The sequence below is a fragment of the Thunnus albacares genome, chromosome 17, assembly GCF_914725855.1.
Source record: "Thunnus albacares chromosome 17, fThuAlb1.1, whole genome shotgun sequence".
NCBI lineage: Eukaryota > Metazoa > Chordata > Actinopteri > Scombriformes > Scombridae > Thunnus > Thunnus albacares.
In genome coordinates this window covers 12,151,359-12,398,486 of record NC_058122.1, presented here as the reverse complement: position 1 = coordinate 12,398,486, position 247,128 = coordinate 12,151,359, and the positions used below count along the sequence as shown (strand labels likewise).

The window sequence follows — 247,128 nt, the reverse complement described above, 5'->3', positions numbered from 1 at the left end:
AAAATAATAATTGTTATTTAATTTCAAGTCTGCACATTTATTTCTTACTGGTATTAACTGAGGCCTGGCTGTGAAATTTATCTAACAAAATTAAGGTTTATAAATGTAAAGAACACACCTATACATTAATTAGATATAACTGCTGTTATAAACTGATTATAATGTGATTGCAAAGATTGCACCTGGAAAGCCATGGTAACACCATAAAAAATTGGCATGGTAATTTGGTCACTACCATGATGGTACTAATCTGTATTTCTATGGGACAACAATACCATGTTATTGTGCCATACTATTATAAAATGAAATGCCATGTCTAAGCATGATCAGTCATCATCAAGAAACATGATCAGAAATCATGAATTTAAATTAGTGTTCATGACTGAACATTCTGTGATCTCTGTAAACACATGAAAAGTTTGTATAATAAATTATAAATAATTTTCAACATTAGGACTGAACAATAATTTGCTATATTTTATTAGTGGAAATGTGTAGTATTGATATCATATCATGTTTTAATAAAATCAACAGTAAAAAACTACAGAAGGTTTGTTCATCACTTTGGTCTAATAACAGTGAGGCACAGCTGAGTGCATTTATACATAAATTTGAATACATGTGCCATATTGTGATATTGGAAAAAATATTTTTGTTGATGTTGTGATTGTCTAGGTTACATTATAGCTGCTAGCTGGTGATCAGGGAACATCTGAGAGATTGCTGGTAAATTTTCTTGTTTCTTGTTCGTGCCTCCTTTTTGGATCTGGCATCTGAAATGAATGTTTTTTGCTGGTGTGGAGGAGAGAGGGGGAGAGAACTTTGATAGGTGAATGAGACAGAAGGCCAACTATGCCATCTGGGGAATTTCACCCCAGGAAATATGTATGACTGGGAAATGGGTATTACCAAATATCAATAACCTCGAGTTCATAATTAATCAAGGCACATAGACTCGTTCACTGAGGGGACAGAGACATGGTTCAAACATATTTTTTTATTCAATCAAATGAGGAAACTGGAAAATGTTGCTGGACAGACAAAGGAGTTAGTGGTAAAACACAATATAGAGTTAAGAAGTGGTAAAAGTATTCTTTTATTACAAAACTATTTTAAAATAAAATAAAAATCTTTTACCATTATAGGTCTAAGTGTACTACTGGTATACGTACTGGTATACGTACTGGTGTACGACTGGTAAATGGGGTGGCAGGCTATGCTAATGTGTTGAGGGGTGCTACCACATACTCACCACAAGTGCAGTCACAGCAACCTAAACACGGGATCCGAAGGGACCTCACCCAGGGTGACTATCCTCCCCAGTAGACTGGCACTCAGCTCCACTGAATTAAAGACATAAAAGGAACTACAAACAAGGTTAAACAAAATTAGCAGGTCCGGCTCTAGACAACAGGGGGCCCTAGACAAGATTTTCTTTGGGGGTCGTCTTTACTTTGCCTGGAGCTGACAATGACTTATTTTATGACTTATTTCATCTATGAAATAAAACCATTAACTATATACAGTGTGTAGTTTGCAGGTTTATAGCTAGGAAATCTAAATTATAAAATAAGGGCTGCATTTAAAAATAAAATACATAACAGAGCTTTTGAAAAAGGTACATCTTAAAATAAAGTGGATTGATCATTTTAGGCTCTTAGATTGTTTGCTGTGCCTTCAGTTCGGATTTGAGTGGGTATGTTTGCTCAAAAGATTTGTGCTTTGTCTTGTAGCGGCGTGTCATATTGCTGCTTTTAATAATCACTATGTTTAGAATATATGAGACATACTGGTTATGAACTGCCTGTGGGAAGAATGTATGTGCAAGAGTCTGTCCATTCTTGATTAAAAGCTTTGTTATCACTGTCTTCTTTTTTCTTTTTAAATCACGCCATGTGAATTTACTTTTCTGTGACTCGCTTATTTCTCCTACTGTTGTCTCTTGTCTTGTCTGTCCCCCGTGTGTGTATCTCACTGGACCTTTCTCAAAACCAAGTGCGCCAAGTTCTGACTTGTGTACTTGCTAGTTTGGACTTCGCAAGTTCGACTTGGGATTACAAACTTCCGAAGACGAGAGGACACAGTTCAGTCATTCTGCCTGCTGACAGCAGCAGCTCAGCTTCAACACAACTACCTGACTGTAATGTGACAAAATAATCTCAACTCAAAGCTCCACTAACACTTTTTTTCTGACAAAAAAATAACCTCATTGACAGAGAGATGCAGTAAATTATGTTATTCAGTCTGTAATGTAGCTATAATAAAAATCCAAACAGTTATATAGTTTAATGAAATTTAACATAGACCGATTCTGTTCATTTGAATACATTTATATTTATTGAAATGTGGTGACATCTGTACATATAGAGCCCCAAAGGCAGCGCTGTTGTTCTATCTCACACTGGCTCTTCCCTCTAATGGACTCTATGGGTAATACTGTTCTCCAATCACATGCACACAATCGCCCACTGAAATTTGCATATATGTAGTCAGCCAATCAGGACGAGCCTAACGATTACGTGTGTCTCGTACACTATATAAGCAGTGTCTCACTGCTGCTCACTATCCTCTTTTCTTCAGTGATGGCAAAATCAGCTACTGATCTTACTTCTCCATGGATGGAGTCGCCGCTACAAGCTTGTTCCTGCCCATCGTGCCCCGGTCTCATCACAACCGCTGCTGGGCATCAATTCTGTTTTGAGTGCCTCGGGCATGACCCTGCAGAGAGTGGCATGATGCAGCCACCACCCTGCGTGCACTGCCAGGCACTCCCTCTTTTCAACGCCAGAAACGGTGGGAACATTTTTGGCTGTGTGATGTCTCACTCTGCTGTGACTTGAGTGACTCTCCGTGCAGCCTCACTGACAACTTTGCTTACCTTCCGAAAAATCTGCTGCTGACTTCAGTTCGCCATAATTTCCCGAAGATTATGACCACAGCAGGAGCATGTTGGGCTCCCCGCGCCCCTCCCCCATCCCGCCAAAATCGGTCAGCCAGCCCCGTGAAGGATTTTAAGGCCCGGCTCATCCTGCTCAGCTCACCTTTGTTTCGCCTCCTCTCCCGGACATCTGGCACTGCGTCTATGTGTCCTGGAAGGAGCCATTGAAAATGAAGTCACCAGTAGTGGGACTGGTATCCTTCCTGAGAGTGCAGGGACACATGGAGACAGGCTGTCCCAATGTGCCCCCCCTGGAAGAGGCCCTCACAACCCTCTTGATTCCCCACTTGGCTGGCTGGGCAGCGGCCAGAAAGTCTCCGCCTCCGCTGATGCAGGACGGAAACATGTTGGTCTATTTTGCGAAAATATTCTGGCTGGGTGCGCAGCTGGCCTTGGCAGCAAACAATTAGGGATGTGCAGAGAGCCCAGTATTTGTATTAGTATCTATATTTATTGAGGCAGCAAAATTATTTATATTTGTATTTGTATTTGAATAAAAGTGTAAATAGGTGCAAAAATACAGTTTTTCTTTTTATTAGGTTTTTAATTTCAGGATATTTAAGTGTTAAAATAAGTGTTTATGAACAAACTATTTTATGAGGGAGGTCCCCACACCGGCTCTTGAGCTCCAGTCTTCCAGATCATAGATGACTGTGCTGACTACTGAGCTAAAACCAAGGGCATTGCAAATGTGCAGACAGACCTCTACTTATTTATACACCCATAACAAAGAGACAACACAGCATATAAAGTGTGGAGAAGAACTTCAAAGGCGATTATCGCTTTGCCATTTTCATTTATTGCCTATTTTTTTCAACCTAACTTTGTGGAAAGGAGAAGGGAAACAACGGGTTATGGAGAGTCCCTTGAGAGTCCCCTTCGCTTGTGTCAGCTTTATCTCTGAGGAACATCCCCAACTCTGGGAGTGATGTCCAAATAAGGAAATTTGTGTCATGTAGCAGGTGGATGTGACTCCCCTCATTGAGACCTGCTGATAAACAACAGCAGAGCAGAGGAGAGCGACTGAGATAGTGATGTTACTGACCTGCACGCTGGTATTTAACACATTTCTTTTTTCTTCCCAAAAACATATCATTTTTAAAATATTTGTATGAAATTAATATTCGTAAAAACCCATTATTTGTGCTTCGCTGAATAATGTATTTGTATTCGGGCACACCCCTACAAACAATCTGTGTGTATTGGGCGTCACGGCGGCAAATACACCACTGCACGCCCCCTCCTCAGCAGAACAAGCTGTTTTTTTTTGTCCATCGGTCAGATTAACAACCTCATTATGGATGTTGCGATTGCCGCGGGGCGATTGATGTTGCTTGCCACAGTAGGCTCATGTCACGTGTGGCTGGGACACACCCCTCTACTGAGGAAGGACAGAGAGGATATCCTAGGAGCTCCCATAGCTCCGGACAGTCTCTTCAGATCCATCTCCTCTGAGTCAGTGCTTAAAGACGCTGGAAGAAGAGAAGGCGTAGCTGAACTGTCATCTGCTGCTCGCACTTTCTTCAAACTAGAGAGGAGACGAGGCGCATTGCCATAACACCATGGCAAGAAGGAGAGCATGCAGGCAGGGCAAAGCACTGTTAGCCCCCGCTGCTTCAGCCACCTCCCACACCACCTCGACAGAGACACTGCAGCACTGGGCCTCCCACGACCATGGAGCAGCCGTAGCTGCAGTGAGGAGTGCAGACAGACCCCTGCTGAAGTTGTGTTATGCTTGGGGATGCTGGGATGATAACAGCTCAGCCTGCTTCATCCAGCCGGTCACAGAGTCTGCATAATAATGCTGTAAACACTTACTCTGCTGGTGCCCCTGCATCTCTTCTCTCTGTCAGAGAAGCAGACGGTGGGAGGCTTTATTCAGCTGCAGATGGTGCTAACTGATAAAATCCCAGCGCTGAGCGCATTAATGAGCGCTATGTTAGGCGTGATGTGGTGAGAAAAACGCACATCCCGCCCGACATAGCGACACTCAAAAGCAGATGTGTGTCTCGCTGCACTCGCTGGTATCATTATTTCTCGGACCAGCCAGCGCAGCGCGTTTCCCCAGGAAACGGTGATGCAGCAAGTGGTGTTATATACTCACACCGGAATAACACCTCACATCCACACACTGACACACTGACTTCTTAGAGAATAATGCCTCAGGCCCGCTCACAGATCGAAAAGAGGAGACACGGAGTCTGCTCCGCTCCCCTCCGGTTATTTCTGTGGGAAATACAGAGGGTGACGGAGGCATCAACACAAAATCTGACGCTGTGTTGAGGCAGCTAACGGTGTTCATGGACCACTCCGTCAGCTCAGCCCTTTAAATGTTGGCCCCCCCATGGGCCAAACATCCATTTATGGAAGGTTTGGCAGCGGAAAGGGCCGAATCGGAATATCACAGCTTCCTGTTTACTGCCCCCCAGCTGACCGCCCATCTTTTGTCGCAGTTTTATGAGGAATGCTGTCACAGCTGCATGTTGGCGGATTGGATGGACAAAACACTGAGACTGGGTTATTTTCTCCAGTTCTGCCGTGTTCCTGCTCCATTCTCGGGCATCAAGGAGATAAATCTATCCTTCCAAGAGGAGATGGATTTTCTCTCCAAAGAGATCCAGGACCTGTTATTGAAACAGGCTGTCTCGATCATTCCCACTCATGACAGTACTTCCTAGTGCCCAAGAAGATTGGAGGTTTCAGACCCAACCCACCAATGCATCGCCAGAAAGACGTTCCACATGCTGACCATCAGGAGATTGCTGGAACTGGTTCAACCAGGGAACTGATTCACCACCATCAACCTGAAAGATGCTTATTTTCACGTCGAGGTGGTGCCGAAACACAGGAAGTTCTTGCGTTTCACCTTCAAGAGGATAGCCTATGAGTACAATAGGCTACCGTTCGGCTACTCCCTGGCTCCCCGCATGTTCAGCAAATGTGTGGACCTGGCACTGCAACCGCTATGTGACTGAGGCATCGGGTCTTGTTCTACTTAGATGGCCATTGTTATTGGATCCCAAGAGGCACAAGCACCACTTGGTGAACGTTCCTCCATTAGTGCAGGAGGACCTGCATTATTGGGGTTTTCCACAGCATCTGTTGGCAGGAACACTGCTGGGTTGAGTGGCCTCCTACATAGTGCTGTTCTCACATGGTCAATGGATGTAATCAGACAGGAGGCCGCAAACCAATTTGTTGGGGGAATCCCTGCATCACAAAAGTTAACGGTTGTAATAAAGACATTCCAAAATATTTTGCTATAATTAGTGGTTTCTTCTCATATAGAAATTTTTGATTTCAGCTTAAATCTGAGTTTATAACATATACTTAAGAGCATGATGTGACTGTGACATCACAACTAGTTTGGAGCCAATCGTGGTCCAGTATGCATCTTGCACAGATGTGATGTGGAAACTTGAATAGACTTTTAAGTGAAGTAGGAAACATCTTGTGTCCCACAAACTTTTGAAATGAACAATATTTGCATATTTACTTAGGATTTGTCAGAGAAGGAAAGGAAGGATAAGTTATTTTAATGAGTTGATTGAACCATTTAATTAAAATCTAACAATGTCTTCTGCCATTAGCAAAGGAACTCCACTATAAAACTTTTAGACACAAATTATTAATCAAAGCAGAGAATTCTTGTACGTCTGGAGGGTAACTTTGAATGTAATGGTATATCAAAATAATGAGAATGCTATTATAACATGAATACATAATATTTAATGCTGCAACCTGGTGCTCACTTTTTCAGATGGAAATTTCCCATGTTTTGAATGGAGCATTTAATACAGAAGTTTTGAAATCATTTTTTCCTTCTGATATTTTTTGTTCACATATTTCTACAAAGAATGTAGCCTGAATAGATGCTGCTAACCCGACCTTCCAGCCTCCGGCTCCAGTTACAGAATGAATTTTTAATGATGTATTGTGAGGATAGATTAAGTTTAATGTAATGAATGTTTTACAGTTGTATGAAGTGTGTTACAATCAATCACTTCCTGTTTGATTATCAACATACTCTTCATTTAAATTTAATATTATGGTACTAGTTCAGACTGTGCTGTGGTACAGTATAAACAAATGCTTTCTGTCAGAAGTGTTCAATTATCATCATATTGAAAGCATAAAACTCCAGTAAGACAAGATAGTTTCTCTGGACTGCTTTGTTGTAATGTATCTTGTATCATCAGTTGTGGAGGAGACTTTGGCTTTCAGTCAGTTTCAGTTTGTTAACTGGATGCGGAAGCACCTGTTGTGGTGAAGATTGTTTCCTGTGTGTTACATAAATTTTAACCAGTAAGGATGTTGAGAACCACAAGTCCAAAATGTACAAACATTTTCCTCTCTATTTTGATAGTATCTCTACTGTAAGTTTTACAATGTTTGAGTAAAACACTGTGTTTCTTAGTTTGGAAGTACATTTAAAGTTATGGGTAGCAAATAGTTGTGAATGTGACAATTAAATACTTATTGGATCCTGAATTTATGACCATAAACTCACATTCATAACATATTATACATAATTCATTGACACTAAATTAACTGTAAGTTTTTGTGTTTGCTTTGGGTATGTGAAATATATCCAGTATCTTACAAAGCAAGAGAGGTGAGGTGGCACTATTTTTTTCAGAGTTTTTTCAGAAATCTGCAATTCCTCATAAATGCAATTTACAATAGAATTTCCAGTATTCTATTCATTAGAACATTTCAGCAGTGTCCAATGATTTTGGGAAATTGATTTTGAGAATAACTTCTCTTATTCTTGAGGCACAGGGACTTTCTGCTTCAGTTCAGTTCAGGGCAGGTTTTTGTATTATCATATATCACTGTGGCTGCCACCCCACACAGTGGTACATACTCATGCAAAAACCTTTGCCTGATAATGTGTGGTCAGTTTTTGTACTGTCTGTATTCAGCAGGATCATGTGCAGTAACTTTTCACAGTAAAACTATGAAATCATGAAACACCTTCTACTTTTGCCCAGTTTTATTTCTAATTTTACACTTTGAAACCATTGCTGTGTTTTCAGATTTGTTTAACTTTGTCGATTTTTAACATACTTCTACGTGTTAAGAAAACTTACTTTTACGCTCATGATGTCTTTTGTGTAAGATCACATTATTATTCTTAAAGAAGAGTTTTGTTGGACATGTATGGGCAGCAGTGAGCAGTCTCAGTTGATTTCTGTTTCAGCACTGTATACAGCATTCCCTTTTCAGTGGAAGGAGGTTTTTGTCATAGGATATATCACTGTGGCCGCTACTGTATGGCACAATGATATAGCCCTGTACAAAAACTCCACTCTACACACTGGCTATTACACCACACAACACAAATACTCTTGCTTTCATCTTAGTTTAACAACTAATGTTAAGTTCAAATCATGTGAAAGGAATCAACAGTGAAAACATTCCCTGACGGTTGTTTTTGTTATTATAACTTGTGTTTTCATTTGGCCATGTTGTACATATTCCTGAAAATGGCTTTACATAAGTATAGTTGTCGATATGCATTGTGCAGCAAAACATGGACAAATGACATCGATCTAATTTGAATGAGACACAAAACTATTGTAGCACAAAACAAGATCAATAGGCTCTGACATGATGATACATATTTCATACTTTTTCAGGGATATCATCCAAAGATTTGGTGAGCTAACAGGGTTGTCATCTTTGGTTTAACTTTGTTCTTAGTATTGAAGTACACTTCAAGTTAGCAACAGTGGTTATTGTCATAATTAAATCCTTACTTTGTGTCCATTAATTCACATTTAAAACATAGTGTCAATAACCTGACATCAAATTTACTGTAAATAGACAAAAAAAAATCAATTTTATGTTGGATTTTTTAGTATGTGAAATAAATTATATTTGCTGAAGAAAAATTAGCTTGTTATGATTTTCATGTTTATTCAGGGTAAAACCCGAAAAAAAAATATAATTCATCATAAATTCAATTTATCCTTCCACTACTACATTGAATATTATCTGTCTTTATCTTCTATCTCTATCTTTCTTTTTGTATTACCGCATATGACTGTGCCTGTCCCCCCATATACACAATGGCTCACATTCATACAAAAACCTTTGCCTGATGTAATGCATCATCAGTTTTTTGTACTGTGTGTATTCAGCTGGGCCAATGAAACACCATACTACTTTTGCTCCTCTTTGTTTTAAATTATACCACTTGAAACCTAGACATTGCTGTGTTTTTGAAAATCACATCAGTTACACTTTGGTCATTTTTAGTCATGCAATATGGCTCTGGGGGTGGCAATATGGGTTGTTCGGTCTGTTGTTTCGGTCTGGTCCCAAGATGTTAAAAGACAAAGAAATCACAAAGAAGCACAAGACAGTCAACATAAAAACTAAAACAAATCAATCCTGAGATCCAAAAACACATCACCACAATTTAACAAATAAAAATAACTCCCACATTAAAAAAAAAAAAAGTAAAGCTGTCAAATCACTGTACCAAGCAGAACATGCATAATCAAAATGACTCTGTATCAATGATGACTGTATCAATGATCGATTATGACACTCCCATCAGCCTCGTGCACATTACTTTGTGTTTAGTGCTTATTAACATATTTGAGCATTCTAACACACTAAACTGAGATGGTGAACAAGGTGAACATTATACATAATGAACATCAGTATGTCGATATTGCCATTGTGAATATGTTAGCATGCCAACATTACCATTTAACTCAAAGCACCACAGTTTCACACAGCTGCTAGCTGTACACTCTTGTCTTATCAATATTCAGTTGATCCTCTGTGTGTTCAAGAAATTGTATCACTTTTAAGTTCATGATGATATTTCTGTTTTTCCTAAAAAAGAGTTTTGTTGGACACGTACGTTTCTGTATCAGCGCCATAAATAGCATTTCCTTTTCAGGAAGTTTTTGTCATAGAATGTATCACTGTGGTTGCCATACTGCACAGTGTTACAACCTTTTACAAAAACTCCACCCTGTACACTGGCTATCACACCATTGAATTGCCTTAAAATACAGTGTTTCTCATTTTAATTTAACAAGTAATGTTAAGATCAATTCATGTGAGAGAAATCAGTAGTGCAAAAGTTCCCTGATGATTGTAAAATGACTATTTCTTCTTCTTCTTCTTCTTCTTCTTCTTCTTCTTCTTCTTATTTTGTTTTCATTTGGCCATGTTGTACTTATTCCTGAAAACAGGTCTACAATTCAGAGAATAAAAACACATAAAAACATAATTATTGGTATATAGTGTGCAGTAAAATCATGGGCAAATGACATCCACCTAATCTTGGAATTTGTTTGTTAAAAAAACTACTGTAGCATAAAAGAAGATTAATAATCTCTGACATGATGATACATATTTGAGAAATCATCTAAAGGTTTGGTGAGTTAACACAAGTGTTTGTCATCTCTAGTTTAACACTGCATGTGTCTTAGTATAGAAGTACAATTGAAGTTATCGGTAGTAATAGTGGTTATTGTGATAATTAAATCTTTAATTTACGACCATTAACTCACATTTAAAACACACTGTCAATAAATTGACATCATATTAACTGAAAATGGACAAAAAATAAAATTCATGTTTGTTCTTCACTATGTGAAATAAATTATATTTGCTGATACAGAGCAAAAGAAAAATAATTAACTTGTTATGATTTTCATGTTCTTTCAGGGTAAAACTGAATTTAAAATGTATCCTTCCACTATTGAATTGAATGTTATCTTTCTTCAGTGTCTAATGATTTTGTGAAATGGTCTGATTTTGTGAATATCTGCTCTTTTTCTCCATGTGCAGTGACTCAGTGCTTCAGTTCAGTCCAGGACAGGTTTTTGTATTACCACATATCACTGTGGGTACCCCCCGTATACACACAGTGGCACACACTCATACAAAAACCTTTGCCTGGTGTAGTGCATCGTCAGTTTTTTAATACTGTATGTATTCAGCAGGCCTAATCGTGAAATACCTCTACTTTTGCTCCATTTTATTTTTGATTATAACATTTGAAACCTGACTATTGCTGTATTTTTGGAAATCGCATTTGCACTTTTTTAGCCTTGCAGCATGGTTCTAGAGAAGGCAATGTCTGCCTGTTGATCAGTCCATCTACTACTTTGGTCCTGAATGAAATATGTGTCACAGCCCGGCTCAAAGGCTGCGACAAAATATGGGAAACCAGACGAGTTTTGTAACTTAAGATAAGTGTTTATTTACAAAATGATAAATAAGAACGGAAAAAACATGGAAGTCAGTAATCAGTAATGTAGGCATGTGTGGATGTGTGCGTGTTGGCAACCACAAACAAAAACAGCCGTGCCGCGCAGCGCTCAGAATGGATGAGGCGTGATGAAGGAGGCGAGAGAAACTCTGTAGGCGGCCAAGCTTTACAGTCACGACCACACCGGGCTCAGGTGTGGCTCATGATGGTGATGACGATCCTCCATCCTGCCCCGGATCCTGCAAGACAAAAAGGAAACCAGCAAACGGAACGCAGGAGCACTTAGTGGAGCGGAGGGGTCATTACATATGTTAACAACTACTGGATGGATAGTTGGGAAATTTTATACAGATATTTATGGTCACCAGTTGATAAATGTTACTGACTTTATTAATACCCTGACGTTTCCTGTGGTGCCATCAGCGACTTAAAACAAAAAGACCAATACTTTGGTTTGTAATCAAATACCTGCAAAACTAATGACATTCTCATCAGCCTCATTTACTTTTTGTTTAGTGCTAATTAGCAAATGTTAGCATTCTAACACACCAAACTGAGATGGTGAACATGGTAAATGTTATACATGCTTAAACCTGCAGTGAGAGTAAATAGTAAATAGTAGGTTCCTGGATGCAACTCCAGTTTTATGAGCACATGCGTGAGTCAGTCCCCATCGCTACTGTTGGGGCTGTATAATGTGGATGAATTGTTTTGAGTGTCACAACCCCCATGAAGTGATTCGTTTCATTATCAGAATTTGATCAATTGGGTCCGATAACATTGCCGCACAATTAAATTATTTTATCCCTCAAGTTAGCAGAGGGCTAAACCGGAAGTTAGCTGGCTTGGCTGGCGGAAGTCTCTGGTGCACATGCTTTATGGGCGGCCTTCAGATCTGGTAAATCAATCATTGCTGGTTGACGTAAAATGCATCACTACTGGTGAGCCAGCACGGGAATGTTGCCACAGACACCAGATTACAACCTACAGTCTACTGTGAAATATAGAGATTTACCTGGCAGTGATAAACTTAATCAGCATTGTATGAACTTGTTCGGCAAGGGCTTGAATGTAACTGACGTTCATTTATATGTAAAAGTCCAGCACTCCAGCTTTAACATCAACATGTTAGTATTGCCATTGTGAGTATGTTAGCATGCCAACATTACCGATTAGCTAGAAACACCACAGCTTCACACAGCTGCTAGCTGTAGAGTCTTGTCTTATGAATATTTAATTGATGCTCTATGTGTTAAAGAAACTATCACTTTTAAGTTCATGATGTCCTGACACAATGTGTTATTGTCAGTCTTTAAACATCTCTGCTTTTCCTGAAAAAAGAGTTTTGTTGGACACATATGTTTCTGCATCAGCTCCATACACAGAGCATTTCTTTTCAGAAGGTTTTTGTCATAGCAGGTATCACTGTGGCCGTCATATTGCACAGTGTTACAACCCTCTACAAATACTCCACCCTGTACACTGGCTATCACACCACTGAATGCTTTTACCTTAAGCTACAATGTTTGTCATTCCAGTTTAACAAGTAATGTCAAGATCAATTCATGTGAATTGAGCAGTGCAAAAGTTCCCTGATGATTGTAAAATGTTTGGCCATGTTGTACATATTCCTGAAAACAAGTATACAATTCAGAGAATAAAAATATATAAACATAGTTATTGGTGTATATTGTGCAGTAAAATCATGGGCAAATGACATCCACCTAATTTTGGAAATTGTTTGATAAACAAAAAGAATATTAACAATCTCTGAAATGATGATACATATTTCATACTCTATATATTTTTCAGAGAAATCATCCAAAGGTTTGGTGAGTTAACACAAAGTTTTGTCTTTAGTTCAACACTGCATGTGTCTTAGTATAGAAGTACACTTAAAGTTATTGGTAGTAATAGTGGTTATTGTGATAATTAAATCGTTAATTTATGACCATTAACTCACATTAAAAACATACTGTCAATAACTTGACATCACATTAATTGTAAATAGACAAAAATCAAATTTTGTATTGGTTTTTCACCATGTGAAATAAATTATATTTGTTGATACAGAGCAAGAGAAAAATAATTAGCTTGTTTGATTTTCATGTTTTTTCAGGGTAAAACTGAATTCAAAATGTATCCTTCCACTATTGAATTGAATATTATCTTTCTTCAGTGTCTAATGATTTTGTGAATATCTGCTCTTTTTCTTGAGGCGCAGTGACTCTGTGCTTCAGTTCAGTTCAGGACAGGTTTTTGTATTACCACATATCACTGTGGGTACCCCACCCCACTGTATACACACAGTTACACACACTCATACAAAAACCTTTGCCTGATGAAGTGCATCGTCAATTTTTTATGCTGTATGTATTCAGCAGGCCCAATCGTGAAACACCATTCTAATTTTGCTCCATTTTATTTTTAATTATACCCCTTGAAACCTCCTTATTGTTGTATTTTTGGAAATCACATTTGCACTCTTTCAGCCATGCAGCATGGCTCTAGGGGTGGCAATGACGGTCTGTTGCTTCGTCAGTCTATCTACTACTTTGGTCCTGACTGAATGGTCGGGAAATTTTATACAAATATTTATGGTCCCCAGTTGATAAATGCTACTGATTTTGTTAATACCCTGATGGTTCTTGTGTGCCATCAGAGAGTTTTTTAAAAAAAAGACCAATACTTTTTGATCAAATACCTACAAAACTAATGACATGCCCATCAGCCTGATGTACTTTATGTTTAGTGCTAATTAGCAAATGTTAGCATTCCACCACACTAAACTGAGATGGTGAACATGGTAAATGTTATACATGCTTAAACCTGCAGTGCAGAACTTTTGTCTCCCCCTTCTGGCAATGAGAGTAAATAGTAGGTTCCTGGATGCAACTCCAGTTTTATGAGTACATGCGTGAACTAGTCCCCATCGCTACTTTTGTGGCTGTAAAACGTGGATAAATTGTTTTGCGTGTCACAACCCCCATGAAATGACTTGTTTCACGATCAGAATTTGATCCATTTGGTCTGATAACATTCGGAAAGTCTAGAAGAGCCACACGAATAAATTATTTTATCCCTCAAGTTAGCGGAGGGCTAAACCGGAACTTAGCTGGCTTGGCTAAAGGAAGTCTCTGGTGCACAGACTCTATGGGCGGCCTTCAGCTCTGGCAAATCAATCATTGCTGGTTGATGTGGGAATGTCGCCACTAACACCAGATTAAAAACTATGGTCTACTGCGAAATAAAGAGAGATTTACCTGGTGATGACAAGCTTAATCAGCATTGTATGAACTCATTTGGCAAGGGCTTGAATGTAACAGACGTTTATGTATATATAAAAGTCCTGCACTCCAGTTTTAACATCAGCATGTTGATAATACCATTGTGAGTATGTTAGCATGCCAACATTACCATTTAGCTCAAAAAACCACAGCTTCACACAGCTGCTAGCTATAGAGTCTTGACTTATGAATATTTAATTGATCCTCTGTGTGTTAAATAAACTGTATCATTTAAGTTCATGATGTCCTGACACAATGTGTTATTGTCAATCTTTAAACATCTCTGCTTTTCCTGAAAAAAGAGTTTTGTTGGACACATATGTTTCTGTATCAGCACCATACACAGCATTTCTTTTCAGGAGGTTTTTGTCATAGCGGGTATCAAAGTGGCTGTCATATTGCACAGTGTTACAACCCTTTACAAATATTCCACCCTGTACACTGGCTATCACACCACCAAATGCTTTTACCTTAAACTACAATGTTTTTAATTCTAGTTTAACACGCAATGTTAAGATCAATTCATGTGAAAGAAATCAGTAGTACAAAAGTTCCCTGATGATTATAAAATGACTGTTTGTTATCATTATTATTGTTATTATTTAATTTTTATTTGGCCATGTTGTACACATTACTGAAAACAGGTCTACAATTTAGAGAATAAATTCTCAGTATATTTTTCAGAGAAATCATCCAAAGGTTTGGTGAGTTAACACAAAGTTTTGTCTTTAGTTCAACACTGCATGTGTCTTAGTATAGAAGTACACTTAAAGTTATCGGTAGTAATAGTGGTTATTGTGATAATTAAATCTTTAATTTATGACCATTAACTCACATTTAAAACACACTGTCAATAACTTGACATCAAATTAACTGTAAATGGACAAAAAATAAAATTCATGTTTGTTTTTCAGTATGTGAAATAAATTATATTTGCTAGTACAGAGCAAGAGAAAAATAATTAGCTTGTTATGATTTTCAAGTTTTTTCAGGGTAAAACTGAATTTAAGATTTATCCTTCCACTATTGAATTGAATATTGTCTTTCTTCAGTGTCTAATGATTTTGTAAATATCTGCTCTTTTTCTTGAAGCGCGGTGACTCAGTGCTTCAGTTCAGTCCAGGACAGGTTTTTGTATTACCACATATCACTGTGGCTACTCCAGTCCCCCAGTAGACACATTGGCACACACTCATACAAAAACCTTTGTCTGATGTAATGCATCCTCAATTTTTTTATATTGTGCTTATTCAGCAGGTCGAATCGTGAAACACCATTCTACTTTCGCTCCATTTTACTTTGATTGTACCCTTTGAAACCTGATTATTGCTATATTTTTGGAATCACATTTGTAGTTTTTCAGCCATGCAGTATGACTCTAGGGGTGGCAATGACAGTCTGCTGCTCTGTCAGTCCATCTAATACTTTGGTCCTGACTGAGATATGTTAACAAATACTGGATGGATGGTTGGGAAATTTTATACAGATATTTATTGTCACCACTTGATAAATGCTACTGACTTTGTTAATACCTTGATGTTTCCTGTGGTGCCACCTGCAAGTTTTAAAAAAAAGGACCAATACTTTGGTTTGTGATCAAATACCTGCAAATCTAATGACATTTCCATCAGCCTCGTGTACTTTTTATGTTTAGTGCTAATTAGCAAATGTTAAAATTCTAACAAACTAAACTGAGATGGTGAACATGGTAAATGTTATGCTTAAACCTGCAGTGTGGAACCCACTGCAGGAACCCCCTTCTGGCAATGAGAGTAAATAGTGGGTTCCTGAATGTAAACCCAGTTTTATGAGTACATGCGTGAGTCGGTCCCCAACACCACTGTTGGGGCTGTATAACATGGATAAATTGTTTTGAGCGTCGCAACCCCCATTTAATGATTCATTTCACTATCAGAATGTAATCAATCTGATCCAATAACATTTGGAAAGTCTAGAAGAGCTGCACGATTAAATTATTTTATCCCTCAAGTTAGCAGAGGGCTAAGTTTGAAGTTAGCCAGCTTGGCTGGCGGAAGTCTCTGGTGCACATGCTTTATGGGCGGCCTTCAGCTCTGGCAAATCAATCATTGCTGGTTGATGCGGGAATGTTGCCACAGACACCAGATTAAAACCAGTATAATTTTTCAGAGAAGTCATCCAAAGGTTTGGTGAGTTAACAAAAAGTGTTTGTCATCTCTAGTTTAACACTGCATGTGTCTTAGTATAGAAGTACAATTAAAGTTATCGGTAGTAATAGTGGTTATTGTGATAATTAAATCTTTAAATCTAATTTATGACCATTGACTCACATTTAAAACATACTGTCAATAAATTGACATCAAATTAATTGTAAATAGACAAAAATTAAATTATGTGTTGGTTTTTCACTATGTGAAATGAATTATATTTTCTGATACAGAGCAAAAGAAAAATAATTAGCTTGTTATGATTTTCATGTTTTTTCAGGGTAAAATTGAATTTAAAATGTATCCTTCCACTATTGAATTGAATATTATCTTTCTTCAGTGTCTAATGATTTTGTGAAATGGTCTGATGTTGTGAATATCTGCTTTTTCTTGAGGCGCAGTGACTCTGTGCTTCAGTTCAGTTCAGGACAGGTTTTTGTATTACCACATATCACTGTGGGTACCACCCACCCACTGTATACACACAGTGACACACACTCATACAAAAACCTTTGCCTGATGTAGTGCATCGTCAGTTTTTTTAATACTGTATGTATTCAGCAGGCCTATCGTGAAACACCATTCTACCAAACTCCATTTTATTTTTGATTATAACATTTTCAACCCAATTATTATTGTATTTTTGGAATCACATTTGTAGTTTTTCAGCCATGCAGCATGGTTCTAGGGGTGGCAATGACAGTCTGTTGCTCTGTCAGTCCATCTAATACTTTGGTCCTGACTGAAATATGTGAACTACTGGATGGATAGTTGGGAAATTTTATACAGATATTTATGGTCACCAGTTGACAAATGTTACTGACTTTATTAATACCCTGACGTTTCCTGTGGTGCCATCAGCAACTTAAAACAAAAAGACTAATACTTTGGTTTGTAATCAAATACCTGCAAAACTAATGACATTTCCATAAGCCTGGTGTACTTTTTATGTTTAGTGCTAATTAGCAAATGTTAGAATTCTACCACACTAAACTGAGAAGGTGAACATGGTAAATGTTATACATGCAGTGTGGAACTTTTGTCTCCCCCTTCCGGCAATGAGAGTAAATAGTAGGTTCCTGGATGCAACTCCAGTTTTATGAGTACATGCGTGAGTCGGTCCCCATCGCTACTGTTGGGGTTGTAAAACATGGATAAATTGTTTTGAGTGTCACAACCCCCATGAAATGATTTGTTTCACTACCAGAATTTGATCCATTCGGTCCGATGACATTCGGAAAGTCTAGAAGAGCCACGTGATTAAATTATTTTATCCCTCAAGTTAGCAGAGGGCTAAACTGGAAGTTAGCTGGCTTGGCCGGCGGAAGTCTCTGTTGCACATGCTCTATGGGCGGCCTTCAGCTCTGGCAAATCAATGATTGCTGGTTGACGTAAAATGCATCACTACTGGTGAGCCAGCGCGGGAATGTTGCCACAGACACCAGATTAAAAACTACAGTCTACTGCGAAATATAGAGAGATTTACCTGGCAGTGATAAGCTTAATCAGCATTGTATGAACTTGTTCGGCAAGGGCTTGAATGTGACTGACGTTCATTTATATGTAAAAGTTCAGCACTCCAGTTTGAACATCAACATGTTAGTGTTGCCATTGTGAGTTTGTTAGCATGCCAACATTACCGATTAGCTAGAAACACCACAGCTTCACACAGCTGCTAGCTGTAGAGTCTTGTCTTGTGAATATGTAATTGATCCTCTGTGTGTTAAACTGTATCATTTAAGTTCACGATGTCACACCACTGAATGCTTTTACTTTAAACTACAATGTTTGTCATTCCAGTTTAACAAGTAATGTTAAGATCAATTCATGTGAAAGAAATCAGCAGTGCAAAAGTTCTCTGATGATTGAAAAATGACTGTTTATTATTATTATTATTATTATTATTATTATTATTATTATTATTATTATTATTATTATTATTTAATTTGTATTTGGCCATGTTGTGCATATTCCTGAAAACAAGTCTACAATTCAGAGAATAAAAACACATATAAACATAGTTATTGGTGTATATTGTGCAGTAAAATCATGGGCAAATGACATCCACCTAATTTTGGAAATTGTTTGATAAACAAAACTACTGTAGCGTAAAAGAAGATTAATAATCTCTGACATGATGATACATATTTCATACTCAGTATGTTTTTTCAGAGAAGTCATCCAAAGGTTTGGTGAGTTAACACAAAGTGTTTGTCATCTTTAGTTTAACACTGCATGTGTCTTAGTATAGAAGTACACTTAAAGTTATCAGTAGTAATAGTGATTATTATGATAATTAAATCTTTAATTTATAACCATAACACACATTTAAAAGACACTGTCAATAACTTGACATTAAATTAACTGTAAAACTGTAAAATTAAAATTTGTGTTTGTTTTTCAGTCTGTGAAATAAATGATATTTGCTGATACAAAGAAAGATAATTAGCTTGTCATGATTTTTATGTTTTTTCAGGGTAAAACTGAAAAAATATATAATTCATCATGAATTTAAGATTTATCCTTCCACTATTGAATATTGTCTTTCTTCAGTGTCTAATGATTTTGTGAATATCTGCTCTTTCTCTTGACGCACGGTGACTCAGTGCTTCATTTCAGTTCAGGACAGGTTTTTGTATTACCACATATCACTGTGGCCGTAGTTGTATACACACAGTGGCACATACTCATACAAAAACCTTTGCCTGATGTAGTGCATCGTCAGATTTTTATGCTGTATGTATTCAGCGGGCCCAATTGTGGAACACCATTCTACTTTTGCTCCATTTTATTTTTGATTATACCCTTTTAAACCCAATTATTATTGTATTTTTGGAATCACATTTGTAGTTTTTCAGCCATGCAGCATGGTTCTAGGGGTGGCAATGACGGTTTGTTGCTCTGTCAGTCCATCTACTACTTTGGTCCTGACTGAAATATGTGAACTATTTGATGGATGGTCGTGAAATTTTATACAGATATTTATGGTCCCCAGTTGATAAATGTTACTGACTTTATTAATACCCTGACGTTTCCTGTGGTGCCATCAGCAACTTAAAACAAAAAGACTAATACTTTGGTTTGTAATCAAATACCTGCAAAACTAATGACATTTCCATAAGCCTGGTGTACTTTTTATGTTTAGTGCTAATTAGCAAATGTTAGAATTCTACCACACTAAACTGAGATGGTGAACATGGTAAATGTTATACATGCAGTGTGGAACTTTTGTCTCCCCCTTCCGGCAATGAGAGTAAATAGTAGGTTCCTGGATGCAACTCCAGTTTTATGAGTACATGCGTGAGTCGGTCCCCATCGCTACTGTTGGGGTTGTAAAACATGGATAAATTGTTTTGAGTGTCACAACCCCCATGAAATGATTTGTTTCACTACCAGAATTTGATCCATTCGGTCCGATGACATTCGGAAAGTCTAGAAGAGCCACGTGATTAAATTATTTTATCCCTCAAGTTAGCAGAGGGCTAAACTGGAAGTTAGCTGGCTTGGCCGGCGGAAGTCTCTGTTGCACATGCTCTATGGGCGGCCTTCAGCTCTGGCAAATCAATGATTGCTGGTTGACGTAAAATGCATCACTACTGGTGAGCCAGCGCGGGAATGTTGCCACAGACACCAGATTAAAAACTACAGTCTACTGCGAAATATAGAGAGATTTACCTGGCAGTGATAAGCTTAATCAGCATTGTATGAACTTGTTCGGCAAGGGCTTGAATGTGACTGACGTTCATTTATATGTAAAAGTTCAGCACTCCAGTTTGAACATCAACATGTTAGTGTTGCCATTGTGAGTTTGTTAGCATGCCAACATTACCGATTAGCTAGAAACACCACAGCTTCACACAGCTGCTAGCTGTAGAGTCTTGTCTTGTGAATATTTAATTGATCCTCTGTGTGTTAAACTGTATCATTTAAGTTCACGATGTCACACCACTGAATGCTTTTACTTTAAACTACAATGTTTGTCATTCCAGTTTAACAAGTAATGTTAAGATCAATTCATGTGAAAGAAATCAGCAGTGCAAAAGTTCTCTGATGATTGTAAAATGACTGTTTATTATTATTATTATTATTATTATTATTATTATTATTATTATTATTATTTAATTTGTATTTGGCCATGTTGTGCATATTCCTGAAAACAAGTCTACAATTCAGAGAATAAAAACACATATAAACATAGTTATTGGTGTATATTGTGCAGTAAAATCATGGGCAAATGACATCCACCTAATTTTGGAAATTGTTTAATAAACAAAACTACTGTAGCATAAAAGAAGATTAATAATCTCTGACATGATGATACATATTTCATACTCAGTATATTTTTTCAGAGAAGTCATCCAAAGGTTTGGTGAGTTAACACAAAGTGTTTGTCATCTTTAGTTTAACACTGCATGTGTCTTAGTATAGAAGTACACTTAAAGTTATCAGTAGTAATAGTGATTATTGTGATAATTAAATCTTTAATTTATGACCATAACTCACATTTAAAAGACACTGTCAATAACTTGTCATCAAATTAACTGTAAAACTGTAAAATTAAAATTTGTGTTTGTTTTTCAGTCTGTGAAATAAATGATATTTGCTGATACAAAGAAAGAGAAAAATAATTAGCTTGTCATGATTTTTATGTTTTTTCAGGGTAAAACTGAAAAAATATATAATTCATCATGAATTAAATTTATCCTTCCACTATTGAATATTGTCTTTCTTCAGTGTCTAATGATTTTGTGAATATCTGCTCTTTCTCTTGACGCACAGTGACTCAGTGCTTCATTTCAGTTCAGGACAGGTTTTTGTATTACCACATATCACTGTGGCCACTCCCGTAGCTGTATACACACAGTGGCACATACTCTGACGGTTTGTTGCTCTGTCAGTCCATCTACTACTTTGGTCCTGACTGAAATATGTGAACTATTGGATGGATGGTCGTGAAATTTTATACAGATATTTATGGTCCCCAGTTGATAAATGCTACTGACTTTGTCAATACCCTGACGTTTCCTGTGATGCCACCTGCAAGCTTTTAAAAAAAGACCAATACTTTGGTTTGTGATCAAATACCTGCAAAACTAATGACATTCCCATCAGCCCCATGTACTGTGTGTTTAGTGCTAATTAGCAAATGTTAGCATTCTAACACATTAAACTCAGATGGTGAACATGGTAAATGTTATACATGCTTAACATCAGCATGTTAGTTTTTCCATTGTATGTTAGCATACCAACATTACCATTTAGCTCAAAGCACAGCATCACACAGCTGCTAGCTGTAGACTCTTGTCTCATGAATATTTAATTGATCCTCTGTGTGTTAAAGAAACTCTCACTTTTAAGCTTGTGATGTCCGGATACAGTCCTTGTGTAACGACACATTATTGTCAATCTTTAAACATATCTGCTTTTACTAGAAAAAGAGTTTTGTTGCACACGGCAGCAGTGAGCAGTTTCAGTTGTTTTCTGAATCAACACCATTTCCTTTTCGGTAGAAGGTTTTTGACATGCAGTATATCACTGTGGTTGTTATAGTGCACTGTGGTACAACCATGTACAAAAACTACAGTATTTGTGTACTTTTCTGCAGAGTCAGCAAACACATAATATTGTATTTGTAGGGGTTTGTTATGTGCTGGATTTTACATGATTTCATAGATGATGAGTTATAGTTCACAATTCATAATTTGACACAATTTAAATTAATTGAATAAATTGATAGTTTGATTGATTGATAGTTTATATATGTTTAGTATGTTAAGTAGGTAATAATTACTGTTTTCTCTTTTAATGTTACATTAAACTATGCATCTTATATTTTATTGGATAATATTGTGTTTTCAGTTATGAAGCTGTTGTATCAGTATTTTGTAAATATAACTTAAAGTTGTCCTCGTGCAAGTCACTTGCAAAATATACATGATGTGACCACAGGATGTGAAAGTGCAAAGAATATTTAAGGGGTTTTCATTAACAAACACAGTTTGAAGAGATTAATAAAAATATATAGTAAATAACTAAAAACATTTACAAACTTACATGTGGGGGACAGAATATTGGAAACACTTCTCAGTTTAATGAAATACAACACCATCAACTCCACTGACTGTTGCTTCATAAATCACAGCGGAGTTAAATCGGCAGTGTCACATTGACTCAATATGGTAGATGGAGCGTCTGGGTTAAGAACAGAACACAATCAGCAACGGTTCTTATGGCACATTCAACCTTAGTGTGATATTCTCATTGCTCGTTCAACTTTCAGGTTAACGGGAGAGATAGAGATGAGTCTCACAACACGGTTTTGTTAAGGTGTGTAATAAAGTGCAATGTACGCTTGCAAGAGAGCACACCTTTTCCTGACTTGGTCTAGAAAGCAATGGAACTTTATAATGAATAGATTTAGATACAAATTTGAAGAGAGAAAGTCTCTGCATGTGTTTTAAGTTTATGATGAAGCAGCTTGTAATGAAAGACAGAACAGCAATAGTGAGCACAGTATTTAAAAGTTTTATAATGACAAACAAAAAGCAAACAGCGTGTGGTGGCTGTTTAAACTTGAATGTAGTGTTCACTGAACTGCGATATGGCAAGTGCACTCTTTTGAATGACATGTACAATTATGCCCTTAACCCTTGAAAAGGGAGACATGGGCCCAATCAACGCCATCTGCTTCCACATATTCTGGTGTTGATGTTTGGGTGTGCGCTTTTTAATGTCATTACTAGTATTGTTTTATGAGTAGATGTTTCTCAGTTGTAGTTGAATTACAGCCTCCGTAAACATTTTGGAATTTATAATGAGTATTTGTACTTCAGCAACCTCAGACAAATCCCTGCACTGAAATGAAGCCTTTTAAAGATCAACTCCACACTTAATCTGGCATGGAAGAAAAGTGATGTTGCACTGATCTCTATGGGCTGAAAGGTGTAAGTCTGTTGCACTTGTGACAACACCAAACTGTGATACAGCATTGTATTATGATATGTGTGCATATAGGTGCTGTGCTTTGCAGAGTAGATGCAGTGCAGGTAGAAGCCACTAGATGTCAGCACAAGCAAGACTTTCAGGTTGTTAAATGTTACTTTAAGCTCATCTTTACTGGCAGAATGCATCTAAAGACAGCCAAATGCTGTAGCTCCTCATTATTAGATTCTGCCTTATATCAGACATTAGGTTCACACAGGTTCTAGGTGCTTAATCTAGATCTACATAAATGTGGTCCTACTGTATAAGCCCCTTTTAAAATAATTAATCAAAACAATTTTATTAACATAATAGGGCAATGTGTCATATTACCTCTAAATGTCTTGTTTAAATTTCTGACATTTCCACTGCTCATAGCCACATTTGAATTCAGAACTACTGGTCATAAGGTCTTATTTGATAACTAGTTTACAGAATATTCTTGTCCGCCTGGGGTGTCCACATGAACAGTTCACCACTGACTTTCACTAGATGTCTAAGATACTGCTCGTGATGGGATTGTTGAGTGGAGAGATTGCAAGCAAAGAAGAAACTTTTCAGTACTTGTGTTTTATGTTTATAATAATGAAAGATATAACAGAAAAGATGTAACTATTGAGTTGCAAACTGTACAAAAATGACATCTTGTAAAAACATTTAACGTACGGATACATTTAAAATCAAGATGATATTCTGTACAGTCAGATGTAATTCTGTTACTGTGGAAAGTATTTTATTTCTTATCTCAGGTGTGTTACTCTGTCAGAAAAATAAAATAATATCTCGTCATCATCTCACACGCTAGTGTTTTGTGTTCTCCATCACATGTTCTTTTCATTTACTGTGTGCTTCATCAAAAGGGTTCACTTAAGCTTCACAATGCCTTTACCACTAGATGGCAGTCTCTACACACTAATCTGACTTCTGTGACACTATTCTGTTTTTTTTTTTTTTTTTTTTTTTTTTTTTTATTTAAAAGCTTAATATTACACTCAAGGAGAAAATATTATACTTTTCTGTGGTGAGTTTAAAGGCATAAAGCATACAGATGACAGATTATTCTGAATTAATCAATTGCAGCATCTGTTGAATTTTACAAAGTGACAAATAAACAAATTATAAAGAAATGAATAGATTACGTTTATTGAATTTAGAAACAACAACTCATCTACTGTATCTATCAGCAATCTAGTTCCAAGCTGTGAAAGCTCATTTCATTAAATAACCTAAATTAAAACTGTTCAATTACTGCTCTTAACAGAAGTATTAGCTCTTTGCAACACTTACACCTTTCTTCTTGTCTTTGGCTAGTAATAAGTGTTAGTTATGTCATAAATGAAAAATTGATTTCCCTACAGTATATAAGACAGTTACAGTTCTTGATTTTAAAACTTCAAACAAAGTTAAGACTGAAGAAGAAGAGTACAAAAGAGTTCATGTTGGAATGAATTTTTACACTGTTATAAAATCAACTCTTCAAAAACAAAAACACACCACACAAGTTACCATACCATAAACATTTTTTTTCATTTTGTTTGCATATAATTGCAAAGCTGTATCTTTACTGCTAAAGTGTGTTTTGAGTAATCCTGCACCATGCTGCAACAAAAACAACATTATACATAAACATACTGTTAGTTGGAACGGAGCAGATGGACCCAAATGCAGGAGACTGAAGGCTGAGTGAGGCGGAAGAGCAACTTCTTTATTTAAGGCTCATGCAGGCAAAAACAAAGCTGGCACGTCAAAGCGAAATTGAACAACGCAGAGCAGAATAAACTGAATAATACAGAACAAAGAATCCAACAAAACTTAACCGAAAACAAGGATTTAAACATAAACTGAACTAATGAGGGAATGGGGAACAGGTGACAACATTGAGAACAAGCAAGGAGCTGGTAGGCTGAGGGAAACACTGGGAGCAAGGAAGGGCTGAGAGACAAAGAACAGACACGCTCACAGAACACACAGAGACAAACTGGGAGACAGAAGAAAAACACCAGGAAGACACAGAGAACAGACTAACTAGTAAAGGCAACTAAAATAATCATAATGCCAGAATCTTTTAAAGACACAACTCAAACAAGACTTCTCCCATTCTGTCCAGTCTAAACAAACTGGGAGAAAAGTCTAAAGAGCCTCTGGTGGACTGGTGGAAGGACATAGAGCCAGACTGTGACAGAACCATGACACATACTTGCATTGTATCTGTTGTCTATGTTTATCCTGCATGTCCTATTTCTCAAGTTATACTTGAACTGTTATATTGTTTGATGAGCTTATAGAATTGATTGAAAAGAACTGATTCTGTATCTGACAATATACTCAAAACACCCAAACACTCAACAGATTTGTGAAAAATGCTTACAATGAGACTTTTATGAATTTGTCTCTGTCTGTGAGGATGTGTGTGTGCTGTATGTAAAAGCCACTTCATGTCTGGATACATGCTGATATGCAAATATATTGTAAACACAACTTCAAGTTCTCCTTGTGCAAATCACTTACAAAATATCTGTGATTTGACCTCACAATGTGAATGTGTAAAGAATATTAAAGGGATTTCCATTAACAAACAAACAGTTTAAAGACTGAAAATGAAAATGTTACATACACATATGCATAGGATAGAATATTGGAAACACTTTTCAGTTTAATGAAATACAACACCATCACTAACCATAGGATTAAATCAGCAGTGAGTGATTTGACACAAATCTGATATTCTCATTGCTCATTCAACTTTAGCTTTAAGGTTAACAGGAGAAATACAGATGAGTTTCCCAGCATGGTTTTGTTATGGTGTGTATTTAAATGTCATGTACCCAGTTACCATAGTAACCACAGTGACAGAAGCACTCACACAAACCTTATCATGCTTACAAGAGAGCACACCTTTTCCTGACTTGATGGAAAACAATGGAACTTTCTAATGAAAAGGTTTAGATACAAATTTGAAGAGAGAAAGTTTCTGTATGTGTTTTAAGTTTATGACAAAAAAAAGTAGCTCATAGAATACTGTGTATTAAATATCTCTATAAATTATAATTTATGCTGCTTTGCCATTGTGACTGAGAATATATTCAAAACACCCGAACATCCAACACATTTCTGAAAAATGCTTACAATGAGGCTTTTATGAATTTGCCTGTGTCTATGAGAGTGGGTGTCTGCTGTATGTAGGAGCCACTTCACGCTCGGATACATGCTGATATGCAAATATGTTCAGTGAAAATGTGTCTTTTGCTTTGAGGAAATTTATTTGTAGTACTGACAGTTTCCACAAAGTTTCACAGCAGCAGGTGTGGTCCCAGAGGTGCAGAGAGAGAGGGGAAGTGACTCTCTAACCATAATATAATTAGAAACACCAGGAAACAGAAAAACCCTCTTAGTTTAACTGATAACAAAAGTTTACGGTCTGTTGACTTGAACAGATGTTATTTTAGATGTTCTTAGAAACACTCATACACATACTCATTACATTTTTATGTGGCTGTCAAAATTATATCAATTGCAAGTTTGATATTTAGTATCATATTTATTGAATTAATGATAAAAGAAAATACAGTCAACAAAATGAACAAAAATGGAATCACAAATATAAAAAGCAAACATTTATAGTCAAAACTACAAAACACAAAACAATGTGTAGAAAATATCTATTTTTCCTTCAATACAATTTGTTATTTACATACCAATGAAAAATGAATATCACACTTCCATGATCTATAGTCCTTATGTCACAACAGTAACCTATGCAGGAAAAAATCTTCAGATCATTTGTAGCAGTCTTATTTTTATTTATTTATTTTTTGTTTCTTTGTTTTTTTTACAGGTTAGAGATATATCCATTTTCAGTGACATAGTTAATCATTATGTTTTAAGACCATTTATTTTGGAAATAAACAGTAGATCATTGATTATGCACACATTTTAAAAAGTAGATTTACAAGACAAGACAAGAAACAAATGAAGACCTGTAGCTGTTTATGCTGCACATCCATCTCATCCTTCATTGACTCTTCATCTGAAAAAACAAACATTAAACAGTTAAAAAAATAAAAACACTCAATCTGAAGATTCATCCTGTTAAAAGATTGACAAGCTAATGATCTGTGTGTCATCAGCAGACAGCTCTGACCAGCAGATCTACTGCAGCTAGTGTTTTATAACTATTACATTAACAGTTCATTTCAATAATGTTTTTTAAGAACCTGCATAAAAAGTATTATCTTCATATATTAAGTCATAGTAACTCCCTTTGATTGGTTACTTAAAGATGGTTGGTATCTATGATGTTGCTAATCTAATAAAATGTCACTCACAGCTCAGCATGTTTCTGAGGTTGGAGATGTTCTGCACTCTGCTACTGATAAATGTTGATCAGTCACACCTGTGCTGATTAGCCGTACTGAAAATTATGCATTTCACATCACTTTACTGTGTAAAAACCAACACAATAAGCCTATAATATCACATTTTTAACTCAAACATAAAATATGTTATAGCCAGATAGAGCAATTTACCAGTCAGCTTCAGCAACTGATTTGGTGCCAATTAACTCTTCGGATATTGAAGGAAGCTAATGAGCCAAACTCTTTGAATGTCAGTTTAGTCCATTAAGACTTGACAAGGTTACTTCAATGTCTTCATAATGGATCAGATATCTTCTGAGACTTTAGACTGTTAAACTTTTAAACCACTCTTTACAACTGACAGACTGATTATTCAATGATGTGATATTTCCTGTTTGTTTTGCTGTGTCTTATTTATTTTATCAAGCTAAATGGATTCATTTCTTCCAGTCTTCCTTTCAGGATCTTTGTAGCAGAAAAACTTGCTACTTACTGTTAAAATGACTAGTGTTTATTTTATAACCTGATTATATTCTTTATTATATGCTATACAGTTATTAGACTTGAGTAAAACTGAAAAGCCTGCATGTTTACCTTGACCAGACTGAATATCATGTTATAGAAGAGAGTGAATATGAAGAGGAATATGAAGGAGGAGGTTGTGGACCACAGGCTGCTGAACTCGTCCTCTTCAGTGGAATCATCTGTGCAACTCACAGCAATATTCATTTCTGAAGAAGGATGCATAAATTGTTAGATGTGAATGTGTGTGTGTCTTAACAAAGGTTTTCTCTCTTAAATAATGCTAATAAATTGGAATCAAATATTATGTATTATTTTCTCACTTGTTAGTGTGGATGTTTGAGCATTAGAACAGTACAGTATTTAACTGTGAGGCTTCACTGAAAACTACTCATACAAAGTGACCCTTTACTGTTGCTTTTCCTTTTGTTTTGAAATACTGAAGTCATTCATGAACATGTGACAGAAGTGTTTCCATGCAACATTTATTTGAAACAGTCAGCACACTTCTCAAGCTGTTAGACAATATGACAAAGACAAACTGAAACACAACATGATGACAAATGAAACTAAACTGACATGTTTACAGTCAAAATACATACAGAGACAGAGAGACACATTAGCACAAAATACCACATTTAAAGCTGAATCTACTACTCTTCACATTCAATTGAATTACCCATGGCTTTCGACACTCCTCGTGATTTCATGGACTCATTGCTGCCAGCAGGCCAGACATTGCAGTTGAAGACAGAGTGCTGCTGGTTCCACTTTTCCTTTTTGATGGTGTAAATACTTGTAACTGAGTAGCCATGTTGGGTCTTCTGAGGGGGGAAGGTGATGCCATCAACGTAGTTCCCAGTATTTTGTCCAGCATCATCTGACCAGGCTATGTAATAATCCTGCTGCACAGAACTGGAGACCAGACACGCCAGAGTGACATCTGAGTTGTCTCTGATGTCCTCCTCTGGGGGAATGTGGACTGTCACTTTTGGCTTGCTCCCATCTGAAAGAGACATTTAGTTAAACAGGGAGGATTTTATTTAAGTTTTATGTTTGCTATACTACATTATGATGTGTGTGTGTGAGTTGATTCACAAATTACTGTTCTACCAATCAGTCTCCATCATTTAGTGACATACCTCCTTTGTGGACAGTCAGATCTTGAGTAACTGGTGTCATGTCTTTTCTATTTGCAGAACAGCGCACTTTCTCGACTTGCTGCCACTCAGTGAGAGAACGAGTCAGCGTGCTGGTTTTGCTGTTCTGACCATCTGCTGTCTCTGTAATGTTCCTGGCCACATTTTCTCCATTAATATGCCAAGTAATTTCAGTCTCAGATACAGTGGTGTGGTCTTGTCCTTCAACGATACACTCCAACTCTGCCTGCTTGTTGTTGAAAAACTCTTTGGGACTTGGAGGGTTCAGCGTCACTGTGATAGGAGCTACATGAGGAAGAGCAACAGAGAAAAGGGTCAGTACCATTTTCTAACATCTGAAGAATCAGAAAAACAGTAGAAAGACATTTATGTCATGTTCAATCATATACTTTCAGCTTACTACTAAAATATTATTTAGTGATAAGCACAACGGCACAATACCTTTTGAGGCCTTCTTCTTATATGTTTTTCCTTCGTGAGCCACCTCACAGGTGTAAACAGCTTTACTCTCCCAGTCTTTGTTGCTGACCTTCAGGACACTGACAGCTGAATATACATTTCCAATTTTTTTGGGGGCCCAATCAGTGGAGCCGGATTCATGGTTTCCATTTTTTTTCCATTTGACTGATAGATTTTCCGAGAGATACTCCTCAACTGTACACACCAGGACCTGAGTGTCTCCATTTGGCTCCGATAGCAAAGTCACCGTCGGAGGAAATGGGACTGAGCAGGTGGAGGAAAGAGCAGAGACATAATACATTTGATTTTATATTTCATATTTGACATAATTGTCTGCTGATTTCCATTTCTATGTGTATGTAATAAAAATTCAGAAGCATGTGGACATAGAGAGAAATTTCATGTATATCAAAATAAAAATCACCTACTTTTCACTTGCAGCTTCTTGCTGTCTCCAGGATGAGTGAAGGAACAATCATAAGACAACGACTTTATGTCAGATCTCGATACTTGGACCACACTGACTCCTGTATATTTGTTGTTTTGACTAAAAATATATTGTGTAGAATCCACTCTGGTCCCGCTGGCATCATTCCACTGGAAAGTGATATTCTTTGGGAAAAAGTCACGTGCAAGGTAGCCAAAAGTAACTTTATTGCCAGTATCAGAGTCACATTGAACCAAAGGGTACAGACTTGGTGATGAAGTTGTTTCTGTGAAAGAAGAGTTTTGAAATGTTTAAGTTTACAAGTTCAGATATATGAATACATAAATGAATAAATTTAAAAATAAACACCTGCTCTTCTAAAAGCTGACTACAGATAATAATGTTAATGTTAAAATGCTAAATTTTCCAACCTCACATCTCCTCAATTATCTGGTTTGCACACAATAAGAAGACTGGAGTTAAAAGAAGTTAAAAAGATAAAGTGTGTTTTTTCTTACTTGACCATATAAAACCTCCCAAAACTGCATTGTTTCGTGAAATTAGGACAATTGTAATGTGCTATATTATCATCTTATTATGCTTTTCAAACCTAAAATCGCAAAAACTTGACAGCCTGTGGGCAAGAACTATACATCGAGTTATAATATAAAATTACAGATACATTATTTGTTTATTTAACAGTCACCCCTGTACTGTTTAATAAAAAATCTATATTCACAGTATTTTCTTGTTGATGTGTTTGTCCAATGTTCAGTTGTTGAAGCGAAACACTTACTGTGTTACATTTACAGTATTTAACTAACGGTGAAATAAATAAATATGCAACATGGCCACCACATGGTGTTTATATGTTCAGATATATTTACATTTCAGACTGTTGATAAGTTTTAATTAAGAGTTATTTACCTTATATGTAATTAATAAAATAATAATAAGAAGTTTAATATGAAATAATATTGTGCATGTAAATGTTCATTGCAATCAAGCAGCAATAAATAAGTAATAATGACATAGAAAAACATTTTCAAATGCTTTCTAAGAAACAGCTGCATTAAAAACATCTTGTCTGCTCTGTTTTCTACTTTGTCCAACATCAGTATAAACCTAAATATGACTACAAGTTAAACTTAAAAATCATGTTTAAAAAAGAAAAAAAAAACTTGTGACAAAAATATTATGTTAAAAGTGGCTTACCGGAAGATACTGTGACTTCAGTCCCATGACCCCAGTAGTCAAAATAATCACAGTGCTGCATCTCCATTCACTGCCTGAACAAAAACCTGAAGCACCAGATAAACACTTCAAAACCTTGATAAATGTATAAAACACATACGTCTTGTCTTTTTTTTTTTACTCAACTACTGTATGATACACTGGTCATCATCCTGTGAGCTTCTGTTTTATGTTGATTTTTCATCAGTTTTTAAGTCAAGATTTAATGGAAGGTAATATTTATACCCGTGCACTGTGACTTTCAGCTGCCAATCAATTAACTTTTAGCCACTAATTTGCTCATTAAAAATGATAAACACAGTAGTTACCCCATATTCCAATGAGAAATATTTTGTCCTGTCCTTCTTCTTCAACACAAGAATGGATGAGTGTTAGATTGTTGCTCTGAGGTTTTTGTATGGATGTATATCACAGTGCCACCCCAGTCCATCACAGTGATAAACCCTCTTACAAAAACCAAACACTGTTTGCTGCATTAAAGAGGAAGGGGACTTACTATATACTGTCAGCTGTGTGTAAGAAAAAAAAACAGAACTATAACAATCAATAAAACTATATTTTAGGTTATAAGTTTGTGATTTTATATTTTGTATTGTGCTTTAAAAAATACATCATTTTTTAAATTTGCCATTTTTATCCACCAATAACATATCATATCAGGACTTGTATATTTTTAAAATCTGTATAGAAATTAGAAATCAATTCTGGGTAATAAAAACAAAACAAAACAAAAAAAACCCTTTAATATTACTGACCCAGCACCAAACCACCAAATGGAATATTTAAGAAAAAATAAATTTTAAACTTTCAGCTTGTCAAGAGACTTGAAGAACCCTAAACACATTCAAATTAAAATAAACAAAAGCAGCCTGGTCGCCAGAATAAAATGTTGGCATTGTATGTTTCAGCAAACCACAGAAACATTGAATACTTATGTTTCAACATGTGTAATACGTAGCATATTAACATTTCAACAAAACGTATCAACATTTTTAAGGTGACGTAGTTCACATGAGATCTATATGAGCTGACTTTCCTATTGGGAGGAGGGATCGATGGATGGAAAAGCCGGATGCTTTTAATGGGACATTGGAACATTTATTTTAATTTTTATTCTATTTTAACCCAAACCATGATCTTTCCCTAACCCTAACCAAGTGGTCTTTGTGCCTAAACCTAATTAGACCTTAACCACAGCGTTGTCACCATAAAGCATCATTATTCAACTGATAGAAATGTTAATATGATACATTTTGTAGAAATGTTGATATGATATGTATTGTTTAAATGTTAATATGCTATGTATTACATGCGTTGAAATGTAGATATTCAGCGTTTCTGTGGTTTGCAGAAACGTTCAATGGCAACGTTTTTTTTCTGGTGACTGGGTGGACAAAAGATTATATAATTAACTTTATGTCATCTTGAGATTAATGGATAAAAACTGGAACATCAAAAAAAATAAATTTTTGTGATTGTTGTTCTTACAGATAAAATGCTGCTCAGCCTCATAACAAGAGACAATCAGCCTGATGGTGTGTAGACTTCACTTTTTGCTGCAGTTTAGAAAGTTGTGACAGAAACATGGGGGGAAATTTGAATTTGGCATATTTTATACTTTTGTATAAAGTGGTTTCAGCACTTTCTATGAGTGAGTGTCACAGTCACATGTGCAGTGGTTTGTGTGCAGCTCTTCCTGTTTCACTGTGGCTTTTGAGCACAATAATAAACAGCAGAGTCTTCTGTCTTCAGGCTGTTCATCTGCAGATACACCTGGTCCACATTGTTGTCTCTGGAAATGGTGAAGCGATTCTGGACTGACGTGGAATAAGATTTAGTGCTTCCACTTGGAGCAGAAATGTAGGCAACCCACTCCAGTGCTTTTCCTTCAGCTTGTCTTATCCAGCTGATATAAGCGTCATCATCTGATATTCCTGCATATGTACAGGTCAGTTTGTGGGATTCTCCATGCCGCTTTACCACAGGTCCGGATTCAGTCAGAGTCTGACTGCAAACACCTGGAGAAGAAAGCAGTTTGATCAAAACAGAGCCAAACAAAATCTATTGAAATAGAAAAAGATGTGTGCAGAGATGTCATATTCACCTGAAATCACTGATAGCATCAGAAAAATTAAACATGTAGCTACAGTCATTGTGAAAATTTGTTGTATGTCTGGTTGGAGGTTTGATTTGTCTTCAGTTTGCAGTGACATAAAAGAGATGGAAGAGGTCAAGATTTGCATTGACTCCTCCTCACACTGCTGAAAAATAAAAAGTATTCTGCCTAATATTTCCTTATTATATGTGTTTTAAATGAGATTTCAGGTGCTGTCAAACAACCCATGAACATTTGGTGTCTGATTCCAAACATACAGCTTGTAACAAACAAAATTTGATAATACAAGCAACATATTAATTTAATTAATTAATGGTACAAAGAAAAACTGAATGGAGGATTGTGATACATTTTTGGTCATTATATGGTGAGAAAAGAGGAACAAATTTGGTATCAGGATCACATCCATCTTTCAAACTGCATCTCTTGTTCATGGTCACTGGGTGAAGCTTTTCTCAGTGGACACTGAACAAGACAAGTCAAAACATAATCACTCCATCAGCAATTGAACAAGTTAGAATATCCATTTCACCAATATTGCATATGTGTTGACTGTGTGAGGAAACCACCACAGACACACAGTGGATTTGAACCCAGGACCTTCTTGCTATGAGGTGAGAGTGCTAAACATTGAACCACTGTGCCATCCCATCTATCAGGATGAAAATATTAACTGTAAGTTTACTCAGTTAAGACAAATGAAATCACCTCTTTTCATTACAACCATTACTTCAATGCAAGACCATTAGTGTGATCATTAACACAGTCAGTCCTTGTCTGCCCTCTAGAGTTAGAAATGAGGGACTGTAACCCTTTTCTATTTCAACATATACAGTAACTCACTTGTGAATCCCAAGAATAAAGAAATATTGTTTTATTTGAATCTGTGTTAACTATGTCTAGCAGTTTCTGCCTTTCAACTTGTATATGCTGGGATACACTCTGTACTCACATGAACCGGGAGAAGAGGGTGCAGAAAAAGGATGGATTTATGACTGTTGATGATGCAATGATGGTTTGTTGTTATGACCCGGCTCTTATGCCACAACAAATGTCAGACATGTCATGATAACGTTTAAACAAAAGATATTTTATTAAATCCAAATTAAACCAAATTGAACCAAATTCAAAAACTAAAGATACAGCATGGGGTGTGGATATCAGTAGTGTCAGTGGTGTATGGTGTGCATGAATGTAAGATGTATGTGTATGTGTTGTAAGGTGGAAGACAAAGGCATAAGAATAGCTTAAAACAATATATTAAATCAAGCAAACAGGTGCATGAAGGGGAAGGGGAGAGAGAGCTGCAGCAGCCACAGGGCAGAGTGGCAGAGAGACACCTGCACTGCAGCCAGGCTTAAATAACCTGGAACACAAGGGCCCCCAGGTGTTAACAGTCCAACTATAGTCCATCATGTTAAACTGTGTGTCCACTGCTCTGAGTCATCCTTTCTGCAGTCAGATAAGTAGAGGTGGAAGACATCTAAGGTTTTGCATTGACTCCTCCTCACAGGAAGAGAGAACTGGATTAGATCTGACTCTTATTTTGGCCCACCGTGTGCTGAAACTACAATATATAGTGTAGATTTAGAATATTAAAAAAATAATTGCAGTAGATTCATGCAATACGTGTTTTTTTTTTCCAGTCTGTCTCTGTGGAAGGTGAATTTTATGTAGCATTTTGCCTTTTGTTTTGTTCTAAAAATGATATCAACAACATTGTGCTTAGGAAAAATTCCCAATAGTACAAGCTGCAAAAACACAGCACGCAACAGAAAAAATGAACCAGGCACATTGCAGTGTTGGGCCTCAAATCACGAGATCACACAGAGAAGGCCTACATGTACCCGCTGAGGCCTGACCATGAGGTGCTTGTTCTTTGCTCCCTCTGAGACAAAGGAACAGCACCAAAAATGCTGCTTACAGACAATTGGAGTCCATTGCAAACTCCATTTCCAGTGATGCCTTGCAATTTTCTCACCTCAGCAGGGAACAGTCAACATACAGTCTCTCATTGGTGGAGACGCACCTGCACAGCGGAGCATCCTGATGACACAGCCATGACATCACCGCCTTTTTAAATCAGAGCGTGCCCTGAAAATGTTACATGTCACTGAACTAGGGGGAACTTCTGTCCCTCTGTGAGTCAGCCTGACTAAAGGGGGTACTCCACGCACGTGTCTTCTCTGCTGTTTTCTCCGCCACGCCGCCGAGAGCCAGCTCACCGTGAGATTCGCCGACAGTGCGAGGACAGCCACCATCAGCATCCGAGCCGCGGAACCGAGCCAGACTGAAAGACGGACTTCACACACACACCCTGCTCGCTTTCTGAAGCGACCAAGTAAGAGGCATAAGTCTGGGCAGAGGCAGTGTTGTGTGTTCTTTTCAGCATCAGTTGCTGTTGTTTAGCATTTAGCTTTTTAGCTTTATTGCTATTGTTCTTGTTGTGTGAGTTGACGGACCTCCGAGTCCATTTTTCCTGCTTTACACTTAAGAGTATTTTAAGTTTGCTGCCTGTTTAGTTGTGTTCACCACGCTAGACTGTTTTGTGTTTGTGCCGCTCAGGACTACCACTGTGTTTGTGCCATCGTGAGTGTGTAAGTAAGTTGTTTTGTCGATCAGAAACCAGACAACGTGCGTCACAGACTGCCGTCCGTACCCATGCTGTCAGTGGACAAAGGAACCGCTTCTTTCCCCCTCACGATCGCTTTCTCTCCTCTTTCCCTCTCTTGCGACTAACACGCACACACACATACTCACACCGACACCCTTTTACACATCTGATGGTCAGATAACGTCGGATAAAGCGCTGCTCTATTTGCCATTATCCGCCATCAGACACGTGTCTTACACAGAATTTGGTGAGTGCAAGACGCCGACCACCAGGCAACGCCATCTTGCTATTGTGTAACCCAGACACTGCCGTATTTCCGCCATTTGGTTCTCGTGTGACGTGACTTCCTCCCATAGTCACGTCCGCGTTGCAGACTGACAACGTCATCACGTCAGGCCAAGTCGCCATCATGACACACACACACACACACACCCACTCACACACACACATGCATTCCCCTGCATGTGCTCAAACCTGTACATAGCTGTTTGTGTTTTGCTTGGTAGAATTAGATTTTAGAATAGTTGTTTATTGAGTGAAGCATTTGTTAACTTTGTTAATTTTGCTAAGTTTAATAAACACTGTTATATCTTTAAAGATATCTTTTGTCATTATTGTATTTAACATATTGTAGAAAGTGGCTGATTGAATGAGCCAGAGCTCAAATTCAACCCTTCTTTGTTCACTTTTGAATGTTGATATCTCTCAGATATCAACATTCAAGGTGAACTCTATTATGAGACTACCTTGTTTTGGTTATTGGTCCCTGTTTCCAGGTGGTGCCCCGAATTTGTTAATTCATATTAATAATTCTATTAATTGTTATAATTAGTTAATTATCATTGATAATTGATAATTATTGCATATAATCAACTGTGCTCCTCACAGATCCAACAGTTGGTGTCCGAATTATTGATTGATATTAATAATCTTTTGATTTCATAATTCATAATTATCTATGATAATTATGAATTATTATTGATAACCAAACACACTCCTGCCTGTCCCAACAGCAGAAAAAAGTTGCAAAGCCAACTCTGAATGACTGGATGTCAGAGAGTTTTTTTATATTTATTAAGTGTTGTTTCACAGTGGCTTGCCAAGGCCTCGATTCTAGATTAAATATTAAAATATTCATCACCAACCAACCTATATTTAAGTAGTTTATTAATGATGACAATATTATCACTCATGCAATCAACTCCAGTCCTTGTATTTAATGAAACACATCAAGTGCTTCAAATAATGCACCTCTATGGAAGCGCCTTGCATTCACCACTGAAAAATCAATCAGAGGCCTTATATCATAATTATGACTTCCGTATCTCATAAGTGTGACTCACTATCGCATAATTATGAGAAAAGATCTAAGTAAGTAAAGTTTATTTATATATCAACTTTCACAGACACCAGTCACAAAGTGCTTCACAGTCAAAATAAATAAAGATAAACAACAGATAAAACACACAGAGGGAAACAGGCATGAAACACAAGTTAAAATATGAAATACCACATGCTTTCTAAATGCCTGTCTGAACAGATGGTATTTAACTGCTTTTTAAAAGAGTCCACAGCCTCCAAAGCTCAGGTGCTGCTGACTGGTATGTACAATCTCCCCGAGTCTTAAAACGTGTCCGAGTGACACTTACAAGACCCTGGTTAGAGGACCTAGAAATTTGCCTGTGTCTGTGAGGACGTGTGTCTGCTGTATGTGTGAGCCACTTCACAGCTAGATACATGCAACAATTAAGGTAAAGCACACCCCTAACTGTTATATTGTGATTATACAACATTTACCAACAAAGATATAAACAAAATGTATTCATATCGTTAGGCAAACTCCTATGTAATGAAATCTAGTTTACTACTTCAGCAAGTAGGCCGACCCTTAGTAACGACCTAGCAACAGAGAAGATTTCTAGTCCCTGATGAGTCAGCCAGTCAACATCAGCTAATGCTTTCTAGAGATCATGGGATTTCCTAAACTGAATAAATACCTCACATTTAAACACAAAACTGCCTTGCTAGCTCAATCTTGTTGTAACTAAGGTATCCGCTGAAAAAAATAATTTTTCCAGATTTAGCTACTACGTCTGCAAACTTCACATATATTTTTAAGCTAGTTGTGCCGTGTCACTGACACACCAGCACAGCTGATGGAGGATGCCAGAGTGGAAGCTAAGATATACTCTCAACTGAAGGGAAAATGGCTAAGTTTTGCTGTGTATGGGGGTGTAAGTAACGATAAAGAGTGGAGAAGGGTTCGGCTTTTCAGTGTGTGTGAGTGTGTGCGTGTATAACTCCCCAAAGTCTCCACTCCTGTTAAATCCACTCGGCAAAGGGTCTGTTTTGTTTTCCCCACAAACCCTAATCAGTTCAGTTCAATCCTGTATCACAAACATAAAAGAAAAATAACTCAAAACTCTGCTCCAGGTTTTCTCTGCAGATCCCCCCACAAAACAAAACAAATGAAAGACACTAGCAAACCAACACAGTACATAAAATAAAGCCAGCAGAAACGTCAGATAGGTCGGACCACTGTGTTTAACTATATATCTTCAAACATTACAGTTACAGCTGAAAATGACAACAGAAAAAAACAAGTTTGCCAAGTTCACATATCTCTGCAATTCAAATCAATCACCACTTCTCTGCCCAGAAGAGACTGTTGTTGTTAGCACAATGTCACGGTCTATAGTTCTAATGAATGGCGGAGTAATATTTTTAGTGATGAGGCTTTTTTCATTTGAGCACGGCAAGGTGTGCCGTCATGCTGATTTGAGCACGTTCTAAATGTCTAGTTGACCAATCAGATTGCTTGGTTGGAACTATGTGTTGTATAATATATTGTAAACACAACTTTAAGTTCTCCTTTTGCAAATCACTTGCAAAATATACATGATTTGATGTCAGAACGTGAATGTGTTAAGAATATTTAAAAAGTTTTCATCAACAAACCTGAACAGTTTGAAGAGATGAGCAAACATATTTAGTAAATAACTAAAAACAATTACATACATGTGTGGGACACAATATTGTCAAACACTTCTCAGTATAATGAAATACAACAATATCACTAACTGCCTCATAAATCACCACAAAGTTTAATCAGCAGTGTCACAGCACACGTGTCTCACAACATGGTTTTGTTATGGTGTGTATTTAAGTGCCATGTACCCAGTTACTATAGTAACCACAGTGACAGAAGCACTCACACAAACCTTATCACACTTGCAAGAGGGCACACCTGTCCCTGACTTGATGGAAAACAATGGAACTCTCTAATGAAAAGGTTTAGATATAAATTTAAAGAGAGAAAGTCTCTGTATGTGTTTTAAGTTTATGATGAATCAGCTTGTACTGAAAGAGAGATGAGCAATAATCAGCACAATTTTTAAACAATTTATGACACCAAACAAACAGCAAACAGTACAATGAGGCTTTTATGAATTTGCCTGTGTCACAAAATGAAAACATCTATTTTTCCTTCAATACAATTAGTTATTTACATATCAATGAAAAATTAATATCACACTTCCATGAGCTATAGTCCTTATGTCACAACAGTAACCAATGCAGGAAAAAATCTTCATATAATTTGTAACAGTCTTACTCTTATTTATTTATTTATTTATTGTTTCTTTGTTTTTTACAGGTTAGAGAGAAATCCATTTTCAGTGATTTAGTTAATCATTATGTTTGGAGACCGTTTATTTTGGAAATATACAGTAGATCATTGATTATGCACACATTTTTAAAAGTAGATTTATAAAAAGACAAGAAACAAATGAGGACCTGTAGCTGTGTTTTGACTCTTCATCTGAAAAAACAAACAAACAAACAGTTAAAACGGTATCTATGATGTTGCTAATCTAATAGAATGTCAATCACAGCCCAGCGTGTTTCTGAGGTTGGAGACGTTGAAAGTGATGCATTTCACATCACTTTACTGTATAATTTTGTCCATAAAAACCAACACAATAAGCAAGTAATATCACATTTTTAACTCAAACATAAAATATGTTATAACCAGATAGAGCAATTTACCAGTCAGCTTCAGAGATTGATTTGGTGCCAATTAACTCTTCACATATTGAAGGAAGCTAATGAGCCAAACTCCTTGAATGTTAGTTTAGTCCATTAAGATTTGACAAGGTTACTTCAGTGTCTTCATAATGGATCAGATATCTTCTGAGACTTTAGACTGTTAAACTTTTAAACCACTCTTTACAACTGACAGACTAATTATTCAATGATGTGATATTTCCTGTTTGTTTTGCTGTGTCTTATTTATTTTATCAAGCTAAATGGATTCATTTTTCCAGTCTTCCTTTCAAGATCTTTGTAGCAGAAAAACTTGCTACTTACTGTTAACATGACTAGTGTTTATTTTATAACCTGATTATATTCTTTAATATGTGCTATACAGTTATTAGACTTGAGTAAAGTGAAAAGCCTGTATGTTTACCTTGACCAGACTGAATATCATGTTATAGAAGAGAGTGAATATGAAGAGGAATATGAAGGAGGAGGTTGTGGACCACAGGCTGCTGAACTCGTCCTCTTCAGTGGAATCATCTGTGCAACTCACAGCAATATTGACTTTTGACTCTTATGTAAATAAACATGACTCATCAGGAAGTGAAGTGTGTGTGTGTGTGTGTCAGTGAGAGGACAGAAGAGCTCACATCAGTTCAGCTTCAACATCAACCATGTTCTCTGCAGCTCTGATGCTGCTGCTGGCAGCTGGATCCTGTGAGGAGCTTTCAGTGGATTCACACTAATAAACACATTAGAAACACTGAATAGTCAGATGAATGATGGAGATAATGTTGATTTCTCTTTCCACAGGTGTGTACAGTATTGATCTCATCCAGCCAGACTCAATGGTTGTGCAGCCTGGACAGTCTTTGACCATCACCTCTCAGGTCTCTGGTTATTCTCTGACTGATAACAGCTATGCACCAGGTTGGATCAGACAGCGTTAAAGAAAACCAATGGACTGGATTATACATCGGTGGGGAGGAGGTGACTTTTATCAAAATAATGCTCTGAAGAATAACTTCCTTCATTACACACACACTTCTAATAGTTCAGTGACATTAAAGGGACTGAATCTGCAGCCTGAAGACACAGCTGTGTGTTACTGTGTCTGCAGCCCCACAGTGATACAAACCACCAACAGACCTACACAAATACCCAGAGATTCATGTGACTGAAACACACACAAACATGTTTTAAATATGAACATTAATAAAGATAGTGCTCTCTGCTTAGTTGATAACAATTTGTATTTGTGGAATTCACAGAACCTCTATATCTATGAAGGCAGGAACAAATATACATAAGGTGTGAAGATTTCCTTTGTTATTTGGCCAAACTGAAATATAGCTGTAAATTGCTACATCATGAATTAAAGATTGTCCCTAAACGTTTTGTTCACCTTCTCCAACAGGTCAGAAACTAGCTGACAGGACTTTGATATTTTACATTTTCCTCTGTTGTTGTAGATACTCTCCTGAACATGTCTTTGTGTTAAATATTTCCTTTTTAAACCTGTAGAGGGAGGTCTATGCAAACTCTTCCTTCCTTATAGACAGATAATCAGTAACTGTCATAGTTTGCAGCAGAACAACTGGGGAAACTTTATACATCTGATCAGAGAGAACTGAACCACAGAGTTTATTACAGAATGAAAATTACAATTGTCTGGAGTTTATTGTTTGTAGTTATTATTCATGATAAGAAAAACAATTTTTTTAACTTTTTTAAATGTCCAACCCGTGATTTACAAGTTTGATGGATGATGATCTTCATTTCTTTGTTTACAGGAGTTCAGAGTAAGATCAAACTGGACCAGTCTCCCTCTGAGGTGAAAGACCTGGAGAGACAGTGAAGATGTAATGTGTCATATCTGGATTTGACATGACAGACTACTTTTTTTCACTGGATAAGACAGAAACCAGGTAAAGCTCTGGAGTGGATTGGGAGGATGAATGCTGCTTCTAACTCTGCTAGCTATGCCAGCTCCTTTCAAAGCTGTTTCATCATGATTGAAAATGTGTCCAGCAGCAATCAGTACCTTGAGATCAATAGCCTGACAGCAGAAGATTCTGCTGTTTACTTCTGTGCTCGGGAAAACACAGTGACCGAAGACAGTGAAGCAGCTGCACAAAAACCTCCACAGACAACAAGTAGCTACATATGATGACAGTGACATCTTGGTTTTCTAATCAGTTGCATGTTACAAAATCACTTTGAAAATATCCACATTAGATTTCTTTATATTTTAAACTTGTTGGTAGTTTTTATTCTCTTTCTGATCTTACATCATTCAAATAAATAGACTGAGTTCTTTCAACTGTCAAATCATAAGTTAAATAGCAAATGTCACATTAACAAGTACAAACTTTACATTTCATGAAATGAGTTCAAAAAGGGAACCAAGTTGAAAAACATTTGATCAGAGAGTGAACTTCATGGATCAGAGGTGACCTCAGTCCAAAATATATTCAGAGCACTGGTGGATGGTTTCACTTAGTCAGATGATAATAAAGCAGTTTTTAAATGGCAGTATGTTGATGATTAAAACAATAGAATATTTATATTATTTTATGCTCTCATCTGCTGCCCATTATGCTCAGAGGGAGTATAACCTTGATGACGATTTTTAAAAAAAAAAAGATTTAAATAAGGGGTCTCATGTTTGAATTAAGATTAACATTTTTAATTTTATTTAAAGAAATGTTGTCGCGGCAATACTTATAGACATTATACACATATTAAACTAAAACATGTCAGACAAAAGTTAAATTGACTGAAGCCTGCACATTAATTCCCCAGTTTAACCAAATAACTGAGATCCAAATTCAGTCTCCAGTTCAGTTGTTTCCTCCCCGTGAGGAGGAGTCAATGCAAAACTTTAATGTCTTCCACCTCTACTTATCTGACTGCAGAGAGGATGACAGAGAACAGTGGACACACAGTTTAACATGATGGACTATAGGACAGGACTGCTGCTTTTAACTATCTGCTGGGCAGGTAAGGATTTTGACTTTTATTCTTTTGTTGATAATTTAAGTTATAAAAAATATTTAATGTCATTATAATCATATTTTTGTCTTGACAGGTGTTGATGGTCAGACTCTGACAGAATCTGAACCAGCAGTTAAACAACCTGGAGAATCCCACAAACTGACCTGTACAACATCTAGATTCACATTTAGTGACTACAGCATGATCTGGGTCAGACAGGCTCCTGGAAAAGGACTGGAGTGGGTTGCTTATATCAGATATGACAGTAGCAAAATCTCCTACTCTCAGTCAGTTCAAGGCCGGTTCACCATCTCCAGAGACGACAGCAGGCAGCAGGTGTATCTGCAGATGAACAGTCTGAAGACTGAAGATTCTGCTGTTTATTATTGTGCTCGATGGCCACAGTGACTGGAGTTGGTTGAGCAGCTGTACAAAATCCTACAATACTCATCCTGATAGGCCTCAACTACCTCATATAATGATGTAACTTCAATTAAGTTGAAAGTAGTAGTATAGTTGTCATCGTTTTAAAATCTTTTAAGGCTGCACAAGCAAAACATGACAAAGTGCAGATTGAAACTTGATAAGCTGAAATATAAAAGCTAGACAAAACAGTACTTAAAAAAGAAAAAAAAAAAGACCACAAACATGTGAACATTCACTCACACTAATCCACGTAAAGAAAAGGACAGATATCTGTTTTACCAAACTATCATCACAATATCAACAGCCATCATCTATAAATCCATCATTTTTCTGCACCCTCTTCTCCCTGTTCATGTCACATCAGTGCTGAGTGCAGAGTGTATCCCAGAATGCACAAGTTGAAAGGCAGAAACTGCTAGGTATGTTTGGCAGAGATTCAAATACAACAATATTTCTTTATTCTTGGGATTCACAAGTGAGTTACTGTATATGTTGAGATAGAAAAGAGTTACAGTCCCTCATTTCTAACTCTAGAGGGCAGACAAGGACTGACTGTGTTAATGATCACACTAATGGTCTTGCATTGAAGTAATGGTAGTAAGGAAAAGAGGTGATTTCATTTGTCTTAACTGAGTAAACTTACAGTTAATATTTTCATCCTGATAGATGGGATGGCACAGTGATTCAATGTTTAGCACTCTCACCTCACAGCAAGAAGATCCTGGGTTCAAATCCACTGTAAAAATCTGGGTTTTCTGAGTGTCTGTGGTGGTTTCCTCACACAGTCAACACATATGCAAATTTGGTGAAATGGATATTCTAACTTGTTCAATTGCTGATGGAGTGATTATGTTTTGACCTGTCTTGTTTAGTGTCCACTGAGAAAAGCTTCACCTTGTAACCGTGAACAAGAGATGCAGTTTGAAAGATGGATGTAATCCTGTTATCAAATTTGTTCCTCTTTTCTCACCATATAATGACCAAAAATGTATCACAATCCTCTGTTCAGTTTTTCTTTGTGCCATTAATTATTGAAATTAATGTATTGCTTGTACTAGGGGTACACAGAGAGCCCAGTATTTGTATTTGCATCTGTATTTGTGTAGGCAGCAAAATTATTTGTATTTTTCTATTTGTATTCGAAAAAAAGTGGAAAGGGGCTTAAAAATCCTGTTTTTGTTATTATTATGCTTTTAATTTTAGAAATTTAATGTGTTACAGTAAGCGTTCATGTATAAACTACCTTACGAAGGAGGTCCCCACACTGGGTCTCAAACTGGAGTTTCCTAGATCATAGAGGACTGCGCCGACTACTGAGCTAAAACTTTACTCATCGCCTCATTGCAGACAGACCTCTTCCTATTTATACACCCATAACAAAGAGACAGCATACCATGTAATATGTAGGGAAGAACTTCAAAGACGATTCTTGCTTTGCACTTTTCATTTATTGCCTATTTTTTACAACCTAACTTTGTGGAAAGGAGAAGGGGAACAACAGGTTATGGAGAGTCACTTGAGAGCACTTCATGTGTGTCAGTAGCTAAACTTTATCTCTGGGGAACACCCCCAACTCCGGGAGTGATGTCCAAATTAGGAAATGTGCATCATGCAGCAGGTTGAGAGATCCCTTTGTTGAGATCTGCTGATAGAGCGGAGACTGAGATAATCGACCTGCAAGTGGGTATTTCACGTTTTTTTTTTCTTCCCCAAAACAAATAATTTTTTAAATATTTGTATCAAACAAATATTCATCAAAAAACTCACTATTTGTGCTTTGACAAATAATGTATTTGTATTCGGGCACACCCTTAGCTTGTACTATCTGATTTTATTTGTTTGATAAAAGCTGTATGTTTGGAATCAGACACCAAATATTGGTGGTTGTCTGACAACACCTGAAATCTCATTTAAAACACATATAATAAGGAAATATTAGGCAGAATACTTTTTATTTTTCAGCAGTGTGAGGAGGAGTCAATGCAAATCTTGACCTCTTCCATCTCTTTTATGTCACTGCAAACTGAAGACAAATCAAACCCCCAACCAGACATACAACAAATTTTCACAATGACTGTAGCTACATGTTTAACTTTTCTGATGCTATCAGTGATTTCTGGTGAATATGACATCTCTGCAAAAATCTTTTTCTATTTCAATAGATTTTGTTTGGCTCTGTTTTGATCAAACTGCTTTCTTCACCAGGTGTTTGCAGTCAGACTCTGACTGAGTCTGGACCTGTGGTAAAGCTGCATGGAGAATCCCACAAACTGACCTGTACATATGCAGGAATATCAGATGATGACGCTTATATCAGCTGGATCAGACAAGCTGAAGGAAAAGCACTGGAGTGGGTTGCCTACATTTCTGCTCCAAGTGGAAGCATTAAAGCTTATTCCACCTCAGTCCAGAATCGCTTCACCATTTCCAGAGACAACAATGTGGACCAGGTGTATCTGCAGATGAACAGCCTGAAGACCGAAGACTCTACTGTTTGTCATTGTGCTCGAGAGCCACACTGAATCAGGAAGCCACAGAGCTGCACACAAACCACTGCACATGTCACTGTGACACTCACTCATAGAAAGCGTTTGTTTGATTTGATTGATTGATTGGGACAGTGTGCAGTTTTTAAACTTTAAAGATACATTAAAGAGTTAGCTCAAAGCTAATTTGCATCCGCAGTCCCCCATAATCAAAATACAACAGAACAACAACAAACAGTACAGAGCAAAAAACACACAAAACACACCATACAAAATACAAAATACAAAGCTACACACAGCACATCACATACACCCACAATGTCAATTAGAAATTAATAATGTAAACTTGTCAAATTAAAAGCAAGACTACCTGCGCTAATTAGAAGACCATAGATAAAGTTTAGACTCAGTGGTCACACAGCTGATTGGTCTTTAGTAGATTTTTTAATTTGGCCTTGAATGTATTGATGGAACTGCAGCTCTTCATATCATCAGGTACGGCATTCCACTGAGTTGAATTCAGATTTTTTTCCCCCATGATTTTGTCACAATTTGATCTAAACTGCAGCAAAAATGTAGTCTACACACAGTCAGACTGATTGTCTCTTGATATGAGGCTGAGCAGCACTTTATCTGTAAGAACAATCACAAAAATGTATTTGATCACAAATTCTGTCCTGACCCCTCAAATCTACTGATGGCTTTCTGAAAGGATAAAATCACCCTGATTCTGATCAAATGTATTTTTTTGATATTCCAGTTTTCATCCATTAATCTCATAATGACCTTAAATTAATTATATAATCTGTTGTTTATTTTCATTTGAATGTGTTCAGGTTCTTCAAGTTTTCGACAAGCTGAAAGTTTTAAGTCTTGTAATATTTCTAAAATATCATAATAAATACTTACAAATATAAATTGGAAATACAGTATTTTAAATTTAAAATACATTTTTTAAACTAATGTAGCTTGACAGATTATGATGCTACAATTGAGTAAAGATGGTAACTGCAATTTAGTGGTTTGGCATTGTATCAGTATAATTTAATTAAATTAAAATCAGTAAAAAGCTTATTTAAATGACCTATAATTTTTTAGTTTCCTTACAGATAAAAAAAAAAAAAAGACTGGATATGTTGTTTAAGTTATTGATGGATGATGGTAGTAAATTAAAAAGGGTAGTGCAAAATTTAAATCCACCAATTTATAACCTTAAATATAGTTTTGTTGATTAGTTTGTTGATTGATTTTGTTTCATTGTATTATTTCCACCAGCTGGCAATATATAGTGAGTCTCCTTCCTCTTCAGAGCAGCAAAAAGTGTTTGGTTTTTGTGTGAGGGTTTATCATTGTGATGGCTGGGGTGGCACTGTGATATACATCCATACACAAACCTCAGAGCAACAATCTAACACTCATCCATTCTTGTGTTGAAGAAGAAGGACAGGACAAAATATTTCTCATTGGAATATGGGGTAACTACTGTGTTTATCATTTTTAATGAACATATTATAAATTAAAAGTTAATTATTCAGGAGTTGAAAGTTGTTGTTAGTGCACGGATGGAAATGTTGTCTTCACTTAAAAAAAAGATTAAGATGAATGAAACACTGATGCTCACAGGATGACACCAAGGTATCATACTTACCATGAAAGACTGGATTTATGTGTTTTATACATTAATTAAGGTTTGAAATGTTTATCTGGTGCTTCAAGTTTTTCTTCAGGCAGTGAATGGAGATGCAGCACCGTGATTATTTCGACTACTGGGGTCATGGGACTGAAGTAACAGTTTATTCAGGTAAGCCACTTTAAACATAATATTTGCAGTCATCAGTTTTTTGGGTTTTTTTTAAACGTGATCGTTAAGTTTAACTTGTGGTCTTATTTAGGTTTATACTGATGTTGGACAAAGTAGAAAATAGAGCAGACAAGCTGTTTTTAATGCAGCTGTTTCTTAGAAACCATTTGAAAAAGTTATTCATTTTTTGTGCTTAATGCAGAAGGTGGTTTTTCTCTTACTGTGTATTGAACTATTCACCACACAGTAACAGCATTTTTATCATAAGGTTCTGTGTGAACATATGTGAACATAGCAATACATATTTTCTGTACTTGTTTTACAGGAAGATAAATACAGGGTCAGTATGTTTCAATTAAACAACTTAACGAAGAGAAAATATAGTATATAGTTTCTTTTGAAATACCACAGGGACAACTGACTTTTTCAAAGATCATATGATTGATAGATATACTTTATTCATCCCCAAAGGAGAAACTACAATATATCACCACATAATAAGGAAGACAGTTATTACTATTAATATGATTTACATATCCAAGCGAAATACTTCTCCTTTTAGAAATATTTTCTCTCGTGGAAAATGCATCTTTAAGGCCCAACAAAATATCACATTGTTCTCAAAAGATGAATGGGAATAGAGGGTTTATATGATTTTCTTGAACTACTTAAACTGAAGACATCATAAATATAGAGATAGTTGGACTTTTTTAGCCCAGTGATGATGAGTATTGTAGGATTTTGTACAGCTGCTCAACCAACTCTAGTCACTGTGGCCATAGAGCACAATAATAAACAGCAGAATTGTCAAAGTGAGACATAATTGTAGTCCTACTTGATCTTATATTTTGCATGTCTTATTTTTATTATATGTATCTGGTTTTAGTGAGTTGCCATGCATGCTTTTTTAGATGGTTTTATATTTTCTAATATTGTGTTTTAACTTGGACTGAGTGCATTGAACTCTAATTGATCAAGTGATGGACTAAGTGAGAACACCAGCGAGTTATTGCGAGACACACCCCCCTTCACTCAGGATTGGCGGACTGGACTGAGTTCCTTCATTTTTTTGGCCGAGTGTGTGAGGTGAAGGAGGTGGAGAAGGAAGGAAAGGCAGGAGAGACCTGTGGAGAGGGGTCGCTTCACAGAAAATCGGTTGCAGTTGGTCGCGGGAACCTGAGGACGGAGACTACTCGTTGAAGCATCGTGGATACAGCGGAGGAAAGGTGCAGCTGGGACGAGGAAGCAGACAGACCACAGCAGGACGAGCCAGGCGTCGATGACGGAGACTTGGTTTAACGCGCACTATTACGATAAGTAAAGGAATGTGTAACAGGCTACTCTGAGGGCGTGTGTGCTAGTGGTAGTCATAGGTCACTTGATTGAGGATATTTATTTTCCTCCTCCTACAGCGGCTCCGTATACAAGGTCCTGGAAGAAGCGGCGTGGCTGGGGCAGAGGAGCCGACAGCTGCAGGACTTCCTTTCTCCCTCGTGTCACAGAGAACTTGAGTATCCCCCTTCCCCTATCTATTCATTGGCTCACACCATTGGAACAGACATTTTAAGGATTTTTTTTTATTCCATTTTAAAGATTCTTGGTTATCACAAGTTTCTTTTCAAAATAACTCATTCTTCATCCTGTTTTAACAATTTGTAAATAAAATTCCTGCATTGTCACTGTGCGTGCGTTGTATTTTTTTAAGAGTGGAAATTCAAGCTGGTATTTTTAAAAGAACCACACACTTGTGTGACAGAATCTTCAGACTGTTCATCTGCAGATACAGCTGCTCTCTACTGTTGTCTCTGGAGATGGTGAACTGGCCTTGAACTGACTGAGAGTAGGAGATCTCAGCACTGTCATATCTAATAGTTGCAATCCACTCCAGTCCTTTTCCAGGAGCCTGTCTGATCCAGGCCATCCAAGAGCTATCAAAGTCAAGCTCAGAGGCTGTACAGGTCAGTTTGTGGGATTCTCCAGGCTTTTTAACTGCTGGTTCAGATTCTGTCGAAGTCTGACCATCAACACCTGTCAAGCCAAAAAAGAAAATAATCAGTTACTTTAAGCTGGTAACTTTTTAAAGGCAGCTTCAACTCAGGATCTGTGCAAATCTTTACCTGCCCAGCAGACAGTTAAAAGCAGCAGTCCTGTCCTATAGTCCATGTTAAACTGTGTCCACTGTTCTCTGTCATCCTCTCTGCAGTCAGATAAGTAGAGGTGGAGGACATCAAGGTTTTGCATCGACTCCTCCTCACAGCAAAGAGAGAACTGCATTGAACTTTTTAAAATGTGCAATACTGAAAAGCTTCAACATGATAATGAAGTTTGAATACAAAAAAGTAACTCCTGAAAAAATGTTTTTCATAGTGTTATACTTTGTTTTATTTCTTTTATCTCTTATCTCTCTCACAAACTTTTTATAAGTCATATTCAGAACTTCAGGCAAAAGAAAACCCCAGTAGGCATAAAAGTGAAGAAAACTGATGAAAACATGTAACCCCTCAGGACATGGATATCATTTATCTCTATCTTCTTTAGTCAATAATAAAATATCCAATCAAAAATATAAACTTTGTGTAAAACAAAAGTTGCAGTGGAAAGTAAACAATTTGTCATTTTCTTTGCACTTTGATCAATGAAGTTGGAATATAGCCAAGTTTTCAATTGACTCGTTCTCACATGGAGGATAGAATTTGACCTTTTGTTTGTTGTGCAAAACAATAATGCAATAATTTCAACACAAGCTAAACTAAAGTTTGAGTTGCAACTATCTCGTGTTGTTGGATATCAGAGTATCACTCAACAAATACATATTTTTAACACACTCACAACTGAATTATCATGACACAAAATCCTAACTTTGCTAAAACATGAGATGAATCTCACCTCAGATAATTAAAATGATTTTCATACACATGAACAAAAACCAATGGCTGCCTACAAGAAAGGACATCTAAAATCTGAACCATTTTTAAAAATGATGAACATTAATCTACAATATGCAGAGGACTAAGACATCAAACAACCTGTTTAATTTATAATCAATAATAGTGCAGAGGAGCAAGAAAGAAGTAACACTGTTGTTAGTTGTTTATAACTTTATTTTATTTTAATACCACAGCTTATTTAACTTACTTACAGTTTGCTAATATTTTGATCTACTGAGGTCACCTGTAATGTTTGCATCTATACTGGAGACAGATCGTACCAAAGACTGTGAAAGTGTTTTGTAAAGCTCTTGTATTCTCACGAGTAAAAGGAGAAAACGTTACATTTCTTGTCCTGTTCAGTCCTTCCTCTCATTGTTAGTCCAGATTGACAAAAGTAATTTTTGTGGAGCCACAAACTAAAACTAAAAGTCACATGAAGAAAGATTATTTATGTTTCATTTCTTGTTGTTAGATATGTGAAGATCTTCACCTGCCCAGCAGATAGTTAAAAGCAGCAGTCCTGTCCTATAGTCCATCATGTTAAACTGTGTGTCCACTGTTCTCTGTCATCCTCTCTGCAGTCAGATAAGTAGAGGTGGAAGACATCAAGGTTTTGCATTGACTCCTCCTCACAGCAAGCAGAGAACTGAACTGAGCTTTTTAAAATGTGCAATAATAATTTTAATATAAAGTTCATACTCATTATCATTAAGTTTTAATAGAAAAAATACCTCCTGAACAAATGTTGCTTTGTTTTGTTTTTCTCACAAAGTGCTCATAACATTCAGGATGTCAGGGGGAAAGAAAACCCCGGTAAGAATATAAGTGAAGAAAACTGATGAGAATACATGAAAAATATGTAACTCCTCAGTACATGGATGTTATTAATACCCATCTTCTTTAGTCAATAAAAATATAATGTCCAATGTCAAAACATAAACTCTGTTTCTTGTGTCATAAGTAGAGGTGGAAGACATCAAGGTTTTGCATTGACACCTCCTCACAGGGAGGAAACAACTAGACTGGACTTGGCCAGCATTTTGATCTACTGTTAAAATTACAGTATAAACTGTATTTGTGCTTCCAGCCAAATGTGTTATGATTCATGCATGATGTCTTTTGAAATCAGACTTTTGATCTGAAAATAAAAGTAATAATTAGAAGTACAAACACAACAGAAAAATCAACCAGTCACATACATAACAGAAAAAATGTTGCAGGGTTTCCTAAAACACACTGCAAACTGTTCACAACTGTATTATCATCCAAACAACAAATATTTTCATACTGTACTTACACAAGCAGATAATTTAATTAATGAAATAATAGGCACTAATGTAAAGTATGTGAGGTGTAAAAACAGCAATATGGGCCTTTAAATATTCTGATATTCATCCATCTGTCTAGCAAGGAGCAAAAGGCCAAACATACTGAGAGCATTATATGGTCATCAGTATCACCATATACATGGTTAATTCACTGAAAGACTGTTACAATAATGCTGCTGTGATTAGATTTTAAACTCTTGATTAAAACTCTTGAGGTTACTGTAGAGAAACTAACTTTTGTCAGATGCAGGCCTTTAGAAAGACCACATGTTACTGTAGTTGAATTTGTTTTATGGTTCATTTTGCATTTTTGAAAATGCAGAATCTACTGTGAGCCATTAATGGTGGGAGATAGATTAAAGTACTGAGTAACTAATTACTGAACTTCTAAATGTATTTTTTATTTCATAATCTCACAGTCCTAAATATGATGTTGTTTACATTTAGCAGGTGATTTTTGTACTGTACATGTGTTGCTTGTTTGTGTCTCCAGAAGACAGAAACACAGCTGCATCTGTCCTCTACTGTAAGTGTCTGTTGGATGTGTGGCTGCCTGAGAGGTTTTTGTTCAGGTCTGCTGATGGTTTGTGTTATTGTGGGTCTCTGGCACAGTAATACACAGCAGTGTCTTCAGGCTGTAGATTCTGTCCATTTAGAGTCACTGTGTTGCTGGAAGAGTCTAAGTTGACACTGAACTTGTTCTTTAGTGAATCTTTGACAGTTGTGTCACTGAGGCTGGCTGTGTCAACTGTTCACACTTCACACCTGTTAAAAGAAGAAAATGTTTTGTCACAAATGATCAAGTTACACTGCAAAAGAAGAACTTCTGACTATGACAAATCCAGAGAGACTCACAGGAACCAGCTGCCAACAGCAGCAGCAGAGCTACAGAGAACATGGTTTATGGTGAAGCTGAAGAGATGTGAGCTTCTGATCCTCTTTCACCACCACTGACAGTCTCATGAGAAATCTTTATAACTGCGTAACAAGGAAGATCACTGAGTTTGCATAGAGTCAAATATAGAGCATAAGAATGTGTGACAAACTGGAGCTAAATAGAGGAAGTTGTTATTAAAATTATTTTCTTCACACTGTCTTGAAATAATAATTTCAGTGTCCTTTTTAATTATCATTTCACAGAGGTAGAATCAAGGCCTTGATTCCGATATTTAAATATTCATCACCAACTCACTTATATCTAAACAGTTTATTAATGGTAGCAATTTTTATCACTCATTTAATCAACTCAAGTCCCTGTATTTAATGAAACATGTCAAGTGTTTCAAATAATGTGTCTCTACAAAAAACAATGTCATTGATACCCAAATGTATTTCTGAGAAATTGAAACATTTTATATATTCAAATATAATTTTATACGATTTAATTTGATTGTGTTGCTATTTATGCCCTTGAAATGTATATTTAATGTCAGATTTTTTGTAATTGAAAATAAAACCATATTCACTGAAGTCAGCATTGTAATAAATGGTGGTGGTAAATAGAGGAAGTGATATTTATATGACTCTCTTATTACTGTCTCATACAAATTTGTCTGAAATTTGACTGAAATTTGTCACCTTATATAGACGTCATCCGTCACATGGCGTCTATTTCAGACGTTGTGGGAGTTCACCAGAAGTTTATCGGACTACCCTGCACGTTGAAAAATGATCCTAAAGGGGTACCCACTGCGTTAAAAAGTGAGGCCACAGAGTCCTGACCAAGCTTCATTATATGACGAGTTGGGAGTGAGAGCGGGCTGCCCCAGTATAGATGCAATCATTACAGGTGACCTTAGTAAGTCAAAATATTGGCAAACTGTAAATAAGTTAAATAGGTGGTGGTATTGAAATAAAATAATGTCATTGACAACTGACAATAGCATTACTATTTTCTTGCTCTGCGGTATTATTAATCATTATACATTTAAACAGGTTGTTTTAAGTCTTAGTCCTCTGTGTATTGTAGACTAATGTTCACCATGTTTTAAAATGGACCATCAGATTTTAGATGTCCTTTCTCTTAGGCAGCCATTGGTTTTTGTTCATGTTTATGAAAAACATTTTAGTTATCTGAGGTGAGATTAAGATTGGTAAAAACAAAACATAATGCCATCTCATGTTTTATGTTATTTTGTGTCATGATGATTCAGTTGCAAGTGTGTTAAAAATATGTTTGTTTGGGGAAACTCTGATATCCAACAACATGAGTTGGTTGTAACTCAAACTTGCAACTTACAATTCAACACTTGAAGAGAATTCTGATTAAGTACAATTTTCAAATTTAGATCGGACTTCATTTAACTGGTGTTGCAATTCTTACATCATTGTTTTGTCTGTGAGGACGAGTCAGTTCAAAACTTGGTTGTCTTCCACCTTTACTGATCCAACTGCAGAGAGAGAGACAAACTGGTTACTGTAGTTTTCACTGATATTTGTTTGACACAAGAAACAGAGTTTATATTTCACATTGGACATTTTATTTTTATTGACTAAAGAAGATGGGTATTAATGACATCTATGTACTGAGGAGTTACATGTTTTTCATGTATTCTCATCAGTTTTCTTCACTAATACTCCAACTGGGGTTTTCTTTCCCCCTGACATCCTGAATGTTATGAGCACTTTGTGAGAAAAACAAAACAAAGCAAAATTTGTTCAGGAGGTACTTTTTCTATTAAAACTTAACTATAAGTATATATATAAACTTTATATTAAAATTGGTATCACAAATTTTCAAAAGTTCAATCCAGTTCTCTCTCCCTGTGAGAAGGAGTTAATGCAAAACTTTGATGTCTTCCACCTCTAATTATCTGACTGCAGAGAGGATGACAGAGAACAGTGGACACAGTTTAACATGGACTATAGGACAGGACTGCTGCTTTTAACTGTCTGCTGGGCAGGTGAAGATCTTCACTGATCTTTATTTGACATATTTACATTTGTATTACCAACATGATGCATGTTAGGCTCTTTTTTCTGTCTTGACAGGTGTTGAAATCAGTTTAAACATGATTTATTTTGTTATCAAGTTTCTCATTACTCCCTGTGAGTGTAATTGGCAGTAGATAAGAAGATAATATAAATATTCTATTGTTTTAGTCACCAACATACTGCTACTTGAAAACTGATTCATCTCTGATCAAATGTTGTGTCTGTGGATGTTTTTGTGCAGCTGCTTCACTGTCTTCAGCCACTGTGTTTTATCGAGCACAGAAGTAAACAGCAGAATCTTCTGCTGTCAGACTCTTGATCTCAAGGTACTGATCGCTGCTGGACGCAGTTTCAGTTATGATAAAACGGCTTTGAAAGGAGCTGGCATAGCTAGCAGAGTTTGAACCTGTGTTCATCCACCCAATCCACTCCAGAGCTTTGCCTGGTCTCTGTCTTATCCAGTGAATATTGTAGCTTGTCAGGCTATAACCAGATATGATACATGACATCTTCACTGTCTCTGCAGGTCTTTTCACCTCAGAGGGAGACTGGTCCAGTTTGATCTCACTCTGAACTCCTGTAAGCAAACAAATGAAGATCATCATTCATCAAACTTGTCAATTACAGGTCAGACTTTTACAAATTAAGTCTTCTGTGTGTTGAGGGATAAATGATTCTCTTACCATGAATACAAAGTATTGAGAATAAACTCCAGAAAATCATATTTTCCATTCTGTAAAAGGAAAAAAACAAAAAAGAAAAAAAAAACTGCAGTTTGGAGCTTTTTTTTTTATCAGCGTTTGCAAGGTTTAAAATCTGCCTCAGTTGTTGTGTTACATATGACATGAGAGTTCCTGATGGTGTTTTTATAAGGGAGGAAAAGTTTGCATAGACCTCCCTCTACAGGTTTAAAAAGGGAAGGTTTTGGCATCACAGTTCTGTTTCACATCACTCCCCTCATATGGACAGCATATGAAAGCATACAATAAAAATATAAACTATTTATTCTGACTACTCTACTGAGTTAAACATAAATAGAGTATTTCTACAGAGGATATTAAAAAAAAGGTTGAACCAACTATTCAAGCAGAAAACCTTCTGTCTTGGCTCTGACCCCTGTTTATACTTTGCCTCGTCTCGCACATTGTCGTTTTTTAATCCTTTGTACCTCTGCACATTAGCATATTTCAATTCTATTTATCTTTGAATTTTTATGCTTTATATTTTTGCTCTTATTCTAATTGGCATCCTCTATTCAACACCATCAGTTCTAGCATAGCCTCAGAAGTATGCCACCCTGCATTTCACTGCATACATTGTATGAGCATGTGATGAATAAAACCTTTGAATCTTCTTAACATCCTAACATCCTATTAACATCCTTTCCAAGCATCATAAAACACTGATAAAAAAAAAGTTTAAATTAGTCATATCTATGTAGTGAAGAAAAGTCAAGTTTCTCAAAGGCTCTTCTGTACTGAAATAGTCTTTATGTCAAACACATTTAAACACCCAACAACTTCTATGTCAGAGAGTAACTGGCCACATATACTCTACTGAATACTTTATTCATGTGCCTAGTTGAGTCTTGCTGGTTTCTGGGTATTTGTGCAGGTCTGTTGGTGGTTTGTATCACTGTGGGGCGACATACACAGTAATACACAGCTGTGTCCTCAGACTGCAGATTCTGTCCTTTAATAGACAGTGTTCTAGCAGAAGTGTCTCTGCTGTAGCTGAACTTTTTCTTCAGAGCATTATTTTGACGAAGAGTACCTCCCCCCCACATATGGAAAATCCAGTTCATTGGTTTTCCTTCAGGCTGTCTGATCCAACCTGTTGCATAGCTGCTATCAGTCAGAGAATAACCAGAGACCTGACAGGTGATGGTCAAAGACTGTCTAGGCTGCGCAACCATTGAGTCTGGCTGGATGAGATCAATACTGTACAAACCTGTGGAAAGAGAAATCAACATTATCTCCATCATTCATCTGACTATTCAGTGTTTCTAATGTGTTTATTAGTGTGAATCCACTGAAAGTTCCTCACAGGATCCAGCTGCAGGCAGCAACATCAAAGCTGCAGAGAACATGGTCGATGTTGAAGCTGAAGTGATGTGAGCTCTTCTGTCCTCTCACTGACACACACACACACTTCACTTTCTTATGAGTCACATGTATTTGCATATTGTTGAATAATTGATTACATTTTATTTTATTTAGACTGAAGAGGAAGGAAATTATTGAATAAAACACTTTATTGTTGAATTGTATTGTTGTTGTTATATTTTTATATGGCCTTCAATTTCACCATTCATGATTTGATTTTTAAAAATCATCTAAGACTCATGAAGATAATTCAGGTTAATGTAGTGCATCTGAATATTTTTTTAAAGCCAAGATTTTAATATTCTTGAATTTTGTTGCCATTTATTTCATAATTTTGTAAATCTCTGTGAGGAGATTGTAAAGACAAGAAAGAGAAAGAAATATTAAAAAAAAAAACCTTCTGAAGTAAAAATTACAGTTTACAGTAGATGTATATAGTTTTTTGACAAATATTTTACTGTGTGGCTGTATGTATTAGTTTAATTATTGCAGTGACGAGACAGAAAATGACTGAAATTTCATGATCAAAGGCTTGAGTTTGTTCTGGTTGGATGGAGGTTTGTAGGTTTGAATAAAAATGTTTTAATGTTTTCAGTTTTTGCAAATGTCTGAAGCCAAAGAAATGTGGCCCAGAGAAACTTGGAGCCTCTAAACAGATGCTCAGGAACTGAAACCTGTGTGATGATATACACAAATCTATTTGTTTTTCTTTAAAAGAAAATAGTTTGAAACTTCAGTCATGCTACACTAAACAGCCTCTTCAATATCCAGTGAGTACTCTAGCTTTAATTTCATATTAATCCTACAAACTGAGAAAAGGTGAGATAATCAGACTGTTAACAAGTAAGTCTCAGATTAGAGAATTACACAAAACATTTAACTGCAGAATTATTGTTTGCAGTTCAGTGATCATCTTATCTGAGAAATGATTTTCATTTAAGGTCTCAGGGTGTAAAACACACTCAAGTCTTTCTCATCCAAATGCTGAGTCCAAAAATCTGTCATTGATTAATCTCTTGGGAGTCAGAAAGCTTAATCTGAGTTTTGTTGTAATAAGGAAGACAGTTCTTCCTTATTACTGTGATTTACATATTAAAGCAACATACATGCATATACTGTAAATATTGAAATGTGATATACACAGTCACATTTAGAACAAATATAAGAGGCAAAGGGCAGTAAAGGCAGTTGTGACTAAGCAAAGATAGCAATGAGCAATATTAACTGATAAAAAATACAATTGAAGGAATGAGATTGATGGAATAACAGATACCACCATCACTGTGATCCTGGCCTCCTGCTTCATTCTGAAAATGCAATAATTAAATACATTTGTTGTTGTTGTTGTTTTTTATGTTGCTTTTGTCAAATCACTTCATTCAACACTGTTTTTATAATATTTTGGACTGAGGAAATCTGTTGTTGAATTTGAGGGTTTAGGCATAAATGGTGTTGTATGACATATAAAATGTAAGGGACTTTGAGGAAATTTGTGATTTGTATTTGTTTTGGCTATACAAATAAAACAAAGTAAAATAAATCAAGTTTTAGGTTTTTCTGGTCAGTGTGTGTTTGCTTTTCTCGGTTGTTGGTCAGCTACTTGTAGAAAGTGAGTATTAGTATTAGTGTTATTTTGAGATATTGACATGTTTAAAGACATTTAAAGATCTGCTCCCATCAGAAGACTAAATGTTTCAGGATAAAGTGTCTCAACACAATGACAAATTATTTTATACTGATGAAATGTGTTTCATTGTTAATTATTAGCCATCATTCAATAGGAAATATGTTTTAAAGCCCTGACATGCTTCAGTGCTTCTTATACAGTGTTTAGTGTTTTTCAGTTTTTGTACAGCTTTGTAGGCTCCTGTGTCACTGTGGCTCTCGTGTACAGTAATAAACAGCAGAATCTTCTGGTTTCAGACTCTTCACCTCTAAGTACAAAACATTTTTGGAAGTATCTTTAGTGATAGAAAATTGGCCTCGGAGACTTTGGGCAAATATTGTGCAAGTTCCGCTATCAATGCCTCCGATCCATTCCAGTCCTTTCCCTGATTTCTGACGAATCCAGTGCAGCCAAGCTAGAGGAAGTCCTTCCACTTTATAGGACAGAGTGACTGACTATCCAGGTCTGTTGACCACTGGCTCTGAGGAGGTGAGGGATTGACCCTGAGCAGCTGAAACAGACACAGAGTTTAGATGACAGGAAGCCAGCAGTCATTCAAAGCTCCCTTTCTCTTCTTCTGCTGGATACTGACTTCATTCACTTGAAATGAGAGTCAAGAGGAAGAAGCTTTGTGCAACTGTCATGATGGATATACACCCACCGGCCACTTCATTAGGTACACCTGTGCAATATAATGCAATCCAATACAACAGCTCTGCCATAAATTCTACATTTATGAAACTTATACATTTTCATATACATTTGTTGACATTGTCAGAAAGGTGATAATTCTATTTTATGTTTATTATTGAGGTCATAGTGGGTGGTGGTGTATTGGAGTGCATTATATTGAAAAGTGTTCCTAATATTTTGCCCTTCTCATATATGTTAATGGAGTGGACAAAATATTAGGAACAAACTGCAATATTAGTCTAAAACATTTAAAAAATGATCAGTCACCATATTAAGGCAAATTATTGCTGAGAGCAGAATAATATGAGAAAAGAAGATATAGTTTTTCCTTCAAGAGCCAAAGAATTATCATGAGTTCATTCAGCATCCATCATAATGTCTCACAAGCACAAAGTAAAACAGATGAAGCTGTACTCACTGCTAACCCAAAAGTTACAAGTTTTATTTGTGATGTGTTGAAGCAAGGTCACAAATATATAAACCTCAAGTTCACTTCATCATTCAGTTCAGATCAGTGAGAAAAGTGGACCTGAGTGTCTCATGATTGTGATGGATGAGAAAGTTGATAGTGACTGCCCTCTGGTGGTATGTTTAGGAACTGCAAAATTATTTTTCACACAGATAGATATCTAGAGTTCAATACCTGGACAATCCTTTAAACAACAAGATTGTTCTGCCATTGGCTGTTTTGAGTTCATTAAAAACAACAGCAAAAGATGAAATAAAAATATAGTTCTTAGAAAGGGTCAATCAGCCCAGTAAGGATAACTATTGAAGGATTTTTTTACAGCTGCTCAACCAACTCCAGTCACTGTGAGTCTCGAGCACAATAATAAACAGCAGAATCTTCAGTCTTCAGACTGTTCATCTGCAGATACAGCTGCTCTCTGCTGTTGTCTCTGGAGATGAACTGACTGAGAGTAGTAGATGTAGCTACTGCTAGCACTGATAGATGCAACCCACTCCAGTCCTTTTCCAGGAGCCTGTCTGATCCAGGCCACGTAGTAGCTGCTGAATAACAATCCAGAGGCTGTACAGATCAATCAGTGGGATTCTCCAGGCTTTTTAACTGCTGGTTCAGATTCTGTCATTGACTGTCGTCAGAGTCTGACCATCAATGCCTGTTAAGATAAAAAAGGAAAATAATCAGTTGCTGTAAGCTGGTAACCTTTTAAAGACAACTGAAAATATGTGTCAGTCTTCACCTGCCCAGCAGAGAGTTAAAAGCAGCAGTCCTGTCCTATAGTCCATCATGTTAAACTGTGTGTCCACTGTTCTCTGTCATCCTCTCTGCAGTCAGATAAGTAGAGGTGGAAAACATCAAGGTTTTGCATTGACTCCTCCTCACAGCAAGGAGATAACTGCATTGAAGTTTTTAAAATGGAACTGGGTTGTATTTGGCTCTCATTTCTGCCTAATGTGTGTTGAAACTACAACAAGTAATGTAGATTTATAATGAAAGTTGTGATTGGAGTCAAATTAATTTGATGCATGCATTATAAATTTTGTTTTTGCTTGATGGGCAGCAGATGACAGCATAAAATAATATAAATATTCTATTGTTCTAATCATCAACATACTGATTTTTGAAAATAGCTTTATTGTCATCTGACTAGGTAAAACCATCCACTAGTACTCTGAATATATTTTGGATCCATGAAGTTCATTCTGTTTCCCTTTTTGAACTCATTTCATGAAATGTAAAGTTTACATTTGTTAATGTGACATTTGTTATTTAAATTATGATTTGACAGTTGAAAGAACTCAGTCTATTTATTTGAATTATGTAAGATCAGAAAGAGCATAAAAACTACCAACAAGTTTAAAATATAAAGAAATCTGTTGTGGATATTTTCAAAATGCTTTTTGTAACATGCAGCTCATCAGAAAACCAAGATGTCACTGTCATCATATGTAGCTACTTGTTGTCTGTGGAGGTTTTTGTGCAGCTGCTTCACTGTCTTCAGTCACTGGGTTTCATCGAGCACAGAAGTAAACAGCAGAATCTTCTGCTGTCAGGCTATTGATCTCAAGGTACTGATTGCTGCTGGACACATTTTCAATCATGATGAAACAGCTTTGAAAATAGCTGGCATAGCTTGCAGAGTTTCTGCCTGTGTTCATCCTCCCAATCCACTCCAGAGCTTTGCCTGGTCTCTGTCTTATCCAGTGAATAAAGTAGTCTGTCATGTCAAATCCAGATATGACACATGACATCTTCACTGTCTCTCCAGGTCTTTTCACCTCAGAAGGAGACTGGTCCAGTTTGATCTCACTCTGAACTCCTGTAAACAAAGAAATGAAGATCATCATCCATCAAACTTGAAAATCACATGTTGGACATTTAAAAAAGAAGTAAAAGAATTGTTTTTCTTACCATGAATAATAACTACAAACATTAAACTCAAGGCAAGTGTAATTTTTATTCTGTAATAAACACTGTGGTTCAGTGCTTTTCATTGAGTGTTTCTAATTTGTATAAAACTGTTGTTTTGCTACAAACTACTATATGACATTTGCTGTTGGTGTGTTTATAGGGAAGAAAGAGTTTGCATAGACCTCCCTCTACAGGTTTAAAAAGGAAATATGCAACACAGATACATTTTCTTAAGTAGAGTATCTACAACAACAGGTTTTAAAATGACAAGTATACTACTACTTTCAACTTAATTGAAGTTACGTCATTATATGAGGTAGTTGAGGCCTATCAGGATGAGTATTGTAGGATTTTGTACAGCTGCTCAACCAACTCCAGTTACTGTGGCTCTCGAGCACAATGATAAACAGCAGAATCTTCAATCTTCAGACTGTTCATCTGCAGATACAGCTCCTGTCTGCTGTCGTCTCTGGAGATGGTGAACCGGCCTTCAACTGACTGAGAGTAGGAGATTTTGCCACTGTCATATCTGATATAAGCAACCTTCTCCAGTCCTTTTCCAGGAGCCTGTCTGACCCAGCTCATGCTGTAGTCACTAAATGTGAATCCAGATGTTGTACAGGTCAGTTTGTGGGATTCTCCAGGTTGTTTAACTGCTGGTTCAGATTCTGTCAGAGTCTGACCATCAACACCTGTCAAGACAAAAAGAAAACTGTTATATAAGTTTTTAACTTTTTGAAGATGGTCTTCAACTCAAGATCAAAATCTTCACCTGCCCAGCAGAGAGTTAAAAGCAGCAGTCCTGTCCTATAGTCCATCATGTTAAACTGTGTGTCCACTGTTCTCTGTCATCCTCTCTGCAGTCAGATAAGTAGAGGTGGAAGACATTAAAGTTTTGCATTGACTCCTCCTCACGGGGGGGAAACAACTGGACTGGAGACTGAATTTGGATCTCAGTTATTTGGTTAAACTGGGGAATTAATGTGCAGGCTTCAGTCAATTTAACTTTTGTCTGACATGTTTTAGTTTAATATGTGTATAATGTCTATAAGTATTGCCGCTACAACATTTCTTTAAATAAAATTAAAAATGTTAATCTTAATTCAAACATGAGACCCCTTATTTAAATGATTTAAAAAAAAAAATCATCATCAAGGTTATACTCCCTCTGAGCATAATGGGCAGCAGATGAGAGCATAAAATAATATAAATATTCTATTGTTTTAATCAGCAACATACTGCCATTTGAAATCTGCTTTATTATCATCTGACTAAGTAAAACCATCGACCAGTGCTCTGAATATATTTTGGACTGAGGTCACCTCTGATCCATGAAGTTCACTCTCAATTTTTTTTCAACTTGTTTCCCTTTTAAAAGTCATTTCATGAAATGTAAAGTTTGTACTTGTGAATGTGACATTTGCTATTTAAATTATGATTTGACAGTTGAAAGAACTCAGTCTATTTATTTGAATGATGTAAGATCAGAAAGAGCATAAAAACTACCAACAAGTTTAAAATATAAAGAAAGAAAGATGTCACTGTCATCATATGTACCTACTTGTTGTCTGTGGATGTTTTTGTGCAGCTGCCTCACTGTCTTCAGTCACTGGGTTTCATCGAGCACAGAAGTAAACAGCAGAATCTTCTGCTGTCAGGCTATTGATCTCAAGGTACTGATTGCTGCTGGACACATTTTCAATCATGATGAAACAGCTTTGAAAATAGCTGGCATAGCTTGCAGAGTTTCTGCCTGTGTTCATCCTCCCAATCCACTCCAGAGCTTTGCCTGGTCTCTGTCTTATCCAGTGAATAAAGTAGTCTGTCATGTCAAATCCAGATATGACACATGACATCTTCACTGTCTCTCCAGGTCTTTTCACCTCAGAAGGAGACTGGTCCAGTTTGATCTCACTCTGAACTCCTGTAAACAAAGAAATGAAGATCATCATCCATCAAACTTGAAAATCACATGTTGGACATTTAAAAAAGAAGTAAAAGAATTGTTTTTCTTACCATGAATAATAACTACAAACATTAAACTCAAGGCAAGTGTAATTTTTATTCTGTAATAAACACTGTGGTTCAGTGCTTTTCATTGAGTGTTTCTAATTTGTATAAAACTGTTGTTTTGCTACAAACTACTATATGACATTTGCTGTTGGTGTGTTTATAGGGAAGAAAGAGTTTGCATAGACCTCCCTCTACAGGTTTAAAAAGGAAATATGCAACACAGATACATTTTCTTAAGTAGAGTATCTACAACAACAGGTTTTAAAATGACAAGTATACTACTACTTTCAACTTAATTGAAGTTACGTCATTATATGAGGTAGTTGAGGCCTATCAGGATGAGTATTGTAGGATTTTGTACAGCTGCTCAACCAACTCCAGTTACTGTGGCTCTCGAGCACAATGATAAACAGCAGAATCTTCAATCTTCAGACTGTTCATCTGCAGATACAGCTCCTGTCTGCTGTCGTCTCTGGAGATGGTGAACCGGCCTTCAACTGACTGAGAGTAGGAGATTTTGCCACTGTCATATCTGATATAAGCAACCTTCTCCAGTCCTTTTCCAGGAGCCTGTCTGACCCAGCTCATGCTGTAGTCACTAAATGTGAATCCAGATGTTGTACAGGTCAGTTTGTGGGATTCTCCAGGTTGTTTAACTGCTGGTTCAGATTCTGTCAGAGTCTGACCATCAACACCTGTCAAGACAAAAAGAAAACTGTTATATAAGTTTTTAACTTTTTGAAGATGGTCTTCAACTCAAGATCAAAATCTTCACCTGCCCAGCAGAGAGTTAAAAGCAGCAGTCCTGTCCTATAGTCCATCATGTTAAACTGTGTGTCCACTGTTCTCTGTCATCCTCTCTGCAGTCAGATAAGTAGAGGTGGAAGACATTAAAGTTTTGCATTGACTCCTCCTCACGGGGGGGAAACAACTGGACTGGAGACTGAATTTGGATCTCAGTTATTTGGTTAAACTGGGGAATTAATGTGCAGGCTTCAGTCAATTTAACTTTTGTCTGACATGTTTTAGTTTAATATGTGTATAATGTCTATAAGTATTGCCGCTACAACATTTCTTTAAATAAAATTAAAAATGTTAATCTTAATTCAAACATGAGACCCCTTATTTAAATGATTTAAAAAAAAAAATCATCATCAAGGTTATACTCCCTCTGAGCATAATGGGCAGCAGATGAGAGCATAAAATAATATAAATATTCTATTGTTTTAATCAGCAACATACTGCCATTTGAAATCTGCTTTATTATCATCTGACTAAGTAAAACCATCGACCAGTGCTCTGAATATATTTTGGACTGAGGTCACCTCTGATCCATGAAGTTCACTCTCAATTTTTTTTCAACTTGTTTCCCTTTTAAAAGTCATTTCATGAAATGTAAAGTTTGTACTTGTGAATGTGACATTTGCTATTTAAATTATGATTTGACAGTTGAAAGAACTCAGTCTATTTATTTGAATGATGTAAGATCAGAAAGAGCATAAAAACTACCAACAAGTTTAAAATATAAAGAAAGAAAGATGTCACTGTCATCATATGTACCTACTTGTTGTCTGTGGATGTTTTTGTGCAGCTGCCTCACTGTCTTCAGTCACTGGGTTTCATCGAGCACAGAAGTAAACAGCAGAATCTTCTGCTGTCAGGCTCTTGATCTCAAGGTACTGATTGCTGCTGGACACATTTTCAGTCATGATGAAACAGCTTTGAAAGGAGCTGGCATAGATAGCAGAGTTTCTGCCTGCGTTCATCCTCTCAATTCACTCCAGAGCTTTGCCTGGTCTCTGTCTTATTCACTGAATATAGTAGTCTGTCATGTCAAATCCAGATATGATACATGACATCGTCACTGTCTCTCCAGGTCTTTTCACCTCAGAGGGAGACTGGTCCAGTTTGATCTCACTCTGAACTCCTGTAAACAAAGAAATGAAGATCATCATCCATCAAACTTGAAAATCACATGTTGGACATTTAAAAAAGAAGTAAAAGAATTGTTTTTCTTACCATGAATAATAACTACAAACATTAAACTCCAGGCAAGTGTAATTTTGTATTCTGTAATAAACACAATGGTTCAGTGATTTTTATTGAGTGTTTCTAATTTGTATAAAACTGTTGTTTTGCTACAAACTACTATATGACATTTGCTGTTGGTGTTTTTATAGGGAAGAAAGAGTTTGCATAGACCTCCCTCTACAGGTTTAAAAAGGAAATATGTAACACAGATACATTTTCATAAGTAGAGTATCTACAACAACAGAAGAAAATATAAAATATCCAAATCCTGTCAGCTAATTTGTGACCTGGTGGAAAAGGAGTTCAACAATCTTTAATTGATGGTGTAGCAAGTTACAGCTGTGTTTCCTTTTGGCCAAATAAGAAAAAGGAAATGTGCACCCTATATGTGTATTTGTTCCTGCCTTTAAAGAGATAGAGCTATCATTCATTTTGTCAGATAATATTTTAGTTTCCCCACAATACAGAAACAAAAACATATATATAGAAAAATGTGTCATATCCTTTATGTATTGATGTCAAATGCAGTTGAAGTCAAATGATATCTACATTTCATACTCAACTCTTCTTCTGTCTATGAGGAAAAATGCCTCTACTGTTCTGTGAATTCCATAAATACAATTATTTATCAACTAAGCAGAGAGCACTATCTTTATTAATGTTCAAATTTAGAACATGCTGTGTGTGTTTCAGTCACATGAATCTCTGGGTATTTAGCTGTGTGAGCTGTGTCCTCAGGCCGCAGATTCTGTCCTTTAATAGTCACTGTTCTAGCAGAAGTGTCTCTGCTGTAGCTGAACTTGTTCTTCAGAGCATTATTTTGACGAGGAGTACCTCCTCCCCACTGATGGAAAATCCAGTCCATTGGTTTTCCTTCACGCTGTCTGATCCAACCTGTTGCATAGCTGCTATCAGTCAGAGAATAACCAGAGACCTGACAGGTGATGGTCAAAGACTGTCCAGGCTGCACAACCATTGAGTCTGGCTGGATGAGATCAATACTGTACACACCTGTGGAAAGAGAAATCAACATTATCTCCATCATCTGACTATTCAGTGTTTCTAATGTGTTTATTAGTGTGAATCCACTGAAAGCTCCTCACAGTATCCAGCTGCCAGCAGCAGCATCAGAGCTGCAGAGAACATGGTTGATGTTGAAGCTGAAGTGATGTGAGCTCTTCTGTCCTCTCACTGACACACACACACACACACACTTCACTTCCTTATAAATCACATGTATTTGTATATTGTTCAATAATTTATTGCATTTTATTTAAATAGATTCTGTTGAAGGTGAAAAGATCAGCATTTCTCCTCAAATCCAGACTGAAGTAGAAAATAAATAATTGAATCAAATAAAGTTATTGTTGAATTACATTGTTATAAAGAACATTTATATAGACCTGAGTTCATTCATCATTTTGATTTTTAAAAATCATAAAAAGTTTAAGGTTAATGTGAATTTTTACTTCAGGTAGTAGGCAGGTAGGCAGTACATCAGAGTTTTTTACAGCCAAGATTTTACTATTTTAGTTGTATTTTTTGTTGTATTTTATTTCATATTTTCTAAATCTCTGTGAGAAAGGAAAAATGAAGACAAGAAAGAGAAAGAAAAATTAAAAATATATATATTTTAAAGTAAAGAAAAATTAAATGTCAACAATCCACAAATATTTTACTGTGTGTCTGTATTTACAGTATATATCTATCTAATTACTGCAGTGAAGTAACAGGGGAAATATTCAAATAGCATGAAGACTCGAGTTTGTTCTGGTTAGATGGAGGTTTGGAGCTTTGAATACAAAAGTTTGAATGTTTTCAGTTTTTGCAGATGTTTGAAGTCACATGTAGCCCAAACAAACTTGGAGACTCTGAACAGATGTTCAGGAACTGAAACCTGTGTGATGATCTGCATAAAACTATTTGTTTCCCTTAAAAGATAATTAAAAAAGATAATTATATTAGTTTAAAACAATCTTTAGTGGGATGTCTGTGAGATAATTTGACAATGTTGACAGTTTAATGTTGTTGCTGAAGTAGTTTGAAACTTCATTGATACCATACAAAACATCCTGTTTTATATTCAGTGAGTATTGAAGCTTTGATTTCATATTAATTCTGCAAACTGAGAAAAGGTGAAATAATCAGACTGTTAATAATTAACTCTCAGGTTAAACATTTAGACAAAACATTTAACTGCAAAACTAATGTTTTAATTCAGTGATTATCTTATCTTTTAAGCTAAGGGTGTAAAACACACTTAAAATAAAAAAATAAAAAAATAATAAAATAAAATAAAATAAAACTCTGTCTCTCACCCTGGTTCCAAACCAGAGACCCCCCACAACACTGCAGCTTTCCATTTCTTTTCTTCTCTGTTTTTTCTTCTTTCTTTTTTATCCTCTCTTTCTTCTTCTCTTTCCTTCCCTCTGCTCTCTTCCCTCTATATCCTTACACACCAACATTAACACACACAGACACACACACATCACGTGCATTTTGTACTGAGCCAAAAGTGTATTTATTTATTTTTATTTATTAATTTATTTTCATGTTATTGTTTTCTTGGGGTTACTGTCTGGTCCTTTTTGCTCCTCCTGTATATACTGTCCTGTGTCATAAGGGTTTCATGTTAATCACTTGTCCTGCACTCAATTTGTGTTATTCACACTCTGCACTAAATAAATGGGAAAAAAAACAAACAAAAAACTTTTCTGTCTTGTTCAAATACTGAGTCCAAAAACTGTAACTGATCGTAATCTCTTGAGTGTCAGACATCTTAATTTAAGCTCTTTGGTAAGGCCCAAAGAAATATCACATTGTTCTCCAAAGATGAATAGGAGTAGAGGAATTACAAAATTTTCTTGAACTACTTAAACTGAAGACATTAATCACATGAGATAGTTATTGTGATCTATCATCCTAGTAAGGAGAACTATTGTAGGATTTTGTACAGCTGCTCAACCAACTCAGTCACTGTGAGTGTCGAGCACAATAATAAACAGCAGAATCTTCAGTCTTCAGACTGTTCATCTGCAGATACACCTGCTCTCTGCTGTTGTCTCTGGAGATGGTGAACCGGCCTTGAACTGACTGAGAGTAGTATTGGGTGCTACCACTTGGTTGACTGACGAGTGCAACCCACTCCAGTCCTTTTCCAGGAGCCTGTCTGATCCAGTGCATAGCGTAGTCACTGAATGTGAATCCAGAGGCTGTACAGATCAGTTTGTGGGATTCTCCAGGCTTTTTAATCACTGGTTCAGATTCTGTCAGAGTCTGACCATCAACACCTGTCAAGACAAAAAAGGAAACAGTTATTAGCAGTAAGCTTTAAACTTTCTTATGATGTCTTCACCTTACTGCTGGAGTCATCTCTGGAGATGGTGAATCTACCCTGGACTGACTGGGAGTAATAGATAGAGGAACTAGCTGTGTGTATAAAAGTGATCATCTCTGGTCCTTTACCAGGTCAAAGTCAAACCCAGATGTTGTGCAGGTGAGTTTGTGGGATTCTTCAGGTTTTTTAACTGCTGGTTCAGACTCTGTTATGGTCTGACCTTCAACAGCAGTTAAAACAAACAGAACAACTACCAAAAGTGCCCGCTTTCTATAAGCCATGTTAACAGTGTGCTTAGTATTTCAAATCCCTTCATGTATAATGTTAACTGGACCCCTAAGAATTTGTTTACAGGAGCTCCTCCTACATCACTGCTTTGAAAGTCAAGTTTAAAGTTGAGAACACCACACAAAATAAAACAGCATTTATATAGTTTGACAACTATGAAATACTCATTTAAAACATTTAAAAAGATTTGTTTTGCTAAACTGCTGCAGCTGATTTATACAAACTTTTTATGGGTTTTAGTGTTTGTAGTTAGGTAGAAAATGTCTGCTGGCTTATCATTCAAATGATTTACATGAATGTGATCTTTGCTATCACATTGAAGACAAGTAAACAAAACAGTGGAAAATGTGGACAGTTAAGTGTGTTTACAACTGAAAAACACTTTTGACATCCATTTATCCTCTTAGTTCACAGCCTTTGCAGTTCTCTGTGTATATTATACTGTGGTTTTAATCCCACTCCAAACTAAGAAATGTTCATCAACTGCCTTCAGACTCTTAAATCTCAGTTTAGATAGTTAGAAAAGTAATTTAACTACACAAATGCTGTTTACTGTTTAGCAGTGGTCTTCTCTGAGAAATGGTTTTACTGAGGCTCTTATATGGAATAAGCAATAAATGCTTATTTAGTATTATTATTTGTACATTTAAATCGCTGTTAGGAAATACACTTTTAATCCCCATTCAAAACCCCATTAATGGTTCTCAAAATGTGTTTGGTTAGTTGACATGTTTTAGTTTAATGTGTGTAAAATGTGTCCATAAGTATTTCTAAGTATTATTATTAAATTCATGTTTAGACATGAGACACATTAACATGCATGGCTTATTGAAATCAGTTTAAACATGATTTATTTTGTCTATTTTGTTTCTCATTACTCCCTGTGAGCATAATTGGCAGCAGATAAGAAGATAATATAAATATTCTATTGTTTTAGTCACCAACATACTGCTACTTGAAAACTGCTTCATCTCTGATCAAATGTTGTGTCTGTGGAGGTTTTTGTGCAGCTGCTTCACTGTCTTCAGTCACTGTGACTCTTCGAGCACAGAAGTAAACAGCAGAATCTTCTGCTGTCAGACTCGTCACCTCCAGGTACTGATTGCTGCTGGACGCAGTTTCAGTTATGATGAAACGGCTTTGAAAGGAGCTGGCATAGATAGCAGAGTTTGAACCTGTGTCCATCCTCCCAATCCACTCCAGAGCTTTACCTGGTCTCTGTCTTATCCAGTGAATATAGTAGTCTGTCAGGTTATAACCAGATATGACACATGACATCTTCACTGTCTCTCCAGGTCTTTTCACCTCAGAGGGAGACTGGTCCAGTTTGATCTCACTCTGAACTCCTGTAAGCAAAGAAATGAAGATCATCATCCATGAAACTTGAAAATCACAGGTTAGACATTTACAAAAGAAGCAAAAGAATTGGTTTTCTTACCATGAATAGTAACTACAAACAATAAAATCCAGACAATTGTGTTTTTCATTCTGTAATAAACACTGTGGTTCAGTGCTTTCTGGGATTCTCCATGCAGCTTTACCACAGGTCCGGAGTCAGTCAGAGTCTAACTGCAAACACCTAGAGAAGAAAGCAGTTTGATCAAAACAGAGCCAAACAAAATCTATTGAAATAGAAAAAGATGTGTGCAGAGATGTCGTATTCAGCAGAAATGACTGATAGCATCAGAAAAGTTAAACATGTAGCTACAGTCATCGTGAAAATTTGTTGTATGTCAGGTTGGTGGTTTGATTTGTCTTCAGTTTGCAGTGACATAAAATAGATGGAAGGATCAAGATTTGCATTGACTCCTCCTCACACTGCTGAAATTTTTTAAAGTATTTTCATGGGAAATCTTCAGATGGGCCAATAAATCTTCAGGTCACCCACAACTTAGCATTAAACTCAAAATTTATAAGAGAAAGACTCAAAGAAATACACTGGAAGCTGAGTTCAATGTGAATAAGTTTACTGTGCATAAAAAGCAATATAAAGCAAATCGAGGCCTTCATCCTGGGATAAAGAACCTAATGCAAAATCATACAACATTATATTATATACCTCTCATAACCCCTCCTAATGTGGAGGTTATTTTCTCAACTCCACCTCGTTTGACCTTGACACTTTGGTAATAATCCAGGCATGATTCATCTCAGGAACAATGGTGTCTCAAACTTCTCTAACATATATCCATTGCACCTGGCTTAGAAATAATACTTTCTCAGCATCTTACACATTCCTCACAATAAAAATGGGCCTAACAGCCTTCAATCATCACACACAGAGAACCAAAATGTGACATTACTGATCATCCCCCTTCCCAACTTCCCTAGGAACCGTCTCTTATTGATGTAAATGTTATCTTTGCACAGTTACTAGCGCGACCGTTTGTTGGGGACATCTGTCTCCACCACAGTATCTTGCCTAATATTTGCTTATTATATGTGTTTTTAAATGAGATTTGAGGTGTTGTCAGACAACACATGAACATTTGGTGTCTGATTCCAAGCATACAGCTTGTAACAAACAAACAAAATTAGATAGTAGGGATGTGCAGAGGGCCCAGTATTTGTATCTATATTTGTTGAGGCAACAAAATTATTTATGTTTGTATTTGTAATTGAATAAAAGTGGAAAAAGTTGTAAAAATACAGTTTTTGTTTTAAATACACTTTTAATTTTAGGATATTAAAGTGTTAAAATAAGTGGTTATGAAGAAACTGTCTCACGAAGGAGGTCCCCACAGTGAGTCTCAAACTCCAGTCTCCCAGATAATAGACGACTGCACTGAGCTGAAACAAAGTGCATTGCACATGTGCAGACAGACCTCTAACTATTTATACACCCATAACACAGAGACCGCACATTGTGTAACATAATTCATGGCATTTACTGCCTATTTTTTACAACCTAACTTTGTGGAAAGGAGAAGGGGTACAACAGGTTATGGAGAGTCACTTGAGAGGACTTTTCTTGTGTCAGCAGTTCAGCTGTGTTTATCTCTGGGGAACACCCCCAACTCCGGGAGTGATGTCCAAATTAGGTCATGTAGCAGGTGGATGTGACTCTCCTCTTTGAGACCTGCTGATAGACTTAAGAGTGGAGCAGAGGACAGAGACTGAGATAGGAATGAAACCGACCTGCGTGCTATATGACATGTTTTTTTTCTCCCCAAAAGCAAATAATTTTTAAAATATTTGTATAAAGTAAATGTTCATAAAAAAACACTATTTGTGCTTTGCCAAATAACATAATTGTATTCAGGCACACCCCTATTAGATAGCACAAGCAACATATTCATTTCAATAATTCATGGCAAAAAGAAAAACTGAACAGAGGATTGTGATACATTTTTGGTCATTATATGGTGAGAAGTGAGGAACAAATTTGGTGTCAGGATTACATCCATCTTTCAAACTGCATCTCTTGTTCACGGTTACAAGGTGAAGCTTTTCTCAGTGGACACTAAACAAGACAGGTCAAAACATAAAGGTCAAACTCCATCAGCAATTGAACAAGTTCAAATATCCATTTCACCAAAGTTGCATATGTGTTGACTGTGTGAGGAAACCACCACAGACACTCAGAGAAAACCCAGATCCTCACAGTGGATTTGAAGCCAGGACCTTCTTGCTGTGAGGTGAGAGTGCTAAACATTGAACCACTGTGCCATCCCATCTATCAGGGTGAAAATATTAACACTAACTGTGCTCAAGACAAATGAAACAATCTCTTTTCATCACTATCATTTCAATCCAAGATCATTACTGTGATCATTAACACAGTCAGTCCTTGTCTGCCCTCTAGAGTTTAAAATGAGGGACTGTAACTCTTTTCTATTTCAACATATACAGTAACTCACATATGAATCCCAAGAATAAAGAAATATTGTTGTATTTGAATCTCTGCCAAACATACCTAGCAGTTTCTGCCTTTCAACTTGTGTATGCTGGGATACACTCTGCACTCACAGCACTGACGTGACATGAACAGGGAGAAGAAGGAGCAGATTTAGATATAGATGACTGATGATACTGTGATGATAGTTTGGTAACATAGATATCTGAGTGATAACCTTTTATTTACGTGAATAAGTGTGAATGATTGTCCACATGTTTGTGGTCTTTGTTTCTTCTTTGTTAAGTACTGTTTTGTCTGGCTTTTATATTTCAGCTTATTAAGTTTCAATCTGCACTTCGTCATGTTTTACTTGTGCAGCCTTAAAAGGTTTTAAAACGACGACAACTATACTACTACTTTCAACTTAAATGAAGTTACATCATTATATGAGGTAGTTGAGGCCTATCAGGATGAGTATTGTAGGATTTTGTACAGCTGCTCAACCAACTCCAGTCACTGTGGCCATCGAGCACAATAATAAACAGCAGAATCTTCAGTCTTCAGACTGTTCATCTGCAGATACACCTGCTGTCTGCTGTCGTCTCTGGAGATGGTGAACCGGCCTTGAACTGACTGAGAGTAGGAGATTTTGCCACTGTCATATCTGATATAAGCAATCCACTCCAGTCCTTTTCCAGGAGCCTGTCTGATCCAGTTCATGCTGTAGTCACTAAATGTGAATCCAGATGTTGTACAGGTCAGTTTGTGGGATTCTCCAGGTTGTTTAACTGCTGGTTCAGATTCTGTCAGAGTCTGACCATCAACACCTGTCAAGACAAAAAGAAAACTGTTATATAAGTTTTTAACTTTTTGAAGATGGTCTTCAACTCAAGATCAAAATCTTCACCTGCCCAGCAGATGGTTAAAAGCAGCAGTCCTGTCCTATAGTCCATCATGTTAAACTGTGTGTCCACTGTTCTCTGTCATCCTCTCTGCAGTCAGATAAGTAGAGGTGGAAGACATCAAGGTTTTGCATTGACTCCTCCTCACAGGGAGGAAACAACTAGACTGGACTTGGCCAGCATTTTGATTGGCTGTTAAAATTACAGTATAAACTGTATTTGTGCTTCCAGCCAAATGCGTTATGATTCATGCATGATGTCTTTTGACATCAGACTTTTGATCTGAAAATAAAAGTAATAATAATTAGAAGCACATATATAACAGAAAAAATGTTGCAAGATTTTGTTGCCAACTCTGAATTAACAGATGCAGGGTTTCCTAAAACACACAGCAAGCTGCTCACAACTGTATTATCATCCAAACAACAAATATTTTCATACTGTACTTACACGAGCAGATAATTTAATTAATGAAATAATAGGCACTAATGTTAAGTATATGCAGGAGTAAAAACAGCAATATGGGCATTTAAATATTCTGATATTCATCCATCTGTCTGGCAAGGAGCAAAAGGCCAAACATACTGAGAGCATTATATGGTCATCAGTATCACCATATAAATGTTTAATTCACTGAAAGAGTGTTACAGTAATGCTGCTGTGATTAGATTTTAAACTCTTGATTAAAACTCTTGAGGTTACTGTAGAGAAACTAACTTTTTGTCAGATGCAGGCCTTTAGAAAGACCACATGTTACTGTAGTTGAATTTGTTTTATGGTTCATTTTGCATTTTTGAAAATGCAGAATCTACTGTGAGCCATTAATGGTGGGAGATAGATAAAAGTACTGAGTAACTAATTACTGAACTTCTAAATGTATTTTTTATTTCATAATCTCACAGTCCTAAATATGATGTTTACATTTAGCAGGTGATTTTTGTACTGTACATGTGTTGCTTGTTTGTGTCTCTAGAAGACAGAAACACAGCTGCATCTGTCCTCTACTGTAAGTGTCTGTTGGATGTGTGGCTGCCTGAGAGGTTTTTGTTCAGGTCTGCTGATGGTTTGTGTTATTGTGGGTCTCTGGCACAGTAATACACAGCAGTGTCTTCAGGCTGTAGATTCTGTCCATTTAGAGTCACTCTGTTGCTGGAAGAGTCTAAGTTGACACTGAACTTGTTCTTTAGTGAATCTTTGACAGTTGTGTCAGAACTCATCCACTCCAGTTCTTTCCCTGCAGGCTGATCCAGTGTGTGTAATAGCTGCTAAGAGAATAAGAGACCTGACAGGTGATGGTCAGACGTTGACCTGGCTGCACAGTCACTGAGGCTGGCTGTGTCAACTGTTCACACTTCACACCTGTTAAAAGAAGAAAATGTTTTTTTTACAAATGATCAAGTTACACTGCAAAAGAAGAACTGCTGACTATGACAAATCCAGAGAGACTCACAGGATCCAGCTGCCAACAGCAGCAGCAGAGCTACAGAGAACATGGTTTATGGTGAAGCTGAAGAGATGTGAGCTTCTGATCCTCTTTCACCTCCACTGACAGTCTCATGAGAAATCTTTATAACTGCGTAACAAGGAAGATCACTGAGTTTGCATAGAATCAAATATAGAGCATAAGAATATGTGACAAACTGGAGCTAAATAGAGGAAGTTGTTATTAATATTATTTTCTTCACACTGTCTTGAAATAATAATTTCAGTGTCCTTTTGAATTATTATTTCACAGACGTAGAATCAAGGCCTTGATTCCGATATTTAAATATTCATCACCAACTCACTTATATCTAAACAGTTTATTAATGATAGCAGTTTTATCACTCATTTAATCAACTCAAGTCCCTGTATTTAATGAAACATGTCAAGTGTTTCAAATAATGCATTTCTACTTTTGTACAAAAAAATATTTTATTGATACCCAAATGTATTTTTGAGAAATTGAAACATTTTGTAAATTCAAATATAATTTTATACAATTTAATTTTACTATAATTTTTAAGGAGGATCATATTGCTACTTATGTCCTTAAAATGTATATTTAATGTCATATTTTGTGTAATTGAAAATAAAACCATATTCACTGAAGTCAGCATTGTAATAAATGGTGGTGGTAAATAGAGGAGGTGATATTTATATGACTCTCTTATTACTGTCGGTAATACAGTAATAAACTGCTGTGTCTTCAGTCTTCAGACTGTTCATCTGCAGATAGACCTTACTGCTGGAGTCATCTCTGGAGATGGTGAATCTACCCTGGACTGACTGGGAGTAATAGATAGAAGAACTAGATGTGTGTATAAAAGTGATCCTCTCTGGTCCTTTACCAGGAGCCTGTCTGACCCACACTGAGTTTCCAAAGTCAAACCCAGATGTTGTGCAGGTGAGTCTGTGGGATTCTTCAGGTTGTTTAACTGCTGGTTCAGACTCTGTTATGGTCTGACCTTCAACAGCAGTTAAAACAAACAGAACAACTACCAAGAGTGCCCGCTTTCTATAAGCCATGTTAACAGTGTGCTTAGTATTTCAAATCCCTTCATGTATAATGTTAACTGGACCCCTGAGAATTTGTTTACAGGAGCTCCTCCTACATCACTGCTTTGAAAGTCAAGTTTAAAGTTGAGAACACAACACAAAATAAAACAGCATTTATATAGTTTGACAACTATGAAATTCTCATTTAAAACATTTAAGAAAGATTTGTTTTGCTAAAGTTTCATATATTTATGAAGAGTTTTATATAATTTTATTTTGTTACTGCAAACACCAGAGATGTGAAAGCAAAATAATCTAAATAGTATCGATACTTGAGTTTGCTGCAGCTGATTTATACAAACTTTTTATGGGTTTTAGTGTTTGCATATTGCAGATGTTTGTTCTAATGGAAATTAAATAAGGAACTGAAACCTTGTATAACCACATGCAAAAAGATATATATATATATTTGCTGTAGTTAGGTAGAAAATGTCTGCTGGCTTATCGGTCAAATAATTTACGTGAATGTGATCTTTGCTATCACATTGAAGACAAGTAAACAAAACAGTGGAAAATGTGGACAGTTAAGTGTGTTTACAACTGAAAAACACTTTTGACAACCATTTATCTTCTTAGTTCACAGCCTTTGCAGTTCTCTGTGTATATTGTACTGAAGTTTTAACCCCACTCCAAAGAAATGTTCATCAACTGCCTTCAGACTCTTAAATCTCAGTTTAGATGGTTAGAAATGGTTTTACTGAGGCTCTTATATGGAATTTATTTAGTATTATTATTTGTACATTCATATCACTGTTAGGAAATACACTTTTAATCCCCATTCAAAACCCCATTAATGGTTCTCAAAATGTGTTTGGTTAGTTGACATGTTTTAGTTTAATGTGTGTAAAATGTGTCCATAAGTATTACTATTAAATTCATGTTCAGACATGAGACACATTAACATGCATGGCTTATTGAAATCAATTTAAACATGATTTATTTTGTTATCAAGTTTCTCATTACTCCCTGTGAGCATAATTGGCAGCAGATAAGAAGATAATATAAATATTCTATTGTTTTAGTCACCAACATACTGCTACTTGAAAACTGCTTCATCTCTGGTCAAATGTTGTGTCTGTGGAGGTTTTTGTGCAGCTGCTTCACTGTCTTCAGTCGCTGTGACTCTTCGAGCACAGAAGTAAACAGCAGAATCTTCTGCTGTCAGACTCTTCACCTCCAGGTACTGAAACGGCTTTGAAAGGAGCTGGCATAGCTAGCAGAGTTTGAACCTGTGTCCATCCTCCCAATCCACTCCAGAGTTTTACCTGGTCTCTGTCTTATCCAGTGAATATAGTATCTTGTCAGGCTGTAACCAGATATGATACATGACATCTTCACTGTCTCTACAGGTCTTTTCACCTCAGAGGGAGACTGGTCCAGTTTGATCTCACTCTGAACTCCTGTGAGCAAAAAAATTGAAGATCATCATTCATCAAACTTGAAAATCACAGGTTTGACATTTACAAAAGAAGCAAAAGAATTGGTTTTCTTACAATGAATAGTAACTACAAACAATAAAATCCAGACAATTGTGTTTTTCATTCTGTAATAAACACTGTGGTTCAGTGCTTTCTGGTCAGAGTGTTTTAACAATGTATAAAACTCCTCTAGTTGTTCTGCTCCAAATTATATGACAGTTGCTATTGCTGTATTTTTATAAGAGTTTGCATAGACCTCCCTCTACAGGTTTAAAAAGGAAATATTCAACACAGATACATTTTCATGAGTAGAGTATCTACAACAACAGAGGAAAATGTAAAATATCAAATTCATGCTAGCTAATATCTGACCTGGTGGAGAAGGTGAACAAAACTTTTTTTTTCAACATTGACAATTTTTAATTCATGATGTAGCAAATTCATATATTCCAGTTTAGCCAAATAAAAAAGGAAATCTGCACCCTATTTGTTTCTGTCTTCAAAGATATAGAGGCTCTGTGAATTCCATAAATACAAATTGTTATCAAGTTTAGCACTATCTTTATTAATGTTCATATTTAAAACATGTTTGTGTGTGTTTCAGTCACATGAATCTCTGGGTATTTGTGCAGGTCTGTTGGTGGTTTGTATCACTGTGGGGCTGCGGACACAGTAATAAACAGCAGTGTCCTCAGGCTGCAGATTCAGTCCCTTTAATGTCACTGAACTATTAGAGGTGTGTGTGTAATAAAGAAACTTGTTCTTCAGAGCATTATTTTGCCAAAGGTCGCCTCCTCCACTCCGATGTATAATCCAGTCCATTGGTTTTCCTTCACGCTGTCTGATCCAACCTGGTGCATAGCTGTTATCAGTCAGAGAATAACCAGAGACCTGACAGGTGATGGTCAAAGACTGTCCAGGCTGCACAACCATTGAGTCTGGCTGGGTGAGATCAATACTGTACACAGCTGTGGAAAGAGAAATCAACATTATCTCCATCATTCATCTGACTATTCAGTGTTTCTAATGTGTTTATTAGTGTGAATCCACTGAAAGCTCCTCACAGGATCCAGCTGCCAGCAGCAGCATCAGAGCTGCAGAGAACATGGTTGATGTTGAAGCTGAAGTGATGTGAGCTCTTCTGTCCTCTCACTGACACACACACACACTTCACTTCCTTATGAATCACATGTATTTGCATATTGTTCAATAATTGATTACATTTTATTTAAATAGGTTCTGTTGAAGGTGAAAAGATCAGAATTTCTCCTCAAATCCAGACTGAAGTAGAAAGAAATAATTGAATCAAATAAAGTTATTGTTGAATTACATCGTTATAAAGAACATTTATATAGACCTGAGTTCATTCATCATTTTAATTTTTAAAAATCATATAAAGGTTATAAAGATACCTCAGGTTAATGTAGTACATTAGAATTTTCTCTGACAGAGATTTTTACAGCCAACATTTTACTATTATTGTTGTAATGTAATGTATACAATAATGCTACAATAAAATACATCAAAACAAATGTATTGTTTTTTTGTATTTTATTTCATATTTTCTAAATCTCTGTGAGAAAGGAAGTGAAGACAAGAAAGAAAAAGAAAGATACAACTATTTTCAAGTAAAAAAAAAATCAAAAATCAGTTTTTGACAAATATTTTACTGTGTGTCTGTATGTACAGTATATATCTATTTAATTACTGCAGTGAAGTAACAGGGGAAATACTCAAATAGCATGAAGACTTGAGTTTGTTCTGGTTAGATGGAGGTTTGGAGCTTTGAATACAAATTTGAATACAAAAGTTTGAATGTTTTCAGTTTTTGCAGATGTTTGAAGTCACAGACATGTAGCCCAGACAAACTTGGAGCCTCTGAACAGATGTTCAGGAACTGAAACCTGTGTGATGATCTGCATAAAACTATTTGTTTCCCTTAAAAGATAATTATATTAGTTTAAAACAATCTTTAGTGGGGTGTCTGTGAGATAAGCTGACAATGTTGACAGTTTAATGTTGTTGCTGAATTAGTTGAAACTTCATTGATGCAGTACTAAACAGCTTCTTTTATATCCAGTGAGTATTTGAGCTTTGATTTCATATTAATCCTACAAACTGAGGAAACATGAGATAATCAGACTTTTAACAATTAAGTCTCAGGTTAAACATTTAGAAAAAACATTTAACTGCACAGAATGGTTTTCATTAAGTGTGTAAAACACACTCAAGTCTTTCTTGTCCAAAAGCCTGTAATGGATCATAAACTTTGAGAGGCAGAAATCTTAATTTAAGCTCTTTCTTAATAAGGAAGACAGTTCTGTTTATTAATATGATTTATACATCATAGTGATATACTTCTCTTTTTAGAAATATTTTTTCTCTTAGAAAATGCATCATTTAGGCCAAACAAAATATCACATGATTCTCAAAAAGATGAGCAAGAGTAGAGGATTTATATAATTTTCTTGATTTACTTAAACTAAGGACATTAATCACATCAATTAGGTCAGGTTTTTCAACCCAGAGATGATGAGTACTGTAGGATTTTGTACAGCTGTTCAACCAACTCAGTCACTCTGAGTGTCGAGCACAATAATAAACAGCAGAATCTTCAGTCTTCAGACTGTTCATCTGCAGTCTGTTGTTGTCTCTGGAGATGGTGAACCGGCCTTGAACTGGCTAGGAGTAGTATGTGCTGCCACCACTACCACTGATATAAGCAACCCACTCTAGTCCTTTTCCAGGAGCCTGTCTGATCCAGTGCATGCTGTAGTCACTGAATGTGAATCCAGATGTTGTACAGGTCAGTTTGTGGGATTCTCCAGGCTTTTTAACTGCTGGTTCAGATTCTGTCAGTGTCTGACCATCAACACCTGTCAAGACAAAAAGAAAATTGTTATTTAAATTTTTAACTTTTTGAAGACAACTTCAACTTAAGATCAGTGAATATTTTCACCTGCCCAGCAGATAGTTAAAAGCAGCAGTCCTGTCCTATAGTCCATCATGTTAAACTGTGTCCGCTGTTCTCTGTCATCCTCTCTGCAGTCAGATAAGTAGAGGTGGAAGACATCAAAGTTTTGCGTTGACTCCTCCTAACAGGGAGGAAACAACTGGATCTCACTTTTTGAAACTAGAATAAATGCTTACTGACCAGGAAGCAAGACCCATCCATGTTGGTGCTGTTTTAAAATTTTGTCATTCTTCAGATTGAGTAACTTATTTATCAACATTAACACAACAATTATCGATACAATTTATATCATTTGATCCTATTTGCATTACAAATGACCATGGGTGTGCACATGGTGCACAGTGGTGCACAGCATAACTGGATAGGACATTATAATAGATTTTGGCTATTTCATGGCAGAAAGTGGGTAACTCATTTCCTTCCCTGCCATTGCTTACTATGGACTTTACTGATGTTAAACCTAATCAGTACTTGGCTGCCCCCTAGAGTTTTAAAACAGGGATGGTAACTATTATTTTTCTATGATATCCAAGAGAAGTTACTCACTTGTGAGAAGGGAGATGTTAGTGATTAAAGCTCTGTGCAAGTCACCTGTTTCCCTGCAGCTTCCATCCAATGTACTGAAGCACCAACATAACAATGAACACAAAAGAAGCAGAAGAATCCTTGTTGTCATTGATGTTTAAGGGACTAGTATTTCCTTTCTATGTGTGGGTCATTATAGCTCTGAACATCATGCACTTTATCTTTGTTTATTTTCTTATCTTAATTACATCTCTGCTATAGATTTCAGTAAACAACAAGACCAGTCAGCAGGACAGAAGTACACTACACACACTGAAGATTTGCATCAGAGTATCATGGGGAGGGAGTGGCTCTTTTACTGGCAGTCTATTATAGTTTAATTTGTGTTCATTTTTTTTCATTAATTACCCATCAATGTGGGATACAATAGCACATCCAAAAACTAGAAAAAAAGATAAAGTGACTTTCTTAACTTCAATATTTGTGAGCTACAAAGCTTTTTTTTAAAAAAAAAATTCAACAAATCAGCTGATTTTTTCAAATACATCCACCATTTACATCCATGTCTGACCAGTTTCATATTTGTCACTTGCATGAAAAATAAAATAAAATAACAACACTTTATTACAGATGAAAGTACGTTATTGTAATAATTGAATATTGCACTCATTGCGCACGACCGGAGTCCTCCACAAGCAACCCAATCGCCAGAGCAAAACATTGGCATTGAACGTTTCTGCAAACCACAGAAACGTTGAATATCTACGTTTCAACACGTGTGATATGTAGCATATTAACATTTCTACAAAATGTAGCATATTAACTGCGAAGCAAAGCAAAGCTGCGATACAGTTTTTATGCATCACTGCAGCTTCTCGTCAAATACTGACCCGTCTCATCGCCCTGGTGGTGCTCGTTGCTCTGGGACTCGCTGCAGGTCCAGGTCTCTGACAGACTGGTGACTGAGGAGGTTTTTGAAGTGGACAATGAAAGAGATGCGATATCACTCGATTTCAAGCAGGGAGATGGGACATCTGTTCCTTTTTCACCTGCCTAGAAGATCATTAAAAGCAGCAATCCTGTCATCCACCCCATCATCAACAAAAAGACAAACACCTAAAATAGTTTCTGCTTGTATTGAAGCTACTAGCGAAGTTTAAGGAGCAGGACCACACCTCAACCGCACCCCAGCAGCATCAGAGCTGCAGAGAACATGGTTGATGTTGAAGCTGAACTGATGTGAGCTCTTCTGTCCTCTCACTGACACACACACACATTGATTACATTTTATTTAAATGGATTCTGTTGAAGGTGAAAAGATCAGCATTTCTTCTCAAATCCAGACTGAAGTAGAAAGAAATAATTGAATCAAATAAAGTTATTGTTGAATTACATTGTTATAAAGAACATTTATATAGACCTGAGTTCTTTCATCATTTTAATTTTTAAAAATCATATAAAGTTTAAGGTTAATGCGAATTTTTTCTGATAGAGTTTTTTTACAGCCAAAATTTTACTATTTTAGTTGTAATTTTTGTTGTATTTTATTTCATATTTTCTAAATCTATGTGAGAAAGGAAAAATGAAGACAAGAAAGAGAAAGAAAGATTAAAAAATATATATTTTAAAGTAACGAAAAAATAAGTGTCAACAATCGACAAATATTTTACTGTGTGTCTGTATGTACAGTATATATCTATCTAATTACTGCAGTGAAGTAACAAGGGAAATACTCAAATAGCATGAAGACTTGAGTTTGTTCTGGTTAGATGGAGGTTTGGAGCTTTGAATACAAAAGTTTGAATGTTTTCAGTTTTTGCAGATGTTTGAAGTCACAGACATGTAGCTCAGACAAACTTGGAGACTCTGAACAGATGTTCAGGAACTGAAACCTGTGTGATGATCTGCATAAAACTATTTGTTTTCCTTAAAAGTTAATTAAAAAAGATAATTATATTAGTTTAAAACAATCTTTAGTGGGGTGTCTGTGAGATAATTTGACAGTTTTAACAGTTTAATGTTGTTGCTGAAGTAGTTTGAAACTTCATTGATGCCATACTAAACATCCTGTTTTATATTCAGTGAATATTGAAGCTTTGATTTCTTATTAATTCTGCAAACTGAGAAAAGGTGAAATAATCAGACTGTTAACAATTAACTCTCAGGTTAAACATTTAGACAAAATATTTAACTGCACAACTAATGTTTTAATTCAGTGATCATCTTATCTTTTAAGCTAAAGGTTTAAAACACACTAAAAATATAAAAATTAAAAAAATTAAATAATCAAAAAAATTAAAAAAAAAAAACTCTGTCTCTCACCCTGGTTCCAAACCAGAGATCCCCCACAATGCTGCAGCTTTCCATTTCTTTTCTTCTCTGTTTTTTCTTCTTTCTTTTTTATCCTCTCTTTCTTCTTCTCTTTCCTTCCCTCTGCTCTCTTCCCTTTATATCCTTACACACCAACACTAACACACACAGACACACACACAGACACACACACACACCACGTGTATTTTGTACTAAGCCAAAAGTGTATTTATTTATTTTTATTTATTAATTTATTTTCATGTTATTGTTTTCTTGGGGTTACTGTTTGGTCCTTTTTGCTCCTCCTGTATGTACTGTCCTGTGTCATAAGGGTTTCATGTTAATCACTTGTCCTGCACTCAATTTGTGTTATTCACACTCTGCACTAAATAAAGGGAAAAAAAACAAAAAAAAAACCAAAAAAACTTTTCTGTCTTGTTCAAACACTGAGTCCAAAAACTGTAACTGATCGTAATCTCTTGAGTGTCAGACATCTTAATTTAAGCTCTTTGGTAATAAGGAAGACAGTTCTGTCTGTTAATATGATTTACATATCCAAGCGATATATTTCTCTTATTATAAATATTTTTTTCTCTTGTAAAATGTATCTTTAAGGCCCCAAAAAATATCACATTGTTCTCCAAAGATGAATAGGAGTAGAGGAATTACAAAATTTTCTTGAACTACTTAAACTGAAGACATTAATCATATGAGATAGTTGTTGTGATCTATCATCCTAGTAAGGAGAACTATTGTAGGATTTTGTACAGCTGCTCAACCAACTCCAGTCACTGTGAGTCTCGAGCACAATAATAAACAGCAGAATCTTCAGTCTTCAGACTGTTCATCTGCAGATACACCTGCTGTCTGCTGTTGTCTCTGGAGATGGTGAACCGGCCTTGGACTGACTGAGAGTAGTATTGGGTGCTACCACTTGGTTGACTGATGTATGCAACCCACTCCAGTCCTTTTCCAGGAGCCTGTCTGACCCAGTTCATCTGGTAGTCGCTAAATGTGAATCCAGAGGCTGTACAGATCAATCTGTGGGATTCTCCAGGCTTTTTAATCACTGGATCAGATTCTGTCAGAGTCTGACCATCAACACCTGTCAAGACAAAAAATAAATTAATTACATGCATTAAGCTTATAACTTGATTTGATGAAGTTAAAATGAAAACTTAAAAGTCTTCACCTGCCCAGCAGATAGTTAAAAGTAGCAGTCCCGCCCTACAGTCCATCATGTTAAACTGTGTGTCCACTGTTCTCTGTCATCCTCTCTGCAGTCAGATAAGTAGAGGTGGAAGACATCAAGGTTTTGCATTGACTCCTCCTCACAGGGAGGAAACAACTAAAGTGTTCTTGATTCCCAGTTTGGTGAAACTACATTAAATATTTACAGACCAGGAGGTTTCAATCTAAATCTATACATTTAAAAATACTGTGGCATGTTTTAAATTGAGTAACTTGGTTATCAACATTACCACAACAGTAGTTTAGGCACAACTGCAATAGCTTCCCGCATATAAACGTTACTGGCTAAAATGTCAAAACCAGGTATTCATAAATTCTTGCAGGACAATTCCCAGTAAGCAATGTAAGATTACTGGACAAACTCAGAGGGATTGTCAAGAGACTCTTCTTAAATAATCTGGATCAGTCGTATAGCAGCTGGTGAATAATCAGAAATGTTTAATCAGATCTACTGACTTATTTAAAGTGATCTGCCCCCTTAAGAGGACTAAATGTTACATGTTTTATTGTTTGCTATCGTTCAATGGGAATTTTATTTTAAAGCCCTGACATGCTTCAGTACTTCTTATACAGTGTTTAGTGTTTTCAGTCAGTTTTTGTACATCTTTGTAGTCTCCTGTGTCACTGTGGCTCTCGTGTACAGTAATAAAGAGCAAAGTCTTCTGGTTTCAGACTCTTCACCTCCAAGTACAAAACATTTTAGGAAGTATCCTTAGTGATGGAAAATTGGCCTTGGAGACTTTGAGCAAATATTGTGCCAGTTCGGCCATCAATGCATCCGATCCATTCCAGTCCTTTCCCTGATCTCTGATGAATCCAGTGCAGCCAAGCTAGAGCAAGTCCTTCCACTTTACAGGACAGAGTGATTGACTCTCCAGGTCTGTTGACCACTGGCTCTGAGGAGGTGAGGGACTGACCCTGAGCAGCTGAAACAGATACAGAGCTTAAATGACAGGAAGCCAGCAGTCACCTAAAGCTCCCTTTCTCTTCTTCTGCTGGATACTGACTTCATTCACCTGAAATAAGGGAGAAGCTTTGTATAACTGTCATGATGGGAACTCAGCTGAGTCTGCAACTGCAAAGGCTGATGTGAAGGATATATTGTGCAGGCATGATTTTGGAGACACAGTGTTAAAAGGTAAGAATCATCAAGAGTAAAGTTCAGTGAGCAGAAGAGTAGTGTTGTACTGAGAGAGAAAGTGTGTTAAAAACAGACTAAGACACCAACAATATAGATGTTGTTCCATCTTTCTTTTTACTTTTCTTAGTCATTTTTTCATAATTGTTAATTTGTGAGAAAGTGGGAGTAAAAATGTGTGATGTGTTTATTAGTATAACATGAATTTGGATGTTTAGATGACACACATACAGTACAAACTGCACTGTCAGACCAAACATATAAAAATGATCAGTCACCTTAGTGAGGTGGATTATTGCTGAGAGAGAAATAATGCTTGAGAAGAAGATTAGTTTTTCCTCCAAGAGCCAAGAAATTTTCTTTTCTTTATTGCAGTATGACGAGTTCATCCAGCTTTCATCACTATGTCTCACAAGCACAAAGTTAAACAGATGAAGCTGCAGTCACTGCTGACCCAACAGTTAAAATGTTTTATTTGTGATGTGTTGAAGCAAGCTCACGAATGTGAAAACCTTTAACTCAGTTCATCATTTAGTTTAGATCAGCAAGAAAAGTGGACCTGAGTGTCTCAGTTTACTGACAGAGAAAGTTGATAGTGACTGCCCCTACTGTTTTTTTTACAAGAACTGCAACATTATTTTTCACTCTCATATTGTGACCTACATTAGATTTCAACTATGATACAGATATTAATGTACCTGAACAATGATTTTAGCAACATAATTGTTCTGTTCTCTGCTGTTTTGTGTTATGAGTTCATTAAAAACAAAATCAACAACAAAAGATTAAATAAAAATATAGTTCTTTCTCAGAGTCTATCAGCCCAGAGATGATGAGTATTGTGGGATTTTGTACAGCTGCTCAACCAACTCAGTCACTGTGAGTGTCGAGCACAATAATAAACAGCAGAATCTTCAGTCTTCAGACTGTTCATCTGCAGATACAGCTGCTCTCTGCTGTTGTCTCTGGAGATGGTGAACCGGCCTTGAACTGACTGAGAGTAGTATTTGCTGCCACCACCGTTACTGATAGTTGCAATCCACTCCAGTCCTTTTCCAGGAGCCTGTCTGATCCAGGCCATACCATAGCTGCTGAATGACAATCCAGATGTTGTACAGGTCAGTTTGTGGGATTCTCCAGGCTTTTTAACTGTTGGTTCAGATTCTGTCAGAGTCTGACCATCAACACCTGTCAAGACAAAAAGAAAACTGTTATATGTTTTTAACTTTTTGAAGATGACTTCAGCTTAAGATCAGTGAAAATCTTCACCTGCCCAGCAGATAGTGAAAAGCAACAGTCCTGTCCTATAGTCCATCATGTTAAACTGTGTGTTCACTGTTCTCTGTCATCCTCTCTGCAGTCAGATAAGTAGAGGTGGAAGACATCAAGGTTTTGCATTGACTCCTCCTCACAGGGAGGAAACAACTAGACTGGACTTGGCCAGCATTTTGGTTGGCTGTTAAAATTACAGTATAAACTGTATTTGTGCTTCCAGCCAAATGCGTTATGATTCATGCATGATGTCTTTTGAAATCAGACTTTTGATCTGAAAATAAAAGTAATAATAATTAGAAGCACATACATAACAGATGAAATGTTGCAAGATTTTGTTGCCAACTCTGAATTAACAGATGCAGGGTTTCCTAAAACACACTGCAAACTGTTCACAACTGTATTATCATCCAAACAAAAAAATGCTCATATTTTACTTACACGAGCAGATAATTGAATTAATGAAATAATAGGCACTAATGTAAAGTATGTGAGGGGTAAAAACAACAATATAGGCCTTTAAATATTCTGATATTCATCCATCTGTCTGGCAAGGAGCAAAAGGCCAAACATACTGAGAGCATTATATGGTCATCAGTATCACCATATAAATGGTTAATTCACTGAAAGAGTGTTACAGTAATGCTGCTGTGATTAGATTTTAAACTCTTGATTAAAACTCTTGACGTTACTGTAGAGAAACTTTTGTCAGATGCAGGCCTTTTGAAAGACCACATGTTACTGTAGTTGAATTTGTTTTATAGTTCATTTTGCATTTTTGAAAATGCAGAATCTACTGTGAGCCATTAATGGTGGAGAGAAAGATTAAAGTACTAAGTAACTAATTACTGAACTTCTAAATGTTTTTTTTATTTCATAATCTCACAGTCCTGTGTTGTGTGTATGTGTTGCTTGTTTGTGTCTCCAGAGGACAGAAACACAGCTGACACTGAACTTGTTCTTTAGTGAATCTTTGACATCTGTGTCATAACTCATCCACTGAGGCTGGCTGTGTCAACTGTTCACACTTCACACCTGTTAAAAGAAGAAATTTGTTACAATTCATCAAGTTACACTGCAAAAGAAGAACTGCTGACTATGAAAAATCCAGAGAGACTCACAGGATCCAGCTGCCAACAGCAGCAGCAGAGCTACAGAGAACATGGTTTATGGTGAAGCTGAAGAGATGTGAGCTTCTGATCCTCTTTCACCTCCACTGACAGTCTCATGAGAAATCTTTATAACTGCGTAACAAGGAAGATCACTGAGTTTGCATGGAATCAAATATAGAGCATAAGAATGTGTGACAAACTGGAGCTAAATAGAGGAAGCTGTTATTATTATCATTATTATTAGTATTACAGAGTGAATTAACTTGTTAGGATTTATTTTGTAAAAATTGCTGCTGCATGTGTAATATATGTCTTGAGCCTTTTTCAATTTCTTTTTTTAATTATTGTTTCACAGCAGCTTTTCAAGGCCTGGATTCCAGATCAAATATTTAAATATTCATCACTAACCTATTTATGAAACGGTTTATTAAGGTTGGCAGTTTTATCACTTATTCAATCCTGTATTTAATGAAAAATGTAAAGAGTTTCACAAAAATGCCATTTTTTCTCCTTTTTACAAATAAATTGTTTTTTACAATCAAATGTATTTTTGAGATGCATTTGGTATTGAAACATGTTTTTAAAAAAGTGCTGGTGCAGGATTTGGACAGCTATAGTTCTAACTATAGCTATAACATATACAATAACTATAACTATAGCTGTTATGGAATTTTCCATCTTTAGGGGTTACAAATTGGGTTACACTGGGTCAAGCCTGGGCCTTGAGGTCACACTGTAATTCTTGAGCAGAAAGGAGACATTCTCTCCTCTCGTTGAGACTCGAAGTAACCCTCTGTAATGTTCTGGGGATGCAGAGGCCTGTCTGATAAAGGGTAAATCAGCATTGCCATGGTTACCAAGGTCAGAGGGGGCTTTCCTAGACAACACAGATAGGTGAATGCATAGATTCTATTGACACAATCAGACATTCAAACCAGAATGTGCTGACAGTGACCTGAAGTTCCAGGCAACGTGACCTGAAGTAACACAGGTAAAATGCAGTTCCTTGTTTAGAAACTAGTGAACCAATTAGACTAATTTTTCATATTGTAGGCTGATCTGCTGAGGTTAAAGACTAAGACTCAGACTTTCAGAGGGCAGAACGGAAAGAGACAGCATCACAGTTACAGAAGACTTCACTGTTTGCTATTTCAGTTCTCCTTGATCAAGTGCTTCAGTAAACATTTTCAGCATTAAGACGTCAAAGGCTCATGTCCGCTTTCTCCACTGAGGTGCTGACCATCGCTCAAAATATCCACATCAATAGCTATGGTATATGTTATATTATATTATTATATTTTGGGATTCCTGCTCTGGATAATGAAAACAAATCAGCATTGTAATAAATGTGAAATAGCCAAAACTGAGTGTTTCTAGTGATGGTGGTAAATAGAGGAAGTAGTTTTCGTATAACTCTCCTATTACTGCCTCTCACTGTGTCTCTGGCGCAGTAATACACTTCTGTGTCCTCAGTCTTCAGACTGTTCATCTGTAGATAGACCTTACTGCTGGAGTCATCTCTGGAGATGGTGAATCTACCCTGGACTGACTGCGAGTAATAGATAGGAGTACTAGCTGTGTGTACCAAAGCAATCCACTCCAGTCCTTTACCAGGAGCCTGTCTGATCCAGTTCCACACTGAGCTTCCAAAGTTAAACCCAGATGTTATGCAGGTGAGTCTGTGGGATTCTCCAGGTTTTTTAACTGCTGGTTCAGACTCTGTTATGGTCTGACCTTCAACAGCAGTTGAAACAAACAGAGCAAATACCAAGAGGTCAGCTTTCTATAAGCCATGTTAACAATGTGCTTAGTATGTTTTCAAATCCATTAAATCTCTTTAAATATAATGTGAACTGGACCCTAGTGAGAATTTGTTTACAGTAACTCCTCCTACATCACTGCTTTTAAAGTCAAATTCAAGGATGAGAACACACACACACACACACACACACACACATATATATATATATATATATATATATACTGAAGATCTTGAATATGACTTTAAAAGCAGTGATGTAGGAGGAGTTATATATACATATATAGGAGTTACATATATATTCAAAGCCTTTCTAGTACTCCGTGCATATTAAACCCACTCTAAACTCTGGCAGATGAAGAAAAGATCATCATCGGGCTTCAGACCTGTAAATCACATGTTAGATGTTTATAAAATCAATTTAACTATATAAATTCAGTTTACTGTCTGACAACTGTCTTCTCTGAGTCTTAATGATGATCTGTTATGGAATAATTAAACATTTTTGCTGACGGGAAATACATTGTTTAACCAATTCAACCATTAGTGGTTCCCCAAATGTGTTATGTGTAGATATTGTGTATTATTTTCTTGGACAACTTGAAGTGAGGACATTATTCATTTGAGATAATTGAGGTAAAGATGAGTTTTGTAGGATTTTGTACAGCTGATCAACCAACTCCAGTCACTGCGAGTGTCGAGCACAATAATAAACAGCAGAATCGTCAGTCTTCATACTGTTCATCTGCAGATACAGCTGCTGTCTGCTGTTGTCTCTGGAGATGGTGAACCGGCCTTGAACTGACTGAGAGTAGTATGTGGTAGTACCACCACCACTACTGATATAAGCAACCCACTCCAGTCCTTTTCCAAGAGCCTGTCTGACCCAGTTCATCGCATAGCTACTGAATGTGAATCCAGAGGTTGTACAGGTCTATCTGTGGGATTCTCCAGGCTTTTTAAATACGGCTTCAGATTCTGTCAGAGTCTGAGCACCAACATCTGTCAAACTCAGAAAATAAGCCATAACATGCATGAAGTTTACAATTTGAATCAAAATTACCAATGAAAATCTAAAAACTTTCACCTGCCCAGCAGATTTAAAAGCAGCAGTCCTGTCCTATAGTCCATCATGTTAAACTGTGTGTCCACTGTTCTCTGTCATCCTCTCTGCAGTCAGATAAGTAGAGGTGGAAGACATCTGAGTTTTGCATTGACAAATCCTTGCAGGGAGGAAACAACTGGATTGGACTTGGATCTCAGTAATTTGGTGAGACTGGGGAATTAATGTTCAGGTTTCAATCCTGGAAGTCCTTAGATATGATGTTTGTCTGACTGTTTTAGTTTAATATGTGTAAAATATGTATCAGTATTAACACCACAACCACTCTACTTTTGAATGATGTAAAAATGTTGATCTTAGTTCAGACATGAGACACTTTAACATGCATGGTTTATTCAAATGAGTTAAAAATAATGTATTACTCCCTGTGAGCATAATGTGCAGCAGACGAGAACATACAATTATATTAATATTCTATTATTTTAATCACCAACATAATGTAGCTTAGATAAAGTTCAGTCAGGAAGAATATCTTTTGAATGTGCAGATATGTAGTATTATTTCTCAAACTATCTGCCGTTCCCATCCCTTACACATGCACACTTATAATTTCCTTGCTGTTATTCCCCTGGGTCCCCTGTCAATTAAGACATCAACTCATCAGCTGGGCACATATAACTAAAAGCTTGGTGACACACCTTCATGGTCAGCCTATCATATTGCATCTGTCTTTTTAAATATGTTATCTCCCTCTCTGCCATAGTGCTTTCATGGAGCCCCACCACCTCCCCATCACTGCTCAGTGTTTGCAGATTGATCAGTGCATCACTTTGTCCACATCATCAGCTTTATCCACCACCACCACCAGTGTCTGGACTCCATTGGGGGGATCCACTTTGCTGCTGCTCAGGACTGATGTCCCTTGATTCAAAATCTCCCCATAGAGTCTGAAAAGTTTGCATAGACCTCCCTCTACAGGTTTAAAATGGAACGTTTTAGTATCACAGCTCTGTTTCATGAGCATAAAACCATAATACATATAATTTATTCTTACTAGTCCACTGAGTTAAACATAAATAGATTATTTCTACAGGAGAAGGGGAGGATATAAAAAAAAGTTTGAACAGAGTATTCAAGCAGAAAAGTTTCTGTCCTTGTTCAGACCCCTGTATATCCTTGGCCTCTTCTCGCACATTGTGCTTGTTAATCTTTTGCACTTCGCTGCACATTTGCATGTTCTAATTCTGTCTATCTTTGAATTTTTATGCTTTATATTTTTTTCTTATTCTAATGAGCATCCTTTATTACACACTAGCAGTTCTAGCACAGCCTCAGGAGTATGCCACCCTATGTTTCACTGCACATATTGTATGAGCATGTGATAAATAAAACCTTTGAATATTGAATCTTTCAAGATATTATTCTGACTGTATGAAAAACTTTCATTATTATTTGTGTAGAGGAATGAAATGTTTATCTTCTGGAGTAATAGTCTTAAATCTTGATGAGGTAGTTGACAGTTTTATTTTTTATTTCTTGGCAAAATTACAAAGAATATTTTTTGCACACTGTTTATGGTTCTTTGAATGGATGAGCATACTATTTATTTTACTTCACCTTTGCATAAAACAGGAAATTGTTTTTTTTAGTAAGCTCTAGTATCATGAAATACTGATAAAAATGTTTAATGAAATCTTTGTAGTGAAGAAGAGTCAGGATGAAGTAGGTTTTAAGTCAAACACATTTAAACACCAAACAACTTCTCTGTCAGAGACTAAGCTCTTCTGTCCTCTCACTGACACACAGACACACACTTCACTTCCGTATGAGTCACATTTATTTGCATATTGTTGAATAAACAATTGTATATTTCTTGTTACTTCTGTTTATTACTTTGAGGTGAAACATTCGGTCTTTCCTCATAAGTTTCCAGACTGAATATATACTTAAACATGATATATTGTTAATTTAGTGAACTTATAATGGTGCTATGATTTTGTTTAAAATGACATTTAAAATAGTAATGTATTCATATAGAAAAACACATTGTAGTCTAATATTGCATGGGTCAAGGATAAGATATTACAATAGTTAAATTTGTGTAATAATAAATTAAATATCATCCAACAACAAAAAAGCAAAACAAAAAAAACATTAGATTTCACAATCTGTCTTTGGTCCATGTAATGAATTGTAAATTAAAAATAGACTGAAATTGTTAAAAGGTTATGTCTACTTTTGGTGTCTACTTCTTTAAAAAAAAAATACTGTATATATTTCTTTACTTGTATACGTAAATCAATCATTTTCCAAAAAAATGTGAAGTGACAACAAAATCATGTAACAGTATGAGTTTTCTGCAGCTGTGTGGAGGTTTGGAGTTTTACATAAAACACTTTTATTGGTTTCAGTGTTGCAGATGTTTGAAGCCACAGACATTCAGTGAAACTTGGAGTCTCTAGAGAGCTGCTCACATACTCAAATTCATGAAGAAAGAAAATTAAAATCCTTGTTTGGAAATATCGTTAAAAAGTATCCTCTCTCACAAAACTTTCCTTTAAAAAGCAAATAAAATATCTATGGTTCCAAAATAGATGTTTTGGTGGGAAAGAACAACATTTCTTGAACTAACTGAACTGAAGGACATTAATCATGTGAGATAAAGGGGGTCTGATGAGTACTGTAGAATTTTGTACAGCTGCTCAACCAACTCAAACACTGTGCATCTCGAGCACAATAATAAACAGCAGAATCTTCAGTCTTCAGACTGTTCATCTGCAGATACAGCTGCTCTCTGCTGTTATCTCTGGAGATGGTGAACCGGCCTTGAACTGACTGAGAGTAGTATTTGGTACTACCACCACCATCAGCAGCAATCCACTCCAGTCCTTTCCCAGGAGCCTGTCTGATCCAGTGCATCCAATAGCTACTCAATGTGAAGTCAGAGGCTGTATATGTCAATCTGTGGGATTCTACAGGCTTTTTAACTGCTGGTGCAGATTCTGTCAGAGTCTGACCATCAACACCTGTCAAGATAGCAAAGAAAACAATCACAAGCAGATCATTTAGATAAAATGAAAACATCAAATGAAGATCAGTGAAAATCTTCACCTGCCCAGCAGATAGATAAAAGCAGCAGTCCTGTCCTATAGTCCAGCATGTTAAACTGTGTCCACTGTTCTCTGTCATCCTCTCTGCAGTCAGATAAGTAGAGGTGGAAGACATTTAAGATTTGCATTGACTCCTCCTCGCCGTGAGCACGTGAATAGATTGGTTTTGGCATTTAGTTTTTCAGTTTAGTAAGCGGAAAGTGGATATTCATTTTACATCAATCTAAGCTGTTATGTTTAAGGGTTGTCTGACATATTTTATTTCAATTTGTCTACAATGCTTGATATTAAGGTACCACCCATATTTCTCAGGAAAGCAGAAATTGTGCATGTCACTCCCTGTCAGTATATCAGCAAATGTTTGTGCTGCAAAAGCAGTTAATTTTTTATGTTATAATCATGCTTTATATTATTCAGGTTTGTGGTGTTTTTGACTGTTGAAAGTACTTTGTTTTTTTCTTTGACAGATGACGCATTATGAACACACGCAGTTTTTGTGCAGCTGCTTCACTGTCTTCAGTCACTGTGCTCTATCGAGCACAGAAGTAAACAGCAGAATCTTCTGCTGTCAGGCTCTTGATCTCAAGGTACTGAGTGCTGCTGGGCACATCTTGAGTAAAACTGAAACGGCTTTGAAAGGAGCTGGCATAGCTCGGGGTGTTTGTTTCTGTGTTTATCCACCCAATCCACTCCAGAGCTTTGCCTGGCTTCTGTCGCATCCAGTTAATGCTGTAGCTTGTCATGGTATAACCAGATGTGATACATGATATCTTCACTGTCTCTCCAGGTCTTTTCACCTCAGAGAGAGACTGGTCCAGTTTGATCTCACTCCAAACTCCTGTAAGCAAACACATGAAGATTATTATCCGTCAAACTTTGGATAAATATTAGTCATTTAGAAAAATACTCTGTACTTTGTAATCGTGGAATTGATTTTCTCACCATGAACACTAACAACAAATAATAAACTCCAAGCAATCATGTTTTCCATTTTATATTGAACTGTGCAAATAAGTAATACCAGGTCAAAGATTTATACAACTGTGTCAGTTGTTCTGCTACAGATGAACAGTTGCTGATGATGTGTTTATAAATAAGGAAGAATTTGCATAGACCTCCCTCCTCAGGTTTAAATAAGAAACATGCAAGATAGATGTATTTTACCTGTCATTTGCGTGGTAAGTAGAGTATTTTAGAGGAAAAAAGTAAAATAGTAAATCCCTGGAAACATGATGCTGTATTGTAAACATGCTACATATTTTAAGATGTATGAGTATGTATAAATGTAATGTACTCAATAAAGTATTTCTGAGTCTGATTTCTGATTCTGATGTAAATCATGTGTATATATGGGTATATAGGTACATATACATGAAACAGAAAAATATTCTTCTTACATCTTTTAAAAACATTAATCTTCAGGAATATACTTTATTACATTAAACAACATCATTTGCTCACAATCTCCTCCTCTCCTCAGATTGTCATCTCAGTATTCTCTTCCTCCTTGACCTCACTGTTGGTTTTTACACCATCAACTACATCATTCTTCTCTCTGAATCCTTCCTCAACATAACCTGTTCTGCCCTCTCATGGCGAAAGTCAAACCTCACAGACAGACAACAGTTCATCAGCATCAATAACTACATCTCCATCTCTGTGCCTCTGTCCCAAGGCATCCCCCAGGGCTCAGTGCTTAGCCCTCTTCTATTCAGCCTCTACATACTCCCTCTTATCATCCGCTGTCATGGTCACCACTTCCACTGCTACACCGATAATGTCCAGCTGTTGAATATCCACTAAATCCATCATTACTGCAATGCACTACACCTTCACCAACTGCCTCACCTAAATTACAACATGGATGTAAGAGAACTTTCTCAAACCACTCACCACACATCCACAACTTTGGAATAATCTTTGACATTAACCTCTGTTTCAACATGCAAATTTCATCACTAAAATTGCCTTTTTCCATCGGAAAAATATAGCTCACATCAACTCATCCCTCTCCTTCTCTGCTGCTGAAACTCTGATCTATCCCTTCATCACATCCAGACTGGACAACTGCAAAAGCATTCTTTATTTGACAAAGTCCTTCATGAACTCCAGTTCATCCAGAACTCACTCACTCAGACTCCCATTACCACATCACTCTTGTCCATCGGATACAATTCAAATTCCTACTCTTCATTCACAAAGCCCTCTACAACCAAGATCCTTCATTCCTCACCAACTTTATCCGACACCACACTCATTCCTGCAGCATCCATACCTCTGACGCAAACCTCCTCTCTCCACCATCCAGGACCAAGCTGCTCCAATCTCAGTGCCACTTTGCACTTTGTAGTGTTTTTGTTTTCTAGGTTCTTTACTTTGTAATGTAAAGTCTCTTTGAGTATCTTGAAAAGTGGTCTATTCATAAAATGTATGTTGTTGTTGTTGTCAATGAATAAATATATATGTCTTTATTCCCTCTTTACTTTTAATTTCATACAAAATGTCATATAATAATGCATATTACAAATTAAGTCATTATAAAGTCATAATAGAACATCAGACTTGCATATAAAATGAGTTACACCCTGCGTATTGGGAGTTTGAGGCCACACGTACTGAGAGAAAGACAAAGGAAGAACATCTGCTCAGTGGACTAATTTATATCAGCATTTAACTATATGCTCTTGTCCATGCATTATTTTCAGGACATCAGTTCTTCTTCATATTGGATTGTAGAATCAACATTTTATTTTAAGGATTTTTTAAAATGTATTCAAACACAGTGTTAGTAGAGATTAGATGTTAATATGTTTAAAATCAATGTTCTAGTGGTTATGAACGAAAACAAAAAACAAAACAAAACAAAACAAAACATTAAAATCAACAACTCAGGACAATTATTATTATTGCTATTTAGACCACTGAATGTTCCAAGTCTTTGAGGTGAATAGAGGAAGTAGTTTTTGTATGAGTCTCCTATTACTGTCTCTCACTGTGTCTCTGGCGCAGTAATACACTGCTGTGTCCTCAGTCTTCAGGCTGTTCATCTGTAGATAGAGCTTACTGCTGGAGTCATCTCTGGAGATGGTGAATCTACCCTGGACTGACTGGGAGTAATAGACAGGAGAACTGCCTGTGCTTATATAAGCATTCCACTTCAGTCCTTTTCCAGGAGCCTGTCTGACCCAGTTCATATACAGGCTACTGAATGTGAATCCAGAGGCTGTACAGGTCAGTTTGTGGGATTCTCCAGGCTTTTTAACCGCTGGTTCAGATTCTGTCAGAGTCTGACCATCAACACCTGTCAAGACAGAAAAAAGAGCCTAACATCAAGTTGGTAATACAAATGTAAATATGTCAAATAAAGATCAGAGAAAATACTCACCTGCCCAGCAGATAGTTCTACCACACATTACTGCTGAGAGATCAACCATATGACATCATTTTTTGCTCAAACATCCCAGAATGTGTCTCTTACTGGAGGATTAGTTTTTCTTGACACTTAAGATCAACAATAAAAGTGAATCTTTGTATTGTACCTAGATGTCCTATTACGTTTATTTACACATGGACAACAATTTTAGCAATTAGATTATTGTCTGTGGCTTTTTATGAGGATGTGATCACTGTGACGTTTTAAATTCTACTTTATTGCTGTTTTTTAATGTTTATTGCTAAACAATCGTTTTTCCTCCGGATCAGCTTTTATGAATGTAATGCAGGGATTGGTTCATTGATTCATTAAAAAACAAAACAAAAAATAAAACCATAAACATGTACTTCATTATCAGGATCCATCAGCTTAGTAGAAATGAATAGATTTTGTACAACTACTCAACCAACTCCAGTCGCTGATACTCAAATCAATTGATATAGTTGTGGTCTATCAGCCCAGTAAGGATGAATGCTGCAGGATTTTGTACAGTTGCCCAACTCCAGTCACTGTGGATCTCAAGCAAAGTAATAAACAGTAGAATCTTCAGTCTTCAGACTGTTCATCTGCAGATACAGCTGCTGTCTAATGTCGTCTCTGGAGATGGTGAACCAACCTTGAACTGACTGAGAGTAGTATTTGCTACTACCACCACCACTACTGATAGTTGCAATCCACTCCAGTCCTTTTCCAGCCTGTCTGATCCAGCACATCCAGATGCTGCTGAGTGAGAATCCAGAGGTTGTACAGGTCAATCTGTGGGCTCCAGGCACCTGTTAAGACAAAAAAGAATAGCCTAACATGCTTTGAGTTGATAGATCAAGATCAGTGAAAATCTTCACCTGCCCAGTAGATAGTTAAAAGTAGCAGTCCTGTCCTATAGTCCATCATGTTAAACTGTGTGTCCACTGTTCTCTGTCATCCTCTCTGCAGTCAGACCAGTAGAGGAGGAAGACATTAAACTTTGATTCCAGTTATTGTTTGGTAAAGCTCAACAACGTTGACTATACAGGAGTCTGTGGAGTTGATACCTTTTCCTCCATCATGTGTCAGTATAATTTGTGAAATGGATTTTACAAAATCAGCATTCAAATGCTGGTCCATCAATATTACTGTAAGCAGAGTCTGCAATTGAATAGCTTCTTCTGGTTGTGATCAATAAAGTTACCCAGGTGTTTAATGGTGATATGATAAAATCATTTTTTATCATATTTAAAATGTAACAGAGCAAAGTTAATGTTCATGTATGTGGAGTTTTCTCCAGGAGACCTTTCTACAAAATTTAACTGTAAAACCATTTGCAATAAATGATGGATTTCTGATATGCTTACTGAATTTAGGAGAACATGTGGCCCCTCGGACTGTACATGCACTGCCAAGTTCTTCATGAAACGGGATGTTTTGACATTTTGTGTTCTTTAGTGCAAAGAAATGCTGTAAAAAGTGGTTTAAATAACTCTTAAGTTATTTATTGATTACAATCTGGAAACAAATGTAGTTATAAGACATACCGAGTCAAAAAGGTAAAGAGGAAAGATTTTGAAATCAATCAGTGATATACAGCATATTTTTCAGCTTTAGACTATATAAAAATGGGGAAATGGGGATTTTCTTTTTGAAGAAATCCAGCACCAGTAGGTTTGTGTTTGTGTAAATTTAGACCAGTCAAATTACATATTATTTCTATAATATTTCTATATTATTTCTATAATATTAATATCAGTGTGTGCGCCTTTTGGATTGTTTGTCAGTTATTGTTGTTTGTCTTTGTAAGAGTCTGAGCCATAAACTCATGACCACATTTTGCTGCTCTTCCCTTCTCATAACTGCTGAGAGAGCGAGAGAGGTTTCTATTTTCCATCAAAGCAACAACATTAATCATATGAGACAGGTGGAGTCTATCAGCCCAGTAAGGAGGAGTACTGTAAGATTTTGTACAGCTGCTAATTCAGCTTCACTCACTGTGAGTGTCGAGCACAATAATAAACAGCAGAATCATCAGTCTTCAGACTGTTCATCTGCAGATACAGCTGCTCTCTGCTGTTGTCTCTGGAGATGGTGAACCGGCCTTGAACTGACTGAGAGTAGTAGATGTAAGCACTGTCATATCTGATATAAGCAACCCACTCCAGTCCTTTTCCAGGAGCCTGTCTGACCCAGTTCATGCTGTAGCTACTGAATGTGAATGCAGATGTTGTACAGGTCAGTTTGTGGGATTCTCCAGGCTTTTTAACTGCTGGTTCAGATTCTGTCAGAGTCTGACCATCAACACCTGAAGGAAAAAGAAAGCAAAAAAGAAAAGACAAAAAACAAAACTATTATTTACTATAAGGAAAAAGGAAACAGTTATTTGCTGTAAGTTTTAAACTTTCTTATGATGTCTTCAACTCAAGATCAGTGAAGATCTTCACCTGCCCAGCAGATAGTTAAAAGCAACAGTCCTGTCCTATAGTCCATCATGTTAAACTGTGTGTCCACTGTTCTCTGTCATCCTCTCTGCAGTCAGATAAGTAGAGGTGGAAGACATCAAGGTTTTGCATTGACTCCTCCTCACAGGGAGGAAACAACTAGACTGGACTTGGCCAGCATTTTGGTTGGCTGTTAAAATTACAGTATAAACTGTATTTGTGCTTCCAGCCAAATGTGTTATGATTCATGCATGATGTCTTTTGAAATCAGACTTTTGATCTGAAAATAAAAGTAATAATAATTAGAAGCAAAAACACAACAGAAAAATCAACCAGTCACATACATAACAGACAAAAATGTTGCAAGATTTTGTTGCCAACTCTGAATTAACAGATGCAGGGTTTTCTAAAACACACAGCAAACTGCTCATAACTGTATTATCATCCAAACAAAAATTATTTTCATACTGTACTTACACAAGCAGATAATTTAATTAATGAAATAATAGGCACTAATGTTAAGTATATGCAGGGGTAAAAACAGCAATATGGGCCTTTAAATATTCTGATATTCATCCGTCTGTCTGGCAAGGAGCAAAAGGCCAAACATACTGAGAGCATTATATGGTCATCAGTATCACCATATAAATGGTTAATTCACTGAAAGAGTGTTACAATAATGCTGCTGTGATTAGATTTTAAACTCTTGATTAAAACTCTTGAGGTTACTGTAGAGAAACTAACTTTTGTCAGATGCAGGCCTTTTGAAAGACCACATGTTACTGTAGTTGAATTTGTTTTATGGTTCATTTTGCATTTTTGAAAATGCAGAATCTACTGTGAGCCATTAATGGTGGGAGATAGATTAAAGTACTGAGTAACTAATTACTGAACTTCTAAATGTATTTTTAATTTCATAATCTCACAGTCCTAAATATGATGTTTACATTTAGCAGGTGATTTTTGTACTGTACATGTGTTGCTTGTTTATGTCTCCAGAAGACAGAAACACAACTGCATCTGTCCTCTACTGTAAGTGTCTGTTGGATGTGTGGCAGCCTGAGAGGTTTTTGTTCAGGTCTGCTGATGGTTTGTGTTATTGTGGTTGTCTGGCACAGTAATACACAGCAGTGTCTTCAGGCTGTAGATTCTGTCCATTTAGAGTCACTGTGTTGCTGGAAGAGTCTATGTTGACACTGAACTTGTTCTTTAGTGAATCCTTGACAGTTGTGTCATAACTCATCCACTCCAGTCCTTTCCCTGCAGGCTGTCTGATCCAAGCTGTGTAATAGTCGCTAAGAGAATAAGAGACCTGACAGGTGATGGTCAGACGTTGACCTGGCTGCACAGTCACTGAGGCTGGCTGTGTCAACTGTTCACACTTCACACATATAAAAAGAAGAAAATGTTTTGTTACAAATGATCAAGTTACACTGCAAAAGAAGAACTGCTGACTATGATAAATCCAGAGAGACTCACAGGATCCAGCTGCCAACAGCAGCAGCAGAGCTCTCATGAGAAATCTTTATAACTGCGTAACAAGGAAGATCACTGAGTTTGCATAGAATCAAATATAGAGCATAAGAATGTGTGACAAACTGGAGCTAAATAGAGGAAGTTGTTATTAATATTATTTTATTTACACTGTCTTGAAATAATAATTTCAGTGTCCTTTTTAATTATTATTTCACAGAGGTAGAATCAGGGCCTTGATTCCGATATTTAAATATTTATCACCAACTCACTAAACAGTTTATTAATGATAGCAGTTTTATCACTCATTTAATCAACTCAAGTCCCTGTATTTAATGAAACATGTCAAGTGTTTCAAATAATGCATTTCTACTTTTGTACAAAAAATATTTTATTGATACTCAAATATATTTTTGAGAAATTGAAACATTTTGTAAATTCAAATATAATTTTATACAATTTTATCTTTATATAATTTTTAAGGAGGATTATGTTGCTATTTATGTCCTTAAAATGTATATTTAATGTCATATTTTTTATAATTGAAAATAAAACCATATTCAAGTTTTGAATAGTCAACATTGTAATAAATGGTGGTAGTAAATAGAGGAGGTGATATTTATATGACTCTCTTATTACTGTCGGTAATACAGTAATAAACTGCTGTGTATTCAGTCTTCAGACTGTTCATCTGCAGATAGAGCTCACTGCTGGAGTCATCTCTGGAGATGGTGAATCTACCCTGGACTGACTGGGAGTAATAGATAGAGGAACTAGCTGTGTGTATAAAAGTGATCATCTCCAGTCCTTTACCAGGAGCCTGTCTGACCCACACTGAGTTTCCAAAGTCAAACCCAGATGTTGTGCAGGTGAGTCTGTGGGATTTTTCAGGTTGTTTAACGGCTGGTTCAGACTCTGTTATGGTCTGACCTTCAACAGCAGTTAAAATAAACAGGACAACTACCCAGAGTGTCATCTTTCTGTAAGCCACGTTAACAGTGTGCTTAGTATTTCAAATCCCTTCATGTATAATGTTAACTGGACCCCTGAGAATTGGTTTACAGGAGCTCCTCCTACATCACTGCTTTGAAAGTCAAGTTTAAAGTTGAGAACACAACACAAAATAAAACAGCATTTATATAGTTTGACAACTATGAAATACTCATTTAAAACATTTAAGAAAGATTGGTTTTGCTAAAGTTACATATATTTATGAAGAGATTTATTTAATTTTATTTTGTTACTGCAAACACCAGAGATGTGAAAGCAAAATAATCTAAACAGTATCGATGCTTGAGTTTGCTGCAGCTGATTTATACAAACTTTTCATTGGTTTTAGTGTTTGCATATTGCAGATGTTTGTTCTAAAGGAAATTAAATAAGGAACTGAAACCTTGTATAACCACATGCAAAAAGATATATATATATATATATATATATATATATATATATATATATATATATGTATATATATATATATATATATTTGCTGTAGTTAGGTAGAAAATGTCTGCTGGCTTATCGGTCAAATAATTTACATGAATGTGATCTTTGCTATCACATTGGAGACAAGTAAACAAAACAGTGGAAAATGTGGACCGTTAAGTGTGTTTACAACTGAAAAACACTTTTGACATCCATTTATCCTCTTAGTTCACAGCCTTTGCAGTTCTCTGTGTATATTGTACTGTAGTTTTAATCCCACTCCAAACTAAGAAATGTTCATCAACTGCCTTCAGACTCTGACATCTCAGTTTAGATAGTTAGAAAAGTAATTTAACTACACAAATGCTGTTTACTGTTTAGCAGTGGTCTTCTCTGAGAAATAGTTTTACTGAGGCTCTTATATGGAATAAGCAATAAATGCTTATTTAGTATTATTACTTGTACATTCAAATCACTGTTAGGAAATACACCTTTAATCCCCATTCAAAACCCCATTAATGGTTCTCCAAATGTGTTTGGTTAGTTGACATGTTTTAGTTTAATGTGTGTAAAATGTGTCCATAAGTAATTCTATGTATTATTATTAAATTCATGTTCAGACATGAGACACATTAACATGCATGGCTTATTGAAATCAGTTTAAACATGATTTATTTTGTTATCAAGTTTCTCATTACTCCCCGTGAGTGTAATTGGCAGCAGATAAGAAGATAATATAAATATCTATTGTTTTAGTCACCAACATATTGCTTCTTGAAAACTGCTTCATCTCTGATCAAATGTTGTGTCTGTGGAGGTTTTTGTGCAGCTGCTTCACTGTCTTCAGTCACTGTGACTCTTCGAGCACAGAAGTAAACAGCAGAATCTTCTGCTGTCAGACTCTTCACCTCCAGGTACTGATTGCTGCTGGACGCAGTTTCAGTTATGATGAAACGACTTTGAAAGGAGCTGGCATAGCTAGCAGAGTTTGAACCTGTGTTCATCCTCCCAATCCACTCCAGAGCTTTACCTGGTCTCTGTCTTATCCAGTGAATAAAGTAGCTTGTCAGGCTATAACCAGATATGACACATGACATCTTCACTGTCTCTCCAGGTCTTTTCACCTCAGAGGGAGACTGGTCCAGTTTGATCTCACTCTGAACTCCTGTAAGCAAAGAAATGAAGATCATCATCCATGAAACTTGAAAATCACAGGTTAGACATTTACAAAAGAAGCAAAACAATTAGTTTTCTTACCATGAATAGTAACTACAAACAATAAAATCCAGACAATTGTGTTTTTCATTCTGTAATAAACACTGTGGTTCAGTGCTTTCTGATCAGAGTGTTTTAACAATGTATAAAATTCCTCCAGTTGTTCTGCTCCAAATTATATGACAGTTGCTATTGCTGTATTTTTATAAGGAAGAGTTTGCATAGACCTCCCTCTACAGGTTTAAAAAGGAAATATTCAACACAGATACATTTTCATAAGTAGAGTATCTACAACAACAGAGGAAAATGTAAAATATCAAATCCCTGCTAGCTAATATCTGACCTGGTGGAGAAGGTGAACAAAACCCTTTTTTCAAGATTGACAATCTTTAATTCATGATGTAGCAAATTATTTTATTTCAGTTTAGCCATGGCTAAACTGAAATATTTATTATTATTATTATTATTATTATTATTATTATTATTATTCCTTTTTTATTTGCAAATAAAAAAGGAAATCTGCACCCTATTTGTTTCTGCCTTCAAAGATATAGAGGTTCTGTGAATTCCACAAATACAAATTGTTATCAACTAAGCAGAGAGCACTATCTTTATTAATGTTCATATTTAAAACATGTTTGTGTGTGTTTCAGTCACATGAATCTCTGGGTATTTGTGCAGGTCTGTTGGTGGTTTGTATCATTTCGGGGTGACGGACACAGTAATACACAGCTGTATCCTCAGAGTGCAGATTCAGTCCCTTTAATGTCACTGAACTATTAGAGGTGCGTGTGTGATAAAGGAACTTGTTCTTCAGAGCATTATTTTGATAAAAGCTGCCTCCTCCCCACCGATGTATAATCCAGTCCATTGGTTTTCCTTCAGGCTGTCTGATCCAACCTGTTGCATAGCTGTTATCAGTCAGAGAATAACCAGGGACCTGACAGGTGATGGTCAAAGACTGTCCAGGCTGTACAACCATTGAGTCTGGCTGGATGAGATCAATACTGTACACACCTGTGGAAAGAGAAATCAACATTATCTCCATCATTCATCTGACTATTCAGTGTTTCTAATGTGTTTATTAGTGTGAATCCACTGAAAGCTCCTCACAGGATCCAGCTGCCAGCAGCAGCATCAGAGCTGCAGAGAACAAGGTTGATGTTGAAGCTGAACTGATGTGAGCTCTTCTGTCCTCTCACTGACACACACACACACACTGATTACATTTTATTTAAATGGATTCTGTTGAAGGTGAAAAGATCAGCATTTCTTCTCAAATCCAGACTGAAGTAGAAAGAAATTATTGAATCAAATAAAGTTATTGTTGAATTACACTGTTATAAAGAACATTTATATAGACCTGAGTTCTTTCATCATTTTGATTTTTAAAAATCATATAAAGTTTAAGGTTAATGTGAATTTTTTCTGATAGAGTTTTTTTACAGCCAAGATTTTACTATTTTACTTGTAATTTTTGTTGTATTTTATTTCATATTTTCTAAATCTATGTGAGAAAGGAAAAACGAAGACAAGAAAGAGAAAGAAAGATTAAAAAATATATATTTTAAAGTAAAGAAAAAATAAATGTCAACAATCGACAAATATTTTACTGTGTGTCTGTATGTACAGTATATATCTATTTAATTACTGCAGTGAAGTAACAGGGAAAATACTCAAATAGCATGAAGACTTGAGTTTGTTCTGGTTAGATGGAGGTTTGGAGCTTTGAATACAAATTTGAATACAAAAGTTTGAATGTTTTCAGTTTTTGCAGATGTTTGAAGTCACATGTAGCTCAGACAAACTTGGAGACTCTGAACAGATGTTCAGGAACTGAAACCTGTGTGATGATCTGCTTAAAGCTATTTATTTTCCTTAAAAGATAATTATAAAAGATAATTATATTAGTTTAAAACAATCTTTAGTGGGGTGTCTGTGAGATAATTTGACAGTGTTAACAGTTTAATGTTGTTGCTGAAGTAGTTTGAAACTTCATTGATACCATACAAAACATCCTGTTTTATATTCAGTGAGTATTGAAGCTTTGATTTCATTTTAAATCTGCAAACTGAGAAAAGGTGAAATAATCAGACTGTTACCAATCAACTCTCAGGTTAAACATTTAGACAAAATATTTAACTGCACAACTAATGTTTTAATTCAGTGATCATCTTATCTTTTAAGCTAAAGGTGTAAAACACACAAAAAATATAAAAATAATAAAATAAATAAATAAATAAATAAATAAAACAAAATAAAATAAAATAAAACTCTATCTCTCACCCTGGTTCCAAACCAGAGATCCTCCACAATGCTGCAGCTTTCCATTTCTTTTCTTCTCTGTTTTTTCTTCTTTCTTTTTTATCCTCTCTTTCTTCTTCTCTTTCCTTCCCTCTGCTCTCTTCCCTCTATATCCTTACACACCAACACTAACACACTCACACACACACACACACACACACACACACACCACGTGCATTTTGTACTAAGCCAAAAGTGTATTTATTTATTTTTATTTATTAATTTATTTTGATGTTATTGTTTTCTTGGGGTTACTGTCTGGTCCTTTTTGCTCCTCCTGTATGTACTGCCCTGTGTCATAAGAGTTTCATGTTAATCACTTGTCCTGCACTCAATTTGTGTTATTCACACTCTGCACTAAATAAAGGGGAAAAAAAACAAAAAACTTTTCTGTCTTGTTCAAATACTGAGTCCAGAAACTATAACTGATCGTAATCTCTTGAGTGTCAGACATCTTAATTTAAGCTCTTTGGTAATAAGGAAGACAGTTCTGTCTATTAATATGATTTACATATCCAAGTGATATACTTCTCTTATTAGAAATACTGTTTTCTCTTGTAAAATGTATCTTTAAGGCCCAAAGAAATATCACATTGTTCTCCAAAGATGAATAGGAGTAGAGGAATTACAAAATTTTCTTGAACTACTTAAACTGAAGACATTAATCATATGAGATAATTATTGTGATCTATCATCATAGTAAGGAGAACTATTGTAGGATTTTGTAAAGCTGCTCAACCAACTCAGTCACTGTGAGTCTCGAGCACAATAATAAACAGCAGAATCTTCAGTCTTCAGACTGTTCATCTGCAGATACACCTGCTCTCTGCTGTTGTCTCTGGAGATGGTGAACCGGCCTTGAACTGACTGAGAGTAGTCTGTGCTACTATCACTATAGATAGTTGCAATCCACTCCAGTCCTTTTCCAGGAGCCTGTCTGATCCAGGCCATGTAGTAGCTGCTAAATGTGAATCCAGATGTTGTACAGGTGAGTTTGTGGGATTCTTCAGGCTTTTTAACTGCTGGTTCAGATTCTGTCAGAGTCTGACCATCAACACCTGTCAAGACAAAAAAGAAAATAATCAATTTTTTGAAGCTGGTCACTTTTAGAGATAAATTCAATTTAAGATCTATGACAATCTTCACCTGCCCAGCAGATAGTTAAAAGCAGCAGTCCTGTCCTATAGTCCATCATGTTAAACTGTGTGTCCACTGTTCTCTGTCATCCTCTCTGCAGTCAGATAAATAGAGGTAGAAGATGTCTGAGTTTTGCATTGACTCCTCCTCACAGAGGGATTGTAGTCAAAGCAGATGAGAGCATAAAATAATATAAATATTCTATTGTTTTAATCATCAACATACTGCCATTTGAAATCTGCTTTATTGTCATCTGACTAAGTAAAACCATCCACCAGTGCTCTGAATATATTTTGGACTGAGGTCACCTCTGATCCATGAAGTTCACTCTCTGATCAAATGTTTTTCAACTTGTTTCCCCTTTTTCATGAAATGTGAAGTTTGTACTTGTTAATGTGACATTTCGACGGCCGAAGAGCAAAACCTCCTATCTGAAAAATGCAGTTTTTTGAGAAAAGTAAAAAGAACTAGTTTTCTTGCAGAATGCTATTTATTAAGGATACCCAGTACATAATACGCTGTTTTTGGACTATTTTATTATATTATGTGTTAACAATACCGACTAGATATTAATGCCTCGCAAAGTGCAGATAGGAGCTTTTGCACTTGGTGCAAGTTGGAAGAGGTTCTACAAAATGATGCTCTAAATTAAGTTAATAATTAAAATTAAATTAAAAACAAAATTAAGTTGTAAAAAGATGTGGTATACTACATAGTAGTATACCAGGGTCAGAATTCCCTAAGTGGGAAATTCCTTAAATTCAGTGTATTTGCTTCCTTGTCCACTGGGAATGAATGTTCAGTGATTGTGTAACCCACTCGTGCTGTAGCCTCTCTACACAGCCAGGGACTCTGCGTTGTGTTTTTGTTTTGTTGTGTGACTTTTCTGTCACCATGAAGGGTGGGATTATCTTGCAGACAGACTGAATATGAGCAGCCTTCCTTGTTCTCATCATCCAAAGTGAAATACACCAATCAGAAAATTCTGCAGATAGGAGGTTTTGTGCTTTGGCCATCGATTTGTTATTCAAATTATGATTTGACAATTGAAAGAACTCAGTCTATTTATTTGAATGATGTAAGATCAGAAAGAGAATAAAAACTACCAACAAGTTTAAAATATAAAGAAATCTATTGTGGATATTTTCAAAGTGATTTTGTAACATGCAGCTCATCAGAAAACCAAGATGTCACTGTCATCATATGTAGCTACTTGTTGTCTGTGCAGGTTTTGGTGCAGCTGCTTCACTGTCTTCAGTCACTGGGTTTCATCGAGCACAGAAGTAAACAGCAGAATCTTCTGCTGTCAGACTCTTGACCTCGAGGTACTGATCGCTGCTGGACACATTTTCAGTCATGATGAAACGACTTTGAAAGGAGCTGGCATGGATAGCAGAGTTTGAACCTGCATCCATCCTCCCAATCCACTCCAGAGCTTTGCCTGGTCTCTGTCTTATCCAGTGAATAAAGTAGTCTGTCATGTCAAATCCAGATATGACACATGACATCTTCACTGTCTCTCCAGGTCTTTTCACCTCAGGTTGAGACTGGTCCAGTTTGATTTCACTCTGAACTCCTATAAGCAAAGAAATGAATCTTCCATCAAACTTGAAAATCACATGTTGAACATTTAAATAAGAAGTAAAAGAATTGGTTTTCTTATCATGAATAGTAACTACAAACAATAAACTCCAGGCAAGTGTAATTTTCATTCTGTAATAAACACTGTGGTTCAGTTCTCTCTGATCAGATGTATAAAATTCCCTCAGTTGTTCTGCTGCAAACTATGACAGTTACTGATTATCTGTTTATAAGGAAGGAAGAGTTTGCATAGACCTCCCTCTACAGGTTTAAAAAGGAAACATGAAACACAGATACATTTTCATAAGGAAAGTCCTGTCAGCTAATTTCTGAGGTGAACAAAACTTTTAGGTTCAACATTGACAATCTTTAATTCATAGTGTAGCAAGTTACAGCTATATTTCAGTTTGGCCAAATAACAAAGGAAATCTTCACACTTTATGTGTATACGTTCCTGCTTTCATAGGTATAGAGGTTCTGTGAATTCCATAAATACAAATTGTCATCAACTAAGCAGAGAGCACTATCTTTATTAATGTTCCTATTTAAAACATGTTTGTATGTGTTTCAGTCACATGAATATCTGGGTATTTGTGCAGTTCTGTCAGTGGTTTGGTATTTAAGCTAAGGGTGTAAAACACACTCAAATGTTTATTATCCAAATACTGAGTCCAAAAACTTGCAATTGATCGTAATCTCTTGGGTGTTTAATAATATGATTTACATATCAAAGCGATATACTTCTATTTTTAAAAATATTTTTTCTCTTGGAAAATGTATCTTTAAGACCCAACAAAACTACTACTTAAAATGAAGACATTAATCATATGAGATAGTTGGAGTTTTTCAGAGTACTGTAGGATTTTGTACAGCTGCTCAACCAACTCCAGTCACTGTGAGTGTCGAGCACAATAATAAACAGCAGAATCTTCAGTCTTCAGACTGTTCATCTGCAGATACAGCTGCTGTCTGCTGTCGTCTCTGGAGATGGTGAACCGGCCTTGAACTGACTGAGAGTAGTAGATGTAGCTACCACCACCACTGCTGATATAAGCAACCCACTCCAGTCCTTTTCCAGGAGCCTGTCTGACCCAGTTCATGCCGTAGCTACTGAATGTGAATCCAGACGTTGTACAGGTCAGTTTGTGGGATTCTCCAGGTTTTTTAACTGCTGGTTCAGATTCTGTCAGAGTCTGACCATCAACACCTGCCAAAACAGAAAAAGGAAAATAATCAGTTTCTTTAAGCTGGTAACTTTTTAACAACAACTTCAACTCAAGATCAGTGAAAATCTTCACCTGCCCAGCAGATAGTTAAAAGCAGCAGTCCTGTCCTATAGTCCATCATGTTAAACTGTGTGTCCACTGTTCTCTGTCATCCTCTCTGCAGTCAGATAAGTAGAGGTGGAAGACATCAAGGTTTTGCATTGACTCCTCCTCACAGGGAAGAGAGAACTGGTTTGGATTTGGCTCTCATTGTAATTTCAACACACAGAAAGCCATGCTGTGTGTTGAAACTACAATATATATTGTAGATTTAAAATATAAAATTTGTGATTCTAGCCTAGTTAATTAGATTTGTGCAATATTATTAATTATGTTTTGTTTTTCGGTCTGTCTCTTTGGAAGTTGAGTTTTGTGTAGAATGTGGCCTTCTGTTTTGTTGTAAAAAATGATAACAACAACATTGTGCGTAAGAAAAGATCCCAATAATATACACTGCAAAAACACAGCACACAACAGAAAAAATAACCAGGCACACCGCAGTAAAATATTTGCAGCCTTTTGCAGCAAACTCTGAATTAATGGATGTCAGAGTTTTTTTTATGTTTATTTATCATTATTCCACAGCATCTTGTCAAGGCCTTGATTCCAGATAAAATATCTAAATACTCTTCACCAATCAAAATAGTTTTTTAATGATAGCAACTCTATCACTCATTCAATCAATTCCAGTCTCTGTATTTAATGAAACATGTCAAGTGTTTCAAATAATGCATTTCTCTTTTGGCATTTAATTGTTTTATTTGTACCCAAATATATTTTTTAAATTAACTTTTTTTCTAACTGCTGGAATGTATGCATATAAAAATGTATATATATGTATATTTATTACATTAGAGGGGATTCTTGCTCTGGGGGGGAAAAAACAAAGCAAAAAAACCCCAAACAAAACTAAAAAAAACCAAATTCAAACAATTTCATTAAAATCACTGTTTTAATAAAAGTGATACAGACAAACGTTGTGTCTGTATTAATGGTGGTAAATAGGGGAAATCGTTTTTGTATGACTGTCCTATTACTGCCTGTCACTGTGTCTCTGGCGCAGTAATACATTCTGTATCTTCAGTCTTCAGACTGTTCATCTGTAGATAGACCTTACTGCTGGAGTCATCTCTGGAGATGGTGAATCTACCCTGGACTGACTGGGAGTAAAGGATAGGAGTACTAGATGTGTGTACCAAAGTGATCCTCTCCAGTCCTTTTCCAGGAGTCTGTCTGATCCACACTGAGCTTCCAAAGTCAAACCCAGATGTTGTGCAGGTGAGTCTGTGGGATTCTTCAGGTTTTTTAACTGCTGGTTCAGACTCTGTTATGGTCTGACCTTCAACAGCAGTTGAAACAAACAGAGCAAATACCAAGAGGGTCAGCTTTCTATAAGCCATGTTAACAGTGTGTTTAGTATGTTTTCAAATCCATGAAATCTCTTTAAATATAATGTGAACTGGACCCCAGTGAGAATTTTTGTATAGTTACTCCTCCTACATCACTGCAGCACCGTTAACCCAGATATCAAAATTCCTGTGGCCTAGATCCGGCCCACATACCACATGTAATGATGGCACTTGAGCTCCTGTTTCCTTGGGCCACAAGCAAGCCGTATGTCAATCAAGAACAAACCAGATAAACCAGAACTGGCCCACATCTAGAGTACACATACCTGAGAGTACCACATCTTTTTCTAAAAAAGGCCCACATTTGATTTGGGATATTTGGGCCATATTTGCTATTTTACATGTGGGCCATTTCAGGCTCACATCCATTTTGTCCGGGCCAGAAGAAGGCCAGCAGTGACGCATCATTGCCTGAAATGGCCCACTTATGTATGCTATCTGGGAAGTCAAATTTAACAGATAGAAAACAACACAAAATAAAACAGCATTGAAACAGTTTAACCATTAGGAAATAGTCATTTAAGACGTCTATTCCTCCAAGACAACAAATTACTGCTGAATAAAGTTAGTTATAGTAAAGTTATCAGATTTGTTCTGCTAAACTTTAATTGAATCAAATGAGTTACACAACAACTTTGATTCTGTTGATTTTGTAATTATTGTTAACATTTAAAACAATCTAATTAAGACATTCTAAGATGATGAAAAAGATATTACATTTATTTGTAATCAAAATAATTTAAATGGTATGAATGCTGAAGTTTGCTGCAGCTGCTTGATGACCTGGATTTATACCGACTTTTTATGGGTTTTAGTGTTTGTATATTGCAGATGTTTGAATCTACAGACATACAGAGAAACCTGGAGCTGTGTATCTGACTCTGATTCCAATCCACTCCAGTCTTTTCCCTGCAGGCTGTCTGATCCAAGCTGTGTAATAGCTATTAACGGAGCATGGGAGCATGTAGAGGTCTGAGAATAGACCCATGGGAAACTCCACTTGTTATTTTTGATTGCTCAAAATGTGTAATTACTGAATGACACAACTTATTAAATACTTTTACAGACTTTAAAAGAATGTGATTATTTAAAACTCTATCTAAAATTATCATTTTTTGTTCTTTGCAGGTTTTAAAAATCAGAGAAAGACAAACACATGTAGACATCAGCAGTCTCAATAAAATGAAAACACTGTCAGTTATTGACCGTGACATTGTTGAAAAATCCCTAACAAGCAGGAAGTGTTTCTCTGTGTTTGTGTGTTTGTTTGGTGTCATTGTCATTCTGCTCTCACTGCCATCATATTTCAGGTCTCCTGCTGCCCCCTGTAGGTGTTTTAGGTTTTTGTAAAGCCTCTCTGCTTAATTTAACTAGTGTGTGTCTCTGGCACAGTAATACACAGCAGAGTCATCTGGCTTTAAGTTAGACAGTCTCAGATGAACCATGCTGTTGCTATCATCTCTGCTGATTTCTACACGTCCTCTCACACTGCTAGCATAAGTATTTCTACTGGCATCAGAGTAGCCGCTCCCCATCCATTCCAGACTTTTTCCTGCAGGTTGTCTCATCCAGGACATAACACAACAGCTAAATGTGAAGCCAGATCCCCTGCAGGAGAGACTGAGAGTCTCACCAGGCTTTTTCACTACTGAACTGGAAGGAATGGACTCCATACTCTGACCTGTACAACCTGATGAGATAAAAGGAGAGATGAACCACAGAAGAAAATGAGACAAACAGTCATCTGGGAAGTTTTCTGGTATCACTGACTGACCATCAGTTGATGTTGTCTGATAAAAGATAAAACAACAAGAAGCAGGAGAACTCACAGGACAGAGAGAGAGCAACCAGCAGAAGAGTGAGTGTGTTCATCATCCTGAGGCTGGAGATGTGACCTCTGATGCTCCACAAGAACAACAAGACCAGTCAGCAGGACAGAAGTACACTGCACAGACTGAAGATTTGCATCAGAGTATCATGGGGAGGGAGTGTCTCATTTACTGGCAGTCTGTTAGAGTTTAAGTTAAGTTTGCTTTTTTTTCAATATAACTTGTGCTTCCTCTTACAATATAATATCCAGAGACTTGAGCACTTATTTATTTATACTTCTTGAAGTTTTGTTATAGACCCAAAAATAGAAAGAAAGACTGTTTGTATGGTACATGTTAAATTGAACTCAAGTATCAGTGATATATATAGAAAATTTGTGGCTGGGTTACTTGGTTGCTGGGTATTTGTGCAGGTCTGTTGGTGGTTTGTATCACTGTTGAGTTTATATGTACGCAGTAATAAACAGCTGTGTCCTCAGGCTGCAGATCAGATTCTGTCCTGTTAATGTCACTGAACTAGTAGAAGTGTGTGTGTGATAGACGAATTTGTTCTTCAGAGCATTATTTTGGTAAAAGTCACCTCCTCCCCACCGATGCAAAATCCAGTCCATTGGTTTTCCTTCACGCTGTCTGATCCAACCTGTTGCATAGTTGTTATCAGTCAGAGAATAACCAGAGACCTGACAGGTGATGGTCAAAGACTGTCCAGGCTGCACAACCATTGAGTCTGGCTGGATGAGATCAATACTGTACACACCTGTGGAAAGAGAAATCAACATTATCTCCATCATTCATCTGACTATTCAGTATTTCTAATGTGTTTATTAGTGTGAATCCACTGAAAGCTCCTCACAGGATCCAGCTGCCAGCAGCAGCATCAGAGCTGCAGAGAACATGGTTGATGTTGAAGCTGAACTGATGTGAGCTCTTCTGTCCTCTCACTGACACACACACACACACACAGACACACACTCTGATTACATTTTATTTAAATGGATTCTGTTGAAGATGAAAAGATCAGCATTTCTTCTCAAATCCAGACTGAAGTAGAAATAAATAATTGAATCAAATAAAGTTATTGTTGAATTACATTGTTATAAAGAACATTTATATAGACCTGAGTTCATTCATCATTTTAATTTTTAAAAATCATATAAAGGTTGATGTTGAATAAATAATGATCTATTTCTTGTTACTTCTATTCATCACTTTGAGGTGAAGAGTTCAGTCTTTCTTATCAAGTTTCCAGACTGAATATATAGAGTGTAAGATGATATATTGTTGATTTAGTGAACTTAAAATGGTGTTATGATTGTATTTAAAATGAATTACCACTTATTCATGTATTATTGTAGATAAACTTATTTAAGTCTAATACTGAGTGTTGCATGGATAAGATTTTGTGTAATAATGGATAAAAACACATTATCATCCACAAAAAACATTAATAAATAGTTATCAAAATCTGTCTTTGATGAGTCTACTGTGAATGAATTGAAAGTTATAAATAGTCTCACATGGAAAAGGATATATATCTGTAATTTTAATTAAACATTTATTACTGTATATGTAAATTCATCATTTGCCAAGTATTCTGCAGCTGTGTGGAGGTTTGGAGTTTCACATAAAATACTTTTTTGTTGTATCAGTGTTGCAAATGTTTGAAGCCACAGACATTCAGAGCCTCAGATACTGAGAGCTGCTAATATACTGAAATTTAAGTTAAAAAAAATGTTGCTTTAGGTAAGAAGACAATTAAAATCCTTCTGAAGAACTGTCATTAGAATTCTCTCTTTAAAAACCCAATAGGTAATGAGTGATTAACCATATGAGATAGTTGGAGTTTTTCAGCCCAATGTTGATGAGTACTGTAGGATTTTGTACAGCTGTTCAACCAACTCCAGTCACTGTGAGTCTCCAGCACAATAATAAACAGCAGAATCTTCAGTCTTCAGACTGTTCATCTGCAGATACAGCTGCTCTCTGCTGTTGTCTCTGGAGATGGTGAACCGGCCTTGAACTGACTGAGAGTAGTATGTGCTACTACCACCACCACTGCTGATAGTTGCAACCCACTCCAGTCCTTTTCCAGGAGCCTGTCTGATCCAGTACATACAGTAGTTGCTGAATGTGAATCCAGATGTTGTACAGGTCAGTTTGTGGGATTCTCCAGGCTTTTTAAGTGCTGGTTCAGATTCTGTCAGAGTCTGACCATCAACACCTGTCAAGATGAAAAAAGAAAATAATCAGTTGCTTTTAGCTGGTAACTTTTTAACAACAACTTCAACTCAAGATATGTGAAGATCTTCACCTGCCCAGCAGATAGTAAAAAGCAGCAATCCTGTCCTATAGTCCATCATGTTAAACTGTGTGTCCACTGTTCTCTGTCATCCTCTCTGCAGTCAGATAAGTAGAGGTGGAAGACATCCAAGCTTTGCATTGACTCCTCCTCACAGCAAGCAGAGAACTGCATTGAAGTTTTTAAAATATGCAATACTCTTTTACGTTGCATAAAACAAAAGTCGCAGTAGAAACTAAACAATTTGTCATTTTCTTTGCAGTTGGATCAGTGAAGTTGGAAGTCAACCAAGTTTTGAATTGACTCATCCTCACATGGAGGATAGAATTTGGTCTTTTCTTTGCTGTGCAAAACACAATGTAATAATTTCAACACAAGCTAAATTAATTTTGAATTAGGCAATCAATATTTGAAACTTCTACTTAATCAGAATTGTCTTCAAAAGTTGAATTTTGTGTTCAAAGTTTGAGTTGCAACCATCTCGTGTTGTTGGATATCAGAGTATCACTCAACAAATACATATTTTTAACACACTCACAACTGAATTATCATGACACAAAATCTTAACTTTGCTAAAACATGAGATGAATCTCACCTCAGATAATTAAAATGATTTCCATACACATGAACAAAAACCAATGGCTGCCTACGAGAAAGGACATCTAAAATCTGATGAACCATTTTTAAAAATGGTGAACATTAATCTACAATATGCAGAGGATTAATACATCAAACAACCTTTTTTAATTTATAATCATTAATAATAGTGCAGAGGAGCAAGAAAATAGAAACACTACTGTCAGTTTTATATAACTTTATTTTATTTTAATACCACAGCCTATTTAACTTATTTACAGTTTACTAATATTTTGATCTACTGAGGTCACCTGTAATGTTTGCATTTATACTGGAGACAGATCGTATCAAAGACTGTGAAAGTGTTCTGTAAAGCTCTTGTATTCTCACGAGTAAAAGGAGAAAATGTTACATTTCTTGTCCTGTTCAGTCCTTCCTCTCATTGTTAGTCCAGACTGACAAGAGTAATTTATGTGGAGCCACAAACTAAAACTAAAAGTGACATAAAGAAAGATGATTTATGTTTCATTTCTTGTTAGATGAATTGTTTTTAAAGTGTTGTTGTCAGCTGAAATAATGCTGCAACAAATTCACCACTTGAAATATAAATATTGTGAGTCAAGAAGAGAGAACACTTTCTGGTAAATGCATCCACTGAATTATTTTATATTATTATAATTATACATCATAAGTCATGTTATTTTTGTTTTACTTTTTTCACAGTTAAATGTGTTCAAAGACTGTTTCTTGCTATTATAACAGTGCACTGGTGTTGAAATCATTAGTGGTCTGAGGGCTCCTCCTCTGGTGGCTTCATGTTACAAGTGTTCAGGCACTGAAAGGTTTTTGTTCAGGTCTGCTGATGGTTTGTGTTACTGTGCGTCTCTGGCACAGTAACAGACCTGACAGGTGATGGTCAAAGACTGTCCAGGCTGCACAACCATTGAGTCTGGCTGGATGAGATCAATACTGTACACACCTGTGGAAAGAGAAATCAACATTATCTGCGTCATTCATCTGACTATTCATTGTTTCTAATGTGTTTATTATGTGAATCCACTGAAAGCTCCTCACAGGATCCAGCTGCCAGCAGCAGCATCAGAGCTGCAGAGAACATGGTTGATGTTGAAGCTGAACTGATGTGAGCTCTTCTGTCCTCTCACTGACACACACACACACTTCCTTATGAATCACATGTATTTGCATATTGTTGAATAGTTGATTACATAGGTTTATTTAAATGGATTCTGTTGAAGGTGAAAAGATCAGCATTTCTTCTCAAATCCAGACTGAAGTAGAAATAAATAATTGAATCAAATAAAGTTATTGTTGAATTACATTGTTATAAAGAACATTTATATAGACCTGAGTTCATTCATCATTTTAATTTTTAAAAATCATATAAAGTTTAAGGTTAATGTGAATTTTTTCTGATAGAGTTTTTTTACAGCCAAAATTTTACTATTTTAGTTGTAATTTTTGTTGTATTTTATTTCATATTTTCTAAATCTATGTGAGAAAGGAAAAATGAAGACAAGAAAGAGAAAGAAAGATTAAAAAATATATATTTTAAAGTAACGAAAAAATAAGTGTCAACAATCGACAAATATTTTACTGTGTGTCTGTATGTACAGTATATATCTATCTAATTACTGCAGTGAAGTAACAAGGGAAATACTCAAATAGCATGAAGACTTGAGTTTGTTCTGGTTCGATGGAGGTTTGGAGCTTTGAATACAAAAGTTTGAATGTTTTCAGTTTTTGCAGATGTTTGAAGTCACATTTTTATTTATTAATTTATTTTCATGTTATTGTTTTCTTGGGGTTACTGTTTGGTCCTTTTTGCTCCTCCTGTATGTACTGTCCTGTGTCATAAGGGTTTCATGTTAATCACTTGTCCTGCACTCAATTTGTGTTATTCACACTCTGCACTAAATAAAGTATTCATAAATTCTTGCAGGACAATTCCCAGTAAGCAATGTAAGATTACTGGACAAACTCAGAAGGATTGTCAAGAGACTCTTCTTAAATAATCTGGATCAGTCGTATAACAGCTGGTAAATAATCAGAAATGTTTAATCAGATCTACTGACTTATTTAAAGTGATCTGCCCCCTTAAGAGGACTAAATGTTACATGTTTTATTGTTTGCTATCGTTCAATGGGAATTTTATTTTAAAGCCCTGACATGCTTCAGTACTTCTTATACAGTGTTTAGTGTTTTCAGTCAGTTTTTGTACAGCTTTGTAGTCTCCTGTGTCACTGTGGCTCTCGTGTGCAGTAATAAAGAGCAAAGTCTTCTGGTTTCAGACTCTTCACCTCCAAGTACAAAACATTTTAGGAAGTATCCTTAGTGATGGAAAATTGGCCTTGGAGACTTTGAGCAAATATTGTGCCAGTTCGGCCATCAATGCATCCGATCCATTCCAGTCCTTTCCCTAATCTCTGATGAATCCAGTGTAGCCAAGCTAGAGGAAGTCCTTCCACTTTACAGGACAGAGTGATTGACTCTCCAGGTCTGTTGACCACTGGCTCTGAGGAGGTGAGGGACTGACCCTGAGCAGCTGAAACAGATACAGAGCTTAAATGACAGGAAGCCAGCAGTCACCTAAAGCTCCCTTTCTCTTCTTCTGCTGGATACTGACTTCATTCACCTGAAATAAGGGAGAAGCTTTGTATAACTGTCATGATGGGAACTCAGCTGAGTCTGCAACTGCAAAGGCTGATGTGAAGGATATATTGTGCAGGCATGATTTTGGAGACACAGTGTTAAAAGGTAAGAGACATCAAGAGTAAAGTTCAGTGAGCAGAAGAGTAGTGTTGTACTGAGAGAGAGAAAGTGCATTAAAAACAGACTAAGACACCAACAATATAGATGTTGTTCAATCGTTAATTTGTGAGAAAGTGGGAGTAAAAATGTCTGATGTGTTTATTAGTATAACATGAATTTGGATGTTTAGATGACACACATACAGTACAAACTGCACTGTCAGACCAAACATATAAAAATGATCAGTCACCTTAGTGAGGTGGATTATTGCTGAGAGAGAAATAATGCTTGAGAAGAAGATTAGTTTTTCCTCCAAGAGCCAAGAAATTTTCTTTTCTTTATTGCAGTATGACGAGTTCATCCAGCTTTCATCACTATGTCTCACAAGCACAAAGTTAAACAGATGACGCTGCAGTCACTGCTGACACAACAGTTAAAATGTTTTATTTGTGATGTGTTGAAGAAAGCTCACGAATGTGAAAACCTTTAACTCAGTTCATCATTTAGTTTAGATCAGCAAGAATAGTGGACCTAGGTGTCTCAGTTTACTGACAGAGAAAGTTGATAGTGACTGCCCCTACTGTTTTTTTTACAAGAACTGCAACATTATTTTTCACTCTCATATTGTGACCTACATTAGATTTCAACTATGATACAGATATTAATGTACCTGAACAATGATTTTAGCAACATAATTGTTCTGTCCTCTGCTGTTTTGTGTGATGAGTTCATTAAAAAACAAAAACAACAACAAAAGATTAAATAAAAATATAGTTCTTTCTCAGAGTCTATCAGCCCAGAGATGATGAGTATTGTAGGATTTTGTACAGCTGCTCAACCAACTCCAGTCACTGTGAGTCACTAGCACAATAATAAACAGCAGAATCTTCAGTCTTCAGACTGTTCATCTGCAGATACAGCTGCTGTCTGTTGTTGTCTCTGGAGATGGTGAACCGGCCTTGAACTGACTGAGAGTAGTATGTGTCACTACCACTACCGATAAGTGCAACCCACTCCAGTCCTTTTCCAGGAGCCTGTCTGATCCAGGCCATACCATAGCTGCTGAATGACAATCCAGATATTGTACAGGTCAGTTTGTGGGATTCTCCAGGTTTTTTAACTGCTGGTTCAGATTCTGTCAGAGTCTGACCATCAACACCTGTCAAGACAAAAAGAAAACTGTTATATGTTTTTAACTTTTTGAAGATGACTTCAGCTTAAGATCAGTGAAAATCTTCACCTGCCCAGCAGATAGTTAAAAGCAGCAGTCCTGTCCTATAGTCCATCATGTTAAACTGTGTGTCCACTGTTCTCTGTCATCCTCTCTGCAGTCAGATAAGTAGAGGTGGAAGACATCAAGGTTTTGCATTGACTCCTCCTGACAGGAAGGACAGATTTGGGTTGTATTTGGTCCTCATTTCTGCCTACTGTGTGTTGAAACTACAACAAATAATGTAGATTTAATAAATAAATAAAGTTGTGATTATATGAACATTAATTTGATTCATGCATTATAAATTTTGTTTTGGCATAATGGGCAGCAGATGAGAGCATAAAATAATATAAATATTCTATTGTTTTAATCATCAACATACTGCCATTTGAAATCTGCTTTATTATCATCTGACTAAGTAAAACCATCCACCAGTGCTCTGAATATATTTTGGACTGAGGTCACCTCTGATCCATCAAGTTCACTCTCAATTTTTTTTTCAACTTGTTTCCCTTTTAAAAGTCATTTCATGAAATGTAAAGCTTGTACTTGTTAATGTGACATTTGTTATTTAAATTATGATTTGACAGTTGAAAGAACTCAGTCTATTTATTTGAATGATGTAAGATCAGAAAGACAATAAAAACTACCAACAAGTTTAAAATATGAAGAAATTTAATGTGGATATTTTCAAAGTGCTTTTGTAACATGCAGCTCCTCAGAAAACCAAGATGTCACTGTCATCATATGTAGCTACTTGTTGTCTGTGGAGGTTTTTGTGCAGTTTTATCGAGCACAGAAGTAAACAGCAGAATCTTCTGTTGTCAGACTCTTGATCTCAAGGTACTGATTGCTGCTGGACACATTTTCAATCATGATGAAACAGCTTTGAAAGGAGCTGGCATAGCTAGCAGAGTTAGAACCTGCATTCATCCTCTCAATCCACTCCAGACCTTTGCCTCTGTCTTATCCAGTGAATATAGTAGTCTGTCATGTCAAATCCAGATATGACACATGACATCTTCACTGTCTCTCCAGGTCTTTTCACCTCAGAGGGAGACTGGTCCAGTTTGAGCTCACTCTGAACTCCTGTAAACGAAGAAATGAAGATCATCATCCATCAAACTTGTAAATCGCATGTTGGACATTTAAAAAAGAAGTAAAAGAATTGTTTTTCTTATCATGGATAATAACTACAAACATTAAACTCCAGACAAGTGTAATTTTTATTCTGTAATAAACACTGTGGTTCAGTGCTTTTTATTGAGTGTTTCTAATTTGTATAAAACTGTTGTTTTGCTACAAACTACTATATGACATTTGCTGTTGGTGTTTTTATAGGGAAGAAAGAGTTTGCATAGACCTCCCTCTACAGGTTTAAAAAGGAAATATGCAACACAGATACATTTTCTTAAGTAGAGTATCTACAACAACAGAGGAAAATATAAAGTATCCAAATCCTGTCAGCTAATTTGTGACCTGGTGGAAAAGGAGAACAAACTGTTATGTTCAACAATCTTTAATTAATGGTGTAGCAAGTTACAGCTGTGTTTCCTTTTGGCCAAATAAGAAAAAGGAAATGTGCACCCTTTATGCGTATTTGTTCCTGCCTTTAAAGAGATAGAGCTATCATTCATTTTGTCAGATAATATTTTAGTTTCCACACAATACAGAAACAACAATATATATAGAAATATGTGTCATATCCTTTATGTATTGATGTCAAATGCAGTTGGAGTCAAATGATATCTACATTTAATACTCAACTCTTCTTCTGTCTATGAGGAAAAATGCCTCTACTGTTCTGTGAATTCCATAAATACAATTATTTATCAACTAAGCAGAGAGCACTATCTTTATTAATGTTCAAATTTAAAACATGTTTGTGTGTGTTTCAGTCACATGAATCTCTGGGTATTTAGCTGTGTGAGCTGTGTCCTCAGGCTGCAGATTCTGTCCTTTAATAGTCAATGTTCTAGCAGAAGTGTCTCTGCTGTAGCTGAACTTGTTCTTCAGAGCATTATTTTGATAAAAGTCACCTCCTCCCCACCGATGTATAATCCAGTCCATTGGTTTTCCTTCACACTGTCTGATCCAACCTGTTGCATAGCTGCTATGAGTCAGAGAATAACCAGAGACCTGACAGGTGATGGTCAAAGACTGTCCAGGCTGCACAACCATTGAGTCTGGCTGGATGAGATCAATACTGTACACACCTGTGAAAAGAGAAATCAACATTATCTCCATCATTCATCTGACTATTCAGTGTTTCTAATGTGTTTATTAGTGTGAACACTGCTCCTCACAGGATCCAGCTGCCAGCAGCAGCATCAGAGCTGCAGAGAACATGGTTGATGTTGAAGCTGAACTGATGTGAGCTCTTCTGTCCTCTCGCTGACACACACACACACACACACACACACACACACACTGATTACATTTTATTTAAATAGGTTCTGTTGAAGGTGAAAAGATCAGCATTTCTTCTCAAATCCAGAGTGAAGTACAAATAAATAATTGAATCAAATAAAGTTATTGTTGAATTACATTGTTATAAAGAACATTTATATAGAGTTCATTCATCATTTTAATTTTTAAAAATCATATAAAGATTTTGACAATACTTCAAATTAATGTGAATTTTTTCTGATAGAATTTTTTTACAGCCAAGATTTTACTATTTTAGTTGTAATTTTAGTTGTATTTTATTTCATATTTTCTAAATCTATGTGAGAAAGGAAAATGAAGACAAGAAAGAGAAAGAAAGATTAAAAAATATATATTTTAAAGTAAGGAAAAATTAAATGTCAACAATCGACAAATATTTTACAGCATATATCTATTTAATTACTGCAGTGAAGTAACAGGGGAAATACTCAAATAGCATGAAGACTTGAGTTTGTTCTGGTTAGATGGAGGTTTGGAGCTTTGAATACAAATTTGAATACAAAAGTTTGAATGTTTTCAGTTTTTGCAGATGTTTGAAGTCACATGTAGCCCAGACAAACTTGGAGACTCTGAACAGATGTTCAGGAACTGAAACCTGTGTGATGATCTGCATAAAACTATTTGTTTCCCTTAAAAGATAATTATATTAGTTTAAAACAATCTTTAATGGGGTGTTTGTGAGATAAACTGACAGTGTTAACAGTTTAATGTTGTTGCTGAAGTAGTTTGAAACTTCATTGATACCATACTAAACATCCTGTTTTATATTCAGTGAGTATTGAAGCTTTGATTTCATATTAATTCTGCAAACTGAGAAAAGGTGAAATAATCAGACTGTTAACAATTAACTCTCAGGTTAAACATTTAGACAAAACATTTAACTGCACAACTAATGTTTTAATTCAGTGATCATCTTATCTTTTAAGCTAAGGGTGTAAAACACACTTAAAATATAAAAATATAAAAATAAAAAAATAAAATAAAATAAAATAAAACTCTATCTCTCACCCTGGTTCCAAACCAGAGACCCCCCACAACACTGCAGCTTTCCATTTCTTTTCTTCTCTGTTTTTTCTTCTTTCTTTTTTATCCTCTCTTTCTTCTTCCCTTTCCTTCCCTCTGCTGTCTTCCTTCTATATCCTTACACACCAACACTAACACACACACACACACACACACACACACACACACACACCACGTGCATTTTGTACTAAGCCAAAAGTGTATTTATTTATTTTTATTTATTCATTTATTTTCATGTTATTGTTTTCTTGGGGTTACTGTTTGGCCCTTTTTGCTCCTCCTGTATGTACTGTCCTGTGTCATAAGAGTTTCATGTTAATCACTTGTCCTGCACTCAATTTGTGTTCACACTCTGCACTAAATAAAGGGGAAAAAAACATACAAAAAACTTTTCTGTCTTGTTCAAATACTGAGTCCAGAAACTGTAACTGATCGTAATCTCTTGAGTGTCAGACATCTTAATTTAAGCTCTTTGGTAATAAGGAAGACAGTTCTGTCTATTAATATGATTTACATATCCAAGCGATATACTTCTCTTATTAGAAATATTTTTTTCTCTTGTAAAATGTATCTTTAAGGCCCAAAAAATATCACATTGTTCTCCAAAGATGAATAGGAGTAGAGGACTTACAAAATTTTCTTGAACTACTTAAACTGAAGACATTAATCATATGAGATAGTTGTTGTGATCTATCATCCTAGTAAGGAGAACTATTGTAGGATTTTGTACAGCTGCTCAACCAACTCCAGTCACTGTGAGTCTCGAGCACAATAATAAACAGCAGAATCTTCAGTCTTCAGACTGTTCATCTGCAGATACAGCTGCTGTCTGCTGTTGTCTCTGGAGATGGTGAACCGGCCTTGAACTGATTGAGAGTAGTATTTGCCACTACCACCACCATCAGCAGCAATCCACTCCAGTCCTTTTCCAGGAGCCTGTCTGACCCAATGCATCCAGTAGCTGCTGAATGTGAATCCAGATGTTGTGCAGGTCAGTTTGTGGGATTCTCCAGGCTTTTTAACTGCTGGTCCAGATTCTGTCAGAGTCTGACCTTCAACACCTGCCAAGACAGAAAAAAGAGCATAACATGCATCAAGTTGTTAATACAAATGTAAATATGTCAAATAAAGATATGTGAAGATCTTCACCTGCCCAGCAGATAGTTAAAAGCAGCAGTCCTGTCCTATAGTCCATCATGTTAAACTGTGTGTCCACTGTTTTCTGTCATCCTCTCTGCAGTCAGATAAGTAGAGGTGGAAGACCTCTAAAGTTTTGCATTGACTCCTCCTCACAGGGAGGAAACAACTGGATTGCAATTTACTCTCAGTTATTGAAACATGGGAATTACTGATCTTATTTGTGTAACATCAATATTTCCCTTAATAAAGCATATTATAATGTGTGAGATGTGCAATCCAACACATATACTATTCCAAGCTCATCAGTGGATTCACAGAGGCTGTTTAACTATTAAACTCCAAGCAAACTTCTACCAATTCACATTTGTTGCATTTCATATTAACAGAAAAGAAAATGTTAACAGATCATTATTAAGGAATATCCTACTACAATTACTGTCAGTAGCAGAAACATCAGAGGACTGCAACATACATATTAAAATGTGATTATATACAGGAACATTTCAGTATATATACAGTACATGAAAGACAAAGGGCAGTGAAGGCAGCTGTGACTGAGCAAAGATGGCAATGAGTGATATTAACTGATATAAATGATAATTAAAGGAATGAAAATGGAGGGAGTATCAAATACCACTGCAGTCACTGTGATCATGACCAATAATGAAATCAATCTGTTGTGAGTTGTTTTTTTATGTTGCTTTTGTTGTACTACTTCATGCAACACTGTTTTTGTTTTGGTTTGAGGAAATTCCTTATTGAAACTGAGGGTTTAGGGATGAATGGTGTTGTATGCTGTACAGACTGAAAAGGACTTTGAGGAAATTATATAATTTGTCATTTTGTTTGGCTATATAAATAAAATATATATATATTTTTTTTTCTGCTGTGTGTTTGTTTTTCTCGGTTGTTGGTCAGCTACAAGTAGAAAAATGAGTATTAGTATTAGTGTTATTTTGAGATATTGACATGTTTAAAGACATTTAAAGATCTGCTCCCATCAGATGACTAAATGTTTCAGGATAAAGTGTCTCAACACAATGACAAATTATTTTGTATTGATGAAATGTGTTTCATTGTTAATTATTGGCCATCATTCAAAAGGAAATTTGTTTCAAAGCCCTGATATGCTTCAGTGCTTCTTATACAGTGTTTAGTGTTTTTCAGTTTTTGTACAGCTTTGTAGGCTCCTGTGTCACTGTGGCTCTCGTGCGCAGTAATAAACAGCAGAATCTTCTGGTTTCAGACTCTTCACCTCCAAGTACACAACATTTCTGGAAGTATCTTTAGTGATGGAAAATTGGCCTTGGAGACTTTGGGCAAATATTGTGCCAGTTCCGCTATCAATGCGTCCGACTGACCCTGAGCAGCTGAAATAGACAGAGAGTTTAGATGACAGGAAGCCAGCAGTCATTCAAAGCTCTCTTTCTCTTCTTCTGCCGGATACTGACTTCACTCACCTGAAATGAGAGCCAAGAGGAAGAAGCTTTGTACAACTGTCATGATGAGAACTTGGCTGAGTCTGCAACTGCAAAGGCTGATGTGAAGGATATATTGTGCAGGCAGAATGGGTGGAGATTGTGTGACAGTGACTGAATTTGCATTTTTATCAGTCTGAGGTTTTGGAGACACAGTGCTAAAAGGTAAGAGACACAAAGACTAAAATTCAGTGAGGAGAAGAGCAGTGTTAGACGCAACAGAAGAATCAGTCAGGCACAAACAATTCTAGGCCAGTTCATCATTCATTTCAGATCAGTGAGAAAAGTGGACCAGTGACAGATGAGAGAGAAACTTGATAGTGACTGCCCTCCTGTGGTATTGTTAAGAAGTGCAATGTTATTTTTCACTCTCATGATTTTAGATTCCCAAAACTTCAAGCTACAAGCAAATGGACGGTACGCAACAGAAGAATCAATCAGGCACAAACATTTCAGTAACGATTTGCAACATTTTACAGCCAACTCTGAATGAATGGATGTCAGAGAGTTTTCCAAAACAAACTAGAAATTGTTTGCTCAAAGCTGCATTATTATAACACAAAAAGCCTTTACACAAAAATAATCAACATGACATTCTGATAAATATTAAATAATAGTAATAATATAAAATAAATAGTCCTCGTTGAAGTATACAAGGTGATTTTTAAACTGTACTTACATGAGTTATCAACTGAAAATACAACATTGAAGTCTGGATGAAATTTCACAACTGTGGCAAGAGAAATCAACATTATCTCAACATTATTTCTAATTTGTTTATTAGTGTGAATCCACTGAAAGCTCCTCACAGGATCCAGCTGCCATCAGCAACATCAGAGCTGCAGAGAACATGGTTGATGTTGAAGCTGAACTGATGTGAGCTCTTCTGTCCTCTCACTGACACACACTTCCTTATGAGTGACATTTATGTGCATATTGTTGAATAAACTTTTATCTATTTCTTGTTACTTCTATTTATCACTTTGAGGTGAAAGGTTCAGTCTGTCTTCTTTCTCGAGTTTTCAGACTGAATATGTACTTAAACATGATATATGGTTAATTTACTGAACTTGTGAATGGTGCAATGATTTTGTTTGACATGACATTTAAAACAATTTACCCTCTATCAATGTATTAATGTAGACAAAATAAGTTTATTCTAATACTGAGTGTTTCAAGGATAAGATACAATAATTTAATCTGTGTAATAATGGATGAAAAAATTTACAAAATGTTTTGAAAATATGTCTTTGGTGACTCTACTATGAATGAACTGTGAATTAAAAATAGTCTGACAAGATATTTATATCTACTTTTAATTTAAAATTACTGTATTTGTTTCTTTACTTGTATACTTAAATTCATCATTTGCCAACAGAAAGTGAAGTGACAACAAAATCATGTTACATTATGAGTTTTCTACAGCTGTGTGGAGGTTTGGAGTTTCACATAAAATACTTTTATTGGTTTTAGTGTTGCAGATGTTTGAAGCTACAGACATTCAGTGAAACTTGGAGTCTCTAGAGAGACACTGAAATTCAAATTAAAAATAGTTAGTTGCTTTAGGTAAGAAGATAATTAAAACTTTTAAACTTAAACTAAACTACTTTTAAAACCCAATTAAACTATCACTGGTTCCAAAAAGATCTTTTGGTGTGAAGGAAATTTCTTTCATCATTGTCGTCTTCTTGAACTACTTGAACTGAGGACATTAATCATGTGAGGTAATGGGGGACTAATGGATCCTCCTGTATGTGAACATTGCTGGGAAAACTGTTATAGCCAGTTAATCCTTATGTTCCCTCTCAAGTTTGGATTTTCTTTTCTTTTCCTTTTTTTTTTTTTTTTTTTAATTGTTTACTTTTTAGTTTTCCTTAGTTACCCAAAATATTCACTTAAGTGCCAACATGACAGTGAACACAGAAAAGCAGAAGACGCATTGTTGAAAGATATATTTAAAGGACTAGTTCTCTTTGTTTGATCTACTTTATTATTTATTTATGTTTTATTGGCTTTGGATATTTTGAAAACTCATCATGTTATTAATCCTTGTTTATTTACTTGTCTAAATTATCAGAATGTTCCACATAAATACCTAATATCTCATTTTCATGATTCAGCACCTTATTAAAGTGTGAACTGTGAAATGAAATGCATTTTGTACATGAAAAAGCATGAACGTATACTTCATCAAAAAATTAATCATGCAAAGTAGTTTATCAGCCCAGAGATGATGAGTATGATTTTGTACAGCTGCTCAACCAACTCCAGTCACTGTGAGTCTCGAGCACAATAATAAACAGCAGAATCTTCAGTCTTCAGACTGTTCATCTGCAGATACACCTGCTGTCTGCTGTCGTCTCTGGAGATGGTGAACCGGCCTTGAACTGAATGAGAATAGTATTTGCTACTACCACTGCCACTGATATAAGCAATCCACTCCAGTCCTTTTCCAGGAGCCTGTCTGACCCAGTTCATGTTGTAGCTACTGAATGTGAATCCAGATGTTGTACAGGTCAGTTTGTGGGATTCTCCAGGCTTTTTAACTGCTGGTTCAGATTCTGTCAGAGTCTGACCATCAACACCTGTCAAGACAAAAAAGGAAACAGTTATTTTCTGTAAGTTTTAAACTTTCTTATGATGTCTTCAACTCAAGATCAGTGAAGATCTTCACCTGACTGTACTGTCAGACCAAACATATAAAAATGATCAGTCACCTTAGTGAGGTGGATTATTGCTGAGAGAGAAATGATGCTTGAGAAGAAGATTAGTTTTTCCTCCAAGAGCCAAGAAATTTTCTTTTCTTTATTGCAGTTCATCCAGCTTTCATCACTATGTCTCACAAGCACAAAGTTAAACAGATGAAGCTGCAGTCACTACTGACACAACAGTTAAAATGTTTTATTTGTGATGTGTTGAAGCAAGCTCACAAATGTGAAAACCTTTAACTCAGTTCATCATTTAGTTTAGATCAGCAAGAAAAGTGGACCTGAGTGTTGATAGTCGATAGTGACTGCCCTCGAGTGTTCGTCTTTTACAAGAACTGCAACATTATTTTTCACTCTCATATTGTGACATACATTAGATTTCAACTATGATACAGATATTAATGTACCTGAAAAATGATTTTACCAACATAATTGTTCTGTCCTCTGCTGTTTTGTGTTATGAGTTCATTAAAAACAAAATCAACAACAAAAGATTAAATAAAAATATAGTTCTTTCTCAGAGTCTATCAGCCCAGAGATGATGAGTATTGTGGGATTTTGTACAGCTGCTCATCATAGTGATATACTTCTCTTTTTAGAAATTTTTTCTATCTTAGAAAATGGATCATTGAGGCCAAAATATAGAACAAAATATCACATGATTCTCAAAAAGATGAGCGAGAGAAGAGGATTTATATAATTTTCTTGAACTACTTCAACTAAGGACATTAATCACATTAAATAGTTCAGGTTTTTCAACCCAGTAAATATGAATACTGCAGGATTTTGTACAGCTGTTCAACCAACTCAGTCACTGTGAGTGTCGAGCACAATAATAAACAGCAGAATCTTCAGTCTTCAGACTGTTCATCTGCAGATACAGCTGCTCTCTGCTGTTGTCTCTGGAGATGGTGAACCGGCCTTGAACTGACTGAGAGTAGTATGTGCTACTACCACTGCTACTGATATAAGCAACCCACTCCAGTCCTTTTCCAGGAGCCTGTCTGATCCAGTGCATGCTGTAGTCACTAAATGTGAATCCAGATGTTGTACAGGTCAGTCTGTGGGATTCTCCAGGCTTTTTAACTGCTGGTTCAGATTCTGTCAGAGTCTGACCATCAACACCTGTCAAGACAAAACGAAAACTGTTATATGTTTTTAACTTTTTGAAGATTACTTCAGCTAAAGATCAGTGAAAATCTTCACCTGCCCAGCAGATAGTTAAAAGCAACAGTCCTGTCCTATAGTCCATCATGTTAAACTGTGTGTCCACTGTTCTCTGTCATCCTCTCTGCAGTCAGATAAGTAGAGGTGGAAGACATCAAAGTTTTGCATTGACTCCTCCTCACAGGGAGGAAACAACTAGACTGGACTTGGCCAGCATTTTGGTCGGCTGTTAAAATTACAGTATAAACTGTATTTGTGCTTCCAGCCAAATGCGTTATGATTCATGCATGATGTCTTTTGAAATCAGACTTTTGATCTGAAAATAAAAGTAATAATAATTAGAAGCACATAGACAACAGAAAAATCAACCAGTCACATACATAACAGATGAAATGTTGCAAGATTTTGTTGCCAACTCTGAATTAACAGATGCAGGGTTTCCTAAAACACACTGCAAACTGTTCACAACTGTATTATCATCCAAACAAAAATATTTTCATACTGTACTTACACAAGCAGATAATTGAATTAATGAAATAATAGGCACTAATGTAAAGTATGTGAGGGGTAAAAACAACAATATAGGCCTTTAAATATTCTGATATTCATTCATCTGTCTGGCAAGGAGCAAAAGGCCATCTACCAATTTTTTGAATATATTTTGGGCTGAAGACATTTCACCGGTCTAATTATCATCTGATCCGTGAAGCTCTCTGATCAAATGTTTTTCAACTTGTTTCCCCGTTAAACTAATTTCATATGATGTATAGTTCTTACTTGTGAATGTGACATTGGTAATTTAAATTATACTTTTACAGTTGAAAGAATTATCACTGTGAGTGATGTAAGATCTTTTGCTTCATCCAGCTGATAAGAAAACAACATCATCTTATTGATGACAACGTCATCTTGTTGTCTGTGGGGGTTTTTCTGCAGCTGCTTCACTGTCTTCAGTCATTGTGCTTTGTCGCGCACAGAGGTCATGTAAGCAAAGAAAATCATAATCCATCAAACTACATTATTCTCCTACCATAAATACAAAGTATTGAGAATAAACTCCAGAAAATAATATTTTCCATTCTGTAAAAAAAATGTAGTTCAGTGTTTTCTTATCTGAAAGTTTGTAAGGTTTAAAATCTGTCCCAATAATTCTGTCACATATAAAATGAGAATTCCTGATGGTGTTTTTATAAGGGATGAAAAGTTTGCATAGACCTCCCTCTACAGGTTTAAAATGGAACATTTTAGTATCACAGCGCTGTTTCATGAGCATAAAACCATAATACATGCAATTTATTCTTACTAGTCCACTGAGTTAAACATAAATAGTTTATTTCTACAGGAGAAGGGGAGGATATAAAAAAAGGTTGAACAGAGTATTCAAGCAGAAAAGTTTCTGTCCTTGTTCAGACCCCTGTATATCCTTGGCCTCTTCTCGCACATTGTGCTTGTTAATCTTTTGCACTTCGCTGCACATTTGCATGTTCTAATTCTGTCTATCTTTGAATTTTTATGCTTTATATTTTTTTCTTATTCTAATGAGCATCCTTTATTACACACTAGCAGTTCTAGCACAGCCTCAGGAGTATGCCACCCTATGTTTCACTGCACATATTGTATGAGCATGTGATAAATAAAACCTTTGAATATTGAATCTTTCAAGATATTATTCTGACCGTATGAAAAACTTTTCTAAAATATAATAATTTCTTTATTATTTGAGTAGAGGAATGAAATGTTTATCTTCTGGAGTAATAGTCTTAAATCTTGATGAGGTAGTTGACAGTTTTATTTTTTATTTCTTGGCAAAATTACAAAGAATATTTTTTGCACACTGTTTATGGTTCTTTGAATGGATGAGCATACTATTTATTTTACTTCACCTTTGCATAAAACAGGAAATTGTTTTTTAGTAAGCTCTAGTATCATGAAATACTGATAAATATGTTTAATGAAATCTTTGTAGTGAAGAAGAGTCAAGATGAAGTAGGTTTAAAGTCAAACACATTTAAACACCAAACAACTTCTCTGTCAGAGACTAAGCTCTTCTGTCCTCTCACTGACACACAGACACACACTTCACTTCCGTATGAGTCACATTTATTTGCATATTGTTGAATAAACAATTGTATATTTCTTGTTACTTCTGTTTATTACTTTGAGGTGAAACATTCGGTCTTTCCTCATAAGTTTCCAGACTGAATATATACTTAAACATGATATATTGTTAATTTAGTGAACTTATAATGGTGCTATGATTTTGTTTAAAATGACATTTAAAATAGTTTGCCATTTATTAATGTATTAATGTAGAAAAACAAATTGTAGTCTAATATTGCATGGGTCAAGGATAAGATATTACAATAGTTAAATTTGTGTAATAATAAATTAAATATCATCCAATAACAAACAAACAAACAAAAAAGCAAAACAGAAGAAACATTAGATTTCACCATCTGTCTTTGGTCCACGTTATGAATTGTAAATTAAAAATAGACTGAAATTGTTAAAAGGTTATACTTTTGGTGTCTACTTTTTATAAATAATCTCACATGGAAAAGGATATATATCTGTAATTTTAATTAAACATTTATTACTGTATATGTAAATTCATCATTTGCCAAGTATTCTGCAGCTGTGTGGAGGTTTGGAGTTTTACATAAGATACTTTAATTGGTTTCAGTGTTGCAGATGTTTGAAGCCACAGACATTCAGTGAAACTTGGAGTCTCTAGAGAGCTGCTCGCATACTCAAATTCATGAAGAAAGAAAATTAAAATCCTTGTTTAGAAATATCGTTAAAAAGTATCCTCTCTCACAAAACTTTCCTTTAAAAAGCAAATAAAATATCTATGGTTCCAAAATAGATGTTTTGGTGGGAAAGAACGACATTTCTTGAACTAACTGAACTGAAGGACATTAATCATGTGAGATAAAGGGGGTCTGATGAGTGCTGTAGAATTTTGTACAGCTGTTCAACCAACTCAGTCACTGTGAGTCTCGAGCACAATAATAAACAGGTCTTTAACTGACTGAGAGTAGTAGATGTAGCTACTGGTATCACTGATAGTAGCAACCCACTCCAGTCATTTTCCAGCAGCCTGTTTGATCCAAGCATTCCAGTAATGAGCATTAAACCCTGAATATGTGCAGGTCAGTCTGTGAGATTCTCCAGGCCTTTTAACCACTGATTCAGACTCAGTCAGTGTTTGACCCTCAGCACCTACAAAAATGTAAACAGATCATTGGCTATTACAATCACATTGTCTTTATGTGTGTGTGTGTGCTAAGGTGCACTGTCATACTGGTGTACATGTCATTATATATCTGATCTCCTGTTGCCCCCTGCAGGTGTTTGTAAAAACAAAAAGTTGGATGTTTTTTTAAAGGGCCCCAGCTTACTTAAGCCAGTGTGTGTTTTCTTTTGCACAGTAATACACGTCAGAGTCTTCTGGCTTTAAGTTAGACAATCTCAGATGAATCATGCTGTTGCTATCATCTCTGCTTATTTCTACACGTCCACTCAAACTGCTGGCATAAGTGTTTTTACTGGCATCGGAAAAAACAATTCCTATCATTTCCAGTGCTTTTCCTGCAGGTTGTCTGATCCAGAGCATAACACAGCAGCTAAATGTGAAGCCAGATCCCCTGCAGGAGAGACTGAGAGTCTTTTCACTACTGAACTGGAAGGAATGGACTCCATACTCTGACCTGTACAACCTGATGAGATGAAAGGAGAGATGAACCACAGAAGAAAGTGAGACAAACAGTCATCTGGGAAGTTTTCTGGTATCACTGACTGACCATCAGTTGATGTTGTCTGATAAAAGATAAAACAAAAAGAAGCAGGAGAACTCACAGGACAGAGAGAGAGCAACCAGCAGAAGAGTGAGTGTGTTCATCATCCTGAGGCTGGAGATGTGACCTCTGATGCTCCACAAGAACAACAAGACCAGTCAGCAGGACAGAAGTACACTGCACACACTGAAGATTTGCATCAGAGTATCATGGGGAGGGAGTGGCTCATTCACTGGCAGTCTGTTATAGTTTAATTTGATTGTATAATTCTGTTCATTTTTTTCACTGATTGCCCATCAACGTGGGATACAATATCACATTCAACAACTAGAAAAAAAGATAAAGTGAATTTCTGAGCTTCAATATTTGTGAGCTACAAAGCTTTATTTAAGTTCAACAAATCAGCTGAATTGAAGCATCACTTTTCTTTTCTTATTTCAAATATATCCACCATTTTCATCCATGTCTGACAAATCTATCTCTCTATGTTTGTCACTTGCATGAAAAAACAAAACAAAACACTTTATTACAGATGAAAGTACATTATTGTAATACTTGAATATTGCACTCATTGCTCACAACCGGAGTCCTCCACCAGGAAGAAAAAACAGAAAGCTTGGAGGCCTGCAACGTGAGAGCAGTGGGATGCTGATGGATAGGGAGTGACGGGAATATCAACAGACAGCAGAATGATAAGCAATGTGCGATCATTGGATTATTGCCTGTACTGTGGGGGAAACTGAACAATGCATCATCTTATCAGCAACGCCGGAGTGAGAGACTTTTAATGAAAGTGAACTCTACTCCCAGAAGTGAAAAGCTGCCATACATTTTTTATTCATCACTGCGGCTTCACGTCAGATACTGACCCGTCTCATCGTCCTGGTGCTGCTTGTCGCTCTGGGACTGGGTTCAGAGCTGCAGGTCCAGGTCTCTCGATTTCAAGCAGGGAGATGAGACATCTGTTTCTTTTTCACCTGCCCAGAAGATCATTAAAAGCAGCAATCCTGTCATCCACCCCATCATCAACAAAAAGACAAACACCTGAAATAGTTTCTATAGTTAATATCATTACTCAAAATCTCAACTTTGACAAAAAATAAGAGATATGATACGCTGTTTACCATCTGAAAGAATGTCTACAATGCAATTTTCATACTGTACATGCACATAACCTGAAATCAATGACTGTTTGGAAATCTAAAAATTGAATATATATATTTTTAAATAGTCATTTCTTAATAATAGAGTAACATAAAGTTACATAATTGGATAAAATTAGAAATATCTAAGAGATGAAATGAGATGTATTAAAAACATACAATAAATGACAGTTTGGGGAAGATGTGAAACTCGCTGGTTGAGATCAGGCAGCTGAGGGGTGAGTAGAGCAAAGGCTCAGTCACTCTTATGACAAGGTGAGATTTTGGAACCACTAGTAGGAACCAACATGAAGATCTGAAGCAATGATCAGGTTTGAACTGTAGAAAAAACAAACAACTGCCAGCAGCAGTATCAGAACTACAGAGAACTTGGTTGATATTGAAGCTGAACTTCTTTCCTTATTCTGGTAATTTTAATTGTATTGTAATAAAGCAGACTGAAGGTGAAGGCTTCAAGTTTTTTTTTTTACACAGTTTCCAGATTGAGGTGATTTTTTAAATTTTGTATTTGTATTATTATTAGAGATATTTTAAATTAAGAATTCACTAGATTGCTGTTCTAAAATTCAATAGCCTTGTTGTACTGTAGTCTTAATATTATATTAAACACATTGGAGGTTAAAGCCAGTCTAAAATAAAAGAAAATATATTTAAATATAGTTTTACTTTCTTTCTATAGTAGTATGTAATGTAAATAGTATGAAAACCTATTTTTGCATAAAAGACTTTTAATGGTTTCAGTGCTGCAGTTGTTTGGAGTCACAGATGTGGAGCCTCTGGAGATAAACAGCTGCTCAATAACTGAAACCTGTGTGATGATGCACAAAAACTAAATTCTGTTGCTTAGAGGAAAAAATATATATGTTAGTTCACGCATTGATATGATATTTTCTTTAATAATAATCATCACATTTTGCCTTTATCTTTGGTGGTTGGAGTTTGTATGACCAAATTAAAAAAAGTGACAAAAATTGTCAAATTGTAGCTACCTTTTCTTCATATTCTTCATCAGTTAGTCAATATTTGTTGAACTGAAGTTTATTCTGTGTATGTGGTGAGTTTTTGTACAGCGTTCCGCCCTCCTGTGTCACTGTGAGTGTCGAGCACAATAATAAACAGCAGAATCTTCAGTTTTCAGACTGTTCATCTGCAGATACAGCTGCTCTCTGCTGTTGTCTCTGGAGATGGTGAACCGGCCTTGAACTGACTGAGAGTAGTATTTGCTAGTAACATCAATAGTTGCAACCCACTCCAGTCCTTTTCCAGGAGCCTGTCTGATCCAGGCCATGTAGTGGCTGCTGAATGACAATCCAGAGGTTGTACAGGTCAGTTTGTGGGATTCTCCAGGCTTTTTAACTGCTGGTTCAGATTCTGTCAGAGTCTGACCATCAACACCTGTCAAGACAAAAAAGAAAGGAAAATAACCAGTCGCTGTAAGCTGGTAACCGTTTAAAGACAACTTCAACTGACAATATGTGACAATCTTCACCTGCCCAGCAGATAGTTAAAAGCAGCAGTCCTGTCCTATAGTCCATCATGTTAAACTGTGTGTCCACTGTTCTCTGTCATCCTCTCTGCCATCATACAGTATAAGTAGAGGTAGAAGATGTCTAAGTTTTGCATTGACTCCTCCTTACAAACAAGAAACCACTGAAGTGTATTTGAATCTCACCTCTTGTTTGGTGAAAGTACAATGAAGTGTCCACCTAAGTCTGTACATATAAAATATTTCTCATGTGTATTTAATAACTTGGTTATCAACATGATAGCAGCAAAGCACAATTTATGTCATCTGACTAATTATATTTAAATAATAAGCAGTAATCAGTGTAGCAGTTGTGAACAGCACAAGTCGATGAGGCATTGTGATATATTTTTGGTCATTTCTTGGCAGAAAAGTTGGTAACAACATTTTTAGGAACAGAGTATTAATAATTAGGTATTAGGTAAAAATAAATCACTTCTTTCCTTCCATAATATTGCCTCTAGTTTATGCACATAACTGGGAAAATTGTTACAGCCAGTCAGTCCTTGTCTACCCTCTCAAGTTTGGAAACTGGGATGGTAACTATTTTGTACTTCCAGGTTACCCAAAGTATACACATGAGATTCACTTAAGAACCAACAGGACAGTGAACACAGAAAAGTGGAAGATGAACTGTTGTAATTGATGTTTTCCTGTAAAGGACTATTTCCTTTATTTGATCTACTTCATTCTTTAATTATGTTTAATTGTCTTTGGATATTTTGAATTTACCCTTATTTATCCTCTTTTATTTACTTGTCTAAATTAAACCTCATACCAACATATCAGAATGTTCAACATAAATACCTAATATCTCATTTCCATGATTCTGCACCTTATTAAAGTGTGAACTGTGAAATTAAATGTATTTTGTATGTGAAAAAGCGTGGATGTATACTTAATGAAGATTAATCATGCAAAGGTGATCTGCCAGCCCAGTCAGAATGAGTATTGTAGGATTTTGTACAGCTGCTCAACCAACTCAGTCACTGTGAGTATCGAGCACAATAATAAACAGCAGAATCTTCAGTCTTCAGACTGTTCATCTGCAGATACAGCTGCTCTCTGCTGTTGTCTCTGGAGATGGTGAACCGGCCTTGAACTGACTGAGAGTAGTAGATGTAAGCACTGTCATATCTGATATAAGCAACCCACTCCAGTCCTTTTCCAGGAGCCTGTCTGACCCAGTTCATGCTGTAACTACTGAATGTGAATCCAGAGGTTGTACAGGTCAGTTTGTGGGATTCTCCAGGCTTTTTAACTGCTGGTTCAGATTCTGTCAGAGTCTGACCATCAACACCTGAAGGAAAAAGAAAGCAAAAAAGAAAAGACAAAAAACAAAACTATTATTTACTATAAGTTTTTAACTTTCTGAAGATGTCTTCAATTCAAGATCAGTGAAAATCTTCACCTGCCCAGCAGATAGTTAAAAGCAGCAGTCCTGTCCTATAGTCCATCATGTTAAACTGTGTGTCCACTGTTCTCTGTCATCCTCTCTGCAGTCAGATAAGTAGAGGTGGAAGACATCAAGGTTTTGCATTGACTCCTCCTCACAGGGAGGAAACAACTGGGTTGTATTTGGTTCCCATTCCTGTTTACTGTGTGTTGAAACTACAACAAATAATGTAAATTTACAATCTGAGAGTTGTGATTGTAGTGAAATTAATTTCATCCACCAGTGCTCTGAATATGTTTTGGACTGAAGTCACCTCTGATCCATGAAGTTCACTCTCTGATCAAATGTTCCTCAACTTGTTTCCCTTTTTGAACTCATTTCATGAAATGTAAAGTTTGTACTTGTTAATGTGACATTTGCTATTTAAATTATGATTTGACAGTTGAAAGAACTCAGTCTATTTATTTGAATGATGTAAGATCAGAAAGACAATAAAAACTACCAACAAGTTTAAAATATAAAGAAATCTGTTGTGGATATTTTCAAAGTGCTTTTGTAACATGCAGCTCTTCAGAAAACCAAGATGTCACTGTCATCATATGTAGCTACTTGTTGTCTGTGGAGGTTTTTGTGCAGCTGCTTCACTGTCTTCAGTCACTGGGTTTTATCGAGCACAGAAGTAAACAGCAGAATCTTCTGCTGTCAGACTCTTGATCTCGAGGTACTGATTGCTGCTGGACACATCTTGAGTAAAATTGAAATGGCTTTGAAAGGAGCTGGCATAGCTCAGAGTGTTTGTTTCTGTGTTTATCCTCCCAATCCACTCCAGAGCTTTGCCTGGTCTCTGTCTTATCCACTGAATAAAGTAGTCTGTCATGTCAAATCCAGATATGACACATGACATCTTCACTGTCTCTCCAGGTCTTTTCACCGCAGAGGGAGACTGGTCCAGTTTGATCTCACTCTGAACTCCTGTAAGCAAAGAAATGAAGATCATCATCCATCAAACTTGAAAATCACATGTTGAACATTTAAAAAAGAAGTAAAAGAATTGGTTTTCTTACCATGAATAGTAACTACAAACAATAAACTCCAGGCAATTATAATTTTTCATTCTGTAATAAACACTGTGGTTCAGTTCTCTCTGTTCAGATGTATAAAGTTTCCCCAGTTGTTCTGCTGCAAACTATGACAGTTACTGATTATCTGTTTATAAGGAAGGAAGAGTTTGCATAGACCTCCCTCTACAGGTTTAAAAAGGAAATATTCAACACAGATACATTTTCAAAAGGAATATATCTACAACAACAGAGGAAAATGTAAAATATCAAAGTCCTGTCAGCTAGTTTCTGACCTGTTGGAGAAGGTGAACAAAACTTTTAAGTTCAACATTGACAAACTTTAATTCATGGTGTAGCAAGTTACAGCTATATTTCAGTTTGGCCAAATGAAAAAGGAAATCTTCACACTTTATGTGTATTTGTTCCTGCCTTCATAGATATAGAGGTTCTGTGAATTCCATAAATACAAATTGTTATCAACTAAGAAGAGAGCACTATCTTTATTAATGTTCATATTTAAAACATATTTGTGTGTGTTTCAGTCACATGAGTCTCTGGGTATTTGTGCAGGTCTGTTGGTGATTTGTATCACTGTGGGGTGACGTACACAGTAATAAACAGCTGTGTCCTCAGGCTGCAGATTCAGTCCCTTTAATGTCACTGAACTATTAGAGGTGTGTGTGTGATAAAGGAACTTGTTCTTCAGAGCATTATTTTGATAAAAGCTGCCTCCTCCCCACCGATGTATAATCCAGTCCATTGGTTTTCCTTCAGGCTGTCTGATCCAACCTGTTGCATAGCTGTTATCAGTCAGAGAATAACCAGAGACCTGACAGGTGATGGTCAAAGACTGTCCAGGCTGCACAACCGTTGAATCTGGCTGGATGAGATCAATACTGTACACACCTGTGGAAAGAGAAATCAACATTATCTCCATCATTCATCTGACTATTCAGTGTTTCTAATGTGTTTATTAGTGTGAATCCACTGAAAGCTCCTCACAGGATCCAGCTGCCAGCAGCAGCATCAGAGCTGCAGAGAACATGGTTGATGTTGAAGCTGAACTGATGTAAGCTCTTCTGTCCTCTCACTGACACACAAACACACACACACACACACTGATTACATTTTATTTAAATAGGTTCTGTTGAAAATGAAAAGATCAGCATTTCTTCTCAAATCCAGACTGAAGTAGAAAGAAATAATTGAATCAAATAAAGTTATTGTTGAATTAGATTGTTATAAAGAACATTTATATAGACCTGAGTTCATTCATCATTTTAATTTCTAAAAATCACATAAAGATTTTGACAATACTTCAAATTAATGTGAATTTTTTCTGATAGAATTTTTTTACAGCCAAGATTTTACTATTTTAGTTGTAATTTTTGTTGTATTTTATTTCATATTTTCTAAATCTCTGTGAGAAATGAAAATTAAGACAAGAAAGAGAAAGAAAGATTAAAAAATATATATTTTAAAGTAAAGAAAAATTAAATGTCAGCAATCCACAAATATTTTACTGTGTGTCTGTATGTACAGTATATATCTATTTAATTACCGCAGTGAAGTGACAGGGGAAATACTCAAATAGCATGAAGACTTGAGTTTGTTCTGGTTAGATGGAGCTTTGGAGCATTGAATACAAAAGTTTGAATGTTTTCAGTTTTTGAAGATGTTTGAAGTCACAGACATGTAGCTCAGACAAACTTGGAGACTCTGAACAGATGTTCAGGAACTGAAACCTGTGTGATGATCTGCATAAAACTATTTGTTTCCCTTAAAAGATAATTATAAAAGATAATTATATTAGTTTAAAACAATCTTTAGTGGGGTGTCTGTGAGATAAGCTGACGATGTTGACAGTTTAATGTTGTTGCTGAAGTAGTTTGAAACTTCATTGATACCATACAAAACATCCTGTTTTATATTCATTGAGTATTGAAGCTTTGATTTCATAATAATTTTGCAAACTGAGAAAAGCTGAAATAATCAGACTGTTAATAATTAACTCTCAGGTTAAACATTTAGACAAAACATTTAACTGCACAACTAATGTTTTAATTCAGTGATCATCTTATCTTTTAAGCTAAGGGTGTAAAACACATTCAAAATATAAAAATAAAAAAATAAAAAAATAAATAAAATAAAATAAAACTCTGTCTCTCACCCTGGTTCCAAACCAGAGATCCCCCACAACACTGCAGCTTTCCATTTCTTTTCTTCTCTGTTTTTTCTTCTTTCTTTCTCTTTCTTCTTCTCTTTCGTTCTCTCTGCTCTCTTCCCTCTATATCCTTATGCACTAACACTAACACACACACACACACACACACACACACACACACTGCACTCAATTTGTGTTATTCACACTCTGCACTAAATAAAGGGGAAAAAAAACAAACAAAAAACTTTTCTGTCTTGTTCAAATACTGAGTCCAGAAACTGTAACTGATTGTAATCTTGTGTCAGACATCTTAATTTAAGCTCTTTGGTAATAATGAAGACAGTTCTGTCTATTAATATGATTTACATATCCAAGTGATATACTTCTCTTATTAGAAATATTGTTTTCTCTTGTAAAATGTATCTTTAAGGCCCAAAAAATATCACATTGTTCTCCAAAGATGGATAGGAGTAGAGGAATTACAAAATTTTCTTGAACTACTTAAACTGAAGACATTAATCATATGAGATAGTTGTTGTGATCTATCATCCTAGTAAGGAGAACTATTGAGAACTATTGTAGGATTTTGTACAGCTGCTCAACCAACTCAGTCACTGTGAGTCTCGAGCACAATAATAAACAGCAGAATCTTCAGTCTTCAGACTGTTCATCTGCAGATACACCTGCTGTCTGCTGTTGTCTCTGGAGATGGTGAACCGGCCTTGAACTGACTGAGAGTAGTATTGAGTGCTACCACTTGGTTTACTGATGAATGCAACCCACTCCAGTCCTTTTCCAGGAGCCTGTCTGACCCAGTTCATCCTGAAATCACTGAATGTGAATCCAGAAGCTGTACAGGTCAATCTGTGGGATTCTCCAGGCTTTTTAATCACTGGATCAGATTCTGTCAGAGTCTGACCATCAACACCTGTCAAGACAAAAATAAATTAATTACATGTATTAAGCTTATAACTTGATTTGGTGAAGTTAAAATGAAAACTTAAAAGTCTTTACCTGCCCAGCAGATAGTTAAAAGCAGCAGTCCTGTCCTATAGTCCATCATGTTAAACTGTGTGTCCACTGTTCTCTGTCATCCTCTCTGCAGTCAGATAAGTAGAGGTGGAGGACATCTAAAGTTTTGCATTGACTCCTCCTCACAGGGAGGAAACAACTGGATTGCAATTTACTCTCAGTTATTGAAATGCAGGAATTACCGATCTTATTTGTGTAACATTAATTGATAAAGCATATTATAATGTGTAAGTGTGCAATCCAACACATATACTATTCCAAGCTCATCAGTGGATTCACAGAGGCTGTTTAACTATTGAACTCCAAGCAAACTTCTACCAATTCACATTTGTTGCATTTCATATTAACAGAAAAGAAAATGTTAACAGATAATTATTGAGGAATATCCTACTACAATTACTGTCAGTAGCAGAAACATCAGAGGACTGCAACATACATATTAAAATGTGATTATATACAGGAACATTTCAGTGTACATACGGTACATGAAAGGCAAAGAGCAGTGAAGGCAGCTGTGACTGAGCAAAGATGGCAATGAGTGATATTAACTGATATAAATGATAATTGAAGGAATGAACATGGAAGGAGTATCAGATACCACTGAAGTCACTGTGATCATGACCAATAATGAAATCAATCTGTTGTGAGTTGTTTTTTTATGTTGCTTTTGTCGCACTACTTCATGCAACACTGTTTTTGTAATATTTTGGTTTGAGGAAATTCCTTATTGAAACTGAGGGTTTAGGGATGAATGGTGTTGTATGCTGTACAGACTGAAAAGGACTTTGAGGAAATTATATAATTTGTCATTTTGTTTGGCTATATAAATAAAATAAAATAGTTTTTTTTCTGCTGTGTGTTTGTTTTTCTCGGTTGTTGGTCAGCTACAAGTAGAAAAATGAGTATTAGTATTAGTGTTATTTTGAGATATTGACATGTTTAATGACATTTAAAGATCTGCTCCCATCAGATGACTAAATGTTTCAGGATAAAGTGTCTCAACACAATGACAAATTATTTTGTATCGATGAAATGTGTTTCATTGTTAATTATTGGTCATCATTCAAAAGGAAATTTGTTTCAAAGCCCTGACATGCTTCAGTGCTTCTCATACAGTGTTTAGTGTTTTTCAGTTTTTGTACAGCTTTGTAGGCTCCTGTGTCACTGTGGCTCTCGTGCGCAGTAATAAACAGCAGAATCTTCTGGTTTCAGACTCTTCACCTCCAAGTACACAACATTTCTGGAAGTATCTTTAGTGATGGAAAATTGGCCTTGGAGACCTTGGGCAAATATTGTGCCAGTTCCGCTATCAATGCGTCCGATCCATTCCAGTCCTTTCCCTGATTTCTGACGAATCCAGTGCAGCCAAGCTAGAGGAAGTCCTTCCACTTTACAGGACAGAGTGACTGACTCTGCAGGTCTGTTGACCACTGGCTCTGAGGAGGTGAGGGACTGACCCTGAGCAGCTGAAACAGACACAGAGTTTAGATGACAGGAAGCCAGCAGTCATTCAAAGCTCCCTTTCTCTTCTTCTGCTGGATACTGACTTCACTCACCTGAAATGAGAGCCAAGAGGAAGAAGCTTTGTACAACTGTCATGATGGGACCTTGGCTGAGTCTGCAACTGCAAAGGCTGATGTGAAGGATATATTGTGCAGGCAGAATGGGTGGAGATTGTGTGACAGTGACTGAATTTGCATTTTTACCAGTCTGAGGTTTCGGAGACACAATGCTAAAAGGTAAGAGACACAAAGACTAAAATTCAATGAGGAGATGAGCAGTGTTGGACGCAACAGAAGAATCAGTCAGGCACAAACAATTCTAGATCAGTTCATCATTCATTTCAGATCAGTGAGAAAAGTGGACCTGAGTCTCATTACAGTGACAGATGAGAGAGAAACTTGATAGTGACTGCCCTCCTGTGGTATTTTTAAGAAGTGCAAATGTTATTTTTCACTCTCATGATTTTAGATTCCCAAAACTTCAAGCTACAAGCAAATGGACGGTACGCAACAGAAGAATCAATCAGGCACAAACATTTCAGTAACGATTTGCAACATTTTACAGCCAACTCTGAATGAATGGATGTCAGAGAGTTTTCCAAAACAAACTAGAAATTGTTTGCTCAAAGCTGCATTATTATAACACAAAAAACCTTTGCACAAAAATAATCAACATGACATTCTGATAAATATTAAATAATAGTAATAATATAAAATAAATAGTCCTTGTTGAAGCATACAAGGTGATTTTTAAACTGTACTTACATGAGTTATCAACTGAAAATACAACACTGAAGTCTGGATGAAATTTCACAACTGTGGCAAGAGAAATCAACATTATCTCAACATTATTTCTACTGTGTTTATTAGTGTGAATCCACTGAAAGCTCCTCACAGGATCCAGCTGCCAGCAGCAGCATCAGAGCTGCAGAGAACATGGTTGATGTTGAAGCTGAACTGATGTGAGCTCTTCTGTCCTCTCACTGACACATACTTCCTTATGAGTAACATTTCTGTGCATATTGTTGAATAAACTATTATCTATTTCTTGTTACTTTTATTTATCACTTTTAGGTGAAGAGTTCAGTCTTTCTTCTTTCTCGAGTTTTCAGACTGAATATGTACTTAAACATGATATATGGTTAATTTAGTGAACTTGTGAATGGTGCAATGATTTTGTTTGACATGACATTTAAAATAATTTACCCTCTATCAATGTATTAATGTAGACAAATTAAGTTTATTCTAATACTGAGTGTTTCAAGGATAAGATACAATAATTTAATTTGTGTAATAATGGATGAAAACATTAACAAAATGTTTTGAAAATATGTCTTTGGTGACTCTACTGTGAATGAACTGTGAATTAAAAATAGTCTGACAAGATATTTTTATCTACTTTTAATTTAAAATTACTGTATTTGTTTCTTTACTTGTATACTTAAATTCATCATTTGCCAACAGAAAGTGAAGTGATAACAAAATCATGTAACATTATGAGTTTTCTTCAGCTGTGTGGAGGTTTGGAGTGTCACATAAAATACTTTTATTGGTTTCAGTGTTGCAGATGTTTGAAGCCACAGACATTCAGTGAAACTTGGAGTCTCTAGAGAGCTGCTCAGATACTGAAATTCATATTAAAACATAGTTAATTGCTTTAGGTAAGAAGATAATTAAAACTTTTGAACTTAAACTAAACTACTTTTAAAACCCAATTAAACTATCACTGGTTCCAAAAAGATCTTTTGGTGTGAAGGAAATTTCTTTCATCATTGTCGTCTTCTTGAACTACTTGAACTGAGGACATTAATCATGTGAGGTAATGGGGGACTAATGGATCCTCCTGTATGTGAACATTGCTGGGAAAACTGTTATAGCCAGTTAATCCTTATGTTCCCTCTCAAGTTTGGACTTTATTTTCTTTTCTTTTTTTTTTTTTTTTAATTGTTTACTTTTTACTTTTCCTTAGTTACCCAAAATATTCACTTAAGTGCCAACATGACAGTGAACACAGAAAAGCAGAAGATGCATTGTTGAAAGATATATTTAAAGGACTAGTTTTCTTTGTTTGATCTACTTTATTATTTATTATGTTTTATTGGCTTTGGATATTTTGAAAATTCGTCATGTTATTAATCCTTGTTTATTTACTTGTCTAAATTAAACCTCCAATATATCAGAATGTTCCACACAAATACCTAATATCTCATTTTCATGATTCAGCACCTTTAACACAGTTCACACCTGTGTTAAAGTGTGAACTGTGAAATGAAATGTATTTTGTACATGAAAAAGCATGAACGTATACTTCATAAAAATTAATCATGCAAAGTAGTTTATCAGCCCAGAGATGATGAGTATGATTTTGTACAGCTGCTCAACTAACTCCAGTCACTGTGAGTCTCGAGCACAATAATAATAATAGCAGAATCTTCAGTCTTCAGACTGTTCATCTGCAGATACAGCTGCTCTCTGCTGTTGTCTCTGGAGATGGTGAACCGGCCTTGAACTGACTGAGAGAAGGATTTGCTACTACCACCACCATAACTGATATAAGCAATCCACTCCAGTCCTTTTCCAGGAGCCTGTCTGACCCAGTTCATGTTGTAGCTACTGAATGTGAATCCAGATGTTGTACAGGTCAGTTTGTGGGATTCTCCAGGCTTTTTAACTGCTGGTTCAGATTCTGTCAGAGTCTGACCATCAACACCTGTCAAGATAAAAAAGGAAACAGTTATTTGTTGTAACTTTTTTGTGTTACTTTTTGAAGACATCTTCAACTCAAGATCAGTGAAAATCTTCACCTGTCCAGCAGATGGTTAAAAGCGGCAGTCCTGTCCTATAGTCCATCATGTTAAACTGTGTGTCCACTGTTCTCTGTTATCCTCTGCAGTCAGATAAGTAGAGGTGGAAGACATCAAGGTTTTGCCTTGACTCCTCCTCACAGGGAGGAAACAACTTAAGTGTTCTTGATTCCGAATTTGGTGAAACTACATTACATATTTACAGACCAGGAGGTATCAGTCTAAATCTATACATTTCAAAATACTGTGGCATGTTTTAAATTGAGTAACTTGGTTATCAACATTACCGCAACAGTAGTTTAGGCACAACTGCAATAGCTTCCCGTATATAAACGTTACTGGCTAAATTGTCAAAACCAGGTATTCATAAATTCTTGCAAGAGAATTCCCAGTAAGCATTGTAAGATTACTTGACAAACTCAAAAGAAGTGTCAAGAGACTCTACTTAAATAACCTGGATCAGTCGTATAGCAGCTGGTGAATAATCAGAAATGTTTAACCAGATCTACTGATATATTTAAAGTGATCTGCCTCCTTAAGAGGACTAAATGTTTCATGTTTTATTGTCGGCCATCGTTCAATGGGAATTTTATTTTAAAGCCCTGACATGCTTCAGTACTTCTTTCATTTTTTGTACAGCTTTGTAGTCTCCTGTGTCACTGTGGCTCTCGTGTGCAGTAATAAAGAGCAAAGTCTCCTGGTTTCAGACTCTTCACCTCTAAGTACAAAACATTTCTGGAAGTATCCTTAGTGATAGAAAACTGGCCTCAGAGACTTTGGGCAAATATTGTGCCAGTTCCGCTATCAATGTGTCCGATCCATTCCAGTCCTTTCCCTGATTTCTGACGAATCCAGTGCAGCCAAGCTAGAGGAAGTCCTTCCACTTTACAGGACAGAGTGACTGACTCTCCAGGTCTGTTGACCACTGGCTCTGAGGAGGTGAGGGACTGACCCTGAGCAGCTGAAACAGACACAGAGTTTAGATGACAGGAAGCCAGCAGTCATTCAAAGCTCAAGACTTCACTCACCTGAAATGAGAGCCAAGAGGAAGAAGCTTTGTACAACTGTCATTTTTTTGTTATCAATGGTTTTTTGTTCCAAAGAAAAAACATAACAGATTTTGTTACAATAACAACACAAAATAACAAAGTATAATAACATAATATATCCCACTATAACGAGAAGGGGGCAACAGTTTCGAAACATTCCAGTTAAGTCCTCTAGTAATAATGATCTGTCAAATCACAATTGACAACCGGGCACACAATTCCTAGGGATTTTTCAAGCAATTAAGATAAACTAAAGTTGTGTTCATTTTCTCAAATGAGCAGATTGAATACAAACCTTCATAATTCATGATAATAAACTGTTAGAAGATACCGATACCCTTCAACTTAACAGTTAGGAAATTGCTTGAACATTTACTGAAGTAATACTTATTCAATTAGTTTAGGGATTTGCGTCCAGAGATAATAGTTTTAATCACTGCCCATCAATACTACCAAATTTCTCTAGAATATTTATAGATAGGGAGCGTTTCAGAACAATTGAAGAACCACGGGTCTTACAAACAAAAGAGGCTGAGGAAGCCACATAATAAAATCTATCTGCAAACCGATGTACGTCGGCCGCTATCAGATGAGACTCTTGTATGAAAGCTATATCAATATGCTTCCTATGGAGAAGGTCTAAATAAGCAGAGCGTTTTTATATTCCAGCTGGCTAACTGTAAAGTAGTCATGGGGATACTAACTTAAGTTGAACAGAAGTAAAGAACAATGTAAGACATCCCCATTCTAAACAAATAAGTAACATACACAAAAGTCCAGTCACCTGAGTATCGTTGTAATAATGAGACAGATAAGAACTATAACCCTCCCAGCCCTGGGCGCCACATTGCCCAAAAAAGTCCCTTAGCGGGGAGTACCCAAAAAGAAAATCAAAAATAAAATAAACAGACCTTATCCCCATGGCAAAAAAAACAGAAAAAAAGAGAAAAAATTTGGTAGACACCTGACACTGAGAAAGGGGGCTACTATTCCCGGCGCAACAGCCCATTCCATTAAAAGCCAGACGTGGTTGTCAAATAGGCCGTGATGGATAACCCCCTAATAGATATTAGTGCTGTTGTTTTGCATAGGCAAATTGCTTTACATGAACAGCATATGAAAAAAGGAGGGAAAAAAAGAAAAGAAAATGTGATGGAGTAAGCTACAATATTAATAGCATCTCAGAAAATAACAAATTGCCTATATAAACATAAAACATCTTCCCATAAAAAGGGACTTGTAAATAATGAAATGAAAATAGCAAATACCAGACAATGGGTTTCTTCACAGGGATAGTTCTGTGGACTGGCTCTCATGCGATCCTCCAACATAAGCAGTCAAAATTGACCATAGATGTCACACGATCAAGTACTGAATGTTTTTTCCAAGGGCCATATAAGCGCCCACCATTGAAGAATCCTGAGCTTTTAGAAAGTCTTCTGCATCTGTGTGAGAATCAAAGATGCGATGTAGGGAGCCGCGGATCAGTTTGAACCTAGCTGGATAGAGGAGAAAGGTTTGAAAACCTTAGCGTTGCCAGTAGCAGGAGCGAAACATCTGCGCCGGTCATTGGTGTGGCGGCTGTGGTCCGCAGTGAAGCGAATATCTTTACCACCAAGAATGAGCTGAGTATGTCTTGCTGCTGTGAGGATCCTGTCTCGGTCTGTGAAACACAGGAGCTTGCATATGATAGTGCGAGGGCCGTCCAAGTTGACCTTGCTGGATTGGGGGATACGATGTGATCTCATAATCTCAACAGTTTGCTCACCCAGACTGGGGAACCATTTAGGAAGATTAGAAGAAATGAACTGAATAGCATTAGCACCTTCGGCTCCCTCAGGTATCCCCAGAATACGTAGATTATCTCGCCGGCTCCGATCTTCTAGGTCTGCTAGCTTGGCCTCAAAGCTCTGCCAGTTAGCACTGTTAAGCTTTGTATCTTCTTCAGTTACTGTCATTCTTTTGGAATCGTTGCACTCCGCACGGAATTTCTGTATATCCTTAGTACAGGTGGTCAGGTCGGCCTTGATATCATCGAGCTTTTCGTTCAGGCTGGAGAGCTGGGATTCGAAGCGTTGTTTCTCCATAGCTGCTGCAATCATTTCTGCTAACTCACTGCTAGTGTGATAAGTTAAAAGAATGATGCACTAAAAGGGCCATACAAGCTTAAAAAGGACAGTACACTTAAAATGCTGTGATAAGGTTAAAAAGATCATAGTCATGAGAAACAATTTATAAGATGTGTTTAAAATGGGTTAAAAAAAAGTAGGAATTCATTATGTCAAAAGAGGTTAAAATTTTAAAAGGTCTTTAATTAATTCATTGTTGTTGTTGTTTATTGTCAGAGGTTCAGCTATAATGGTATTATCAGTGATCCGCAAAGTAGTCTTAATCTACTAGCGTGAGATCGATTGCTTTTGTCTCTACCCACGTATCCAGGGGAACTCGCGGTGTTTTCTTCATTTGAGTAAACGCTCTCACTGAAGAAATCACTTGCATCACTCTTGTGATTATTTCTCCCCGTTTCAGGTATGTTGTCGGCATTTGACACTATTAAGGTGGTTGTAATAAATTTTCTAATATGTTTGAGTGTCAAGTGAATGTATGTGTAACATTTCAAGTGAGTTAAAGTAAAGTTTGCCGAGTATGGTAAAGTGTCTGGCGAGCTAGCTCCCGCTTGTTAGCAGAGTTCAACCCGTAACTACGCCAATTGCTTCCGCCATTTTGTGAATCCAATTGTCTACATATGTAAATGTATTTTACACAGTTTTTCTATATTGTCTATTTAGTAACTTTTATAAGGTTATGAGAGGTTACTGAGTTACAGCAGTATATTATTTACCAGTAACAGTAGAGAGAATAGGAATTATGTCTCAAAGAAATACTGAATATTTGTGTAACTTGAATAGGGTATGTATGCTACTGTAACCAGCCTGTTAAGCAGGGTAGCCTATGTTTATTTGTAGATTGTGTATATGTTCAATTATTCATTCGAGTAAACGCTCTCACTGAAGAAATCACTCGTATCACTCTTGTGATTATTTCTCCCCGTTTCAGGGGCGTAACATTTTGGAGGCAACGCTGGGATTGCTCCTTGGATGTCCGGTGTCCACAACCTGGCGGCCGAATCCTGTGGTAGCTAAATCCCCCACAATACAACCCAGGCAGGTGGTAGTGAGGAACGTGTTGCTGTTTGAGGAGAGCTGGAAGCTGGTGGTTAAGTACACGTCACCTGAGGCCAGTCAGAGATCATCAGGGACATTAAAGACCATCCAGTTCAGAGTCAACTCCTGCACAGTAAAAGTTGCTCCTGCCCTGTCGACATGATGACAGCCTTGGAAGAGCTACAGGAAGAGGTTGTAGGAGAACTACATACCCTGACTAGAGAAAATTTGCTCGGAGTCTGTGATTTTCTTAACATCTCAGGAGAGCGGAGAGAAAATGTTGAAGGAAAGTCCCGCATATCACTAGTGACTCATGTAATGAAGTATCTTGAAAGAGAAGAAGTGGCAGAGTTAGAAGATGACGGCATGTCAGAATTGTTGCTGCTGAAAGACAAAATTGCAGGTTTGGCCATGGGCACGGATAACGGAGCAGTACAAACTGAGGAGAATGTGGAAAGGGCAGGGACTCAGAGAGAAATAGAGGAGCAGAGAACTGTAAAGCAATGTAAAGGAGTGGAAACTGAGCAGTCCATCCCTGTTAATGCTGCTGGGTATGAGTCTCAGTGCCAGTCCCAACCTACTGTCAGCCCACCAGTCAGTATGCAGCCCCCGGTCAGTGCTCAGCTGCAGCAGCCGAGCCCATGCTGGCGCAAAGATTTCAAAATCTCAGGTCAAATAGGCGAAGCAGGCCAGAAAGATAAATTGACATTTTCTAGCCTCGCTCATCAGATTGAGAATGGACTGAACAGAGGTTATCCTGAAATAGAAATAGTAGATGCTGTAATTAGAGCTATATCTCCCGGCTCACAGTTACGCAGCTATTTGGAAGGAAAGCCCCACCTGACTCTCCCCACACTCCGACACATCCTGCGCTCCCACTTCCAAGAAAAGAGCGCCACAGAGCTCTACAAGCAGCTAGCTTCTGAAGCACAGAACAGCAAAGACACTCCTCAGACTTTCCTCATGCGAGTTTTAGATTTGAGGCAGAAAGTACTGTTTGCTTCCCAAGAGTCAGAATCAGGGCTTAAGTATGATCCAGCGTTAGTCCAGCGCATGTGTTTACACACACTACTTACTGGTCTCCAGAATGAAAGTATCAGGATAGACATGCAGCCTCTCCTATTAGATACTGAGACCTCAGATGAGCTTCTGCTAGAGAGGTTAAATGTTGCCTGTGCTAATGAGGCTGAAAGGAGAAACAAAAGGAAGCTTAGCAACCAACAGTCAGCCACAAGTGTAAGTGTAGTGCAGTCAGAAGATAGGTCACCTGCTAAGTGCTCTGTGAAGGAAACCAAAACAGGGATTTCCCCAGAACTGTTAACAGAGATACAAGAGCTTAAGACAGGTGTAGCTTCTCTGAAAGGTCTCAGTGCAGAGATAGCCCAGATCAAAGAAACTTTACATCAGACTAGGTTCCAGCCACAGTCCTATGCCCCACCTGCAGTCAGGCCAGATAGGGACCCTCAGCCATCTGTTGCACCGCAGCAGTATTACAGCAGCTACAACCAGCCTCAAACATCTGCTCCAATGCGGCCACAGTATGGACCGAATCAGTACACCAATCACTCTGTCTGTGCTCCACGGAGATGTTTTGTCTGCCAGCAGACAGGAGCGAATGAACGCTGCATGCACTGCTACCGATGTGGAAGTGGAGAACATTTTCAGGCTGGATGCAAAATCAGAGGAATCAGACCATCCAGGGAGGCTCCTTTAAACAGGGAATGGTTACCACCACGGGACGGGTGCTAACCGTGACTAGCAAAGAGTCCCAGAAATGTGCAAATTGTGGCAGTGCAGACTCACCTGACAAATTGAAACGATGTTCATCCTGCAAAGAGACACTGTACTGTTCCAAAACATGTCAAAACCAAAACTGGGCTGAGCATAAAGGAAAATGCACTCACCTGCCAAGCGCCGGTGGAAAGGCTTCCTGCAAAGGGAAAATTGCTGATACTCCGCCCCTCCTACCTCGAGTTGGCCACCCCCGCAAAGTCACTTCGCTAGTTGGCAGGCAGTGTCTTGTTGAATGTTACCTAAATGGCCACCACCTGCAAGCTCTATGGGACACAGGTTCTCAGGTGTCGGTAATTGATGAAAGATGGAAAGAGGAATACTTCCCAACCACAAGGCTGAGAGATGTTTCAGAGATCCTTGACTCACATGATGACTTGACATTGACTGCCGCAAACGGAACTGAAATGCCGTACTTGGGATGGATTGAAACAGTTTTCCGGCTAGCCTCTGAAACTGACCAAGCAGAAGAACTGATCATTCCAGTGCTTATAATGAAAGGCTGGCACCTGTCTCATCCCGTCATAGGTTTCAATGTTATTGAGCACATCCTGACAAAGACTGAAAAGACTAAACGGTATCACACAGTGAGGAAAGCTTTCCCAAGCCTCAAAAGAAACAAAGTGAGAGCTTTCATACAGGCTGTTAGCGCAGAGCAAGAAGATGAGTATGCAGTAAAAACGAAGAAAGAGGAGGTTGCAGTTTCAAAACACAGCAGCATCCAAATCATCTGTCGTGTAGCTACACAGCCCTTCAAAGAGAACATGACCATGCTGTTTCAGCCAGACCTGAACCCACAATGGCCAGATGGTCTTGAGTTTTATGACACACTAGTCAGAGTCAGGAAAGGTGTATTCCCAGTCATCACAATTGATGTTTCTAACCCAACTGACCATGACATTGTTTTACCAGGGCGCACATTAATTGGCACAGTACAAACCATTATGACAGTCCTGCCCGCCCAGGTATTTGAGAAAGTTGCAACACCAGCCACAGTGAGTCACACCAGCATGAAGCCCACAAGTAGTGCCAGTGAACAGTGGGATCCACCAGTGGATCTTAGTCACCTTAGTGAGGATCAGAGACAGGTAGTGAAACAGATGCTCAGAGAAGAGTGTCATTCCTTCTCAAAGTCAGACAGTGATATCGGCTGTATTGAAAAGTTGCATATGACCATTTCCCTCAAAGACACTGAACCTGTCAAACGCACATATATATCAGTGCCTAGCCCCCTGTACCAGGAAATGAAGGGTTACCTCCACGACCTAATAGCACAAGGCTGGGTCAGGAAGTCAAACTCCTCATACTCCTCACCCGTTGTGTGTGTGCGAAAAAAAGATGGCACCCTTCGGCTGTGCATAGATTACAGAGACCTGAACAGGAAGACCCATCCTGATCGTCAGCCTATCCCTCGGGTCCAAGACATCATGAACAGTTTAGGTGGAAAATCCTGGTTTTCTCTCTTAGATCAGGGGAAAGCTTACCACCAGGGGTTTATGTCGGAAGAAAGCAGACCACTGACAGCTTTTGTTACCCCATGGGGACTTTATGAGTGGATTCGCATCCCCTTCGGCCTCATGAATGCCCCAGCGGCCTTCCAACGTTGTATGGAGGAGTGTTTGGAAGGGCTTCGGGATAACATCTGCATTCCTTATCTGGACGACACACTGGTTTTCAGTAAAACCTTTGACAACCATGTGAATGATGTACAAAAAGTGCTGCAACGCCTCAGAGAGCACGGCATCAAACTCAAGCCAAGTAAGTGTGATCTATTCAAGCCTGAGGTCCGCTATCTGGGCAGAATAGTATCTACAGAGGGCAGTAAAGTTGATCCAGCCGACTTTGAAGCTGTTAGAGCACTAAAAGATATCAGACCTCAGACTGTGGGCCAACTCAGGAAAATGCTTGGTTTACTCACCTACTACAGGCAGTACATCAAAGACTTTTCACGAAAAGCCAGCTGTCTATATGAGCTCCTAAAAGCAGACACAGATGAAGTCTCTGTCAACAGCAGAGAAATAAAAACAAGACTAAAGAAAGTGAGTCATGTTGTGCCCTCAAATAAACTGATCAAGTGGACAGATCAGCACCAATAGGTGCTTGAACATTTGATTGACTGCCTACTCCATCCACCAGTGTTGGGTTTCCCTGATTTCACTCAGCCATTCATTGTACACACTGATGCATCACACCAAGGTTTGGGAGCAGTACTGTATCAACACCAAGATGGCAAACTTAGAGTCATTGCTTATGGCTCTCGTTCGTTAACGGCAGCTGAAAAGAACTATCACCTCCATGCAGGCAAGCTAGAATTCCTGGCTTTAAAATGGGCAATCACTGACAAGTTCCGCGACTATCTGTACTATGCTCCAACTTTCACTGTGTATAGTGATAACAACCCGCTCACCTACATCCTGTCGACTGCAAAGCTGAACGCAACCACTTCCAGGTGGGTTGCAGAGTTGGCTGATTTCCACTTTACAATCAAGTACAGACCAGGGAAGGAGAACAGTGATGCTGATGCTTTGTCGAGAATGCCGCTGGATGTAGAGTCACTAATGAGAGAATATTGTGAGGAACTGCTACCTAACACCATCACTGCTGCCATCCAAGCTGTTGAGGTACAGAAAGAGTCCATGTCAGTTTCAGCTGGAAGTGAGCCAGCCACTGCATCTATCAGCCCCATACCAAAAGAACAGTTACGAGAAGCACAAGAGTCTGATCCAGTTATCTGTCCTGTGCTAGAGTGCAAACTGTCAGATTCCAAGCCACCAGTTAAGGAGCTGAGAGAGCTCAGTCCAAAGACGAAATGCTTGTTCAGGGAGTGGGACAAATTGACAATAGATGATGATGGCGTTCTGTACAGAACTACCACTGCCCGTGAGCAACTGGTCTTGCCAGAAAGATACAAAGGAAAGGTGTTGGAAGAGTTGCACAATAACATGGGTCACCAAGGCGCTGATCGCACAGTATCCCTAGTACGTGACCGTTTCTTCTGGCCATACATGCAATCAGACATCGAGCACTATGTGACTAAAGCCTGCTCTTGTCTAAAACAGAAAAAACCCTGCCATGACACAAGAGCTCCCTTGACAAATATTGTGACAACACAGCCATTTGAGTTGATATGCATTGACTTCCTCCATCTTGACCGATGCAAAGGCGGATATGAGTACATCCTTGTCCTTGTTGATCATTTCACGCGTTTTGCTCAAGCATACGCCACCACATCAAAGTCAGGGAAAACTGCTGCCAACCTAATCTTCAATGACTTCGCCCTGAAGTTTGGCTTCCCCTCTCGCATCCACCACGACCAAGGGGGAGAATTCGAGAATCAGTTGTTCAGTCAGTTACAGAAACTCAGCGGAGTGGCTGGGTCCAGGACAACGCCCTATCATCCGATGGGGAACGGTCAAGTGGAACGTATGAACAGGACATTGTTACAGATGCTCAAGACACTGACTGATGCACAGAAATCAAACTGGAAGGAGTCCTTGAACAAACTGGTGAATGCTTATAACTGTACACGTTGTGAAGTGACAGGCTACTCGCCATACTATCTTCTGTACGGGAGATCACCCAGGCTTCCAGTTGATATGCTCTTTGGACTGCACACAGAATCAGGCTCCAGTGACCAGCGAGACTATGTGGAGAAATGGAAACAAGGTATGGAGGAAGCCTACGCCATTGCGAACAGAAATGCTCAAAAGGCTGCTGAAAGGAGTAAAAGGTACTATGACACAAAAGTAAGGAGTTCAGCACTACAACCCGGTGAGCGCGTCCTGATCAAAAACTTGACACCCAGGGGAGGACCAGGCAAACTCCGGAACTATTGGGAGGACACAGTTCACACAGTAGTGAGACGAATGGGGTCTAACCTGCCAATTTATGAAGTGAGACCAGAAAGGGGTAAGGGATGCTCCATAGTTCTGCACAGAAACTTGCTAATGCCCTGTGATGACTTACCTTTCGAGACATCACCAGAGTTTACAAAAAATGGAAAAGGGACACAGAAAAAGAAATACCAGTCTGCATCTCAAACTCAGGAATCTGATGAGGACAGAGGGGATGAGTATGAACTCCATCATGAGCCACTCCGAGCCCCCACAGTGCCTGCAGAAAGAAAGGAAACCTTGGGTGAATCGAGGATGGCGCTTGAACATAGGCGCCCACCAGTGGAAGAGAGAATTGAAATGCCAGCTCCTGTTGCACCACAAGCACAGTCTCCTGGGGAAGATCAGCTGGAGGAGTCTAGCACACCTGCTGAAAACCTGCCTGGTGAGGAAATAGACTTACCTGTTGGAAATTTGCCTGATGAACACTCACCACATGCTTCTCCCTCGTCAAGTGCTGCTGAACCTGAGGAGCCATCCTACCAGCTGCCACAAAGAGAGAGACACCCACCGAGACGTATGACCTACGATCAGCTTGGCATCCCCTCTTGCTACAGTATCCAGCCAGCAACTCAGATGTTACCTGTCTACCATGCATCAGGACTGGTCCCATGGCTACCACCCCTTCAGCCATACTACTTCCAGCCCCCCTTCATGTATGGACTCCAGCAAACCATGAGTCTACAGACTTGACTAAGTTTGACGAACACCATGGACAATACATAGACTGTTCACACAGACCGTTGCCATGGACTATTCATGGACTGTTTCAAAACTATTGTCATGGACAATTTGCAGACCGTGTATCATTGCCATGCAAAACTAATGGACTGTTGAAAAACTGCTGATAGACAGTTTATGCATTGGCCAGTCACCGAATATGGACTGTAGCCCTGTGATTATGGACTGTTGAGTCATCAGACTGTGACCTTTGTTTGTATACCAACTCACAGGAGCCCTTCATTGCCAAGCTCATGAGAGATTGAAAAAAAAGGAGAGAAAATTGTTTAATTAATTGGTTTAATGTCGGGACGACATTTATTTTGTAGGGGAGTATGTGATAAGTTAAAAGAATGATGCACTAAAAGGGCCATACAAGCTTAAAAAGGACAGTACACTTAAAATGCTGTGATAAGGTTAAAAAGATCATAGTCATGAGAAACAATTTATAAGATGTGTTTAAAATGGGTTAAAAAAAGTAGGAATTCATTATGTCAAAAGAGGTTAAAATTTTAAAAGGTCTTTAATTAATTCATTGTTGTTGTTGTTTATTGTCAGAGGTTCAGCTATAATGGTATTATCAGTGATCCGCAAAGTAGTCTTAATCTACTAGCGTGAGATCGATTGCTTTTGTCTCCACCCACGTATCCAGGGGAACTCGCGGTGTTTTCTTCATTCGATTAAACGCTCTCACTGAAGAAATCACTCGTATCACTCTTGTGATTATTTCTCCCCGTTTCAGGTATGTTGTCGGCATTTGACACTATTAAGGTGGTTGTAATAAATTTTCTAATATGTTTGAGTGTCAAGTGAATGTATGTGTAACATTTCAAGTGAGTTAAAGTAAAGTTTGCCGAGTATGGTAAAGTGTCTGGCGAGCTAGCTCCCGCTTGTTAGCAGAGTTCAACCCGTAACTACGCCAATTGCTTCCGCCATTTTGTGAATCCAATTGTCTACATATGTAAATGTATTTTACACAGTTTTTCTATATTGTCTATTTAGTAACTTTTATAAGGTTATGAGAGGTTACTGAGTTACAGCAGTATATTATTTACCAGTAACAGTAGAGAGAATAGGAATTATGTCTCAAAGAAATACTGAATATTTGTGTAACTTGAATAGGGTATGTATGCTACTGTAACCAGCCTGTTAAGCAGGGTAGCCTATGTTTATTTGTAGATTGTGTATATGTTCAATTATTCATTCGAGTAAACGCTCTCACTGAAGAAATCACTCGTATCACTCTTGTGATTATTTCTCCCCGTTTCAGGGGCGTAACACTAGCGTCCTCAGGTCCACCACAGGGAAGCTCGTCGTTGCTGTTTAGGTTGATATTTGTTGGTTTAGTAGATCTGGTATGCAGCATTTTTAGACATCAGGATGCTGAAGTACTTATGAAGGACCAAATTTTTGCCGTACAAATAGTTGGTAGGTAGTTTTTGCAAAGAAAGATGGGGAGAGGGCAGGAGCAAAAGTATCAAGCGGCCATCTTCCCTGCAGGTCACGTGACTTTCACGTGTTTTGTTGCACAACTGTCGTGATGGGAATTCAGCTGAGACATCAAGAGTAAAGTTCAGTGAGGAGGAGAGTAGTGTTGGACTGAGAGAGATAAAGTGAGTTAAGAACAGACTAAGACACCAACAATACAGATGTTGTTCAATGTTTCTTTTTCCTTTTCTTAGTCATTTTTTTCATCTTTGTTCATTTGTGATGAAGAGGGAGTAAAAATGTGTGATGTCTTTTTTAGTGTAAATGGTTTATGTGTGATGTATTGAAGCAAGCTCACGAATGTGACCTTTAATTCAGTTCATCATTCAGTTTAGATCAGCAAGAAAAGTGGACCTGAGTGTCTCAGTTTACTGACAGAGATAGTTGATAGTGACTGCCCTCTAGTGTTTGTTTGTTTTTTTTTTTTTTACAAGAACTGCAACATTATTTTTCACTCTTATATTGTAACCTACATTAGATTTCAAATATGATACAGATATTAATGTTCCTGAACAATGATTTTACCAACATAATTGTTCTGTCCTTGGCTGTTTCGTGTAATGAGTTCATTAAAAATCAACAATAAAAGATTAAATATATAATATAGTTCTTTCTCAGAGTCTATCAGCCCAGAGATGATGAGTATTGTAGGATTTTGTACAGCTGCTCAACCAACTCAGTCACTGTGAGTCTCGAGCACAATAATAAACAGCAGAATCTTCAGTCTTCAGACTGTTCATCTGCAGATACAGCTGCTCTCTGCTGTTGTCTCTGGAGATGGTGAACCGGCCACGAACTGACTGAGAGTAGTATTTGCTGCTACCACTATAGCTGATAGTTGCAATCCACTCCAGTCCTTTTCCAGGAGCCTGTCTGATCCAGGCCATACCATAGCTGCTGAATGACAATCCAGATGTTGTGCAGGTCAGTTTGTGGGATTCTCCAGGTTTTTTAACTGCTGGTTCAGATTCTGTCAGAGTCTGACCATCAACACCTGTCAAGACGAAAAAGGAAACAGTTATTTGCTGTAAGTTTTAAACTTTCTTATGATGTCTTCAACTCAAAATCAGTGAAAATCTTCACCTGCCCAACAGATAGTTAAAAGCAGTAGTCCTGTCCTGTAGTCCATCATGTTAAACTGTGTGTCCACTGTTCTCTGTCATCCTCTCTGCAGTCAGATAAGTAGAGGTAAAAGACATCAAGGTTTTGCATTGACTCCTCCTCACAGGGAGGAAACAACTAGACTGGACTTGGCCAGCATTTTGGTTGGCTGTTAAAATTACAGTATAAACTGTATTTGTGCTTCCAGCCAAATGTGTTATGATTCATGCATGATGTCTTTTGAAATCAGACTTTTGATCTGAAAATAAAAGTAATAATAATTAGAAGCACAAACACAACAGAAAAATCAACCAGGCACATACATAACAGAAAAAATGTTGATTTTGTTGCCAACTCTGAATTAACAGATGCAGGGTTTTCTAAAACACACAGCAAACTGCTCACAACTGTATTATCATCCAAACAAAAATTATTTTCATACTGTACCTACACAAGCAGATAATTTAATTAATGAAATACTAGGCACTAATGTTAAGTATATGCAGGGGTAAAAACAGCAATATGGGCCTTTAAATATTCTGATATTCATCCGTCTGTCTGGCAAGGAGCAAAAGGCCAAACATACTGAGAGCATTATATGGTCATTAGTATCACCATATAAATGGTTAATTCACTGAAAGGGTGTTACAGTAATGCTGCTGTGATTAGATTTTAAACTCTTGATTAAAACTCTTGAGGTTACTGTAGAGAAACTAACTTTTTGTCAGATGCAGGCCTTTTGAAAGACCACATTTTACTGTAGTTGAATTTGTTTTATGGTTCATTTTGCATTTTTGAAAATGCAGAATCTACTGTGAGCCAGATAGATTAAAGTACTGAGTAACTAATTACTGAACTTCTAAATGTATTTTTTATTTCATAATCTCACAGTCCTAAATATGATGTTTACATTTAGCAGGTGATTTTTGTACTGTACATGTGTTGCTTGTTTGTGTCTCCAGAAGACAGAAACACAGCTGCATCTGTCCTCTACTGTAAGTAGAATATAATTTTATACAATTTAGTTTTACTATAATTTTTAAGGAGGATTATGTTGCTATTTATGTCCTTAAAATGTATATTTAATGTCATATTTAGTGTAATTGAAAATAAAACCAAATTCACTGAAGTCAGCATTGTAAGAAATGGTGGTGGTAAATTTAGGAGGTGATATTTATATGACTCTCTTATTACTGTCGGTAATACAGTAATAAACTGCTGTGTCTTCAGTCTTCAGACTGTTCATCTGCAGATAGAGCTTACTGCTGGAGTCATCTCTGGAGATGGTGATCTACCCTGGACTGACTGGGAGTAATAGATAGAGGAACTAGCTGTGTGTATAAAAGTGATCATCTCCAGTCCTTTACCAGGAGCCTGTCTGACCCACACTGAGTTTCCAAAGTCAAACCCAGATGTTGTGCAGGTGAGTCTGTGGGATTCTTCAGATTGTTTAACTGCTGGTTCAGACTCTGTTATGGTCTGACCTTCAACAGCAGTTAAAACAAACAGAACAACTACCAAGAGTGCCTGCTTTCTGTAAGCCATGTTAACAGTGGGCTTAGTATTTCAAATCCCTTCATGTATAATGTTAACTGGACCCCTGAGAATTTGTTTACAGGAGCTCCTCCTACATCACTGCTTTGAAAGTCAAGTTTAAAGTTGAGAACACAACACAAAATAAAACAGCATTTATATAGTTTGACAACTATGAAATACTCATTTAAAACATTTAAGAAAGATTGGTTTTGCTAGAGTTACATATATTTATGAAGATATTTATTTAATTTTATTTTGTTACTGCACACACCAGAGATGTGAAAGCAAAATAATCTAAATAGTATCGATGCTTGAGTTTGCTGCAGCTGATTTATACAAACTTTTTATGGGTTTTAGTGTTTGCATATTGGAGATGTTTGAATCTACAGACATACAGAGAAACCTGGGGCCTCTAAAGGAAATTAAATACTAAGGAACTGAAACCTTGTATGACCACATGCAAAAAGAAGTATATATATATATATTTGCTGTAGTTAGGTAGAAAATGTCTGCTGGCTTATCGGTCAAATAATTTACATGAATGTGATCTTTGCTATCACATTGAAGACAAATAAACAAAACAGTGGAAAATGTAGACAGTTAAGTGTGTTTACAACTGAAAAACACTTTTGACATCCATTTATCCTCTTAGTTCACAGCCTTTGCTGTTCTCTGTGTATATTGTACTGTAGTTTTAATCCCACTCCAAACTAAGAAATGTTCATCAACTGCCTTCAGACTCTGACATCTCAGTTTAGATAGTTAGAAAAGTAATTTAACTACACAAATGCTGTTTACTGTTTAGCAGTGGTCTTCTCTGAGAAATAGTTTTACTGAGGCTCTTATGGAATAAGCAATAAATGCTTATTTAGTATTATTATTTGTACATTCATATCACTGTTAGGAAATACACGTTTAATCCCCATACAAAACCCCATTAATGGTTCTCAAAATGTGTTTGGTTAGTTGACATGCTTTAGTTTAATGTGTGTAAAATGTGTCCATAAGTATTACTATTAAATTCATGTTCAGACATGAGACACATTAACATGCATGGTTTAATCAAATCAATTTAAACATGATTTATTTTGTTATGAAGTTTCTCATTACTCCTTGTGAGCGTAATTGGCAGCAGATAAGAAGATAATATAAATATTCTATTGTTTTAGTCACCAATATACTGCTACTTGAAAACTGCTTCATCTCTGGTCAAATGTTGTGTCTGTGGAGGTTTTTGTGCAGCTGCTTCACTGTCTTCAGTCACTGTAACTCTTCGAGCACAGAAGTAAACATCAGAATCTTCTGCTGTCAGACTCTTCACCTCCAGGTACTGAAACGGCTTTGAAAGGAGCTGACATAGATAGCAGAGTTTGAACCTGTGTCCATCCTCCCAATCCACTCCAGAGTTTTACCTGGTGTATTTCTTATCTAGTTAATATTGTAGCTTGTCAGGCTATAACCAGATATGATACATGACATCTTCACTGTCTCTGCAGGTCTTTTCACCTCAGAGGGAGACTGGTCCAGTTTGATCTCACTCTGAACTCATGTAAGCAAAGAAATGAAGATAATCATCCATCAAACTTGAAAATCACACGTTGAACATTTAAAAAAGAAGTAAAACAATTAGTTTTCTTACCATGAATAGTAACTACAAACAATAAACTCCAGGCAAGTGTAATTTTTCATTCTGTAATAAACACTGTGGTTCAGTGCTTTCTGATCAGAGTGTTTTAACAATGTATAAAACTCTTCCAGTTGTTCTGCTCCAAATTATATGACAGTTGCTATTACTGTATTTTTATAAGGAAGAGTTTGCATAGACTTCCCTCTACAGGTTTAAAAAGGAAATATTCAACACAGATACATTTTCATAAGTAGAGTATCTACAACAACAGAGGAAAATGTAAAATATCAAATCCCTGCTAGCTAATATCTGACCTGGTGGAGAAGGTGAACAAAACTTTTATGTTCAACATTGACAATCTTTTATTCATAATGTAGCAAATTACTATATTTCAGTTTAGCCAAATAAAAAAGGAAATCTGCACCCTATTTGTTTCTGCCTTCATAGATATAGAGGTTCTGTGAATTCCATAAATACAAATTGTTATCAACTAAGCAGAGAGCACTATCTTTATTAATGTTCATATTTAAAACATATTTGTGTGTGTTTCAGTCACATGAATCTCTGGGTATTTGTGCAGGTCTGTTGGTGATTTGTATCACTGTGGGGCTGCGGACAGAGTAATACACAGCTGTGTCCTCAGACTGCAGATTCAGTCCCTTTAATGTCACTGAACTATTAGAGGTGTGTGTGTGATAGAGGAACTTGTTCTTCAGAGCATTATTTTGCCAAAGGTCGTCTCCTCCACTCCGATGTATAATCCAATCCATTGGTTTTCCTTCACGCTGTCTGAGCCAACCTGGTGCATAGTTGCTATCAGTAAGAGAATAACCAGAGACCTGACAGGTGATGGTCAAAGACTGTCCAGGCTGCACAACCATTGAGTCTGGCTGGATGAGATCAATACTGTACACACCTGTGGAAAGAGAAATCAACATTATCTCCATCATTCATCTGACTATTCAATGTTTCGTATGTGTTTATTAGTGTGAATCCACTGAAAGCTCCTCACAGGATCCAGCTGCCAGCAGCAGCATCAGAGCTGCAGAGAACAAGGTTGATGTTGAAGCTGAAGTGATGTGAGCTCTTCTGTCCTCTCACTGACACACACACACTTCACTTCACTTCCTTATGAATCACATGTATTTGCATATTGTTGAATAGTTGATTACATTTTATTTAAATAGGTTGTATTAAAGGTGAAAAGATCAGCATTTCTTCTAAAATTGAGACTGAAGTAGAAAATAAATGATTGAATTAAAAAACTGAATTGTTTAATTGCATTGTCATAAAGAATATTAATATTGACTCTGATATGTCCATTCATGATTTAATTTTAAAAACTCAACAAAAGCTTATGAGGATACTTCATGTTAATGTAGTGGATATTTTTAAAGCTACTAACGATGATTATTTTTTGTTGTAATTTATTCATTTTTATATTTAATCACTGTGAGACAGGAAGGAGAAAAATATTCTGTAATAATGATTAATTTTATACCAGTTTTTGAGGAATATTCTACAGTATCTTTTTATATCTATTTAATTATTGCAGTGAAGTTACAGTGGAAATAATCAAATTGTTTGTTTTAGTTGGTGATTTGAAGTTTTAAATGTTTTCAGGTTCAGATGTTTGAGGCCACAGACATGTAGCCCAGAGAAACTTGGAGCCTCTAAACAGATGCTCAGGAATTTAAATCTGTGTGACGATATGCATATAAGTATTTGGTTTTCTTAAAAATAAAATGTAAAACTGTTGGGTGGGGTGCGGGGTGTTTGCAAAGTAAGTTGACAATTTTGACAGTTTAACGTTGTTGCTGAAGTAGTTTGAAACTTCAAAAGAAGTTGAAGTTTGTTGAAGCTCCACAACCTTTGTTGTACTCAGTGAGTATTATATAGATTTCACCTTAAAACCTGAGAAAACATGAGATGATCAAACTATTAACAAGTCAGTCTCAGGTTAAACATTTAGACATTATTGTTTGTAGTTCAGTGATCATCTTATCTTTAGAATGGTTTTCATTAAGGGTGTAAAACACATCAAATCTTTTTGCATGGATCGTAAACTTTGGTTGGCAGAAATCTTCATTTAAGCTATTTCATAATAATGAAGACAGTTCTGTTTATTAATATGATTTATACATCATAGTGATATACTCCTCTTTTTAGAAATATTTTCTATCTTAGAAAATGGATCATTGAGGCCAAACAAAATATCACGTGATTCTCAAAAAGATGAGCGAGAGAAGAGGATTTATATAATTTTCTTGAACTACTTCAACTAAGGACATTAATCACATTAAATAGTTCAGGTTTTTCAACCCAGTGAAGATGAGTACTGCAGGATTTTGACCAGCTGCTTAACCAGCTTCACTCACTGTGGCTCTCGAGCACAATAATAAACAGCAGAATCGTCAGTCTTCAGACTGTTCATCTGCAGATACAGCTGCTGTCTGCTGTTGTCTCTGGAGATGGTGAACCGGCCTTGAACTGACTGAGAGTAGTATGTGTCACTACCACTACCGATAAGTGCAACCCACTCCAGTCCTTTTCCAGGAGCCTGTCTGATCCAGTGCATGCTGTAGTCACTAAATGTGAATCCAGATGTTGTACAGGTCAGTTTGTGGGATTCTCCAGGCTTTTTAACTGCTGGTTCAGATTCTGTCAGAGTCTGACCATCAACACCTGTCAAGACAAAAAAGGAAACAGTTATTTGTTGTAACTTTTTTGTGTTACTTTTTGTGTTAAATCTTCAACTCAAGATCAGTGAAGTTCTTCACCTGCCCAGCAGAGAGTTAAAAGCAGCATTCCTGTCCTATAGTCCATCATGTTAAACTGTGTGTCCACTGTTCTCTGTCATCCTCTCTGCAGTCAGATAAGTAGAGGTGGAAGACAACAAGGTTTTGCATTGACTCCTCCTCACAGGGAGGAAACAACTGGATCTCACTTATTGAAACTAGAATAAGTTGTTTACTGACCAGGAAGCAAGACCCATCCATGTTTGTATAGGTTTAACATTCTGTCATGTTTCAAGTTGATTAACTTGTTTACCAACATTAACAAAACAATTATCAATGTACAATTAACATAATTTGATCATATTTGCATTATAAACAACCAACAGTGTGTAGCAGTGGTACACAACATAACTGGATACGATATTGTAATAGATTTTGGCTATTTCATGGCAGAAAGTGGGTAACTCCTTTCCTTCTCTACCATTGCTTTCTATGGACCTTACTGATGTTAAACCAAATCAGTACTTGGCTGCCCCCTAGAGTTTTAAAACAGGGATAGTAACTATCACTCTTATATGACACCCAAGAGAAGTTACTCACTTGTGAGAAGGGAGATGTTAGTGATTAAAGCTCTGTGCAAGTCACCTGTTTCCCTGCAGCTTCCATCCAATGTACTGAAGCACCAACATAACAGTGAACACAAAAGCAGCAGGAGGATCCTTGTTGTCATTGTTTAAGGGACTAGTATTTCCTTTCTATGTGTGGGTCATTATAGCTCTGAACTTGCTTTATTAACTTTGAATATTTTGAGGAAAAAAAACTAAACATCATGCACTTTATCTTTGTTTATGTTCTTGTCTTAATTACACCTCTGCTATAGATTTCAGTATTCCACACAAATATCTTCATCATTCGTTTCTATGGTCTTCTTTTCATGAATCTGCATCTAATTAAGGTGTGAACTCTGAAACACATTCTGCACATGAATCATGTGACATAGTTGTGGTCTATTAATACAGATGAGTATTGTATGATTTTGTACAGCTGCTCAACCAACTCCAGTCACTGTGGCTCTCGAGCACAATAATAAACAGCAGAATCTTCAGTCTTCAGACTGTTCATCTGCAGATACAGCTGCTGTCTGCTGTTGTCTCTGGAGATGGTGAACCGGCCTTGAACTGACTGAGAGTAGTATTTGCTACCACCACCACTGTTGATATAAGCAATCCACTCCAGTCCTTTTCCAGGAGCCTGTCTGACCCAGTTCATCTCATAGCTACTGAATGTGAATCCAGATGTTGTACAGGTCAATCTGTGGGATTCTCCAGGCTTTTTAACTGCTGGTTCAGATTCTGTCAGAGTCTGACCATCAACACCTGCCAAGACAAAAAAGGAAACAGTTATTTGCTGTAAGTTTTAAACTTTCTTATGATGTCTTCAACTCAAGATCAGTGAAGATCTTCACCTGCCCAGCAGATAGTTAAAAGCAGCAGTCCTGTCCTATAATCCATCATGTTAAACTGTGTGTCCACTGTTCTCTGTCATCCTCTCTGCAGTCAGATAAGTAGAGGTGGAAGACATCAAGGTTTTGCATTGACTCCTCCTCACAGGGAGGAAACAACTAGACTGGACTTGGCCAGCATTTTGGTTGGCTGTTAAAATTACAATATAAACTGTATTTGTGCTTCCAGCCAAATGCGTTATGATTCATGCATGATGTCCTTTGAAATCAGACTTTTGATCTGAAAATAAAAGTAATAATAATGATTAGAAGCACATAGATAACAGAAAAAATGTTGCAAGATTTTGTTGCCAACTCTGAATTATCAGATGCAGGGTTTCCTAAAACACACAGCAAACTGTTCACAACTGTATTATCATCCAAACAAAAATTATTTTCATACTGGTTTTACTGAGGCTCTTATAAATAATCAATATTACAAAAAAATATTCTGTAATATTGATTATTTTTATATCAGTTTTTAAGAAATATTCTACAGTATCTCTGTATATCTATTTAATTATTGCAGTGAAGTTACAGTGGAAATAATCAAATTGTTTGTTCTGGTTGGTGGTTTGAAGTTTTAAATGTTTTCAGTTTTTGCAGATGTTTGAAGCCACAGACATGTAGCCCAGAGAAACTTGGAGCCTCTAAACAGATGCTCAGGAATTTAAACCTGTGTGACGATATGCATAAAAGTATTTGGTTTTCTTAAAAATAAAATGTAAAACTGTCGGGTGGGGTGCGGAGTGTTTGCAAAGTAAGTTGACAATTTTGACAGTTTAACGTTGTTGCTGAAGTAGTTTGAAACTTCAAAAGAAGTTGAAGTTTGTTGAAGCTCCACAACCTTTGTTGTACTCAGTGAGTATTGTATAGATTTCATCTTAAAACCTGAGAAAACATGAGATGATCAAACTATTAACAAGTCAGTCTCAGGTTAAACATTTAGACATTATTGTTTGTAGTTCAGTGATCATCTTATCTTTAGAATGGTTTTCATTAAGGGTGTAAAACACATCAAATGAATGAATCCAGTGCAGCCATGCTAGAGGAAGTCCTTCCACTTTACAGGACAGAGTGATTGACTCTGCAGGTCTGTTGACCACTGGCTCTGAGGAGGTGAGGGACTGACCCTGAGCAGCTGAAATGACACAGAGTTTAATTGACAGGAAGCCAGCAGTCATCCAAAGCTCCCTTTCTCTTCTTCTGCTGGATACTGACTTCATTCACCTGAAATAAGGGAGAAGCTTTGTACAACTGTCATGATGAGAACTCAGCTGAGTCTGCAACTGCAAAGGCTGATGTGAAGGATATATTGTGCAGGCATGATTTTGGAGACACAGTGTTAAAAGGTAAGAGACATCAAGAGTAAAGTTCAGTGAGGAGAAGAGTATTGTTGTACTGAGAGAGAGAAAGTGCGTTAAAAACAGACTAAGACACCAACAATATAGATGTTGTTCAATCGTTCTTTTTCCTTTTCTTAGTCATTTTTTCATAATTGTTAATTTGTGAGAAAGTGGGAGTAAAAATGTGTGATGTGTTTATTAGTATAACATGAATTTGGATGTTTAGATGACACACATACAGTACAAACTGTACTGTCAGACCAAACATATAAAAATGATCAGTCACCTTAGTGAGGTGGATTATTGCTGAGAGAGAAATGATGCTTGAGAAGAAGATTAGTTTTTCCTCCAAGAGCCAAGAAATTTTCTTTTCTTTATTGCAGTATGACAAGTTCATCCAGCTTTCATCACTATGTCTCACAAGCACAAAGTTAAACAGATGAAGCTGCAGTCACTACTGACACAACAGTTAAAATGTTTTATTTGTGATGTGTTGAAGCAAGCTCACGAATGTGAAAACCTTTAACTCAGTTCATCATTTAGTTTAGATCAGCAAGAAAAGTGGACCTGAGTGTCTCAGTTTACTGACAGAGAAAGTTGATAGTGACTGCCCCATACTGTTTTACAAGAACTGCAGCATTATTTTTCACTCTCATATTGTGACCTACATTAGATTTCAACTATGATACAGATATTAATGTACCTGAACAATGATTTTACCAACATAATTGTTCTGTCCTCTGCTGTTTTGTGTTATGAGTTCATTAAAAAACAAAAACAACAACAAAAGATTAAATAAAAATATAGTTCTTTCTCAGAGTCTATCAGCCCAAAGATGATGAGTATTGTAGGATTTTGTACAGCTGCTCAACCAACTCAGTCACTGTGAGTGTCGAGCACAATAATAAACAGCAGAATCTTCAGTCTTCAGACTGTTCATCTGCAGATACAGCTGCTCTCTGCTGTTGTCTCTGGAGATGGTGAACCGGCCTTGAACTGACTGAGAGTAGGATTTGGTACTACCATCACTGTTGATATAAGCAACCCACTCCAGTCCTTTTCCAGGAGCCTGTCTGATCCAGTGCATCCAGTAGCTGCTGAATGTGAATCCAGATGTTGTACAGGTCAGTTTGTGGGATTCTCCAGGCTTTTTAACTGCTGGTTCAGATTCTGTCAGAGTCTGACCATCAACACCTGTCAAGACAGAAAAAGGAAAATAATCAGTTCTTTAAGCTGGTAACTTTTTAACAACAACTTCAACTCAAGATCAGTGAAGATCTTCACCTGCCCAGCAGACAGTTAAAAGCAGCAGTCCTGTCCTATAGTCCATCATGTTAAAGTGTGTGTCCACTGTTCTCTGTCATCCTCTCTGCAGTCAGATAAGTAGAGGTGGAAGACATCAAGGTTTTGCATTGACTCCTCCTCACAACAAGCAGAGAACTGAATTGATCTTTTGAAATTTTGCAATACTGTTACATTTTAACAGAAACAAAAGTATCAAAGTAACTCTTGAATACATGTTCATGTTATTCTTTGTTTTGTTTTTTCTCTCAAAATGTCATATATTCAGGATGTCAGGGGAAAAGAAAACCCCAATAAGAAAAAAGTGAAGAAAACTGACAAGAATACATGAAAAATATGTAACTCCTCAGTACATGGATGTTATTAATACCCATCTTCTTTAGTCAATAAAAATAAAATGTCCAACGTGAAACATAAACTCTGTTTCTTGTGTCAAACAAATATCAGTGAAAACTACAGTAACCAGTTTGTCTCTCTCTCTGCAGTCGGATCAGTAAAGGTGGAAGACAACCAAGTTTTGAACTGACTCGTCCTCACAGACAAAACAATGATGGAAGAATTGCAACACCAGTTAAATGAATTTTGATTTAGTTAATCTAAATTTGAAAATTGTACTTAATCAGAATTCTCTTGTGTTGAATTTTGTGTTGCAAGTCTGAGTTACAACCAACTTGTGTTGTTGGATATCAGAGTTTCCCCCAACAAACACATATTTTTAACACACTGACAACTGAATTATCATGACACAAAATAACTTCACTAAAGCATGAGATGACACTATGTTTTGTATTTATTAATCTTAATCTCACCCACCGGGAGATAATTTGGGGAAATGCATGTGTTAATGTTACCTCTTGCATGTCTTTTTCATAACAATAAAAGTTGAGACAAAAATAACATATTATAATTGATGTTTTTGTCATAGGAATGCACACTGTGATATAATACTAATTAAAACATCAAAGTATCTACAGCACCATGAAATCAATTCTTGTTAAAAATAAATGAACAACATATCTTATACTTTCATACTATAGGTTTTTACATTACATACATTATGGTTTCTTTCTGTTTATTCTTTCCTTTTCATGACAGTGAACTGGTGTTGAAATCATTAGTGGTCTGAGGGCTCCTCCTCTGGTGGCTTCATGTTACAAGTGTTCAGGCACTGAGGGGTTTTTGTTCAGGTCTGCTGATGGTTTGTGTTATTGTGGGTGTCTGGCACAGTAATACACAGCAGTGTCTTCAGGCTGCACAGTCTGTCCGTTTAGAGGCACTGTTTTGCTGGAAGAGTCTGAGATGATACTGAACTTGTTCTTTAGTGAATCTTTGTAGTCAGAGCCTCCAGTATATCTACTTCCAATCCACTCCAGTTCTTTCCCTGCAGGCTGTCTGATCCAATGTGTGTAATAGCCACTAACAGAATAAGAGACCTGACAGGTGATGGTCAGACGTTGACCTGGCTGCACAGTCACTGAGGCTGGCTGTGTCAACTGTTCACACTTCACACCTGTTGAAAGAAGAAAATTTTGTGTGACAAATTATCAAGTTTCACTGCAAAAGAAGAACTGCTGACTATGACAAATCCAGAGAGACTCACAGGATCCAGCTGCCAACAGCAGCAGCAGAGCTACAGAGAACATGGTTTATGGTTAAACTGATGTGCTGTGATCTCCACTGACAGTCTGATGTGAAGTTTTTATAGCTGAGAAACAAGGAGGATCACTGAGTTTGCATAGAATCAAACACATGAAGCATTAATGTTGGTCTAACTGGAGACTAATAGAAGAGTCTGATGACTGTTATTACTGTATATCTGCAAACTGAAAACACACCTGGAAATCACATCTGCTTTACATATAATATTTTTATTTCATTTCTCACTTACATGTAACACTTTGAAAATGCCACTAACTTCGATGAAACGGTTAACTATTTAAAATAATGCATCTCTGCTTTTACTGTAATTTTTTATGTATTGTTGTGACCACATAATATGAATTATTATATATCTGCAAAGTGACCTCTGCTTTACATATGATATTCTAATTTCATTACATATATTTAATTATTTAATTATTTGTTGACTTTACTTACTTATTTCATTCAAACAGAAATACAGCAACAGCAGCAGGATCATGTAAATATCATGAAAAGTTGAGTTTGCATAAAAGACGTTGAATGGTTTCAGTGTTTTCAAATGTTTGAAGAAACAGACACACAGAGAAACTTAGACATCATAGATTACTGCTGTCTTCTCTCAGCAATGGTTTCAATGAAGCTACAGTATGTGATGGAAGAGTCAGATTTTTAAATTATATATATATTATATTTTTCCATCCATCATGTTAAACTGTGTGTTCACCGTTCTCTGTCATCCTCTCTGCAGTCAGATAAGTAGAGGTGGAAGACATCAAGGTTTTGCATTGACTCCTCCTCACAGGGAGAAGTAAACTGGAGTGGATTTGGCTCTCAGTTATTATTTGGTGAAACTGGAGAATGAATGCTCACTGAACAGGAGTCACTCCTCTACAGAGCTCCTTGCTACTTGTTTTTGACTCTCTATCAGTGTGTTGTTGTATTATTTGTCAGAAGACTGCCACAGGAACACAATGATTTTCCAAAATGCCAATAACCTAACTAACCCTATTTGTAATTTAAATAAATAAATAAATAGCACAGGAAGTGATCATATGCTTCAAACACCAAAGCCAAAGAACCAAGAGTGACTGATCACCTTAGATATACTTGATTCAATTTAAACTCAAAGTTCAAATGGTCTAGTTTCTACTTTAAATTATTCAATTTAAATTAATACAATAATATTTCAAAAGAAACAAACAGGTAAATGTTCATTGTGGGATGTTTACTATTATCCTGCTTTAAATAGTTTTAACACATCTCTTATCAATGAGAGTGAAAAAATTCAGAGATGATAATAATAATGTTATCAGTGGTGGTAAATAGAGGAAGTAGTTTTTGTATGACTCTCCTATTACTGTCTCTCACTGTGTAATGCCGGGCGCAGTAATACACTGCTGTGTCCTCAGTCTTCAGACTGTTCATCTGTAGATAGAGCTTACTGCTGGAGTCATCTCTGGAGATGATGAATCTACCCTGGACTGACTGGGAGTAATAGATAGAGGAACTGCCCGTGTGTATAAAAGCAATCCACTCCAGTCCTTTTCCAGGAGCCTGTCTGATCCAGTTCATAGGGTAGCTGCTGAATGTGAATCCCGATGTTGTACAGGTCAATCTGTGAGATTCTCCAGGTTTTTGAACCACTGGTTCAGATTCTGTCAGAGTCTGACCATCAACACCTGTTAAACCAAAACAAAAAGAAAATGGTAACTTGCTGTATGTTGGCAAGTTTTTAAAGACAGTTTAAACACAAGATTTGTGATTTTTCATCACCTGCCCTGAAGATCATTAAAAGCAGAAGTCCTGTCATACACCCCATCATGTTAAACTGTGTGTCCACTGTTCTCTGTCATCCTCTAAGCAGTCAGATAAGTAGAGGTGGAAGACATCAAGGTTTTGCATTGACTCCTCCTCACAGGAAGAAGTGGATTGAATTTGGCCATCATAGACCTGATGTTTGTTGAACTGAGACAATTATAATGTATAATTGGAGTTGTGACTTGAGCCAAATGAATTTGAATTTAAATAAGTTTGTGGTCTGAATTTTTTTTTGCTTGAAATTGAATTTTGTTCTTTTAATCATAAAAATATCATGCATAAGAATCAATCACAAGAAAATCCCAAAACAAAAACTGAAAAATCAACCATATGCAGAACATTAAAACACACCAAACTCTGAATTGTTGGATCTCAAAAATCAACCATCTGAAATAGTTTCTGCTCATATAATCATAACGCAAAGTCTCAACTTTAACAAAAAATAACTTTAAGGAGATATGATATACCGTTTCCCATCTGAAAGAAAGTCTTCATCATGATTTTTATACTTTACATGCACATAACCTGAAATCAGTGACTGGTTGGAAATCTAAAAATTGATAATGTGTTTTACTAAATGGTAATATCTTAATAATACAGTAACATAAGATTAAATAATTACATTTAATAAAATAAAACATCTAAAAGATAAAATGAGATGATATTAAAAACCAATACAACAAATGACAGTCAGTCAGGAGAAGATGTGAAACTCGTTGGTTGAGATCAGGCAGCTGACGGGTGAGTAGAGCAAAGGCTCAGTCACTCTTATGACAAGGTGAGATTTTGGAACCACTAGTAGGAACCAACATGAAGATCTCAAGCAGTGATCAGGTTTGTACTGGAGGAAAAACAAGCAGTAAAAAGCTCCTCACAGGATCCAGCTGCCAGCAGCAGAATCAGAACTACAGAGAACTCGGTTGATGTTGAAGCTGAACTGATGTGAGCTCTTCAGGTAATTTGATGGTATTCAAGTAGACTCAAGGTGAAGGCTTCAAGTTCTTTGTTTTTGGTTTTTTTTACACAACTTGCAGGTTGAGGTGATGTAAGTGGATTGTATTGTAAAAAAGCACATTTTTACATAATGTCACCATGAAGTTGGCTGAAGAGTAATAATTAAGAGAACCTACAAAAGATGTTGTGACCCAGATATAAAACAAATGTATTTCTTTATAACGATGAAGTCATGGATGAGGACAATGATGCAAATTTGTCACTTGAATTCCTTTACTTCTCACTCTTGTAGGTGTTGACATTATCAGTCAGACGGGAGATAATTTGAGGAAATCCATGTGGTAATGTTACCTCTCGCATGTCTGTTTCATATATATAAAAGTTCAGAGTCAAATAATTAAAGCATATAATTAGTGATTTTTTTCACCATGGGAATACAAACTGTGATATATTAGTAATGAAGACATTATTATCTATAAATCATTAAGTATCTAAAGCCCCATGAAATTAATTGTTGATAATATAAATGAAGAACGTGTTTTGCTTTCCTCATTTTCAGTACTATACATGTTTAAAGACTGTTTCTCTCTTTACTGTAACAGTGAACTGGTGTTGAAATCATTAGTGGTCTGAGGGCTCCTCCTCTGGTGGCTTCATGTTACAAGTGTTCAGGCACTGAGGGGTTTTTGTTCAGGTCTGCTGATGGTTTGTGTTATTGTGGGTCTCTGGCACAGTAATACACAGCAGTGTCTTCAGGCTGCACATTCTGTCCGTTTAGAGTCACTGTGTTGCTGGAAGAGTCTAAGTCGATACTGAATTTGTTCTTTAGTGAATCTTTGTAGACAGAGCCTCCAGTATATCTACTTCCAATCCACTCCAGTCCTTTCCCTGCAGGCTGTCTGATCCAAGCTGTCCAATAACTGCTAAGAGAATAAGAGACCTGACAGGTGATGGTCAGACGTTGACCTGGCTGCACAGTCACTGAGGCTGGCTGTGTCAACTGTTCACACTTCACACCTGTTAAAAGAAGAAAATATTTTGTGACAAAATATCAAAATAAAGAAGAACTGCTGACTATGACAAATCCAGAGAGACTCACAGGATCCAGCAGCCAGCAGCAGCAGCAGAGCTACAGAGAACATGGTTTATGGTTAAACTGATGTGCTGTGATCTCCACTGACAGTCTGATATGAAGTTTTTATAGCTGAGAAACAAGGAGGATCACTGAGTTTGCATAGAATCAAACAAATGAAGCATTAATGTTGGTCTAACTGGAGACTAATAGAAAAATCTAGTGATTGTTATTACTGCAAAGTGAAAACACACCTGGAAATCATCTCTGCTTTACATATGATATTCTAATTTCATTACATTTTTTAATTATTTGTTGACTTTACTTACTTATTTCTTTCAAACAGAAATACAACAACAGCAGCGGGATCATGTTAATATGAAAAGTTAAGTTTGCATAAAAGACGTTGAATAGTTTCAGTGTTTTCAGATGTTTGAAGAAACAGACACACAGAGAAACTTGGACTTTATAGATTACTGCTGTCTTCTCTCAGCAATGGTTTCAATGAAGCTACAGCATGTGATGGAAGAGTCAGATTTTTAAATTATATATATATTATATTTTTTTCTAATGAAATGTAACTAACTTAAAGCTCAGTCATACATCAGTGGTACTCAGATGACTGTGTGTTGCGTAATTGTGAATTAGTTGACCTGAGGACATTAATAATGTGAGACTGAGAGTTACAAATGACTTTTGTACATTTCAACGCCATGTACATGTCAAACAGTTGTATCAGGCTTTAGCTCAGTACAGGGTTCAAGAAAAGCAGATCTGAGTGTTTCCTTATTGCAAAAGCAGAGAGAAACTTGACACTGACCTCTAGTGATTCTGTAAAGGAAACTACAACTTTTTTCCCCCTCATATTATGATTCCACATAATGTATAGACATTATGTTGTCTTAATTTACAGAAATATTTTTTTTAAACATCTCTATTATTATTTGTAGTAGTTTTTATTTTCTTTATTTCACACCGAGACAAATGTATCATGAAGTTTGATGTTTCTCATGTTTAGTAAAGAATATTGTTGAGGAACACACAACTTTAAGTAATGCAGAGACAAATGTTGCTGTAATTTATAATTAAACATACTGTATTACTAAATGCTACCAGCCCAGAAGATGAGTACTGTAACATTTTGTACAGCTGCTCAACCAACTCCAGCCACTGTGAGTGTCGAGCACAATAATAAACAGCAGAATCTTCAGTCTTCAGACTGTTCATCTGCAGATACAGCTGCTCTCTGCTGTCGTCTCTGGAGATGGTGAACCGGCCTTGAACTGACTGAGAGTAGTATGTGTCACTACCACCATAATTGCTGATAGCTGCAATCCACTCCAGTCCTTTTCCAGGAGCCTGTCTGATCCAGGCCATCCGGTAGCTGCTGAATGTGAATCCAGATGTTGTACAGGTCAGTTTGTGGGATTCTCCAGGCTTTTTAACTGCTGGTTCAGATTCTGTCAGAGTCTGACCATCAACACCTGTCAAGATGAAAAAGGAAAATAATCAGTTGATTTAAGCTGGTAACTTTTTAACAACAACTTCAACTCAAGATCTGTGAAAATCTTCACCTGCCCAGCAGATAGTTAAAAGCAGCAGTCCTGTCCTATAGTCCATCATGTTAAACTGCTGCTGAATGTGAATCCAGAAGTTGTACAGGTCAGTTTGTGGGATTCTCCAGGCTTTTGATTTGTCAAATATCTTAATGCAACACAGATTGTTTTCTAACTGTAAAATGTCCAATTTTAGGATTGTTTGTAAATGTAATTATGTATAGCAAATATTCTTTTTGTTAGCTCATTGTTCTACAATCTCAAAATTGTGTGAAATTGTACAAATGACTTAATTACACATTTTTGTATCACATGCATGATCTTTATGCATGTATTTATTAAAACATACAATTACAGTTTCACTATATACAAAACATTTAACTATCATCATTGTCAACTATCAAAAGTCTTTTTACATCTCCTCTAAACATTTCTTCCAAGAAACAAAATATAAAACATCTTTTTCCTATGAAGAAAGAAATATGTCTCTACTTTAATTTTCTATATTCATGTAAGTTCCTATTGTTTCATTAGACAATATAACTCCTAAATATTCAGATAATAACAACAGAATTTCTGTGTCTGACAATAAAACAAATGTTCATCACAGTCAGTTTTATAAGAAAGATGATACTGAAGGAATGAATATTATCAGTGGTGGTTAATAGAGGAAGTAGTTTTTGTATGACTCTCCTATTACTGTCTCTCACTGTGTCTCTCCGGGCACAGTAATACACTGCTGTGTCCTCAGTCTTCAGACTGTTCATCTGTAGATAGAGCTTACTGCTGGAGTCATCTCTGGAGATGGTGAATCTACCCTGGACTGACTGGGAGTAATAGATAGGATAACTGCTTGTGCTTATATAAGCAATCCACTCCAGTGCTTTTCCAGGAGCTTGTCTGACCCAGGCCATAGCATAGCTGCTCAATGTGAATCCAGAGGTTGTACAGGTCAATCTGTGGGATTCTCCAGGTTTTTTAACGACTGGTTCAGATTCTGTCAGAGTCTGACCATCAACTCCTGTCAAGACAAAAAAAGAAAACAGTCCTTTTCTACATATGTCAGCAACAATTTGAAGACAGATTCAACCCAAGATCTGTAAATATTTTCACCTGTCCAGAAGACAGTTAGAAGCAGCAGTCCTGTCCTAAAGTCCATCATGTTAAACTGTGTGTCCACTGTTCTCTGTCATCCTACCATCCATCTGCAGTCACATAAATAGAGGAAGATATTTTGCATTGACTCCTCCTCAAATGGAGGAACTGGATTGGATTTGGATCTCAGTTCATGTTTGGTGGAGAATGTATGTTCACTGTGCAGGAATGAATCCTCCAAATTCTTATACCTCTAAACCCCTAAGTTAATTTTGAACACTGCAGTACTGTAAATGCTTGTCAACTCAGTCATAAGGATTGTGATTCAATTTTCTTTAAAAAAAAAAAATGGTAAAATGATTCAAAGTTTTCAGTGCTTCTAAGGTACATGATTGTTTAATTATACTGGAACAGAATAAAAGTTAAAAAATAAACACTTTACACTTTAATAAATATATTTCTCTGCAAGTGTCATCTTTATAAAAGACACCATATCAGGTAACAAAAACAAAAAAACAAACACCATAGTGAAAAAAATGTGAATGAGTATAGAGGAACATGTAATATATGCAGATCAATTTTGACATGAATCAATGTGAAAATAGTCTGATGTCAGATAAAACCAATCCAATCACTTGTGGTCTTTCTTGACGTTACTTCTAGTGCACATGATTTATCATGATCAGTATGAGGATCAAACCCAGTCAGTTCTAGACCGCCCTCTAGAGGTTTGAAAGAAGTCAATGTGACCTGTGACACCTCATTTTCTACATGCCTGTTATCAAAAATCTTCTTTTTTTTTATTGGTTAATTATTCTGCTCATTTTGTGTGATTCTTGTTGTCATTTATTTTTTGTTGTATGTTCCTAAATTATGTTCGCTCAGTTTTTTTTTTCCTTTTTTTGTTGTTTTTTTTTCTCCTTAAGTTGAGGGGAGGTCAGTTGTAAAAGCTTGTTGCTTCTTGACCTCTCATGACACATCTCTTAACTTTCATTATCTGGATTTTATGCAGTATGTTTGTGCAAAAAAAAAAAGAAAAGAAAAACACCAGTGTCTCAGCATGTAAGAAGACATGAATTTGCGTGACCTTAGAATTATAAGATTCTACTTAACATTTTTGGCAAAACTGAATTATACACATAAAACTACTCTTACATTATTGACCCTAAAATTTGAGAAAAGAGGAGGTTCTATCAATCAGAAATCAATCTTAAACTTGGTGCTAAGAGGTTTGATCTGCAAAGCGCCAACCAGCACTTATAATGTATGGGGATATATGGGAACGTATGGGAATGTATGGGAATATATGGGAATGGGGTGGCTGTGGCTCAGGAGGATGAGCATGTCATCCATCAATCAGAAGGTTCCTCGACTCTTGTCTGCATTTCGAAGTGTCCTTGTGCAAGATGCTGAACCCCAAATTGCTCCCGATGGTTGCACCAGCATCCTGCCTGGTAGCTTGTCACCATCAGTGTGTGAGTGTGTGTGTGAAAGGGTGAGTGAGCAGCAGAACATATAGAGCATATAAAGCAGCCATTTACCATTTACAATGTAGACAGGAGGACCAATCAGGTTCTGCCTCTTTACCATGTGACCTCACTGTTCTGTGACTGTGGTTAAAGGAGCTGAAAATATTATGAATTGTTGTTAAATCTTAAGTTTTGAGACCTCCAAACTGATTCTTTTATCAGAATAATTATGTATGACACTGATACAAACACCAACTGAGTTGAAAGTCAGTTTTTTATCTTGTTTGAACTCAGTAAGAAGCAGATTTTTACCTTCATCTACCATGCTAGTCAGCAAGCTTTCTAAGTTTAATTACTTTATTATCATGTTATTATTAGTGGCTTAAGTTGCTATGACTACTTAAAAAATGACAGCAATGAATGCCAAAATGTTAATATGTAAAAATATGAGATACGTTCAGGCTGCTACAGTAGCTGTTGATGCTAACGCTATCTGCATGCTGCTAACTGGGTTTGTGTCTGTTTAATGTTATTACTTGAGTCCTGCAGCAGACACAGTGATGATACCCAACGATTTGCACTGTGGACCAACATAGCTATTATACATTTTGATGTGAGACTGGGTTGCCTCATGCCTAAACCTAAGCAACCTAACCAACGAATGAAACAAGTCCTAGCCAATCAGAGGCAGAGTAGGGAAAGTTATTCCGTCACCATCCAGAGGAAAAAAAAATTGCCTCCAGCATGAGAAAGTTCTATCTGCAGTCTTGCACTAACGTTAGCTTATAACACTTCCGTCTCCTTGTGGACTTGTGTCTCTCATTGGCTATTGTGGTCCTGCTTGAAAAGTAGTGACGTAATCATCCAGATTTTAACTCCTAAATATCAAACATGTTTGAAATTATCGGGGCGGCCCTGATGAGTCTGCAAACAGTTCTGGAGGTTTAAGATTGGATCTGTAAACTCCTCACATTAGCAGATAATCTGGGCAGAACATGAGTACTGACCGAGGTCCCAGACCAGATTTTTCCTCTGATTGTCTGGAGGGGTGAATCAGGGATAAACCAGCCCAGAACTCCTGTAGTCTGAGCCTGCAATAAGACATCTCCATCTACATGACTAGAAAGACAAGCTGAGTAAATTTTGAGAAGTTAAAGTATTATTATTAGATATGTTTTAAAGTGAGGATTGGTGTTTCTAAAATTGAACAGCTTCAGTTATACTGTAGTCTTCACATTATAATAAATACATTGGGGGTTAAAGACATTCTTCAATAACAGAAAATATATGTACAAATATTTTTTCTTACTCACTGTAAGTATGCATGTATTGTATTTGCTGCAAAAAGAAATACAGTGACAGCAGTCAGGATCATGTAAATAGTGTGAAAACCTAATCTTGCATAAAAGATTTAACGGTTTCAGTGTTTGCAGGTGTTTAAAGCCACAGACATGGAGCCTCGAGATAAACAGCTGCTCAGGAACTGAAACCTGTGTGACGATATGCAAAAAACTAAATCCTGTAACTTAGAAGAAAACTATTTTAGTTCATGCATTGATGAAATACTTTCTGTAGCAATAATCATCACATTTTGCCTTTATCTGTGGTGGTTACAGATGTGTTATGAATAAAAAACTAAATCAACTATAAAACAGTTGGTTGACAAGGTAAACACTGTAAAAAATAAACAAAATAAATAAATAAATAAATAAAGACACAATTTATGTGAATCTGATCCTGCCTGTAGATGGATGTAGCTTCCTTTTCCTCATATTCTGATTTAGAAAACTTTATTGCCTGTTTTATTCTGTGAATGTGGAGATAGGTCAGACAGATTAGTAGAGGTGGAAGACATATAAATGTTTGCATTAACTCCTCTTCACAGGAAGGAGAGAATCAGACTATTACAATGTATAGTCAGAGTTGTGACTCTTACCAAATTAATTAATTGGTCTAATTTTTGATTTGTTCTCGGGAAATAGATTTTTATTGTAAGTTTTTTTTTTTTTTTTTTTTAAAGTAATAACATTTCAAAAGAAAAATCCCAAAACAGTGCACACTACAAGCAAAAACTGTACTGGAAACAACTACTGGAAAGTTAACCATATACAAAAAAAGGTTTCAGCCAACTCTGAATTGCTGGATGCCAGAGTCTTCCCAGAACAAATGAGCAAAATAATTTCTGTTCTTATCATGACACAAAATCTTAGCTTTGACAAAAAAAAATACTTAATAGGATATATGATATGCTGCTTTCCTATCTTAAACAAGGTCTACAAGGTGATTTTCATACTGCACATGAACTGAAACCAATGGTTGATTGAACATCTAAACATTGACGGATGTATTGAAGATGAAGTATGAAGACGACGGGTTCTAGTGTGTTTTTTTCTCCAGCTCACAAAAACAGTAAGTGGAAGTTGGTTGATCATTAAAACGTAATTTTCTGTAGTTTTACATAGACGTGATACATGATACATGTCACGGGGAAGCCACACACACACACACACACACATGGATCAGCAGCCCTCTCCTCTCAATCTTATTGTTGGTCAGAGATTTTTATCCCAAAGTTTGTTTACTTAGTGTTTAGGTGTTTGCTAACATTGACTTGCATTGACAATGCACACATTTAAAATGTTGTGGTAAAAAAGAAGACACATTGTAGTTGTATTACAAGTACTCAGTTTATTGAGTTTAAATTGTGCTTCACCTGTTTGCTCTGTTGTGCTTTCTCTTCCTCTGTCAGACCAGGAACTGGCAAACTGAAGCCAGTGCAGTTCATCTGATTAAGTAGAGGGGTTCTCAGGGGAAGAGACTAAGTGTGGTAGAGTGGGAGGGGTGTTTTGCCTCTTTTGGGGTATTTGACTGTTAAAGTACTCTTTTTAAGGAAAAACACATTTTAGACTAAACTTCAATGAATTTATATTTGACAGTATATTGTTATTTAACACTGCTGTCCTCATTAGTGTTTTGGGAGGGAGAAGTCTGGGGTGACTCAAGGCTTTTCTGGTCATACAGAGACAGACACAGCTTCAGTCTGCAGCTCCTGCCTTGGGCCTAATCTCAGGGGGTATAATCAAAGTGCAGTTTAGAGTTGATTTCTTTATTTGTGTGTGTGTATTCTCCTATTTTTGAGAAAAGGGTTATTTTTTTTACTTTTGGTTAATCAGTTTTTGTTTTTTTTTCCATTTTGGCCAGATATTCATGTCCACTGTAAATATCTGCACAGGACTCCACTGATGGCAAATAAAATTCACTTGGACTGCTGAACTCTGCCTGTACCTCCTCATTTTTTGTGCCTGGCTGCTCGGCCAACCCTCACAATACATGACACCATGAAGGCTGAAGAGAAGTGATTCAGTGAACTTACTAACACTGTAGTTATTCGGATTATAATATATTGTTAATCTTTTTAAATGATGAAGTTATGGAAAAGACATGACTTTTGGGGGTTTCACTGCTTCCTTTTAAAAGCAAGGTGCATGTTGAAATGTTGCTGTTATTCATTCCTCAATATTCTACATAGAGACATTATGAGTCAGAGAAGTAAGAGACTATTTAGCAAAAGCATTGACTTGTGCATTTTTAGCTGACACCAATCTCTAGTAGTGTAATCCATTTGTTCCATAATGTCATATATCAGTGATTATAATGTTCTAGTATCTATATTATTGCATCATGCAATCAGTGTTTTTTATTACTCTTTTTTTCCACATTCACTCAGTCTATGAGATTCTCCAGACCTTTTAACCACTGATTCAGACTCAGTCAGTGTTTGACCCTCAGCACCTACAGAAAGTTAATCTGCTCATTAGCTACTGTCATGCAGCCATAATTTCTTTATACCACATTTGTCAGAAAAACAACGGTTATCCAGACTGCACAACCATTTACTCTGGCTGGATGAGATCAATACTGTACACACCTGTGGAAAGAAAAATCAACATTATCTCCATCATTCATCTGACTATTCAGTGTTTCTAATGTGTTTATTAGTGTGAATCCACTGAAAGCTCCTCACAGGATCCAGCTGCCAGCAGCAGCATAAGAGCTGCAGAGAACATGGTTGATGTTGAAGCTGAACTGATGTGAGCTCTTCTGTCCTCTCGCTGACACACACACACACACACACACTTCACTTCCTTATGAGTCACATTTATTTGCATATCATTGAATAAATAATTATCTATTTCTTGTTACTTCTATTTTTCACTTTGAGGTGAAGAGTTCAGTCTTTCTTGTCAAGTTTCCAGACTGAATATATAGTGTGTACTATGATATATTGTTAATTTAGAGAACTTAAAATGGTGCTACGATTTTATTTAAAATGAATTACCATTTATTCATGTATTATTGTAGATAAACTGATTTTAGTCTAATACTGAGTGTTGCATGTATTTTACAATAGTTGAATTTGTGTAATAATGGATAAAAACACATTATCATCCACAAAAAACATTAATAAATAGTTATCAAAATCTGGCTTTGGTGAGTCTACTGTGAATGAATTGAAAGTTATAAATAGTCTCACATGGAAAAGGATATGTATCTGTAATTTTAATTAAACATTTATTACTGTATATGTAAATTCATCATTTGCCAAGTATTCAGGAGCTGTGTGGAGGTTTGGAGTTTTACATAAAATACTTTTTTGTTGTATCAGTGTTGCAAATGTTTGAAGCCACAGACATTCAGAGCCTCTAGAGAGCTGCTCAGATACTGAAATTCATGTAAAAAAATGTTGCTTTATGTAAGAAGAGAATTAAAATCTTTCTGAAGAACTGTCGTTAGGATTCTTTCTTTAAAAACCCAATAGGTAATGAGTGATTAACCATATGAGATAGTTGGAGTTTTTCAGCTCAATGTTGATGAGTATTGTAGGATTTTGTACAGCTGCTCAACCAACTCAGTCACTGTGAGTCTCGAGCACAATAATAAACAGCAGAATCTTCAGTCTTCAGACTGTTCATCTGGAGATACAGCTGCTCTCTGCTGTCGTCTCTGGAGATGGTGAACCGGCCTTGAACTGACTGAGAGTAGTAGATGTAGCTACTACCATCATAACTGATAGTTGCAATCCACTCCAGTCCTTTTCCAGGAGCCTGTCTGATCCAGGCCATCCAGTAGCTACTGAATGACAATCCAGATGTTGTACAGGTCAGTTTGTGGGATTCTCCAGGCTTTTTAACTGCTGGTTCAGATTCTGTCAGAGTCTGACCATCAACACCTGTCAAGACAGAAAAAAGAAAATAATCAGTTTCTTTAAGCTAGTAACTTTTTAACAAAAACTTCAACTCAAGATATGTGAAGATCTTCACCTGCCCAGCAGATAGTTAAAAGCAGCAGTCCTGTCCTATAGTCCATCATGTTAAACTGTGTGTCCACTGTTGTCTGTCATCCTCTCTGCAGTCAGATAAGTAGAGGTGGAAGACATCCAAGCTTTGCATTAACTCCTCCTCACAGCAAGCAGAGAATTGCATTGGAGTTTTTTAAATATGCAATACTCTTACGTTGCATAAAACAAAAGTCGCAGTAGAAACTAAACAATTTGTCATTTTCTTTGCAGTTGGATCAGTGAAGTTGGAAATCAACCAAGTTTTGAATTGACTCGTCCTCACAGGGAGGATAGAATTTGGCCTTTTGTTTGTTGTGCAAAACAAAATGTAATAATTTCAACACAAGCTAAAATAATTTTGAATTAGGCAATCTACATTTGAAACTTCTACTTAATCAGAATTGTCTTCAAAACTTGAATTTTGTGTTTGAAGTTTGAGTTGCAACCATCTCGTGTTGTTGGATATCAGAGTATCACTCAACAAATACATATTTTAAACACACTCGCAACTGAACTATCATGACACAAAATCTTACCTTTGCTAAAACATGAGATGAATCTCACCTCAGATAATTAAAATGATTTTCATGAACATGAACAAAAACCAATGGCTGGCTACAAGAAAGGACATCTAAAATCTGATGAACCATTTTTAAAAATGGTGAACATTAATCTACAATATGCAGAGGACTAAGACATCAAACAACCTGTTTAATTTATAATCATTAATAATAGTGCAGAGGAGCAAGAAAGAAGTAACACTGTTGTTAGTTGTTTATAACTTTATTTTATTTTAATACCACAGCATATTTAACTTATTTACAGTTTGCTTATATTTTGATCTACTGAGGTCACCTATAATGTTTGCATCTATACTGGAGACAGATCGTACCAAAGACTGTGAAAGTGTTTTGTAAAACTCTTGTATTCTCACGAGTAAAAGGAGAAAATGTTACATTTCTTGTCCTGTTCAGTCCTTCCTCTCATTGTTAGTCCAGACTGACAAAAGTAATTTATGTGGAGCCACAAACTAAAACTAAAAGTCACATAAAGAAACTCTTATGTTTCATTTCTTGTTAAATGAAGAGCTTTTAAAGTGTAGTTGTCAACTGAAATAATGCTGCAACAAATTCACCACTTGAAATATAAATACTGCAAGTCAGGAAGAGAGAACACTTTTTGGTAAATGCCTCCACTGAATTATTTTATATTATTATAATTATATATTATAATAAATCATGTTTGTTTGTTTTTTTTTCTTTTTATGGTTAAATATGATCAAATATTGTTTCCTGTTATTGTAACAGTGAACTGGTGTTGAAGCCGCAAACTAAAACTAAAAGTGTTCTTGTTAAATGAAGAGCTTTTAAAGTGTAGTTGTCCACTGAGATAATGCTGCAACAAATTCACCACTTGAAATATTTTGAGTCAGGATGAGAGAACACTTTTGATAAATGCCTCCACTGTATTATTTTATATTATTATAATTATACATCATAAGTCATATTATTTTTGTTTTACTTTTTTCACAGTTAAATGTGTTCAAAGACTGTTTTCTTGCTATTGTAACAGTGAACTGGTGTTGAAATCATTAGTGGTCTGAGGGGAGCTTCTCTTCTTCTGCTGCAACTGACAGCACGATATCAAGTGTTTATAGCAGACTGTGAGGACGTTCACTTTGCATAAAGAAGGATACTGACAGGCTATAAAAGAATGATGGACTATTATGTTACAAGTAATCAAAATCCTGATTTGTGTCATGACCACTTATACTATTATAAGCAAGGGAATTTATTTGGATATGAATACATATGAGAGTGGAATTGATCTTCACATTTAACTCTCAACAAGATAGAAAATAAGTATATTTCCCAAAATGTCTAATTATTCCTTTAAGGTGACTGTAGGCTGGTTTTGTATCTTGGTGTTATCTTTGTTTAACTGAAACATATTTTGGCACATCCAAATATTAATTTGTTCAATGCACTTATTTAGTGACTATACTCACCACAGTCACTTGATGACATCCTTTGTCATCCACATAACTATCTTAGAATATGTTGTTGCTTTCCATAAACTGGGCTAGTGGGAGCTTTCGGAGAATGGACCCCTGTTGAACTCCACTTATTAATTTGATCACTCAGATGTGTAATTGCTGAATTACACAACTTATTACATACTTTTACAGCCTGGAAGAAAATGTTATTATTTCAAACAATATCTAAAAATTCAATTTTGTTTTCTTCATACGTCTAATAAAACAGAGAAAGAAAAACACATTTAGACATTATCAGTCATCAAACAACAAAGACTCAGGAAGTGTTGCTCTTTGTTCGTGTGTATTGTATGTTTGGTGTCATTGTCATTCTGCTCTCACTGCCATCATATTTCGGGTCTCCTGCTGCCCCCTGTAGGTGTTTTAGGTTTTTGTAAAGCCTCTCTGCTTAATTTAACTAGTGTGTGTCTCTGGCACAGTAATACACAGCAGAGTCCTCTGGCTTTAAGTTGGATAGTCTCAGAGGAACCATGCTGTTGCTATCATCTCTGCTGATTTCTACACGTCCTCTCACACTGCTAGCATAAGTATTTTTACTGGCATCAGAGTAGCCGCTCCCCATCCATTCCAGACTTTTTACTGCAGGTTGTCTGATCCAGAGCATAACACAGCAGCTAAATGTGAAGCCAGATCCCCTGCAGGAGAGACTGAGAGTCTCACCAGGCTTTTTCACTACTGAATTGGAAGGAATGGACTCCATACTCTGACCTGTACAACCTGATGAGATGAAAGGAGAGATGAACCAAAGAAGAAAATGAGACAAACAGTCATCTGGGAAGTTTTCTGGTATCACTGACTGACCATCAGTTGATGTTGTCTGATAAAAGATAAAACAACAAGAAGCAGGAGAACTCACAGGACAGAGAGAGAGCAACCAGCAGAAGAGTGAATGTGTTCATCATCCTGAGGCTGGAGATGTGACCTCTGATGCTCCACAAGAACAACAAGACCAGTCAGCAGGACAGAAGTACACTGCACACACTGAAGATTTGCATCAGAGTATCATGGGGAGGGAGTGGCTCATTTGCTGGCAGTCTGTTAGAGTTTAAGTTAAGTTAACTTTTTTTCCAATATAACTTGTGCTTCCTCTTACAATATCACTTCCAGAGACTTAGAAAGAAAGACTGTTTGTATGGTACATGTTAAATTGAACTCAAGTATCAGTGATATATATAGAAAATTTGTGGTTGGGTTACTTGGTTGCTGGGTATTTGTCTGTTATCTGTTGGTGGTTTGTATCACTGTGGAGTTTATACACACGCAGTAATAAACAACTGTGTCCTCAGGCTGCAGATCACATTCTGTCCTGTTAATGTCACTGGACTAGTAGAAGTGTGTGTGTGATAGAGGAACTTGTTCTTCAGAGCATTATTTTGATAAAAGTAATCTCCTCCCCACCGATGCAAAATCCAGTCCATTGGTTTTCCTTCAGGCTGTCTGATCCAACCTGTTGCATAGCTGTTATCAGTCAGAGAATAATCAGAGACCTGACAGGTGATGGTAAAAGACTGTCCAGACTGCACAACCATTGAGTCTGGCTGGATGAGATCAATACTGTACACATCTGTGGAAAGAGAAATCAAAATTACCTCCATCAATCATCTGACTAATCAATGTTTCTAATGTGTTTATTAGTGTGAATCCACTGAAAGCTCCTCACAGGATCCAGCTGCCAGCAGCAGCATCAGAGCTGCAGAGAACATGGTTGATGTTGAATAAATATTTATCTATTTCTTGTTACTTCTATTCATCACTTTGAGGTGAAGAGTTCAGTCTTTCTTATCAAGACTGAATATATAGAGTGTACGATGATATATTGTTAATTTAGAGAACTTAAAATGGTGCTATGATTTTATTTAAAATGAATTACCATTTATTAATGTATTATTGTAGATAAACTGATTTTAGTCTAATACTGAGTGTTGCATGGATAAGATTTTGTGTAATAATGGATAAAAACACATTACCATTCACAAAAAAATTAATAAATAGTTATCAAAATCTGGCTTTGGTGAGTCTACTGTGAATAAATTGAAAGTTATAAATAGTCTCACATAGAAAAGGATATGTATCTGTAATTTTAATTAAACATTTATTACTGTATATGTAAATTCATCATTTGCCAAGTATTCTGCAGCTGTGTGGAGGTTTTGGAGTTTCACATAAAATACTTTTTTGTTGTATCAGTACTGAAATTTAAGTTAAAAAAAATGTTGCTTTAGGTAAGAAGAGAATTAAAATCTTTCTGAAGAACTGTCGTTAGGATTCTTTCTTTAAAAACCCAATAGGTAATGAGTGATTAACCATCTGAGATAGTTGGAGTTTTTTCAGCCCAATGTTGATGAGTACTGTAGGATTTTGTACAGCTGCTCAACCAACTCAGTCACTGTGAGTCTCGAGCACAATAATAAACAGCAGAATCTTCAGTCTTCAGACTGTTCATCTGCAGATACAGCTGCTCTCTGCTGTTGTCTCTGGAGATGGTGAACCGGCCTTGAACTGACTGAGAGTAGAATTTGCTACTACCACCACCATTGATAGCTGCAATCCACTCCAGTCCTTTTCCAGGAGCCTGTCTGACCCAGGCCATAGCATAGCTACTGAATGTGAATCCAGATGTTGTACAGGTCAGTTTGTGGGATTCTCCAGGTTTTTTAACCGCTGGTTCAGATTCTGTCAGAGTCTGACCATCAACACCTGTCAAGATGAAAAAGGAAAATAATCAGTTGCTTTAAGCTAGTAACTTTTTAACAACAACTTCAACTCAAGATCTGTGAATATTTTCACCTGCCCAGCAGACAGTTAAAAGCAGCAGTCCTGTCCTATAGTCCATCATGTTAAACTGTGTGTCCTATGTTCTCTGTCATCCTCTCTGCAGTCAGATAAGTAGAGGTGTAAGACATCAAGGTTTTGCATTGACTCCTCCTCACAGCAAGCAGAGAACTGAATTGAAATTTTTAAAATATGCAATACTCTTTTACTTTGCATAAAACAAAAGTCGCAGTAGAAACTAAACAATATGTAATTTTCTTTGCAGTTGGATCAGTGAAGTTGGAAGTCAACCAAGTTTTGAATTGACTCGTCCTCACATGGAGGATAGAATTTGGCCTTTTGTTTGTTGTGCAAAACAAAATGTAATAATTTCAACACAAGCTAAATTAATTTTGAATTAGACAATCTACATTTGAAACTTCTACTGAATCAGAATTGTCTTCACAAGTTGAATTTTGTGTTTGAAGTTTGAGTTGCAACCATCTCGTGTTGTTGGATATTAGAGTATCACTCAACAAATACATATTTTTAACACACTCACAACTGAATTATCAAGACACAAAATCCTAACTTTGCTAAAACATGAGATGAATCTCACCTCAGATAACTAAAATGATTTTCATGAACATGAACAAAAACCAATGGCTGGCTACAAGAAAGGACATCTAAAATCTGATGAACCATTTTTAAAAATGGTGAACATTAATCTACAATATGCAGAGGACAAAGACATCAAACAACCTGTTTTAATTTATAATCATTAATAATAGTGCAGAGGAGCAAGAAAGAAGTAACACTGTTGTTAGTTGTTTATAACTTTATCTTATTTTAATACCACAGCTTATTTAACTTATTTACAGTTTGCTAATATTTTGATCTACTGAGGTCACCTGTAATGTTTGCATCTATACTGGAGACAGATCGTACCAAAGACTGTGAAAGTGTTTAGTAAAGCTCTTGTATTCTCACGAGTAAAAGGAGAAAATGTTACATTTCTTGTCCTGTTCAGTCCTTCTTCTCATTGTTAGTCCAGACTGACAAAAGTAATTTATGTGGAGCCACAAACTAAAACTAAAATTGACATAAAGAAACTTTTATGTTTCATTTCATGTTAGATGAAGAGCTTTTAAAGTGTAGTTGTCCACTGAAATAATGCTGCAACAAATTCACCACTTGAAATATAAATACCACAAGTCAGGAGGAGAGGACACTTTTTGATAAATGCCTCCACTGTATTATTTAATATTATTATAATTATGTATCATGTTATATATGTTTTGCTTTTGTCATGGTTAAATGTGTTCAAAGACTCTTTCCCTTTACTGTGAACTGGTGTTGAAATCATTAGTGGTCTGAGGGCTCCTCCTCTGGTGGCTTCATGTTACAAGTGTTCAGGCACTGAGGGGTTTTTGTTCAGGTCTGCTGATGGTTTGTGTTATTGTGGGTCTCTGGCACAGTAATACACAGCAGTGTCTTCAGGCTGCACATTCTGTCCGTTTAGAGTCACTCTGTAGCTGGAAGAGTCTAAGTCGATACTGAACTTGTTCTTTAGTGAATCTTTGTAGTATCAACCTCCAGTATATCTACTTCCAATCCACTCCAGTTCTCTCCCTGCAGGTTGTCTGATCCAATGTGTGTAATAGCCACTAACAGAATAAGAGACCTGACAGGTGATGGTCAGACGTTGACCTGGCTGCACAGTCACTGAGGCTGGCTGTGTCAACTGTTCACACTTCACACCTGTGGAGGAAAACATGTTGAGTATTGAATCAGTGTAATTACAGTGAACAGTCAGCGTGCTGTGATCATACTGTCAGTGTCTCTGCGTCAGTGAGACTCACAGGATCCAGCAGCAGCAGCAGCAGCAGAGCTACAGAGAACATGGTTGGTATTGAAGGTGATCTGATGGGAGCTTCTCTTCTTCTGCTGCAACTGACAGCATGATATCAAGTGTTTATAGCAGACTGTGAGGACGTTCACTTTGCATAAAGAAGGATACTGACTGGCTATAAAAGAATGATGGACTATTATGTCACAAGTAATCAAAATCCTGATTTGTGTCATGACCACTTATACTATTATAAGCAAGGGAATTTATTTGGATATGAATATGTATGAGAGTGGAATTGATCTTCACATTTAACTCTCAACAAGATAGAAAATAAGTATATTTCCCAAAATATCTAATTATTCCTTTAAGGTGACTGTAGGCTGGTTTTGTATCTTGGTGTTATTTTTGTTTAACTGAAACAAATTTTTGCACATCCAAAATATGTTGCTCTTTGTTTGTGTGTATTGTATGTTTGGTGTCATTGACATTCTGCTCTCACTGCCATCATATTTCGGGTCTCCTGCTGCCCCCTGTAGGTGTTTTAGGTTTTTGTAAAGCCTCTCTGCTTAATTTAACCAGTGTGTGTCTCTGGCACAGTAATACACAGCAGAGGCCTCTAGCTTTAAGTTGGATAATCTCAGATGGACCATGCTGTTGCTATCATCTCTGCTGATTTCTACACGTCCTCTCACACTCGTAGCATATGTGTTACTACTAGCAGTGGACCAGCCGACCCCTATCCATTCTAGTGCTTTTCCTGCAGGTTGTCTGATCCAGTGCATAGTACAGCAGGTAAATGTGAAGCCAGATCCCCTGCAGGAGAGACTGAGAGTCTCACCAGGCTTTTTCACTACTGAACTGGAAGGAATGGTCTCCATACTCTGACCTGTACAACCTGATGAGATGAAAGGAGAGATGAACTACAGAAGAAAGTGAGACAAACAGTCATCTGGGAAGACCATCAGTTGATGTTGTCTGATAAAAGATAAAACAACAAGAAGCAGGAGAACTCACAGGACAGAGCGAGAGCAACCAGCAGAAGAGTGAGTGTGTTCATCATCCTGAGGCTGGAGATGTGACCTCTGATGCTCCATACAAACAACAAGACCAGTCAGCAGGACAGAAGTACACTGCACACACTGAAGATTCGCATCAGAGTATCATAGGGAGGGAGTGGCTCACTTACTGGAAGTCTTATATAGTTTAAGTTTTTTATTATTTTTTTAATATGACTGTCCTTCCATGTGGAATATAATATGACATCCAGCAACAGGAGTACTTATGTATTTTTATTTTTTGTTTTGTTGTGGTATAGACCCAAAAATAGAAAGAAAGACTGTTTGTATGGTACATGTTAAATTGAACTCAAGTATCAGTGATATATATAGAAAATTTGTGGTTGGGTTACTTGGTTGCTGGGTATTTGTGCAGGTCTGTTGGTGGTTTTGTATCACTGTGGAGTTTACACGTACGCAGTAATAAACAGCTGTGTCCTCAGGCTGCAGATCACATTCTGTCCTGTTAATGTCACTGAACTAGTAGAAGTGTGTGTGTAATAGAGGAACTTGTTCTTCAGAGCATTATTTTGGCAAAAATCACCTCCTCCTCACCGATGGAAAATCCAATCCATTGGTTTTCCTTCAGGCTGTCTGATCCAACCTGTTGCATAGCTGTTATCAGTCAGAGAATAACCAGAGACCAGTCAGGAGGACATACACTGCACATGTGACACCTACAAATGTATGGACACAATGGTTAGGTTTGGATCATTATTTTATGTATATTTTGCTGTGAAAAAGGCCAATTTTAAATATGTTTTATTTGAGTTTAAACTTTGTTTTGTGAAGTGTGCTTTTCTGTTCTGCCACAAGAGGGAGGAGTCAACAGAGCGAGCGCTAGTTGTACGCTGCGTAAGGCCTCCGTTCCTCAAACAGAGAACAGCCTGCTGAACGAACACAACTAACGTCTCCTGTCTCTGCTTCCCTGTATTAAACAGGTTAGTAATGTGTGTAAACCTGTCACAACTTATCCCTAAGGACTTTTTAAGCCTCTCTGAGGCTTGGACCAAGTTTAAGGTGAAAATTGTGTGTTAGAAACTGGAAGTCAAATAGAGCTTCACTGGCTCTATGTAAATGGTGACAAAATGGCGGTCTTACTATCAGTGTATTTATTTGTTTCTTCTGTATCTCCCGTACATCTTCCTTAAACAGCTGCTTAGTTAAGGGTTTAGTGTAAAATTTAATGAAGTGAATGCTATAGGTTTGCATGCAGTGAGCATCGTGGTTAATGTATAGTTATTTAAATGTTATCAGTTGCTCATTCTGGCCGATACACGCTGTTATTGTTGTAAAATGGTTAAATGTAATATGTTAGTATTTTTGAATGACCAAGGTTGTTTATATAGTGTATATATTATTGTTTGTATTATGCAGAAGTGTTCATGTATGCAGTGGAGTGAAGAAGGCTAAACAAAACAAGCTTAAAACAGTGAAGTTTCTGCTAAAGTATATTTTGCAAGCTGGTTACAGCAGCAGTAAAAGATTGTAAGTTTTAGTACACAGATTTTACAGCAATATTTGGTAACTTAATTATCACTGGTAAATGTAACAACAGATTGGTGTGTAGAAGTTATACATTGCTATTATAGCCTTAACCGGTGACAGTTCATCATTGCTGGGTTGTTAATGGATGAAGTGTTAAATTTGTTATGCGGAGATTATTGTGAACCAGAGACTTATGAGTCAAGTCTAAGGGAGAGAAAAAGAGATGAAATTTGCTAAATAAAAACAGAGAACAGTCTGCTGAACGAACACAACTAACATCTCCTGTCTTTGTTTCCCTGTATTAAACAGGACACGTCATCTGACTACAGGTAACTCATGCCTGAGGCCTGTAACACACACACTGAAGATTTTCATCAGAGTATCATGGGGAGGGAGTGGCTCATTTACTGGAAGTCTGTTATAGTTTAAGTTAAGTTTGCTTTTTTTTCAATATAACTTGTGCTTCCTCTTACAATATAATATCCAGAGACATGAGCACTTATTTATTTATACTTCTTGAAGTTTTGTTATAGACCCAAAAATAGAAAGAAAGACTGTTTGTATGGTACATGTTAAATTGAACTCAAGTATCAGTGATATATATAGAAAATTTGTGGTTGGGTTACTTGGTTGCTGGGAATTTGTGCAAGTCTGTTGGTGGTTTTGTATCACTGTGGAGTTTATACGCACGCAATAATAAACAGCTGTGTCCTCAGGCTGCAGATCACATTCTGTCCTGTTAATGTCACTGAACTAGTAGAAGTGTGTGTGTGATAGAGGAACTTGTTCTTCAGAGCATTATTTTGGCAAAAATCACCTCCTCCTCACCGATGTATAATCCAGTCAATTGGTTTTCCTTCAGGCTGTCTGATCCAACCTGAAGCTGAGCTGATGTGAGCTCTTCTGTCCTCTCACTGACACACACACACACACACACACACACACACTTCACTTCCTTATGAGTCACATATATTTGCATATCGTTGAATAATTGATTACATTTTATTTAAATAGGTTTCACTGATGATGAAAAGATCAGCATTTCTCCTCAAATCAAGATTGAAGTAGAAAAGAAATTATTGAATCAAATAACTGAATTGTTATTGGCATTGTCATGAAGAATATGAATATTGACTCTGATATGTCCATTCATGGTGTAATTTTAAAAACTTACCAAAAGCTTATAAGGATACTTAACTCAGGTCAATGTAGTGCAAACTTTTAAAGCTACTTGTAATTGATGAGTTTTGTTGTAATTTATTTATTTTTTTTTTTTTACAGTATCTCTGTATATCTATTTAATTATTGCAGTGAAGTTACAGTGGAAATACTCAAGTTGTTTGTTTTGGTTGGATGGTGATTTGGAGTTTTAATTGTTTTCAGTTTTTGCAGATGTGTGAAGCCACAGACATGTAGCCCAGAGAAACTTGGAGCCTCTAAACATATGCTCAGGAATTTAAACCTGTGTGACAATATGCATAAAAGTATTTGGTTTTCGTAAAAATAAAATTATATTAGTGTAAAACTATCTTTAGTGGGGTGTTTGCAAAGTAAGTTGACAATTTTGACAGTTTAACGTTGTTGCTGAAGTAGTTTGAAACTTCATTCATGGTAAACTCCACAACCTTTGTTGTACTCAGTGAGTATTGTATAGTATTGTATACATAAAGAAACTTTTATGTTTCATTTCTTGTTAGATGAAGAGCTTTTAAAGTGTAGTTGTCAGTTGAAATAATAACTTTTATCTATTTCTTGTTACTTCTATTTATCACTTTGAGGTGAAAGGTTAGTCTTTCTTTTTTCTCGAGTTTTCAGACTGAATATGTACTTAAACATGATACATGGTTAATTTAGTGAACTTGTGAATGGTGCAATGATTTTGTTTGACATGACATTTAAAATAATTTACCTTCTATCAATGTATTAATGTAGACAAAATAAGTTTATTCTAATACTGAGTGTTTCAAGGATAAGATACAATAATTTAATCTGTGTAATAATCGATGAAAACATTTACAAAATGTTTTGAAAATATGTCTTTGGTGACTCTACTGTGAACTGTGAATTAAAAATAGTCTGACAAGATATTTATATCTACTTTTAATTTAAAATTACTGTATTTGTTTCTTTACTTGTATACTTAAATTCATCATTTGCCAACAGAAAGTGAAGCGACAACAAAATCATGTAACATTATGAGTTTTCTCCAGCTGTGTGGAGGTTTGGAGTTTCACATAAAATACTTTTATTGGTTTCAATGTTGCAGATGTTTGAAGCTACAGACATTCAGTGAAACTTGGAGTCTCTAGAGAGACACTGAAATTCAAACACTAAGACACTAAAAATAGTTAGTTGCTTTAGGTAAGAAGATAATTAAAACTTTTAAACTTAAACTAAACTACTTTTAAAACCCAATTAAACTATCACTGGTTCCAAAAAGATCTTTTGGTGTGAAGGAAATTTCTTTCATCATTGTCGTCTTCTTGAACTACTTGAACTGAGGACATTAATCATGTGAGGTAATGGGAGACTAATGGATCCTCCTGTATGTGAACATTGCTGGGAAAACTGTTATATCCAGTTAATCCTTATGTTCCCTCTTAAGTTTGGATTTTCTTTTCTTTTCCTTTTTTTTTTTTAATTGTTTACTTTTTACTTTTCCTTAGTTACCCAAAATATTCACTTAAGTGCCAACATGACAGTGAACACAGAAAAGCAGAAGACGCATTGTTGAAAGATATATTTAAAGGACTAGTTTTCTTTGTTTGATCTACTTTATTATTTATTTATGTTTTATTGGCTTTGGATATTTTGAAAACTCATCATGTTATTAATCCTTGTTTATTTACTTGTCTAAATTATCAGAATGTTCCACACAAATACCTAATATCTCATTTTCATGATTCAGCACCTTATTAAAGTGTGAACTGTGAAATGAAATGCATTTTGTACATGAAAAAGCATGAACGTGTACTTCATCAAAAAATTAATCATGCAAAGTAGTTTATCAGCCCAGAGATGATGAGTATGATTTTGCACAGCTGCTCAACCAACTCCAGTCACTGTGAGTCTCGAGCACAATAATAAACAGCAGAATCTTCAGTCTTCAGACTGTTCATCTGCAGATACAGCTGCTGTCTGCTGTTGTCTCTGGAGATGGTGAACCGGCCTTGAACTGACTGAGAATAGTATTTGCTACTACCACTGCCACTGATATAAGCAATCCACTCCAGTCCTTTTCCAGGAGCCTGTCTGACCCAGTTCATGCTGTAGCCACTGAATGTGAATCCAGATGTTGTACAGGTCAGTTTGTGGGATTCTCCAGGCTTTTTAACTGCTGGTTCAGATTCTGTCAGAGTCTGACCATCAACACCTGTCAAGACAGAAAAAAGAAAATAATCAGTTGCTTTAAGCTGGTAACTTTTTAACAAAAAGTTCAACTCTAGATCAGTGAAAATTTTCACCTGCCCAGCAGATAGTTAAAAGCAGCAGTCCTGTCCTATAGTCCATCATGTTAAACTGTGTGTCCACTGTTCTCTGTCATCCTCTCTGCAGTCAGATAAGTAGAGGTGTAAGACATCAAGGTTTTGCATTGACTCCTCCTCACAGGGAGGAAACAACTAGACTGGACTTGGCCAGCATTTTGGTTGGCTGTTAAAATTACAATATAAACTGTATTTGTGCTTCCAGCCAAATGCGTTATGATTCATGCATGATGTCTTTTGAAATCAGACTTTTGATCTGAAAATAAAAGTAATAATAATTAGAAGCACATAGATAACAGAAAAAATGTTGCAAGATTTTGTTGCCAACTCTGAATTATCAGATGCAGGGTTTCCTAAAACACACAGCAAACTGTTCACAACTGTATTATCATCCAAACAAAAATTATTTTCATACTGGTTTTACGGAGGCTCTTATAAATAATCAATATTACAAAAAAATATTCTGTAATATTGATTATTTTCATATCAGTTTTTAAGAAATATTCTACAGTATCTCTGTATATCTATTTAATTATTGCAGTGAAGTTACAGTGGAAATAATCAAATTGTTTGTTCTAGTTGGTGGTTTGAAGTTTTAAATGTTTTCAGTTTTTGCAGATGTTTGAAGCCACAGACATGTAGCCCAGAGATACTTGGAGCCTCTAAACATATGCTCAGGAATTTAAATCTGTGTGACGATATGCATAAAAGTATTTGGTTTTCTTAAAAATAAAATGTAAAACTGTCGGGTGGGGTGCGGAGTGTTTGCAAAATAAGTTGACAATTTTGACAGTTTAACGTTGTTGCTGAAGTAGTTTGAAACTTCACAAGAAGTTGAAGTTTGTTGAAGGTCCACAACCTTTGTTGTACTCAGTGAGGAATTTAACTTTGATTTCATCTTAAAATCTGCAAACTAAGAAAATATGAGATGATCAGACTATTAACAAGTCAGTCTCAGGTTAAACATTTAGACATTATTGTTTGTAGTTCAGTGATCATCTTATCTTTAGAATGGTTTTCATTAAGGGTGTAAAACACATCAAATCTTTTTGGTCCAAAAACCTGCATGGATCGTAAACTTTGGGAGGCAGAAATCTTCATTTAAGCTATTTCATAATAATGAAGACAGTTCTGTTTATTAATATGATTTATACATCATAGTGATATACTTCTCTTTTTAGAAATATTTTCTATCTTAGAAAATGGATCATTGAGGCTGAACAAAATATCACGTGATTCTCAAAAAGATGAGCGAGAGAAGAGGATTTATATAATTTTCTTGAACTACTTCAACTAAGGACATTAATCACATTAAATAGTTCAGGTTTTTCAACCCAGTGAAGATGAGTATTGTAGGATTTTGTACAGCTGCTCAATCAACTCAGTCACTGTGAGTCTCGAGCACAATAATAAACAGCAGAATATTCAGTCTTCAGACTGTTCATCTGCAGATACAGCTGCTGTCTGCTGTTGTCTCTGGAGATGGTGAACCGGCCTTGAACTGACTGAGAGTAGTATGTGTCACTACCACCACTACTGATAGCTGCAATTCACTCCAGTCCTTTTCCAGGAGCCTGTCTGATCCAGGCCATAGTATAGCTGCTGAATGACAATCCAGAGGTTGTACAGGTCAGTTTGTGGGATTCTCCAGGTTTTTTAACTGCTGGTTCAGATTCCGTCAGAGTCTGACCTTCAACACCTGTCAAGACAGCAAAGAAAACAACCACAAGCAGATCATTTATAACGTCAATGAAAACATCAAATCAAGATGAGTGACAATCTTCACCTGTCCAGCAGTTAAAAACAGCAGTCCTGTCCTATAGTCCATCATGTTAAACTGTGTGTCCACTGTTCTCTGTCATCCTCTCTGCAGTCAGATAAGTAGAGGTGGAAGACATCAAAGTTTTGCATTGACTCCTCCTCAAAGTGAGTACATAAATAGATATCTGTTGGCATTTAGTTTTTCAGTTTAGTTATTGGAAGCCAGATGTTCATTTTGTATCTATCTAAGCTGTTATGTTTAAGGCTTGTCTGACATATTTTAATTAAATTTGTCTGCAATGCTTGGTAAATTTCTATCAGGAAAGCAGAAATTGTGCATGTCACCCCCTGTCGGTATATTCTATATTCAGCACATTTATCCAACACCACACTCGTTCCTGCAGCCCCCACAAACCTCCTCTCTCTACCATCCAGGACCAAGCTGCTCCAATCTTAGTGCCACTTTGCTCCTTTATTGTGTTTTTGTTGTATAGGTACTTTAAATTGTCATATAAAGTGTCTTTGAGTATCTTGAAAAGTGGTCTATTCATAAAATGTATGTTTTTTTTAAATAAATGAATACATATGTCTTTATTCCTTCTTTACTTTTTGTTTCATACAAAGTGTCATATAATCATGTATATTACAAATTAATTCATTATACAGTCAAATTAGAACATCAGACTTCCATATAAAATGAGTTACACCCTGTGTATTTGGAGTTTGAGGCCACACGTACTGAGAGAAAGACAAAGGAAGAAAATCTGCTAAGTGGACTAATTTATATCAGCATTTAATTATATGTTCTTGTTCATGCATTAATACTTTCAGGACATCACTTCTTCTTCATATTGGATTATGGAATCAACATTTAATACATTTTATGGATTTTTTTGCAATACATTCAAACACAGTGTTAGTAGAGAACAGACATTAATATGTTTTAAATCAATGTTCTTTTGATAGACACTGGTTAGAAGAAATTTGGTTATGAATGAAAACAAAAAAAACCAAAACATTAAAATCAGCAATTCAGGACAATTGTTATTATTGCTATTAAGACCAATGAATGTTCCAAGTCATTGAGGTAAATAGAGGAAGTAGTTTTTGTATGAGTCTCCTATTACTGTCTCTCACTGTGTCTCTGGCACAGTAATACACTGCTGTGTCCTCAGTCTTCAGGCTGTTCATCTGTAGATAGAGTTTACTGCTGGAGTCATCTCTGGAGATGATGAATCTACCCTGGACTGACTGGGAGTAATGGATAGGAGTACTAGCTGTGCTTATATAAGCAATCCACTCCAGTCCTCTTCCAGGAGCCTGTCTGACCCAGACCATCCTATAGCTACTGAATGTGAATCCAGAGGTTGTACAGGTCAATCTGTGGGATTCTCCAGGCTTTTTAACCACTGGTTCTGATTCTGTCAGAGTCTGACCATCAACACCTGTCAAGACAAAAAGCAAAGTCAAGTGAAATTGGCTGGTAAAACAAATAAAAACTATGTGATATAGATAGAAGATCAGTGAAAATACTCACCTGCCCAGCAGATAGTTAAAAGCAGCAGTCCTGCTCTATAGACCATCATGTTAAACTGTGTGTCCACTGTTCTCTGTCATCCTCTCTGCCATCATACAGTATAAGTAGTGGTAGAAACAAGTTTTGCATTGACTCCTCCTCACACAGGGAGGACATCTCACTTATTGTTGGTGAATGTACAGGAGGATTTGATTTGTGTAAAATGTCAATAACACAATCGATTTTAACAAGTAACAGATATACTATTCCAGCCCTTTGAGTGCCTTCTCTAAATGCAGTGCTGACACATTTGTAAAACAAAGAGAACAAACTTCATAGTAGAAGCCATTCATCCACTGAATTCTACCACACATTACTGCTGAGAGATCAATCATATGACATAATTTTTTGCTCAAACATCCCAGAATGTGTCTCTTACTGGAGGATTAGTTTTTCTTGACACTTAACATCAACAATGAAAATGGATCTTTTGTACTGTAGATGTTTATTCATACATGGACAACAATTTTAACAATTAGATTATTGTCTGTGGCTTTTTATGAGGACATGATCACTGTGACATTTTAAATTCTACTTTATTGCTGTTTTTTAAAGTTTATTTATTGTTTTTCCTCTGGATCAGCTTTTATGAATGTAATGCAGGGATTGGTTCATTGATTCATTAAAAAACAAAACAAAAAATAAAACCATAAACATGTACTTCATTATCAGGATCCATCAGCTTAGTAGAAATGAATAGATTTTGTACAACTACTCAACCAACTCCAGTCGCTGATACTCAAATCAATTGATATAGTTGTGGTCTATCAGCCCAGTAAGGATGAATGCTGCAGGATTTTGTACAGTTGCCCAACTCCAGTCACTGTGGATCTCAAGCAAAGTAATAAACAGCATAATCTTCAGTCTTCAGACTGTTCATCTGCAGATACAGCTGCTGTCTAATGTCGTCTCTGGAAATGGTGAACTGACCTTGAATTGAATAGTATTTGCTACTACCACCACTACTACTGATAGTTGCAACCCTCTCCGGTATCTTTCCAGCCTGTCTGATCCAGCACATCCAGATGCTGCTGAGTGAGAATCCAGAGGTTGTACAGGTCAATCTGTGGGCTCCAGGCACCTGTTAAGACAAAAAAGAATAGCCTAACATGCTTTGAGTTGATACAAATGAAAATATGTCAGATCAAGATCAATGAAAATCTTCACCTGCCCAGTAGATAGTTAAAAGTAGCAGTCCTGTCCTATAGTCCATCATGTTAAACTGTGTGTCCACTGTTCTCTGTCATCCTCTCTGCAGTCAGGCAAGTAGAGGTAGAAGACATTAAACTTTGATTCCAGTTATTGTTTGGTAAAGCTCAACAACTTTGACTATACAGGAGTCTGTGGAGTTGATACCTTTTCCTCCATCATGTGTCAGTATAATTTGTGAAATGGATTTTACAAAATCAGCATTCAAATGCTGGCCCATCAATATTAGTGTAAGTAGAGTCTGCAATTGAATAGCTTCTTCTGGTTGTGATCAATAAAGTTACCCAGGTGTTTAATGGTGATATGATAAAATCATTTTCATCATATTTAAAATGTAACAGAGCAAAGTTAATGTTCATGTATGTGGAGGTTTCTCCAGGAGACCTTTCTACAAAATTTAACTGTAAAACCATTTGCATTAAATGATGGATTTCTGACATGCTTACTGAATTTAGGAGAACATGTGGCCCCTTGGACGGTACATGCACTACCATGTTCTTCATGAAACAGGATGTTTTGACATTTTGTGTTCTTTTTAGTGCAAATAAATGCTGTAAAAAGTGGTTTGAAATTCTATCTTCAGTTATTTATTGATTACAATCAGTTACAAGACATACTGAGTCAAAAAGGTAAAGAGGAAAGATTTTAAAATCAATCAGTGATATACAGCGTGTTTTTCAGCTTTAGACTATTTTAAAAATGGGAAAATGGGGATTTTTTTTTTAAAGAAATCCAGCACCAGTAGGTGTGTTTGTGTGAATTTAGACCAGTCAAATTACATATTATTTCTATAATATTTCTATATTATTTCTATAATATTAATATCAGTGTGTGCGCCTTTTGGATTGTTTGTCAGTTATTGTTGTTTGTCTTTGTAAGAGTCTGAACTCTAAACTGATGACCACATTTTGCTGCTCTTCCCTTCTCATAACTGCTGAGAGAGCGAGAGAGGTTTCTATTTTCCATCAAAGCAACAACATTAATCATATGAGACAGGTGGAGTCTATCAGCCCAGTAAGGAGGAGTACTGTAAGATTTTGTACAGCTGCTAATTCAGCTTCACTCACTGTGAGTGTCGAGCACAATAATAAACAGCAGAATCATCAGTCTTCAGACTGTTCATCTGCAGATACACCTGCTTTCTGTTATTGTCTCTGGAGATGGTGCACAGATCTTTAACTGACTGAGAGTAGTAGATGTAGCTACTGGTATCACTGATAGTAGCAACCCACTCCAGTCATTTTCCAGCAGCCTGTTTGATCCAAGCATTCCAGTAATGAGCATTAAGCCCTGAATATGTGCAGGTCAGTCTGTGAGATTCTCCAGGCCTTTTAACCACTGATTCAGACTCAGTCAGTGTTTGACCCTCAGCACCTACAGAAATGTAAACAGATCATTGGTTATTACAATCACATTGTCTTTATGTGTGTGTGTGTGTGTGCTAAGGTGCACTGTCATACTGGTGTTCATGTCATTATATATCTGATCTCCTGTTGCCCCCTGCAGGTGTTTGTAAAAACAAAAAGTTGGATGTTTTTGTAAAGGGCCCCAGCTTACTTAAACCAGTGTGTGTTTTCTTTTGCACAGTAATACACATCAGAGTCTTCTGGCTTTAAGTTAGACAGTCTCAGATGAACCATGCTGTTGCTATCATCTCTGCTGATTTCTACACGTCCACTCAAACTGCTAGCATAAGTGTTTTTACTGGCAGCGGAAAAAACAATTCCTATCATTTCCAATGCTTTTCCTGCAGGTTGTCTGATCCAGAGCATAACACAGCAGCTAAATGTGAAGCCAGATCCCCTGCAGGAGAGACTGAGAGTCTCTCCAGGCTTTTTCACCACTGAACTGGAAGGAATGGACTCCATACTCTGACCTGTACAACCTGATGAGATGAAAGGAGAGATGAACCACAGAAGAAAGTGAGACAAACAGTCATCTGGGAAGTTTTCTGGTATCACTGACTGACCATCAATTGATGTTGTCTGATAAAAGATAAAACAACAAGAGGCAGGAGAACTCACAGGACAGAGAGAGAGTAACCAGCAGAAGAGTGAGTGTGTTCATCATCCTGAGGCTGGAGATGTGACCTCTGATGCTCCACAAGAACAACAAGACCAGTCAGCAGGACAGAAGTACACTGCACACACTGAAGATTTGCATCAGAGTATCATGGGGAGGGAGTGGCTCATTCATTGGCACTCTGTTATAGTTTAATTTGATTGTATAATTCTGTTCATTTTTTTCACTGATTGCCCATCAATGTGGGATACAATATCACATCCAACAACTAGAAAAAAAGATAAAGTGAATTTCTTAGCTTCAATATTTGTGAGTTACAAAACGTTCAACAAATCAGCTGAATTCATTCATTTTCATCCATGTCTGACAAATCTATCTCTCTATGTTTGTCACTTGCATGAAAAAACAAAACAAAACACTTTATTACAGATGAAAGTACATTATTGTAATGCTTGAATATTGCACTCATTGTTCACAACCAGAGTCCTCCACCAGGAAGACAAAACAAAAAGCTTGGAGGCCTGCAACGTGAGAGCAGTGGGATGCTGATGGATAGGGAGTGACGGGAATATCAACAGACAGCAGGATGATAAGCAACGTGCGATCATTGGACTATTGCCTGTACTGTGGGGGAAACTGAACAATGCATCATCTTATCAGCAACGCCGGAGTGAGAGACCTTTAATGAAAGTGAAGTCTACTCCCAGAAGTGAAAAGCTGCCATACATTTTTTATTCATCACTGCGGCTTCACGTCAGATACTGACCTGTCTCATCGTCCTGGTGCTGCTTGTCGCTCTGGGACTGTGTTCAGAGCTGCAGGTCCAGGTCTCTCGATTTCAAGCAGGGAGATGAGACATCTTTTTCTTTTTCACCTGCCCAGAAGATCATTAAAAGCAGCAATCCTGTCATCCACCCCATCATCAACAAAAAGACAAACACCTGAAATAGTTTCTATAGTTAATATCATTACTCAAAATCTCAACTTTGACAAAAAATAAGAGATATGATACGCTGTTTACCATCTGAAAGAATGTCTACAATGCAATTTTCATACTGTACATGCATATAACCTGAAATCAATGACTGATTGGAAATCTAAAAATTGAATATATATATTTTTAAATAGTCATTTCTTAATAATAGAGTAACATAAAGTTACATAATTGGATAAAATTAGAAATATCTAAGAGATGAAATGAGAAGTATTAAAAAACATACAATAAATGACAGTTTGGGGAAGATGTGAAACTCGCTGGTTGAGATCAGGCAGCTGAGGGGTGAGTAGAGCAAAGGCTCAGTCATTCTTATGACAAGGTGAGATTTTGGAACCACTAGTAGGAACCAACATGAAGATCTGAAGCAATGATCAGGTTTGTATTGTAGGAAAAACAAACAGCTGCCAGCAGCAGTATCAGAACTACAGAGAACTTGATATTGAAGCTGATCTTCTTTCCTAATTCTGGTAATTTTAATTGCATTGTAATAAAGCAGACTGAAGGTGAAGGCTTCAAGTTTTTTTTACACAGTTTGCAAATTGAGGTGATTTTTTAAATTTTGTATTTGTATTATTATTAGAGATATTTTAAATTAAGAATTCACTAGATTGCTGTTCTAAAATTCAATAGCCTTGTTGTACTGTAGTCTTAATATTATATTAAACACATTGGAGGTTAAAGCCATTCTAAAATAAAAGAAAATATATTTAAATATAGTTTTACTTTCTTTCTATAGTAGTATGTGATGTAAATAGTATGAAAACCTATTTTTTGCATAAAAGACTTTTAATGGTTTCAGTGCTGCAGATGTTTGGAGTCACAGATGTGGAGCCTCTGGAGATAAACAGCTGCTCAATAACTGAAACCTGTGTGATGATGCACAAAAACTAAATCCTGTTGCTTAGAGGAAAAACTATATATGTTAGTTCATGCATTGATGTGATATTTTCTTTAATAATAATCGTCACATTTTGCCTTTATCTTTGGTGGTTGGAGTTTGTATGACCAAATGAAAAAAAAGTGACAAAAATTGCCAAATTGTAGCTACCTTTTCTTCATATTCTTCATCAGTTAGTCAATATTTGTTGAAATGAAGTTTATTCTGTGTATGTGGTGAGTTTTTGTACAGCGTTCCTCCCTCCTGTGACTACTGACTATTCAGTGTTTCTAATGTGTTTATTAGTGTGAATCCACTGAAAGCTTCTCACAGGATCCAGCTGCCAGCAGCAGCATCAGAGCTACAGAGAACATGGTTGATGTTGAAGCTGAACTGATGTGAGCTCTTCTGTCCTCTCACTGACACACACACACACTTCACTTCCTTATGAATCACATGTATTTGCATATTGTTGAATAGTTGATTACATAGGTTTATTTAAATGGGTTCTGTTGAAGGTGAAAAGATCAGCATTTCTTCTCAAATCCAGACTGAAGTAGAAATAAATCATTGAATCAAATAAAGTTATTGTTGAATTACATTGTTATAAAGAACATTTATATAGACCTGAGTTCTTTCATCATTTTAATTTTTAAAAATCATATAAAGATTTAGACAATACTTCAAATTAATGTGAATTTTTTCTGATAGAGTTTTTTTACAGCCAAGATTTTAGAAGAAGAAAAAATAAGTGTCAACAATCGACAAATATTTTACTGTGTGTCTGTATTTACAGTATATATCTATTTAATTACTGCAGTGAAGTAACAGGGGAAATAGCATGAAGACTCAAGTTTGTTCTGATTAGATGGAGGTTTGGAGCTTTGAATACAAAAGTTTGAATGTTTTCAGTTTTTGCAGATGTTTGAAGTCACAGACATGTAGCCCAAACAAACTTGGAGACTCTGAACCGATGTTCAGGAACTGAAACCTGTGTGATGATCTGCATAAAAGTATTTGTTTCCCTTAAAAGATAATTAAAAAAGATAATTATATTAGTTTAAAACAATCTTTAGTGGGGTGTCTGTGAGATAATTTGACAGTGTTGACAGTTTAATGTTGCTGAAGTAGTTTAAAACTTCATTGATGCCATACTAATGAAGTTTATAGACAGGGTATTTAAACACACCATATCCGCTCCTCTTCCCTTTGTCTCAGCTTGCAAGTCCCTCCCACCCGACCCCTCCGCTAACTTTCCTCTCTTCTCTGCTCGAACACAGGAACAAGGGGCCTCGTACAGATGCCGGATCATCGAGACAGCACCCCCACCCTGAGTCTCAACCCCCTGTTCCCACTTACCTCCCCGACGTCGACGCCTCTCCTCCTTTCATCTATCACTCTCCTATCCACTCCCTCCTTCCCCTCTTTCCCGCTTGCTCTTCTTTCTCCCCATCCCTCGACCCTCATCCCCTCGACCCCTACCCCCTCATCCCGCATCCCACGACCTCGACCCTCACCCCCGCATCCTCACACCCCCGACCCTCTCCCTTCCCCCATCCATCCTTCCCTCTCCAACCATCCCTCTAACTATCCTTCCTCCTTTTCACCCTGCCTTCCATCACACTCCCAACAAACCATTAAATCCATATTCTAGAAGGAGTGGTCTTGGTTAGTGAAAACATCCTGTTTTACATTCAGTGAATATTGAAGCTTTGATTTCATTTTAATTCTGCAAACTGAGAAAAGGTGAAATAATCAGACCGTTAACAATCAACTCTCAGGTTAAACATTTAGACAAAATACTTTAATTCAGTTATCATCTTATCTTTTAAGCTAAGGGTGTAAAACACACTTAAAATATAAAAATAAAAAAAATAAAAAAATAAAATAAAATTAAAAAAAAACTCTGTCTCTCACCCTGGTTCCAAACCAGAGGTCCCCCATAACACTGCGGCTTTCCATTTCTTTTCTTCTCTGTTTTTTCTTCTTTCTTTTTTATCCTCTCTTTCTTCTTCTCTTTCCTTCCCTCTGCTCTCTTCCCTCTATATCCTTATGCACCAACACTAACACACACACACACACACACACACACACACACACACACACACACACACACACACACACACACACCACATGTATTTTGTACTAAGCCAAAAGTGTATTTATTTATTTTTATTTATTAATTAATTTTCATGTTATTGTCTGTTACAGTCCAAAAACTGTAACTGATCGTAATCTCTTGAGTGTCAGACATCTTAATTTAAGCTCTTTGGTAATAAGGAAGACAGTTCTCTCTATTAATATGATTTACATATCCAAGCGATATACTTCTCTTATTAGAAATATTTTTTTCTCTTGTAAAATGTATCTTTAAGGCCCCAAAAAATATCACAATAGGAGTAGAATAGGAGTAGAGGACTTACAAAATTTTCTTGAACTACTTAAACTGAAGACATTAATCATATGAGATGGTTGTTGTGATCTCTCCTAGTAAGGAGAACTATTGTAGGATTTTGTACAGCTGCTCAACCAACTCAGTCACTGTGAGTCTCGAGCACAATAATAAACAGCAGAATCTTCAGTCTTCAGACTGTTCATCTGCAGATACACCTGCTGTCTGCTGTTGTCTCTGGAGATGGTGAACCGGCCTTGGACTGACTGAGAGTAGTATTGGGTGCTACCACTTGGAGTGATGTATGCAACCCACTCCAGTCCTTTTCCAGGAGCCTGTCTAACCCAGTTCATCTCGTAGTCGCTAAATGTGAATCCAGAGGCTGTGCAGATCAGTTTGTGAGATTCTCCAGGCTTTTTAATCACTGGATCGGATTCTGTCAGAGTCTGACCATCAACACCTGTCAAGACAAAAAATAAATTAATTACATGCATTAAGCTTATAACTTGATTTGATGAAGTTAAAATGAAAACTTAAAAGTCTTCACCTGCCCAGCAGATAGTGAAAAGCAGCAGTCCTGTCCTATAGTCCATCATGTTAAACTGTGTGTCCACTGTTCTCTGTCATCCTCTCTGCAGTCAGATAAGTAGAGGTGGAAGACATCAAAGTTTTGCATTGACTCCTCCTCACAGGGAGGAAACAACTAAAGTGTTCTTGATTCCCAGTTTGGTGAAACTACATTAAATATTTACAGACCAGGAGATTTCAATCTAAATCTATACATTTAAAAATACTGTGGCATGTTTTAAATTGAGTAACTTGGTTATCAACATTACCACAACAGTAGTTTAGGCACAACTGCAATAGCTTCCTGTATATAAACGTTACTGGCTAAATTGTCAAAACCAGGTATTCATAAATTCTTGCAGGACAATTCCCAGTAAGCATTGTAAGATTACTTGACAAACTCAGAAGGAGTGTCAAGAGACTCTACTTAAATAACCTGGATCAGTCGTATAACAGCTGGTGAATAATCAGAAATGTTTGATCAGATCTACTGACTCATTTAAAGTGATCTGCCCCCTTAAGAGGACTAAATGTTTCATGTTTTATTGTTTGCTATCGTTCAATGGGAATTTTATTTTAAAGCCCTGACATGCTTCAGTGCTTCTTATACAGTGCTTAGTGTTTTCAGTCAGTTTTTGTACAGCTTTGTAGTCTCCTGTGTCACTGTGGCTCTTGTGTGCAGTAATAAAGAGCAAAGTCTTCTGGTTTCAGACTCTTCACCTCCAAGTACAAAACATTTTAGGAAGTATCCTCAGTGATGGAAAATTGGCCTTGGAGACTTTGAGCAAATATTGTGCCAGTTCTGCTATCAATGCATCCGATCCATTCCAGTCCTTTCCCTGATCTCTGATGAATCCAGTGCAGCCAAGCTAGAGGAAGTCCTTCCACTTTACAGAGTGATTGACTCTCCAGGTCTGTTGACCACTGGCTCTGAGGAGGTGAGGGACTGACCCTGAGCAGCTGAAACAGACACAGAGTTTAGATGACAGGAAGCCAGCAGTCATCCAAAGCTCCCTTTCTCTTCTTCTGCTGGATACTGACTTTACTCACCTGAAATAAGGGAGAAGCTTTGTATAACTGTCATGATGGGAACTCAGAGTCTGCAACTGCAAAGGCTGATGTGAAGGATATATTGTGCAGGCATGATTTTGGAGACACAGTGTTAAAAGGTAAGAGACATCAAGCGTAAAGTTCAGTGAGCAGAAGAGTAAAAACAGACTAAGACACCAACAATATAGATGTTGTTCAATTGTTCTTTTTTCTTTTCTTAGTCATTTTTTCATAATTGTTAATTTGTGAGAAAGTGGAAGTAAAAATGTGTGATGTGTTTATTAGTATAACATGAATTTGGATGTTTAGATGACACATATACAGTACAAACTGTACTGTCAGACCAAACATATAAAAATGATCAGTCACCTTAGTGAGGTGGATTATTGCTGAGAGAGAAATGATACTTGAGAAGAAGATTAGTTTTTCCTCCAAGAGCCAAGAAATTTTCTTTTATTTATTGCGGTTCATCCAGCTTTCATCACTATGTCTCACAAGCACAAAGTTAAACAGATGAAGCTGCAGTCACTGCTGACCCAACAGTTAAAATGTTTTATTTGTGATGTGTTGAAGCCAGCTCACGAATGTGAAAACCTTTAACTCAGTTCATCATTTAGTTTAGATCAGCAAGAAAAGTGGACCTGAGTGTTGATAGTCGATAGTGACTGCCCTCGAGTGTTCTTCTTTTGCAAGAACTGCAACATTATTTTTCACTCTCATATTGTGACCTACATTAGATTTCAACTATGATACAGATATTAATGTACCTGAACAATGATTTTAGCAACATAATTGTTCTGTCCTCTGCTCTTTTGTGTTATGAGTTCATTAAAAAACAAAATCAACAACAAAAGATTAAATAAAAATATAGTTCTTTCTCAGAGTCTATCAGCCCAAAGATGATGAGTATTGTGGGATTTTGTATAGCTGCTCAACCAACTCAGTCACTGTGAGTGTCGAGCACAATAATAAACAGCAGAATCTTCAGTCTTCAGACTGTTCATCTGCAGATACAGCTGCTCTCTGCTGTTGTCTCTGGAGATGGTGAACTGGCCTTGAACTGACTGAGAGTAGTATGTGCTACCACTACTACCGATATAAGCAACCCACTCCAGTCCTTTTCCAGGAGCCTGTCTGATCCAGTGCATGCTGTAGTCACTAAATCTGAATCCAGAGGTTGTACAGGTCAGTTTGTGGGATTCTCCAGGCTTTTTAACTGCTGGTTCAGATTCTGTCAGAGTCTGACCATCAACACCTGTCAAGACAAAACGAAAACTGTTATATGTTTTTAACTTTTTGAAGATGACTTCAGCTTAAGATCAGTGAAAATCTTCACCTGCCCAGCAGATAGTTAAAAGCAACAGTCCTGTCCTATAGTCCATCATGTTAAACTGTGTGTCCACTGTTCTCTGTCATCCTCTCTGCAGTCAGATAAGTAGAGGTGGAAGACATCAAGGTTTTGCATTGACTCCTCCTCACAGGGAGGAAACAACTAGACTGGACTTGGCCAGCATTTTGGTTGGCTGTTTAAATTACAGTATAAACTGTATTTGTGCTTCCAGCCAAATGCGTTATGATTCATGCATGATGTCTTTTGAAATCAGACTTTTGATCTGAAAATAAAAGTAATAATAATTAGAAGCACAAACACAACAGAAAAATCAACCAGTCACATACATAACAGATGAAATGTTGCAAGATTTTGTTGCCAACTCTGAATTAACAGATGCAGGGTTTCCTAAAACACACTGCAAACTGTTCACAACTGTATTATCATCCAAACAAAAATATTTTCATACTGTACTTACACAAGCAGATAATTGAATTAATGAAATGATAGGCACTAATGTAAAGTATGTGAGGGGTAAAAACAACAATATAGGCCTTTAAATATTCTGATATTCATTCATCTGTCTGGCAAGGAGCAAAAGGCCATCTACCAATTTTTTGAATATATTTTGGGCTGAAGACATTTCACCGGTCTAATTATCATCTGATCCGTGAAGCTCTCTGATCAAATGTTTTTCAACTTGTTTCCCCTTTAAACTAATTTCATATGATGTATAGTTCTTACTTGTGAATGTGACATTGGTAATTTAAATTATACTTTTACAGTTGAAAGAATTATCACTGTGAGTGATGTAAGATCTTTTGCTTCATCCAGCTGATAAGAAAACAACATCATCTTATTGATGACAACGTCATCTTGTTGTCTGTGGAGGTTTTTGCAGTTTGCATAGACCTCCCTCTACAGGTTTAAAATGGAACGTTTTAGTATCACAGCTCTGTTTCATGAGCATAAAACCATAATACATGCAATTTATTCTTACTAGTCCACTGAGTTAAACATAAATAGTTTATTTCTACAGGAGAAGGGGAGGATATAAAAAAAGGTTGAACAGAGTATTCAAGCAGAAAAGTTTCTGTCCTTGTTCAGACCCCTGTATATCCTTGGCCTCTTCTCGCACATTGTGCTTGTTAATCTTTTGCACTTCGCTGCACATTTGCATGTTCTAATTCTGTCTATCTTTGAATTTTTATGCTTTATATTTTTTTCTTATTCTAATGAGCATCCTTTATTACACACTAGCAGTTCTAGCACAGCCTCAGGAGTATGCCACCCTATGTTTCACTGCACATATTGTATGAGCATGTGATAAATAAAACCTTTGAATATTGAATCTTTCAAGATATTATTCTGACCGTATGAAAAACTTGTCTAAAATTTAATAATTTCATTATTATTTGAGTAGAGGAATGAAATGTTTATCTTCTGGAGTAATAGTCTTAAATCTTGATGAGGTAGTTGACAGTTTTATTTTTTATTTCTTGGCAAAATTACAAAGAATATTTTTTGCACACTGTTTATGGTTCTTTGAATGGATGAGCATACTATTTATTTTACTTCACCTTTGCATAAAACAGGAAATTGTTTTTTAGTAAGCTCTAGTATCATGAAATACTGATAAAAATGTTTAATGAAATCTTTGTAGTGAAGAAGAGTCAAGATGAAGTAGGTTTAAAGTCAAACACATTTAAACACCAAACAACTTCTCTGTCAGAGACTAAGCTCTTCTGTCCTCTCACTGACACACAGACACACACTTCACTTCCGTATGAGTCACATTTATTTGCATATTGTTGAATAAACAATTGTATATTTCTTGTTACTTCTGTTTATTACTTTGAGGTGAAACATTCAGTCTTTCCTCATAAGTTTCCAGACTGAATATATACTTAAACATGATATATTGTTAATTTAGTGAACTTATAATGGTGCTATGATTTTGTTTAAAATGACATTTAAAATAGTTTGCCATCTATTAATGTATTAATGTAGAAAAACAAATTGTAGTCTAATATTGCATGGGTCAAGGATAAGATATTACAATAGTTAAATTTGTGTAATAATAAATTAAATATCATCCAACAACAAACAAACAAACAAAAAAGCAAAACAAAAGAAACATTAGATTTCACAGTCTTTGGTCAACGTTATGAATTGTAAATTAAAAATAGACTGAAATTGTTAAAAGGTTATATCTACTTTTGGTGTCTACTTTTTTAAAAAAAAATACTGTATATATTTCTTTACTTGTATACGTAAATCAATCATTTTCCAAAAAAATGTGAAGTGACAACAAAATCATGTAACAGTACGAGTTTTCTGCAGCTGTGCGGAGGTTTGGAGTTTTACATAAGATACTTTAATTGGTTTCAGTGTTGCAGATGTTTGAAGCCACAGACATTCAGTGAAACTTGGAGTCTCTAGAGAGCTGCTCACATACTCAAATTCATGTAAAAAAAAAACTAAAAACAAAAGGTGCTTTATAAGTAAGGAGAAAATTAAAATCCTTGTTTGGAAATATTGTTAAAAAGTATCCTCTCTCACAAAACTTTCCTTTAAAAAGCAAATAAAATATCTATGGTTCCAAAATAGATGTTTTGGTGGGAAAGAACGACATTTCTTGAACTAACTGAATTGAAGGACATTAATCATGTGAGATAAAGGGGGTCTGATGAGTACTGTAGAATTTTGTACAGCTGCTCAACCAACTCAAACACTGTGCATCTCGAGCACAATAATAAACAGGTCTTTAACTGACTGAGAGTAGTAGATGTAGCTACTGGTATCACTGATAGTAGCAACCCACTCCAGTCATTTTCCAGCAGCCTGTTTGACCCAATATTCCAGTAATGAGCATTTAACCCTGAATATGTGCAGGTCAGTCTGTGAGATTCTCCAGGCCTTTTAACCACTGATTCAGACTCAGTCAGTGTTTGACCCTCAGCACCTACAGAAATGTAAACAGATCATTGGTTATTACAATCACATTGTCTTTATGTGTGTGTGTGTGTGTGTGTGCTAAGGTGCACTGTCATACTGGTGTTCATGTCATTATATATCTGATCTCCTATTGCCCCCTGCAGGTGTTTGTAAAAACAAAAAGTTGGATGTTTTTGTAAAGGGCCCCAGCTTACTTAAACCAGTGTGTGTTTTCTTTTGCACAGTAATACACAGCAGAGTCTTCTGGCTTTAAGTTAGACAGTCTCAGATGAACCATGCTGTTGCTATCATCTGCTGATTTCTACACGTCCACTCAAACTGCTAGCATAAGTGTTTTTACTGGCAGCGGAAAAAACAATTCCTATCATTTCCAGTTCTTTTCCTGCAGGTTGTCTGATCCGGAGCATAACACAGCAGCTAAATGTGAAGCCAGATCCCCTGCAGGAGAGACTGAGAGTCTCACCAGGCTTTTTCACTACTGAATTGGAAGGAATGGACTCCATACTCTGACCTGTACAACCTGATGAGATGAAAGGAGAGATGAACCACAGAAGAAAGTGAGACAAACAGTCATCTGGGAAGTTTTCTGGTATCACTGACTGACCATCAATTGATGTTGTCTGATAAAAGATAAAACAACAAGAGGCAGGATAACTCACAGGACAGAGAGAGAGCAACCAGCAGAAGAATGAGTGTGTTCATCATCCTGAGGCTGGAGATGTCACCTCTGATGCTCCACAAGAACAACAAGACCAGTCAGCAGGACAGAAGTACACTGCACACACTGAAGATTTGCATCAGAGTATCATGGGGAAGGAGTGGCTCATTCACTGGCAGTCTGTTATAGTTTAATTTGATTGTATAATTCTGTTCATTTTTTTCACTGATTGCCCATCAATGTGGGATACAATATCACATACAACAACTAGAAAAAAAGATAAAGTGAATTTCTGAGCTTCAATATTTGTGAGCTACAAAGCTTTATTTAAGTTCAACAAATCAGCTGAATTGAAGCATCACTCTTCTTTTCTTATTTCAAATATATCCACCATTTTCATCCATGTCTGACAAATCTATCTCTCTATGTTTGTCACTTGCATGAAAAAACAAAACAAAACACTTTATTACAGATGAAAGTACATTATTGTAATGCTTGAATATTGCACTCATTGTTCACAACCGGAGTCCTCCACCAGGAAGACAAAACAAAAAGCTTGGAGGCCTGCAACGTGAGAGCAGTGGGATGCTGATGGATAGGGAGTGACGGGAATATCAACAGACAGCAGGATGATAAGCAACGTGCGATCATTGGACTGTTGCCTGTACTGTGGGGGAACTGAACAGTGCATCAGATGCGTCAGATACTGACCCGTCTCATCGCCCTAGTGCTGCTCGTCGCTCTGGGACTGGGTTCAGAGCTGCAGGTCCAGGTCTCTCGATTTCAAGCAGGGAGATGAGACATCTGTTTCTTTTTCACCTGCCCAGAAGATCATTAAAAGCAGCAATTCTGTCATCCACCCCATCATCAACAAAAAGACAAACACCTGAAATAGTTTCTGCTTGTAATATCATTACTCAAAATCTCAACTTTGACAAAAAATAACATCAGGAGATATGATACGCTGTTTACCATCTGAAAGAATGTCTACAATGCAATTTTCATACTGTACATGCACATAACCTGAAATCAATGACTGATTGGAAATCTAAAAATTGAATATATATATTTTTAAATGGTAATTTCTTAATAATAGAGTAACATAAAGTTACATAATTGGATAAAATTAGAAATATCTAAGAGATTAAATGAGATGTATTAAAAACATACAATAAATGACAGTTTGGAGAAGATGTGAAACTCGCTGGTTGAGATCAGGCAGCTGAGGGGTGAGTAGAGCAAAGGCTCAGTCACTCTTATGACAAGGTGAGATTTTGGAACCACTAGTAGGAACCAACATGAAGATCTGAAGCAATGATCAGGTTTGTATTGTAGGAAAAACAAACAACTGCCAGCAGCAGTATCAGAACTACAGAGAACTTGGTATTGAAGCTGAACTTCTTTCCTAATTCTGGTAATTTTAATTGTATTGTAATAAAGCAGACTGAAGGTGAAGGCTTCAAGTTTTTTTTACACAGTTTGCAGATTGAGGTGATTTTTTAAATTTTGTATTTGTATTATTATTAGAGATATTTTAAATTAAGAATTCACTAGATTGCTGTTCTAAAATTCAATAGCCTTGTTGTACTATAGTCTTAATATTATATTAAACACATTGGAGGTTAAAGCCATTCTAAAATAAAAGAAAATATATTTAAATATAGTTTTACTTTCTTTCTATAGTAGTATGTGATGTAAATAGTATGAAAAGCTATTTTTGCATAAAAGACTTTTAATGGTTTCAGTGCTGCAGATGTTTGGAGTCACAGATGTGGAGCCTCTGGAGATAAACAGCTGCTCAATAACTGAAACCTGTGCGATGATGCACAAAAACTAAATCCTGTTGCTTAGAGGAAAAAATATATATGTTAGTTCACGCATTGATGTGATATTTTCTTTAATAATAATCATCACATTTTGCCTTTATCTTTGGTGGTTGGAGTTTGTATGACCAAATGAAAGTGACAAAAATTGTCGAATTGTAGCTACCTTTTCTTCATATTCTTCATCAGTTAGTCAATATTTGTTGAACTGAAGTTTATTCTGTGTATGTGGTGAGTTTTTGTACGGCGTTCCTCTCTCCTGTGTCACTGTGAGTCTCGAGCACAATAATAAACAGCAGAATCTTCAGTTTTCAGACTGTTCATCTGCAGATACAGCTGCTCTCTGCTGTTGTCTCTAGAGACGATGAACCGGCCTTGAACTGACTGAGAGTAGTCTGTGCTGCCACCACTATAGATAGTTGCAACCCACTCCAGTCCTTTTCCAGGAGCCTGTCTGATCCAGGCCATAGCATAGCTGCTGAATGACAATCCAGAGGTTGTACAGGTCAGTTTGTGGGATTCTCCAGGTTTTTTAACTGCTGGTTCGGATTCTGTTAGAGTCTGACCATCAACACCTGTCAAGACAAAAAAGAAAATAATCAATTTTTTGAAGCTGGTCACTTTTAGAAATAAATTCAATTTAAGATCTATGACAATCTTCACCTGCCCAGCAGATAGTTAAAAGCAGCAGTCCTGTCCTATAGTCCATCATGTTAAACTGTGTGTCCACTGTTCTCTGTCATCCTCTCTGCAGTCAGATAAGTAGAGGTGGAAGATGTCTGAGTTTTGCATTGACTCCTCCTCACAGAGGGATTGTAGTCAAATCAGCTTGATTCATGCATTATAAATTATGTTTTTGCATAATGGGCAGCAGATGAGAGCATAAAATAATATAAATATCTATTGTTTTAATCAGCAACATACTGCCATTTGAAATCTGCTTTATTATCATCTGACTAAGTAAAACCATCCACCAGTGCTCTGAATATATTTTGGACTGAGGTCACCTCTGATCCATGAAGTTCACTCTCTGATCAAATGTTTTTCAACTTGTTTCCCCTTTTTCATGAAATGTGAAGTTTGTACTTGTTAATGTGACATTTTGACGGCCGAAGAGCAAAACCTCCTATCTCAAAAATGCAGTTTTTTGAGAAAAGTAAAAAGAACTAGTTTTCTTGCAGAATGCTATTTATTAAGGATACCCAGTACATAATACGTTGTTTTTGGACTATATTATTATATCATGTGTTAACAATACCGACTAGATATTAATGCCTCGCACTTGGTGCAAGTTGGAAGAGGTTCTACAAAACGATGCTCTAAATTAAGTTAGTAATTAAAATTAAATTAAAAATATAATTAAGTTGTAAAAAGATGTAATAAATGTAATAGTTACTACATTGTAGTATACCAGGGTCAGAATTCCCTAAGTGGGAAATTCCTTAAATTCAGTATATTTGCTTCCTTGTCCACTGGGAATGAATGTTCAGTGATTGTGTAACCCACTCGTGCTGTAGCCTCTCTACACAGCCAGGGACTCTGCGTTGTGTTGAATATGAGCAGCCTTCCTTGTTCTCATCATCCAAAGTGAAATACACCAATCAGAAGATTCTGCAGATAGGAGGTTTTGTGCTTTGGCCATCGATTTGTTATTTAAATTATAATTTGACAGTTGAAAGAACTCAGTCTATTTATTTGAATGATGTAAGATCAGAAAGAGAATAAAAACTACCAACAAGTTTAAAATATAAAGAAATCTATTGTCGATATTTCCAAATTGATTTTGTAACATGCAGCTCATCAGAAAACCAAGATGTCACTGTCATCATATGTAGCTACTTGTTGTTTGTGGAGGTTTTTGTGCAGCTGCTTCACTGTCTTCAGTCACTGGGTTTTATCGAGCACAGAAGTAAACAGCAGAATCTTCTGCTGTCAGGCTCTTGATCTCAAGGTACTGATTGCTGCTGGACACATTTTCAGTCATGATGAAACAGCTTTGAAAGGAGCTGGCATAGATAGCAGAGTTTCTGCCTGTGTTCATCCTCTCAATCCACTCCAGAGCTTTGCCTGGTCTCTGTCTTATCCAGTGAATAAAGTAGTCTGTCATGTCAAATCCAGATATGACACATGACATCTTCACTGTCTCTCCAGGTCTTTTCACCTCAGAGGGAGACTGGTCCAGTTTGATCTCACTCTGAACTCCTGTAAACAAAGAAATGAAGATCATCATCCATCAAACTTGAAAATCACATGTTGAACATTTAAAAAAGAAGTAAAAGAATTGGTTTTCTTATCATGAATAGTAACTACAAACAATAAACCCCAGGCAATTGTAATTTTCATTCTGTAATAAACACTGTGGTTCAGTTCTCTCTGTTCAGATGTATAAAATTTCCCCAGTTGTTCTGCTGCAAACTATGATAGTTACTGATTATCTGTTTATAAGGAAGGAAGAGTTTGCATAGACCTCCCTCTACAGGTTTAAAAAGGAAATATGAAACACAGATACATTTTCATAAGGAAAGTCCTGTCAGCTAATTTCTGAGCTGAACAAAACTTTTAGGTTCAACATTGACAATCTTTAATTCATAGTGTAGCAAGTTACAGCTATATTTCAGTTTGGCCAAATAACAAAGGAAATCTTCACACTTTATGTGTATATGTTCCTGCTTTCATAGATATAGAGGTTCTGTGAATTCCATAAATACAAATTGTTATCAACTAAGCAGAGAGTACTATCTTTATTAATGTTCCTATTTAAAACATGTTTGTATGTGTTTCAGTCACATGAATAACTGGGTATTTGTGCAGTTCTGTCGGTGGTTTGGTATTTAAGTTAAGGGTGTAAAACACACTCAAATGTTTCTTATGCAAATACTGAGTTCAAAAACTTGCAATGGATTGTAATCTCTTAGGTGTTTAATAATATGATTTAAATATCAAAGCGATATACTTCTATTTTTAAAAATATTTTTTCTCTTGGAAAATGTATCTTTAAGGCCCAACAAAACTACTACTTAAAATGAAGACATTAATCAAATGAGATAGTTGGAGTTTTTCAGAGTACTGTAGGATTTTGTACAGCTGCCCAACCAACTCCAGTCACTGTGAGTGTCGAGCACAATAATAAACAGCAGAATCTTCAGTCTTCAGACTGTTCATCTGCAGATACAGCTGCTCTCTGCTGTCGTCTCTGGAGATGGTGAACCGGCCTTGAACTGACTGAGAGTAGGATTTGCTACTACCACCACCACTGCTGATATAAGCAATCCACTCCAGTCCTTTTCCAGGAGCCTGTCTGACCCAGTTCATGCCGTAGCTACTGAATGTGAATCCAGATGTTGTACAGGTCAGTTTGTGGGATTCTCCAGGTTTTTTAACGGCTGGTTCAGATTCTGTCAGAGTCTGACCATCAACACCTGTCAAGACAAAAAGAAAGCTGTTATATAAGTTTTTAACTTTTTGAAGATGACTTCAACTTAAGATCAGTAAATATTTTCACCTGCCCAGCAGATAGTTAAAAGCAGCAATCCTGTCCTATAGTCCATCATGTTAAACTGTGTGTCCACTGTTCTCTGTCATCCTCTCTGCAGTCAGATAAGTAGAGGTGTAAGACATCAAGGTTTTGCATTGACTCCTCCTCACAGGGAGGAAACAACTAGACTGGACTTGGCCAGCATTTTGGTTGGCTGTTAAAATTACAATATAAACTGTTTTTGTGCTTCCAGCCAAATGATTCATGCAGAGAACTGGTTTGGATTTGGCTCTCATTGTAATTTCAGCACACAGAAAGCCATGCTGTGTGTTGAAACTACAATATATATTGTAGATTTAAAATATAAAAAATAAAAAAAATGTAAATTTAAAATATAAAATAGCCTAGTTAATTAGATTTGTGCAATATTATTAATTATGTTTTGTTTTTCAGTCTGTCTCCTTGGAAGTTGAGTTTTGTGTAGAATGTGGCCTTCTGTTTTGTTGTAAAAAATGATAACAACAACACTGTGCGTAAGAAAAGATCCCAATAATAAACACTGCAAAAACACAGCACACAACAGAAAAAATAACCAGGCACACTGCAGTAAAATATTTGCAGCCTTTTGCAGCGAGCTCTGAATTAATGGATGTCAGATTTTTTTTTATGTTTATTTATCATTATTCCACAGCATCTTGTCAAGGCCTTGATTCCAGATTAAATATCTAAATACTCTTCACCAATCAAAATAGTTTTTTAATGATAGCAACTTTATCACTCATTCAATCAATTCCAGTCTCTGTATTAAATGAAACATGTCAAGTGTTTCAAATAATGCATTTCTCTTTTGGCATTTAATTGTTTTATTTGTACCCAAATATATTTTTTAAATTAATTTTTTTTTTTTTTTTTTTTTTTTTTTAACTGCTGGAATGTATGCATATAAAAATGTATATATATATATGTATATTTATTACATTAGAGGGGATTCTTGCTCGGGGGGGGGGGGGGGGGGGGGGGGGGGGGGGGGGGGGGGGGGAACAAAACAAAACAAAAAAAACAAATTCAAACAAATTCATTAAAATCACTGTTGTAATAAAAGTGATACAGACAAACATTGTGTCTGTATTAATAGCGATAAATAGGGGAAGTCGTTTTTGTATGACTCTGAATCTACCCTGGACTGACTGGGAGTAAAGGATAGGAGTACTGGATGTGTGTACCAAAGTGATCCTCTCCAGTCCTTTTCCAGGAGTCTGTCTGATCCACACTGAGCTTCCAAAGTCAAACCCAGATGTTGTGCATGTGAGTCTGTGGGATTCTTCAGGTTTTTTAACTGCTGGTTCAGACTCTGTTATGGTCTGACCTTCAACAGCAGTTGAAACAAACAGAGCAAATACCAAGAGGGTCAGCTTTCTATAAGCCATGTTAACAGTGTGTTTAGTATGTTTTCAAATCCATGAAATCTCTTTAAATATAATGTGAACTGGACCCCAGTGAGAATTTGTTTATAGTTACTCCTCCTACATCACTGCCGTACCGTTAACCCAGATATCAAAATTGCTGTGGCCTAGATCCGGCCCACATACCACATGGAATGATGGCACTTGAGTTCCTGTTTCCCTGGGCCACAAGCAAGCCCTATGTCAATCAAGAACAAACTAGATAAACCAGAACTGGCCCACATCTAGAGTACACATACCTGAGAGCACCACATCTTTTTCCAAAAAAGGCCCACATTTGATTTGGGATATTTGGGCCATATTTGCTATTTTACATGTGGGCCATTTCAGGCTCACATCCATTTTGTCCGGGCCAGAAGAAGGCCAGCAGTGACGCATCATTGCCCGAAATGGCCCACTTATGTATGCTATCTGGGAAGTCAAATTTAACAGATAGAAAACAACACAAAATAAAACAGCATTGAAACAGTTTAACCATTAGGAAATAGTCATTTAAGACGTCTATTCCTCCAAGACAACAAATTACTGCTGAATAAAGTTAGTTATAGTAAAGTTATCAGATTCGTTCTGCTAAAATTTAATTGAATCAAATGAGTTACACAACAGCTTTGATTCTGTTGATTTTGTAATTATTGTTAACATTTAAAACAATCTAATTTAGACATTCTAAGATGATGAAAAAGATATTACATTTATTTGTAATCAAAATAATTTAAATGGTATGAATGCTGAAGTTTGCTGCAGCTGCTTGATGACCTGGATTTATACCGACTTTTTATGGGTTTTAGTGTTTGTATATTGCAGATGTTTGAATCTACAGACATACAGAGAAACCTGGAGCCTCTAAAGGAAATTAAATACTTAGAAACAGAAACCTTGTGTGACCACATGCAAAAAAGAAAACAAACAAACAAACAAACAAACAAAACAATTGCTGTAGTTAGGAAGAAAATGTCTGCTGGCTTATCCGTCATATGAAAGCGATCTTTTCTATGACATTTAAGAAGAGAAAACAAAACAGTCAAAAATGTGGACAGTTCAGCGAGTGTACAGCTTTAGTCTTTCCAGTACTCCACGCTTACTGTACTGTAGTTTTAACCCCACTCCAAACTCCTGCAAGAAAGGTTTCTCATCTGCCTTCGGACTTGTACATCTCATGTTAGATAATTAGAAAACCCATTTAACCACAAAAATGTTGTTTGCTGTTTAGAAACTGTCTTCTCTGAGAAATGGTTTCAATGAAGATCTGTTATGGAACAAGCAATGTATGCTTATCTTGTTTCAAAAAGTTAAATCGTGGTGTAACGAAGCAGAAGTTTAATGTTTTGAAATAAGATTTTATCAGCTGATAACTGCAGGAACAGACAGCTGGAGAGTTAAAGAGCCACAGGACAAAATGCGAAGAGGATTTCTGTTATTTTTGTGGCTGCCAGCAGCTCTTCCTCCCTCACGCAGACACAGAGACATTTCCTCCAGCAGGTCAGTGCTGCTGTTAGCAGCTGTTAGCACCTAAAGCTAAAACTGTCTTCATTAAAATTTAAAAATGACTTCTGGTTAATTTAAATAGTGTTGCACTGTTTGTCTTCCTTTTATCATTATTTTTGTTATTATTGTTATTATTATTATTATTTTTCTCCGGCCAGCAGCCCGTTTTAGTGAAAACTCTGAGTTCGTTTACCCTGAGATGAGGGAAACTCTGGGTTTTCAGTTCCAGAATGAGAGCTAACTTAAACTTGGGGTCAGTTGCCATGGCAACTGAAAACCTGCTCGCTGGCAGGTTTTCTTCAACAAACCCTGAGTTTCTCTCTGTCTCCTCCCTCTTACAGAGTAAAGCTGAACAAATATATTTAAAATGTAATGTAGCTTCAGCCTGATACACAGTCAGATTCCACTTTTTCATCATTAAGAAAATGTAAGTCTGCTAAATGATGAATCAATGAACAACACTGAATAAAACGTTATTGTGTTAACTTGATCTGGGTGGAGCAATACACAGGAGAGGAAAAAGGACAAACAGCACAAGGAGCACATAGAGCCGCAACAGTTGTCATTATAATCATTCTAATGTTATTCCATTAAATATTTTGGAAATTATTATGTCATAATACAGCTAATACTGGTGATTCAACCAAGAATTTTTGCATATTTTTCTTTGTTTAAGTGATTTACTTTCAGTCTCAATTCTTCTGTTATCATGTTTTTTTCTACCTTCAAATAAACTAAATTATTTTAACCCTTCAATGTTTTTATCAGGGCTGCAAGTATATCACTTTATCATACACAAGGTATTATTGTAATAATAAGTAACTATTAATTCATGTCCTGAAAATGAATGTAGGATTTCTGTTATTTTTTTGCACTTTATGCAAACTGAATTATCTGAATTACATTATATTTTCTCACAGACTTAGTAAGTTATGAGTTTGGCATTAATCATAAATCATAAATCCCTACTATTAGAACATAGAATATATATTATTTCCACATATTTAACATACAGTAGATTAGAGTAGACGTTTTTTCCCTCAGTGAAATGGTGTTGAAATCATTAGTGGTCTGAGGACTCCTCCTCTGGTGGCTTCATGTTACAAGTGTTCAGGCACTGAGGGGTTTTTGTTCAGGTCAGCTGATGGTTTGTGTTATTGTGGGTCTCTGGCACAGTAATACACAGCAGTGTCTTCAGGCTGCACATTCTGTCCGTTTAGAGTCACTCTGTTGCTGGAAGAGTCTAAGTCAATACTGAACTTGTTCTTTTGTAAATCTTTGTAGTATGATGTGTATCTGACTCTGATTCCAATCCACTCAGTCTTTTCCCTGCAGGTTGTCTGATCCAAGCTGTGTAATAGCTGTTAACGGAGCATGGGAGCATGTAGAGGTCTGAGAATAGACCCATGGGAAACTCCACTTGTTATTTTTGATTGCTCAAAATGTGTAATTACTGAATGACACAACTTATTAAATACTTTGACAGACTGTAAAAGAATGTGATTATTATTTAAAACTCTATCTAAAATTATCATCTTTTTGTTCTTTGCAGGTTTTAAAAATTAGAGAAAGACATCATGATGTAAACATCAGCAGTCTCAATAAAATGAAAACACTGTCTGTTATTGACCGTGACATTGTTGAAAAATCCCTAACAAGCAGGAAGTGTTTCTCTGTGTTTGTGTGTTTGTTTGGTGTCATTGTCATTCTGTTCTCACTGGCATCATATTTTGGGTCTCCTGCTGCCCCCTGCAGGTGTTTTAGGTTTTTGTAAAGCCTCTCTGCTTAATTTAACCAGTGTGTGTCTCTGGCACAGTAATACACAGCAGAGTCCTCTGGCTTTAAGTTAGACAGTCTCAGATGGACCATGCTGTTGCTATCATCTCTGCTGATTTCTACACGTCCTCTCAAACTGCTAGCATAAGTATTTTTACTGGCATCAGAGTAGCCGCTCCCCATCCATTCCAGACTTTTTCCTGCAGGTTGTCTCATCCAGGACATAACACAGCAGGTAAATGTGAAGCCAGATCCCCTGCAGGAGAGACTGAGAGTCTCTCCAGGCTTTTTCACTACTGAATTGGAAGGAATGGACTCCATACTCTGACCTGTACAACCTGATGAGATAAAAGGAGAGATGAACCACAGAAGAAAATGAGACAAACAGTCATCTGGGAAGTTTTCTGGTATCACTGACTGGCCATCAATTGATGTTGTCTGATAAAAGATAAAACAACAAGAAGCAGGAGAACTCACAGGACAGAGAGAGAGCAACCAGCAGAAGAGTGAGTGTGTTCATCATCCTGAGGCTGGAGATGTGACTTCTGATGCTCCACAAGAACAACGAGACCAGTCAGCAGGACAGAAGTACACTGCACACACTGAAGATTTGCATCAGAGTATCATGGGGAGGGAGTGGCTCATTTGCTGGCAGTCTGTTATAGTTTAAGTTAAGTTTGCTTTTTTTTCAATATAACTTGTGCTTCCTCTTACAATATAATATCCAGAGACTTGAGCACTTATTTATATATACTTTTTGAAGTTTTGTTATAGACCCAAAAATAGAAAGAAAGACTGTTTGTATGGTACATGTTAAATTGAACTCAAGTATCAGTGATAAATATAGAAAATTTGTGGTTGGGTTACTTGGTTGCTGGGTATTTGTGCAGGTCTGTTGGTGGTTTGTATCACTGTGGAGTTTATACGTACGCAGTAATAAACAGCTGTGTCCTCAGGCTGCAGATCAGATTCTGTCCTGTTAATGTCACTGAACTAGTAGAAGTGTGTGTGTGATAGAGGAATTTGTTCTTCAGAGCATTATTTTGGTAAAAGTCACCTCCTCTCCACCGATGCAAAATCCAGTCCATTGGTTTTCCTTCAGGCTGTCTGATCCAACCTGTTGCACAGCTGTTATCAGTCAGAGAATAACCAGAGACCTGACAGGTGATGGTCAAAGACTGTCCAGGCTGCACAACCATTGAGTCTGGCTGGATGAGATCAATACTGTACACACCTGTGGAAAGAGAAATCAACATTATCTCCATCATTCATCTGACTATTCAGTGTTTCTAATGTGTTTATTAGTGTGAATCCACTGAAAGCTCCTCACAGGATCCAGCTGCCAGCAGCAGCATCAGAGCTACAGAGAACATGGTTGATGTTGAATAAATAATTATCTTTTTCTTGTTACTTCTATTCACTTCACTTTGAGGTGAAGAGTTCAGTCTTTCTTATCAAGTCTCCAGACTGAATATATAGTGTGTACTATTATATATTGTTGATTTAGTGAACTTAAAATGGTGCTATGATTTTATTTAAAATGAATTACCATTTATTCATGTATTATTGTAGATAAACTGATTTAAGTCTAATACTGAGTGTTGCATGGATAAGATTTTGTGTAATAATGGATAAAAACACATTATCATCCACAAAAAACATTAATAAATAGTTATCAAAATCTGTCTTTGGTGAGTCTACTGTGAATGAATTGAAAGTTATAAATAGTCTCACATGGAAAAGGATATGTATCTGTAATTTTAATTAAACATTTGTTACTGTATATGTAAATTCATCATTTGCCAAGTATTCTGCAGCTGTGTGGAGGTTTGGAGTTTCACATAAAATACTTTTTTGTTGTATCAGTGTTGCAAATGTTTGAAGCCACAGACATTCAGAGCCTCAGATACTGAAATTCATGTAAAAAAAAATGTTGCTTTAGGTAAGAAGAGAATTAAAATCTTTCTGAAGAACTGTTGTTAGGATTCTCTCTTTAAAAACCCAATAGGTAATGAGTGATTAACCATATGAGATAGTTGGAGTTTTTCAGCCCAATGTTGATGAGTATTGTAGGATTTTGTACAGCTGCTCAACCAACTCAGTCACTGTGAGTCTCGAGCACAATAATAAACAGCAGAATCTTCAGTTTTCAGACTGTTCATCTGGAGATACAGCTGCTCTCTGCTGTTGTCTCTGGAGATGGTGAACCGGCCTTGAACTGACTGAGAGTAGAAGATGTAGCTACTACCATCATTACTGATAGTTGCAATCCACTCCAGTCCTTTTCCAGGAGCCTGTCTGATCCAGGCCATACCATAGAGAGAAGAGCCTGACCATCAACACCTGTCAAGACAGAAAAAGGAAAATAATCAGTTTCTTTAAGCTGGTAACTTTTTAACAACAACTTCAACTCAAGATATGTGAAGATCTTCACCTGCCCAGCAGATAGTTAAAAGCAGCAGTCCTGTCCTATAGTCCATCATGTTAAACCGTGTGTCCACTGTTCTCTGTCATCCTCTCTGCAGTCAGATAAGCAGAGGTGGAAGACATCAAGGTTTTGCATTAACTCCTCCTCACAGCAAGCAGAGAACTGCATTGAAGTTTTTTAAATATGCAATACTCTTTTACGTTGCATAAAACAAAAGTCGCAGTAGAAACTAAATAATTTGACATTTTCTTTGCAGTTGGATCAGTGAAGTTGGAAGTCAACCAAGTTTTGAATTGACTCGTCCTCACAGGGAGGATAGAATTTGGCCTTTTCTTTGCTGTGCAAAACAAAATGTAATAATTTCAACACAAGCTAAATTAATTTTGAATTAGGCAATCTACATTTGAAACTTCTACTGAATCAGAATTGTCTTCAAAAGTTGAATTTTGTGTTCGAAGTTTGAGTTGCAACCATCTCGTGTTGTTGGATATCAGAGTATCACTCAACAAATACATATTTTTAACACACTCGCAACTGAATTATCATGACACAAAATCCTAACTTTGCTAAAACATGAGATGAATCTCACCTCAGAAAATTAAAATGATTTTCATAAACATGAACAAAAACCAATGGCTGCCTACAAGAAAGGACATCTAAAATCTGATGAACCATTTTTAAAAATGGTGAACATTAATCTACAATATGCAGAGGACTAAGACATCAAACAACCTGTTTAATTTATAATCATTAATAATAGTGCAGAGCAAGAAAATAGAAACACTACTGTCAATTTTATATAACTTTATTTTATTTTAATACCACAGCCTATTTAACTTATTTACAGTTTGCTAATATTTTGATCTACTGAGGTCACCTGTAATGTTTGCATCTATACTGGAGACAGATCGTACCAAAGACTGTGAAAGTGTTCTGTAAAGCTCTTGTATTCTCACGAGTAAAAGGAGAAAATGTTACATTTCTTGTCCTGTTCAGTCCTTCCTCTCATTGTTAGTCCAGACTGACAAAAGTAATTTATGTGGAGCCACAAACTAAGACTAAAAATGACATAAAGACAGATCATTTATGTTTCATTTCTTGTTAGATGAAGAGTTTTTAAAGTGTAGTTGTCCACTGAAATAATGCTGCAAAAAATTCACCACTTGAAATATAAATATTGTGAGTCAGGAAGAGAGAACACTTTTTGGTAAATGCCTCCTCTGTAGAATTTTATATTATTATAATTATACATCATAAGTCATGTTATTTTTGTTTTACTTTTTTCACAGTTAAATGTGTTCAAAGACTGTTTCTTGCTATTGTAACAGTGAACTGGTGTTGAAATCATTAGTGGTCTGAGGGGAGCTTCTCTTCTTCTGCTGCAACTGACAGCACGATATCAAGTGTTTATAGCAGACTGTGAGGACGTTTTTGCATAAAGAAGGATACTGACTGGCTATAAAAGAATGATGGACTATTATGTCGCAAGTAATCAAAATCCTGATTTGTGTCCTGACCACTTATACTATTATAAGCAAGGGAATTTATTTGGATATGAATACGTATGAGAGTTGAATTGATCTTCACATTTAACTCTCAACAAGATCGAAAATAAGTATATTTCCCAAAATGTCTAATTATTCCTTTAAGGTGACTGTAGGCTGGTTTTGTATCTTAGTGTTATTTTTGTTTAACTGAAACATATTTTGGCACATCCAAATATTAATTTGTTCAATGCACTTATTTAGTGACTATACTCACCACAGTCACTTGATGACATCCTTTGTCATCCACATAACTAGCTTAGAATATGTTGTTGCTTTCCATAAACTGGGCTAGTGGGAGCTTTCGGAGAATGGACCCCTGTTGAACTCCACTTATTAATTTGATCACTCAGATGTGTAATTGCTGAATTACACAACTTATTACATACTTTTACAGCCTGGAAGAAAATGTTATTATTTCAAACAATATCTAAAAATTCAATTTTGTTTTCTTCATACGTCTAATAAAACAGAGAAAGAAAAACACATTTAGACATTATCAGTCATCAAACAACAAAGACTCAGGAAGTGTTGCTCTTTGTTCGTGTGTATTGTATGTTTGGTGTCATTGTCATTCTGCTCTCACTGCCATCATATTTCGGGTCTCCTGCTGCCCCCTGTAGGTGTTTTAGGTTTTTGTAAAGCCTCTCTGCTTAATTTAACTAGTGTGTGTCTCTGGCACAGTAATACACAGCAGAGTCCTCTGGCTTTAAGTTAGACAGTCTCAGATGGACCATGCTGTTGCTATCATCTCTGCTGATTTCTACACATCCTCTCACACTCGTAACATAAGTGTTACTACTAGCAGTGGACCAGCTGACCCCTATCCGTTCTAGTGCTTTTCCTGCAGGTTGTCTGATCCAGTGCATTGTACAGCAGGTAAATGTGAAGCCAGATCCCCTGCAGGAGAGACTGAGAGTCTCACCAGGCTTTTTCACTACTGAACTGGAAGGAATGGACTCCATACTCTGACCTGTACAACCTGATGAGATGAAAGGAGAGATGAACTACAGAAGAAAGTGAGACAAACAGTCATCTGGGAAGTTTTCTGGTATCAGTGACTGACCATCAGTTGATGTTGTCTGATAAAAAATAAAACAACAAGAAGCAGGAGAACTCACAGGACAGAGAGAGAGCAACCAGCAGAAGAGTGAGTGTGTTCATCATCCTGAGGCTGGAGATGTGACCTCTGATGCAAACAACATACAACATACAAACAACAAGACCAGTCAACAGGACAGAAGTACACTGCACACACTGAAGATTTGCATCAGAGTATCATGGGGTTGGAGTGTCTCATTTACTGGAAGTCTGTTATAGTTTAAGTTATTTATTTTTTAATATGACTTGTCCTTCCATGTGGAATATAATATGACATCCAGCAACAGGAGTACTTATGTATTTTTATTTTTTGTTTTGTTGTGGTATAGACCCAAAAATAGAAAGAAAGACTGTTTGTATGGTATATGTTAAATTGAACTCAAGTATCAGTGATATATATAGAAAATTTGTGGTTGGGTTACTTGGTTGCTGGGTATTTGTGCAGGTCTGTTGGTGGCTTTGTATCATTGTGGAGTTTATACGTACGCAATAATAAACAGCTGTGTCCTCAGGCTGCAGATCAGATTCTGTCCTGTTAATGTCACTGAACTAGTAGAAGTGTGTGTGTGATAAAGGAACTTGTTCTTCAGAGCATTATTTTGGTAAAAGTCACCTCCTCCTCCTCATCGATGGAAAATCCAGTCCATTGGTTTTCCTTCAGGCTGTCTGATCCAACCTGTTGCATAGTTGTTATCAGTCAGAGAATAACCAGAGACCTGACAGGTGATGGTCAAAGACTGTCCAGGCTGCACAACCATTGAGTCTGGCTGGATGAGATCAATACTGTACACACCTGTGGAAAGAGAAATCAACATTATCTCCATCATTCATCTGACTATTCAGTGTTTCTAATGTGTTTATTAGTGTGAATCCACTGAAAGCTCCTCACAGGATCCAGCTGCCAGCAGCAGCATCAGAGCTGCAGAGAACATGGTTGATGTTGAAGCTGAACTGATGTGAGCTCTTCTGTCCTCTCACTGACACACAGACACACACACTTCACTTCCTTATGAATCACATGTATTTGCATATCGTTGAATAGTTGATTACATTTTATTTAAATAGGTTGTATTAAAGGTGAAAAGATCAGCATTTCTTCTCAAATTGAGACTGAAGTAGAAAATAAATGATTGAATCAAATAACTAATTTACTTTGTCAACTAAGGACAATAATCACACATTAATCACATTAAATACTTTTTCAGCCCAGTGATGATGAGTACTGTAGGATTTTGTACAGCTGCTCAACCAACTCAGTCACTGTGAGTGTCGAGCACAATAATAAACAGCAGAATCTTCAGTCTTCAGACTGTTCATCTGCAGATACAGCTGCTCTCTGCTGTCGTCTCTGGAGATGGTGAACCGGCCTTGAACTGACTGAGAGTAGTATTTGCTGCCACTACTATAGATAGTTGCAATCCACTCCAGTCCTTTTCCAGGAGCCTGTCTGATCCAGGCCATAGCATAGCTGCTGAATGTGAATCCAGAGGTTGTACAGGTCAGTTTGTGGGATTCGCCAGGCTTTTTAACTGCTGGTTCAGATTCTGTCAGAGTCTGACCATCAACACCTGTCAAGACAAAAAGAAAATTGTTACTGAAGTTTTTAATTTTTTGAAGACGACTTCAATTTAAGATCTGTAAATATTTTCACCTGCCCAGCAGATGGTTAAAAGCAGCAGTCCTGTCCTATAGTCCATCATGTTAAACTGTGTGTCCACTGTTCTCTGTCATCCTCTCTGCAGTCAGATAAGTAGAGGTGGAAGGCATCAAGGTTTTGCATTGACTCCTCCTCACAGGGAGAGAGAACCGCATTGAACTTTTGAAAATGTGCAATAATAATTTCATACTTATTATCATTAAGTTTTAATAGAAAAAGTACCTCCTGAACAAATGTTGCTTTTTTTGTTTTTTGAAGTGAAGAAAACTGATGTGAATATGTGAAAAATATGTAAAAAGAAACAGGTAAATATGTAAAATAAAAAACATTAATCTACAATACACAGCGGACTAAGACACAATTTGTTTTAATTTATAATAATTTATACCAAGCAAATAATAATATTATTGTCAGTTATTAATGACATTATTTTATTTTAATACCACAGCCTATTTAACTTATTTACAGTTTGCTAATATTTTGATCTACTGAGGTCACCTGTAATGTTTGCATCTATACTGGAGACAGATCGTACCAAAGACTGTGAAAGTGTTCTGTAAAGCTCTTGTATTCTCACGAGTAAAAGGAGAAAATGTTACATTTCTTGTCCTGTTCAGTCCTTCCTCTCATTGTTAGTCCAGACTGACAAAAGTAATCTATGTGGAGCCACAAACTAAAACTAAAAGTGACATAAAGAAACTTTTATGTTTCATTTCTTGTTAAATGAAGAGCTTTTAAAGTGTAGTTGTCAGCTGAAATAATGCTGCAACAAATTCACCACTTGAAATATAAATACTGCAAGTCAAGAAGAGAGAACACTTTTTGGTAAATGCCTCCACTGAATTATTTTATATTATTATAATTATATATTATAATAACTCATGTTATATTTTTTTTACTTTTTATGGTTAAATATGATCAAATACTGTTTCCTGTTATTGTAACAGTGAACTGGTGTTGAAATCATTAGTGGTCTGAGGGCTCCTCCTCTGGTGGCTTCATGTTACAAGTGTTCAGGCACTGAGGGGTTTTTGTTCAGGTCTGCTGATGGTTTGTGTTATTGTGGGTCTCTGGCACAGTAATACACAGCAGTGTCTTCAGGCTGCACATTCTGTCCGTTTAGAGTCACTGTGTTGCTGGAAGAGTCTAAGTAGAGGTTGAAGACATTAATGTTTTGCATTGACTCCTCCTCACAGGGAGGATAGAACTAGATTAGATTTGGCTCTCATTTTGACCTACTGTGTGTTGAAACCATAACAAATAATTTAGATGTGATTGTAGTCAAATGCATTTAATTCTTGCAATATTAATTAGGTTTTTGTTCTGAATCTGAATTGTCTCTTCAGATGTTGAATATTATACAGTCTTTTCTTCTATTCTAAAAATAATAACAGCAACATTCTGCTTATTTGATATTATGTAACTCTGAACCGATGGATGTCAGAGAAATTTTCCAAAAGAAACTAGAAATTGTTTCTGCTCACAACTCCATTATCAAAACAAATAAAAACATAATTGACATTCTGATAAATACTGCATTCCTGATTGAAATCTACAAGTAAAGAGTGTGTAAGTGTTACCTGTACTTGTGGAAAGAGAATCAACATTATCTCCATCATTCATCTGACTATTCAGTGTTTCTAATGTGTTTATTAGTGAGAATCCACTGAAAGCTCCTCATTAATTATATTGTATTAAAAATAAGATCCACAGAGGAGGAAAAGATCAGCCTTTCTTCTCAAATCCTGACTGAAGTAGAAAGAAATGATTGAATGAAATAACTTTATATTTGAATTGCACTGTTACAAAGAACATTTATAAGGTCTTCAATCTAACCATTCATGATTTAATTTAAAAAAATCACCCAAAGCTTATGAAGATACTTCAGGTAATGTAGTGCATCTTTTCTCTGATAGAGTTTTTGAAAGCCAAAGTTTTACTGTTGTTGAATTTATGTTGTGATTTATTTCATATTTTTCACTGTGAGAAAGGAATGTAAAAACAAGAAAGAGAAATAAAGAGACAAAGAGACACAACAAAATATCACTGAAGTTTGAAGGAATGATATAATATTTTTGTACTACTTGAACTGAAGACATTAATTATATGAGATAGTTGTGGTCTATCAGCCCAGTAATGATAACTATTGTAGGATTTTGTACAGCTTCTCAACCAACTCCAGTCACTGTGGCTCTCGAGCACAATAATAAACAGCAGAATCTTCAGTCTTCAGACTGTTCATCTGCAGGTACAGCTGCTTTCTGTTATTGTCTCTGGAGATGGTGAACCGGCCTTGAACTGACTGAGAGTAGTATTTGCTACTATCACTATAGATAGCTGCAATCCACTCCAGTCCTTTTCCAGGAGCCTGTGTGATCCAGGCCATCCAGTAGTTATCAAAGTCAAGCTCAGAGGCTGTACAGGTCAGTTTGTGGGATTCTCCAGGCTTTTTAACTGCTGGTTCAGATTGTATCAGACTCTGACCATCAACACCTGTCAAGACAGAAAAGAAAAGAATCAATTACTTTAAGCTCTTAACCTTTTCAGGACAACTTCAACTGAAAATATGTGAAAGTCTTCACCTGCCCAGCAGATAGTTAAAAGCAGCAGTCCTGTCCTATAGTCCATCATGTTAAACTGTGTGTCCACTGTTCTCTGTCATCCTCTCTCCAGTCAGATAAGTAGGGGTGGAAGACATCAAGGTTTTGCATTGACTCCTCCTCACAGGGAAGAGAGAACTGGTTTGGATTTGGCTCTCATTGTAATTTCAACACACAGAAAGCCATGCTGTGTGTTGAAACTACAATATATATTGTAGATTTAAAATATGAAATTTGTGATTCTAGCCTAGTTAATTAGATTCGTGCAATATTATTAATTATGTTTTGTTTTTCGGTCTGCCTCTTTGGAAGTTGAGTTTTGTGTAGAATGTGGCCTTCTGTTTTGTTGTAAAAAATGATAACAACAACATTGTGCGTAAGAAAAGATACCAATAATATACACTGCAAAAACACAGCACACAACAGAAAAAATAACCAGGCACACTGCAATAAAATATTTGCAGCCTTTTGCAGCGAGCTCTGAATTAATGGATGTCAGAGTTTTTTTTATGTTTATTTATCATTATTCCACAGCATCTTGTCAAGGCCTTGATTCCAGATTAAATATCTAAATACTCTTCACCAATCAAAATAGTTTTTTAATGATAGCAACTCTATCACTCATTCAATCAATTCCAGTCTCTGTATTTAATGAAACATGTCAAATGTTTCAAATAATGCATTTCTCTTTTGGCATTTAATTGTTTTATTTGTACCCAGATGTATTTTTTAAATTAACTTTTTTTAAACTGCTGGAATGTATGCATATAAAAATGTATATATATGTGTATTTATTACATTAGAGGGGATTCTTGCTCTGGGGGGGAAAAACAAAGCAAAAAAAACCCAAACAAAACTAAAAAAAAACTAATTCAAACAAATTCATTAAAATCACTGTTTTAATAAAAGTGATACAGACAAACATTGTGTCTGTATTAATGGCGGTAAATAGGGGAAGTCGTTTTTGTATGATTCTCCTATTACTGCCTGACACTGTGTCTCTGGCACAGTAATACATTCTGTATCTTCAGTCTTCAGACTGTTCATCTGTAGATAGACCTTACTGCTGGAGTCATCTCTGGAGATGGTGAATCTACCCTGGACTGACTGGGAGTAAAGGATAGGAGTACTAGATGTGTGTACCAAAGTGATCCTCTCCAGTCCTTTTCCAAGAGTCTGTCTGATCCACACTGAGCTTCCAAAGTCGAACCCAGATGTGCAGGTGAGTCTGTGGGATTCTTCAGGTTTTTTAACTGCTGGTTCAGACTCTGTTATGATCTGACCTTCAACAGCAGTTGAAACAAACAGAGCAAATACCAAGAGGTTTGGCTTTCTATAAGCCATGTTAACAGTGTGTTTAATATGTTTTCAAATCCATGAAATCTCTTTAAATATAATGTGAACTTGACCCCAGTGAGAATTTTTTTATAGTTACTCCTCCTACATCACTACAGCACCGTTAATTCAGATATCAAAATTGCTGTGGCCTAGATCTGGCCCACATACCACATGGAATGATGGCACTTGAGCTCCTGTTTCCCTGGGCCACAAGCAAGCCGTATGTCTAATCATGTTAGATAATTAGAAAACCCATTTAACCACAAAAATGTTGTTTGCTGTTTAGAAACTGTCTTCTCTGAGAAATGGTTTCAATGAAGATCTGTTATGGAACAAGCAATGTATGCTTATCTTGTTTCAAAAAGTTAAATCGCGGTGTAACGAAGCAGAAGTTTAATGTTTTGAAATAAGATTTTATCAGCTGATAACTGCAGGAACAGACAGCTGGAGAGTTAAAGAGCCACAGGACAAAATGTGAAGAGGATTTCTGTTGTTTTTGTGACAAAAATCATGAATCCCTACTATTAGAACGTAGAATATATATTATTTCCACATTTTTAACATACAGTAGATTAGAGTAGACGTTTTTTCCCTCAGTGAACTAGTGTTGAAATCATTAGTGGTCTGAGGGCTCCTCCTCTGGTGGCTTCATGTTACAAGTGTTCAGGCACTGAGGGGTTTTTGTTCAGGTCAGCTGATGGTTTGTGTTATTGTGGGTCTCTGGCACAGTAATACACAGCAGTGTCTTCAGGCTGCACATTCTGTCCGTTTAGAGTCACTCTGTTGCTGGAAGAGTCTAAGTCAATACTGAATTTGTTCTTTGTAAATCTTAGTATGATGTGTATCTGACTCTGATTCCAATCCACTCCAGTCTTTTCCCTGCAGGCTGTCTGATCCAAGCTGTGTAATAGCTGTTAACGGAGCATGGGAGCATGTAGAGGTCTGAGAATAGACCCATGGGAAACTCCACTTGTTATTTTTGATTGCTCAAAATGTGTAATTACTGAATGACACAACTTATTAAATACTTTTACAGACTGTAAAAGAATGTGATTATTATTTAAAACTCTATCTAAAATTATCATTTTTTGTTCTTTGCAGGTTTTAAAAATCAGAGAAAGACAAACACATGTTGACATCAGCAGTCTCAATAAAATGAAAACACTGTCAGTTATTGTTGAAAAATCCCTAACAAGCAGGAAGTGTTTCTCTGTGTGTTTGGTGTCATTGTCATTCTGCTCTCACTGCCATCATATTTCGGGTCTCTTGCTGCCCCCTGTAGGTGTTTTGGTTTTTGTAAAGCCTCTCTGCTTAATTTAACTAGTGTGTCTCTGGCACAGTAATACACAGTCCTCTGGCTTTAAGTTGGATAGTCTCAGATGGACCATGCTGTTGCTATCATCTCTGCTGATTTCTACACGTCCTCTCACACTGCTAGCATAAGTATTTCTACTGGCATCAGAGTAGCTGCTCCCCATCCATTCCAGACTTTTTCCTGCAGGTTGTCTCATCCAGGACATAACACAGCAGCTAAATGTGAAGCCAGATCCCCTGCAGGAGAGACTGAGAGTCTCACCAGGCTTTTTCACTACTGAATTGGAAGGAATGGACTTCATACTCTGACCTGTACAACCTGATGAGATAAAAGGAGAGATGAACCACAGAAGAAAGTGAGACAAACAGTCATCTGGGAAGTTTTCTGGTATCAGTGACTGACCATCAATTGATGTTGTCTGATAAAAGATAAAACAACAAGAAGCAGGAGAACTCACAGGACAGAGAGAGAGCAACCAGCAGAAGAGTGAGTGTGTTCATCATCCTGAGGCTGGAGATGTGACCTCTGATGCTCCACAAGAACAACAAGACCAGTCAGCAGGACAGAAGTACACCGCACACACTGAAGATTTGCATCAGAGTATCATGGGGAGGGAGTGTCTCATTTACTGGCAGTCTGTTATAGTTTAAGTTAAGCTTGCTTTTTTTTCAATATAACTTGTGCTTCCTCTTACAATATAATATCCAGAGACTTGAGCACTTATTTATTTATACTTCTTGAAGTTTTGTTATAGACCCAAAAATAAAAAGAAAGACTGTTTGTATGGTACATGTTAAATTGAACTCAAGTATCAGTGATGAATACAGAAAATTTGTGGTTGGGTTACTTGGTTGCTGGGTATTTGTGCAGGTCTGTTGGTGGTTTGTATCACGGTGGACTTTATACGTACGCAGTAATAAACAGCTTTGTCCTCAGGCTGCAGATCAGATTCGGTCCTGTTAATGTCACTGAACTAGTAGAAGTGTGTGTGTGATAGAGGAACTTGTTCTTCAGAGCATTATTTTGGTAAAAGTCACCTCCTCCCCACCGATGCAAAATCCAGTCCATTGGTTTTCCTTCAGGCTGTCTGATCCAACCTGTTGCATAGTTGTTATCAGTCAGAGAATAACCAGAGACCTGACAGGTGATGGTCAAAGACTGTCCAGGCTGCACAACCATTGAGTCTGGCTGGATGAGATCAATACTGTACACACCTGTGGAAAGAGAAATCAACATTATCTCCATCATTCATCTGACTATTCAGTGTTTCTAATGTGTTTATTAGTGTGAATCCACTGAAAGCTCCTCACAGGATCCAGCTGCCAGCAGCAGCATCAGAGCTGCAGAAAACATGGTTGATGTTGAATAAATAATTATCTATTTCTTGTTACTTCTATTCATCACTTTGAGGTGAAGAGTTCAGTCTTTCTTATCAAGTTTCCAGACTGAATATATAGTGTGTACTATGATATATTGTTGATTTAGTGAACTTAAAATGGTGCTATGATTTTATTTAAAATGAATTACCATTTATTCATGTATTATTGTAGATAAACTGATTTTAGTCTAATACTGAGTGTTGTGTAATAATGGATAAAAACACATTATCATCAACAAAAACATTAATGAATAGTTATCAAAATCTGTCTTTGGTGAGTCTACTGTGAATGAATTGAAAGTTATAAATAGTCTCACAAGGAAAAGGATATATATCTGTAATTTCAATTAAACATTTATTACTATATATGTAAATTCATCATTTGCCAAGTATTCTGCAGCTGTGTGGAGGTTTGGAGTTTCAAATAATATACTTTTTTGTTGTATCAGTGTTGCAAATGTTTGAAGCCACAGACATTCAGAGCCTCAGATACTGAAATTCATGTAAAAAAAATGTTGCTTTAGGTAAGAAGAGAATTAAAATCTTTCTGAAGAACTGTCGTTAGGATTCTCTCTTTAAAAACCCAATAGGTAATGAGTGATTAACCATATGAGATAGTTGGAGTTTTTCAGCCCAATGTTGATGAGTACTGTAGGATTTTGTACAGCTGCTCAACCAACTCAGTCACTGTGAGTCTCGAGCACAATAATAAACAGCAGAATCTTCAGTTTTCAGACTGTTCATCTGGAGATACAGCTGCTCTCTGCTGTCGTCTCTGGAGATGGTGAACCGGCCTTGAACTGACTGAGAGTAGTAGATGTAGCTACTGCTAGCACTGATAGATGCAACCCACTCCAGTCCTTTACCAGGAGCCTGTCTGATCCAGGACATGTAGTAGCTGCTGAATGACAATCCAGATGTTGTACAGGTCAGTTTGTGGGATTCTCCAGGCTTTTTAACTGCTGGTTCAGATTCTGTCAGAGTCTGACCATCAACACCTGTCAAGACAGAAAAAAGAAAATAATCAGTTTCTTTAAGCTTGTAACTTTTTAACAAAAACTTCAACTCAAGATCTGTGAAGATCTTCACCTGCCCAGCAGATAGTTAAAAGCAGCAGTCCTGTCCTATAGTCCATCATGTTAAACTGTGTGTCCACTGTTCTCTGTCATCCTCTCTGCAGTCAGATAAGTAGAGGTGGAAGACATCAAGGTTTTGCATTGACTCCTCCTCACAGGGAAGAGAGAACTGGTTTGGATTTGGCTCTCATTGTAATTTCAACACACAGAAAGCCATGCTGTGTGTTGAAACTACAATATATATTGTAGATTTAAAATATAAAATTTGTGATTCTAGCCTAGTTAATTAGATTTATGCAATATTATAAATTATGTTTTGTTTTTCGGTCTGCCTCTTTGGAAGTTGAGTTTTGTGTAGAATGTGGCCTTCTGTTTTGTTGTAAAAAATGATAACAACATTGTGCGTGAGAAAAGATACCAATAATATACACTGCAAAAACACAGCACACAACAGAAAAAATAACCAGGCACACTGCAGTAAAATATTTGCAGCCTTTTGCAGCAAACTCTGAATTAATGGATGTCAGAGTTTTTTTATGTTTATTTATCATTATTCCACAGCATCTTGTCAAGGCCTTGATTCCAGATTAAATATTTAAATACTCTTCACCAATCAAAGTAGTTTTTTAATGATAGCAACTTTATCACTCATTCAATCAATTCCAGTCTCTGTATTTAATGAAACATGTCAAGTGTTTCAAATAATGCATTTCTCTTTTGGCATTTAATTGTTTTATTTGTATCCAAATGTATTTTTTAAATTAACTTTAAGCCGTATGTCAATCAAGAACAAACCAGAAAAACCAGAACTGGCCCACATCTAGAGTACACATAACTGAGAGCACCACATCTTTTTCCAAAAAAGGCCCACATTTGATTTGGGATATTTGGGCCATATTTGCTATTTTACATGTGGGTCATTTCAGGCTCACATCCATTTTGTCCGGGCCAGAAGAACAAATATATTTAAAATGTAATGTAGCTACAGCCTGATACACAGTCAGATTCCACTTTATCATCATTAAGAAAATGTAAGTCTGCTAAATGATGAATTAATGGACAACCCTGAATAAAATGTTATTGTGTTAACTTGATCTTTGTGGAGCAATACACAGGAGAGGAAAAAGGACAAACAGCACAGGGAACACAGAGAGCCGCAACAGTTGCCATTATGATCATTCTAATGTTATTCCATTAAATATTTTGGAAATTATTATGTCATAATACAGCTAATACTGGTGATTCAACAAAGAATTTTTGCATATTTTTCTTTGTTTAAGTGATTTACTTTCAGTCTCAATTCTTCTGTTATCATGTTTTTTTCTACCTTCAAATAAACTAAATTATTTTAACCCTTCAATGTTTTTATCAGGGCTGCAAGTATATCACTTTATCATACACAAAGGTATAATTGTAATAATAAGTAACTATTAGTTCATGTCCTGAAAATGAATGTAGGATTTCTGTTATTTTTTTGCACTTTATGCAAACTGAATTATCTGAATTACATTATATTTTCTCACAGACTTAGTAAGTTATGAGTTTGGCATTAATCATAAATCATGAATCCCTACTATTAGAACGTGGAATATATATTATTTCCACATTTTTAACATACAGTAGATTAGAGTAGACGTTTTTTCCCTCAGTGAACTGGTGTTGAAATCATTAGTGGTCTGAGGGCTCCTCCTCTGGTGGGTTCATGTTACAAGTGTTCAGGCACTGAGAGGTTTTTGTTCAGGTCAGCTGATGGTTTGTGTTATTGTGGGTCTCTGGCACAGTAATACACAGCAGTGTCTTCAGGCTGCACATTCTGTCCGTTTAGAGTCACTGTGTTGCTGGAAGAGCTGTTCTTTAGTGAATCCTTGTAGGCAGAACCTCCAGTATATCTCATTCCAATCCACTCCAGTTCTTTCCCTGCAGGTTGTCTGATCCAAGCTGTGTGATAGTCGCTAACAGAATAAGAGACGTGACAGGTGATGGTCAGACGTTGACCTGGCTGCACAGTCACTGAGGCTGGCTGTGTCAACTGTTCACACTTCACACCTGTTGAAAGAAGAAAATATTTTGTGACGAAATATCAAAACAAAGAAAGAACTGCTGACTATGACAAATCCAGAGAGACTCAGAGGATCCAGCTGCCAACAGGAGGAGGATCACTGAGTTTGCATAGAATCAAAGACATGAAGTATTAATGTTGATCTAACTGGAGACTAATCAAAGAGTCTGTTGTATGAGCCTTGATGAAACTTTTAATCTGCATCTTTTTTCACTGTAATCCATACGGAGTTCTTTTCAGTGTTATTTGTTGTCACAAACGTGTTTGTGAACATTGTGGTTACAGACTAATATTCATTTCAAACCCAACAATATACTTGATATTTATTGTTCAATATTTCATTAGAAATGGTAATTTCATTATACACTAAATTGTAACACAATATCTCTGCATTTAATGAAACCACTGTCAACTTTCTCAAATAATGTTTTTTTCTGCTTTTATTTTAAATGTATTATTTTGAGATCAAATTGTGCAAACTGTGCAAATTCTAGTATGATCACTAATGACATGATAGTGGTGGATCATGATTGTAGTTACTATGTTAATATTAACTTAGAGAGGTGCTTTATGGACATTTCCATCATGGATAATGAATAACATTCATTAGCATTGCAATATAATGATCACTGGACTCCATGGAACCAAACCGAGCAACCACCAACACTGTCAGCTTTCTCATGTTTACAGTGTAGTTAGTATTTTTGTTGTGTGTGGTGTATGTGTGTGTGTAAGTGCCTGCATGCATGGGTGTGTATGTGTGTGTGTGTGTGTGTGTGTGTGTGTAAGCATGTACTTGTATGATTGTTTTTGTGAGGACCAGTTTGAGTTTTAGACCTGGGAAGTGAGGACATTTTGAAAAAGTGAGAACATTTTAGCTGGTTCTCACTTTCTGACCTTCAAAGGGCTGTTTGAAGGTTAAGACTGAAATGGGTTTAGGTTCAGTTTAGGGTAAAGGTTGGGAATAGGCATTTATGTCCTCACTAAGACAGCTATACAAATGTGTGTTTGTGTGTGTGTTTATACAAATGTGAACATGTATGTGGTCCTTTCTTTAGTCTTTGCATATTGTATGACCACAAAGTTTAGTTTCCATACAGCTGAATACACAAAACAAGTGAGAAAGGTTTTTGTACAGCTGCTCAACCAACTCCAGTCACTGTGGCCGTCGAGCACAATAATAAACAGCAGAATCTTCAGTCTTCAGACTGTTCATCTGCAGATACAGCTGCTCTCTGCTGTTGTCTCTGGAGATGGTGAATCGGCCTTGAACTGACTGAGAGTAGTAGATTGAGTCACTGTCATATTCGATGATTGCAATCCACTCCAGTCCTTTTCCAGGAGCCTGTCTGATCCAGGCCATCCAGTAGCTACTGAATGACAATCCAGATGTTGTACAGGTCAGTTTGTGGGATTCTCCAGGCTTTTTAACTGCTGGTTCAGATTCTGTCAGAGTCTGACCATCAACACCTGTCAAACCAAAAAAAGAAAACAGTCACTTTCTGTGTTGGCAAGTTTTTAAAGACAGTTTAAACACAAGATCTGTGATTTTTATCACCTGCCCTGAGGATCATTAAAAGCAGCAGTCCTGTCATACACCCCATCATGTTCAACTGTGTGTCCACTGTTCTCTGTCATCCTCTCTGCAGACAGATATGTATAGATGGAGGACATTAATGTTTTGCATTGACTCCTCCTCACAGGAAGGAGTGACCCGGATTGAATCATAGTTGCCTGAGTTTGATGAACTGATACAATTATACTGTATCTTTAGAGTCGTGACTCGAGCCAAATTAATTTGATTAATGTAATTTGAATTCAAATGAGGTTGAAATGTCTTCAGAAGATACGTTTTATGCTCTGAATTTTAGTTGTATGAACTTGGATTTAGTTCTTATTACAATAATAACAATATTATACATATTAATTATTCACAAGAAATTCTCAAAGCAAACAACCTACAACCAAAAACACAGCACACAACTGAATAATCACCACATACAGTACATTAAAACTTTACCACAGCCAACTCTGAATTGTTGGATATCAGAGTTTTCAAAAAGCAACCAATTGAAATTGTTTCTGCTTGTATTATAACACAAAATCTCAACTTTGAGAAAAAATACATGTACATATATATATATCTATATATATATATATATATATATGCTGTTTCTCCATCTGAAAGAAAGTCTACATTGTGATTTTTAAACTGTGCATGGACATAGCATTAAATCACTGGTTGGTTTTTCAAACCTTAAAAATCATATTCATTATTTTTACTGTATAGCACTAATTACAAAGAATATTACAAAGTATGGTAACACAATGTTAAATAATTACATAAAATCAAACATATCTAAGAGATAAAATGAGATGATTTTAAAAACAAATACAACAAATGACAGTCAGTTTGAGAAGATGTGAAACTCGCTGGTTGAGATCAGGCAGCTGAGGGGTGAATAGAGCAAAGGCTCAGTCACTCTTATGACAAGGTGAGATATTGGAACCACTAGTAGGAACCAACATGAAGATCTCAAGCAGTGATCAGGTTTGTATTGGGACAGGAAATCATTGCAGGACAGCAGGGATTGGTGTAAAATCTTCACTGTGATGTAACTGGACTGGGTTGTGATGAAAACATATAGTTTGACTTATTAGCATCACCATGAAGTTGTCTGAGGAGAAATTATTAAATGGACTTAGAAATGGTGCGTCAAAAAAAATTTGTTGAAATGGTAAAGTTATGAATGAAGAAGTGACTTTTTGGAGAACAATTTCTAGTCAGATGAAGAGCTGTTAAATAAAAAAATCCTTTACTCCTCACTGTTGTAAGAATAGACACTGATGGGAGATTATTTGGGGGAAATTAGTCATAATGTTACCTCATACATGTCTTTTTCATTAATGGTAAAATTAAAGGTTTAGTGTTTAATAATAATATGTTTTAAAGGCTCTTCTTATAATTCCTGCTATAAATATACTGTAGACTTTTTTCCTCTTTAGTGATGAACTGGTGTTGAACTCATTAGTGGTCTGAGGGCTCCTCCTCTGGTGGCTTCATGTTACAAGTGTTCAGGCACTGAGAGGTTTTTGCTCTGGTCTGCTGATGGTTTTTAGTTATTGTGGGTCTCTGGCACAGTAATACACAGCAGTGTCTTCAGGCTGCACATTCTGTCCGTTTAGAGTCACTGTTTTGCTGGAAGAGTCTAAGTCGATACTGAACTTGTTCTTTAGTGAATCTTTGTAGTATGAAGCTCCAGTTGTTGCACTTCCAATCCACTCCAGTTCTTTCCCTGCAGGCTGTCTGATCCAAGCTGTCCAATAGCTGCCAAAAGAATAAGAGACCTGACAGGTGATGGTCAGACGTTGACCTGGCTGCACAGTCACTGAGGCTGGCTGTGTCAACTGTTCACACTTCACACCTGCGAAGAAAACAAGAAAATATTTTGTGACAAATTATCAAAACAAAAGAAGAACTGCTGACTATGAAAAAAAAACAAAGAAACTCACAGGATCCAGCTGCCAACAGCAGCAGCAGAGCTACAGAGAACATGGCTTATGGTGAAACTGATGTGCTGTGATCTCCACTGACAGTCTGATGTGAAGTTTTTATAGCTGAGAAACAAGGAGGATCACTGAGTTTGCATAGAATCAAACACATGAAGCATTAATGTTGGTCTAACTGGAGACTAATAGTCTGATGACTGTTATTACTGTATATCTGCAAACTGAAAACACACCTGGATATCACATCTGCTTTACATATAATATTCTAATTTCATTACATTTATTTCATTATTTGTTGACTTTTCTTACTTATTTCATTCATACAGAAATACGACAACAGCAGCAGGATCATGTAAATATCATGAAAAGTTGAGTTTGCATAAAAGACGTTGAATGGTTTCAGTGTTTTCAAATGTTTGAAGAAACAGACACACAGAGAAACTTGGACTTTATAGATTACTGCTGTCTTCTCTCAGCAATGGTTTCATTGAAGCTACAGTACGTGATGGAAGAGTCAGATTTTTCATTTATATTAACATTATATTTTTTGTAATGAAATCTTACTTTTAAAGCTCAGTCATACATCAGTGGTACTCAGATGACCGTGTGTTGTGTAATTGTGAATTAGTTGACCTGAGGACATTAATAATGTGAGACTGTGCAGAGTCTATCAGTGAGGATGAGAAAAGGAGGACATAGTGTTTGTTCATCCAGCTTTAATAAAAATACACAACAGCTCCTTTAGGCTTTCTGTTGTTCATCTTGAGATTTACTTCCTGTCTGTTGAGATGATGAATTGACACTGACAGACTGAGCTGCAGTCACTGCTGATGGTAAATATATTAAGTCAAAATATATGATTCAAAATAAGC

The 247,128-nt window shown here is 36.7% G+C and overlaps 2 protein-coding genes, 1 long non-coding RNA gene, 4 pseudogenes and 34 gene segments (V, D, J or C); 2 read left to right on the top strand and 39 right to left on the bottom strand.

Annotated features, from left to right (window-relative positions):
* Nucleotides 1-27,609: 27,609 nt before the first annotated feature.
* On the bottom strand, nucleotides 27,610-31,867 carry LOC122966478. The segment is given in 7 exon segments: nucleotides 27,610-27,661; nucleotides 28,584-28,720; nucleotides 29,191-29,517; nucleotides 29,654-29,956; nucleotides 30,113-30,394; nucleotides 30,559-30,843; nucleotides 31,773-31,867. Coding segments are annotated over 7 exon segments (1,416 nt in total).
* Nucleotides 31,868-41,212: 9,345 nt separating this feature from the next.
* On the top strand, nucleotides 41,213-43,984 carry LOC122966942. The segment is given in 2 exon segments: nucleotides 41,213-41,296; nucleotides 43,671-43,984. Coding segments are annotated over 2 exon segments (357 nt in total).
* Nucleotides 43,985-49,316: 5,332 nt separating this feature from the next.
* On the top strand, nucleotides 49,317-49,968 carry LOC122966568. The gene is made up of 2 exons (XR_006398410.1): nucleotides 49,317-49,606; nucleotides 49,702-49,968. It is a non-coding gene; the product is annotated as an uncharacterized LOC122966568 (long non-coding RNA).
* Nucleotides 49,969-52,981: 3,013 nt separating this feature from the next.
* LOC122966941 lies at nucleotides 52,982-56,306 on the bottom strand (annotated as a pseudogene).
* A 3,152-nt stretch (nucleotides 56,307-59,458) lies between these two features.
* Nucleotides 59,459-60,979, bottom strand: LOC122966940 (the record flags this gene model as incomplete). The annotated part of the segment is given in 3 exon segments: nucleotides 59,459-59,763; nucleotides 59,854-59,934; nucleotides 60,883-60,979. Coding segments are annotated over 3 exon segments (483 nt in total), but the record flags the coding sequence as incomplete, so codon positions are not given.
* Nucleotides 60,980-64,590: 3,611 nt separating this feature from the next.
* Nucleotides 64,591-65,159, bottom strand: LOC122966504. The segment is given in 2 exon segments: nucleotides 64,591-65,030; nucleotides 65,111-65,159. Coding segments are annotated over 2 exon segments (363 nt in total).
* A 1,862-nt stretch (nucleotides 65,160-67,021) lies between these two features.
* On the bottom strand, nucleotides 67,022-67,546 carry LOC122966939. The segment is given in 2 exon segments: nucleotides 67,022-67,377; nucleotides 67,470-67,546. Coding segments are annotated over 2 exon segments (399 nt in total).
* A 3,384-nt stretch (nucleotides 67,547-70,930) lies between these two features.
* LOC122966492 lies at nucleotides 70,931-71,478 on the bottom strand. The segment is given in 2 exon segments: nucleotides 70,931-71,337; nucleotides 71,430-71,478. Coding segments are annotated over 2 exon segments (444 nt in total).
* A 4,313-nt stretch (nucleotides 71,479-75,791) lies between these two features.
* Nucleotides 75,792-76,336, bottom strand: LOC122966555 (annotated as a pseudogene).
* A 506-nt stretch (nucleotides 76,337-76,842) lies between these two features.
* Nucleotides 76,843-79,263, bottom strand: LOC122966938. The segment is given in 3 exon segments: nucleotides 76,843-77,178; nucleotides 78,454-78,669; nucleotides 79,245-79,263. Coding segments are annotated over 3 exon segments (546 nt in total).
* A 1-nt stretch (nucleotide 79,264) lies between these two features.
* On the bottom strand, nucleotides 79,265-79,828 carry LOC122966493. The segment is given in 2 exon segments: nucleotides 79,265-79,655; nucleotides 79,752-79,828. Coding segments are annotated over 2 exon segments (411 nt in total).
* Nucleotides 79,829-80,345: 517 nt separating this feature from the next.
* LOC122966936 lies at nucleotides 80,346-84,553 on the bottom strand. The segment is given in 3 exon segments: nucleotides 80,346-81,563; nucleotides 83,077-83,239; nucleotides 84,509-84,553. Coding segments are annotated over 3 exon segments (402 nt in total).
* A 569-nt stretch (nucleotides 84,554-85,122) lies between these two features.
* On the bottom strand, nucleotides 85,123-85,737 carry LOC122966544. The segment is given in 2 exon segments: nucleotides 85,123-85,601; nucleotides 85,689-85,737. Coding segments are annotated over 2 exon segments (366 nt in total).
* Nucleotides 85,738-90,351: 4,614 nt separating this feature from the next.
* LOC122966934 lies at nucleotides 90,352-92,295 on the bottom strand (annotated as a pseudogene).
* A 3,433-nt stretch (nucleotides 92,296-95,728) lies between these two features.
* Nucleotides 95,729-96,430, bottom strand: LOC122966510. The segment is given in 2 exon segments: nucleotides 95,729-96,039; nucleotides 96,144-96,430. Coding segments are annotated over 2 exon segments (357 nt in total).
* An 8,262-nt stretch (nucleotides 96,431-104,692) lies between these two features.
* On the bottom strand, nucleotides 104,693-105,510 carry LOC122966933. The segment is given in 2 exon segments: nucleotides 104,693-105,105; nucleotides 105,198-105,510. Coding segments are annotated over 2 exon segments (462 nt in total).
* A 2,665-nt stretch (nucleotides 105,511-108,175) lies between these two features.
* On the bottom strand, nucleotides 108,176-112,842 carry LOC122966932. Its single transcript, XM_044331283.1, has 4 exons — nucleotides 112,560-112,842; nucleotides 109,916-110,172; nucleotides 108,606-108,654; nucleotides 108,176-108,517 (listed from the first exon to the last, which is right to left on the bottom strand). Exons 1-4 carry the CDS (start codon nucleotides 112,840-112,842, stop codon nucleotides 108,207-108,209), a joined length of 900 nt encoding a protein of 299 aa, XP_044187218.1. The 3' UTR covers nucleotides 108,176-108,206.
* Nucleotides 112,843-114,221: 1,379 nt separating this feature from the next.
* On the bottom strand, nucleotides 114,222-116,881 carry LOC122966931 (immunoglobulin epsilon heavy chain-like; the record flags this gene model as incomplete). Its single annotated transcript, XM_044331282.1, has 3 exons — nucleotides 114,222-114,541; nucleotides 114,681-114,775; nucleotides 116,589-116,881. Coding segments are annotated over 3 exons (708 nt in total), but the record flags the coding sequence as incomplete, so codon positions are not given.
* A 4,291-nt stretch (nucleotides 116,882-121,172) lies between these two features.
* On the bottom strand, nucleotides 121,173-121,613 carry LOC122966930. The segment is given in 2 exon segments: nucleotides 121,173-121,483; nucleotides 121,565-121,613. Coding segments are annotated over 2 exon segments (360 nt in total).
* Nucleotides 121,614-127,050: 5,437 nt separating this feature from the next.
* LOC122966922 lies at nucleotides 127,051-130,209 on the bottom strand (the record flags this gene model as incomplete). The annotated part of the segment is given in 3 exon segments: nucleotides 127,051-127,518; nucleotides 127,609-127,685; nucleotides 129,913-130,209. Coding segments are annotated over 3 exon segments (549 nt in total), but the record flags the coding sequence as incomplete, so codon positions are not given.
* Nucleotides 130,210-131,145: 936 nt separating this feature from the next.
* On the bottom strand, nucleotides 131,146-131,586 carry LOC122966509. The segment is given in 2 exon segments: nucleotides 131,146-131,459; nucleotides 131,541-131,586. Coding segments are annotated over 2 exon segments (360 nt in total).
* A 5,962-nt stretch (nucleotides 131,587-137,548) lies between these two features.
* On the bottom strand, nucleotides 137,549-137,999 carry LOC122966920. The segment is given in 2 exon segments: nucleotides 137,549-137,856; nucleotides 137,951-137,999. Coding segments are annotated over 2 exon segments (357 nt in total).
* Nucleotides 138,000-138,972: 973 nt separating this feature from the next.
* Nucleotides 138,973-140,434, bottom strand: LOC122966919. The segment is given in 2 exon segments: nucleotides 138,973-139,281; nucleotides 140,068-140,434. Coding segments are annotated over 2 exon segments (624 nt in total).
* A 2,784-nt stretch (nucleotides 140,435-143,218) lies between these two features.
* LOC122966498 lies at nucleotides 143,219-143,674 on the bottom strand. The segment is given in 2 exon segments: nucleotides 143,219-143,535; nucleotides 143,622-143,674. Coding segments are annotated over 2 exon segments (366 nt in total).
* A 1,030-nt stretch (nucleotides 143,675-144,704) lies between these two features.
* Nucleotides 144,705-145,313, bottom strand: LOC122966537. The segment is given in 2 exon segments: nucleotides 144,705-145,105; nucleotides 145,196-145,313. Coding segments are annotated over 2 exon segments (348 nt in total).
* Nucleotides 145,314-147,585: 2,272 nt separating this feature from the next.
* LOC122966556 lies at nucleotides 147,586-148,014 on the bottom strand (the record flags this gene model as incomplete). The annotated part of the segment is given in 2 exon segments: nucleotides 147,586-147,851; nucleotides 147,946-148,014. Coding segments are annotated over 2 exon segments (315 nt in total), but the record flags the coding sequence as incomplete, so codon positions are not given.
* A 12,701-nt stretch (nucleotides 148,015-160,715) lies between these two features.
* Nucleotides 160,716-161,245, bottom strand: LOC122966499. The segment is given in 2 exon segments: nucleotides 160,716-161,044; nucleotides 161,134-161,245. Coding segments are annotated over 2 exon segments (363 nt in total).
* A 5,443-nt stretch (nucleotides 161,246-166,688) lies between these two features.
* Nucleotides 166,689-167,143, bottom strand: LOC122966550. The segment is given in 2 exon segments: nucleotides 166,689-166,999; nucleotides 167,095-167,143. Coding segments are annotated over 2 exon segments (360 nt in total).
* A 971-nt stretch (nucleotides 167,144-168,114) lies between these two features.
* On the bottom strand, nucleotides 168,115-168,588 carry LOC122966500. The segment is given in 2 exon segments: nucleotides 168,115-168,428; nucleotides 168,518-168,588. Coding segments are annotated over 2 exon segments (363 nt in total).
* Nucleotides 168,589-170,764: 2,176 nt separating this feature from the next.
* On the bottom strand, nucleotides 170,765-173,053 carry LOC122966918. The segment is given in 3 exon segments: nucleotides 170,765-171,091; nucleotides 172,422-172,711; nucleotides 172,802-173,053. Coding segments are annotated over 3 exon segments (645 nt in total).
* Nucleotides 172,901-174,671, bottom strand: LOC122966917. The segment is given in 3 exon segments: nucleotides 172,901-172,906; nucleotides 174,211-174,521; nucleotides 174,616-174,671. Coding segments are annotated over 3 exon segments (366 nt in total).
* Nucleotides 174,672-176,326: 1,655 nt separating this feature from the next.
* On the bottom strand, nucleotides 176,327-176,787 carry LOC122966539. The segment is given in 2 exon segments: nucleotides 176,327-176,631; nucleotides 176,714-176,787. Coding segments are annotated over 2 exon segments (348 nt in total).
* Nucleotides 176,788-177,330: 543 nt separating this feature from the next.
* LOC122966916 lies at nucleotides 177,331-179,493 on the bottom strand. The segment is given in 3 exon segments: nucleotides 177,331-177,339; nucleotides 177,800-178,170; nucleotides 179,356-179,493. Coding segments are annotated over 3 exon segments (429 nt in total).
* Nucleotides 179,494-198,405: 18,912 nt separating this feature from the next.
* LOC122966507 lies at nucleotides 198,406-203,419 on the bottom strand. The segment is given in 2 exon segments: nucleotides 198,406-198,719; nucleotides 203,336-203,419. Coding segments are annotated over 2 exon segments (363 nt in total).
* Nucleotides 203,420-209,811: 6,392 nt separating this feature from the next.
* On the bottom strand, nucleotides 209,812-210,261 carry LOC122966505. The segment is given in 2 exon segments: nucleotides 209,812-210,125; nucleotides 210,213-210,261. Coding segments are annotated over 2 exon segments (363 nt in total).
* Nucleotides 210,262-218,315: 8,054 nt separating this feature from the next.
* On the bottom strand, nucleotides 218,316-218,763 carry LOC122966915. The segment is given in 2 exon segments: nucleotides 218,316-218,626; nucleotides 218,715-218,763. Coding segments are annotated over 2 exon segments (360 nt in total).
* A 1,182-nt stretch (nucleotides 218,764-219,945) lies between these two features.
* On the bottom strand, nucleotides 219,946-220,278 carry LOC122966913. The segment is given in 1 exon segment: nucleotides 219,946-220,278. A coding segment is annotated over 1 exon segment (333 nt).
* An 868-nt stretch (nucleotides 220,279-221,146) lies between these two features.
* LOC122966542 lies at nucleotides 221,147-221,602 on the bottom strand. The segment is given in 2 exon segments: nucleotides 221,147-221,470; nucleotides 221,554-221,602. Coding segments are annotated over 2 exon segments (366 nt in total).
* Nucleotides 221,603-240,295: 18,693 nt separating this feature from the next.
* On the bottom strand, nucleotides 240,296-240,749 carry LOC122966548. The segment is given in 2 exon segments: nucleotides 240,296-240,609; nucleotides 240,701-240,749. Coding segments are annotated over 2 exon segments (363 nt in total).
* Nucleotides 240,750-242,577: 1,828 nt separating this feature from the next.
* On the bottom strand, nucleotides 242,578-244,640 carry LOC122966912 (annotated as a pseudogene).
* A 290-nt stretch (nucleotides 244,641-244,930) lies between these two features.
* Nucleotides 244,931-246,690, bottom strand: LOC122966520. The segment is given in 2 exon segments: nucleotides 244,931-246,171; nucleotides 246,260-246,690. Coding segments are annotated over 2 exon segments (348 nt in total).
* Nucleotides 246,691-247,128: the final 438 nt, after the last annotated feature.

Coding starts and splice junctions, on each gene's coding strand:
- LOC122966932 (XM_044331283.1), bottom strand. CDS start 112,842: ATGGCTTATAGAAAGCTGACCCTCTTGGTATTTGCTCTGTTTGTTTCA. Junction 110,173..112,559: donor CTCCAGAGATGACTCCAGCA/GTAAGGTCTATC, acceptor CTTTGCTTATAG/GAGTTCAGAGTGAAATCAAA. Junction 108,655..109,915: donor GCAGCGATCAGTACCTCGAG/GTCAAGAGTCTG, acceptor ACACAGTTTAAC/ATGATGGACTATAGGACAGG.